The sequence below is a fragment of the Myotis myotis genome, unplaced genomic scaffold, assembly GCF_014108235.1.
Source record: "Myotis myotis isolate mMyoMyo1 unplaced genomic scaffold, mMyoMyo1.p scaffold_m19_p_16, whole genome shotgun sequence".
NCBI lineage: Eukaryota > Metazoa > Chordata > Mammalia > Chiroptera > Vespertilionidae > Myotis > Myotis myotis.
The window spans coordinates 33991030-34279387 of NW_023416320.1; the positions used below are offsets into that span (position 1 = coordinate 33991030).

The following is a 288358-nucleotide window of genomic DNA, read 5'->3' on the forward strand; positions in this document are numbered from 1 at the left end:
CTTGGTGTTTTTCTGCAGGGTCCATTGTGAGGGCTCTGCCTCCAGATGCCTCTCAGTTGCCTTTAGTCAGTGACTCAGTTTGTGGTGGCCACGCTCAAGATCACAGAAATGTTTCCCTCAGTTGACACCCCATTAACTTTGGAGGTGAATTACCTTAGAGGTGTGCTTCTGCTAAATTATAACTGGCACATTCAGGTCAATTATCCCCCCCTCTATCCATCCCGGCTTATTTCTCTCTCAGGCAATAAGAATAGCCACCTGCCTCTCAGAACACCTACTTCTCAGAGAACGCCTCAGACAGGTGACCGCCCAGGTGACTGCTTGGGCTGCCGAGGGGGGAGGAGCATTCTAAGCCATCTCTGCAAAGAAGCCCACACTCTTTGCTTTGCTTTCATGCATTTCTCACAGACATCATAAAAACTCAGACAACACTGAAAGTGTCTCATGGTTATTTTTCACACACAGGATACTATAGGGCTTTTTGTTGATTTATGAAGAAATGGCACTATCATGTATGTGTGAGTATTTGCGGTCTGCTTTTGCTAACATGACTACAAGAGAAAAGTAAAAGGGAATAAAATACCGGTGGCCAGTACAGCCACTGCTTTCCCACGCTCTTCCCTACTGTTTTTCTTCTTCTGCCTCCCAGAGCCCAACCCACTCACACCCTCAGAAGTTCTCACTAGGCTGGTGTATTAGTCATACTGACGGTAAGCCACTTACCATAGAGACTCCCAAACACAGTAATATAGAAAACTAGTGGCCCGGTGCAAGAATTCATGCACATGGAAAGGAAATTAATTAGAAGAAATATTTTAATATCACTATTCACCCTTTCTCTATAATAGAAGTGTCAACCAAATTCACAATTAACAATGACAGATCAAAACACACATGTGCGATTGACACCAGCAAGAGCTTTATATGTATCACGCATGTGCGAGTCAGCTTAGTCTTTTACAGATATAGAATAAACTCGCTTAATTAGACCTGCTTTTTGATATAGCTAAACTTTTTCCAGCCCAGTGAAGCACCCCAACTGCAATACAGCAGTAAATATCAACACAAAAGCAGATTATTATTGTAGATCACACAGGGAGAACAAAGGGTAAAATATTTCTTTTTTTTTTAAGGGTAAAATATTTCACTGCAGCAGTGTTTGACTATATTCTGCGCAGTGAGAAAACCTGAAGTCATTTTCAAGGTCCACCATTTCCTACTTCTTTTCAGTCGGGTGAAGTTTCTAAGCTTTCTAAATCTTCATTTTCCAGCTAATGTAAAGAAAAAAGGATTCCACCAAGTCTTTTATCTACCTACTCCAGGACTTCTATGAGGATCAAATGAGATGAGGCACGGGAAAACACTTCACAGACATTTGGTTAAAGTGTGAAATGTTTGCACCTGTCTATAAAGCAAGTCATGTTCCTGAGCTAAAGAAACTACAAGGAGGCAAGTTGTCCCTAGGGAGAGGAAGCCGGGCGTTGCTATGTGACATTATTACCTGGCACCCACAGCCACTTTTTCCAGGCTGGGCTGGGCTGTGGACCACATTTTGTGCCGTGGGGTCTCGGCAGTGTTGGCTGTGATTTGGTGGGCTTTCATTCTGGGGCGGGAGTGGGGCCTGTGTCCCACTTGGGGGAAGCCAAGTGTTGCTTTGTGGGTACCAGGTCCACAGTACCGTTTCTCTGTAAATGACCAGTGAGCGTCTGCTCTGTGGTGGTCATTGCGCGTCATAACTGTCAGATGGACACTTAGCATATTAGCCTTTTATATATAGAAGATAGTTTTCTCTCCCCATAGCAGCCTGAGATGATAGAGACTCCTGAGGTTGGTAGCTCTGCCCCATGAAATCATGCAAGGACCCACATTCCTTCTATATTCTTGTCCCTCTATTTCCAAGGTGTTACCCTCATTCCCATCTTCAGAGCTGATTAAGTACACCGCAGTCTGGAAGAAGGAGAAAGTAGAGTAGCACCTGTGATTTTGGCTGACATCCCATAGCCAGAGAAGAGGAAACTTAGTCCCCGGTTAGGCAGTCGTGGCCATGGCAAGTGTAGATTTAGGATTAGAGAATCCCTGGTTCACCAAATCTGGGCACGGAGACTATAGCATTTCTCACACCAGATCCTCAAGAAGCTGCTGCTATTGGTGGACTACTAACATTGTCAAGTGAAATATGTTTAAGTCTCAAGTATTATGCTAAGTACTCTACATATACTAACTCATTTTACTCTCACAGAAAACATATGAAATGGCTACTATCATTTTTATTTTAAGAAATAAAGAAGAACTGAATTTAGAAGAATAAAGCAACTTAGCTAAGTGGCAGTCAGGACTGTGTAAAAAAAGGCGGTCACATGGCTTCTAGGCAGATTTGAAATAAACTACATCATTGGGAAAAACTCTGAGCTGATAGAAACTGAAAGCTAGGTTGCCATGAGTGGAGACATGGGACAGGATGAGAGCAGAAGACTGGATGATGCAAGATGCTACAGTTAAATAAATGAGCCACGGCCTATTAAAGGGAACTGCCTATTCTCAACGAAGGCACTGAGAGTTTGTTCTCCTTGGGACCCACCAAACCCTGAGTAACTTGCCATTTTCTGCCCCAGCTCACCAGAGAAGGGACTCCTACATGTTGCCATAATCAGTTTCCATGTTTCAGGGCCACAAGGGACTCTGTCTATATTTAGTCATTCAATACATGTATTGTGTACCACCCTTTAGACAGAATCCATCTAGACTTTGGTACTCTAGTGAAGACTGAAAACAAAATCATCCCTTATCTCACAAAATGCAAAAGCATCCCTTTTCTCACTAGCAGGGGAAACAGACATTAGATATTGTGCCATAATAATGTGTAACAAATACTGTGGTAGGGAAAGTACTGCCTGGTGAGGGACTTGGCCTACCTTGTAAAGAGGGAGGGGACCATTCTGTCCAGACAAGTCAGGGAGCATGCATGACAAGTGGCCCTGAAGCTGACCATGAGAAATGTCAGCAGGATGAGATAAGAGCCAGAGAAGTACTCTGTGTAGATCACAGTACACAAGCATTGCTCTCTTATGGTTGCAAAGAGAAGATGGTATCAGAGTTTTAAAAATAATAATAATAACCTATTATACCACTGACTTTCTTCTCAGATTCTCATTTCCAAAACCCTGACTCTGATTTATTTTAATTTGATTTTTATCAAGGACTGTCTTTTCCGGGTGACTCTTGCCTCCATGGTACTGATGTTTTCATTTAATCCCTTCAACTCCACCTATCTGATTCTCTTCCCTTAAAACTTTGTCCTGGGGAAAACAATACCTAAGACTGACAACATCCTATAGATAACCAGTTGCTACAAATGTTACTTACTATCACTACTACTAATGAAAATAAACTACAAGATTATTTGTATCATCAGCCTAACTGGAGCACCCCTTATGCCATTTCAGTCTAAAACACCTTTGGCAAATGTTCATAGGATCAGACACATACACCATCATAAAAGAGAATAAGGAACAATTCTGACGTCATTATTCACACAAGCCAAGAATGGAGGGTTTTAGGTAAAGAATGGGGATGGCTACCCAATGGATGGCCCTGTAGATTGGACCCTCAGGATTGACTAGATCTAGAATTAACTCAGTTTAGAGCAACTGCAAAGAGTAAATAATCCCTTGGCAAGAAGTAAGAAAGAGTAAAGCATTTAAGAAGCAGCGCTTGCACCTTCAGAGGGGTAAGTTTTCCTTTCTTCTGGCATTTTACATCCAGGACTACGTTGCTGTATAAATCACAACCACTTCAATCATTCCCCAAATATGTGTTAAACACTTACCATTTGCCACACAGTGTGCTAGGTACTGAAAGTGACACAGTAACAGGTACACAGAGTCCTCGCCACATGGAGCAATGAACACACAAATAAATCCATGATTACAAGCTGTGATAAAGGCAATGGAGAAAAGTTAAAGAGTTTGATGACCATTTTGAAAGGGGATTTGATTAAGAAACCAGGGAAAGCATTGCTGGAAAAAAAAAGATATTTAAGCCCAAAATGAATAGGAATAAGCCAGCAAAGTGGCAGGAAATGAGAATGACATGAGGCATTGAATGAGGAGGAAGATGGGATTTGATGACCAAGGCCATGGAAGAGGGAATCAAGACTCCTATGTAAGCAGGGCAGTGAGCTTACCTGTGTTCCCCATACTCAGGTCCCCTGGCTATGGCCAGCTAAGAAGTTCATAAAATCTCCATCTCTCAACCCAGGCCACCAGACTTTGTGTGTTAAGTTGTTCTCTGTCTTCGGGGTCAAGATAGGAAGGCAGAAGTTACAGTTTGACTTCTGACATCTGAGGTTGTCACTATGTTGATTTTTTCTCTCTCCAGGAAGAATTAACCACTGGATATTCTAGGTTCACATAATACTTTAACCACACCATACACTCTCACTAATGCTATTATAATCAATTTGCTCTGCTTCTAGCTTTTGAGGTTAAAGTATACAGAAATGTTAGGCTTTAATTTATATCTCTGTAGTCAAGCACACTGCCTGGAAAATATTAACTACTCTACACATGTGTCTCAAATAAATACATGAAAAAAATAAGTCAATTAATCATTAGTCATTAGGTTCTGTAAAATTTTCTTGTATGTCAATGAGATGTGTGTTTATATATATTATGTGTTTTTACATGAAAGTGTCTAATGATGAGAAATAGTTTCTTTGTTTTATTGGATGATCGTCAAAATCTTAGTGAAAGGGGGGGAAATGAAAAATATACTGACCCAGGCATTACATATGCAACTACTTATTTTCTCATAAAAATGTCAGTACATCAGGGAGGCTAGTCAGTTGAAGAAACAAAACCCCCTACATCACCACCTAACTTCAAAAATAAATGTTACCAAAAATAAATAAATAAATAAATAAATAAATATTACCATTATTAAAAAAAAAAAAGTCAGCACTAAGATATTTTAGGCTCTCATTGGAAATGTAATGGTTTCAACTAAAAAAGACTTAGATTCCAAATTAATATTATATGAATGCAATTATTCTCAAGATGTCCTATTTGGATCATTACATTTTGCGTAACAATGCCAGCCACACAGTTACTGGAACCCTTTCACCACCAACAATGGCCAGGTATCAAGTGTAATAGGACCAGACACAGCAAACAAATTAAAATGTGTGTCTTTGTGTAATGATACTATTTCGAAGAGTGTAAATGACATAGCAATTAATGTCTATGAACAGCTGGATTTAAAGATTAAAGAACATGATTATTTCACCCTGCCAATGGACAGATCCACCTAAATGTGCACAGATGTTGGCATTTATAGGTACATTTCTGTGAACTAGTATGGCTAAGAACATGCTGTTTAGAAATTTTTGATCCAGTCATACCACATGAGAAGGCCATTTTGAAGTATTTAATTTATTTCATTTTTTAAATTTGAATTCTTTATTGTTTAAGGTGTTATATATGTTTCCTTTTTCCCCCATTGACCTATCCTTGGCCACTCCCACCCCCCAGCACATGCCCTCACCCCACTACTGTCTGTGTCCATTGGTTATGCTTATACGCATACACTTTGAAGTATTTTAAGAGGCAAACCAGAATTGCAATATGTAAACCAGATATTTTTTATTGCTCTTTATGTGGTCTGAGTCAAATCACAGACTTATCAAAGTAGGAAATCATGTTATTACAAAGAATGACTCAGATTCTTTCAGGATGTGATTCTTCCTGAATATTAGTTCCTATAATATTGGGTCTTTAAAGGAGAGAGAGAGAGAGAGAGAGAGAGAGAGAGAGAGAGAGAGAGAGAGAGAGAGAGATTGATTTGTTGTTCCACTTACTTATGCATTCATTGGTTGCTTCCTGTATGTGCCCTGATTGGGATCAAACCTGCAACCTTAGTGTACTTGGACAACACTCTAACCAACTGAGCTACCTGGCCAGGACCATGATCAGTTTAAACAGGAATGTTCCTCAGAATGGATATATGATCAGGAAGTTCCAAGGTCATGAGTCAAAGTATGGCCAAAGCCCAAGTATCAATTTCTCTTTGAGTCAAAATGTCTCCATTACCAAATTGGCACGGTGAGTTCTAGTGACCAAACCCAGCACAGCCTTGACATCCCAAAGAGATGTGTCCTGTGGCCTTCCACATCTTAAGAACATTCAGGAACAGTTAAACAGAACTGGCAATGGACTGTGTTTTGAAGGATACTTTCACAAAGAAATAACACTCATCACTCCAAGAGATTTATTCCTTGGGAAATGAGGCCAATTCATTCACATAGCAAATATTTGTTGAGGTATTTTCTTTCATAGCTCACTCACCTTCAAATTACAGTTTCATAATGTCCTTGACGCTCATTCACACTTCAGCAAATGTACAAGTTGAGTTGGCCACATAATTCACATAAAAAATGTTAAATCTGCCAATGTAAATAGTATACTTTATCTTATACACACACACCTAAAGAAGATTTTTTTAAAGAGGTGATGATATACTCTAAACTTTCCTGAATCTATTTTCTTATCTGGGAAAATATGACAGATATATTGCCCTGGGGTCAATCAAGACCTAGTTTCAGACAGTGTACCTGACCTTAAACAACTCCCTTTCTTACCAGGACAGCTCCTTTATTATTTTGTTAAAATAAATAACCTTTGTTTCTCCTCTTTTTATAGACGTGCTTATCCTTGTGTCTTGGGGGCCCAATAATAAATCTGTTCTCACACAGAAACCTTATTTTTTTTTAATCTGGCCTTTTATTTTTATTTTTCCCTTTGACTCAAATTGGCCCAACCTAGTGCCATGATTTGCGCACCTCCCTCTCCCTTGGTCAATCATCAATCCCTCAGGACAATGAGATTCTGGTCATCATCCAGCAGTCTTAGAAACAAGGTCCTGAGTTTACTGAGTATTGAGACAGTTTTCAATCAAACTAAGCACAATACCTTGGCCTTAGTTGTGTTTTAGCTCCAGACCTAGGAAAGCAGAACACTCCCACAGAACAAATCCTTGTGAAATTGGACAGAACAACTCCATGGCTGACATCAGGACCAAATGCAATGATCAAGTATCCCCTACCTATCAATCAAGCACCAATCAATCAGTAGTAACCACAACTCTAACTCTATTAGTCACCATAATTAATAATTTTTCCCTGTATAACCCATCCTCTAGAAGACAGTTAGGAAGATGAAGGTGGTCATAGTGGAGGTATAAAGAGGTAAAAGTGAAGGTATCTGAAGATAGGGTTCCCGAATGGACTGAATATGGGGGTAAGAATAATGGTGGAATCATGGATAACTGCTATTTTTCCCACTTAAGTAATCAGAGGCATGTGATTCCTTTTACTCTGATATGGATGTTTAAAAAGAAAACAAAGCTATTAAGGAAACCTTCTCAAAAGGTATTATTGACGGGATATGTAAATAAGAAAAGGTATGTCAAGTGTCAAATATTAGAGCTGCACCAGTCTCCAGATGGATGCATATAAACATTTGGGGCTGAATCTATTGGCTTTTTGAGCATTCAAGTGCAAGTATTAGGGGTTTAATGGGTGGGGAGAGAGTGAAGCTCACAGATTGAAGCTGAGTAGATTATTTGATATGCAAGACAGAAAAAAATTGCAAAATATTTACCTATCACCACGTAGCTTATTAGCACTGACACACCACATACCTCTGACAGTGAAGAGTCTAGGCAGGGATGTTCTTTACCATCTTAGTGCCACAGGCAAGACTCAAAGGCAAACAGAAATGGGGAGATGGAATTGAATGACTTCCCTGTAATAAGTGAGGCTGAATGGCAAAGTCAAATCTTGTTCCACAAACTCATTAAACAGAAAATCTTTATTTACAATAACGGTCTCTGTTATTATTGCATGAATTGCAATAATATACCTTAATCCTTACTTAGAAACATTCAGTTGTGAACTATATTGATGGTGCCCAGAAGCAGCTAATCTACAGTGCAGGGATTCTTTCTGATGTGGAAAATCAGAACTTGGCAGATAAATGGACTTTCTGTCTTGGCCCTCAAATCAATAGGTCAATTGGTTCTAGCTCCAAGTATTCAATATCTATTTAACCTAAAAATAACAGATTCCCTTTACCCTGTTCTATAAATCTCTCTCTATTAGGAAGCTATCTATAAGTTATTAGGAAAAGACTAAAAAATAATTGACAGGATAATTCAAGAGTGAAAAGGCAGGAAATCACTTTCATACAGAATCTAGAGACATCTCTGTTCATTTTTTTCTATAAGTCTTATGGATTCTGCCCCTTTAATAGCTCTGATATCTTTCCCCTTCTCTCTTACCCATACCCACTGTCATTCTCTGACCCTTTAATGTAACAGTCCCAAACTTCCAATGCTCTTTCATTAATTCATTCACCATGTATTAATTGAACAGATATTTATGCAGCAGACACTATTCCAGGTACTTGGGAACCAAAGACAGAAGCCTCTGTCCTTAAGGAGGTTACATTCTACTGGGAAAATATACAAACAAAAACCACAATTAAGTCATCTATATAGTATGGTAGCAGATGATGAGTTACACATACACACACACACAGGGGAAAAAAAACAGAAAGAAAAACTAAAGTAAGTTAAGGAGGATGGATACGGTACAGTGGAAAGGTATGTCACAGTATTGGATAACCTGGTCAGGAATCCTCATGGAGAAGGTAAAATCCGAACAGAGACTTGGTGGATGGAAAGGAGTTGACAGAACAGATACCTGTGGAGAAAGCATTCCAGGTAGAAGAAACAGCCAGAGCAAGAACCCAAAGCCAGGAATGCAAGGATGACCTTGGTGGCTAAATGAGTGAGTGAGGGGTAGAGTAGAAATGAGGTCAGTTCTTGTCCTTGTCCCACAACAGGACTGAAGTCAGAAATGAAGGAGTGACCACAGACTTCTCCCACCACCACCCATTCTATCTGTATATCCTGTTGACGTTCCCTCATCAATACCCTGCTAACATCTTTTCTGACTTATTTCATACTCTGATCATTTCTTATAGAGATTAGATCTTATCTAGACCCCAATCCATTGGTTTTCAAACTGTGTTCCTATGAATTTCTGGAATTCTTCAGAAGTGACCCAGAGTTAGTGACCATGAGAATTGAGGAAGACCCATTTATCACGCTGATGATAAATATATATCAAAGAGCCCTGACCGGTTTGGCTCAGTGGATAGAGCGTCGGCCTGTGGACTGAAGGGTCCCAGGTTGGATTCCAGTCAAGGGTATGTACCTTGGTTGCAGGCACAACCCCAGTGGGAGGTGTGCAGAGGCAGCTGATCGATGTTGCTCTCTCATCGATGTTTCTAACTCTCTATACCTCTCCCTTCCTCTCTGTAAAAAAATTAATAAAATATATTTAAAATATATATATATATATATATCTCAAAGAATGTTTTTCAAAATGCTAATTGGGGTTGTCTATGAGTGACAGGATTTCACATGATCTTTTCTTCCTTTCAAAACTTCTTGCTTACTTTTGCTTCGGAAAAGTGTATGTTACATTTATAATAAATAATATAATAATTTTATAATAAAAAGTTAATAATAAGCTCTTTCATTTGCAAGGGGAGCTTTCTACTACTTAGTTATTGACATTGGGGAATACATTGTTGAGTAAAAATCGATCTATAAAATGATACTGTGTCTCTGTCTTTACAGAAGAGAGACCACAAGATACACACCAACATGTCAGTGATGGTTTTCTCTGGACACAGTGATATGTGAATTTCCCTTTGTGTGTCTCTATACTGTCACATGTTTCGTGCATTGAATAAATATATACACATATATTACTTTTATAATAAATATATACACATATATTACTTCTACAATAAATATATACATATATTACTTTTATAATAAATGTATACATATATTACTTTTATAATAAATATATACATATATATTACTTTGATATTTTTTAAGGAGAGCAATGTTGTTTTTATATGTCCCATTCATTTTAGAAAAACTAGTACTAAAAAACTTAAAAGTATTACATATTTACATAAACTGCTTTCGTTAATACTAATTAAATCTCCCATTCTCACCTCTTGATATGTACTAATACTGACTTACTGGCCACATCCGGAAAACCCAGGAAAAGAAAACATTCCTGCAATCGTTTATTTTTGTGCAGCCCTTCAAATAAGCAAAAGTGACTGACAAAACGTCATTGGAGAGACTGCACAGGAAAAGCCTGCCATTCTCCTAAATATAACCTTTTGTGGATAAGGACTATAAACATCCAGTTGAAATTCTCATCGCATTTTTGTTCAGATTCCCAGTAACAATAATATTGTCTATTTGTCTCAGCCATTTAATACTTGCCCTTTAATTTCTATTTCTCAGACCGGTAAGCCTGTTACATTGAAATACCTGCATTAGCATTTCATTCTCTCCCCTTCGGAGCTGCATTCCCTTGCTCACATCCTAATCCTAAAGGGTTAAACCGTGAACCTTACCTTCCACTGTTCCTAGAAATCCTGACTAGAAAAGCTCTCCTCAGTGAGCCCTTGGTGTCTTTATTTTATATCTAAGCCATCTTCCCAGGCAATGAACCTCCCTAAAAGATTAATGTAGTTTGAACTTTTATAGAGGAATATCATTTGTGCGCTGTCATATTTAGCACAAATGGTGCTTCAGTCACAGCTCAGTAATATTCCAGCATATTATTTCCAAGGCATTTGAGAGTTTAAAGAATTATTGAAGGGCACGCTGTACTCATTTGGTAATAAGGCAGAGAGCACTGCCGTCTACATATGATTTCAACAAATGGAATCACCACTAATTTCATTGCACGTAGCAAAATAGTTGTGATAATAACCCAGGTAAAATATCCCACTGGAGGAAATAGATGACAAAGAGTCTTTTATAAGACCTCCAAGAAGTATTGAAGAGGAAGTCCTAGAAGCTGAGGGCAAGATGCTGAGAAATCATCTTCCCGCATTGAATACACACCCTTGACACCGTGGTTTTGCCAGCTCTGTGTGTAAGACCACAGCCCTCACTTGGCCATTATTTTTCTACAGAAGCTGCCAAGCTGCACAGGCAACATGTAGCATGAGGGGCATGTGAAAGCCACTGAAGAGGAGTGACAGAGTTAATGGCATTTAGGGGGAAACTGTAGCCACACCAAAGCTCAGGTATTTGGTGAGAAGATCCCAGACTATCACAGCTTTGTGGGACATAATTTTACCTGAGCCAAACCGGTTTCGGCATGACCTTTTTTTAAAAAAAAAAAATTTGAGTTGACAGATATTTTAGAGCAGTGGTTCTCAACCTTGGCTGCACATTAGAATCACCTGGGAATCTTTTTAAAATCCTGATTTCTGGGCCTCATCCTCCGGAAAATCTGTTTCTTTGTTACTATTGTTGTGGCCTCACCCCATAACAAAGAAACAGAATTTCCGGAGGATGAGGCCCAGAAATCAGGATTTTAAAAAGATTCCCAGGTGATTCTAATGTGCAGCCAAGGTTGAGAACCACTGTTTTAGAGGAAGGAAAGGTCTTGCTCATTGTCAGGTGTCACCAAACAGTAGTTAAAGGTTTCTGGATATAGGCTAATCAGAAAGACAGAGAGACACCTGCTGTCATGACCAGTCCTTTTCAAGTATATGGCTCCCACTCTATTTCAGATATTGACTTTTTTTATTGAATTATCCATTCTCAGCAATGATAGTATTTAAGCTTCAAGTTAGGAGAATCCTGAAAGCAGAGATGGGTCTCATCTTTTGTTTCTAGATTAAGAAAGGCATGATTGTCCCACTTGGGGAACTAGCTTATTCAAAACACATGACAGTTTCTTCTGGCTGCTCAGAGTTATTCTCTGCTATTGAACTGACTTAGTGAGAGATTTTGAGAAAACGGCTACTTGTATTAGTTGGAAAAAACCCAACCCTTAATTTAGACAAAAATGGCTCCACCTCCAGTTTTCTCCCATTTCTTCCCAACACTCTACCTGCTATATTTCTGTTTATAGTGACGAGAGGAGTTCCAGCCTTTTAGGAGAATGCTCCTGGAGTACGTTGTGGGCAGTGTTTACGTGTTGCCTATGAAGGAAATGTAAAATTATTTCAGCAATATTTGGTACTTCTCCACTCAGAAAAAAATAGTCAAATGTATAGGCAGCACATAATACTCCTTAAAATTTTAGACTAGATATAAAGTTGATAAAAACCATGAAAAGTATACAAATGTCAATAAATGGTTCATTCAAATACAGCTAGAGATTATATGCCAAAATCCTTAAAAGTATAAAAAGATTCTCTTATAGCTTTTCTTTTTTATTGATTTCAGAAAGTAAGGAACAGGGAGACATAGACAGAAACATCAATGATGAGGGAGAATCAGTGATAGGCTGCCTCCTGCATGCCCCTCACTGGGGATAGAGCCCGCAACCCAGGCATGTGCCCTGCCCAGGAAACAAACCGTGATCTGCAGGTTCATAGGTCGATGCTCAACCATTGAGCCATGCCAGCCAGGCTATAGGCTTTCTTAAAATACAAAAATTGTATCGTATGGTACTTGGTATCTTGTATACACGTAATACCAAGATTTATTTTCTGATATTGCTCCTTCCCAGGTATCCCACATTGACTTCAACCCACTAACACATTGTTTCCCAGGCTACAATATTGTTCATGTGTGGCCATGGTCCTTAACAACATCCAGTAAACACAAAATTCAGAATATTGGTCTAGACATGTTCTTCCTCCCACTATATATAAATAACCCCACAGGGCACTGAGAATTATTGGAAGTCACCTTGTAACCACTAGGGGGAGTCAAAATTGGGATAAAGTTGACACCTTAGAAGGCAAAGTGGGGAGAGAGGGAAACAAAATGAACAAAATAGGGCCCTTAACAGCATAACTGAGCTCTAAATCAAGCCCCAAATCCTGGCTTAGCTTTGTGTTTTTCAGTGACATAAAAAATGTAATTACCGCTTTTAAGTTTAAGTCAGTTTGACATAAGTTTTCGGTTATTTGCAACAATACAAAAGTACTGATAGATGAGGGAGGGAGGATTGAATTATATCTATTTTTAAATCTAAATCAAGAAGGACCATGTCAAAGACTAAATAAGCACTTCTAACATACACTTGTATACAATTCTCATCACCAGGCCACCCGGGTGCTGTGACAAATGAGCAGGTGTGATGTTAGAACAGGATGCTGTTCCACTCCTCAGGTTCTGCCTGCCAAAGACCTTTGCTGTTTTTTATGCTTTTTTATTTTTTGTCTCTGAACAAAACTGGAACTGAGGATTAGATACCATTTTCTTTTTCATTCAAGGTCCAGATGGCAGGCGGCAAAAAGTTAATTTCTGGTCTCTTGGTAGAAACTGGAGGACTGTCAGCTCTTAAGATTTTAAGTAATTCAGTCGAGTGACTATAGGCTCTGTAGATTTGGGAATTGTCTGTCTTCAGTTTTGTTGTTGTTTTGTTTTGTCCTTAATAATTGTAACATCTTAATATTCATCGTCAGACTCAGAGAAAATCAGCAGGGTGTCCCCCTGCGTCTGACAACATGGATTGTTTACAGGCCAAGGATCCCCAAGGATTGAGCTTTGAGCAGCTGGAGCTTCTGAGGACTGGTGTGATGGAACTCAGTCAGCATTTGGGCACATTTGGGATTATTCCATGAGATGCTGCCTTGGGGGAAGGTTGACAATTGGAGAACAATGACACGTGAGAGAGGCAGACTGGGACAAAAAGGAATCTGGGTTGTCCACGGTATTCTACAAAAGACGTTTAAAGCTCACAAATTCGACTCATTCTACAGTTTCAGGGAGGGGGGCAATGTAGGCAGGACTCTAAGATGGTCCCCAATATGTCCCACCTCCTCCCCTCCCTCCCATAAGCGCCCAGCATAGTCCTCCCTATTGTGAATCTGCTGGCTTTTTCTCCCCTGATTAGACTGTTACATGGCAAGGTGACTTTCAGAAAGAAAGATTACTGAGATGTAGGTACATCCGCTAATGGCCTGACACCATTCGAAGCTGGCAGTTATCTCTGGCTGGTGGCAAACGAGGAAACCAGAGACTGGAGCAGGAGAGGATTCAACTCACCGTCGCTGGCCTGAGGTTGGAGAGGCCCCGTGGCAGGGCACGCGGGGGCATCTAGTTGCTGAGAGCAGGCCCAGGTGACACGCAGTAAAGAGGCGCAAATCTTAGTCCTGCGGCTGCAAATACAGTCACGCTGCATATAACAATGTTTCGGTAGCCAACCGCATGTACCACGGTGGCCCCATAAGATTACAGTGGATTAAAAGCAGAAAGTTTGTCTGCGATGTTGAAAGAAAAGGCTGGGCCTGACTACGAGGTCGAATGCACAGCAAGCTCCAGGGAGTTTAAATATTAGGTGAGGAGGCTCAGCACTCGGTCTACCTGCTGCGGGGCTGGGGCCTCCATTGGTGAGCCAGAGGAGCAGGCTGGCGCCAGGGGAACCCGCCCCACGCCCTGCACGCACACGCGCACGCACACATCACACGCGCACGCACACATCACACGGGCGAGCATGCACACATTCATGCACACACTTCCCTCCCTCTTCCCTCTTCCCTGTCCCTCCTCCTCCGCTCTCCTTCTTTCCTCCCCTTTCTCTTTTCCTTCCCTTCTTTCTCTCTCTTCCTTCTTCCCTCCTGACATCTGTGCTTCCTCCCAGGGCACTTCCCTCCACAGCCCTCCCCCTGCTCCTGCAATGCACATGCCCGCACACATCCACTTTATTTTTTATACCATATTTTTTAATATATATATATATATATATATATTTTAGAGAGAGAGAGGAAGGGAGAGGAATAGAGAAATAGAAACATCAATGATGAAAGAGAAACATTACCAATCAGCTGCCTCCTGCACACCCCCTACTGGGGATGGAGCCTGCAATCCGGGCATGTGCCTTGAGCAGGAATGGACCCAGGGACATCTTGGTTCATGGGTCAACGCTCAACTGCTGAGCCACACCGGCTGGGCTAAAATGGTGATGATAATATGTGGAGTAGCTCTAAAATGGAAGATAAAGACAGCCTGCAGAGTATGTGGGAAGCAGTGAGCACTCAGTGAATGAACACCCATCCTCCCACTCATGATCAATATGGAGATGACCATCTGGATGGAAGTTTTGTGATTCTGTCGCTCTTAAAGCATACACTTTTAATGGGCATACACTCTCTGGGTTATAAAATACTGTAACCTTTGTTTTTCCTGTGAATTTATTATAATAGCAGAGCTCTCCACTCTTCATCTGGTACCTTCTAAATAAGGCAAATACCATCACTACCTCCACTTCTTCAGTTCCGTGTTTTCTCCATGTGCCCTGGGGAGCCCTCATTGCACTGCATATTTAATTAGTGTTACATGATAAGGCAGTTCAATGATCAAATACGTTTGGAGAATATGGGTTAGCAGTAATAAAGACTCTTTTAATCTAGAATACCTCCGAGCTTTTAATGTGTAAATGGCCATCATCAACCTCCAAAAATGTACTAGGGATTGTTTTCCAAAGTTCGTGCAACTGAAGTTGGCGTGTTACCCTAGGTCAGTGATGGCGAACCTCTGACACACATGTCAGAGGTGACACGCGAACTCATTTATTTGGTTGATTTTTCTTTGTTAAACGGCATTTAAATATATAAAATAAATATCAAAAATACACATCTTTGTTTTACTATGGTTGCAAATATCAAAAAATTTCTATATGTGACACGGCACCAGAGTTAAGTTAGGGTTTTTCAAAATGCTGACGCGCTGAGCTCACAAGGTTCGCCATCACTGCCCTAGGTTCTAAAGAATACATGCTTGGAAATGCTGTTCACAGTATGAACACTAGCAAACCGTGTTATCAGTTTAGGACAAAGTAGTCTTAATTACCAACAGGTAGCATGTTTGACACTTTGGGACACCACAGATCCAAGACTCTTTCAAACATAGTATTCCGTCTGACTGGCGTGGCTCAGTGGTTGAGCATCAACCTGTGAACCAGGAGGTCATGGTTTGATTCTGTGGCCAGGGCATATGCCCAGGTTGCAGGCTCAATCCCCAGTGTGGGGTGTGCAGGAGGCAGCCAATCAATTATTCTGGCTCATCATTGATGTTTCTATCTCTCTCTCCCTCTCCCTCTCCCTTCTTCTCTGAAATCAATACAATATATATATTTTAAAAAACATATAGATTCCCAGGCCCTATCCCAGACAAACCAAGTCAAAATCTTCAAGGGTGAGGCACTAGCATTGGTATTTTCAAAAAACTCCATCAAAGGGTTTGAGGCCAAGCCAAAATTGAGAACAGTTGTGTAGAAAGTTCACATGGATCCTGAAGACACATGGTTTGACATACCAACTCCCACTTCACAGTAAATCAAGCCATATTCAGTCCCCATGAGGCCCTACACACTTTCTAGTTCATAGATGACTATAAGATCCAGTTCCCTCTAAGCAACAGGAAACACCATTGAGACCCATGAGGTCTGCCATAGGGGCTGAATGGCCCAGCATCTGGCATACTGCCTAGCATTTATTTGACAGTCAGTGTAAGTCTTTTGAATGAATGGCATTTTTAAACTTAGTGGATTAGTAGACAACTCCAATCCATCGTATATATTACTGGAATTCTGACAGCAAGGACATTATAATTAACAAGATAATCTCTATGCTTCCTTCCCACTTAATCATTTTGTATTACTAGAAGTAGTATTGTCTGGAATCTAACTGATAAATACCTCTGATTAGATAAGCACTTAACAACTCCACTGGATGGTCTTTGAAACTTATTAAAAGAGGCTACCCAACTCCATTAGTTTTCTATTGCTATCGTAGCAAATGACCGAAAACTAAGCTGCTTAAAACAACACCAATTTATTCTCTTTCGGTTTTGGAGGTCAGGACTCTAAAATCAAGGTGGAGGCAAAGCTGCATTCCTTCAGGGAAATTTTTATTGACTTTTACAGCTTCTGGAAACTCCTGAATTCCTTGGCTTGTGGCCCCTTCTTCATGTCACTCCAACATCTTTCTTCCATCATCACATCTCCTACTACTGGCTCTGATACTCTTGCCTCCCTCTTACAAAACACCTTGAGATGACATCAGCCCACCCAGACAACGCAGGGTAAACTCCCTCTCTCAAAATCCCAGATTTAACCACTTCTGCAAAGTCCCCTTTACTATCTGAGCCAAATGCAGGAAATTAAGTAGGACACTAAATTCAGAAAGTGCCAAAACTTAAGGTTGTCATGGTAACATGAATGCAGCAACATAACAAAACCTGTTCCTCAAAAGGATACACTAACCAGCTTTGCACAGTTACGATCTGCTGAAAGAACAGCTTCCATTCAATGATCCAGAACCGTTTACAACTACAGATTACCCCTTGGTCTATGCCTATAAGACAAGAAATGGCTTGCCTAACCAAATTCAACTTCACAAGTATTTTTTTTATATATTTCATTGATTTTTTTTACAGAGAGGAAGGGAGAGGGATAGAGAGCTAGAAACATCAATGAGAGAGAAACATCGATCAGCTGCCTCCTGCACACCCCCCACTGGGGATGTGCCCACAACCAAGGTACATGCCCTTGACCAGAATTGAACCTGGGACCTTTCAGTCCTCAGGCCAACGCTCCATCCACTGAGCCAAACCAGTCAGGGCAACTTCACAAATATTAAGGTGTCATCTACTACATGTAAGATGTATAAGATGTGGAGCTAAGTTTTCAGAGGATACAAATATGAATAAGAGCTAAGTCCTGATCCCAAAGAACTTTTCTTCGAGAGCTAAGCCTGCAAATGGTGAGAAAGAAACTTCACAAAGCAGAAAGAGTGCTAAGGGAAGTCAAAGAGATGAGAAGGTTCAGACTTCTGGAAGTGACAAAAGTCTCCTGGATCTGGTGGCATTTGAAATGGATGTGATATTTGCAAGAAGGTGGGAACACCCCAATAAAGCTCAAAGCTAGAAAGAGCTGAGTGTCAGTGTGACTGATATAAAGATTACATGAGTCCTGGTCGGTTTGGCTAGAGCGTTGGCCTGTCAACTAAGGGGTTTCAGGTTTGATTCCCATCAAGGGTACATGCCCGGGTTGCGGCTCCATCCCCAGTAGAGGGTGTGTAGGAGACGGCCGATCAATGATTCTCTCTCATCATTGATGTTTCTATCTCTTTCTCCCTCTCTCTTCCTCTCTGAAATCGTTAAAGATATACTTTTTAAAAAAAGATTACATGAAAGGGTCTTATAAAGTCAGAGCCCAAAATCATAGGCAATAATGTAATTAGCAGATGTCAGTGTTTTACATAAGGATATTATACAAATTTAAAAGGTCAAAGGTCTCTTCCTATCTCTACCTTACCTGACTCTCCTACTGTAAAAATGTCCTTTCAGAAAAGCCTTTATCTGATTTTTTCAAACTCATTAGATGAGCTCATTAGGAAGTCTCCCCCTCCCTAATGAGCTCACCCATTCTGCACTTTAAGCCTCTCTTCTGCTTCTCCATTTACTTAGTTAGTTAGTTAGTTAGTTAGTTAATCCTCACCCAAGGATATTTTTCCATTGATTTTTAGAGACCGTGAGAGGGAGGGATGGAGAGGAGGAGAGGAGAGAGAGAAACGGAGACAGAGACACACACAGAGAGAGAGAGAGAGAGAGAGAGAGAGAGAGAGAGAGAGAGATCAATTGGTTGCCTTCCACACGTGCCCCAATAGGGGCCATAGATCAAACCCAGGTACATGCCCTTGACCAGGAATCAGACCTGGAACCCTTCAGTGCATGGGCTGGTGCTCTAACCACTGAACAACACAGGCCAGGGCAGCTACTCCATTTAAATCATTCAGAAATCCTCTCCTTCCATGGAGTCTTATTAATTAGGTAGATCCCATACTATCTGGAAACCTGTCAGCATGACCCTCAAAATGCATGCAGCATCTCCATGCCCACTGCTTCTGCCCGGGTGGGCCACCATCCCAAGATTGCAGCAACCACCTCTGCAAGTCTCCGTGCCTGCCACACTCCATCTGTTCTCAACACAGCAGCTCCATCGGTCCTTTAAAAATCTAACCAACTCACTTCCCTTCTCTGCTTAAAATCCTAAATGGCTCCCAATTGCTCCTAAGAAAGGCCAGTCCTGCATGGCCTACAAAGGCCCGTGAAGTCCCACCTCTGTCCTCTCTGACCTCCCATCACTCTCTCCCTTGCCCAGTGCTCTCCAAACACACCCTGGCAAGGCAATGTGCTCTCTTGGGGTCCTTGCATTTGCTATCCCTCCTACTTCGAGGGATAAATCTCCCCATTTATCTACTCCTTCAAGTCACTGTTCAAAGGTCATCTTATTCATCTTAGGGGCATGGCCTACCCCGAGTGCCCCACTTAGAAATGCAACACATTCCCTTCTCAGCTCTTCTTGCTTGGCATTGATCCCCATCTAAAAGGCTAAGATTGATTTATTTGCTTATTATTTGTCTCTACCCAGTGAAAATCCAATATCCCGAGGTCAAGAATTTGTGTCTATTTTTTTCCCCCCACAAAACAGTGACAAGAAGAGTGCCTGGCACAATGCAAATTGGTAGAATGAATAAAAAACCAAGGTATGAATGGACTGCAAGTTTATATTTTGCTCTTGTTACTATTAAAACTTCATTGAGCCTGGCGGGTGTGGCTTAGTGGTTAAGGTCAACCCATGAACCAAGAGGTCACTGGTTTGATTCCTGGCCAGGGCACATGCCCGGGTTGTGGGCTCACTCCCCAGTAGTGGTTGTGCAGGAGGCAGCCAACAGATGTTTCTCTCTCATCAATGTTTCTACCTCTCTATCCCTCTCCCTTCCTCTCTCTCTAAAATCAATAAAAACATTTTCCAAAAAACTTCATAGAGATACAGAACACATAAAATGCAGTTTGTACTGTATAGAAGTACACATTCGATAGTTTTACCTTTTGATATGTTTTATTCATAAGCGATTCATATTTTGCTTGTAAAGTCACAAATAACAAAGCATTCAGTGCTTTCAGAACCCAAAAGGGGCCTCTGAGACACAAGGCATGCAGCTAGGAGTCCCAACTAGGACATAAGACACAGCTCAAAGGTGGAACAAGAAGGTAAGTTACTGTGTAAGAATAATGAAAAGATACATACAGTACTCAGAAAAGGTTGTCTGTAATGGTCTCACTTACAAATCTTAGGACTTTATAAGGTGTCAGATCTTTTTCTCCAGTTCATACAATGTGTGTGTGGCAGAAGGGGGCGGGGGGGGGGGGGGGACTCGGGGGTGTGGAGGCACCAGATTCTCAGCTTACATAACCAGTGAGATGTAAGATTCAATAAATAACAAAATAATCATGGGCTTGAAAAGATTTCTGAAACACTTTGTTGTCTTGGATTTTAATTTCTGCCATTTGTATAAAATGTTTATCATCCGTCACATGGAATAAATAAGAGCCTGAGTCCTTTGGCTGGCGAGCCCTATTATAAAACCATTCTTTGCCAGCATCAGCCCCTCCATGTGAAGCGGCAAAGATGATAAGAGGATGCTGCTGCTACCCAGGCTCAGGCTCGTGGGTGAGGGGAGCCGCCATAAGGCGGCCACTCAGAAACATGCTCCAGTAAACAGATGGGTCTGCACAGTGCCCTGAAGGCAAACAGACCGGGCTCTGCAGGACCACGGGAGGGAGCGCATTCCAGGGCCCTGTGTTCCTCCTTGAGAATACCCTGCCCCTGAGTTCCCAGACTTCAAACCTCCAGCGCCTTGATCTGCCCCCCACCGTGGAAGAATCACAGAAAGCAGGCTCCCCGGGGAGAGCACATCTCAGTGCTGCCTGGCTGTCTGATAAAGGCCGGCACCGGAACCCGCTGGGCCAGGTGCACCTGAGCCTGCACTGTCAGAGCGACCCAGGTGTCAAGACGTGGCCAGGAAAGAGGGGGGCTTTTCCATCACTGCTCTGCTATTCTGTGTCCCACTTGAGAAAGCATGTCTCCTGCCCTTTGCTGCCATGGTTCAAGGTCAGGCTTCCCCCTAATACTTTAAAAAGAGACTGTGTCAATATGTTCTTATGCTTAATGTACAGGCTCTGCTTACTCTGGCTACCAGGCAATTGTAGGCCTTTATTACTAATTTCAACGGTAGGCGTTCCAGTTTTGAAATGTTCTTTGGTGGAAAGTTTGGATTTTAAGTACACAGGGATAAACATACAAAATTGTTTGGAGCAGCATTGTTGTTATAGCAACAAAAATTAACCTGGAAAACAGCATCCATCAATAGAAGTAGTTAAAGAAATTGTGGCACATATAGAGGAATAACACACAGCTTATAAAAATTAGACAGGGAAAGATGTCCATGATAGAGTAAATGTAAACCTTATGTATGATCTCATTTCATTAAAAATGTAAATGTTTGTCTTTACATAGAGAAATAGTTAGCTAGATATTAACAAACTGCTTCAGGGAAGTATGGGGGACTTCATTTATTATTTCATATATTCCTGTAAGATTTAAAAGATTGTGATAAGCATCTACGATTGCTATAAACAAAAACCATGTCCATATGTGTGTGTGCAAGCATCCATTCTCCAGCTTAGGGCAAAATGCAATCTAAAATAATAAATGTAACACAGAGTAACAATAATTAATTTTTCATTAATTATATCTATAGAACAAACTTATGCCTTTTATCACTTCATAAGGAATATGGAATCCTAAAATTAGAAAACTGAGGTGGTTCACAGAAACACAATTTCTTTTCTTTTGACTCAAAAGCACCTGCAGCCCTGGCTGGCGTGGGGCAGCTGGTCGGAGCTTCATACTGTGCACCAAAGGGTCTCAGGTTCAGTACATGGTCGGGGCACATGCCCGGGGTTGTGGCTTTGATCCCCGGTCAGGGTGCGTATGGAAGGCAATCAACCCATGTCTTTCTCTCTCTCTCTTCCTTCTCTTCCTCTCTCTCTCCCTCTCTCTCTCTCTCTCTCTCTCTCTCTCTCTCTCTCTCTTTCTCTTTCCTTTCTTCTCTCTCTACAATCAATAAAAAATATATCCTTGGGTGAGGGTTTACTAGTAACAAAATAAAAGCAGCATCTGCAACTATCTATTGTTAAATCTAATAACAAATAAGTGAACACGAAGCCAATACTTTTAATATGATACAAGTTTAAGTGAAAACTTCAGTCTCCATGGAAATATCCTTCTTGCCCTGCACCCCCTCTCTTCTGACCCTACCCACCGTCACTCCCCCAGATAAGCTCGGGCCTCCAGACCTGAGGACACTTTACCTTTCTTGCTTATTCCTAGTGATGGCAAATCACCACACAGAACACACTCAGTAAGATTCCAAAGTGTATTGTTCCCAGATTTGCTAAGATCGCTTACGAGAATGCTAACTGTGACAGAAACACATAGACTGGCCTGCACATCGCATCACAGTTAGTCCTGACTCTCATTGCAAATTGTGGTCAGCAAGGAAAACAACTTGAAGATGGATAATCCTCACTACATCTCTCATAAAAGACCTGAGAAATCATTTGAAAGCTCTCGCTGACTACTCGATGCTTATAAAGGACCAAATTACAAAGATGACACTATTTTTTGTTAAAGTGTGCTTCTAACAACCTCTCTGTGGATGATAAATTTAAATGAACATTTCTCTGCTGCCATCTCGTGGATTATTTAGGTAACGTAGTCAAAGCTCGGGAGCAGGCAAATCTAGACCTACCCCCCAAAATTAAGCAGGATATGAAAAGACCAGTGGATTCCGTAAAGCCATTTATTTGACAAAACAAAATATAACTTAATATATATGACATTCTACTTCTAACATTAAACCTCTTACTAAGAATTAGGTTTATTTTTAAGTTTAAGGTCTTAACTTTTAACTATTACCTTGATAAAATACTTTTGCCACTGCTTAGGCAATAATTACATAAAAGATGTTATAAAATCCTATATTAAAGCAATGGTAACTTACACAAAAAACCTAGCTTTTCATGCACACTGTTGGCGTTATCTCTGCCACCAAATACTAACATTTAGAAAAGACAGTTAAAATGCCCTACCTAAACAATAATATATATGCCATTTCAACCTAACTCCAGGCCCAGTCCCTCCAAACCCACATCCCTCTGGGAAATGATTCCAAAATACATAGCAAGAATTAATTTGTGGTCTTAGACAAGAGGGGGTCAGGGGGAAGATGGTCACCACCACCCCCTCCATAGCCTGGTCTCTGCCCAAGCACCCTTCCCCAACATCTGTGAACACCAGTCATTCCCAAAGCATGACCCCCTGGGGAGGACATGTGAACTCACCTGGTGATATGGCTGCAATTGGGATCGGAACACCCACCAAAGGTATTGTGGGCAGCCTGGTTTCTGCTGGGTGAACTGAAAGTGTGATATCTTCAGACCCGTCCCCCTCCGTAAAGATTGGGGGGGGGGGCAGGGAAAGGGGAGCCAGTATTGTGATGGTGTGATTTATAAAAGGCACTATCTATTTAAATCCTTGGAGTTTCCTAATGAAGAGAGCATAAAGCTGTCTTTTGTTATATTAATGAGGTGATTTTTTTGGAAAACAGCTAGGGCGGTGGGGTAGTTGCTGAAGGGGCCAATTGTGGAATTGAAGGGTTGGAACTCTCTGTGAGAGGGGCTGGCGGTTGAATCAATCTCCAACAACCAATGATTGAATCAGTCGTGCCTAGGTAATGAAGCCTCCTTAAAACCCCAAAAGGACAGGGTTCAGAGAGCTCCCGGGTGGGTGAATGAGTGGAGGTGCTGGGAGAATGGGGGTCCTGGCGAGGGTTGGAACCTCTGCACCCTCCCCCCCATGTTGTCCTGGGCATCTCTTCCCCCTGGCTCTTCTGAGTTACATATCCTTTTATAGTAAACGGGTAAGCTAGGAAGTAAACTGTTTCTCTGAGCTCTGTGAGCAGCTCTACCAAGTTAATCAGACCCAATAAAGTGGTCCTTAAAACCGCCAGGCTATAACTGGCTAGTAGTCAGAAGCGCAAGTGACAACCTGGCTTGCACTGGCATCTGAAGGCGGGGTGGGCAGTCTTTTGGGACTGAATCCTTAACCTGTGGAGCCTGATGCTAGCTCCAGATGGTATTGGAATTGAGTTGAATTGTAGGACAGCCAGCTGGTGTCGGAGAATTGCTTGGTGGTGTTGGAAAACACATCGGAATTGGTGTCAGAATCCTAAGTATCATCCCTGCTCAGATGCTGAATGTGGTCCTAGTAGGCGAATGCTACTGTGAAATGCGGGGATCTGTTTAATATATGGCTGCCAAACCCACTGTCAATGACTAACAATGACTAACTCATCCTCACTTCCTATACCATTTCTGGACTTACAGGCATTCTGTGCAGTACCCAAGTTTTAGGGTCAGTAATAAACTCAGAAAGGGACGCAGGGGAAAAAAAATAGAAATTCTTATTAGTCATAATGTATGTATTGGAGAACTGAAGAAGAAATTGGGGGGGGGGTCTGCTTCCTACTCCCCTCCTTACGTCCCCAGTAAATATGAGAAAGTAGAGAGTTTTCCCACTTGAGAAGGACTTCAAAGGATGTATTAGGAGAATCTTTATGAGACCCTATATTTGTTCTTCAGAATCCCATGAACAAGACTCGCATTTCCACAGTCATGGCCAGACCGGCATCTTTCAGCAGCTCGTATTCTATACAGTTAATCAGTTTTAAAGAAAGGTGGGGAAGCAGGCTACTAATACGTGATCTCAGTTGGATATATTTTGGCCTCTGGTTGTAATTTAGTTGGTTCTATGGGAAGAGAGGGGCACTGACCTCATAGATCATATCTTCTGAGTCAGATCCTGGCCTGGAAAATGCCACCTCTCCATTAGGTTCTGTAGAACCTAAGTTTGGGGCTTTTGAGATAGATTGACCAGGAGGCTGGAAAGAAGGGTGGGAGTCATCTTTTATATTAGAAAATTGACTAATATTGTCTAAATTTGATACATCAAGAAACAGATAAATAAGAATATTATTTGGTCTGGAGGTAGCCACCTTTAGAATTAAAACTAAAATAGTCAAGAAGTGACTAACCGTGAAAGGTACGAAGGATAGAGTGGGAGATTTTTACTTTTTATTTAAAACCATCTTATATCAGTTAATTTTTAACAAAGTGTAAATATTACTTTAATAATAACTTTAAAAGTATAATTTTATCTTCAGGACAAGCATGGTTTCTAAATGACATATGCTGGGATTAACCCAAGAAGCAATATACTGAAGTCCAAAAGCTGTTATTATACTTGCACTGCCCCATAGCTAAGTGGTCATCTAGTAACACTCAGAGGTGCTTAACACAGCTTGAATTGTTTAAAACAAACCATTGTTCCAACAATAAACTTGCCTGGACTTCTTTATGTTCTAATAATACAACTCTTACAATAAGGATTTATTTCAGAAGTTAAGAATTTCCTTAACTTCCCACAAATTCACACTCCCTTTCTTTGAAGAATTGTTTTTTGTGTTTCACAAGCATCATCAAATGCAATTGAAAATAAAAACTTTTAGGGAAAGATTATATTCTTAAATTTGTGGAGCTAGGGGCTATTGACCATTTTAGGACCCTAATAAGAAGTTTCCAGAAATAGAAACTAGTTTCTTGCAGAAAACCAATGAAAGTGTATCACCCCACAGACATTTCCTTGTCTGATGTGTCTTTAAAATTCACCTGGAGGGAAGATGACTGGGTGGGAGTAGACAGGATGCTTACATAGAGCAGCCTGCTTGCTGGGCCTTGTCCTGAGAGAACCGAATTAGCGCCAACAAGAAAGCAGAAGCCAGAGCAACAAGAATGCTTTCTAATAATCAGAGCTGTCTGAAAACCAAAAAGGCTGCCTCAAAAGGGCTAAGGTGATGGCCATTATAGCAATCAGCTGACAAAGCAGAACTGAATTACTACCATTCCTTTCAACTCCATTTTTATAAATGTTTCCCACTGAGTGGCTGTTGCCTCCAAGATTTATGCTGGAAAAGTAAACACTTGGGAAATATTTTTGATACAATATTTGAGCCTTTATGAATGGTAGAAATTACCCACATACTGTCAGACAAAGCAGAGGAGAACCGAGTTTCCTAGCAAGTGCTTTAGGACCCTGGGATCAAGCCGCCATTAAGTCCCAAGTAGATTTAACCATCTAGAGCAGTGGTTCTCAACCTTCCTAATGCCGCGACCCTTTAATATAGTTCCTCATGTTGTGGTGACCCCCAATTTCATTGTTACAAATTGAACATAATTAAAGCATAGTGATTAATCACAAAAACAATATGTAATTATATATATGTGTTTTCCGATGGTCTTAGGCGACCCCTGTGAAAGGGTCGTTCGACCCCCAAAGGGGTCACGGCCCACAGGTTGAGAACCGCTGCTCTAGAGAATAGTTGCTTTTACTTGGGCTTCTTTATGGATTGTGAGCCTGTCACACTTCACTTGTAGATGAGCATCATCTACAAGCCACACTAAAAATTAATTAGCAAGACGGAAGCATTCCTGTGATTACAGGACACAGAGAGTTGAGAATCAGGAATGCAATGCTTGCCACAGGACTACCTGGCTAGGCCAGAAAGACAGGAGCGCCTGACCATCGGGAGGATTAATGAAAGTTCCCCAGCCACTCTTCTGTGGTCAGCCCACAGTACAGGAAGTACCACACCTTAAAGCGCAGCTCCAAACAACGCGGTAAAACTGTAGAAACGTGGGTAGAGAGGCCAATCTGATACATCAATCAGAAAGAGAGCAGCTAATTTGAAACCCATGAATATTTTATAGGCTAAGGAGCTTCATCTGCAGACATGGACAGGACCTAAAAACCCCAGGTGATTCCCAACTAAAGGACACTGGGGTAGCTTTTCCAGCTCAGGTCCTGCATAATGGCTCCCATAAAGAAGGGTAGTGAGAAGAGAGGCTGGTCTGCCATCAACGAGGTAGTGACCAGAGAATACACTATCAACAATCACAAGGGCATCCATGGAGTGGGTTTCAAGAAGGGTGCCCCCCAAGCACTCAGAGACCCGGAAATTTGCCAGGAAGAAGATGGGAACTCCAGATGTATGCATTGACACCAGGCTCGACAAACCTGTCTGGGTCAAAGGAATAAGGACTGTCCCATACCGTCCCCAGTGTGGCTGTCCCCAAGACGTAATGAAGATGGAGATTCACCAAACAAGCTCTATGTGTTGGTCACCTATGTGCCTGTCACCACTTTCAAAAATCTGTAAGCAGTTCATGTGGATGAGGACAGGCTGCTGATTGTCAAGTAGTTATGAAAGTGCCAAAAAAAGAAAGAAAGAAAGAAAAAGGAGACCAAGGTAGACACAACAGGGCAGCTGCCAATGATCACCCAAGGTCTTGGTTGTGCTACTTGCTTTTCACTGCTTTAGGATAACAGATCTTACCTCTCCCTGAGCCCAGAGATGGCACATGGCTGGGTAAATCAGATGAATATCTGCCTAAGTATTTCTCTATACACCTCTTTCACTAAATATACCATTTGGCAAAAATTTATAATAGCCCTGACTTTGTATGGGTTATTTATAAATATATGTAAACTTTTTAAATATTTGCTCAAAACCTTGCTTTATATTCAGATCATTATTTTAACTCCTTTAATGAAAAGGTTAAAAAAAAAAAAGATCTCCATACACCTTGGGAGATAAAGAACTGTTGCAGACATCTATGTTATCTGGTAACAAAAGAAAATTGGGAGGATATAGCATTTATTTCAGTGGAGTTGCATTTCATACAGAGATGTATACACAAGAAAAAAAAAACCTCATAGAGTCAAAATTATGCTTGGAAATCTAAGTCACCTTTAAAATACAGTATACAACATTTACAGACCATGTTGGAAGCAGACTCTCAATACGCCCAACACAGCCAATTTTTCCTGAGTGTTCAAACAGATGGCTCATTCTTTGGGTGAGCACCAGATGAAGTAGTTGGCTTGCATTTGAGGCCATCTTGTATATATATATTTTTAAAAGTACTTATCTTTAAACACTAGAATCACACTCCGCACAGTGAGAAGCTCACACTACACGGCACAAAGAATCTAGGATCAGTTGAAGGATTAATGTCTCCCATTTAACACCTAGTCGGGGGAATACTCAAGAGAAATGGTAGGCAGACTTAAGTTCTCTCTCTCTCCCCCAGCACACAGTGTTGGAGTCATAAAAGAATGTGCCTCTGATGGGACTTCCCTATGTTCATGAAGATACTGACATTGAAATAAAGGTCCTAAAATAGTAGTCCTATCTCATTCCTGGTACCAATTTCTGTTATTGCTCTGCTCAGGTTACAAATAAAAAGCATGTCCAGGTAAACAAACGTAGAGGAAAAAGATTTAAAGATACATCAGATTCACTAATGGCACTAGTACTTTGACATTATCTCTGTTTATGCCATGGCTTTCTTTTTAAAAATATTTTTTTATTGATTTCAGAGAGAAAGGGAGAGGAGGAGAGATAGAAACATCAGTGATGAGAGAGTATCATTGATCAGCTGTCTCCCGCATGCCCCTACTGGGGATTGAGCCCGCAGCCTGGGCATGTGCCCTGACCAGGAATCAAACCATGACCTCCTGATTCAGAGGTCCACACTCAACCACTGAGCAGCACTGGCCAGGCTGTCAGGGCTTTTTAACTCCAAATAATCCAAGCTGAAAGCTGGCTGGGTCATTTCATCACCACCTGCCTCTGATCCCTGAAATTATGGCCATGGCTGAGTCCACACCAGGGCAAAATGCAAACACTCCTATACCACACAGACAACGTTGCGGTGAGCTACTTTCCTCTGACAAAGGCAACTTCATGGGACCATCCGTATTTAGTACAGACACCTTCCAAATAATCACAAGGACAAGGTAAAAGAGTCTGTGACCTGAGTAGCAGCCAGAACATACACATTTTACACCTTTAGCAACGGGCATTATAGGGTTAGTGAAAACTGGGAATGCCATCTATCCCTATCCTGCTAAAGGAAGATGGTGAAGCTTAAAGGGTTTTGTTCCTAGTAAAACTGCCTTTCCCTTAGCATATTACTTCTCTAACTAAAGCAAAAAGGTCAAGTAAACAATCTGAGTTTTACTTTTCCTATTTGTGCATTTTAAAAAATCAGAACCATAAGGAAGGAAGCTTAAGGTTATTGAAAGAGCCCTAGTTGGTTTGGCTCAGTGGATAGAGTGTCAGCCTGCAGAATGGAGGGTCCTAGGTTTGATTCCAGTCAAAGGCACATTCCTGGCCTGTGGTCGTGCAGGAGGCAGCTGATCAATGATTCTCTCTCATCATTGATGTTTCTATCTCTCTCTCCCTCTACCTTCCTCTCTGAAATCAATAAAAATATTTTTTAAAAAAAAAATTGTTGAGAAATGGATAGTTTAAAATTTTCAAAATTTAAGGAATTGGTTATATTTACTCAAATCATTATTTTTTAACTCAGTTTAATAAAATGTAATTGTTCCTTACATTTAGTGCTTGTGAGGATTTTTAGACTGACAAAGCCACCTTGCATTAGAGCATCTGCAATGATTCAAGAAGCATCTCCCCATTAGTGATTTAGGACTTCATGGTTTCCTAATGACTACCATTCTTTTCCTTTGAGATTTAATGAACATATAACACAAATACCTTCTGTCCCAATTTGTTTTAAAACCTGAGCCCAGCCCTAGCCAGTTTTGCTCAGTGGATAGTGTCAGCCTGAGGACTGAAGGGTCCCAGGTTTGATTCTGGTCAAAGGGCATGTACCTCGGTTGCAGGCAAATAATCAATGTGTCTCTCTCACATCAATGTTTCTCTCTGTCTCTCCCTCTCCCTTGCACTCTCTCTAAAAAAAATAAATCAATGGGAAAATATCCTCATGTGAAGATTGAGAAAAAAAAAAAAAATCTGAGCCAAATTCAGCTCCAGACCATGGTTTTGCCCAAAGAACTTCTAGATAATTCTTCCATAGTCTCTGAGGGCTGTGGCAACCTAGAACAGGTGGCAGTTACCAAACCTTCTATCTAGGCATTCCACACCAACGTCCCTTCAAACTCTGCAGGCACAGGCTACTCTGTAGATTTCTCACCTTTATTCATTTAAAGAAGGGTTCTGACGCTAGCTGGTTTGGCTCAGTGGATAGAGTGTTGGCCTACGGACTGAAGGGTCCCAGGTATGATTCCGAATTGCAGGCTCAATCCCCGGTGTGTAGGAGGCAGCCAATCAATGATTCTCTCTCATCATTGATGTTTCTTTCTCTCCCTCTCCCTTTCTCTCTTAAATAAAAATATGTTTAAAAAGAAACCACAAGCCCTGACCGGTTTGGCTCAGTGGATAGAGCATCGGCCTGCGGACTGAGGGGTCCCAGGTTCGATTCCGCTCAAGGGCATGTACCTTGGTTGCAGGCACATTCCCAGTGGGGGGTGTGCAGGAGGCAGCTGATCGATGTTTCTCTCTCATCGATGTTTCTAACTCTCTATCCCTCTCCCTTCCTCTCTGTAAAAAATCAATAAAATATATTTTAAAAAAATAATAATAAAAATAAAAAAATTAAAAAATAAAAAGAAACCACAAATGTGAATCTGAAATTTAAAGTGTACAGAATCACTCTCCTTTAATACTTTTTCTTCAATGGTTCATTTGCCAGAAAAAGGGGGGGGGCGGATAGTTTCATAAAAACAACAACTTTCAAATCTTCCGTTGAAATCAAAATGACTCCTTAGAGAGCACACAGGTACAGAATCTGCTTTATAGTGTCTATTGAAAATAAACCAAATATTCATTACATTTGTGTATTTTATAGTTACAAATTGTAATATACACGATAGATCCCTACATCTGCATATACACATAAACTGGCTATATTTAGTTTAATAATGAGATTGCCTCTGTAAACGGTACAATAAATGTTCAGCTGTTTTGAATGGCTTCTATTTCTATTTTATGGTCAGTGATATGTCTTCATTGTTTTGAAAATGTAGACAACTGAAATTAAATAGTCAATACCATTCCTCTACAACAAGCACTAATAGGTATGTTAGACATAAACATAAACACTTACAAAATATCCTAGGCATTCCTTTGAAACAGGTGAATAAAAATAACAGTCATAGCGACAAAGTTGTGTAAAATAGTGCTTTTCTACCGATGGTATTTTGACTTCTAGACTTTTGGATTAATATTTTTAATTTGGAGAATTTATTAATATACAGGAAATGTGTGACATCCATTAAACAAGACCCAGAGACCAACATAATTCCATGTTTATGTAATTGCAGAAGCTGTAATTTATAAGATACCCAATAGAAGTGCAAGCTTACTACAACTATCAAAGGCTGCTTCATTCTAAAACATTTATGCTTACATAGGGTTTAGCTTTAAAATTTTTATAGTAATTTTAATTATTCAATTGCTTACATTTAAGCTTTCTGCCCACAGTGCCTTCAGAAAGTTTTGAACTATATTCTTGCCCTTTTGGTATCTTTTTCCTTTGATCATGGTCTATAATCTTTTTTAAAATTTTGATTGATTTTGAGAGAAGCATAGATTTGTTGTTCCACTTATTTATGCAGTCATTGGTGGATTCTTGTATGTGCTGTGATGGAGGATCAAATCCACAGCCTTGGCATATCGGGACAATGTTCTAACCAAATGAACTATCCGACTAAGGAGATCATGGTCTATATTCTTGATGCCTGGAGAATCCAAACATTCTGGGGTATACATGTTATCAAAGTATTTTAGAATAGGTATACAGTGGGGCCTTGACTTAGTTTAATTCGTTCTGAGACCGAGCTCGTTAAGGAGCTCGTTAACTCAAATTACTCTATCAACTCAATGCAAAAAATCGGCCGAGAGACAGCTGGTATCTCAAAAAACTCGTTAGTCGGGACACTTGTAAGTCAAGGCCCCGCTGTATTATTGGGAGCTAAAATAAAGGAGAATTTCAAGGTTAATAAAGAATATTGGCCATCAAATAGGTGGCACCATGCCCAATGGTATTTAGTTGATACCCACTGAATTAGACACCAAGGATGAAAAATTAGAGAAAGTAGAGGGTAATCTTGGAATCTGATAGTGACTCATGAAAATAAACTCATCTGTGGGGAAGCACGGGACTTGGTTGGAAAGTCTGTAAGGAGGATTCTCTGAAAGTTTGGGGGCCTCTGAGGGAACCCTGCTGAAGGTGGCAGCCCCTACTTAGACTTTTCCAAACAAGTCTGATCCCCGCGGTGTTTTGCTAGAATATTTGTTTAGTCTAAAGACTCAACCTTGTAGAACATGGGTCCTCAAACTATGGCCCATGGGCCACATGCAAATACAAATATTGTATTTGTTCCCGTTTTGTTTTTTTACTTCAAAATAAGGTATGTGCAGTGTGCATAGGAATTTGTTCATAGTTTTTTTTTTAAACTATAGTCCGGCCCTCCAATGGTCTGAGGGACAGTGAACTGGCTCCCTGTTTAAAAAGTTTGAGGACCCCTGTTGTAGAAGCATATACTTTCTCAAGGATACTTACTCTGCTGATTGTATCTAGAGGTTAATTTTAGTTCAAGCTGTTGTAAGAATAAAAGCCTAAGAAGGCAGGCAAACAGGACTGCTTTTTATTTCTAAAGTAAAACAGTCCCTTAGCCCTCTCTTTCACAGAAACGTGTATCAGAGCAATCTGTTCATCTGTCACTCAGGGTCTGCCAGTCAGCCCTGGCACGCATCCATGCTAATATAAAAAATGAGAGTGGATAACTTATAAAGACTGTGCAAAAAAAAAAAAAAAAGACTGCACATTCTCTGTTTAATTTTAAATAGCCTTAACATAAAACTTATTCAACTTGCCTTCTTAATCCACTAGATTTAAAGAACAGTAATATAAGAAATTCTGTAACAGGTCAATCTAGCAAGTCTTCATTCAGCCTTAAGGAAGGACCCAGAATAATTCATCTATCAAAGGTTAGTCCTTCCAACCCTATTCTGGATTCCACTTACTTCTGAACCTCATCCTATATTAAATGTTTGTTACCTTATCTCTCACCTGGATCCATCGATTACCATTTAAACATTTCTGTCTCCTCCATCTTAAAACACCCATCCATGGACCCCACATCAACATTCTTGCTCACAATCCTATTTTCCAATGTCCCCTAGCTCAGTGTCCAACAAGCCCTTCCAGTGCAGCTGCTAAGAATCCTGGGAGTCTCCCCTCAGAACGAATCACCAAGTTCTTCTGTGATACTGCCTAAAATACCTTCTCCAACATGTCACCTCTCTCCATGCCCAATGCTACTTACCCGAGTCCAAGCCACACTGCCCCTGTATTACAAGCATGGTTAAGAGCCTAGCACAGTGAGGGTGAACTTTTTGAGCTCGGCGTGTCAGCATTTTGAAAAACCCTAATTTAACTCTGGTGCTGTGTCACATATAGAAATTTTTTTATCTTTGCAACCATAGTAAAACAAAGATTTATGTTTTTGATATTTATTTTACATATTTAAATGCCATCTGACAAAGAAAAATCAACCAAAAAAATGAGTTTGCATGTCACCTCTGACACGCGTATCATAGGTTCGCCATCACTGGCCTAGCATGTAACCTGGCATCCTCAGATCCACTTTCCTCCTCTCAAGTCCACTCTTCACATTGTAGCCTACATAATAGCACCTTAGGCAAATTACTAAACCCATGCTTCAGTTTTTTATATGTAAAGTCTGCTTTTTCTTTACAGATTGTTGTAAAAATGAATACTTGACAAAAGTAATTAGCAGCTGCGAAGCATAACAAATGATTGCTATCATCAGTTTATTAATGTACAGATACTTAATAGCAATTGAACTACTTACATTAGGAGAGGAAATACATTCAGGCACTAAATCAAAGGACCTATCTTATCTGGCCTCCGCCAACTTTCCAGTCTTCTCTTAGACTCAACACACCAGCCTCACTCTTACATGAGTTTGTCCCCCTTGAGTTTCACCAACCAGAAATGGTATAACATAAAGAGTAAGGAAAGCCCTAACCCAGGGGTGGGCAAACTTTTTGACTCGAGGGCCACAATGGGTTCTTAAACTGGACCGGAGGGCCGGAACAAAAGCATGGATGGAGTGTTTGTGTGAACTAATATAAATTCAAAGTAAACATCATTACATAAAAGGGTACAGTCTTTTTTTTTTTTTAGTTTTATTCATTTCAAGCGGGCGCCCGCGGGCCGTAGTTTGCCCACAGCTGCCCTAACCGGTTTGGCTCAGTGGATAGAAGTCGGCCTGCGGACTGAAGGGTCCCGGGTTCAATTCCGGTCAAGGGCATGTACCTAGGTTGCGGGCACATCCCCAGTGGGGGGTGTGCAGGAGGCAGCTGATTGATGTTTCTAACTCTCTATCCCTCTCCCTTCCTCTCTGTAAAAAAATCAATAAAAATATATTTTAAAAAAGAGAGTAAGGAAAATACCTTCATTTTTTAAAATTTCTAATATAACTTTTCTAATATAAAAGTCCTATGTCTAGCATAACTTTTGTGCAGGTGACAAAACATCTGCCTGGTGTATTTTGCTGCTATATCACTAAATCATATACTGACGGAAGGAGGCTGCTCTGCTTTCCCATCCTGGATTATAACTAACTAGAGGACCGATGCACAAAATTCGTGCAAGAGTAGGCCCTTGCAGCCCCAGCTTTGTCCAGAAGGTTTTTCGTTGTTCAATTTGCATATTATGCTTTCATTATTATAGATAGCTCAGTGACTGGCACCTTAATTTTCCCCCCATAGCTCCCCTCCACCCAGCTCCCACCCCACCCTCTGCCCTTACCCCCCCTCCCTGTCCTCATCCATAGGTGTACGCTTTTTGTTGCTGGGTCATACACATGGAAAATGTAGCTATTTCCATCCGCAACGTGTCCCTGTGTTCGGCCACACAGGGACCGTCGCAGCCTCACAGGGGCCGTCTCAGCAGAAGTGTCTTTATATGTTGTTTATCATCCTTATGCTAGTTTTTTACTGAATTTAATTATTTAAACTAATCTCCCCATTTCAGTAGGTCCAAAAACACTTGGTTTTGTTCCCATTGGGTTCGTCTTGCTTTACTTCCTTAAGCATCAGGTGAATCTAATTTTTTAAAAACAGACCTTATATTGCATGGAAGAACTTGATCCATTAAAAAAAAAAATCAAAGCTAGAAGAATAAATGCCCATGTAAATAAAGCTTGTTTTACAAAGCTTTATTTTTACATATAAATTGTCTTAAAGCAGGATACTTTTTCTCTGAATTTCTGCCTTGAAGTAATGATTCCCTATATATATACTATTCTATCACAATTCTATTATAAAAATCAGGATATTTTAAGTTAATCTTAACTTCATCCAATAGAGCAAGTATTATAACTCTGCCACTTTTAAAAAAATAAAAACCAAATGACAAAATAAATGAAAAGGCAATAAATTGAATAAACACTCCCAGAAAAAATATTACAATCTGGCATTTTCTCCATGTGCCTGTTTTAATAATTAGTACCTTCTACTTCTTTTCACTAATTAAAAACAAATTCTTGCCGAAACCGGTTTGGCTCAGTGGATAGAGCGTCGGCCTGCTGACTCAAGGGTCCCGGGTTCGATTCCGGTCAAGGGCATGTACCTGGGTTGCGGGCACATCCCCAGTGGGAAATGTGCAGGAGGCAGCTGATCGATGTTTCTAACTCTCTATCTCTCTCCCTTCCTCTCTGTAAAAAATCAATAAAATATATTTAAAAAAAAAAAAACAAATTCTTCACTCATTCTCCTAAAAATGAGTGCTTGCTACTAGCCAGGCAGTTACAGACTCTCTCAGTTCTCAAAGAGCTAAGAAGGGGAGAGACACTGGAAAATATAAATTCAATCTAATGTGATAAATGCTATGATGAATATAGGTAAAGAGGCAACTGATCCAAAGCCAGGGGAAGGCAGGTGTGGTGCTGGGAAGAAGACAAATAGAAGGTGCTTGGGAATTAGTCGGGTAATGCACCTGCAGGGAGCTAGGAGAAGGTGCCAGGCAGTGTGGATACAAACAAGCTTAAGAGTAATAAATAATGCTTATATCACAAAAATGCAATATCCATTCAATTTTAATTGTTACCTTTTATTATTTTACAATATATTTCAAAAAATGCTGTTACAGTTGCCTTAACTGCCCTATGAGACCTGGAAACAAAAGAACACTTAGAATTAGAACACAGGAACACCAAGCTATAACCACTGTATTGAACCATTGCTACCAAAGGGATGTAGTTTTTTAAATAAGCGGATGTGTGGCAATGCAAAATAAAACACAAGCTTGTTAAAACAGAACAGTAAACTTTGTTTTAATGGCTATTGAAAGGAGGTGATTTTTTTCAACACGTCTGGTTCTGGCAGCAAGTTGTATTATGCATTTAAAGCAATGCATGTCCTGAAAGCTTATATTTTCATTTGTGCGTGTCACCTGACTCAGAGCCCAGACATCTGAAAACTATCTTTCTCAGCACCCTCAATACCCCTCCCTCCAGAAGGTCACAATGTTCAAGATTCTTGTTGGTGAATCATTTTACAATAATTTTTTTCTAATAACACTGGATGCTTTTAATTTTCTCTAAAAAAGAAGCGATGAAAATGCAAGAAACCCCTCCAGGGTCCAATTTTCACTTCACATTCTCCACGCAATAAAATAGCAGCTCTACATGTAGAAGAAGAAGAATTTCACTTTCTCCCTATTAGTTTTTAATCGTATTGGCATTAAAATTTATCTGGATTTAGTTAGATTTCCAAAAGGAAAATTTTAGTTGCCAAATATTTCAGAAATGCAATAAAGCATTACATATATGTAATTAGCTCTTATCTAGAAAAAATATATATGTATACATATTTATATTTATTTTTCTTACCTTCACTGAAGTTCTTTTTTTCTGGCTGGACATAAGAAACAAAATCAAGTGGACCAATGCTGGCTTTATTTCTTTATAAGCATTAATTTTTGAGGTTTTTTTTTTCATTCAATACGACTGCAAGTTCGTAATAAATTCACAAAAGGCAATACAAGGAAATACCTACTGAATAGGCACCTACCAAGCATCTCACGTGTTAAGGTTAGACTCTACCAAATGGCACTGCGGCGTTATAGGCATCCAATTTTTGTTTTCTTTTTCAAGTTGTCAGTTCTTTACTATTTTATTTTTCTAGCAGGAAATAGTGTGTAATCACAAAATAAGGCCCAGAGACCATTGACAGTTGCTCCCAATATTATGGTGGATGTTAACTCTCAAGAGCTGATATAAACCAAACAGAATAGCAGTCAAACGACATTTGGTCACTTTCAATCTCAATAGCACTTTGCTGATATACACGTTTCCCTCTTCTTGAATGATTGTGTATTAATCGTATTAAAATGATAACAAGATTGCAAAGTTTTTGTAGAATTGTATTTTTAGGGGACTGCTACATTCAAATGAATACATTTTAATTCACAAAATGTCATTAGTAATGACCTTTCTATAAACATGGTTGGCAAAATTTTAAAAAGGCACAAAAGGGGGGCAATGAGAAACATTTTCAACTCGTATAGAGTACCAAAACAAGTATCTTTCGTGAAGAAAAACAGAGGGAAATGTTCAGTAATTCATGCACAACTTGAGCTTAATAATTTCTCTTCAGATAGGTCCTGAGACCTGAGGAGAAAATGAGTTTTCCTAATCAGGTGTTTCATGTAAAATAAAATGTAAAGCTGCACATATAATATGTTGGTTTAATTGTGGACCCATGTTTTTTAAAATGTGAGGCAATTAAACAAAGGAAAACAAAACCAAAATACCTTCATAAACAAAGCAACTCCCCTTGTAGCCTCTGTCCTTTTTACCACTTAGTGGGGCAAAATGTCCAATAAAATGTAAAACGCAGCATACGCAATCATGTAATCTAAAAATTTTCCATGATAACTTATTGCAAATTGCACTTGACAGTTCACCACAACAATGGAAAACTGGCCCCTGTTCATTCACACAGTCCTTGCACCCCAAATTGAAGTCACCAGTAAAATGATCTGGATAGAAAGTTTGCAGCTGTGCTCAGCCAGCTAGCCCCACCCTCCGGGTGGGAGCCCACCCGGGACACTGCTTTGTCTTGCTCCTTTGTGGGGCTCTCATCCTCGGGCAGGTAGTCGGGCAGTTCTGTGTTCTGTTCTACTTCCACAACCATATCCTGGAATGGGACCAGCATCTGACACAGAGAACATGTGAAGTTATTGCAAAATCAACATAATTGATAGATATGTATCAGAAGTGAAAGGTCAACTTTCTCCTCATTCTAATCACCAGTATTTATTTTCAGGGGCTACAGTCCTTTGAAAATGTTCCTCTTACATGAAGCTGAGCACTGTGTAAGCACAGAAAGGCATAACTACGCAGGAATAAATGTGTAACCTTTGTCTACTTCAAGATGACGGGGTCAGGAGGAAAAGGGGAAGGGAAAGAAGTATAAACTTCCAGTTACAAAATAAGTCACTGGGAGATAATGCATAGCATAGGGAATAGGGTCAATAATTTCATAATAACTATGTATGGTAACAGTTATAAGACTTATTGTGAGGATCACTTTGTAAAGTATATAAATGTTGAATCACTATGCTATACATCTAACACTAATATAATATTGTATGTCAACTATAATTTTAAAAAATTTAAAAATAAATAAACAAGACAAAAGCAGGCTGGCAGATGTGGCTCAGTGGTTGAGCATCGACCTATGAACCAGAAGGTCACAGTTCAATTCCCAGGGCACATGCTCTGGTTGTGGGCTTGATCCCCAGCAGGAGGCAGCCGAACAATTCTCATCATTGATGTTTCTATCTCTCTCTACCTCTCCCTTCTTCTCTGAAATCAATAAAAATATATTTTAAAAAAAGACAAAAGCAAGCAGCTGGCCCCTTCCAGTTTTGCTCAGTGGTTAAGAGCGTTGGACCCACAGACTAAAGGATCTCAGGTTCAATTTCTGGTCAAGGGCATGTAACTGGGTTGCAGCTTTGATCCACGCCCTGGTCAGGGCTCGTGCAGGAGGCAACCAATTGATGTGTCTCTCTCTCACATTGATGTTTCTCTTTCTCTCCACCCCTCACCCCCCTTCCTCTAAAAATCAATGAAAAATATCCTTAGTTGGGGATTAACAACAACAACAAAAAGCAAGCCATCTGGCTACTGTGTGGGCCTCTGGAGAGCCACGGAACCTCCTTTCTATGGCACTTCAAATGAGCTGAAGCCATACAGATTCATTTCCCTACCACACAGCTAGTGGAAAAAGCAAGAGGCAAAGCTTTACACTATGTACATTGCCTAAGGATGGGACTGGAGTTTTATTTTTGGGACTGGCAAAACTAATTAAGGTTAGAAATTATTTAAAGACCAATGCATATTAGCATAACCAATGGACACAGACACTGGGGCGATGGGGGCTCGCCCAGGGTGGGAATGGCTGGGGAGAGGGGGGGAGGGGGTCTACTGGGGAAAAAGAAGACACATGCAAAACTTTAGACAATAAACACACACACACGCACACACGCACACACACAAAACAGACCAATGCAGCCCCTAGCCAGTTTGGCTCAGTGGGTAGAGCGTCGGCCTGCAAACTGAAAGGTCCCGGGTTGATTCTGGTCAGGGCACATGCCCGGGTTACAGGCTCGATCCCCAGTAGGGGGTGTGCAGGAGGCAGCCGATCAGTGATTCTCTCTTCATTGATGTTTCTATCTCTCTCCCTTTCTCTTCCTCTCTGAAATCAATAAAAATATATTTTAAAAAAATAATAAAATAAATAAAGACCAATGCAAGGAAACCACATCTCCTTTATTTCCATATAATATCAGCAAGACATCTCTACTGAAATAAAGAAGAGTCTGAAATTCACAAAATATAAGATATAAAAACAGGCTGAAATCCACAAAAGATCTTTCTATACCTCTAAAAGAGTTGTTAACCAAGAAACACTGAGATAATCTGGCCCAATCACATTGCTATAGCCTTGGCAACTATTAGTTTAAAAACAATCTGCTAGCCATAGAGAACAATCGGGCGTCAGAGTTAGGTATAAAGAAAGCCTGTAAAGCTTTTACCTCTTCTCCACTTTCACTTTTCACAACTTGCTGAGCCTTCATAACCTTGGTTGATGCTATCGCTGATGCCAAAGCCTAGGCCAAGATAAAAAAAAAGGGACAAATTTGAACACTGATTTGTTTCCTAGGATCTTGAGCATATTCAGCATTTAAAATACTAACCTCTGCTTTCAAATCTGACCGGATTCGCACCACGCATCTTTGAACAGCCATTTGAAAAGTAAAGCTAATGACACCTTTAATTTTTAACAAAGCTTCTTCACATAGATTTCTCCGAGACTGAAAAAGTAAAAGCAAATTGTTATCAAAATTGGCAAAATAATAAAAGGGAATAAATCAACTGAAACCACACTAAACTAGTCATTAGATTTGGGGGTGGGGGGGGGGTGGGGGGGGTAAGGAGTAGCACCATGGGGAACAAATGTCCCTATTTCAGTTCCACCATCTCCTATGTGAGGGCATGGGGAGATTGGTGCTTAGTCAAGTTTATTACATATTATAAGATCAACAGAATAGTATTCTCTGCTAGATTTTTAAGCTCATTACTAATATTTAGTTTTGATAACTTTAACAAGAAATCAGCCAATGTCAATTTAAATCTTAAAGCAAAAAGAAAAAGTGCTGAAAAGTAGACATACCTTTAGCTCAAGGATGGGCAAACTCTAGTCCACCAGTTGTTTTTGTAAATAAAGGTTCAGCCCTAGCCGGTTTGGCTCAGTGGATAGAGCATTGGCCTGCGGACTGAAGGGGCCCCAGTTTGATTCTAGTCAAGGGCACATGCCTGGGTTGCGGGCTCAGTCCCCACTGGGGGGCATGCAGGAGGCAGCTGATCAATCATTGATGTTTCTATCTCTCTCTCCCTTCCCCTTTCTCTCTGAAATCAATAAAAATTTTTTAAAATAAATAAAGTTTTATTGGAACACACGTGCACCTATGTGTTTACAGAATGCCTGAAGCTAGTTTCATTCTACAACATAGTACTTGGAGAACATATGCCCTGAAAAACCTTAAATATTTACTATGTGGCCCTTTAAAGAAAAGGTTTGCTGACCTCTGCTGTAGCTTAAATATCTCTAGGGATAAATTATAATAAAGTTAGAATTAGTGAGCATTCATTGTTTGACTATTTTTTAAAGCACTTGTTATTTATAACCATCACTACATCCTTCATAAATGGCATTCTCAATAGGTACCCATTTCATTTTCCAGGGTTATCAATATCCTCTTTTTGGTTCTCATTTTGCTCTTAAAGTACAGTATCACCTCTCAATGCTTCTTCAACTCCTAATACACTACCCTGGTCTTCCACTTACACCACAATTATTCCATCTCTGTGTCACCTTATCTCCAAGGTCCAGTGTCTAAAACTAAGGGATTTTCTTTTTACTTCACCCCTCAGTAGACTATTATCATTTCCATGTAAAAACACATATTCCAGTATTTTATTTTCATTTGCCTTCAGATATATCCACTTAGATATCAAGTAAGTAGTTATCTCAATCACAAGATCCAAAGAGAAAATGAATTAAAAAGTAGTTTCTCCTCATCCCATCTTCCCCCCCAAGTCCACACATCTAAATTTTCCCGTTTCTGTACTGACTGTGCTGAGACTCGGTTCTAATTCCATACTTTTTTTTTTAAGGTAGGATTTCCACCACTGCCTTATTATTTTTTTTATATTTTTATCGGAGTAGGGGCATGTGCTGAGGGGTGGGAGTGGGTGGGGAGAGGTCAATGGTGGAAAAAGGAAACATGTAAAACTTTCAACAGTAAAGAATTTTAAAAATATACATATCTATGTCTATCTATCTATCTATTTATCTATCTATAGATATATATTTATTGATTTCAGAGAGAGGGAGAGAGAAATAAAATATCAATGATGAGAGAGAATCATTGATCAGCTATCTCCTGCCCACCTCTTACCGGGGATTGAGCCCACAACCCAGGCATGTGCCCTTGACTGGAATTGAACCTGGGACCCTTCAGTCTGCAGGCTAATGCTCTATCCACTGAGCCAAACCGGCTAGGGCTGATTTGGTACTTCTGAGGGGACAGGAATCTGCAACTGACTCCAAGTCTCTGGATCACACCCTGAGAAGCACTGCCTTCAAATTACCCAATTCATTCTTCTCTATGAAATAAAATCAGCCTTCACATTTATTCCCACATCTTTCCAAACAACTCACATTCTTGCTATCTCCCTATTTAAACCAATTTTTCACTACTCCCTACTCCCGATTACATTTCAATACTCCCCAGTCAAGGATCTGGGATAGTGGGCGTGGTGGTGCAGACCCACAGGAGCTCATCGAGTGCACTGCCTGTGGACTCTGCTCTGCTGAGTCCTGAGTTCTGTCAGTCTCATTAGAAGAGACTAATTTTTTAAAAATTATAGATACAGAAAATAGAGTAGTGGTGGGCTGCAGGGAAGGAAGACAAGGAAGTTATTGTTTAATGGGTACAGAATTCCAGTTTTACAAGATAAAAAATTGTACATACATAGATGTATGGTGGGGATGATGGCACAACATTATGAATGTTTTTAATACCACTGAAAGCTACACTGAAAAATGGTAAAAGTGGTAAATTTTATGCTATATATATTTCACAATAAAAAACTGAAGAGAATTTTGCCCAGGAAGCTTAGTTGGTTAGAGCATGGTCCCAACATGCTAAGGTTACAGGTTCAATCTCTAGTCAGGGCACATGCAAAGATCAACCAGTGAATGCATAAGTACGTGGAACAACAAATCAATGTTTTTCTCTCTCTCTCAAATCACTAAATTTAAAAAATTTTTGAAAAATTTTTTTTAAATATTTACTGTAATAGCAATGTATTTGGAGGCTTATAACATATGCAGAAATAAAACATATGATAACAATAGCACAAAGGCAGAGATAAAGGAAATGGAAGTACAGTGTTATGTCTTACATTATGCATAAAGTGACAGAGTAGCCCCCACTTTTCCACAATTTTGCTTTCTGTGGTTTCAGTTACCTGCAGTCAACTGTGCTCCAAAAATATTAAATGGAAAACCCCAGAAATAAACAATCCATAAGTTTTAAATTGCACACCATTCTGGGTAATGTGATGTAATTTCATGCAATCCCTCCTCCACACACACAAATAATTCATCACTTTGTCCAGCGTTTCCATGCTGTAAACACTACCTGCCTCTTAGTTCCTTAGCAGTCCTCCTGGTTATCAGATCAACTGTTAAGGTATCATAGCGCTTGTGTTCAAGTAACTCAATAATGGCCCAAAGCACAAGAGCAACAAGGCTGGCAAAATATGCCAACAATAAGCCATAAAGTGCTTCCTTCCTTTAAGTGAAAAGGCATGTATGTATAGGAAAAAACACAGCATATATAGAATTGGGTACTATCTGTGGTTTCAGACATCCACTGGGGTTCTTGGAACTTATACCCGTGGATAAGGAAGAACTACTGTAATAGTAAGTGAAGCTACACTGTGATAGTTAAAGATATATAAAATAAACCCTAGCCGGGAGGAGGGCGGGCCAATAGGGGGATAAGGACACATATGTAATACCTTAATCAATAAAGAAGAAAATTAAATAAAAAATAAAAATAAATAAACCCTAAATCAACAAATAAGAAGGAAGGAAAAAGGGAGGTGATCTTGGCAAATGTTCCACGTGCACTTGAAAAGAATAAATATTATCTTGCTGTTGGGTGGGGTATTCTATAACTATCAATTAGGTTAAGTTGGTTATTAGAGTTTAGTCTTCCATACCCTTACTGATTTTCTGTAGAGTTGTTCTATTAACTAAGAAAGTGGTATTCAAACCTCTAGCTCTGTCGATTTATCTATTTCTCTTTGCATCTTGCCCTGACCAGTTTGGCTCAGTGGATAGAGCATCAGCCTGCGGACTGAAAGGTCCCAGGTTCGATTCCGGTCAAGGGCATGTACCTTGGTTGCGGGCACATCCCCAGTAGGAGGTGTGCAGGAGGCAGCTGATCGATGTTTCTCTCCCATCGATATTTCTAACTCTCTATCCCTCTCCCTTCCTCTCTGTAAAAAAAAAAAAAAAAAAAAAAAAATCTTTGCATGTGTCAGTTTTTGCTTCATGTATTTTGAAGTTCTAGTATTAGGGTATAAATGCTTACAACTGTGATGTCCTGTGATTAACTAGCCTCTTGGGCACAAAATGCTCCCCTTTATCAGTATAAAATAATAACATTGGGACTTACTCTTCAAGACTGACACTGAGGAAGCTATTTAGTTAACGTGATTTCTCTTTCCCATCTTATGAACCACGTGTTTATAAAAGACTTACCGTATCATCAAGACCATCTATATGTAAAACCACTGTTTTGGCACGTTTGTTTGTAGTTCCCAAAAAAAATTGCGCTTTCCTTCGACGTGAATTCATTTCATTGAAACTATCACCATCTGCCATATTGGAAGATTGAAGAATGTCATAGATTTCAGAGGCCAGCAGTTTTGTTTCTCCCGGAGTTGTAGTCCTTGAAAAGAAATATATAAATTAGTATTTTCACTTCTATTTATTCTATAATTTTATTCCTCAAGTTTGCAAAGTCTTGCTTTCTTCATTCTGGTTTGTTCAATTTAAAATACCGCCAAAACCGGTTTGGCTCAGTGAATAGAGCATCGGCCTGCGGACTGAGGGGTCCCAGGTTCGATTCCGGTCAAGGGCATGTACGTGGGTTGCAGGCACATCCCCAGTAGGGGATGTACAGGAGGCGGCTGATCGATATTTCTCTCCCATCGATGTTTCTAACTCTCTGTCTCTCTCCCTTCCTCTCTGTAAAAAATCAATAAAATATATAAAAAAATAAAAATAAATAAAAATAAAATACCAGTGAATCCTAAAATAACCAGTAATGTAGAAAAAGCATCTAGTCCTGTGGTCGGCAAACTGCGGCTCGTGAGCCACATGCGGCTCTTTGGCTCCTTGAGTGTGGCTCTTCCTAAGCCTTAGGAGTACCCTAATTAAGTTAATAATAATGTGACTACCTATATAGTTTAAGTTTAAAAATTTGGCTCTCAAAAGAAATTTCAATCGTTGTACTATTGATATTTGACTCTGTTGACTAATGAATTTGCTGACCACTGATCTAGTCTATAATAAAGTCTTTGCATTTCATTTTAAGCCCATGGTTCATTGAGATTCAAAACTCATCATCACTACAATGCTATAAAAGCACATTTAATTGAAATCATTAATTAAGTAGGAAATCAACTAAAAAGATCAGGATATAACAAGTCCCTGGATTAACACTAACATTCAGCTCCCAATTTGAAAGTAACCTGACCTTCAAGAAAATACAACATAAAAATACAAAAGGAGAAACACATTAGAAGATCATTCATATTAGAGTTATTTCAATAGAAATTTCTTAGTAAATTCAAACTAATTTTGTGTCTTAATTTGCATTTTACATATTTTTCACAAAGCATGTATCATAAAACCATAATTCAGACAAAAGTTTTCATTCTTGCCAAAACCGGTTTGGCTCAGTGGATAGAGCATCGGCCTGCAGGCTGAAAGGTCCCAGGTTCGATTCCGGTCAAGGGCATGTACCTTGTTTGCGAGCACAACCCCAGTGGGAGATGTGCAGGAGGCAGCTGATCGATGTTTCTCTCTCATCGATGTTTCTAACTATCTCTCTCCCTTCTTCTCTGTAAAAAATCAATAAAATATATTTAAAAAAAAAAAAAAGTTTTCATTCTTACACTTTAAATCCTGCTATAGCTCCCCACATAAACATCTGTGCCATTCTACCCAACAAACTTTCTACACTGAAGAAATGTTCTATACCTGATCTGTCCACTCACATGTGGCTATTGAGCACTTGATATGTGTCTGTCTGTCAAGTGCAACTAAAGAAATGAATTTTGTTTACTTGTAATTAAATTTAAATAGGCACATGTGTCCAGCCTGTGTTGCTCAGTAGTTGAGCATCGACCCATACACGAAGAGGACCCAGGTTCCATTCCTGGTCCAGGCACATACCCAGGTTGCAGGCTTGATCCCCAGTAGGGCGATGCAAGAGGTAGGCACATTTCACCTCTAAAGTCCAAATCCTTTAACATACATTCAAGGTCTTTAAAATCTAATCTCTACCAACTGCACTCTACCAAAACCAGCTCATTGTGACCTTTTATAAATGCCTCTCCCTCAGCTTTCAAACTCTTATTTCTCCCTTGAAGGCTCAGCTCAACCGCCATTCAAAGTACTATGCTTGTACTTTTACTATTGATTTTAATTTTCTATTTCTATCTCTTCAAGAATAGGGGTGTATTCTCTCTGTACCTTCCACAAAGCCTAATACATATTTTTGCAATCCATTTGCTTATTGAATGAGCAGGAATACTACAATGTCTAATATTCAGGCTGTATACATTCTAGCCACAAAGACCTTCAATTCCAAACAACTTTCAAGAAGGGCCCTCAATTTATTATACCAAGTGCTTTTTTGAGTCACTGTTGACCACAGAGGTCAATTACTTCAAATGACTTTGGCTCTGTATTGCACAAAGCCATGAAAAAGACTACTTTTTAGGCAATGTCTCAGCACTTTTCTGATAGCTGTTTTAGTTTATTGAAAAGGCCACTGTAGTTCTGAGATATTTTAAATACTACCAATCATAAGTTGTAAAGAGTACGAGGATACTGGCATATTGCTGACCAACAAATCAATTAAAAACAATTATTTCCTTCTTTTAAAAATATGCTTTAGAAGAAGAAAAAATCCAAGAGCATTTACAGAATAAAAAGCTTAGTCTTTATTTTTAATAAACCAAAATTATTGTTCAAATAATATGATACAAAACATTCAAGTAGAAAAAGTCTACAGTTATATAGTACATTTGGCCATAAATGTTATAGAGAATGATTAATTAAACAAGTATTAATTGCCCTATTTTTCCTAGGCAGTTGAAAATGGAGAGCTGATTAATGTCCTGGATTTAGTTCAGTCTTTAAAATCTGACATCAGAAAAAAAAGACTACCTTGAAAGGCTCCTTCACAGAGTAATTGGAATTTTTCTTTCAGTAATTTAGTATTCCATAATGAAGTATATTGACTCCTCGCCCCTTTTTCTAATTACTTATCTATATTGAAAAGGTTCAAAACATTATTCATAAAACGCAACTAAAACGTGAACTATGATCTTTATTATACAGCAAAAATAATTTTCATTCTGAATCCAAGTATAATATTTCCTTATCGGTCATATACAACAAGTCACTCTAATTCTAGATGCTGCTAATAACATTTTATATTGCCCATAAAGGCCAGTTAAGACTTCCATATACTTTATTGTGAAGCAGGATAGTAAGAAGCTAGGAAAATTCCTTGACAAGTGGAATGTGGAAACTGAGACAGGTAGCTGAACAAACTGGGCAAGCAATTTACAGCCAGATACAGGTCACCAGGATGGGAAGTCGTGGGTGCCTAGCAGCAGGCAAAACTGGTGCCACCTCACCCCCAGGGTGGCCTTTCCTCCCCTAGCACATTGCTGGTCATAGGACCCTTCCCTGACCTTTCCTCCCTAGAGATAACATCTAGGCCTCAGTTGTATTCCAGGCCCAGAAAAGCAGTAAAACTAGGCAGGCAAGACTAGGACCAGCTGCAATGACAATGACCCCTGCCCTGGTTCTGACCAATCAGTGGAGACCACGACCCTGAAAGGATGCTCTACTGAGATCTCCCCTGAGGATTCCCCTAAAATCCCCACCTTTGGAAAGTAAATAAAATCGCTCAAGACAAAGAAGCCAGTGTGTGCCCTCCTTGTGGCACCCCCACTCGAATCTCCTTTAAATAAAAATATGTTTTTATTGCCCTAGCCAGATGCTCAGTGGATAGAGCATCAGCCCACTGACTGAAGGGTCCCGGGTTTGATTCTGGTAAAAGGCTCAATCCCGAGCTCTGGTCAGGGCGCCTGCAGAAGACAACCAATGGATGTGTTTCTCTCACATCAATGTTCCCCCTGCCTTCCACTCTCTCTTAAAAAAAAAAAAAAAAAAAAAAAAAAATCAATGGGAAAATGTCCTTGGGTGAAGATTAACAAAAATAAAAATAAGTAAATATGTTTTGTTTCTTTTAAAACATATTTTTATTGATTTCAAAGAGGAAGGGACAGGGAGAGATAGAAACATCAATAATGAGAGAGAATTATTGATTGGCTGCCTCCTGCACACCCCCCATTGGGGATCAAGCCCACAACCCATGCATGTGCCCCTGGCTGGAAATGAACCCAGGACCTTTCAATCCGCAGGCTGACGCTCTATCCACTGTGCCAGAGAGAGAGAGAGAGGTGAAGGGAGAGAAAGATAGAAACATCAATGAGAAAATTCGTCCTGCACGCTTCCTATTTTATAAAGTATTACTCTCTGCTTTCCATGTGAAGAATAACCTCCATTTCCTCTCCATACTTCTGCTTTTTGGCTTCCCCTTTGACTACTGTTAAATGGAAAGTTTCTCTTCAAAGTAGCAACCCTTCACAACAGATTTTCTTGGTTCTGTGGCTCTTTCTGGGATATGGGAAGACCTCTCTTTTACTTCCTTAGTTGCATAAGTCCATGGAATCACAGCTAAATCTGCCCTAATTCAGTATGGTTACAGAGATCCTGTAGGAATCCCATCCTGATTGGCTAGACATCAAGAAAAAAAAAGTGGCCGAAACCGGTTTGGCTCAGTGGATAGAGCGTCGGCCTGCGGACTGAAAGGTCCCAGGTTCGATTCCGGTCAAGGGCATGTACCTGGGTTGCGGGCACATCCCCAGTGGGAGATGTGCAGGAGGCAGCTGATCGATGTTTCTCTCTCATCGATGTTTCTAACTTTCTATCTCTTTCCCTTCCTCTCTGTGAAAAATCAATAAAATATATAAAAAAAAAAAAAGAAAAAAAAAAAAAAGAAAAAAAAAGTGCCGAAACCGGTTTGGCTCAGTGGATACAGCGTCGGCCTGCGGACTGAAAGGTCCCGGGTTCAATTCCGGTCAAGGGCATGTACCTGGGTTGCGGGCACTTCCCCAGTGGGGGATGTGCAGGAGGCAGCTGATCGATGTTTCTCTCTCATCGATGTTTCTAACTCTCTATCTCTCTCTCTTCCTCTCTGTAAAAAATCAATAAAATATATTAAAAAAAAAAAAAAGTATAGAACATAGATCTCTTGGCTACAGCTTGTTATATGAAAACTAGAGGCCCAGTGTACAAATTCGTGCATCAGTGGGGTCCCTCAGCCCGGCCTCGGGGATTGGGCTGAAATCAGCTCTCCAACATCCCCTGAGGGATCCCAGGTTGTGAGAGGGTTGTTCTCGAGTAACGTACCCCGGAATCGCGCTCCCCCCTCTCTGGTTCCTGGTGCATCAACCATGAACCACAGCTGCCAAGCCACTGCAGCTCGGCAGCTCCTGCATTCAGCTTCTGCCCCCTAGAGGTCATCATAACTACAGGTCTGATGGTCACTTAGGCTTTTATATATATCAGCGGTTCTCAACCTGTGGGTCGCGACCCCTTTGGGGGTCGAACGACCCTTTCACAGGGGTCGCCTAACACCATCGGAAAACATATATATAATTACATATTGTTTTTGTGATGAATCACTAGACTTTAATTATGTTCAATTTGTAACAATGAAAATACATCCTGCATATCAGATATTTACATTATGACTCATAACAGTAGCAAAATTACAGTTATGAGTAGCAACAAAAATAATTTTATGGTTGGGGGTCACCACAACATGAGAAACTGTATTAAAGGGTCCCAGTATTAGGAAGTTTGAGAACCACTGATATATATAGATGGGATGCCAAAGCCCGATTCTAATACAAAGTCTTAATGTTTACAAGCCCAGCCAGCACAAGCAAAAACACATACTTTTAACATTCAAACATACAAACTTCTAAGATGGTTACTATGGTAAACAGGTGATGTCTTAAAAGTTTGAAAGGCAACCTTCAAATCTGAGATCTCCAACAGCCAAATGAGTTGCAAAATGTATATAAGAATCATTACATCACATCTTCTCTTTTGAGAGGGCTATAGGACCAAATTAAAATGATGGAGTATGCAACAGATGTACATCTGTTTTACTACTGGAGGAGCCAGCAACAATTGTTCAAAAAAAAATACTATATTTAAATTAAAAAGACAGGCCACTGTGGCAGCCCTGGAGATACAATGCTTGGATCTTCCTTTAACAAAGACATAAGCCTTTTAGCTGCAGGAAGTCTAGTAATAGAGCCACCAACAGTGGTGGCTTTGAGATTCATCATACGCACCTTTCATTCATTCATTCCAAGGCCTGGCTCTTCCAGGGCAGGCCCCAGCCAATGACTGAATAGTGGGGGCCTGGCCATTCCTGCCTAATGAAAACTCATCTACAGGGTAATCCTTGCTTTGGAGCTCCCTGCTGTTTTGGCTGTCCAACTTGTAGTGCAACCTGAGACTCTCCTTGTCCATTTAGTTTCCTCTCCACCTTCCTTATACAGATGTGAATCTGTGTTGTAGTCTAGTCTGTAGTCCAAAATTGCTTCACTCTCCTTTATCCTATAGACCTTAACCCACAACAAACCTCTTCCATTTCTTACTCCATATCAGCATCTCCTTCCCACATAATATGCTGAGATAATGTCCTGAACTAATACACCACTTCTCTTACAAATATACAAGTAGTTTCCCTATTTTATAGATATACTTCTCACTTACATATACACACACTCACACATACACACATACCACAACCATAGCCAACCAAGCTAAGAAATTATTTTTTAAAAAATATATATTTTTTTAAATATATTTTATTGATTTTTTACAGAGAGGAAGGGAGAGAGACAGAGAGCTAGAAACATCGATGGGAGAGAAACATCGATCAGCTGCCTCCTGCACACCTCCCACTGGGGATGTGCCCGCAACCCAGGTACATGCCCCTGACCGGAATCGAACCTGGGACCCTTCAGTCCGCAGGCCGACGCTCTATCCACTGAGCCAAACCGGTTTTGGCAAATATTTTTGATTTTAGAGAGGAAGGGAGAGGGAGAGATAGAAACATCAGTGATGAGAGAGAATCATTGATTGGCTACCTCCTGCATGCCCCATACTGGGGATCAAGCCCTGGGCATGTATCAACCGTGACCTCCTGGTTCATAGGTCAATGCTCAACCACTGAACCATACCAGCCGGGCAAGCTAAGAAATTATTTTATAGGCTAAATCTTTAAAGTTCAAATATGAAGTATATTTTAATATATCAACATTAATTTTTCACCTAATTTCTTAACATTTTAAAAATTTTACCACATATTTTCAACTTCAATAACTATACCTATTAAAGCAGTGGTTCTCAACCTTCCTCATGCCGCCACCCTTTAATACAGTTCCTCATGTTGTGGTGACCCTCAACCATAAAATTATTTTCGTTGCTACTTCATAACTGCAATTTTGCTAATGTTATGAATCGTAATGTAAATATCTGATATGCAGGATGTATTTTCATTGTTAGTGACCCACAGGTTGAGAACCGCTGTAAAGGAATCCACAATCGTCCAAGTTCATCATATGAATCAAATAGGCCTACAGAAGCATCCTTATTATGCTTAAACCTTTCACTGTATCCAATAGCACTAAATATGTCAGTTAAAAATTGTTAACTATAGTGCCCTGGCCAGTGTGGGTCATTTGGTTGGAGCGTAGTCCCGTATACCAAAAGGTGGCAGGTTCAATTCCCAATCAGGGAACATACCCAGTTTGTGGGTTCAATCCCCAGTTGGGGCACATGCAGAAGGCAACCAATTGATGTTTCTCTCTCACATCAATGTTTCTCTATCTCTCCCTTTCTCTCTCTAAAATCAATGTAAAAAACAGTTAACTATAAGGCACTAAAGCATACTAGGAACAAAAATAAGATTACCTTGTATTTTACACACTTTAGAATTTATAAAGCATTTCTACAGATATTATCTTGTTCGATTATCAATTACTTTGCAGGGATTACTTCAGGTTTACAGATAAAGAAACTGATGGGCAAAGAAATTATTTGTCTCAAGTCAGAACTAGATTTCCAAATTTTTTACTAATGGAATTGAACTCAAACCACAGGCAATAGTTAATACAATTGATGGCAGTCCATATTTTGTTATTAATTCCTAGCTGATCACCTGAATAAAAATAAGAAAACTTCAGTCTCTATCTTGTCATTACCAAAGATCTAAGCACAAAGAACTAGTCTGTCAGGTAGCTGACCCCATGAAAACAAAATATTTAAGTAATGTCTAAAAAACGAGATTAATAGCCCAGACTGGTTTGCTCAGTGGATAGAGCATTGGCCTGCGGACTGGAGGGACCCGGGTTCGATTCTGGTCAGGGGCACGTGCCAGGGTTGCCGGCTTGATCCCCAGTCAGGGGCTTGCAGGAGGCAGCCTATCAATGATTCTCTCCCATCATTGATGTTTCTCTCTCTCTCTCTCTCCCTTCCTCTTTATAAAAAAAATGTATTTAAAAAAATGAGATTAATAAAATTTATCCAGGAGCCAAGAACACTAATCAAAAAAACACTGTCTTATAGGTGAGTTTAGATGATTCTGCACTGATATAATTTAACTTGTAGTATTTGACAATTACAAAAGAACTTTCGTGACCACTCAAACCAAAGAAACCACAATATAAGTTTTAAAAAGTCAAATTAAATTAAGTGATTATTTATTAGTTTTAAAGGAAGTCATCTCCTATATAAGATAAAAAATGAACTAAGATAAAGCCTCAGAAAGCTTACCTTTTCCTTCCAGACACAGTGGAAATATCAAAACACTGAATCTTCAATTTCTAGCCTCTACAAAGATATCAGCAAGGCCTAAGAAAGGAGCAAACCAGACATCCCCAGAGGCAACACAGCTGAAGGACCAGAGATAAATTAACAGCCTCAGTATTTTCCTCACCCACAAAACTGTTATCTATCAAACCTACTTCAAAATGTTGTAAATAACAAGATGAACCGTACAATTACAAACCACCCATTAGCTAAAATGCTAATTAAATAGCACTAGTCCCTGAAAGCCTTTTCAATGATACTCAGGAAAATATCACCAAAAGCCCTTTTTATCATAATACTGATTAAGGTTCTTTTCAGTTAAGACTAGGATGAAGTAACAAAAGAATTTTGTGCTGTACTGTAACATTCCATATTTTCAAATGTGATTAGTCACCTGTATTGCTCTGCTAGCAATTCAATTTACTTTACAAAACTTCACACAAGGCAAGATTTTCTTTTTAAAAAATATCCGTAAACATGTTTATCAACATTTTAAAATAAAATTTGAACGTTTACATAAGGTCTAGTATTAAAAACAAATATTTAAGCCCTAGTCGGGTTGGCTCAGTAGATAGAGTGTTGGCCTATGGACTGAAGGGTCCCGGGTTCGATTCCACTCAAGGGCACATGCCTGGGTTGTGGGCTCGATCCCCAATGGGGCGTGTGCAGGAGGCAGCTGATCAATGATTCTCTCTCATCATGGATGTTTCTATCTCTCTCTCCCTCTCCCTTCCTCTGAAATCCATAAAAAATTTTAAAAAATATATATGTACATATATAAGAAACATAAGAATATTGACCATCAGAACTTTTTTGTACATATAACCCATATTAGAATTAAAATTTCAGTAAAATGATATATTAACAATGAGTACACATTTAACAAGAAGATCCACGTTTCTACTGCATTGGGAGACACTATTGTACTTACTTCTGTATAACGTTTTGCAAGCTTAACATCATACCCAGTTCTCCCTTCATCTTTTCTCGGTTAGCACGGCATTCTGCCAAGTATCGAAGAGCCTACAGGAGAAACAGTAATACATTAATTCACGTGTCCAGACTATTCAAAATTAAACCCACTACTAACTTACTGCAAGAGGAAAACAGCTTTTTGTTTTTACAATCAATTGGTTTTGAAGTGTTTAGAAACCCTTCTTTAAATGTGATCATCAGAGCAGTCCCCTTGGCGTAAAATGATCCTTTGAGCTAAAGTAGCTGATTCTGCTCTTTGAAATGAAGGCTCCTAACTTATCTGCAAGGTCAAAATTAGATTGTTCCCGGTTTTATTTTCATCACTTCATCTTGTCAAGGATAAAAGAAACTATATTCCATTTATTAATTTCAGGTACTAGTCCCTATAGCCATCATTTCCCTAGATGCTTTTCACTTAAGAATCAAAATAAACTGCTTCTAGTTTTACAATTCACCTTCAATATGTCTTTTTGTACTGAAAAGCAAAAGATGAGCTCACCTCACAAATTTCTACTTTCTGAGTTCATTTTTTCTAGGGTGCTTTTTTCTTAAAATTTAAAGTACATTTTGTAAGTATATCCTTCATATGCCAATTCTCTAGAGATCTCATTAGCTGTTCTACAGACCCCATAATCTCTCATCATTCACCAGACTTTGGTACATGATTCTCAGAATACCTCTGTGAACCGCCCATCCAAAACTCTGCCATCTCAGTCCAGTGACATTCACATTTTCTACTGGTCCTCTACACCATTTTCAAAGGGCCTGATCTTTACCAAAAACAATGCCATCTATGTAACCACAAATTCAACCTCTCTCTGTCTACAATCTCCTATTCTTTCTGCAACTTGACTTTCATTTCAGTCCATAAAGGATTAACAGCCATGGGTACTGCCATCCTTCCATAAAAAAATAACAACCAGGACAAGAGGCAGCATAGCATTGTAATTCCTGAGAAGAGAAATGACAAAGTGGGCCCTACAATTGCCCCATCTTACGGTGTTGGAAGCAGTTTCCAGACTGTAGCACAGGGAGGAGGAGCCCAGATGGAGCTCACTGTTCTTGCTGAGTTAGGGGATCAGAGATCAGAGTTGGGGAGGTTGGGGTGGTGCAGTATAATAAATATTTGATCTCTGTCTGGTTCCTGGCACAAAGCTCTTAAAGCCCTTGGAACTTTCTGGGTGGCCAGACTGAGCTCTACAAAAACTCTTGGACAAGGAGATTCAGAATTTCTCAGTTGTGACGTCCCCCGCCAGGAGGGAGGTGCACTCCAACTCCACAGGAATAGAAGTTCCTGTGCTCAGGACCCTTCCAGACCTTGCCCTATGTACCTGTTCACATGCTTCCTTTATAATAAACTAGGAGACGTAAATAAAGTGGCTTCCTGAGTTCTGTGAGCCATTCTAGTAAATTATCAAACCTGAGAAGGGGGTCAGTGTAACCCCCAATTTATAGCTGCTCAGTTAGAAATAGGTGACCTGATACTTGCAACTGGCTTTTGAAGAGAGGGCAGTCTTGTGGGACTTGGAGTTTAATAGCTCCAGCTGGTTAGTGTCAGAATTGAACTGGACTGTTGAACACACAGCTGGTACCCACAGAGGATCAGAGAATTGATTGGTGTCAGAAAACACTTTTTCAAATTCTCCTTAATCGTAAAATTACAACACGGAGACTGAAACTACTAAAGGCAACTTACGAGCAAAGCTGAGTGGACAACTGGGGGGTTGGGATGGTCCATAAATAAAATAAGGCCAGGCAGACATCCCTGATCCTGGACAATGGCTCTTCTATTTAATGGATCTGCCGCCAGATCCCGCAGCTGGTTAACTACCGATAGAGCATCGGGTTCTTCATTCATGGTGGAGGAGGAAGAATTCATCTTCTATGCCATACACACGAACAAAATCTTCTTAAGTTCTGTAGAAATAGTTTGCAAAATTAGTTCTAGGCTGCTGAAGGACATATATGCATTTGTTAAACAATCAGGATTACAACACCTTTAGAAAGAAACAGAGGAGTCTAAATCACAAAAAAGAATTGGCAATTCCACAGTTTAGGTAAAATGAACATAGGCAGCTGACTAAAAAAAAAAACAAAAAACAAGTTATTTATGTGTATACAATGTTCAAAGAATATATGTCATCTTCAATATTACAATAAATTCCTTTTAGTAACACATATTTTAACACTAAAGTACCACAATGAACAAGATCTTTACAGTTCAAGATTGTAACACACAAAGGATTGTAACCCTCACTACACTTCTCAAACTGTAACATTACCAGTGCTTTTTTCTCTAGAACATATCTGGAGCCTAAGTCCCATCTCGGGGAAAATGGCTAGCTGACAGCTTTTTTCTTATTCATCTATGAACAAAACCCAGCAAACTGAGTCTACAAAAGATAAAATCCATCAGGAAAAAGGAAGGAGTCAAAGAAGAATGTGAACAAAGAAACCAAGAAGAGTACCTCACCCTGGGCCTGAGGCCAGTGGAGTTTGGGAGGTCAAAATGAATCTGATCTAAATCTAAGCACACCTGTCCATCTCTGAGTGTGCCACGTTCAGAAGAATAAAACAGAATTTGGTTGATTCATTTGACAGATAAGTCAACAGTCATAGAGAAGTTAAATTCCCCCCGGGTGGCAAAAGTTAGTATGGTATAGAACTTGGCTAAAATCTTATTTACTAGCTCCTAAACGGTCAGCAGTCTTTCCACTTCCCATACAATTCTTTTACATTCCTATACAATTCCATAAAAGTGAACATATTTTTTAAAAAAATGTAACATGGTAAACATACAAAAGCCAAGATTATACAAAATAATCTTCATATAAACAGAAAGTTAAAAATATAACCTCAAATCAAGTTACACAATGTACTAGTATACTCCTTACACCTAGAATATAAAGGTACAAATACTTTCCACAAATTACTAAGTTTAATGTTAATTTCAATAACACTGCCAACTGGGGAAAGATGTTGGAGACAAAATTATAACTATAGAAAAACTATTACAGTTATTTTGGCCCGGTTGGTGTGGCTCAGTGGTTCATGGCTGACTACGAACCAGGTCATGGGTTATGGGTTTGATCCCCAATAGGAAAAGTGCAGGAGGCAGCTAATCAATGATTCTCTATGATGTTTCTATCTCTCCTTTCCTCTCTGAAATCAATAAAATAAAAATATAAATTTATTTTTTTTATTTTTTTGAACTTGGACTAAGACTGTTGGCAATAAATTTGGGACTTGTTGGGCCCACATCCCCAGGGGTCTGCCCACCAGGGAAAGCACCAAAGCCTATACCCCTGGAGAACCACCGACACAGGGCAGTCCCAGAGAAGGCAAGCAGCGGGGCTGGGAGGACATAACCTTTACTGGGTAGGATAATCTCCTTCAGTCACTTCCTTGTAGCTTATCAGTAGAGCAGCGACCTTGGAATAGCCCTTATAATGGAACACAGAGATTAACCTAGACAAGATTAAAATCAACAGAACTAGACAGAGACAGGATTTTTGGTAAAGGTCAGATAAACTATGGAAATGAAACAAGGAACTGTAGGTTACCCAAAACATACCATGATGTGATTATAGAGGCATACTTATAGGATCAAATGGTATAAATACAGATCTAACAGGGCAATAAAAAAAGAACCTGGCTATGCTGATCAACTGAACACAGTCTCCGTGTCATTCCTTCTTCGCCGACTCTGTCCACACCTTTGGGAACCCCTGGACCTGCTGGAGTCCAACACAACCCTGGAGTCTTTGACAACCGGTCCTCTACCAAACTGTGGCCACCCTGGATGCTGGAGACAGGCGAGTGGTCAGAACAGCTGCCTCCAAGACCCCTATATTCAAGTCTGCCTTCCCAACTATATCCAAGCACCAAGCACTAACTGCCACCATGTCAGGGGCTAGCCCAGCTCTGGGAGACTGCCTTGGAGGATCCCCAAGCGCTCCTGCCAGCGGCGCCCGGCCCCGGGGCCAAGACGCAGCCTCCTGCCGCTGCCTCCTTAGCTGCCTCCTTAATTAATCAGGGAGAATGGGGGGCGCGCGGCGCCACAGCGGGGGGTTCTCGGCCGGCTGGGGGGCTGGCGCTCTGCGGCCCCCACAGCCCCCACCCCCGGCGCCGGGGTGCGGCGGAGGGCGGGGCGCGGGGAACGGAGCCCTATAAACTTATTTTGTTGCCAGTGTGGCTCGGTTGGTTGATGTTAACCTGCATGCACCCGAGGGGTTGCCAGTTCAATCTCTTGTCAGGGCACATGCTTGGGTTTCAGGATTCACTCCCAGTAGGGGGCGTGCAGGAGGCAGCCAATTTATGTATCACTCTCACACAGATGTTTCTGCTTCTCTCTCTCTCCCTCTCTCTCTGAAAATCAATAACAAAAATTTTTAAGTTATTGGAGGGGGGGGGCGGTAAGAAAGTAGAACTGGCTCTACCATATATTTAAATTTACAAAGTTATTAAGAGTAAAGCAGCAGGACTGGGGTGGAGGTAGAAAGAGATAAAAATATTATTCCCAGTAAAGCTGTTTATATACTCAATAAAGTGAGTCAGACTCAGGGCCCACTACTTGGTAACCATGATTTTAAGCAAATCACTTACACTCTTTATCTGTATCTTAATCTGTAAAATGGGGTTAGTTGTAGCAGCTACCAAATGGTGCAATGTCCAAATTAAAGAACATGTTAGATTGGTGCCTAGCACATAGTAAATGCTCAATAAATGATAGTTAAAAATTACGAGGAGTCAAAAATCAATGAAAAATTATTCAATAAATTGGAATAACTTCTAAGCAATTTTTTTAAAAATATATTTTATTGATTTTTTACAGAGAGGAAGGGAGAGAGATAGAGAGCTAGAAACATCGATGAGAGAGAAACATCGATCAGCTACCTCCTGCACATCCCCTACTGGGGATATGCCCGCAACCCAGGTACATGCCCTTGACCGGAACCGAACCTGGGACCTTCCAGTCCGCAGGCCGACGCTCTATCCACTGAGCCAAACCGGTTTCGGCAAGCAATTTTTTTTTTTTTTTTTATTTTTTTAATATATTTTATTGATTTTTTAAAGAGAGGAAGGGAGAGAGACAGAGAGTCAGAAACATCGATGAGAGAGAAACATCGAACGGCTGCCTCCTGCACATCTCCCACTGGGGATGTGCCCGCAACCCAGGTACATGCCCTTGACTGGAATCGAACCTGGGACCCTTCAGTCCACAGGCCGACGCTCTATCCACTGAGCCAAACCGGCTTCGGCACTTCTAAGCAATTTTTAAACCCACTGCTAAGGATCTTTAACTCATACCACGTACCAAAAAAAATCATATTCTGAATAAAATACATACAATGTATAAAGTTTTTATGTCTGCAAACAAATGAAAAGTAAAGGATTCAGGAGAACCAAGATGGTGGCATAGGTTAAAGCTGGAGTTTGCTGCCTTGAACAACTACTTCTAAAGTGAAACTAAAAGACGGAACAGACATCACCCAGAACCACAGGAACGCTGGCTGAGTGGAAGTCCTACAACTAGGAGGAAAGAGAAACGCATACGGACACTCAGAGGAGGCGCAGTGCTGAAGGACACTCAGAGGAGGCGCAGTGCTGAAGTCAAACTCTGAGGTGCAGAGTGCGCGGAGCGGGCTGGCGGCGGAGGGCGCGGTTGGCGTTTTCAATCGGGAGGGAGTCGAAGACTCTGAGCTCCAGATACGGGCGAGTCTTTAGCGACCCAGACTCAAACGGGAGAAGCGGGACTGTCTGGCTTCGGTCAGAGCGAGTGCAGCTTTCTCTCTGAGCTTTGCAGCGGGTGCTGGGACTCAGAGAGGCAGAGCCCCTGGGGACAGGACTGAGAGCCGCCATAACTGCTCTCTCCGGCCCACCCTGTTGATCCTGTGCGACCCGCCCCGCCCAAGCCCTGCACAGAGGCATTTGCCGGATAGCCTCAGGCAAAGGCTAGATTAGCATCTCCCTAGAGGACAGAAGTTCTCTCACTGCTGACACAGCTGATTCTCATAGCCACTTGGCCTGGAGGTCAAACCCTCCCTGGTATTAGCTACAACAATCAAGATTTAACTATAAGACTGCGAACAAAGACCACTAGGGGGTGCACCAAGGAAGCATAACAAAATGCGGAGACAAAAAAACAGGACAAAATTGTCAATGGAAGATATAGAATTCAGAACCACTTTTAAGGTCTCTCAAGAACTGTTTAGAAGCCGCCGATAAACTTAATGAGATCTACAAGAAAACTAATGAGACCCTCGATGTTATATTGAGGAACCAACTAGAAATTAAGCATACACGGACTGAAATAACGAATATTATACAGACTCCCGACAGCAGACCAGAGGAGCGCAAGAATCAAGTCAATGATTTGAAATGCGAGGAAGCAAAAAACACCCAACCGGAGGGGTGGAATGAAAAAATAATCCAAAAATGCGAGGATAGTGTAAGGAGCCTCTGGGACAGCTTCAAGCGTACCAACATCAGAATTATAGGGGTGCCAGAAGATGAGAGAGAGCAAGATATTGAAAACCTATTTGAAGAAATAATGACAGAAAACTTCCCCCACCTGGTGAAAGAAATGGACTTACAGGTCCAAGAAGCGCGGAGAACCCCAAACAAAAGGAATCCAAAGAGGACCACACCAAGACACATCATAATTAAAATGCCAAGAGCAAAAGACAAAGAGAGAATCTTAAAAGCAGCAAGAGAAAGAAACTCAGTTACCTACAAGGGAATACCCATACGACTGTCAGCTGATTTCTCAACAGAAACTTTGCAGGCCAGAAGGGAGTGGCAAGAAATATTCAAAGTGATGAATACCAAGAACCTACAACCAAGATTACTTTATCCAGCAAAGCTATCATTCAGAATTGAAGGTCAGATAAAGAGCTTCACAGATAAGGAAAAACTAAAGGAGTTCATCACCACCAAACCAGGATTATATGAAATGCTGAAAGGTACCTTTAAGAAGAGGAAGAGGAAGAAAAAGGTAAAGATACAAATTATGAACAACAAATATGCATCTCTCAACAAGTGAATCTAAGAATCAAGTGAATAAATAATCTGATGAACAGAATGAACTGGTGATTATAATAGAATCAGGGACATAGAAAGGGAATGGACTGACTATTCTTGGGCGGGAAAGGGGTGTGGGAGATGCGGGAAGAGACTGGACAAAAATCGTGCACCTATGGATGAGGACAGTGGGTGGGGAGTGAGGGCGGAGGGTGGAGCGGGAACTGGGAGGAGGGGAGTTATGGGGAGAAAAAAGAGGAACAAATGTAATAATCTGAACAATAAAGATTTAATTTAAAAGAAAAGTAAAGGATTCACAGAAAACAGGGCTTTATCAAGATAGTATTTGGGAGGCAATTTTCTGAAAATGGAAAAAAATTACAGTTACTGGAGCAATTTTAAAAAAAGATTTAAAGAAAAGAAGTAGACTGAATACACAGGCATAAGACGGGGTTTGGGGGCATGGTGTATCTTTTTTTTTTTTTTTTTTTTTTCCAAAATATATTTTATTGATTTTTTACAGAGAGGAAGGGAGAGAGATAGAGAGTTAGAAACATCGATGAGAGAGAAACATTGGTCAGCTGCCTCCTGCACATCTCCTACTGGGGATGTGCCCGCAACCCAGGTACATGCCCTTGACCGGAATCGAACCCGGGACCCTTCAGTCCGCAGGCCGACGCTCTATCCACTGAGCCAAACCGGTTTCGGCTATGGTGTATCTTAAGTGCTTCTATTATCAACAGCCTGAATATCCCTGCTTATAAACCAGCTTACCCATGAGCTTTATGTGCTGTCACCAACACAGACCCTAATCCACAATGGAATCAGCAGAACCAATTACTGGCTCAAAGGCCCAAGTAGGCAAGTCACAGTTAAGAACCAAATACTCAGGGTGATAGCATTTTACATAAAACATTGGCCTTGAAACTGAAGAGCTCTATTCTCACCGAGGGAGTCCTTAGAGAACTAACTACTCAGTGGGAAGGATTCTGGAAAGTGTACAGCCTTCTTGTTCCTTTGAGATGAACCAAAGTCAAAAGAGTTAAAACTTCCAATCCTCAAAGCTCAGTGATGGGGAGAGGGCTCAAATAAGGATCTGCATAGGAAAAGCATCAAATACCCAAACGTAAGGAGCAGAGGCTGAAGCTGTGGTCAAGTACTGCATTTCCTATGGCTCTTAAACGAAGGCAAAGAAAGGCAGGCAGAAGCTGTGATTTGCTCCCCTAAATTAGATGAGTTTTTTTAAGATATATTTTTATATTTCAGAAAGGAAAGGAGAGGGAGAGAGAGATAGAAACATCAATGATGAAAGAATCATTGATGGTCTGCCTCCTGCATGCCCCCTACTGGGGATGGAGCCCCAAACACCAGCATGTACCAAGACCAGGAATCCAACAGTAACCTCTTGGTTCATAGGTCCAGTCTCAACCACTGAGCCACACCAGCTGGGCCTGTTTTTCTACTTTTTTTAAGATATATTTTTATCAATTTCAGAGAGGAAGGGAGAGGAAGAGAGAGATAGAAACATCAATGATGAGAGAGAATCATTGATCGGATGCCTCCTGCACGCCCCCAACTGGGGATCAAGCTCACAACCTGGGCATGTGCCCTTGACCGAAATCGAACCTGGGACCCTTCAGTTCACAGTCCGACAAACCAGCCAGGGCTGCTTTTTTACTTTTAAGACCAGCACCTGATGTCTTACAAGTTAGTTTTGAATTACTATTTAAATATTCATGTATATTTAAGATTTTGGATGCATAGCTAAAATTGCCAAAACAAACATAGTTAATATTTTTTAAATAATATCCTCGCTGAAACCGGTTTGGCTCAGTGGATAGAGCGTCGGCCTGCGGACTGAAAGGTCCCAGGTTCGATTCTGGTCAAGGGCATGTGCCTGGGTTTCGGGCATATCCCCAGTGGGAGATGTGCAGGAGGCAGCTGATCGATGTTTCTCTCTCATCGATGTTTCTGGCTCTCTATCTCTCTCCCTTCCTCTCTGTAAAAAATCAATAAAATATATTTAAAAAAATAAAATAAATAATATCCTCACCAGCAAATGAGAAAACTGTATAAACAAACAAAACAAAAATAACTTTCTCTGTCTTTATAATTCGTCTTATTACAACACGTACGTACATACTGCATACCTTTTATTTTCTCTCTTTTTTTGGGGGTGGGGGGTGGGGGGAAGGCGGGGTTCAATTTGGACAAATCAGTACAAGACAGTGGATACTCCCCAAACGTTAACAAACACTCTGGTCACCTAAGAGATCTTGTTAAAAAGCAGATTCTGATTTATTAGGTGGGGTGAGGCCTGAAATTCTGCATTTCCAACAAACTTCCAGGGGAGGGCTATGGTGGTCAGGGCAACCACACTTACAAGAAACTAGGAGTGAGGTGATTGATGTGAGACACCTATAAGGGTAGATGTCTGAAAGATTTTTCTTTCAGCCAAGATTTATGATTCGACTCAAAGAAATATTAAGCTCGCAAATACTAAGAGCAACAGCGGGTGTGCACACCTGGCCAGTGAGGAGAGTTTTATTCATTTATTTATTTATTTATTTATTTATTTATTTTTAAAATATATTTCTTTATTGATTTCAGAGAGGAAGGGAGAGGGGGAGAGAGAAACATCAATGATGAGAGAAAATCATTGATCGGCTGCCTCCTGCACGCCCCCCCCCCCCCGGGGGATCGATCCCACAACCCGGGCATGTGCCCTTGGCCAGAATCGAACCCAGGACCCTTCAGTCCGCAGGGCGACGCTCCATCTACTGAGCCAAACCAGCTAGGGCGAGGCCAGTTTTTAAAAAAACAACCGTAAGCATTGAGATCACAGCTGGCTTTCCCGTTACTAGCAACTCACAGCAACTCTTTGAAAAAGTTGGTTCACCCCCTTCGAGCCTCTGTTTCCTCACATCATACTTCTGAGTAGCTGTCCAGATCAAACAAAATGAAAACTTTAGATGATAGAGTACCGGCAGCTACCAAACAAGAACCATCCTTGATCCTGTGGGGACTTACTTCTATTCCCCCAGATTTGGGGGGGCATGTCCTGCACCGCCCTAACATATCAGCACGCCACCTCGAAAGGGGCTGCTAACAGCACCAATGCATCCCAAGATGGGTTTTTAAAATACAAGGATGTGAAGACTGGTCCCTCTTGAATGAAGTCAAACACAACCATGTGATTGTGCGCTTAGTGTAAACATGAAGGTGCAGAAAAACTAATAGAAAGTTACCGAAGAAGCGCCTGGAGAGATGAAGCGAGATGACACCCATTAGTAAATACTAGGGTTCCTACAAATCGGGCGTGCGGGGCACGGAGAGGAAGCGGATAAACCTGACATTTGCACAGGGCACATGGGAGCAGGGCGCCTTCGCGAGCCCGGCGGGGTCCTGATAAGAAGGCGGGCGGAGCGAGCGCCCTGCCCAGGCCGATCCGCCGACTCGGAGCAGGGTCCGTTCTCCGCGGCCTTCCCGTCCCCGCCGCTCGGGCTCCCGCCCCCTGACCGTACGTACCGCTCCCGGGGCTTCAGGAGTCCGGGGCCTGCTGCACCATCGGGGCCGCACCAACGGAGGAGGCAGAGGGCCCCGGAGACGTGGAGCGGGCCCCCCCCCCGTCCGCAGCCGCGGCCTTGGAGACGGCGGACCGACTCCCAAAGCGAAACAGCGAGGGCGCCAGCGGAAAAAGGTTCTACAGACTCTCCCCCATGACCCTGAACCCGCCGGCGGTGCTGCCCTCTGATTGGCTGATGCCATTGCAACGCGAAGAGAAGATACCCAATCTGCGGAGGCGTTCTTGCACGGAAGCGTTCATTGGTGACCTGGGGAAATGCACTGAGTGTTGAACGGAAGGGGCCAATGAGAACCCAAGAACCCGGGTTGGACTGAACGCCGCTCCGTCCGCTGAACGGGATTCCGGCTGAGGAATCTTCGCCCTTTTCCGGCTCCGAGTCCCTGCGCCCCAGCGGCGAGGGGATTCCCCCGCTCCTGCGTTCAGAAATTCAAACGGACCGTGTGTGTGTGTTTTTTCTCTCTAGAAACTCTTGTAGTTCTAATAACGCAGTTTCATTCGCTTCTGTGAGTCTTCATAATCTTTAACATTTATTTGAATTTTTCCAAGAACACTGGCACCATCTGAGGCTTTCTATTTCGTTCATTCCTTGCTAATGTAGAGTCTTCCTAGCAGCTCGAAGTTCGAGTACTTTGATTCGTCCGTAAGTGAGTTTAAAAGCCAAACGTTTACTTTTGCCCAAATTTACTTACCTCCCCTGATTCTTGATTACCCTCCTCCTCCTTCTAATAAACTCAAAAACAGCAAATAGGAGCAAAGTGGAGTAGAAAAGGTCTCTTTTGCACTAATTGACCTATTGCAAAAAAGGTTGGGCATGGTTTCTGTTTCCCCAAGTCACAAGAGGGAGTGGTTATAAGTGAACACAGAGTCTAAAATACCAAGAAAAAAGAGATGATACATGTCTAGGGCTGGAAACACCAGCCTCACTTGTTAACAATCAACCACACCAATCAATTTCTGGAATTGGGGGGAGGGAGGGAGAGAGGAGGAAATTGTAGTGTAGAAAACGATATAAAATCTAAGTGCAGCCCAGCTGGTGTGTCTCAGTTGAACGTGGTCAGGGTTTGATTCCTGGCCAGGGCACATGCCCGGGTTTCGGGCTCGATCCCCAGTGAGGGGCATGCGGGAGGCAACCTATCCATGATTCTCCCTCATCACTGATGTTTCTATCTCTCCCTCTCACTTCCTCTGAAATAAATAAAAATATATTTTTTAAAATTAAATGTAATCACCTTTCTGACATTAAAGTATAGACACATTTTTCCTAGTAAATTGCCATATAGAGGGTAGATGACTGGCATTAAAAAGCAGGGGGTGTATTTGCAAAAAAAATAACTAGTTTCATAAGCATCTATGAATTATTAGTCATAGGGAAGTCTTTAAGGCTATAAGAATTTATATTCTTGCCCTAGCCAGTTTGGCTCAATGAATAAAGTGAGCGTTGGCCTGCAGACTGAAGGGTCCCCGCTTCGATTCTGGTCAAGGGCATATACCTAGGTTGCGGGCTGGATCCCTGGCCCTGGTCAGGGCGTGTGCCTGCAGGAGGCAACCAATCTCACATAGATGTTTCTCTCTCTCTCCTCCCTCCCTTCCACACTTTCTAAAAATCAATGGGAAAATATCTTTGGGTGAGGAATGAATGAATGAATGAATGAACGGATGAATAGTTTATATTCTCATATTGAAAGTATATGAACTTGACACCAGTGAAGTTATACTATTTGCCATTATGAGTCATTGCTTGTTCTTAGCCTCAGATAGCTTGCCACAAGACACAGCTGGAATATCCAGTTTCTCAATGGCTGTGTTGCTTAAGACACATGAATAAGACAATGGCAGTCTCATTCACTCATTTTTTTTAAACAACCATTTTTGAAACACATTCAAGAGACAGTCTTAGCAATGAATTAAAAGATAAGGAAAACCATAATTACTGCCCTCAAGGAGCTCATGGTCTAGTTACAGCCTTGGGCAAACTACGGCCCAAGGGCCGGCCGGTTTGAAATGAATAAAACTAAAAACAAAACCAGACCGTACCCTTTTATGTAATGATGTTTACTTTGAATTTATATTAGTTCACACAAACACTCCATCCACGCTTTTGTTCTGGCCCTCCGGTCCAGTTTAAGAACCCATTGTGGCCCTCGAGTCAAAAAGTTTGCCCACCCCTGGTAGTACAATGGTTTCCAAAACATTTTTTGCTTAAAACATTTTTTGAGCCTATAGCTTTGATATATGTATTTATTCATAAATTCTATACATAGACTATCATGTTAATACTTAAAAACATGTCAAGATAGAAATTTTTAAAGGATGAGAAAAAATGTTAAGTAGAAGCCCTGACTATCCACCTGGATGAAAATAAAATTGTATCCATATCCATCATTTAGCAAAATAAATAAATTCCAGATGGATTAAAAACTCAATTGTAAAAAAATATTTTAAAAATCCTTTCAGAAAAATCTTGGTTACTACATGCAACAAGAAGTAGGGGAGACCTTAAATAAGACTGGAAACCCAGAAGTTAAAAAAGAAAGAAATGCACATATTTGACTTGTTTTAAAGAAAATTTTTTTGTATGGCAAAAAGATGTATAAGCAATGTCAATAGAAAGTAGGTTTGAGGTAAATCTGCAACTCATTGGGCAGATAGAAGGTCAGGAAAAGAGTGAGGAATAAAATGGAGTCACTATGGTTAACCTGCTAAATTACTAAACCAAGTAAGCTGAGGCATGAGGAAATTATTCTAATTGAAGATTATATAGGGTGTCTCAAAATTCATGCAAGAAGTAATTTTGATAGAAAACACAGGTTTATAATTAAAAATTGTAAATTCTTTATTGATTAATAAAGTATACAGTATAAGGTTATGTATGGAATAGCACATTGGGTAAATGGCCTCCATGGTTTTGCTGGCACATATGCAAAGCCATGGTCTTCATTGTCCCTGCTCCTGGGCCATAATTGGTACTTGGTAATGCTTATCAAATTGAAGGGATTGAAATCAAAGGGCAACAGATATTAGAATCTGATTCAATAAACCAAGGAAAATTAGGCTTTTATTTGTTGTTGTTGTTAATGTTCACACTAAATTCAAATCTTGCGTGAATTTTGGGACACCCTATATATACATCTCCTATAGATAACTCTCTGAAGAATATAGGAAAGAATGTTTACACATCTAGAGCACCTGATATCCATTCTCCAGACCACTGGTCTTCTGGAAGGTTACCATCTCAGAACAATCCAGAGGCTAAGGAAGCAGGACTGTCTTCTCAAGAATGTACTTTTTACTATAAGAACTCTCAGTTTTTCTTTCTTCTTCACAACATTCTGGGTAGTTCCTAGTTGTGTTTATGATTTGAAAATCCTAAGACACTTGACTAAATCTTTATCATTTAGTTCTAGCCAAAGCCTCTTTATTCTTTGTGCTCTGTTGAAAAGTATAACATTCAAAAATCAATTACAAATTGTCAAGAAGGGAATAAATAACCCTATAGAAATTGGGTAAAGAATATAAATTGGGCCCAGCTAGTGTGGCTCAATGCTTTTTTGTGTTGATGTATGAACATGGAGGTCATGTTTTGATTCCGATCAGGGCACATGTCTGGGTTGCAGGCCTGATCCCCAGTGTGGGGTGTGCAGGATGCATCTGATCAGTGATTCTCTCTTATCATTGATGTTTCTATCTCTCTCTCTCCCTTCCTCTCTGAAATCAATAAAAAATATATTTAAAAAAAAACAAAAAACATGCCGAAACCGGTTTGGCTCAGTGGATAGAGCGTCAGCCTGCGGACTGAAGGGTCCCAGGTTCGATTCCGGTCAAGGGCATGTACCTGGGTTGCGGGCACATCCCCAGTAGGAGATGTGCAGGAGGCAGCTGATCGATGTTTCTCTCTCATCAATGTTTCTAGCTCTCTATCTCTCTCCCTTCCTCTCTGTAAAAAATCAATAAAAATATATTTAAAAAAAAATTTTTAAAAAAACACACAAAAAAACCAAAAAACAAAACAGAGACCAAGATACCTGCCTTCTAAGACTGCTATGGGAATTAAATAAAATAGTGTAAGAGCACATAGCTCAGTGCTAGAAAAGATGCCTAGAAGATATTCCATAAATGTACATTTATCCCCACTTCTCTCTGTATAAGAATCTGCTATCCAGAAAAGACCTGATAAAAGCTAATTTATAATGATAAAGTTCATAAGTGCTTACTGATCCTGGGGGTGGGGGATAAAGAAAAGAAACATCTTTAGAGGATTTGAAAATTGGTAAATAAAGAAAATGAAACCAAGCATTATACTTATCTTTCTTACTAGTATATGTACTATACTTCAGAGTAACAAAATAGGTGATGTGGGACAATTATTCTTATTCTGAAAACTGGTAAATACTAAGAAACAAGCATCCAACATGCCTTTCTTTACATTCCTCAAGGTAACCAAATAACTAACAGGAATGATAGAATATCACCATTTTGCAAACGCTTAATGAGATCATGGATGTAGGCAATGATCACTAATAGCCATTAATGTTACAAAGAGAAACACATGAACATTATGTAGCTTTTGATGGAAGTATATACCACTACCTATTAAAGTATTCTAGCAAAAAATTTAACCTAGATCAAATCAAGCCTTTATATCTAACTACCAGTTTACAGAAAATAAGAGATGAAGGAATTTGTTAAATGGCACCATAGGAATGTAATCAGTAAAATCCTGAATGTGGGAAATTTCTATAGGACAAAAATCTGTTTCTTTTTCAAAACAAAACAAAGAAGGGTGGGAAGGGGGTTATGTAAATGAAATATATTTCAGAGATATTCACCAAATGTGATGTGTGGCTCTTTTTAATATTCTGATTCAAAGACACCAACTGTAAAAAAAAAGTAAACAAAAAGGGAGAGGGAATGGGGACGCCCGTAATAGTGTCAACAATAAAAATAAAGAGAAAAATCAATGAGACACCCAAGTAAATTCGAACACTGAATTGATGATATTAAGAAACATTATGATCAATATTTTAGGCCTGATAATGGCGCTATCGTTATGTTTTTTAAAAAGACTCCTTAAAAAAAAAAGACAAAAAAACCCTCCTTAACTTCAAGTGATACATACTGAAATATTTATGGTTGAAATGACATGCCTGAGATTCACTTCAAAAGAATCAAAAGGTTTGACTGTATGAGGCCCCTGGGGGTTTATTCTCCAGCGTCTCCAAAGCAAACAAACAAAATGAATGAAAGAGGCCTGGAAAGGGTATGGATAGAACCAGTAGCTATGTGTTGCTGATTGTTGAAGCTGTATGATGGACACATAAGGATTCATTGCATAGGCTTTTTTTTTTTTTTTTTTAATATATTTTATTGATTTTTCACAGAGAGGAAGGGAGAGAGATAGAGAGTCAGAAACATCGATGAGAGAGAAACATCGATCAGCTGCCTCCTGCACATCTCCTACTGGGGATGTGCTCGCAACCCAGGTACATGCCCTTGACCGGAATCGAACCCGGGACCCTTCAGTCCGCAGGCCGACGCTCTATCCACTGAGCCAAACCGGTTTCGGCTGCATAGGCTTTTTACTTTTGTGTATGTTTGACATTTTGCGTAATTATAATTTCAAAAAATAAAACCTAATTTAAAAACATTAAAACGAAAGAGTTCTGCAGGTCAGGGTATATCCCAAGAACTGGTTTATAGAAAGAAATGTCACAGTCTCTGGAAGGCAGTGATCTTTTCACCTATTTGGATATACATATTTTTGGATATACATCAGATCACTTTGTACATTGAGCTGAGAAGAAAAAAAAAATAGTTTCAAGGCTTAGAACAACCAGGCATACTCAACACTGCATGAGTAAGTCAAGTAGCTCAACAATGTTTCGCTGGGCACCATGGTAAACACATTCATTTGCACTGAGATTTACATGACTTAAGTGGATTTAAAAGTTTTTTCTCTCTCTCTCTCTCTCTCTCTCTCTCAATCTCTCTCTCTCTCCAATATCTGCCTTTAATAGTGATCAGAGCTTGAAGTCAATGGATCTGAACTATTAGGCATTTAGCTGCATGTATGAACTTTCACCTCATGTGAGATGATATTGGCCCATCAATTAGTCCTGTAGCTGAAATTCTCTCCCAGACACATCCAGCCCCACCTTGTCTTAAAGCATCCCTCACACAGGCACTTCACTGCTCTCCCCAATGGTCTTTTACTAGCTAGGTTTTCCTGAATTTTAACTCAGGACCATTTGAGGCCCATTCCAGTGTGTTATCTTTTCTACAGACAGGCAATCAGAGCTGGAGAAAAAGCAGAACTAGGGAGAAAGGGTCTGGATTTCTAAGGAAGACACTGTACGATTCGCAGATTATTACCTACCTCACCAAATGGGATTGTCATTAATCCTAATATGAGAAGCAGGCTGATGGACACAGGTGGGCATTTGTCTGTCCTCTACTTTACCACTGGATCACAGTGACGTGAGCTGATTGTATGTCCTTCACAGCTATTATTTATAGGACTCCTGTGCTAAATCAGGCATTGCCTTTAGTACTGTACATCAGTCCTCAGGGCCACCTTTGAGGTGGCTATTTTCCCCACTGAGCACATCAGAAAATTGAGACCAAGGAAGACTGATTGGTTTGCCCAAGGCCACACAGCTGGTATGTGGCAGAGGCATAACTGAACATGGGTCTGACTTGGAAACAGAATTTCTACAATAGAATTAAGCGTCACTGTCTACCAACATGAACAAATGGGAACCTGACCTTTTGTTAAATCTCTACAAGGAAGCTGGCCCACAATGGGCCTTGATCACCTAATATACTAGCCTAATATACACTTAATAATGGATAAATCTCTTGCTTAAATAATGGCATTACAATCCTTTAATTTCCAGTTAGCAATCTGGAAGCATAGAAAGGTCAAGGGACTTTTTCAAGGCCACAAAGTGAATGAAAGCTCTGATTCTTTTCCTCTAGTCAGTAAATACTCCAGCTAGCAGACGAAGTTACAGTCATTCTGGGTTCTGCCAAGAAAGCTGAGCCATTTATTTGGGTAAAGAACTCCAGGATCAGATACACTAAAAAGCACAATAAAGTCTATTTTTTTCCTAAAATCTGCAAATGGGTTGCTTTTAATCTTCTATATTTGTTTCCAAAAGTTAGCTATGCATAACAATCACCTTAGATTCTAGGAAGAGGCCTGGATTTATGTATTTTTTCAAACATTTTTATTGATTTTTAGAGTGAGAGGGAGATGGAGAGAGAGAAATATCCATGTGAGAGCGAAGCATCCATCAGCTGCCTCCTGCACACCGTTCACCGGGGACTGAGCCTGCAACCCGGGCATGTGCCCCAATCGGGAATCAAACCAACAACCAACTGGGCCACACCAGGCAGGGCTGCTGGGCTTATGTATTTTCCAACAAGCTTCAAAGTATATTTAAGAACCATGGATCTTGTGTCAGAGACGGAAATCATATCAGCTGTCCATTGTTTCCTAAAAAATTACTAAAAAAAGGTAGCAGCTTGCCACAACAGTCATTTATTATCTCAAATCTCCTGTGTATGAGGAATCCACGTGCAGCTTAGCTGGATATCTCTGGCTCAGGGTCTTCCACAAGGCTGCAATCAAGGTGTCAGTTGGGCTGCAGTCATCTGAAGGCACACGTGGGGGAGGATCTTTGTCCAAATTCACTCACATGGCTGTGAGCAGGATTCAGTTTCTCACAGGCTGCTGGACATGGGATCTTGTGAATACCAGAAGGAAGCGACCATTGGTGGCCCTCTCAGATGCTGCCTATCACAGGAATATAAACAGAGAATGGAAACACAAACTGGTAATATATTTCCCAGCTCTGCGTACTGACAGGCTAGCTTCAACAAGCACACCCCATGCTTGGACCTCCCACTCACCCCTTTCTGATGTGTTCCCCGAGCCCCTGGGCAGGCAGGGTTAGCTTCCAGGCTCCCTCTCGGCATACCTTCATGATAACGTTTGGTTATATACGTTAAATTTGTATTTCTATCTCCCTGCTAGCCTGTAGGTTCACGGAGGGTGTGGTTCACGGCTTTAAAAAAAAAAAAAAATTCTTTGTACTGTCATAGTGGGCCCCCCAAAAGCCCTTGCTGAGTAAATGAATCGGTGTTTTTGCTGAAAGAGGAAAGCCCTCGCCAGGGGGAGACTTGGGAGCCAGTATCAGAAGGAGAGCGCGGGTGCTTGCCCGGTGACCTCTGGTATCAGTTACAATGGGAGGGTGAGTGACACAGCCAATCAGCAACAGCTTTTGAAGGGCCGTACATAGGGCTGATCGGTTTCTGCCCCTACACAGGGCTCTTTTATCAGGCCTTCACACACCTTACTCTATGTTCAGGACAAAATATTTTAAATCCAGCGTGTCCTAGACGATTATTAAAAAGCAGGTGAGTTATGACCAATGAGTCAGCGTAAGCAGATGCTGGAACTGAAGATGGTAAACTGAAATCCTCACCCACCAGGCACTTTGTAGGACCCCGCACCCTCACGCTCCCTAAACACAAACGCACCGCACATGCGAGGTCCGTAGAGGCCAAAGATCTCCCGCGTGCACGCCAGTCTACAGCGGGGGATGAAAGGGCTCAACATACGTTAGGACAACAAGGGCATACATCTCACAGCTTCTTTCAAGGCATGCCACGCTCTTGGCTACATTCAGAATGTGGGTGCCCCGCACACCTGGAGCCTGAGGTTTACAAACAAAGTACTTCGCGGGGCGGAGCAGTGAGGCCACAAAGCGAGGTCCAAGAGAAAGAAAAGCGCCCGCACGCCGCCGAGCCCCGCGCGCATGCGTACAATGGCTACGAGCGGCGGCCGCCGGCGCGTGGGGCGGCACCCGAGCCTTCCGCTGTGAGCCCGGGGCCCGCCTCCGGGCCGGAGAAAGCCGCTGATTGGTCAGTCCGGCCGTGGCTTGGGGAGGAGATTGGGTGATTGGCAGCAACGTCCTGGGACCGCCAAGCTGGGAGCCGGAGGAGCAGAGGAAGACGCCTGGCTGCCTCGCGGCCGAGGTAAGGGGGACTGGGGACTTGGGGGGGACGGTTAGCGTCGGGGCGAGGAGGCGCCCCCGGGCCTCGCGGCGGTGGGAAGCCCTGGTAACAGGGCAGCAGCGGAAGGCGCGGGGTTCAGGCTGGCGGGGAGGCTGGCGGGCTTCGGGGGCCGGTTGGGTGGCTGCGCGGCGGCTGAAGGAAAGCAGAGAGGTTGCCGGCAGCCGGGGCAGCGGAGGGCCGGGAGGGGTTGGAGCTTTGGCGGAGCGGAGGGAAGTCAGCAGACTCGCCCCGAAGGCTGGGACTCGCCCACCCGTGTACCCCATATCTGCCCCCTCCCCCGGCCTCGGAGCCCGTCGTTCGCTCGCTCACCGCCAGGCGGCGGTCCCGTCGGGGGTCGCGCCCTTTTCCCGGGACCGGTCGGGGCGGGCGGCATCGGCGGCCGCAGCGCCGGCCGCAGCGCCGGGCGGGCCTCGGGATCCCGGGAGGAGGAGCGCACCGGAGCGCTGGTCCCGGCAGGCGTCGGCGGCCTCACCTGGCGTGGGCGGTGGTTTGACGTGTCGCCGCCCAGAACTTCCCCGCGAATCTTCCTGTGAGCGGGATTTACATTAAACCGGAAAGAAAGGGCCGACCTTTGGACGCGTCAAAACACATTTTCTGATGGGCATCTTCCCACGAAGCCGAGAGGATGGTGTGAAGCGCTGGGCGTGCCCGTCACCCCGCTCCATCCGTGGCCCGTGGGCGGCCGGACTTGGCCCTCCTCCCCGGGTTAAGTGGAAGCATGTCCCCCCAGACAAATCATTCCATCTCCGTTACATCTTCCCACGGCTTCGCGGGGGTCCGGGATGATGCCTCCCGAGGGTTGTGCGAAACCGGGCACACGTGAAGGTGCGGACAGCGCCAGTTTAGTTGATGCGACCGGAATGTGGGCGAGTTCTCCCACCGGGCAGACTTGAACTGTCCTCTGCTCAGATTTTGCAAAATCACGGAAAACAAAGGTACCCAATAATCTAGTCTCGACAGTCGCATTATTGGTTTTGGGCGCCAAGAACCGTACTAATAGCCCTAACCCGTTTGGCTCAGTGGATAGAGCGTCGCCTGCGGACTGAAGGGTCCCAGGTTCGATTCCGGTCAAGGGCATGTACCTTGATGGCGGGCACATCCCCAGTGGGGAGTGTGCAGGAGGCAGCTAGCTGATCGATGTTTCTCTCTCCTCGATGTTTCTAACTCTCTATCCCTCTCCCTTCCTCTCTGTAAAAAATCAATAAGATATATATTTAAAAAAAAAGAATAGTACTAATAATTTGCATTTAAGGAGCTCTTGATAGGTATGAAGCACTCTGAAATGGTTTCCACCTGTTGGTTTAATTTTTACCACAGCCGCGTGAAGTACGCATTTCATTTTACAGAGAAGGGGAAAAGGCTTAGAGAGGTTAAGTATTGCTTAAGGTCATTCCTGATGTAAGGGGGTGGGGCACACCTGGGATGTAGGATGCTGAGCCTGGTCACCGCAAGGTCCTTGCTCTTTTAACCATAATTGAATGACTTAAGAATTGTGGAGCAATGTAACTGTGGAAAATTATTTTCATTGAGTTACAAATCCATAATGGGGGATGTGTGTGTGGGGGGAAACCCTGGAAATTTACATGAGTACAATAGCAGTACAGTGAGGCCTTGACTTACGAGTTTAATAAGTTCTGAGACCGAGCTCGTTAAGGAGCTCGTTAACTCAAATTACTCTATCAACTCAATGCAAAAAATCAGCCGAGAGACAGCTGGTATCTCAAAAAACTCATTAGTCGGGACACTCGTAAGTCCAGGCCCCACTGTATAGGCATTTTGGTTTCTTTGAAACTGTAAAATGTTAATACAATTGAATTTAAAGTTATGAGCAACATATATAGGTGTAGTTCAGTAAGTACAAGTGTTTGTTTTCCCCCCTTTATTGTATATGCCAGGGAAAGGGGTAAAAATATGTACATCAGTGAATAGTCTCTACTTTCTTTTGGCGCTTAGCATATATTGGCTATTTATCCTGAATACTTTCATCTGTAGCCCTCATCTTTCCAATCTTCTAAGACAGAATCTTCACCCAAACAATGTTAGAGGAGTAAGGAATTAGATACAGCTGGTCTTATTCAGAGGGCGGTAGAGAAGACCTGGGGAATTGGAGTTTAGGGTTCCTACTGTAGGGGAGTAATTCAGAAGTCAGATTAGGAACTTGAGCAAAGAAGTGACATGATAACAGCAATCTCCCCTGAGAAGTGCGTTTGACCTGGTGCATATAAAAGAAATTGATGTGGGTAACTGGTGAACTTATGATATAAGCAAAGGAATGGAGGGGGGGAAAAACCAGTCTGAAAAAGAGAAGAAAAGGCAGCATGATACAGTGCAGGAATTTCTGAAATACTGGTAAACTTTATTTTCCATAGGTTTGCTTTCTTGGGCAGACTTGGTGATGAGTATTATTATCGTATCACTGCTCTTTGAAATGCTAAGTACTGATCTGCTATTTAAGTGTTCTTTTATATGTTTATTGTGTGCTATTGATACAAATTACACAAGTTAGGTAAGTTACAAAAATGATACTGTAATCCAATCCCATCATTTAAGGATAAACCACTAACCATGCTCTATCTAGTCACTAGGCTAGTGTATGCTCTAGACTAGGGTTTGGCAAACTGATCTGAGGCCTAAACTGACCAGAGGCCTGTTTTTGCATGAACTGTGAGGTGAGAGTGGGTTTTACATTTGTAAGGGGTGGAGAAAAAATTTTAAAGACTGTTTTGTGACATGTGAAAATTATATGAAATCAAATTTTAGTATCCATAAATGATTTTTAAAATACAGCCACACTCATTTATATACGGCCTTTGGCTACTTTTTTTAGAAGGGCAGAGTTGAGTAGGTTGTGACAGAGACCCAAAAACCTAAAATGTTTATTATTTGGCCCTTTACAGAAAATATGCCAGCTCCTGTTCTGAACCTTTTTAATGAATGTGCCTATATACTTTTTTTTTTTAAAGAATAAAGATTATAATCTGGATTATGTATTGACTTTTTTTTAGACTTAAAACTTAGGTTTTTAAGTTTGCTAAGTCTTTCATTTGCATCCCTCATCTTTCCAATTTTATGCTACTTATAAGACAGAAACTTCATCCAATAGTGTTAGATTAAGAAATATAATCAGCTGGGTTTATTCAGAGGGCAGTAGAGAATACCTGTTAAATTGGGATTTAGGATTTCTAGTGTAGAAGAATGATTCAGAAGCCTAGAAGTAAGGTTAGATTCATTGGTATGCATGAGGTGTATTTAAACAATCCTCTTTTGTTAGATATTTGTGTTTCTTTTCTAATTTGAAACAATTATTCATAATATTTGAGAGGACAGCTTTTTTTCTTTTTTAAAAATATATTTGTATTGATTTCAGAGAGGAAGGGAGAGGGAGAGAAAATGAAACATCAATGATGAGAGAGAATCATTGATTGGCTGCCTCCTGCACGCCCCACACTGGGGATCGAACCCACAACCTGAGCATGTACCCTTGACTTGACTCGAACATGGGACCTCTCACTCTATCCGCCGAGCCAAACCAGCTAGGACAGGTTTTTCTATTCAGATTTTTGTGTGTCAGGTTATTTACAACAAATTTCTAGAAGTGAAATTGCTTTTATGTACATACTAGAGTCCTGGTGCACGAAATTCTTGCATGGGGGTTACCTAGGCCTGGCCTACGATCAGGACCAATTGGGGCCTTCCGGCTGCTGGCTGGGGCCTTCCTTTGTTTTGCGCCACCCCCCTGGTGGTCACATGTCATAGCGAGAGATTGAACTCCCAGTTTCCCAGTCAAACTCTTGACGGGACACTTTGCATATTAGCCTTTTATATATACAGTAGGTCCTCAGGTTACATCGGAGATCTGTTCCTACAGCGCGATGTAATGTGATTTTCACCGTAAGTTGGAACCCAACTACATAAGCACCTATGTCACTCACATGGAACATATACACAGCAGTAATGAAGTGAAACAGTAAAAAAAAATTAAAAGAAAGATAACAATTCCTGACCTTGTGGTAAATAAATAATAAAAACATAAAGTACATATGTCAAAATGCCGGAAAAAAATTTTTTTTTTAAAATATATTTTATCGATTTTTTACAGAGAGGAAGGGAGATAGAGAGTTAGAAACATCGATGAGAGAGAAACATTGATCAGCTGCCTCCTGCACATCTCCCACTGGGGATGTGCCCGCAACCCAGGTACATGCTCTCGACCGGAATCGAACCCGGGACCCCTCAGTCCGACGCTCTATCCACTGAGCCAAACCGGTTTCAGCGGAAAATTTTTTTTTTAATAAATGGAGATGGCAACGTAACCACGAAACGAACGTACATCGAGTCCTACGTAACCCGAGGACTGTCTTTATAGATTGTTAGGTTGCCCACCAGAAAGGTTGTACTTTGCCCATGCCTTTACCAATATTGAGGTTTCTCCCTTATCATCTTTGCCAATTTGATGGGGAAAAGAGAGATACATTTTAATTAACATTTCTTTGGTTAGTAGTGAGATCACTAAACATATTTATTGTCTATTTGTGTTTCCACTTATAAAACTCCTGCTCATGTCTTTTTCCTTTTCCCATTGGGTTTCTGGTCTTTTACTTTTGAGTTGCAAGTACTTTATAAACATTAGGGATAATAATTATTTGTTATGTGGAAGTGGCAAGTGGGTTTCTCCATTGCTCACCTATTTTCTCTTAAGTGCTGCATAGTGGCTAATAAAATTTGTGTATCAGCTAGGAGAGCACTCAGGGCTGCAGTTTTTGGGACCAGCACATGCCATCTCTGAAACAGTTCCTTCATTTATGATACTGAAGTTGTTGCCATCCAGTCAATCTGCAAGTCACTATTACCAAACAAGTTGTATTATATAAATTGATATTATTTAATTAATTTCTACAACTGGATGTGACTATTATAAGTTGGTTGTACATTAAGATATTAGAAGTCAGACAACTTAAATAGGAAGTTATATCAAATTAAATCTCCATTACTGCAAAAAATAAAAATTGTAAATCTTTAATATATAACTATCTATACTAACAAAAGGGTAATATGGTAATTAGATCGGACATCTTCTGGACGTCCTTCCGGTCAAAGCCATGGTGGTGGGGGCTGAGGCAGAGGCGGTTAGGGGCGATCAGGCTGGCTGGGGAGGTCAGTTAGGGGCAATCAGGCCGGCAGGGGAAGGCAGGGGGCGATCAGGCCAGCAGGCAGAGGTGGTTAGGGGCGATCAGGCCGGCAGGGGAGCAGTTAGGGGCATCAGGCCGGCAGGCAGAGGTGGTTAGGGCGATAGGCAGGCAGGCAGGCAGGCAGGAGAGTAGTTAGGAGCCAGAGGCCCCAGATTGTGAGAGGGATGTCCTTGAGGGGTCCCGAATTGGAGAGGGTGAAGGCCTGGCTGAGACACCCCGCCCCCTCCCCCAGTGCACGAATTTTGTGCACTGGGCTCTAGTCTCTCTCTGCCCCCCCCCCCCATATGTATCTGAACAGGGAATACGCTAATTAGCCAAGCATCACGACTGCTCAGGAGAAGCTGTGCACACAGATGGGCGGGAGGGGACTGTGTGCCGCCCCACCCCAGCGGCTGTGGGGAGGCTGGGGCTGGGGGCGGGCCAGAGTGGAGACACAACACATAGTGCCTGCCCCCACCCCACGACACAGCCCAGCGGCTGGGGGAGTGCTCAGAGCAGCCACTGCATGGTTTGGAGCACGCCCCTACCCTAGCAGACACAATGCTGCGGCTGGCCGGCGCTAAGCGGGTCCGGTCCCCCACAGGGTGCCTCCTCACACGGCAGGAGGTGGGGCACCTCCTCGCGTGATTTCAATCGCGTGCTGGGCCTCTAGTTAATATATAAAACACTATAACAATTTTTTTCTTTAAGAAATTTTATTAATGACTTTTTGAAATAGAATTATTGTATACGGATAAGCATTGATGATGTGAGATATAATGTGTACTTTCAATAGAGTGGGCTAGTACCCTAGACTAGAGAGATGATTTTACATGGAATGGGAATCATTTTGTGTTTGTTTTAGCCAAGATATCTCTTTTTATCCTGATCTGTTTGGGCTTAGGTAGATAGGGAGTGCAACCTATAATTAAATTTTTTAAAAGTATATTGAGTAAAATATCCTGAAATAGCAAGATTTGATTACATAGATATTATTGCTTTGGGGTGAGGTTAAATTTATTTAACTTTTTTAGAAAATTTGTTAATTTAACTAAAGCATTAAGATATGACAAAAATCATAAATCATAAAAAATCATAACTCATGATGTCTGAAGTTGGGAAATAATGTTTCCCCAAAGTTTATATATGTTTATATATTGTTAATTTTGTCATTTACTTCTATGGTCCAAAGTTTGAAAAAAATATATATATATATATTTCTCACCTGAGGATATTTTTTCCATTGATTTTTAGAGAGAGTGGAAGGGATGGGGAGAGACAGTAATATTGATGTGAGAGAGATATATCGATTGGTTGCCTCTTGCACATGGCTCAGCGAGTTGGGGATCTAGCCTACAACTGAAATACATGCCCCTAGACCAGAATCAAACCAGGGACCCTTCAGTCTGAGGGCCAACACTCTATCCACTGAGCCAAACTGGCTAGGGCTGAATAATTTTTAGGTCTCCACTGTATAGATTTCACTTACTTTGTTAAAAAATGTAATTGGTTTCTAAATATTACGTAAGTAGTATATTATTTTGTTAAAAACATATAAACAATACAGAAGTGCATAAGTGTAAAAAAAGAAATCCTCAGAGCTAATGTTAAGCTTTAGTGTCTTCTCATCTTTTTGTATGTGTATACATAAAATGTCTATTTTACCATTCTTTCTATGCTTTCTGGTGTTTGGTTTTTTTCTGAAAAAATAGAATCACATGTATGTTAGCGCTCAATATTTTCATTTAGCATTTTATTATTTATAGCTCTTTTTGTTTTAATAGCCATAAACTTGAATGGGTAGGTATATTGAATTTAACTATTTTCTTATTGATGGACATTTAGTTTGCCTCTAGATTTTGTTTTACAACTAATGCTTTAGTAATGATAAATACCTTTATCAGCTTTTAAAAACTAAACATCTTGCCCTGGCTGGTGTGGCTCAGTTGGTTGAGTGTTGTGCCATTCACCGAGAGGTCACCAGTTTGATTCCCAATCAGGGCACATGCCCAAGTATGACTTCATCCCTGGTGTTCAGGAAGGAAGCAGCTGATTGATGATTCTTTCTCTTTCTCTCTCTCTCTCTCTCTCTCTCCCTCTCTCTCTTTCTCTCTCTCTCTCTCTCTCTAGTTCTCTCTCCTTCTCTCCTTCTCCCCCCCCCCTAAAATTAATAAAACATATTACAAAAAACTAACATCTTAATTTACAAAGGTATAATTTAGTGAGTCTTGCCAGTAAGCAGTTTTACACATTGAATATTCAGGGAACAGTAATTGTTAGGTAATTTATCAGAATCATGTTTGAGGTGAATTTTCATTACTTTGCTGGGGCCAAGCACAGCACTCTTATTTTTATTTTTAAATTCTTTATTGTTTAAAGTATTACATATGTCTCCTTTTTCTCCCATTGACATTTCCTGGCCACGCCCACCCCCCAATACATGCCCTCACCCTCATACTGTCTGTGTCCATTGGTTATGCTTATATGCATGCATACAAGTCCTTTGGTTGATCTTTTAACCCCCACCCCCGCCCCCTGCCTTCCCTCTGAGGTTTGATGGTCTGTTTGATGTTTCTGTGTCTCTGGATCTATTTTTTTTTTTAAATATATATTTTATTGATTTTTTACAGAGAGGAAGGGAGAGGGATAGAGAGTTAGAAACATCAATCAGCTGCCTCATGCACACCCCAAACTGGGGATGTGCCCACAACCAAGGTACATGCCCTTGACCGGAATTGAACCCGGGACCTTTCATTCTGCAAGCTGATACACTATCCACTGAGCCAAACCGGTCAGGGCTGGATCTATTTTTGTTCATCAGTTTATATTGTTTATTGTATTCCACAAATGAGTGAGATCATGTGATATTTATCTTTCTCGGGCTTATTTTGCTTAGCATAATGCTCTCCAGGTCCATCTATGCTGTTGTGAATGGTAAGAGTTCCTTCTTTTTTACAGCAACATAGTATTCCATTGTGTAGATGTACAACAGTTTTATAGATGTATGGCAGTTTTTTAATCCACTCATCTGCTGATGGGCACTTAGACTGTTTCCAAATGCTAGCTATTATAAATTGTGCTGCTGTGAACATAGGGGTGCATATATCCTTTTTGACTGGTGTTTCTGATTTCTTGGGATATAGTCCTAGAAGTAGAATTACTGGGTCAAATGAGAGTTCCATTTTTAATTTTTTGAGGAAAGTCCATACCGTTTTCCACAGTGGCTGCATCAGTCTGTATTCCCACCAGTAGTGCACAAGGGTTCCATTTTCTCCACATCCTCGCCAGCACTTGTTTGTTGGTTTGTTGATGATAGCCATTTTGATAGGCGTGAGATGGTACCTCATTGTCGTTTTTGATTTGCATCTCTCGGATGATTAATGACTTTGAGCATGTGTTCATATGTCTCTTGGCTTTCTGAATGTCCTCTTTCGAAAAGTGTCTACTTAGGTCCTTTGCCCATTTTTGATTGGATTGTTTATCTTCCTTTGGTTACGTTGTATGAGTTCCCTATAAATTTTGGAGATTAGGCCCTTATTGGATATGACATTGGCAAATATGTTCTCCCATGCAGTGGGCTCGTCTTGTTTTGTTGGTGGTTTCTTTTGCTGTGCAGAAGCTTTTTATTTTGATGTAGTCCCATTTGTTCATTTTCTCCTTAGTTTCCATTGTCCTAGAGATGTATCTGTAAAGGTATTGCTTCAAGAGATGTCTGAGATTTTGCTGCCTGTGGTTTCTTCTAGGATTTTTATGGTTTCCTGTCTTATGTTTAAGTCCTTTATCTATTTAAAGAAAAAAATATATTTTTATTGATTTCAGAGAGGAAGAGAGAGGGAGAGAGAGAAACATCCATGATGAGAGAGAATCATGGATTGGCTGCCTCCTGCATGCCCCCCACCGGGGATCCAGCCCACAAACTGGGCATGTACTCTTGACTAGAATCGAACCCAGGATCCTTCAGTCCATAGGCCTACTCTCTATCCACTTAGCCAAATCAGCTAGGGCCCTTTATCCATTTTGAGTTTATTTTGTGTATGGTGTAAGTTGGTGGTATAATTTAATTTTTTTGCATGTTTCTGTCCAATTTTCCCAACACCATTTATTGAAGAGACTGTCTTGACTCCATTGTATGCTCTTGCCTCCTTTGTCAAATATTATAATGGTTGGGTGGATTTCTGGGTTCTCTGTTCTGTTCCATTGGTCTATATGTCTGTTCTTGTGCCAGTACCAGGCAGTTTTGAGAACAGTGTTTTGTAATATAGCTGATATCTGGTATTGTGAACCCTCCAACTTTGTTGTTCTTTCCCAGGATTGCTGTGGCTATTAGTGACTTTGAGCATGTTTTCATATGTCTCTTGGCCTTCTGTATGTCCACTTTTGAAAAGTGTCTATTTATTTTATTTTTTTTGAAAAGTGTCTATTTAGAGACACAAGTGTCTTTTTTTATTCCATATGAATTTTTGGAGAGTTTGTTCTAGGTCTCTAAAATATGCCATTGGCATTTTAATGGGGATTGCATTGAATCTATAGATTGCTTTGGGTAGTAAGGACATTTTAGTGATGTTCATTCTACCAATCTTTGAACATGGCATATTCTTCCATTTGTTTATGTCTTCCTCTATCTCTTTTTTCAATGTCCTATAGCAGGGGTTGGCAACCTTTTTGTGAGTGCGTGCCAAAACCAGCAAAATCTCTGACTCAAAATTCTTCTGCGTGCCAACCCTAATTTTTTGAGAACATGTTACGTCTGCTTGATATCTCTTAAGGTGTACGCATGTGAAGAACTTTGAAGAAATAATAAAATTCATTCGAGCGACAAAAACACAGTATATGATGATGAAAAATACATTTATTTTTTAATGTATACATGTACACTGATAGTCCTACAGAAAACTTTATGACTCCGTTTGATATTATCAGTGGGACTTTTGCTGCCGAGAGAAACATAGAAATTTATTCCCCTTTCGTTAGTACCGGTGGGCAAAGCGAGAGAGAAGGCTTCATTTTTATAGAGTGAAATTTTGAATAAGTAGGTGAGGCGGTTGTCTTGTCAACGAAAACCCGTTGTGTCTGAGGCTGAAACCAAAATACTGGTTGGATCTAGGAAGGCAGGGAGAGTTAAGTCAGAGGCATAGAAATTGCTCTTCCCCTCTCTCGTCAATCCATGTCTATGGTCTTTAAGATAACTTGTTTTTTTTTTTTAAAAAAAAAATATTTTATTGATTTTTTACAGAGAGGAAGGGAGAGAGATAGAGAGTTAGAAACATCGATGAGAGAGAAACATCAATCAGCTGCCTCCTGCACATCTCCCACTGGGGATATGCCCGCAACCCAGGTACATGCCCTTGACCGGAATCGAACCTGGGACCCTTCAATCCGCAGGCCGACGCTCTATCCACTGAGCCAAACCGGTTTCGGCAAGATAACTTGTTATGTAAAATTATTTATTTATCTAAGATGCACCTACACTGAATTTATCTGAAAAATAAAAAAGTCGATATTAAGAAAAAAATTGTAAATGGAAGATTATAAGATGCTGGGGTCCAACCCCAGCAGGTCCAGGGGTCCCCAAAGGTGTGGACGGAGTCGGCGAAGAAGGAATGACACGGAGACAGCGTTCAGTTGATCAGCAGCCTAGCCAGGATCTCTAGCCAAGTTCTGGTCAGGATCTCCAGCGAAGTTCTGGTTAGGATCTCCAGCCAGGTTCTGTGTCCATGTTCTCTTGCTAGGTTCTCCAGCTTCTCCAGCCAGGTTCTGTAGCCATGTTCCCTCGCTAGGTTCTCCAGCCAGGTTCAGTCACCAGGTTCTAGTCAGGTTCTCTTGCCATGTTCTATCCAGGTTCTGTAGCCAGGTTCTGTCTCTAGGTTTCTGTCTCGTCTCCAGTTTCTGTCCAGGATCTTTTGCCATGTTCTCCAGCAAAGTTCTTCTGTCTCTAGGTTCTGTGTCCTGTTGTCTTGTTACATCTGTATTTATACCAGTTGATTCCAATCCTATCAATCTCTATTCCAAAGGTTAGGGTGTTTCTTATCTCCATTCCAGGGAGTAAAGATTATGTAGCTTAAGCATGATTGCTCGTAGTTAAAGTGATTAATTACCTGCCTGGCACTTAGTTAAGGGGTTTCATTCCCTCCCTAACTTCAGGGGAAAATCCCTACCTGGGGAAACAACCTTTCTCAGAGAGGTGACCTTGGTTAAAACACATAGTGCCAAGAAGGTGAGCAAACATATTAAGAACAGTATGCCATATATGCCAGGTCCCTTGAAACAGCAAGGATGGACCAGCTCCCGGCAATAAGAGGGTTTCGAGTGCCAGCAAAAGTTACTGGCGTGCCATGTTTGGCACACGTGCCAGGGGTTGCCCACCCCTATCCTATAGTTTTCTGAGTACAGGTCTTTTACATCCTTAGTTAAGTTTATTCTAGGTATCTTAATTGTTTTGTTGCAATGGTAAATGGGATTTTTTAAAGTTTCTCTTTCTCTGAGTTCATTATAGGTGTATAAAAAAGCCATAGATTTCTGAATGTTAATTTTGTATCCTGCTATATTGCCAAGTTATTAAGTGTAGTAGTTTTTTGATGGAGTCTTTAGGGTTTTCTATGTACAATATCATGTCATTTGCGAATAATGACAGTTTTACTTTTCCAATTTGGATGCCTTTTATTTCTTCTTCTTGTCTGATCACTATGGTAAGCACTTTCAGTGCTGTGTCAAACAGGAGTGGCGAAAATGGACATCCCTGTCTTGGTCCTGTTCTTACGGGAAATGAGTTTAGTTTTTGCCCATTGAGTATGATGTTGGCTATAGGTTTGTCATATAAGGCTTTTATTAAGTTGAAGTATACTCTCTCTATTCCCACTTGGCTGAGAGTTTTTATCAAGAAGGGGTGTTGGATTTAGTCAAAAACTTTTTCTGCATCAATTGATATGATTATGTGATTTTTGTCTCTAGGTTGTTTATGTGATGTATCATGTTTATTGATTTGACAATATCATACCACCCTTTCATCCCTGAAATAAATCCCACGTGGCCGTGGTGTATGATCTTTTTAATATATTCCTGGATCCGATTTGCTAATATTTTGTTGAGAATTTTAGCATCTATGTTCATCAGGGATATTGGCCTATAATTCTCTTTCTTTGTAGTGTGTTTATCTGGTTTTGTGGTTGGGGTAATGCTGGCTTCATAGAAAGAGCTTGAAAGTGTTCCATCCTCTTCAGTTTTTTGGAATAGTCTGAGGAGGGTAGGTTTTAGTTTTTCTCTGAATGTTGGGTAAAACTGCCGTGAAGCTGTCTTGCCCAGGACTTCAGTTTGCTGGAAGTTTTTTGATTGCTGTTTCAATTTCCTCCATAGCTATTGGCCTATTCAGATTTTTTTATTCTTCCTGATTGGGTTTTGGAAGATTCTATTTTTCTAGGAACATCTCCATGTTGTCTAGGTTGTCCAGTTTGTTGGAATCGGGTTGTTCATAGTATTTTTTTTTTTACAATCCTTTGTATTTCTGTGGGGTCAGTTGTTACTTCACCTCTTTCATTTCTGGTTTTGTTTATATTGGGCCCTCTCTCTTTGCTTCTTGATGAGCTTGGCTACAGGTTCATCAGTCTTGTTCATCCTTTCAAAGAACGTGGTTTTATTGATCTTTTGTATTGTGTTTTTTTTTGTGTGTTTTTTTTTTGGTCTCTATGAAAGGCAGCACTTTTAGTCAGTGAAAAATATTATTGACTTCCAAGTTGTGTGTCCTTGTTTCTACTGATATTCAGGTTCACTTAAGGTATTTGAATAGTCTTTTCAAAAGATGATTTTAAAATTGATGCCAGAGTACTGAATTTATTTGCATGGAATATTTAAATAAAAATAAGAAGAAGATACTGATGTCATTTACTGTAAGATTATATTTCAGAGATCCTTACATGAAAATGGCAGACCTTTAGTTCAAGCGGAAGTATAGCTACCTCTGACCTCTTTTATGTCATGAGGAGAAAGCTGACCTCTAAAAATGTTACAGAAAAATGTTCTTCAGTTTAGTTTCATATCTAAAACACATTAACTTGAAAAATTTCTCTCATCAAATTTTAATTAACTTGTGTTGTTAGACTTATCTAAACAGATTTTTGTTGAGAGATGTAGCATAGGTCATGACATTTATTAATTTGTGTACTGAAAAAAAGAAAAAGGACACATTATATGTCAGATTCTATGCTAGGTGGCAGGAGACTACTCCAGTGTACTTAATTGTTGCCAGTAAACTTTATCCATAGGTTTGATACTGTAGTATGGTAAAGTGTTCTGACTTAAAGTCTCAACTAGACTGATGTAAAGTGTAGCAGTGGCCCCTAGATTTGAACTTCAAGATTAATTTCCAGAAAGTAGCTTAGGTTATTTACATAGATTTGATAACTTTTCATTATATCAAGTAGGACTTCTTAAAAAAAAATTAGGAATTTTAATGACCAAGTGTAAGGGAAGGGTGAGGAGAACCCATGCTATTATAGTTAGCTCTGGGAATCACTTGGTCGCTTAGATGGGGGATCTCTTTGACAATGGGGAGTCTGGTCACATCCTTCTCTAGCAGACACACATTGAGTTCAGGGAGACATCTCTCCACACCTGGGTCATCTTCACAGATCCTGGCTGGAGCCGATGGGGAAAAGTGTAACAGTGGCGGCCTTTGACCATTACCTGGTACTTATTTTGCAGCACTAAGAAATGAAGATCAAATGGTTGGCCAACCCAGTCAGTGTGGCTCAGTGCTTGAGCATTGACCTATGAGCCAGGATGATACAGTTCCATTCCTGGTCCCGGCACATTCACGGGTTGTGGACTCGATCCCCAGTATGGTGCACGCAGGAGGCAGCCTATCAGTCATTCTCTCTTGTAATTAATGTTACTCTCTTCTTTTCCCTTCCTCTCTGAAAGCAATAAAAATGTATTTTTAAAAAATGGTCGACCATTCACAAAGGGCATTTCAGAGTATTTCACCTCTGATTTCTAGTTCCCAACCTGATGGCTGTTCACCACCACATAGCTGCCAAAGTACACTTAGAAATGGAAGGCACTGTGTGAGTTATCTTCAGTTCCAGTGTGGAAATCCATCTGCAGTTCTGCGTTTTTGCTGAAAAGCAGGGCAGGTTCCCCTTTGATTGCCATTAAGGAACAGGACAAGTTTTTGTTTTGTTTTGTTTTGTTTTGTTTTGTTTTGTTTTTGTATGGACAAGGACAAGTAAAGGACAAATGTGTTTTTTGTGGGGGGTTTTTTGGTACGGGACCTTGACCTCTGCCGTTGTTGTGTCTTCTGCTGGGCAGCTCTTTCAAATTGTGTCTAGTTGTGTGTGATCTTTACAAGTGGCAGATTATCAGTCAGGACTTTTTTTAAAACACTTTTTTTCAGACACTAATTTACTGTTCCCATATCCTAAAAGGAAAGGCATTTTCACATCAAAAAAGTAGGAAGGACATATTCTCAAATTAAACAGTAACTTTAAATTGAATAAATTTTTGTTTTTTACTTCATGGTCCTTATTTTTCTTTTTTGTTGTTCGACACCAGACTGTATACTGTCATTTGGGATGCACTGATAACAGTGTACCTAATCTTTTACTATTCTGAGAAGAGGAAACTTTATTCTAATAATTTAGCCAACTGAATAAGAATGTTATATTAATCTTCTTGGACTCTCCTATATAGTGGTCATATTCCTCTCTCATTGTGAAGATAATTAGATGACCATTTCCTTGAATAGTTCCCAAATACCTCCTAAAAATAAGCTCCAATGTAGTGTAGATTTCAAAGGTTTTGGCACTCTTATTTTATTGATTTTAGAGAGAGAGAGGGAGAGAGAGAGAAACATTGATCTGTTGCCTCCTATACACATGTCTTGACTGAGGACCGAACCCACAACCTGGGTATATACCCTAACTGGGAATGGAACCTGTGACCCTTTGGTGTATGGAATGACACTTAACCAACTGAGCCACACCAGCCAGGGCAAATTTTTTGACATTTTAAATTTAAGGACAATTGTATTACTGCTAGTTATTGTGAAACTATACTGATTTAAATTATAATTACCTCAAAAAATGTTGCTTTACATGTTAAGTAGTATTGCAACTTAACCCCTTACCCTTATCTAGAATAATCTTAATATATAAAAATCCTGGGTCTAACTACTGGTCACCACCGAGGCTCAATGAACTGGGAGTCAGTCCTGCAGGAGTGAACTGCTTCTGCTGGAGGCACCGTATCCCAGCACTGACTGCTGAGGGGTCTGGGAATCAGGGCCAGAGAGAGGTCTGAAGAGAGAAGCAGGGACTGATCCGTTGCCTCTGTGGCAGATTTTGATCAGCACTTGCCTCTTTCTCTCCCAGTCTGGCCAGCAGCTGCACCTCCATTTTTCTCCAGGCCTCCACCAGGGCTGCTGATCAGCTCTGCCTTTCTGATCAGGCCCCATTGATAGGCCTAGAGACGCTGACTGGCATAGGAACCGACCAATCAGAACCAAATTGGCCAGCAAAGTAGGGCAGTTGGGGGTGAGATCAGGCCTGTAGGGGAGGGCAGTTGGGGGCGAGATCAGGCCGGCAGGGGAGGGCAACTGGGGGCAGCCAGGCTGGGAGGGGAGGGCAGTTGGGGGTGAGATCAGGCTGGCAGAGGAGAGCCATTGGGGACGAGATCAGGTTGGTAGGGGAGGACAGTTGGGGGTGATCAGGCTGGCAGGCAGGTGAGCAGTTAGGAGCCAGCGGTCCCAGATTGTGAGAGGGATGTCCAATTGCCGGTTTAGGCTCCATCCCACAGGAACGAGCCTAAACTGGCAGTTGGACACCCCCCAAGGGGTCCCCAGTTGGAGAGGGTGCAGGCTGGGCTGAGGGAACCCCCTCTCCATGCACGAATTTCATGCACCAGGCCTCTAGTAAAAGCATAATATGCTAATTAGATCAGACAGCCGAAAGACCTTCTGAATGAAGCTGGGTCTGCAAGGGCTGGGGCAAGCCTCCAAGGCTGCGAGGGCTGAGCTCCTTGCACGAATTTTGTGCATCAGGCCTCTAGTTTTCTTATACTGCTTTGTATTTCTGTGGTGCCAGTGTTACTTCTCTTTCATTTCTGATTTTATTTGACTCCTCTCTTTTGTCCTGTATGAGTCAATCTTGTTTATCTTTTTAAAGAGTCAGCTCTTGGTTGCATTGATCTTTTGTGTATATATATATATATTTTTTTTTAGATTCTGTTTTGTTTATTTCTGTTCTGATCTTTATTATTTCATTTCTTCTCACTTTGGACTTTGTTGTTCTTTTTCTAGTCCTTTAAGTTTATGGTTAGATGGTTTGAGATTTTATTTTGTTTCTTGAGGTAGGCCTGTAATGCTATGAATTTCCTTCTCACGATTGCTTTCACTGAGTCCCACAGATTTTGGGTTGTGTTTTCATTTTCATTTGTGTCAAGTTACCTTAAATTTTTTTTAACTTTTATTGTTATTTTTTGTTAATCCTCACCCAAGGATATTTTTCCATTGATTTTTAGAGAGAGTAGGAGGGACAGTGGTGAGGGGGTGAAGAGAGACACACACAGATAGGCTTGAAAGAGACACATCAATTGATTGCCTTCTGCATGCGCTCTCAGCAGGCTGCGGATTGAACCTGCAACCAAGGCACATGCCCTTGACCTGGAATCAAACCCGCTATCCTTTGGTGAGTGGGCTGATGCTGTAATCACTGAGCTACCGGCCAGGGCGCAAGGTATCTTTTGATTTCTTCCTTGATCTTATTGTTAACCCATTCATTGTTTAGTGACGTGTTATTTAGCCTCCATGTGGCCTTAATGACACACTAGATCATTATGTGTTTGTGTCTTTTTCAGTTTTTTTCTTGTAGTTGATTTCTAGTTTCATGCCATGTGGTCAGAGAAGATGCTTGATATGATTTCAGTCTTCTTAAATTTATTGAAACTTGTTTTGTGTCCTAACCATGTGGTCTACACTAGAAAATGTTTCATGTGAACTTGAAAAGAATGTATGTTCTGTTGCTTTGGGGTAAAATGGTCTGAAAATAATAAGTTAAAGCCATCTGATCGAGTGTGTCATTTAAGGCCATGTTTTCCTTGTTGATTTTCTGTCTGGAAGATCTATCCATTGATGTTGATGGCGTTAAAATCCCTTACGACTGTATTACTGTTGATCTCTCCCTTTATGTCAGTGAAGATTTGCTTTCTATATTTAGGTGCTCCTATGTTGGGTGCACAAATGTTTACAAGGGTATATCCTTTTGTTGGGTTACTCCTTTTATCATTTTACTAGAGGCCTGGTGCACGAAATTCCTGCACCAGTAGGGTCCCTAGGCCTTTCTGGCGATCAGGGCCAATCTGTGGGGTGATCGGGGCTCCCGCTTGCACCCACCTTGGCCGGGCACCGCCCATCCGCCAATTGCCCCACTGGTCGCCCCACGATGGTTAGCACACGTCTAATTCCCAGTTGGTCGAACTTCCACCCGTGGGGACAATTTGCATATTAGCCTTTTATTATATAGGATAGTATCTTTGTCCCTTATTGTAGCTGTTGTTTTAAAGTCCATTTTTCCAATATAAGTATTGCTACCCCAACTTTTTTTTTTCATTTCCATTTGCATGAAATATCTTTTTCCATCCCTTTACTTTTAGTCTGTGGTTGTCCTTCATTCTGAGGTGATCTCTTATAGACAGCCTATGTAGAGGTCCTGTTTTCTTATCTATTCAGTTACCCTATGTCTTTTGATTAGAGATTTTTATTTATATACTTATGTTTTTTTCAATTACATTCACCTTTTTCACCCATTTTCCTCCAACTTCCTTCCCATCTGGCAGCCATCAAAATGTTCTCTATATTTATGGGCCCGTTTCTGTTCTGCTTGTTTTTTAGATTCAATTGTTGATATGTATTGCCATTTTATTCGTATTTTTTTATAATTGTCTTTTTGTTTTATTGATTTTTGAGAGAGCAAGGGAGAGGGGGAGAGAGAGAAACATTAATGATGAAAGAGAATCATCAATTGGCTTCCTCCTGCATGCCCCCTACTGGGGATTGAACTGTGGCCTTCTGGTTCATGGGTTGATGCTCAACCAGTGAGCCACACCAGTCAGGCTATTACTCATAATTTTGATAGTTTTTTCTTATTCTTAAAGAAGACCCTTTAACATTTTATGTAATACTGGTTTGGTGATGATGAACTCCCTTTACATTTAAAGTAGTAATGAATATTATGTAGTTTATTACCATTTTATTAACTGTTTTCTGGTTGTTTTGTTATTCTTGTTTCTTCTTTTGCTCTCTGCACATTGATGACTTTCTATAATGCTTTGTTTGGATTCCTTTCTCTTTATTTTTTGCATATCTGTTATAGGCTTCTGTTTTGTGGTTACTGTGAGATTCAGATATGCAAGCTATATTTTGGCAGTCTATTTTAAATTGATGGTTGCTTAAGTTTGAACGCATTCTTAAAGCACTACATTTATTTATTACCCTCTTGTTTGTTTTTGTCATTACATTTTACATCTTTTGTGTGTGGGTGTCTATCCCTTAATTTATTATTGTATTTACACATGATTATACTACTATTGCCTTTTATTTAATTTATTTTTTTAAAAAAATATATTTTATTGATTTTTTACAGAGAGAAAGGGAGAGGGATAGAGAGTTAGAAACATCAATGAGAGAGAAACATCGATCAGCTGCCTCCCTCACACCCCCTACTGGGGATGTGCCTGCAACCAAGGTACATGCCCTTGACTGGAATTGAACCTGGGACCTTTCAGTCCGCAGGCTGACGCTCTATCCACTGAGCCAAACCGGTTAGGGCTACTATTGCCTTTTAACTGTCTTACTAGCTTTATGATTGGTTGATCTACTTTTACTAAGTGTTTGCTTTTATCAGTGAGATTTTTTTCTTTCCGATATTTTTTTTTTTTAAGTTTTGACCTTTTCTTTTTCCCTTAAAGGAGTCCCTTTAACATGCTGGTTTAGTAGTAATAAACTCCTTTAACCTTTGCTTGTCTGGGAAACGATCCTTCTTGGCTGGTGTGGTTCAGTGGTTGAGTGTTGACCTATGAACCAGGAGGTCATGGTTCAATTTCAGGTCAGGGTACATGCCTGGGTTGTGGGCTTAATCCCCAGTGGGGGCATGCAGCAGGTAGCCGATCAATGATTCTCTCTCATCATTGATGTTTCTATCTCTCCCTCTCCCTTCCTCTCTGAAGTCAATAAAAGTAAACTTTAAAAAATTCTGAATGATAATCTTGCTGAGGAGAGTATTATTGGGTGTAGGTACTTTCATTTCATCACTTTTAATATATCTTGCCATTTACTTCTGGTCTGCAAAGTTTCTGTTGATAAATCTGATTTTCTTATGGGGGTCTCCCTTGTTTGTAGCTAGTTGCATTTCTCTTGCTACTTTTAATATTCTTTCTTTAATTTTTGGCATTTTAATTATGATGTTGGTGTGGATCTTTGAGTTCATCTTGTTTGGGACTATTTCCTAGACTTGTGTCAATTTTTTTATTTTTTTTGCCAGATTAGGGAAATTTTTTTCTTCTTGAAATAGTGCTTTTTTCCCCCTACTATCCCTCTTCTGCTTCTGTGACTTCCCTATGACGCTAATGTTGGTGCATTTGATGTTCCAGATGGTCCTTTAACTATCCTCATTTTTTTGGATCCTTTTCTCTCTTTTCTGTTTCCATTGGGTGATTTCCACTACCATGTCTTCCAGATTGCTGATTTGATCTCTGCATCATTCAATATGCTCTTAATTCCCTCTAGTGTATTTTTTACTCCAGTTATTATATTCAGTTTTTGTATTTTCTGTTTCTGTTGAAGTTCTCACTTAATTCACCTATTCTCCGGAATTTGTTGAGCATCTTTATAACCATTGTTTCAACTCTTTTAGCTGGTAAATGGCTTGTCTCCATTTTGTCCTGTCTTTTGCGGGAATTTTGTCCTGTTATTTCATTTGGAAGATATTTCTATGTCTCCTCATTTTGGTTGTGTCCCTGTTTGTTTCTGTGTATTAAGTAGATCTGCTGTGTCTCTCAGTATTGAGAGAGTACCCTTATGTAGAAGGTGTCTGGTGGTGTCCATGGGTGCAGTCCCCCTGTTCACCAGAGCTCCAGGATGTCCTCATGTGGGTTGCATGTACTCTCCTATTGTAGTTGTGCTGAGATTGCTGCAGGCACATCTTTCAGTGGAGTTTACCCTCAGGCAAATTAGTTATGAACATGGGCCATGACTACAGTGGACAAGCTGTTGTGTTGGTACTATTGGGAATGGGACTTGCTTTAGCAGGATTCTGTTGCCAGCTGGGGTAGACTGTCAGGTTTGTAGGTTGTAGAGTTTTTAGGTGGGCTCCAGTATGGTTCCAGGCCACATGTGTCTGGTCTGGAGCCTCTTAGGAAGGGCTTGGTGTGGCTGAGGCTGGCCCAGAACCTTCTACAGCTGTGCTGGGCATGGGAGGGGTTGTGCAAGCTAAGGCCAGCTGAGATCCGTCACAGTTGTATAGATCTTGGAGCCACTTGGTAGGAGGAATGATGCAAGCTGTGGCTGATCACTGCTTGTGTAGGGTGTGGAGGTGCTTGGGAGAGGTTATAATGCAAGCTAAGGCTAACTACCACTAGTGCCAGGCTTGGGGCTACCTGATAGCTACAATGCAAGGAGAAGCTGGTTACTGCTTATGCTGGCCTTAAGGGCATTTGGGAAAGACTGTGGTATGCGCCCAAGACTGGCTGCTGCTTGTGTGGAGTGCCTGGAGCTGCTGGAAGAGGTTCAACCCAGCAATTGGAATGGGTTGGGGATGGGTCTCAGGCAACAGGTGTTAGCCAGGTTAATGGAGAGTGACAGATTTTGTGCTTGTGCTTGGTCAAGTAGGTGAAAAGGGAGCTCAACAAGGGGAAGATGGTGTCTGCCAGCACCAATTCTGTTCTGAGAAGATTCCCACTGATCCCTGACTCTCCAGCCCTTGCTCTGAAGTTAGTTTAATTCCTTATAAGACCCAGGTGCTTCTTCTTCTTCCTTTTTTAAAAAAAAATATATCTTTATTGATTTCAGAGAGGGAGAGGAAAGAGACAGAAACATCAGTGATGAGAGGGAACCACCGATTGGCTGCCTCCTGCACGTTGGACTGAGCCTGAAACCCAGGCATGTGCCCCCGACCAGAATCGGACCCAGGACCCTTCAGTCTGCAGGCCGATGCTCTATCCAGCTAGGGCGACCCAGGAGCTTCTTAATTTGCTGCCTCTGTGCAAGCGCTTGGAGCGAATGGGTTTGTGTGTAAACCCTTTAAGATCTGATGATTTTTCTTATTTAGGTAATTAAAAAGTTTTATTCTAATATTTTTGTGCCAGATTAAGAACTTCCCCTATTTTTTAAAAAAATTTGTTTTTATTGATTTTTAGAGAGGGGAAGGGAGAGCGATAGAAACATCATTGAGAGAGGAACATCATCAATTGGCTGCCTCCCGCACGCCTCCTAGTGGGGACCAAGCCCTCAACCAGGACATGTGCCCTGACTGTGAATTCAACCAGCAAATTGTTAATTCCTGGGTCTATGCTCATCTGCTGAGCCACACTTGCTGGGCCCTATTTTTAATTTATCGTTTACCAGCCCCTACAACAGAATCTAATATATGCTTGTAAAGTTACGATAGTGGTTAGATAGATGAGGCATGAATATTCACTGGGAAGAGGCCCCAGGGAGCTTATATCTTTCTTTTTTTTAAATTTTTCTTTTATTTCCAAGGAGCTTATATCCTAACTAAATTTAATTTAATTTTTAAAAAATATATATTTTATTGATTTTTTACAGAGAGGAAGGTAGTGGGAGAGAGAGTTAGAAACATCGATGAGAGAGAAACATCAATCAGCTGCCTCCTGCACACCTCCTACTGGGGATGTGCCCGCAACCAAGGTACATGCCCTTGACCGGAATCAAACCTGGGACCTTTCAGTCCGCAGGCCGACGCTCTATCCACTGAGCCAAACCTATTAGGGCTACAACTTTAATTTTAACATCACACGCTCTTCGGACTCGATAGAAAGCAACCTATAACTGACCATGTCCGAAAACAGGTTCAGGTAGGAATATTTCTACTCTGTCTAGAGTTTGTCCTTTGGTTTATTAATAGTCATCACAAATGCTGGTATCACAGGAAACTGTCTTTGAATTAATTTAAATGGGAGGCCAGTGTCAGACGGGGACAAATCAATTTTTGGAATCAGAACAACCTCTCCTTCCGCAGATCCTGTTAATACTTCAGCTTCAATTATGTTATGTCAGAATCTTTTGATAATAAATCTAGTACCATTACAAAGACCCCATTTACTATTAAGATTTCTCAGCATGATAAGTGCACATACTTTCAATTTTAATTTATGATTCGGCATTCCTGAAGGAGTAATACTATTAAGAAATTGGATGGGGCCGAAACCGGTTTGGCTCAGTGGATAGAGCGTCAGCCTGCGGACTGAAGGGTCCCGGGTTCGATTCCGGTCAAGGGCATGTACCAGGGTTGTGGGCACATCCCCAGTGGGAGATGCGCAGGAGGCAGCTGATCGATGTTTCTCTCTCATCGATGTTTCTAACTCTCTATCTCTCTCCCTTCCTCTCTGTAAAAAATCAATAAAAATATATTTAAAAAAGAAAAAAGAAATTGGATGGGAAAATTTTCCTTTTCAGAATCATCTGTTGAATTGATGGAATCATCACTCAAATAGGTGTGAAAATCTCCATCGAGTATATCCAAAATTTCTTCATTTAATTTATGAACGTACTCATTTTCAGGACAAAGAATCGCACGTTTAGATATATTTTTAATATTATCGTTAGATATACTATTTCCAAAGGTAGCTTCAATAATAGATCTGTTACAAATCATTTTATGGGGCATTTCAATAATATCCATTCCTAAATGAAAACTCCTATCAAAGTTTGCCATCTCCAAGTTTTACTAACCATTCACTATAAGCAGAATCCTCTGATTTCATATTTGTTTTAACAGACAACTGTCTGAAACATCCCCAAACACTAGAGTACTTAGCAGGCTTCAGAGGTACGTTGTGCCAATAGTTGGTCTTCAGACATATTCTGTCGATGCCACTGTTTTCTTTCAGCTTCAGAATGTCAACAAAAACAACCAAATTCACGATCAACAACGACAAATGGAAACACGCATGCAATTGGCGCCAGCGAGAGCTTTTTATGTATCGCACATGCACGAGTCAAGCTAATGTGTGTCATATGTACCGGCTGGCCCTGCCCCCTGGTCGAACTCCCCGAAGAACTCCCGGTCAAGGGGATAATTTGCATACTATGCTTTTATTATATAGGATGTGGGTGGTGGCTATACAGGTTTATAAAACATATATAAAAAGTCATCAAGCTGGACATTTAAAATTTGTGCACTTTAAGTTATATCTCAACTTTTTTACACTTGATCTTAGCCAAAAAGCCAAGAAGTGATGTATCTCAATTTTTTTAAAAAATTGAAGGGGTAGCTTTTCAAATTCTACATAAAGACATTCTTTTTCTCTGACCATTTTGTGAGTCATTTTCAGCTTTGACATTTTTAACCCTTTACTCTTTTTATTCCCACTAATTCTGAGAAAGTATTCATTCTTATAGGCAATAATAGATGTTTGTAATATTAAAATATATGTGTCATCAAAATTCTAGTAATGACTGTTGCATAATTGCCTATAAGTTATACATACCTGGCAGTGCTTAGAATCTATTGCATACTATCCCCTAACATTAGGGCCTGGCTCTTTTCAGTTCATTTTACCCAGTGTCTGGTGTACTGTGGCACCTTTATTTTCCCCCTCCATCCTCTGTAATTGTTCATAAAGTTCTTCTCAGAGTGTAGACCACAAACTCTTTATATCACTAAGTACACTGTTTTGTTCAGCTGTTTTGTTTTGTTTTGTTCAGTTTAGCAAGACTGCTTTGATAGGGAAGCACTGCATTGATTTATAGTCTGGTGCAAACTTCTTGTCTCATTAGACACCAACACTATTAGTAAACTGGTTTATACCTTATGAGTTAACAATTTAATTCTATCAGATATACAGTAAATTGATGGGGAGGGGTGAGTGGCTGGGGTTACAGTGTGCGAATAACTGTGAAAGGACTTTTGTTATTTTACCTCCTAGCATCTGAATTCCTTTTCCATATTTCTGAAAATCCGTTATGATTTTTGGTGGGTGGCAGAACCTGCTTATAACTATAGCTGGGTATATTTAGCCAAGCAAATGCCACCTGTATGGACAGCAACTCAAGAGCTAGCGAGACAAAAGTGGGACCTGGTAGATTCTGTTCTGTCAGGGGTGGCAGTAGCAGTGGTATCTTCCCAGGACCAATTCTGCTGCAGTTTTGGATATCTTTCCTGGCTGTGTAGCCTATAAGTCAGGTTCTGGTAAGATTGTAATCTACTAGATATATTTTTATAAATATATTTCCTACTTAAATTAGCCATAAGTAGGTTTTTGTTGTTTCTAACTAAGAACCCTGACTGAAAAAAAATACTTTAAAAAATTGTACCATTAGTTGACTCAAAGTTGATTATAAGCAGTATTGGTTTTCTCTTAAGTAAATTTAGACACAATTTAAAATGTTTTAAACTAGATTTATTTTGTGAAACGTTGCAAACAGTAAATATTCTAAATAATTATTTCATTTTAATATTTGCATTTTAAAATTCTAGTGTTTTTTATGGACCATGTGCTGCTATGTACGCCTGAAGTACTTGAAATGCAAATTTGGGGACACTTTGCCATCTAAATGCTTGGCTGGATTAAGCGCCTAATTAGGATGGTTTTTCAACAGGTTGGAGTAAACATGCAGTCGGTGAGTGCTCAACATTCATTTTTAAAATTCAGACAAGAATTTTTTCTGAGAAAGTGAAATGAATCTATATATGACCAAAATTCAATATGTTTATGTACTATTTAATTTGCTTGCTGTTTGAATGATAGAAGAAAATCTTCACCTAGCATCTGAAGTGAGGGAGTAACTTTCTGGGTTACATTGAAAACTTATCAGTATTCATTTCATTGTTAAAAGCAACGTATTTGTTATTAGGGAAGAAAAGGGTTAAGTATATGTAGGAATTATTGAATGAGATATGTTTGAATAACACATAACAACTCAGTGTTGTAGAATTATTAATATTTAATGCTATTATAATGTGTTTTATCACATAACTAAAGTAAAAGGTAAGTCATGTTTCCTATAATATTACATCTATAAACATAAAGAAAAAAACTAATATAATATGGTATTCTCTGCTAAAGATGGGTTCCATTTTTTCAAGGTAAATCTCAACTTGCATGCTTTTTCTTTATTTATATCAAAATACTCTGTTCATTCATCTATGTGTTTAAGTTAGCTAGAGAATTCTGTTCTGCTATTTGTATTTTTTGTTCCTTAATTTAGTTAATACTTTTATTTAAAAACTAGAGGACTGGTGCACAAAATTCGTGCACTCAGCGGCAGGGTGGGGGAAGGGGGATCCCTCAGTCTGGCCTTCGCCTCTTGCAGTCCGGGAGCCCTTGGGGGAATGTCCGACTGCTGGCTTAGTCTCGCTCCCCAGGGAGCAGGCCTAAGCCAGCAGTCGGACATCCCTAGCGCTGCTGCTAAGGAGGGAGAGGCTCCCACCACCGCTGCTGTGCTTGCCAGCTGTGAGCCCGGTTTCTGGCTGAGTGGTACTCTCCCTGTGGGAGCGCACTGATCACCAGGGAGCAGCTCCCATGTTGAGTGTCTGCCCCCTCGTGGTCATTGCATGTCATAGTGACCGATCGTTCTGCCGGTTGGTCAGTTTGCATATTAGCCTTTTATTATATAGGATTATTATATAGGATCATGAGGTTTAAGGATTTAAAAAAATCTATTTTCAACTTTATAACAGTATATCTCTATCTATCCATTCAAAATATTCCCAGATTTAGCACAAATTGGTCACTTGCTCTTGTCTCTGTACATTTTTTTTTTAATATATTTTATTGATTTTTTACAGAGAGGAAGGGAGAGAGATAGAGAGCTAGAAACATCGATGAGAGAGAAACATCGATCAGCTGCCTCCTACACATCCCCCACTGGGGATGTGCCCGCAACCCAGGTACATGCCCTTGACCGGAATCGAACCTGGGACCCTTGAGTCCGCAGGCCAACGCTCTATCCACTGAGCCAAACCGGTTTCGGCGTCTCTGTACATTTTTTAAAATCGGATCTCTTCAGCAAAAATGATATTTAATGCTTAAATTTGAAAATGTTCTTAATGTTTTAGGATGACCAGAGTTAGTATTATTATTTTTTAAATCATTTGACCTATAAAATAAAAATTGATCCCAGCTGGTGTGGTTCAGTGGTTGAGCTTTGACCTATGAACCAGGAGGTCACAGTTCGATTCTCAGGCAGGGCACATTCCTGGATTTCGGGCATGATCCTCAGTGCAGGGCTTGCGTATTCTCTCTCATCATTGGTGTTTCTCTCTTCCTCTCTCCTCCTCTTTAAAGTCAATAAAAAATATATTAAAAATTTTTAAAAATTTATAATTCAGAGATTATCATACATTGTTAGATAACATATATAAATAATAGTCCCTTCCGTGGGGACCTGTAATGGAAATGAAACTGCCTGTATGTTTGTAACACTAAAGCTGATGATTTTCATTTAGGTCATTAAAAAGTTACCTGACTGCCCTAACCGGTTTGGCTTAGTGGATAGAGCGTCGGCCTGCGGACTCAAGGATCCCAGGTTCGATTCCGGTCAAGGGCATGTACCTTGGTTGCGGGCACATCCCCCTGCCCCAATAGGGGGTGTGCAGGAGGCAGCTGATCGATGTTTCTAACTCTCTATCCCTCTCCCTTCCTCTCTGTAAAAAATCAATAAAATATATTAAAAAAAAAAAAAAAAGTTACCTGACTAATAAGTGGCAGAGCTGTAATATGACCCTAATTCTGATTCTAAAATCCTTCCTCATTATAGTGTACTTTGTTACCTTGTATAATAGAAGGGGAAGAAGACTTAATATTTATTAAAGATATATATAAATATCTTAAGTCATAGACTTAAGACTCATAGACTCATGAAGTGGATATTGTCACCATTTTATAGATGACAAAATGGAAGCATAGAGGGAACAATAATTTGGCCAGCTTTATACCAGCAATAACTGATAGAGCCTATTTTTTAATTGAATTTATTGGGGTGACACCCTATATAATAAAGAGGTAATATGCAAATTGACCATCACTCCAACACACAAGATGGCCACCCCCATGTGGACACAAGATGGCCAGCAGGGGAGGGTAGTTGTGGGTGATCAGGCCAGCAGGGGAGGGCAGTTGGGAGGGACCAGGCCTGCAGGGGAGAGCAGTTGTGGGGGACCAGGCCTGCAGGGGAGGGCAGTTGGGAGTGATCAGGCCTGCAGGGGAGGGCAGTTGGGAGTGATCAGGCCTGCAGAGGAGGGCAGTTGGGGGCAACCAGGCTGGCAGGGGAGGGCAGTTGGAGGCGACCAGGCTGGCAGGGGAGGACAGTTGGGGGCAGCCAGGCCTGCATGGGAGGGCAGTTAGGGGTGACCAGGCTGGCAAGGGAGGGCAGTTAGGGGTGACCGGGCCTAGGGGAGGGCAGTTATGGGTGACCAGGCTGGCAGGGGAGGGCAGTTAGGGGCAATCGGGCCAGCAGAGGAGGGCAGTTGGGAGTGACCAGGTCTGTAAGGGAGGGCAGTTAGGGGCAATCAGGCCAGCAGGGGAGCAGTTAGGCATCGATCAGGCTGGCAGGCAGAAGCGGTTAGGGGCAATCAGGCAGGCAGGCGGGCGAGCGATTGGGAGCCAGCAGTCCTGGATTGTGAGAGGGATGTCCGACTGCCTGTTTAGGGTGGGATCGAGCCTAAATGGGCAGTCGAACATCCCTCAAGGGGTCCCAGGTTGGAGAGGGTGCAGGCTGGGCTGAGTGACATACACACACACACACACACACACACACACACACACACTCTGCACAAGTTTCATGCACCGGGCCTCTAGTTAGATAATAAAATTATATAGGTTTATTTTTCTAATAGAGCCTACTTTTAAAGACAGGCCTATATGCTGCCAAGACCTCTTCACTGCCTTCCATTTGCCTCAACATTTTTTTGAATTTAAAATAATATATTCACATTGTTCCAAACTTTCTTCTCAGTCTATTATATTTATGTCCTTATCAAAAATATTTTTAAAATAGAGACCTAAAGAATAATATGAAGTTAATGTGATTCTGATTAATCTCAGTATTTTATGTTGAAAAGAGTTATAGCAAATATCTAATTTGTATTAGAAATATATTTCCAGTAATACTTAAAAATTGTACCCTTGTTTTCTTTTGTTCTTTGGAAGATGAATGTGAATGTAGCTAGGAGTTCAGAATAAGGAAGAAAACTGAAGGAATTGTTACCTTCATTTGAGAATTTTGAAATTGTTAGAAGAGTTTCATCTTTACCCACCTTTCCTCAGTACACACTTTTAATTTTCTCTTGGCTTCCTTATAATTAAGAATTTTCACTTGTTTGGTCCTTGACTCCCTAAAAATTCTATAATGGCATTGACATTCTTCCCAGTAAAATGTTGTATATACACACTATTTTGCATGTAATTTCAGGGATATGTGAGCCCCAGTAGTAAGAACCCTTGTATTAATATTATATATAAATGGTATATATTGAACCCCGCCGGTGTGGCTCAGTGGTTGAGCATAGACCTAGGAACCAGGAGTTCACAGTTCGATTCCTGGTCAGGGCACATTCTTGGGTTATGGGATCAGTCCCAATCAGGGGGCATGCAGGAGGCAACTGATCAGTGATTTCTTTCTCTCTCTCCCTCTCCCTTCCTCTGTGAAATCAATAAAAATATATTTTTAAAATAGTGTATATTGAGAAAAATCTTTGTTTAGAATTAAATTTATACTTTTTCCTGCGAAATGGTGCATCTCAAATAATAGTGGAGATTAAACCAGTTTATAACAAATAAATTACCACATAAAACTTGAGTGCAGTCATTATGATGAGACACATGACAGCTTCAGATTCCAGCTTCACACTTCAACACTTCTACAATAGCATTTCCCAATGTTAAAAAAACACCAAACTGCTTTCCTGTGTCATCCTTCTCCTTGCTGTCATCACTTTCAACACTGTTGCTAAATGTTATGGACTGCCATTACTATACAGACATGCAAACACACACACAGAGATTCATTATTAGATTATTTATCAGTAGTTCTTATAAGTTATTAATTAATTGCTTCTTAATGGGATTGAATTCTTATTAATGACATTGACTTGTCTAGTAATGACAGTTTTCTCCTTGCCCTTTCTCTTACATCTGAAAAAATAGTAATGACAGTTTATCTTTAGAGAAACTCTTTCCTTCTCCAAACAAGTATATTGACAAGACAGTTCAGCCAACGTTAGGGTAGGAGATGCACTCCCATGCAGCCTCCCAGGGTACAGATGGTGACTTTTCAATACCATCTGTTCGTTATTTCTTCATAGCCATTTATAATTTCTCCCCCTCCATGAAAACTGAAAAGGAAAAAGTAAAGGCCTGGTTTTAGAGTTCCTGGAAGTTAGCTGCTCACTTTTTTCCCCTATAATCCAGGAAAGGTTATGGCTCTTCTCCTTTCTAAATATCCCAGTCATTAGCTTACATAGTCACTTTATATTTCTTGGTGCTAACTGCTATGCAATTCACAAGTAACAGGAGAACAACCTTTTGTTAGTCTACTTTGTATACTTGAAAAAATAATCACATAAAGCAATCTGTTGTGTTTTTTTTGAACATATATTTTATTGATTTTTTTATAGAGAGGAAGGGAGAGGGATAGAGAGTTAGAAACATCAATGAGAGAGGAACATCGATCAGCTGCCTCCTGCACACTCCCTACTGGGTATGTGCCCGCAACCAAGGTACATCGAACCTGGGACCCTTCAGTCTGCAGGCCGGTGCTCTATCCACTGAGCCAAACTGGTCAGGGCGCAATGTGTTCTTTTACTTCCTTTAACTTTGTATAAACCTAAATAGTCTACTTATTCCTTATAAGTAGAAGCTCAGTCTTTGTTCACCTTCTCTTGTAGAAGCTGCTGGTATTTTTTTCCTTCTGATATTAAGCAGATGGGAAGGTAATACCTAGTAGTTGAAAAAGTCCTGAAGCATGCCATAGCAAGCAATGCTAAAAGCTGGCGGAAATATTAGTTCCTGACCTTGGGAAATACTTTCTAAATTTTTCTTTGTTAGCTTTTGTCCTCTTCATCTCCAGTTAAGATCTTTGCTTACTGGAGGGACAAGATTTGCTTTAGACTCTATGTAGTTATCATATTGTGATGCATAGTGTTCTACTACTCTTATATCATAGAATTTTGACTTGTGACTAAACAAAAGAAGAGAAATGACTGAAAGGTATAGATACTATTGCCCTATGGATTTATTTTTAAAAGATCAAGACCTATGAACAAGTATAAGGTAAAGAGTTTGCTTAAATACTATTTTAGAATTACTTGCTCATGTTATTATTTTTTCTTGACCTTATAAAATTGTAGTGCTTCTCATTGTCCTTTAGTGAGATATTTTTCCTTCTCTTAGTCCTTGTGTGTTATTGGTAGTATTCGTGTGATAATCCCCTATATGAACATTGGTTGGCATAAATTGAGTTCCTGAACTACAGGTAATTCCTTTCTAAGAATCAGGGTAACTTTGCTTCATATTCTTTGTTTAATATTCATATTTCAATATTGATGTCTTTCTACTGACCAACTTTTCAATCTGTACTATCTTTTAAATTTATATTTCCAAAGCGAGAGTTATAGTTTTTGTTGGTTATAGTAGCTAGTTGTAGGTTACAGGACCTCTCCCAGGTAACAGTCAAGTGAAACTTTGAACATCATGAGGAGAATCACATAACGGCTGAGGCAGATGCCAGAAGTATCATATATATTCCCCCTTGATCCTCACTTTAACTCATACTGTTATCCCTAAATTAGACTTGGTTGCTAAAATCTAAGAAATCTGATTTCTTCTATGCTCGTTTTGATTTGTACATACTTTTAGAATGCTGTAAAGGTCTACTTTGGGTTATGTATTGGAGGTACCACTGTTTACAATAACATTTATTGCTTGGTCATACTGTTTATATTAGAGTCATTTCATTCTTTGAATTAGAATTTCCATGGAGTGACTTTTTTTGTGTGGTTGATTTTTTAAAATTTCTTTATTGATTAAGGTATTACATATGTGTCCTTATCTCCCCCATTGCCCCCCCACCTCCCCCACTCATGCCCTCACCCCCTTGTTTTCTGTGTCCATTGGTTAGGCATGCATACAGGTCCTTTGGTTGATCTCCCTCTTACCCCCACCCTCCCCTGTCTTCCCTCTGAGGTTTGACAGTCTGATCGATGCTTCTCTGTCTCTGGATCTGTTTTTGTTCATCAGTTTATGTTGTTCATTATACATGGAATGACTTTAAAAGGGGATTGGTGTCCATTGCTTAGAATACATTTCAGCTGATTTGGTACTATTTATTTAATTTTAAGATATAATTGAATGTTAAAGTTTAATGAATGAAATATAATCATATCAATCTCATTCTTTTCTTTTTAAATTGCTTTTAATAGCATACTACCTCTCTTTACCTCCTCTTCTGTCTAGGCTTTCAAGTGTAGCACTCAAAACGGATAGCTTTTTTCTTTAAGGAAAGATCATATACGTGGGGAGAAGTTTCAAGGTACAATTTGTAATAATTTAACATTCTACATATTTTTTGTTTGCTTTTTGCTTTGGGGGTTTGTTTTTGTTCTTACTTTAAGGATAGCACAATGTCCTCTGTGTATTATGATTTCATCTGGGAAAATTTTGCTCATTAGGGTTACCGCTAGCCCATTTAGTACCTTTTTGTACATTAGGAAGAGGGGCCTTTTTCCTGGGAACAAGACCTCACAAGAAAATGTATTGCAACTGGATTTTGGCCCCTGCTCACCCTTGGCCAAGTGTTCTTGTGTAGCAAACAAAATGCATTACCTTGCATGGTACAAATTCAGATTCTGAACTTTGTACTGCTTTGGATTTGTTTTGAAAATTCCATTATAGTTAAAGTAGCTCATAGTTTTAAAAAATGTAAGTGTATGTAAAATTATATAACTAAAAGTATAGCAGAAGAGGTAAAATAGTGTTTCCTTTGCAGAACAGTATGAAAATAGATGATGTTTTACTTCAGATGTAGTATTATTTTATAGTTTTTCAAATTGAGAAGTATTAGTTTATTTCCCATAACATTTAGACATTCTGATTCCGTAATTAATGCGTCAGCATGTTATGCAATTGTTTAGTGCTTTGTGTTAATACTATTATAAGTCATGTAATGAAACGTTTGTGTTTTTTTCTTTTTTCTGTTTACTCAGGTACTTTGGTCTGGGAAGCCATATGGTTCATCTCGGAGTATTGTACGGAAAATTGGTACTAATTTATCTCTGATCCAGTGTCCCAGAGTTCAGTTTCAGGTACTATATATTTAAAATTTTTTGTATTAGTATTTGTATTAGGAGTATAAATAGGCAAAATAGCTTTACTAGTATTTGTTAAACTTTTCCTCCTTTTAATGCTACTATCAGTAAAATAAAAGAGAATTTTTATCAATCATAGTAAAAAGTCTTTTTAATCTTAGTTCCTCTTGGAAGTGATAATTCAAGATCTTTAAGACATTTACCCTTCTTAAGAATACATATGTGAGGATTTAGAAACACATAAGAAGCCAAGCAGTGGTTACTTCCCAGGAGGTCTTGAAGGTGGGCTTTATATTACTTCAGGAGATTCAGGTACCACCATTATTTTCTTTAGTTACTACACCTTCCTCTTTGGATAGCCACTCTGTTTCTCTTGTTTATTTTTAGATGTCTCTGTGCATGCCTTAAAAGTTGATTTCCCCATCCTTTGTTTAAAAAGCTTAGCATTAATTTTGGGAACTATTGCCTTGGCAACAACTGTGTTAAGACAGAGGTAATTGTAGTTCTTGGAATGAGGTGATAGTCAAACACTGAATTAGGATTACTTTTGAATGCTCAGGTCTTAGTCTCTTTAGCACCCAATCAGGGGCAACTCTACTCTTTGCTTGGAGGTAAATTGCTATTTTCTTGATTTGGGCTTTTGTTCCTTATTGCTGGTATAGTGTTAGACATGCTTTGTTCTTGTTTTTCATTAATTTAGCACAAGAGCTATACACAAAACCTTTTGGTTCAACATTTAAGAATATCAAGTTCAGCAGATATCTATACCAATTTAAAATAGTAGATTGGCATATAAAATGCAGAAGATAAATTTAACTCATCGTTCAAAAGTTCAAAAGCGTCCCTATGAGCTTATTTGATATTTTGTCATACTCATAAATCACTCTTCCTGGTAGATAGAAGTAAAAAAAACCCAAACCTGTTCCTAAGTAAGTGGTAGCAATTAGTGTTTGTTCAGTTTGACTAACAGGTTGCTCATTGTTGTGCTATCGTCCTGCTTACAAATTGACTGGCAAAACTTTTGTGTATCAGTCTAGAAACTGACAACTTAGAAAGTTCTAATAAGTAATTTTGATCAAACAATAGGCTTTAAAAAATAATAATCAAAATGAAGAAATCTGTGGTAGTGAATCTCTCCAGCATAATTTCTGAGAAGTCAGTTCATTTAACTTCCTTCAAATAACTATTGTTTTAACTAAGGCTTGTTAATTTTTTTTTCTGATTTGCTCAGTTCCATTCAATTTTTCTTTTTACATATTTGTCTACTTAAACTAATGGCAGAAGATCTTGCTTCAACATTTGTGTTCTTGTAGCTAGAGACATGTAACAGGACATGGGGATAATCTAGCATTTTCTGATAGCAAGCAACCCAAATCTGCCTTGACAGTCAGTGGGCTGAAGTACTAGAACCAAGTACATTTCCTGGGAAGGAAGTAACAGTTTCTCAGTCACTGAAAAGAGTATGAATAGAATAAAACTGTTAGATTTAGTACAGGAGCTGCATTTGAAAAGAGATGAATTAACATAAGGAGAGGAGTAAAGTAAGAGAAATATTGGTCACTTACTTGAGAATGTAGTGGAAGACATTTGTTTATACTGAGACTTTTACTTCCAGGCAGTTTTGTTGTATACTGAGTCTTTTCAAATTAAACATCAATATTAAAGTGGGTATTTTTCCTGCTACTTATTATAAATAGGCTGTTTTTACTCTGTATTTTCTATTTTTTAAATACATCTATCAGAAATATTAAAAATGTAGAGTCTTCAAAAAACATAAAGGATGCAATTTAGAATAATACAATTGAAAATGCATTTTTGCTATTTTTCTGGCTCATTCAGGGGGCTTGATTGATGTGGAATGTATTTGAACTGTGTAGGAGTCCAACATGAGTAAATACTACTATAGAAAGTGTGGAATTGGGGAGTCACAGTTGGACCCAGGCATACTTTTTCCTACTTCCTAGGTTATTTTGAGAGACACACACATGTTCCTCTCTCTTGTTGTTGTTCTCCCTTTTCCTGTTCACCCCAGACCCTCTCACTCCCATTCTTGGTGTGTCATGAATAGAAAGCATCAATATCCAAACATTAAGCTGAGTCTCGTCTAGAATATTTGAGTGCTACATACTTCCGATTAGTGCTCTTTATACAGGTACACCTCTTGGCCTAACTGGTGTCACTGTATGTCATCATTTTAAAATACAGAATTTCTGTTTTCAGTTTTTCTTACTATGGTAGGAATTGGTAAAAAAGAAAAAAAAAAGGAATAACTCTGTAAGAAAAAAGCTAGAGATTATTATTTTACTGTGTTCATTTTAAGAATACATATTTTATATTTAGCTATAAACAAATGGTGGTAAAATAGACTGAAGCTGTTTACTAGTACATTCTTTTTGGCAAGAAACTGAGAGCATCCTCATACCAGTGTGTCTTTTTATGAAGAGTCACATACAGACAGAATGAATTTTTAAAATATTTCATTCTAAGTATTTCAATTTTTGAACATGCTTTGGGTATTTCTTTTTTTCATTTTAAATGAATCCATTTCCTTAGTGTAGTTTTACGTTGTCAGAATATTTTAAATTATCTGAAGTTACTTCAGTAAAATATTTCAAATATAATTGGATTTTAGATTATTTAAATGGTATAAAATGTTCAATTGAATTGCTTAGAATAGTAAAAATACAATACTGTTGCTGAGTTTTTGCTCTGAATGAAGTGCTTTTCCACACTTTTTGAAAGGAATTTGGATACTTATAAATCAATAAGCACTAATTTAAAATTTTATAATGCCCTCGATTTAAAAATAAATTCTATTCCTTTCACTGTTGTTTTTCCTCCCCTACTAACAATAGCCATGGTAGGACAGGACCTTGCTGGAGCCTTCAGTAAGTGGCCTTTTCTTTTTCAAACTTCCCATCAGTCATCCATGCATGTCAGTAGTGGCATCTAAATCATATTTCAAAAATTCCATATTGTCAGTCCCCTTGCCTGCACTGACTTCATCTTAACTGGTCTTTGACTAATTGAGTTGTCCTTCCCATTCCATGCTTACGTTACTCAGTGCACATTTCAGCAACAACTGAAATGGCCTTTTTTTTTTTTTTTTTTTTTTTTTTTTTGTCTTTGCAAGTTATTAATCTGTTTGCATTGAAGCCATAACCATATACTACAGGAACCAACCAGTGGATGATGGGGTTTATCAGCTCAGTAGGCTTATGAAGTATATATATGTTTAATGACATATTTTAACACAAACTCTAAAAATTGTGTGTGGCAGTATTTGTAATTATTGTTTTGGTCAGGTTATATCCATTACTAAATGTATTAAAGCCAGCCATCAGTCCTAGCTGATGTGGCTCAGTTGGTTGGAGTGTCATCCCATACACCAAAAGGTCACAGGTTCGATACCCGGTCAGGGCACTTAACCTAGGTTGTACGTTCGGTCCTCAATTGGGGCACATGCGAGAGGCAACCAATTGATATTTCTCTCCCTCCCTCTCGGCTTTTTGCCCCCTTCTTCCCTTCCTTCCTCTCTCTAAAATTAATAAACATGCCCTAACTGGTTTGGCTCAGTGGATAGAGCGTTGGCCTGTGGACTGAAAGGTCCCGGATTCGATTCCGGTCAAGGGCATGTAGCTTGGTTGTGGGCACATCCCCAGTGGAGGGTGTGCAGGAGGCAGCTGATCGATGTTTCTCTCTCATTGATGTTTCTAACTCTCTATTCCTCTGCCTCTTTGTAAAAAAAAATCAATAAAATATTAAAATAAAAAATTAATAAACATATCCTCAGATGAGGATTAAAAAAACAAACAAAAAGAAACCCCAAAACCCAACCATCAGTGTATTTTAAAGTAATTATATTTTACATTAGATCTCTAACAATTTCACATTACTGCTATAATTTCATGTTACCGCTCATAATAATATAACTGTATGAGGAAATAACCATTTCCAACAGTCTGTACACTCTCGTGTGATACCCTGATCATTTCATTAATGGAACAATGACACACTTTTCACAGTGTGAATGATCACAGAGATAGGTAATTTTGTATGATCACTTGCACTGTGACACCCATAACATTGTTCCATTCATGAAAAACTCACATCTAACAGAATATTATTTTAATAAAGTGGTTTAAAAGAAATACTCTGTTTATAAGCAATTACTTTATTATTGAGATATATCAGTAGAAAATCCTCTCAAATTGGAAAATCATACAACTGAGTGTCAGATTAACATTTAAGAAAAGCAAAAACTACTTTTATCATTTCCATGGTTCATTTTGTGAAATAGGTTTCATTATTTTAAAAAAATCAAAACCTGTTTCAATAACTATTTCAATTTAAAAAATTAAACTATTGTACATCCATATATAATTAAACTATTGGACTAAAATTATAATCTATATATATAAAAGCCTAAGCAACCGTTATGACCAGAATGACTGGTCAACCAGTCGCTATGACACACACTGACTACCAGGGGGCAAACGCTCAATGCTGGAGCTGCGCCCTGGTGGTCAGTGCACTCCCACAGCCAACCTCCCGCGGTCCCTCCCCCTGGCTGGCCAACCTCCCACGGCCCCTACCCCTGGGCCCCAATGTGGGGGCTGGCCAGCTAGCCTCCTGTGGTCCCTCCCCAGGTCAGCCGGGCCACTGATAGACCTCAATCACTGGCCAGGCTGAGGGGTCCCCACCTGTACATGAATTTGTGCACCTGCCCTCTAGTTGAATTATTCTTCTCCTTTTTGGTAATTTTTAAAAAGGCATGAAATCCTTTTATAAAAAGACTAGAGGCCCCGTGCATGAAAATTCATGCATAGGGGCGGGGCTGGATGGTCCCTCAGTCCGGCCTGCCCCCTCTCATAGTCCAGGAGCCCTCAGGGGATGTCCTAATGATGGCAGGGAGCGGGCCTAAGCTGCAGTCTGGCCTCCCTCTGTGGGAGGCGACTGGGCCGATTAGGGGAAGGCGCCGCCCCCATCACCTCGCTGCTGCTGCCACTGCGGCACCATGGCTGCCTACCCTCAGCTCTCGCAGCTGCCGTGGCTTTGTCCAGAAGAATGTCCAAAAGGACGTTCGGCTGTCTGATCTAATTAGCATATTATGCTTTTAGTATTATAGATTAGTATAATTAGTTTTTAGTTTTATTTTTTCTTTTGAATGATTATGGTTTCCCCACACACTTCGTTAGGCTTCTCCTTTTTTTTTTAAAGTTTGTGCAAAAACAACTTCTCATGTCTAATATATGAAGTATTACAGATACCAGTTTGGGAAACATTCAGTCTTTATGCTATAAAAGACTGAAAACGGGTTAACTTTTATATTTTTGAGTGCTTACTAATTTATTTTTAAATTTAAATTTCATTTTTCTTCTTTTTAGTTTTTAATTGTTTTATTGAAATTTCATTTTTCAACTAGGGCTTACATTTAATATTATTTTGCATTAGTTTCAGGTGTACAGCATAGTGGTTATTATTTTATTTATTTTTTAAATATATTTTATTGATTTTTTTATAGAGAGGAAGGGGAGAGGGATAGTTAGAAACATCAATGAGAAACACTGATCAGCTGCCTCCTGCACACTTCCTGCAACCAAGGTACATGCCCTTGACCAGAATCGAACCCAGGACCCCTCAGTCCTCAGGCTGATGCCCCATCCACTGAGCCAAACCAGCCAGGGCATATTTTAAAAGTATCATTTTGCTTCCTTTTATAAACAAATATCTGGGAAGAAAACGGCAATTTTTGTAACTTATGGGAAAGTAAGAAATCTTGAGGTCAAACTACAAAATAGTAGCTATATTGGAACAAATTTTTATTTTCTAATTAAAGAATTATAATCAGATAGGTCTTCATGAATTAGCACCTTAGGAAGGCATCATCCAGATTTTAATTTCATGATCTCTTGTTTGTACAAAATAGCCCATTAATACTCTGTCTTCTAGGAACCTCTACAGGGCCTGGGGAAACTTTATGTTCAAAGATCTCCACATAACCCATGTAGTGTCTTCCTATTATAATATTATTAGAGGCCCGGTGCACAAAAATTTGTGCACTGGGGTGGGGGGTCCCTCAGCCCAGCCTGTGCCCTCTCGCAGTCTGGGACCCCTCGGGGGATAACCACCTGCTGGCTTATCCACGGGAGGCCCCGATGGCGGCGGGGCGGGCAGCGGCTCGCGCTGTTCCACCTCGCCGCCTCGGGTCACACACGGGAGGCCCGGATGGCGGCTTGCACTGTCCTGCCCCACCTGCAGTATGCAAATTTAATGGCCATCTTTGTTGGGTTAATTTGCATACTCTTCTGATTGGCTGGTGGGTGTAGTGGAGGTATGGTCAATTAGCATCTTTGTTTTTTATTGGTGTAGATAGGAATATTATTATACCAGTAGAGGCCTGATGCATGAAATTCGTGCAAGGGGCTCGGCCCTCGCAGCCCTGGCTTCATCCAGAAGGTTGTCCGGAAGGTTGTTTTGGCTGTCTGATCTAATTAGCATATTATGCTTTTATTATTATAGATTCTGCTTTCAGTAATGGTTAGGAACAGAATATTACCAGTTTTCTCAGACTATTGAGATCAGATGTGATGCTACTTCCAGTAAAGTTATTTCAGTTGTATAACATAGCCATTTTATTGAATATATATTTCTTTACTGACACATGGATAAATTTCTGAAACACATAAAGGAAAAGTACATTAATCTCATTTTTTATTTTTCTTTGATCATCTCCCGTGACAATGTACTTACTGATGCTGATACTGTTTTTCTCTTCTGACCACAATTATTCCACTGCATGCAAAACATTAGTAATTTGAAAGCCTTTTCATCTTAATTCCATTATTCCATTGTTTTTTGCTCAGTATTAAGTTCTTAAATGTCTACTCTTATTAAATTTTGTTTTCTCTCTTGCCTGTACCCCCATCCTCTCCAAAGGACAATTTAAGGCATTTTAAATACTTAATGTTCTTAGTATGTTATTGTTAAGATACCAGTTTTCTAATGCTACTTTATTAGGTTAATAATGTTAGATAATTACGATACATAATGGATACACATACATACCAGCAGCTAATATGTTTAGTCAACATTTTATTCATAATATTAAAGATATTTTAAACTTAAAACTAATTCGTATTATGTATTTGTATGGTATGTTTTACATTTGAGAAAGAAGCATTATTTAAGTGTAGCTTCCAAAATCTTGATCTGGCAATGATAGCATTAAGGTTCAAACAAAGTACGGGATTATGGTACAACCTTTTTGATAAATACATTAATAAGTAAATTTCTCTGGCCTTTTATAATATTTTTAAAATTTATTTCAGAGAGGAAGGAAGAGGGAGAGAGAGGTAGAAGCATCAATGATGAGAGAGAATCATTGATTGGCTGCTTTCTGGACGCAACCTGGGCATATGCCCTGGCCTGCCGGGGTCCAACCCCAGCAGGTCCAGGGGTTCCCCAAAGGTGTGGACGGAGTCGGCGAAGAAGGAAGGACACGGAGACAGTGTTCAGTTGATCAGCAGCCTAGCCAGGATTTCCAGCCAGTATCTCCAGCCAAGTTCTGGTCTGGATCTCCAGAGAGGTTCTGCTTAGGATCTCCAGCCAGGTTCTGTATCCATGTTCTCTTGCTAGGTTCTCCAGCCAGGTTCTGTAGCCATGTTCCCCCACTAGGTTCTCCAGCCAGGTTCTGTCCAGGTTCTCCAGCCAGGTTCAGTCACCAGGTTCTAGTCAGGTTCTCTTGCCATGTTCTATCCAGGTTCTATAGCCAGGTTCTCTCGCTAGGTTCTGTCTCTAGGTTCAGTTGCCAGTTTCTGTCCAGGATCTTTTGCCATGTTCTCTCCAGCGAAGTTCTTCTGTCTCTAGGTTCTGTGTGGGTTCTGTCTTCCAAGTTCTGTCTTCTTACATCTGTATTTATACCAGTTGATTCCAATCCTATCAATCTCTATTCCAAAGGTTAGGGCGTTTCTTATCTCCATTCCAGGGAGTAAAGATTATGTAGCTTAAGCATGATTGTTCGTAGTTAAAGTGATTAATTACCCGCCTGGCACTTAGTTAAGAGGTTTTATTCCCTCCCTAACTTCAGGGGAAAATCCCTACCTGGGGAAACAACCTTTCTCAGAGACCTTGGTTAAAACACATAGTGCCAAGAAGGTGAGCAAACATATTAAGAACAGTATGCCATATATGCCAGGTCCCTTGAAACAGCAAGGATGGACCGGCTCCCGGCACTGGCCGGGAAACAAACCATGACCTCGAAACAGCAAGGATGAACCGGCTCCCGGCACTGGCCGGGAAACAAACCATGACCTCTTGGTTCATCGGTCGACTCTCAATCACTGAGTCACTTTTTAAATCACTTCATTTTCTTTTTCACTTAAACCTCATTCAACTTGTTGGAAGTGTTATATTAATCTGATAAGTTTATTTTTAAGTTATTATCCATTGACCATGTGGCTCTGAGGCATTATAACAAAACTTTAATTCAATTAAATTATATTTCCAATTTTTCAAAGTAAATCTCAGAACTTGCATGCTTTCTTTTGTTGTATCTATTTAAAAATACTCATTTCCTTCCTCTATGTGTTTAAGATTAGCTAGAGAATTCTGTTCTACTGCTACTTGTATTTTTTGTTCCTTAATATAGTTAATACTTTTATTTAAAAATCATGAGCTTTAAGGATTTAAAAAAATCTATTTTCGACATTATAACAGTATATCTATAAATATCCATTTAAACAATTCCCAGATTTAGCACAAATTGGTTACTTGTTCTTGTTCCTATACTTTTTTTTTAAGCCAGATCTCTTCAGAAAAAATATTTAATGCTTAAATTTGAAAAATGTTCTTAATGTTTTAGGATGACCAGAGTTTGTGTTTGTTGTTGTTGTTTTTTTTTAAATCATTTGACCTATAAAATAAAAATTGATCCTGGCTGGCGTGGCTCAGTGGTTGAGTGTTACCTATGAACCAGGAGGTCATGGTTTGATTCCTGGCCAGGGCACATGCATAGGTTGCAGGCTCAATCCTTAGTGGAAGGTGTTCAGGAGGCAGCCGATCAGTGATTCTCTCTTATATTGCTGTTTCTCTCTGTCTCCCTCTCTGAAGTCAATAAAAAATATATTTAAAAAAAAAATGAAAAGTAAATTATAATTCAAAGATTATCATACATTATTAGGCAACATACGATGTAACTAATGGTCCCTTTCATGGGGACCTTTAATAGAAATGAAACTGCCCGTATGTTTGAAACACTAAAACTGATGATTTTCATTTAGGTCATTAAAAAGTTTTATTCTAATATTTTGGTGCCAGATGACAATCTTTCCTTATTTATAATTTACAGCTTACCAGCCCCACAACAGAATGGAGCCCCAGTCACCCAGGAGAGGATGCAGTGGCATCTTTAGCTGATGTTGGATGGGTAGCCGAAGAAGAAGGAGAGTGCTCAACAAGACGAAGGTCCGTCTGGAAACCTATGAGAACTGAGATAGGATATTTATTATTTTAAAAGATGTTAACTTTGTGGTATTTATTTTTAATAGCTGAATTTGGTCTCTAGTAATTAACCCAGGTTTTCTTTTTAGCAGTCATCTGTTTTATTTTAAAGACTCAGTATTTATAAATTTCCTAAAGACATGTAACTATTGTGTCCTTAAGAATTACAGAATTCCCTGCCTGTTAGAAGTTCTAATATGAGAGAACTGTCATAAATATGTTTATATAAGTATAGTACTAAAATGGTATTATTGGTGTAGAAAAATCAGTGTGGGTTGTATTAGAGAATTTGTGTAATCATTGGAGAATAAGTCCTAAAAATTCTGAATCTGAGTTATGATTCAAAGGAAACTATATGTAAGAGTTAGACAGGGACTTCCATTTATTTGAAAGAGCCGGAATAAAGTATCACTATGGCTCAATCTAATAAACAATTATTCCACATATTCAACTCTTCATTCTTAGGCATTGAGGATACAGAGATTAAAATAAGACATAGTCCTAGTTTTCTAGGAATACTTGGTGTGCTAGAGGAGATTAAAGAAGAAATCAATAATATTAATACTGTCAAGTCAACTAAATACAGAAGGCCACTGTGTGATGAGAGAGGTTTGGCCAGGCTTCTCAAAGAAGGGGATGTTAGAGCTGAGGGGGTCAGTAGGAGCCAAAAAGATTGAGTTCCTGGGTCTGTTGCTTCTTGCTATGGTCTGGGAGTGGTAGCTCTTTAAGAATTCTTTTTCCCTTGCTTATACTCCTTTGCGACCCATGAGTGTAAGTAGTATCACTGGCCACCAGAGTCCGGTGATCTAGAAGTGTCCCCTGGTGCAGCTTAAAAATCAGGGTGCCTTACAAGGGTGTACGCATCTTTTGGGGGAGATACTAAGTAACTGGAGCGAGGCAGAGGAAGAGTGCAAAGATTGCATCTACTGGCCTCTGTTCCCTGAGAGAGACTGTAGGCCTCTAGATCTGTGCCAAACCTGAAGTCTGTCCTTCAGGCCAGAGCTCCTGAAGGAGCATATAGGCCTTCTCAGAAAGACTGGGGATGTTTCAGTCTGCTGTCTGTGCAGTGCCCTGAGGATGGTAGTTGGCCAAGACCTCTCTCTTTGATTTTTAAAGTCCTATGAGAACCAGGAATGCAAGACTTCCTTGCCTTCAGAGCCAGGTGATCAAGGGTTGTCCCTTGGTGGCAGCCACAAAATATGGGGCATTAGACATAAAAAATCTGGGCATAGACTCTATGAAAGAGCCCCTCTGGAAGATACTGGTTCTCTGGAGCAGGGCAGAAGGGAAGGTTAAAGATGGTACCTATGGGGTACCCTCTGAAGCTATGAGCAGAAGGCCTAGGGTATTTTTTTTTGGGGGGGGGGGAGGGGAGAGGAGGGATGGCTCTTACAGTTGGTGCCTGCCAGCTTCCATCCCCAGAATATATCCTAGCAGACCCCTAGGTGTGTAGGCTAGATCAGCGGTCGCCAACTGGTGGTCCACGAGGTCCGAAAGGTTGGCGACCGCTGGGTTAGATGACTGCCCCACAGGCCCATACTTTAAGATTAACAAATGAGCCCTCACCAGTTTGGCTCAGTGGATAGAGTGTCGACCTGCAGACTGAAAGGTCCCAGGTTCGATTCCGGTCAAGGGCATGTACCCTGGTTGCGGGCACATCCCCAGTAGGAGGTGTGTAGGAGGCGGCTGATCGATGTTTCTCTCTCATCGATGTTTCTAACTCTCTATCCCTCTCCCTTCCTCTCTGTAAAAAATCAATAAAATATATATTTTATTGATTTTTTACAGAGAGGAAGGGAGTGGGATAGAGAGTTAGAAACATCGATGAGAGAGAAACATCGATCAGCTGCCAACTGCACACTCCCACCTGGGGATGTGTCCGCAACCAGGGTACATGCCCTTGACCGGAATCGAACCTGGGACCCTTGAGTCCGCAGGCTGACACTCTATCCACTGAGCCAAACCAGCTAGGGCTAAAATATATTTTTTTAAAAAGAAAATGGAAAAAAAAGATTAGTAAATGAGACTTTTACATAAAGTCCAGGCAGGATCAGCAGCTTCTGTGTTAGACCCTGGGGTGAGTCCCAGCATGAGAGCAAATTTAAGGGCCATTTCTCAGATCACTACAGCCTTGTGGGTCTCTTGAATACTGTTGGGTAGGCGTTTTGGGTGCTCATCTCTGAGATGCCGGTCTTAAAAGTTGGGGTACCCAATGTGGTGTTCAGACTCTTTGCTCTACAGGAAGAAGCTGTGGGTTTTGAGTTCCCTTCCCAGTGTGGGTCACTGCTCCTGGGGTGGGGTTTATTAAGAGATTGTGTCTCAGCCTCTCCAGCTTTAGTGCTATTTTTGTTTAGTGCTGTTTTTGTTGTTCAGCTAGATTTTACTTTTCAGAGGAAACTGTTCCATACATAGCTGTAGATTTGGTATATTCACTGGAGGAGGTGAGTTTAGGATTTTCTTATTATTCCTGTGTTGCCATCTTGAACCAGAACTCAGTATTCCTGAGTATGGATGGACCAGTTTATTTCACCATGCATCAGTTGATGGACATTTGGCTTGTGTACAGGAATTTTTAATTAGCATAAATTTTCATTTCTCTAGATTAAATGAAATTTCTGGGTCATATAAGTCATAAGGTGGTTGCATGTTTATTTATTTATTATTTTTAATAATTCTTTATTGTTGAAAGTATTACATATGTTCCCCCTTTCCCCCCATTGACCCCTCCAGCCCACCCCTGCCCCCCACCCCGGGCCTTCAGCACCCTATTGCCTATGTCCATGGGTTATGCATATATGCATACAAGGTCTTTGGTTGATTACTTCCCACCTACCTCCCCTCCCCTGCCTTCCCTCTGAGATTCCACACTCTGTTCCATGCTTCCATGTCTCTGGATCCACTCTGTTCATCAGTTTATTTTGTTACTTAGATTCCACATATGAGTGTGATCATGTGCTATTTGTCTTTCTCTGACTGACTTATTTCACTTAGCATGATATTCTCCAGGTTCCTCCATGCTGTCTCAAAGGGTAAGAGATTCTTCTTTTTTACTGCTGCATAGTATTCTATGGTATCAATGTACCACAGTTTTTTTATCCATTCATTTACTGATGGGCACTTAGGCTGTTTCCAGATCTTAGCTATTGTAAATTGCTATGAACATAGGGGTGTATACATTCTTTCTGATTGGTATTTCAGGTTTCTTAGGATATATTCCTAAAAGTGGGATCACTGAGTCAAATGGTAGTTCCATATTTAATTTTTTGAGGAAACTCCATACTGTTTTTCATAATGGCTGCACCAGTCTGCATTCCCACCAGCAGTGTACGAGGGTTCCCTTTTCTCCACATCCTCGCTAGCACTTGTCATTTGTTGATTTGTTGATGGTAGCCATTCTTACAGGTGTGAGGTGATAACTCGTTTGAATTTGCATCTCTCTGTTGATCAGTGACTTTGAGCATTTTTTTATATGTCTCTTGGCCATCTGTATGTCCTCTTTGGAAAAGTGTTTATTTAGGTCCATTGCTCATTTTAAAAATTAGATTGTTTGTCTTCCTTTTGTTAAGTTGTATGAGTTCCTTATATATTTTGGATATTAACCCTTTATCAAATGTACCATTGCCAAATATGTTCTCCCATGCATTGGGCTCCCTTTTTGTTTTGTTGATAGTTTCTTTTGCTGTGCAGAAGCTTTTTATTTTGATGTAGTCCCATTTGTTTATTTTCTCCTTAGTTCTCCATTATTGTAGGAGATGTATCTGTAACATATTGCTGTGAGAGATGTCTGAGATTTTGCTGCCTTTGGTTTCTTCTAGGATTTTTATGGCTTCACAACTTACATTTAAGTCTTTCATCCACTTTGACTTTATTCTTGTGTATGGTGCAAATTGGTGGTCTAGTTTCATTTTTTACATGTATCTGTCCAATTTTCCTAACACCATTTATTGAAGAGACTGTCTTGACTCCATTGTATGCTCTTGCCTCCTTTCTCAAATATTAATTGAACATAATGGCTTATATCGATTTCTGGGGTCGGTATGGTGGCTTTGTAGTATAACTTGAAATCTGGTATTCTGATTCCTCCAACTTTGTTTTTCTTTCTCAAGATTGCTGCAGCTGTTCAGAATCTTTTTTGATCCCATGTAAATGTTTTGAGTATTTGTTCTAGATCTTTGAAATATGCAGGTGGTATTTTAATAGGGATTTCACTGAGTCTGTAGATTGCCTTGGGTAGTATGGACATTTTAATGATGTTGATTTTACCAATCCATGAACATGGTATATTCTTCCACTTGTTTATATCTTCTCTTTTTTTCAACATCCTGTAGTTTTCCAAGTACAGGTCTTTTGCCTCCTTGGTTAAGTTTATTCCTAAGTATCTTACTTTTTTGCTTAAAGTGCAATGGTAAATGGGATTGTTTGTTTAGTTTCTCTTTCTGATAATTCCTTATACTATATAATAAAAGGGTAATATGCAAATCGACCAAACGGCAGAACGATTGCTATGACACGCTCTGACCACCATGGGGCAGATGCTCATTGCAGGAACTGTCCCCTGGTGGTCAGTGTGCTCCCACAGGGGGAGCGCCGCTCAGCTACAAACTTGGCTGACTAAGGATGTCTGATTGACAGCTTAGGCCCATTTCCCGGCCTAAGCCGTCAGTCGGATATCCCCCAAAGGCTCCTGGACTGCTAAAGGGCGCAGGCCGAGCTGAGGGGGACACCCCCTCCAGTACATGAATGTCGTGCACTGGGTCTTTAGTTGGTGTATAAAAAAGCCATAGATTTTTGGGTGTTGACTTTGTATCCTACTACATTGCCAAATTCATTTATTAAATTTAGTAGTTTTTTGGTAGAGTCTTTAGGGTTTTCTGTGTACAATATCATGTCATCTGTGAATAATGAGTGTTTTACTTCCTCCTTTCCAATTTGGATGCCTTTTATTTCTTGTTTGATCGCTATGGCCAGGACTTCCAGTACTAGCCTATATAATAAAAGGCTAATACGCAAATCGACTGAATGGCGGAATGACCGGTTGCTATGATGTGCACTGACCTCCAGGGGGCAGATGCTCAACATAGGAGCTGCCCTCTGGTGGTCAGTGTGCTCCCACAGGGGGAGCACCACTCAGACAGAAGCTGGGCTCATGGCTGGCGAGCGCAGCAGCGGGGTGGGAGCCTCTCCCGCCTCTGCAGCAGCGCTAAGGATGTCCAACTGCCTGACTGTGAGAGGGCACAGACTGGGCTGAGGGGAGCCCCCAACTTGAAGTGCACGAATTTTGTGCACCAGGCCTCTAGTGTTGAATAAGAGTGGTGAAAGGGGACATCCCTCTCTTGTTCCTATTCTTAGGCGAAATGGTTTTAGTTTTTGCCCATTGAGTATGATGTTCACTGTAGGTTTGTCATATATGGCCTTTATCATGTTGAGGTATACTCTCTCTATTCCCACTTTGCTGAGAGTTTTATCAAGAATGTGTGTTGGATCTTGTCAAATGCTTTTTCTGCATCTATTGATATGATCATGTGATTTTTGTCCTTCAGTTTGTTTATGTGATGTATCACGTTTATTGATTTGCAAATACTGTACCAGCATTTCGTCCCTGGGATAAATCCCACCTGGCCATGTTGTATGATCTTTTTAATATACTGCTGGTTGCGATTTGCTAATATTTTGTTGAGGATATTAGCATCTATGTTTATCAGGGATATTGGCCTGGAATTCTCTTTTTTTGTAGTGTCTTTATCAGGTTTTGGAATTAGGGTAACGCTGGCCTCATAAAAAGAGCTTGGAAGTGTTCCTTCCTCTTAGATTTTTTGGAATAGTTTGAAGAGTATAGGTGTTAGTTCTTCTTTGATGTTTGGTAAAACTCCCCCTGTGAAGCTGTCCGGACCTGTGCTTTTGTTTGTTGGGAGTTGTTTTTTTTTTATCGCTGCTTCCATTTTATCAGTTGAATACTAGTACCCTTACCATGCAATTTGAGTCTTTATCTGTCACTGATTAATGTCATAGTATTGTGTCTCTGGGGAAATAGCACACGTAAGAGTCTTTCATAATTGATTAATTGTATAAATGATTGTTTTCAAATGCACTGAAGTTCAGTTTGTTAAAAATTTCTAAATTGTATTAATCCCTACCTTCTATGAAAAATTGTTAAAGATAACATGAGAAAACCCTTAGCAAAGTGGCATGCACACAGTAAGGCCTCTTTTTTTCCCCTTTTCTATGCACATTTTGATTTCCTTTTAAATTCATAGAATGGCCTCAGACTTAGAAATCTCATTTTTATAAGAAGCACAGAGATTCTTTGAAAGAATCTATAACTGATTATCTTGTCTAAGATAATTGATTTGTTCTCTTTCATAATAAAACCCTAAGGGGAAAGTGTAGTCTTTTGATAAATACACAGCATAATACTTGCACTATCATATAAACTCTTTAGCTTCTAGGAGACATCATAGCTATTGTCATGTATTGGAGTAACTTTTGGAGTAGAAGATCATTATTTAAGGAATATTGAAATATTTCAGGTTGAACTTTGGTTTGGTCATTCTATGTTAATACCTTAATTTCTAATTTCATCTAATTCTTGAATCTGAGTGCCTCATACATATCAAACTGAATATTTATTAAAAGTTTATAGGTTCACAGGATTGAAGTCATTACAGGTAAGCCCTTTTCTTACACCAGAATGTTTGTAATCTAAATGCCAAGATGAATATATTTACAAAAACTGGTAATATACGAGTAGTAACTAAAGTGAGACTGAGGGCTTTGATTAAAGATATCCAGCTTTTAATTTTTCAAATTTGAATATTAAGTGTAAAATGGAATGTGCTATTTTTTAAGGAGTGTTGGAGAACCCCAATCTCATAAAGCATGACTATGAGTAGCTAGACTCCAAAGGAAATGACTCAGCAAGCAGCCAGGCCACAGTTCAGTAGGTGCGAGTGAGTGTAGACCAGGAGACTGACCCCTCCCCGCCCTCCTCATGGGTTGGAGCAGGAGTTTTCCACTCACAACAAACAGCAGGTGTTATTCGTTCCCATTTTAATCTTAATTACTTGACACTAGACATTAACTGATAATGTACATCAGTAAAATACTAGACTCAAGGGAGAAACATTTCTATTAAGTATCACTTTTAGTAAGATATGACTTATAAAATACAAGAGACTTGTGTTGAGCAGAACCTACAACAGCTAATGCCACGAATCCCAGTAGTGCTCTGAGTCTGTGGCCTTGCCAACTCCCCACTATAAATCCTTTCAGGGATTACCCCCTCAGTCAAAATGATTTCCCCAGTCCAGTTGTCTTTACTCAACTACTTGCTCATTTAAAAAAAACTGTTAGGCCCTAGCCTATTTGACTCAGTGGATAGAGCGTCAGCCTGTGGACTAAAGGGTCCTGGGTTCCATTCTGGTCAAGGGCACATGCTTAGTTAAGGAATATTGAAATATTTCAGGTTGAACTTTGGTTTGGTCATTCTATGTTAATACCTTAATTTCTAATTTCATCTAATTAGATGTGCTCGATTCCCCAGGAGGGGGTGTGCAGAAGGCAGCCGATAATGATTCTCTCTCATCATTGATGTTTCTATCTCTCCCTCTCCCTTCCTCTCTGAAATCAATAAGAATATATTTAAAAAAAAAAAAGATTGTTAGTTTTATGCCCAATTTCATGTTTTCAGGGAACTAAACTGGATCCTGTTGACAATGTGGTGTGTTTTTATATCTTTCTAAGCTATTCTGCAAACTAAAATTCATTTTGGGAATACCACCTTTCCTAGGACACTGGACTAATTTAAAACAACCTCAGTTTTTGAGTTTTCATTAACTGTGAGTTAAGGGGAAAGAACCCCAGAGGTGCATTCCATTTAATTTAGATTTTTTTTTTTTTTATATTTTTATTGATTTTTTACAGAGAGGAAGGGAGAGAGATAGAGAGTTAGAAACATCGATGAGAGAGAAACATCGATCAGCTGCCTCTTGCACATCTCCTACTGGGGATGTGCCCGCAACCCAAGTACATGCCCTAGACCGGAATCGAACCCGGGACCTTTCAGTCCGCAGGCCGACGCTCTATCCACTGAGCCAAACCGGTTTCGGCAGATTTTTTTTAAAAATGGTCTGTGGAGCTTAAAAAGCATTTTATATTTATGTAAGTTATACTCCAAAAGAGGCTGTCCTTGATACTAACGTTGAAAAGATAAGAGAGGTAGATAAGTTGTGTGTAATGTTACTCTAGATAGGAGCCAGTACTCTTCTGCCATAAGGCATGTTGGAGCCAAAAGCAAATAGGGGGGGAAAAAGGGTGGGGTAGAAATCTCATCAGCAGAAGTTGGTGTGAAGAAATTGTGTTAATCCTCACCAGAGGATATTTTTCCCATTGATTTTTAGAAAGAGTGGAAGGGTAGGGGGTAGGGAGGAGAGACACATCGATTAGCTGCCTCCTGCATGCACCCTGACCAGGAATTGAACCCATGACCCTTTGGTGTGTGGGCCAAAGCTCTAGCCACTTAACAACACTAGCTAGGGCAAGAAAATGGTTTTTAAAAACGATCTTATTTTGGCTGTTTGTCTTATGCTTTGGGGGACATCAGTACTTGATACTGCTTTTATATTTGTTTTTGTTTCTTAAAAATCCTCTGAATTGTACACACAAAATCTGAACAGCATTTCTCTTAGTTTAGATTAATTGTGGCCTCTGTATTCTGGTTCTTAATAGCCCCCCTATTCTGAAGGATGACAAAACAGATTAGTTCTGAGAATGATTTATATGTTGACTCTTTACAGATTAGATGTCTGTGGGAAGGCTGTGTGTATTTTTTTTTTTAAATATATTTTATTGATTTTTTACAGAGAGGAAAGGAGAGGGACAGAGAGTTAGAAACATCAATGAGAGAGAAACATCGATCAGCCGCCTCCTGCACACCCGCCACTGGGGATGTGCCCGCAACCAAGGTACACGCCCCTGACCGGAATCGAACCTGGGACCCTTCAGTCCTCAGGCCAACGCTCTATCCACTGAGCCAAACTGGTCAGGGCAGGCTGTGTGTATTTTTAAAGCAAGTAGTCTATAAAATTTTCATAAAATTTAAAGTTTATCATATACAAGGAAGAATATTACAGAACAGTTCTTATTTGTTTGTTTTTGGGCTCCAGTAGATGTTGATCTCTTGTCTTTTGGAGATATGATCGTTTCAGGATTACTTTAATTTTTGACTTCTAAAAATCCACATTTAAACTTATACATTTTCTATAATTGCTTTGTTTGAACTATAACCATCAATAGTAAGTAGCTCACATAGACAAATGCAGAATCTACATAATCAAAGTTAGAAAAATAGCATAGATATAAAGTATAGGTGATCTGACACTGTTGCTCAAATCATTTTGCTGTGGGTGGCTCAGTTGGTTAGAGCGCCATCCCGATACACCAAATCATTTTGCTAACGGCTTTCTCTTACTTGGGCATATTGATATTCCAGATTGATGAGTGCTTTGTCCTTAATTCCCAGTAGATCGAAAAGCAGAAGGATAAAATTCACCTGTAAGAGGGGAGATATAGAAGATTCTTTTTTTCTTTAATCTTTAATTTCTTTATTGGTTAAGGTATTACAAATGTGTCCTCATCCCCCCACTCATGCTCTCATCCCCCTGTTGTCTGTGTCCATTGGTTTGGCTTATATGCATGCATACAAGTCCTTTAGTTGATCTCTTCCCCTTGCCCCCACCCTCCCTTATTTTCCCTCTGGGGATTGATGTTTTTTTAACATTGCAGTTGTTGTTCAATACTCAGTAATTTTCTCTTGCAATTAATTTTGGGTAGAAGATAGTTTGAAGAGAATAAGATGGTCAAACATGCCTTATAATTGATCTTAATTCATACTGTCTTGTTACCCTGTCCCAGTTTTTATTATTTTAGAGTAAATATTCATGGGATTTGAAGATGACCTTACTTGAATGATAACAGTTAAAAATATATTTCTAAGTATTTAATACTTTTGGCCCTCTGATGTCTAGAATTTTAGGTGGGGAAATGTTCTCTACTAAAGTAACCACTAGTTCTTGAGTAAACAATATTATAACTTTTGTTTAGTAGCACGAAAGATTCTAGTATCCAAAATTTTATTTTCTGTTTAAAACAAATCATCACCCTCACAGGTGAATATGTTATCTTAGGTATGTTACTATGAAAGACGGGGCAGAGACGAGTCTTTCTGCGCAGGTTCTGTGTTTCTCTCCTCTCTGTTCCACTTCATCCAGCTGTCATCCTCCAGGAGCCCTCACCTCTGGTGCCCATGGTGGCGTGTCCATCCTCTGTCCTGAAAACACTGCTTCTGACTGGTTCCTTCCTCTGAATTCAGTCTCAGTTACCACTAGTCTTCCGTCTTTCTCGACACTGTTTTGAACAAGAATATTTTAATTCTACATTTGATATTTCTGTATTCTACCCAGACTAGAATTCTGTTACTACCACAATCTGCAGTTTCCTTAGTTTTTTTTAAGAAGTTGTTTTTAAGAAATTATGTTGTTTATTAAAAACAAAAAGTTATTAAGAATATAGTTGAGGAAGCATATTAAATAAATATTTGACTTGCTGATTATTACTCTGTATATATTTCCCAAAACTTCAATAGATGGATTAATTTCTATCTACTTATAATTTAATCTATTTGTTGTATAGAGCTGTTCAACAGAATTTCTTGACCTACTCTATGAAAGATAGGTAGAAATCAGAATTAAATTAGCCTATTGCATCAACAAAGAGCCACAGTGATTTTTTTCAAAATTTAATCTTAATCCTTTATTGTAGGTTGATGAGAGCAAATGCATGTAACCGCTAACTTATTTATATAATCTTTCAAAGAATATATATTTAATCAGAGCATTGATACTATTCCTTATAGATGTTTTTACCTTTGTTTAACCTCATGTACTTTTTAGAAATTTCATCATCCATTCCTCCCCTTGTAGGTATAAGAAAGTGGTAATTGAAGCGTTGCAAGCCAAACATATTTCCCTATTCACTCATATTCTAAATAAAACTAATAAAGTTTTATTTTCTCCTCTCTCTAAAATCAATATGCATAAACTTGGGTGAGGATTTTAAAAAATGCAAAAGGCTTACAGGCCAGGAAGACCTAATTGTATAAAATGGGAAGAAATTGACAGTTCAAAAGAAATCTGAATTTTATTCTCAGCCCTAAAAGACTTCCATTTGGAGCTGCAGAGCAGTGCACATTAAATTTTTTATACCCAAGTGATTACTTAGTTACCATGTAGTTACTGAATAGGTTCAATTATATTGACTTTTTTTTCGTTTCAGTTTCTTTTGATGCATTTTGCCCATATTGTTACAATATGTCTAGTAATTTGGTGTATTCTATCATACACAGAAATACTGACATTGAATTGCACAAGCCAAGATCCTGGGGAAGGGCTAATGTATTACTTATCTGATTTTGTTGTCAAATACAACTAGTAATTAATTTATCATTTTTAAGAGTATTAAAATGTTTCCTAGTTTAAATAAAACCAAACATGAATTAGCGAAAGCATTGTTGGAATATGTAATGCTTGTGCATATTATCTAGCTCAGTGGTTTTCAACCTTCTGGCCCTTTAAATAGTTCTTCATGTTGTGACCCAACCATAAAATTATTTTCGTTGCTACTTCATAACTGTAATGTTGCTACTGTTATGAATCGTAAATATCTGATATGCAGGATGGTCTTAGGCGACCCCTGTGAAAGGATCATTCAACCGCCAATGGGGTCGAGACCCACAGGTTGAGAACCACTGATCTAGAGATTCAGAAGAATGAATGGCAACAAGAAACACCTGAGAACCACTTTCAGGCTGACCTTACATAACCCTCCTCTATGGACATTCTGTGACAAATGGGCAGTTCCTTTACTTCCTTAGCAAGCCTGTGACAGCCGCCCTTCTCTCCTCCTTGCAGGACAGAGGTCAGGTCAAGGCAGCCCCTTCGGGATGACCTTCCTTTCCTTGAGAAACCCCCAAGCAGGCAGCTTTCCCTACCAAACCTGTCTCCAGAAGAACCTCCACTGAAGACGCCCCTGGCAAATGAGGAAGCGCTGCAGAAGATCTGTGCTCTTGAAAATGAACTCGCTGCTCTCCGAGCGCAGATTGCCAAAATTGTGACCCTGCAAGAACAGCAAAATCTCCCTGCAGGTCTGTAAGTCCTACATTTGTTTTAACCAGCGAACTGGGAATCAGAAGCACGTCACTATAATTTTAGAATTTATTGGCAAATAACAGCTATAAGTGGGAGTTATTCCTCTGCATAGTCCAGGCCCCAATCAGGCTTAAGTGGTTTTGTTTGTTTTGAACAATCTTGATGCCATCAGAGAGGATAAGTGGGTATATTTGGAAAACACTGAAATTCCTGCACTTGAATTACTACCTAGGTGAATGCTATGGGGAACTTAATGGCACTAATCCTCTCAGACATGAGGCCATCTCAGCCCCGACAGGGTTGAGTGCTATTTACTTACCTAGAAGTCCCGAGGCAAGGACTTTGCCTTTCTACTTCCCCTTCCTGGGACCAACAGTAGCTACGTTAGAGTTATCATGGGAGAAAACATGGAAATGATTATAAAATGCCTTTAGCACATAGTAGCTACTTAATAGTCATTTTCTCTTGCCCAGAGTAGAAACTGAATTCAGGTCCTCTGACTCCTAGTCTAATACTGTTGCTTTTATTTGTGTGGCATTATCACTTTGAATAAGAAACCATAAACTTGAAATCCTAGTCCATTAACCTGTTGGCAAGTAGTGGTTGTTTTCCCCAGTGTTGTCCCGAGTCCTGGCTAGATTGAGGATTAAGCAACTCTGTCTAAAGGATAAGGACAGTACAGTTACTCTACCTCTGAGCCACTTGGCTTGTGCTCCTGGAGTTTAATGTAATCCAACCTTGTAAGGCCAAGGTGGACAGAGGGCAAATGCACTCAGAGGAGTAATCGTGTTAAATGGAAAACCAAACATCCTGCCCCTTTCTTCCAGCTTTAAGTTGCAGCTCTCTTTTGCTTTACCTCCCTCTCCTGGCAGACTAGGTAAAGTGCCATAAGTAGTGAAATAATTTGGGGATTTGTTTGGTGGTCTGTTTATAATAAAAATCCTTGAGTGAAACTTTTTTACATCCCCTAATCAATGTAGTTCACCCCAAAGAAAACTCTCTAACCTCTAATTGTGCAGAAAGATGAGTTTTTAGGTCATTGTTATATAATCACTTTAACTCTTACCTTAGTTAACTTTTGGTAATTAAGTGTGTAACACTTCCTTTTTCTTCCAGTTAATCTAAATCCTTTCAAACACATTCTAGTCAATGGAGGTGTATAATGCTTAGAATACTGTATATATGAATAGTATACTTAAAATGAACCACAAATTTATCCAATAGTTTTTTAAAAGTTGTTATAGTCCTAAATTATCTAACTGAATATAATGAAGATAATTATTTATGCTGCACAGACTACTTTATATTTCATCTCAAAGGAGTTACAGACTGTGCCAGTCAGGCTTGACCATTTGATATCACAAAAACACTCCTGTTAAGTTAAATGGAACTTTTCCATTTGGAGAGTTTGGGATTAAATGATACAGTGACTGATTTAGATTTTAACCAAGTAACTGAAACTTCCTTTTTACTCCCATAACTAAGATTCTTTTTATGGATATTGTTTTCAGGCATATAAAAGTCCTTAACATGATTTAAAAATTTTATTTGCCTGTTACCATTAGGATTAAAATTAATATTTCCTTATTTCTGTGGGTGATTTAGATTCTAGCACATCTGTTACCACAGCACCACCTTCTGTCCCGCCACCTCCCCCTCCGCCACCTCCCCCTCCGCCAGCGCCCCAGCAGAACACATCTGCTGTCGATCTGATCAGAGAGCGGAGAGAGAAGAAAGCGGGTGCTGGAAAGACATTGGATAAGCACAGCCCAAAGAAACCTGCCATGCCAAACATGCTAGAGATCCTTAAAGACATGAACAGTGTAAAACTTCGGTCAGTGAAAAGGTGAGGACACATTTACCTTCTTTCTCGCTTCCTTCACTTTAATGTCTCGTTCAAGTACTGGGCTTCTTGAGAATTTTGCTTTATGATTACTATGAATAGTTCAAATTTTTATTTTACAAAAGATGGGCCCTTGTGGCTCCTATGCACAGTTAACTAAGAAATTAGCAAAATGAACATTTCCAGGTTACTTTTTCATTTTTCCCCCTTTCATTTAGTAAAGTCTTCATTGTCAGCCATTCACTCAGTAAAGCCATGTTGTGTACCCACTATGGTAGTCACTAGGCTTCTGGAATAGGATGTAGCCATACCTTGCCCTGAAAGAACATAATCAGTGCTCTTGAGATGAATTGAGTGGCTATTAATTGGGCCTGAAATCTCAGGTTACACCTCACTGCTAGCAGTGTCTTCACTGAGTGTCTTTGGTGCTAGAGAAGTGCTGTCAGCATACTGACATGTCCCCTTGGATTCTGCTCACTTCTCTAAGGTCAGAACAAGATACAAAGCCCAAAACTGTGGATGCTACTGACCCTGCTGCCCTTATAGCAGAGGCTCTGAAAAAGAAATTTGCTTACCGGTACCGAAGTGATAGCCAAGATGAGGCTGAAAAAGGAGTTCCAAAGTCTGCGTCAGAGGCCACTTCAGAAACAGTGTTGGTGAGTATCAGGTCAGGCTTCTTTCCTGGTACAACGTAGGTAGTAGTTCGAGCCATTGCTGAGCACCTACATTTTACAAGCTAGTGAGCCATGGACTTAATCTTTACATACAAGCAGATTACTTACAGAAAAGCATAAAGGAGGAGTAAAAGTTACCCCCTGGTTTCACTGCTAACATCTCCAATGGTAAATTTCTCATGCTGCGTTTAATTCTACTTAAGCATCATGAAGTCAAATTTATTAAATAAAATTGATATCTTTGGACTATGTGTTGTGATATATAGAAATTCAAAGTAAAGAAAGATCATTTTCTCTTAGGGCGGGTGCCCTGTGAAAGTCTACTGAAGAGGCTGAGTTGACCTGGGCCTTGCAGGATGTGTCATAGGTGGAGAAAGGCTCCCATAAAATCTGCTCAATTCTTACTCTGTACATTCCTTTTATTCAAGTTACTGTCCTGGGGGACACCTGCTTACCTGGTCCAGAGAGACAGGTATCTTAGAAATTCTAGCATCTTTGAAAGTCTTCATAGACATTGAAAAGAAAACATTGTGGTACTTTCTTCTTTTACTCACAGAAGTAGAATTGGACTGAGCTAGAGCTTGCTGATTGTACTTTTCTAGGAAGCAATTTGGTCAGCTCTTTGCCTTTCATTCTGTTGATGTTTTTAACAACCTGTCAATTCATAAAAGTTTTAATATCTGACTGCTTGGCTTTTTTTTTTTTCATTTAGAACATACCAGCCCTTTGATTTATATTTGGGAAGGGGTATATCATTATTTTTATATGAACCAATATATTTATTTATACTTTGTTTGTTTTCCAGTTTGGGCCACACATGTTGAAGTCTACAGGAAAAATGAAGGCTTTAATTGAAAATGTTTCAAATTCCTGAGAAACCTGGTTCAGCTGTTGGTTTGTTAGGCCCATTTGGCTAATAGAAATCAACACTGTTTAGTAAATACCTGAATTTAACATTCAGTAGTCTCCTTTTAACTCTACCTAGAGGATTAAGCACTAGCAAAGGCACTCTATCAGGCCAGTTCTGAAGTTTTCCAGAACATACTTATATTCTGATGTAATATGTTTTTAGTGAATAGTCAGGATGTTTAGGCTTCCAGTTTTGAAAACATTATATGGATTTCAGAATGAAGAAAGGACATTTGTAGATGGACGTTTTCAACTCTTAACACTAATTATCTGTACAAATGTCCCATATGCATATATTTGGATATAGGCAGTCTATGTAAAATTATATAATGAGGGTGCTGCTATTTGTTTTCTTTGACCATTTTACTAGTCATTGACAGAAGAGCTGGCGTGACAGTCTGTTGGAATGAAATATTGTTAGAACGAGATTGGAATCTTCTTACCTCAAACAGAACTTTAATCTTAGATTTCCTCTCACATTTTCTTGGAGATGGGGTTTGAGTAGGAACTCTAGATAATGCTCACTGCCATCCATTCTGAGGAAGAAAAGGTAGTTTGCAAATAGGGAGGAATCAAAGCATTGAATTAAATTAAATCTCTTTTCAAATAAAACCCAGAATATTCCATCTTTTTCTTTCAGTTTAATAAATGACATCATAAAAACGACTTGTTAACTAAGTTAATACTTCTGGAAATTGTTGGCATAATGGAATTTAAAACTTTTAACATTGGTAAAATAAGTAGCTTTAAAATGGAACACTGAATAGGCAAAAACATGTCTTACAAGGTGTTCATCATCAGTCAGAATGCTGTTCTGTTGAATTACATTATGTGTCATAAACCTTAGCTATTAGAAAGTGGAGAACTGTCTTTCTTACCTAGTGCTTCTAATGAATTGCTACAAGTGATCATTTTTAAATACTTGATAAATCTTCATGATTATTTCTGTTAAACTCAGCTATAGTTAATGCCGAAATCTCCTACCATGAGTAAATAGTATTTAAAATTGTATTTCCTGTACGGGGTGGGAGATGAAAAGAGCAGATAAGACCCTAACTTTTAAGTTATTGAAAATATGTGCAATGTTTTAGATGTTAGCAAATATTAGTTGAGATAATTTACATGGTTTGGTTATTCAGCTTAAATTTGAACTGCTGTTGATGTACATTGTTTCTAATTGTTTCATATGCTTTAAAAATTCTGCCCTTAAACGAAATTCATAAAGTTCACCTGACACACATATTTTGACCTAAGAAATTTACATTTGTATCAGTATTGAATTTTGGCCAGTGCTCCAATAGAAGGAAGTTATTGTTTTGAAATAAAGAAAACTTTGTCCATGGACTATATTTTTTTCTTTTTTATGATAGGTAAGATTCTTTTATATTACACAGGAGCTTATGCGTCATTTGCTTTCTACGTTTTTCAAGTGGTAATGTATTTCTTAGAATAAATTATGTTGTCCCTCATTCACTTTTCTGTCAAAGGGATTTCAGCGTTAAAACAGGGCAGTCACTTGGGGTGACTTTCCTCAGCATTCCACCCATCACCTCTGGGGTTGCTGTAATCTCTTTTTTGCCTGCGCCCTCCGCCTTCAGTTTCTGGTTCTCTCTTCCAACACAATACAGAAGTGAATGATCTTAAAAATAGTTTAATTCTGCATCTTATAGCTGAGGCTTTAAAGTTAAGTAACTTATATAATAATGTTTTGTCTACTATAATTCTGACTAGTCCAGGGCTCACTACACACACACAGTCTGAGTCAGAGAAGACTGGACTTGGAGTATACATGATCCGTGGTATGTGATCCCAGCCAAGTCACACCTCTGTTTTTAAAATGGGAATAATGCTCAGTTCAAAAAATTGAGATTAAATGAAATAATGACTTTGAACACACTCTAGTAGAATGCTAAATAAGTTGTAACTTACATCATTTTATACGAGGTCACTGGTTTCCAGTAGACTGAATTCTGGCACCTGCACAGGCTTAGGGTGGAGGACTTAGTCTTTAGTTCTAGTTGTCTCCCAGGTCATAGGCTCTTCTGTAGAGAAAGCCTGTCCTCTTGTGAATTCCTGTGAGTAAGTGGTAAATAAAACATCAAAAGGTACAAATACCAAGAACAAGTACTTTGAAAGAACCATCCTCCTGGTAACTTACCTAAAAATAGACAATCTCTGGGTTAGAATCTGGCTGATGGAAGTTTAAACTTTCAGGCTTTAACCCAATAAAGTCAGCTCCAGCATGGCCAGGCAGAGCAAGATGCTTGGTTTAATGACTGTTGTCACAATTATTTCTCATGGGCTTTCAGCCATTCCTGAGTCCTTTCCCCTTCTTGTCTTAGAGATTCAACATTCTGAGCTCCTCCACTAAACCTCTTTTTTAAAATTCTTTTTAGTTCTTCCTTGTCAATCTTGTAAGCAGGCTAGTTCTTTATTGGTACCAGTGCAATCACTTGAGAACAGATAATAAAAATAGCATCACCAAATAAGGATCCAGAAATGGTGTGTTTCCCTGTGAGACTGTCGTCCTTAACCCACTTCCTGTGTGCTAGATGCCTGAATGTTCCCACAGTGGGAACTTCTCAGACTTCTCCTCTGGCAGGTGCTCCGGCCCCTTCTGAAGTCACAGAAGGTTGGAGGAGAACATGAGTGTCATGTAGACATTCTCAGGAAGGTAAACAACAAGGAAAGCAAATGGTGCCTCCCATTCCACACCAAGCAGCTCCCACAGGGCAGTCCCTCATAACCGCTCTCTTCCTAACGGGAGAAGCCTTACTCTGGGAGCAAGGCCAGACTCTTCCTAACAGGATTTTACTGGAGCTGTGGAAAGTCTGCTGTTATTGTTGCCTAAGGGCCAGGTTTGCTTTTTATTAAAGGGTGAGAACTACTCTGGTAGGGAAGTCATCTGAAATGTTGGTGTTAGCAACATGGGTAGGGGAACACATGAGACTGATCTTGGGGGTCAGGTTATCTGAATACTCCTTGACCCACTCGAATGCAAACTGCCCAGCATCCGAACCTCTGCCTTCCCTTCCCTTCCCTTCTGGAAAGGAATACCTGGTAACCTTCAGACTGGTCGGTGACCAGGAACACAGCTTTGATAAGCTGGTCTAATCAGAGTCTCCTTAGGCATTTGAACAGGAAACTTGGACAGAGGGCTGTTGGTACCTGGAGCTCAAATTAGGATGTCATGTAGGACAGGTATGTCCCTGAGCCATTTTTACAAAACATTACGAGGAAATGAATTAGGCATTTGTTTGGCACTTAACTATGTGTCAATACATTACTCTTAAACAAATTTTACAGGTTAGGAAGCCACTTAAAAGATTAGGTAACTTGCCTAAGGAGCTCCAGCTAATAAATGACAAAAACCCAAACCCAGGTCTGTCTAGCTATAAAAACTTTTCAAAACTACTTTATGCTGCCTTTTTAAGCAGAAATCAAGGTGAAGAGACAAAAGCCAGATGAGTGGGAGGAATGAGCAGCTGCACCTTAGAATAGCCAGACCGTAGGGCTGGCTCCCAGCAGCTCTCACAGGTTTGTCTCCATTCCCACAAACACGGATCCTTAGGACAAAGTTCCGGGAAGCCTGAAGAAATCTGAGGGCGTCTCTGTTCCCCACAATGGAAAACCCCCTATCTTGTGATGATTCTTAGGTGAAAATTCAAATGTTTGACTAGGAACTTTAAACATTCCTTTAAGGGCACTTCCTTCGGAAAGTTAGATATATAAATTTCAGCTAAAATAAAGAACTTGGGATATCATGCAGTCTCCTGATTCTTTATAGGATATGGCTCAATAACAAACAGCCCGACCAGTGTCGCTCAGTGGTTGAGCACTGACATGAACCAGGAGGTCAGAGTTTGAACCCAGGTCAGGGCACATGCCCAGGTTGTGGGCTCAATCTCCAGCAGGAGGCAGCCAATCAATAATTCTCGTCATCAATATTTCTCTCGCACTCCCTCTCTGAAATCAATAAAAATATATTTAAAAAAACAACAACAATAAACGTAAAATTTATGCTCAAGAATCTCAGCCATGGCCAGGTGGCTAGGTTGGTAGGAATGTTGTCCTGTGCACCAAAGGTTGTGGGTTTAATTCCCAGTCAGTACACATACCTAGATTGAAGGTTCAATCTCCAGTTGGGGCTGGAGGCAACCGATTGGTGTTTCTCACACTGGTGTTTCTCTTTAAAAAAAAAAAAAAAATCAATAAAAACATATCCTCATCCTCAGATAAAGATTTTTAAGAAATCATAGTGCCCTAGCCAGTTTGGCTTAGTGGCTCGAGTGACAGCCTGCGGACTGAAGGGTCCGGGTTCGGTTCCAGTCAGAGGCACATACCTCGGCTGCAGGCTCCTCCTGGCTCAGGCCCTGGTCGGGGCGCTTGCAGGAGGCAACCAATCGATGTGTTCCTCTCATGGATATTTCTGTCTTTCCCTCTCTCTCTCCTTTGTATTTCCTCTGAAATCTGCACCTGTTTGGACATCTGTAACCCAACAAAGGTTTCTTTGCTCCACACACTAGCACACCCACGAGACCCACACATCAGTTTACAGGGGAGGCAGGATGGGGGGAAGGGCAGGGACAGTGCCTGTAGACTTGGTTCCCCTGCCACTGGGGCTAAGCCAGCAGCTCCAGCTAATGTAGAGGTGGAGAAGTTGGGGTCCAGCCCCCAGGGAGGATAAGAGGCAGAAGCAGCATTGGTGCCCGAAAACCTGGCTCCCTCCCTTGATTGTAGCAGCAGCAGAGATGGATCCATGGCTCCTGACCATAGGGAACCAGAGAACAGTGCCACGGTTCTCAAATCTGCCCCCCCACCCCAAGCCATGTCATCCTCCATAGGTGACCCAGACACAGCAGGGACACCCCATCACCACCACCACCACTGCAGGGGTGTAAGTAGCACAGGTGAGAGACAAAGTTGCCCTACAAACAGCCATCTCCTGAAACGAAAGAAAGACCTCTTAAGTATCATCCTGAAATAAGGAAGGTGCTCACTACTTCAGATGCACCACACAGTAATCACATGAACAACCAGGTAACACAGTAACAAAGAAAATGACAATTCTTCAGCAATCAAACTCAAAGTCATGGAAGACTGTGATCTAAATGCCAGAGGATTCAAAATCGCAGTCATGACAAAAACCAAGAAGATCCAAGAAAACTCAGAAAGGCAGTTTAAGGAACTCAGGAATAAAATTAGTGAACAGAAGTACTTTACCAAAGTGATCGAGACAATAACCAAATTCTGGAGCTGAAGAATTCAATAAATGAGATGGAAAATGATTAGAAAGCATTGGAAACAAAGCAGACAATATGGAAGAAAATTAATGAACTAAACCATTTATTCTAAACACTGACACCTTGCATTCATTTGTACAATGTGGAAACCTGCCATATTGAGTAACAAACACTTCACACACCAGTTTGTCACCCAAAACACTTTGATAACAGAGACCATGTTCTGGAACTTTTAATACCTTTATTTCATCCAGCGCAGTGCTCTGCACACAACAGGAACTTGGGTATTGCTTACCACATAACTTCAGCATAAACAGACTAGTTTTCAGTATAATTTCTCTTGATAGCTAAAAAGTTAACATAATTAAACCACCAAGTTATTTATCCAACAACCACTTACTGATGGCCCAATTTACGCGAGCCCTATGCTGAGCACCAGACAAGATGGAGAAGAACTTGTCTCCCGCCCCCTGCCCCAGACACTCCAGTCAGCTCACCCCCGTCATTCCACTGTGGACCTCTGGGGCCTTCCAGAAGACAGGCTGTCTGCAGATCCACAGCAAGCAAGGAGTGGCTCATATCTTGCACATACCTGTACAAACTTTTGCTTCCAATGTCTGCTGATCCAATGGTGTTTAATATGCACATTTATTTAAAAACATTACTAAATGCACAGTCGCTATCAGTCATTATATATTTTCCCAAGCAAAGAGGTACTGATTAGGAGGGGATTTAAACAAAATATTCATACATTTAAAAAAGTACACATGAAAACATTGTAAATCTCTGATGTGAAAGTTTTAAGGTTTTAAGAAAAGTGAAAGCTTTAAGAGACAAGAAAGCATTTTGGAAAAAGACTGTTACAGGAATCTTCAAAGAACTCTTAGCACCTCTAAACCTGTATGTTAGGTACAAATATATTTCCCAGGTTTGCAAAGGACTTAAAATAGTTTTTTTTATACAGAGAATCGTTATGAACCATCACATTTACAGAGTATAAATACTGACAGGAACCAGATCTTTGCTCATTCAGCTGAGGCTCACCAAAATTCTCTCTCCAAGGGCCTTTACCCCCAAGCATAGCAGATGCCCCCACAAATGGAGAATTGGGCCTGGAGCCCCAATGGGTGGCTACATTATGCTCAACAATTCTTTGAAGTCTCCTGTTTTAACATTTTGCATTCCATCCCATAATATAGCTAATTATTTCAAATGTGATCTTCTAAATTATTGAACTGTTTTCTCAAATTTTTCTAGAAAATTAATGCTCAAGGAACATAGGTCATATGTTAAAAAGCAGTATAGACAGCGATTCCCACATATACGTAACGTAACAAAAACAGTTTATTATGTGTTAGGCAGGAAATGAGAGCAATACTGAGAAGTCTCCCCCTGAGAGTGGAAATAAAACAATCCTTTGAATATCAGTAAGAAACAGTGGATCAGAGCAAAAGCAATTGACCAGACACAGGCAGATGGGAGCCCAGGCCAGTTCAAAGGAGACAAGGCTGAAGGTACTGACATATCTACTGAAAGTGCCAATCAGAAGCTGATGTGAAGCAGCGAATGGCAGAGAACCTCTAGCATCGTCCACAGGAAGAGGGAACCCTGTTCCATAAACACGGCATCAGCAGGGATGGCCCCACAGGGAGACGGATGCATGAGGCAACTTGCTTCCCTTGCTCAGAATCCATGCTCACCAAGTAACCGGCTGATCACAATCTGGCTTCCCAAGAAGATCTGCCTAAAGGGAGAGAATGATTGACAGTTACATATCCCATTGTAAATTTAAATATTAACACTTTTTAAACACATCAGTTACTGTGAGCTTTGTCCATGTGAGTTTGCTATGAGATAGTTCCACTTTCCATGTGCTGACACACCAGGAATATGAAGCTTTAAAGGTCTTGGATGCAGCCCTAGCCTGTTTGGCCCAACGGATAGAGCATTGGACTGCGAACAGAAGGGTCCTGGGCTCAATTCCGGTCACGGGCACATGCCCGGGTTGTGGGCTCGATCCTCAGGGGTGTGCAGGAGGCAGCTGATCAGTGATTCTCTCTCATCATTGATGTTTCTCTCTCTCTCTCTCCCTCCCTTCTTTTCTGAAATAATAATAAAAAATCTTGGATGCATCCAATTTACCAAGGTGATACCATCTCATGACTGGCCAGTTGACTTTTCTTAGAAACATCCAGCTTTGCCACCATCAGATTTCTGTGCCCACACTGTCCAATATGGTAGCCACTACCCCACGTGGATATTGGGCATTTGAAATGTGGCTAGTATGAACTGAGATGCACTGTAAGTGTAAAATACCACATTTCCAACACTGTACCAAAAAAAAATTTAAACCTCCAATTGCTTTTGATAATTACATATTGAAATACATATATATATCATATTGGAATAAATGATATTTTTTCTTTTTTAGATGTGGCTACTAGTAAGTTGAAAATTAGCCAAACCGGTTTGGCTCAGTGGATAGAGCTTCGGCCTGAGGACTGAAGGATCCCAGGTTCAAATCCAGTCAAGGGCATGTACCTTGGTTGCGGGCACATCCCCAGTAGGGGGTGTGCAGGAGGCAGCTGACTGATCTCTCTCATCGATGTTTCTAACTCTCTATCCCTCTCCCTTCTTCTCTGTAAAAAAATCAATAAAATATTTTTTAAAAAAGAAAGAAAATCACTTATGTGGCTCACATTATATTTCTATTGGGTGTCACTCTTCTATGCCAATAATGACAATGGGATTTTAGAATCAGCACTGCATCCCTTGTATGGAACTGGACTTGTAAAGAAGAGGCCCAGTGGAACCCTTCTTACGTTGATATCAATCAAGTAAAATTAAGTGGCCATTTCTTATTACTATAAAAAGGCCAATACAAGTAAGTAGTACTGCAGTACTTGCAAGAGGTGCTGAGTCTTATGCAATTTCCAACTGTGGGAACAAAAGGCTGTGTGGGGTCGAGAGGTCTGGGCTCAAAAGCTGGCCTCTGAGCAGACATGGTAACCAGGGCCTCAGCCTGCTCAGCGGTGAGGTGCAGATCACCCCAGAGGATTGTGCCTGCACCCAGCTCTGCCTGAATACACATCTGATGTGTGAATGCTACAGCCAAGAAGCTACAGCTTTGATTTCCTAGAAATTTAGCATTATGATTTCCAAAGGATTATAAGGTAAATATCAAAGATAAAATGTGAAAAGGTAGCTTTTTATTTATCAAAAGTTAACAGCAACAGGCACATATTAAAATGAGTATGGCAAAGCCTTTTACAAATGGCTTCACACTCAAGCTTTCTCCCAAGAAAATGGCTGTTGCAACAAACTGTAAACATAATTGATAAACAGTCTTTTACAGTAACAAGGGAAATACAATTGAACTAAAAGAAAGCACTGGTTTTTCTTAAAACTAGATTACAGTTGTGCTTACTATACATAAAACAATTTAAAACAAATTACAAAAGTGGAATGTTTTAAGTTTAAAATTAGTCCTTAGGTTTTTGTCCTAGAAAACATCTGTTCACATCAAAAGGCCCATCAAAGGGTCACGTTTCATCAAAAAAGGGAGGGGGGGAGACAAGAAAACAATGCACTTTTTTCAAATCACAACAAGAAGTTTGGTCACTTAGCTTTGTGCATAGTTTAAGGCAACTGGAGCAATCTGTCACAGCTCCCGCCCCCGCCCCCAGTGTGGCTGCTCACGTCACATTCTAAAATAAATAAAAGCGTCCATGTCCAATCCTCTCCCACAAGGATAAATAGAACACATGCACAGTCACACATGCACAACATGCACACAGACACACATCCGCCCATCCACACACAACATACCTCTCACTGCAGCGAAAGGGGCTTTAGGACCCTTGCTCTGAAGGACACACTTCCCCATCCCACTTTATTTCAGATTGGCAATACCCTGAGCTGATTATGGTGTTTTACACATTCCACCTTTTCTTGCATGTGCAGGTCAAGTGTACAGGAGTGAAAACAACATGCAATGTCTCCACTGCGGAATCATAATACAGCTAGGACACTGTGCTCTGCCCCTCCCGCCCAAATTAAAACTAAGCGTTAAAAAGAGGGCACTGCCAAACAGCACTGGCGGGAAAGCGTGGCACACGCTGTGGTAGTGCACGGTTTTCAGTGCACAAATAAAACCAGGGCAAACGGGAGGCTTGGTGGCATCCAAAGGAGAAGAAAGGCAAACCAGGGGGAAGGAGCTGCAGTTGAAAGTTTGATCTTTAAAATTCTTAGTGGTTCCTTAGCAATTATGCTCCAAGGCAAATGTAGAACCAGTATTTCAGAGTGGATTTGTAAACATCAAGTCTGGCCAGAGGCAGCAGAGCTGGGCACTTCACATTTCCATTTTTCAGAGACCTTAGAGGGAGGTACAGACACACGAGGCTGCATGAGACTGGTTAGATTCCAAGAGATTTCTGCTGAAAGGTTCAGTTCAAGTTTCATGTTCGCAGAGTAGATGCTTTGAGCAACACCTGGCACTCAGCAGAACTTCCTTTGCGTCTCCTTTGGAGTCACGCCTGCAGGCTTTGCAGATCAGGTTTCACACGCGGGCCGCATCCATATTGCTGTGTTCAGGCCTCATAATTAAAAAGTGGGTTCAAGTGGCCGGCAGAGGAAATCCTGGCATCATCCACCCGGAAACCTGCAGCCGAGTCAGTTCCCTCACCTCCAGCCCCCATGCCACCTTCTAACCTCCAGGAGGCAGCCTGTCCCCGGTTCTGGGTTATGACAACCGGTTTCCTGAGGTAATACTATGAGTTCAGCTCCTCGAGTGCAGCTTCGCTGTCCTCACTGCTGGGCTGTTCTCTCTGCAGTCCCTTCCAACTGGCTTTGTTCAGCCCCACGTGTCCGAGCATCGTCTGGGACAGCCTGGTATTGGAAAACCTGGCCCATTCCGTGAATAAAGGCTCCACTAGGTATGTCATAAAACCTTAAGAAAAAAAGAGAAAAAGGTATCAACGTATGTTCTGAAACTTTATTTTTTAAAAATATACTCTTATTGATTTCAGAGAGGAAAGGAGGGAGAGATAGGAAGGTCAATGATGAGAGAGAATCACTGACGAGCTGTCTCCTGCACGCTCCACAATGGGGATGGAGCCGGCCAACCTGGGCATGTGCCCTGACTGGGAATCGAACTGTGACCTCCTCGGTCATAGGTCGATGCTCAATCACTGAGCTACGCTGGCTAGGCTGAAACTTTATCTTTAAAACGTCTCTACAGTGTTTACTCTCAAGTCCTGTTCCAATGTTACCTAAACCTTATTTTTCAAAAGGTTTTTTGTGTATAAATTTACAAGTCTTTTCTGAAGAATCTATTTCTTAAGCAAAGTAAGGGTGAACTGACAAATATATCAAATCATTCTGATGGCTCCTCTCAGCTGCACAACCGCGTCCTTTTATGGAAGCAAACGGAGGCCATGCTGGCTGAGGACGGGGAAGCGCCATGCAGGGGCGTCGCCAGGAGGCGGCTGGAGGCCAAGAGGGGGCTACGCCAGCACTGCTGGACGAGGCTAGAACTGCAGGGGAGCTGGGGTGACCCTCTTTACAGCCGCAGGGATGATAATCTTCACACCTAGTCTGATTACAATAAGACATTTTATTTTTTTAATTTTTTTAACCCTCACCCGAGGACATTTTCCCATTGATTTTTAGAGAGAATGGGAGAGAGAGGGAAAGATAGAAACATCGATGTGAGAGAAACACATCAATTGGTTGCCTCCCGCATACACCCCGACCAGGGACCATTCTGGGGAGGAGCCTGAAACCAAGGTATGTGCCCTTGACCGGAATCGAACCTGGGACCCTTCAGTCCCCAGGCCGATGCTCTATCCACTGAGCCAAACTGGTTAGGACTATAAGCCCTTTTATTTAACTTAGAATCACATAAGCCCAAATTTCTGTCAAAAATTATGAGTCTAAAAAGAACAGAGGAGATTAAAGCAATTATTAAAGTGGACATCAAAAGTGTAACAGGGTCCTACTTTATAAATACCTCCTATACTGATCTCCTTAATTCATGGTCAGAAAAGGAGTGATTTCAGGACTGTCTGCATCTCCAGTGTACTTTATGTCTGATTTAATGCAACAGAGTATCTTACACCGGGAGGTGGGGGCGGGCGGAGGGGAAGCCTCCCAGAAAATGCCTCATCAATGAAATAATGTATATTAGGAGAAACAAATAACATTATCTTCCTAACATTTTTTAAAAAATATATTTTATTTTTTACAGAGAGGAAGGGAGAGGGATAGAGAGTTAGAAACATCGATGAGAGAGAAACATCGATCAGCTGCCTCCTGCACACACCCCCACTGGGGATGTGCCCGCAACCAAGTTACATGCCCTTGACCGGAATCGAACCTGGGACCCTTCAGTCCGCAGGCCGATGCTCTATCCACTGAGCCAAACTGGTTAGGGCTATCTTCCTAACTTTTGATCTGTTAAGGAAAGGGAAAATGTACATCCAAATTCTATCACTGCTTGTGTAAGCCAGCTTTTAATTTTTCTTCTCTAAAACCTTGTCTTTGCAGCAAAAGACCAAGTTGACCATAGAAAACACAGGTTCCATTCATCCAACAAATCTCACTAGAGCAGGCAGCACCCAATACTGTTAATTAGAAAAGTCAGGTATGGTCTGATGGTTGACTTTCCTTAAGTGTACAAGTGCTGGAATCTGAAATAGCAGCCGGGTCAGAAATAAGGCTTTCTTCCACTTCTTCTGTTTCCCTCACACACAGCAGCTGAGAACCTACTATGTGCCAGCACTGTCTTGGGTGGCCGGGGTAGAGCAGTGAATAAGGCCACAGATCTGCCCTCAAGGAGTTTCGTTCTGTGAGAAGGAGACAAACACAAAAAGATGCCTCCACAGCACCGAACGGCAGCTTTGGGTGCCGTCCTCACACCAGGGCCAGGCAGGGCCAGCCACCCAGCGCCGTCTCTTCCAGGGGCTCAGGCACAAGCAGCTGGAGTTTTGCACCAAACGCAGAGCCTCATGATCACGGGCTTCCCATGACTCCTCCTTCCAAATGGTTGCCTCTAATATCAAACACATTAACTACCACTTCTGGCTCTGTGTTAACCGAAAATGTATGTTAGGTCTTAAGTAGCTGATAAAAATGAATAGGCTGGGGCATGGACACAGCCATGCAGCACCTGCGCGGAGGGCAGGGCTCCGCCAGCTGCTCAGCCGCCTGTGAATCCGCTGACCCGCACTAGCCACTCACTCGAGCATCCGCGCAGGCCCTATGGACGCCTGGCCAAATGCCTTGCTCTTACCAGTACGTGATATTCTCGGTCAAGAAAACTAGTATTCCCATCACAGAAGGAAACGCTATTAATGAAACATGACTTCTATGTACTGACTGTGCTGGCTCCCAGTAATCACTGGGACCTGATTCAGTAAGCACAGAACCTGTTCTAACAGCCACATGACTTACCGCAGAACTAGAATCTTCCTAAGCCCCCTTTACCTGGGGATTGACATCAGAAAGCCCAACCCCTGTTAACTGTATTAACTGGGCAAACAAACTATCTGAACAAGAGAATACCAGCATCACTTGTTCTGTGGTGGTTATGGAGTCAGGAGATGTGAACTATTACTATCATTTACCTATCCCTGCCCCTCTGATAATCCACTCCAGAATTTTCCAACACTGACAAGACCTACGGAACAGTTTAAGGCAGTGGTTCTCAACCTGTGGGTCGTGATCCCTTTGGGGGTCGAACGACCCTTTCACAGGGGTCGCCTAAGACCATCGGAAAACACATATATAATTACATATTGTTTTTGTGATTAATCACTATGCTTTAATTATATTCAATTTGTAACAATGAAATTTGGGGTCACCACAACATGAGGAACTGTATTGAAGGATCTCGGCATTAGGAAGGTTGAGAACCACTGGTTTAAGGTATCTGGCTCCTTTTCCCTTTTAAATACTACATCTTTTAGAAATCTCATTTGCAAGTTCTCCCATTAGGCAAAGCCATTCAGAGTAGCTAGAGTAAGCTGGCGACCCATTCCCCTGGCCTCCGTTCCCTCTGCCTGCATGCCACCTATTCTTTCACATTTGAAGACAAGTCTCCTTGAGAGCCAGAGCAGATCTACGTCCTGTCTTACCCTCTGAAAACCTAAGCTTTCCTGGCTGAGCCGCGTTCCCGCCTCCCCCACCCCCGTCTGTGCCACACCCCCTTCCCACAGACTCATCTCCACCATCCCTCCGCAGGCAAGTCAGATACTACCCACTGTCTTCCACACGGGACCCTTTGCCGTGACACAGGAATTACATTTCTGAATCTGAGCCTAACGCAGTCCTCTTTTCAGAGTCTTATGCCACAGTATTATGCTATCTTCTGACTTTCTAGAAACTTTATCTTTCTAAAATCTGTGTACACATTTCACTATGTTCAGTCCAATTCTCAAAGGCCCTACTGCATACCAGCGACCAAAATTAGTCATTCCTCGAAACCTTGCTGGGTTACCCCACACGCCCGGCCCACGCCTGTCTTTCCTGCCACCACTGCACAGCGCCCATCACAGCAGCCTCCTAATGCTTCTTCCTCCAGCTACGGTCCCTCATGGCTCTCAGCGCCTCAGCCCTGCTGCAGCGCTGGCTCAGGGGCACATCACAAAGGCCAGGAGGGCCCTGAGAGCCCGGGAGAGGACGCTGCCTGCCCGGAGGACAGGACAAGGAAAAGGAGCCCATGAGGCTGAAGGCGCAGCGTGGACGTGGGGGCCCCTGGAGGGTCCTAGGCTGCTCTGGGTAAATGAGGGCAAGTTGTTGGGGCGAAGACTGAAGGGACAAATCGAGGCGAGATCTCAAAAGGCCCGTGCGAGAGGTGGAGGAGGTACTGTGACCACCCGGCCGTGATAACCAAGAGGAGGAGGCAGTGCCAACTGCTCTCACATCACACTCAGCACAGGGGTCCCCTTTTCATGCCCCAGAATTATGCAAAAAGCTTCCACGAGGCAAAAGCGTATTTCCACTTTAGAACGCTCAAAAAAGGAGCTGTTACATGTTCTGCAAAAATTATGTTTTACAACCCATAGTCAAATGAGAGTAATTATAAGAGCAAAATAAGACAAGACTAAAATTTTAGATTGTTTAAATGAGCATAATCGTAATATCCTATATTTCAAGTGTCTCTTTTTCTTGACAAAGTTACAATCAGTGGCACTTTTCTAACTGGCCCGTATCTACGTATAGTTACCAATCTGGATGTTGGCAATAGATTCAGTCTGACGATCACAAAATGGACTCACACCCAGCTGGTACTTCTTCTCGATGTCTCCTAGAAATTAACGAGAGACAGACTGTTACTGTGGAGCACACCTACCGCCTGTAACTGAAGCCCACAGCTCGCCTGTCCGTTCCTTAGAAAAAGGCAACGCATTTACTCCCCGGGAGGAAAGCCTCCCAGGTGGTCCTCCGCGTCACTCACAAATGGCAAAGCCGATCTCTAATGGAGGGGGAAGACTTCTACCAGGTGTGTTACCCCAACATGTGGTTCTGCCAGCATTTTAATTTAAATCCTAGGTTTCTAAAAGGAAGGTGCATGAAATGAAGATCCTTGGTTCCTGGGTTTAAATCACAAAAATGTCTTATATGGCCACGCCATCCACACAGGACAGGAGGGGTAAGGTCAGCAAAATCTCCAACCTGATGGATGCCGATTCATAAAAGCAGGCACACACATCTGACGATTTGAAGAGAACTGCTAATTTACAAAACATGCTCAGTCTGTTCGTTATTGGTTATCTGTGCATCTACTGTAAATTGTCACTAAAAATATCAAATATCTACCACTAGCCTCCTATAAATGTCCGAGTTATTTTATTCATATGATGCTAAGCAAATGAGCTGAGTAGATTAATTAGCATTCAATACTGTAACTTGCCTTGATGGAAGAATTCCTCTGTTACTTTTTCACTCCACTGCTTGCTTAATTCCCAGGTCCGACACGGGTTACAAATATCAGCACATTTCAAAGCCATCTAGCAAGCAAAACAGTAATGTTGTTTTAAGAAAAAAGTAAAATTCCAAAGGTAATAGTGGCAAAACAACACCTTTAAAAAAAGAGAAAATACTGCAACAGAAAATTCATTTTTTATGTTACTTTTATGACCCTATTAAGTCTACCAACCATTTCTCCAGAAATGCTGCAAGACTGCAAACGTAACTGTACAGCTGAGCACATGGCCTGGAGTAACCAGGAAGTTACAAATAATTACCCAATTCCTGTCAATTTCTTTTCTTAAACTTTAATAAGTGAGAACTTATTAAAACAAAATGCTCTTGCAAAACCTGTTTTTGTTAGGAATCCCGAGTGTGAACAATGCCAATCGACGGTGCTCTCCGGGGGAGGGGGCTCTCCCTCCGGGAAGGAAACCCCACAATCTCTCAGACGTCACGTAACCACTCTGAACACGACACTAGAATATTTCATCTTTAGTCTAATAGTCACATGATTTACCCCAGAAACAGAATCTTTCCAAGCCCCGTTTTACCTGTAAAACCAAATGCCTATGTCTGGCATCTTCCAGGCATAAGTCACCTCTATCCAAATGGGACCTGAACAGCGACAGGTACTCGTTTTGGCGACTGATGTCTGTGGCCAGTATCAGAGCACCTATCTGAGTCTCCATTTGTTTCCTGGAATTAAAAATATAAAAAGAAAATACAAGACTTTCAATTAAATAGTTACTTATTAATTTCTTCCTTAAACTTAATATTCAGAAAACTTTATAGAGCCCTAATATATTCTATTTGCCACACAACTTTTAACCTATCACAAAAAATGAATTTTAAATAATGCATAAAAAAACTACTAAAATAATCAAAACTAAAACCAAGAGTTTGTAGAAATACTAATATGCAAACATCCTCAAAACAGTGCCTTTTATTTTTCCAGCCAAGGTGGGATTATTTGCCTATAAAAAAACAATAAGATTGGTATATTTTCTGTGAAAGTTCTTTGCTGGGATGTGCTGAGGGTAAACAACTCTGGGTTTCTTTCCTGGTGCCTGAGATCTGGAAAGCAGAAGGAAGTTTCAAAAGGAGGGAAAAGAGTCCATCCAACAACCGACTCCTATAGATATTTTGACTGAAATGTCCAATTAAATCCTGATGAAATCCCACCAAAATGTTTGAGAAAGTTTAGATTCAATTATATGTATATATGTATAGTTCAGCAGTTGTATATAGCTGTATATGTATACTCAAGAGTCAATCATCTAAATGACTACCCAAATTTTCTGGAAGGTAAAAGGTAACATGTTAATATAAATTAAAAAAAAAATATATATATATATATATATATATTGAACCAGTTTATATATATGCCGAACCAGTTTGGCTCAGTGGACAGAGCATCAGCCTGCGGACTCAGGGGTCCCGGGTTCGATTCCAGTCAAGGGCATGTACCTTGGTTGCGGGCACATCCCCACTGGGGGGCGTGCAGGAGGCAGCTGATCGATCTCTTTCATTTATGTTTCTGGCTCTCTATCCCTCTCCCTTCTTCTCTGTAAAAAATCAATAAAATATATTTTAAAAAATGGTATTTTAGCCCTGGCAGGTGTGGGTCAGTGGTTAGAGTACTGGCCTGAGTACTGAAGGGTCCCAGGTTTGATTACCTGGTAAAGGGCTCGTTGGGTTGCAGGTTCAATCCCTGGCCCTGGCTGGGGCTCACATGGGAAGCAACCAATCGATGCGCCTTTCTCACATCGATGTCTGTCTGTCTCTCTCCCCTTCCCTTCCACTGTCTAAAAATCAATGGAAAAAATCTTTCATGAGGAATAACAACAACAAAACAAACAAAAAAACCATGATATTAAAAAAAAAAAAACTGTCTCAAATCAAATAACAGGAGAAATAAACTTAAAAAAAAAAAATTCCTGCTTTTTTTCTGGCTGGGTGGCTCAGTTGGTTGGAGCGTCATCTTGTAAACCAAAAAGGTTATGGGTCCATCCCCAATTGGGGCATGTGCCAGAGCAACCTATCAGTGTTTCACATAGATGTTTCTTTCTTTCTTTCTCTATCTCTTCCTTTCTTTCTTTCCCTCCCTCCCTCTCTCTCACTCCCCCCCCCCCCCCGTTTCCTTCCGCTCTCTCTAAAATCAATAAACATATCCTTGGGAGAGGATTAAAATAAAATAAAATAAAATAAAAACCTGCCTTTTATTTCAATGGGCCATAGCAAACATTATCTTTGTATAATGATCAGAGCTGTCAATAAATTAAAAGGCTCACAATATTGAAATACAGAAAAAAAACAACATCCAAAGAATGCTGTTGTATAGAGTTCCTGTTTCAGTTTTTACTTGTATTAAATCTAAGAATTTTAACAGGGGTTCATTATCAAATGCAAAACATGATTAAAAGGCATAACAAAGCACACATTTTAATCTACCTTAGTCAAGGAAAAGATACTTTCTGTATACAAAGACTGTATGGTTAAGCAACTTTTATATTTGTACTCAGCAAGAAATAATTTTACTTACCGGAAGTACTGTCATAACTCCAAATGGTATCCATGAATAAAGAGTTTAAAAAAATAAAAAATAAAGTCCAGCTTTTTTCTTATGGTCATTACACAAAACACTCAAGTTTTTAAATCATGAAAGGGAAAAAGGAAAGAACTGTGATAGTAACTTAAATTTTAATACCCAGTTTCATGCCTCGCCTTTTTGCTAGAATTACTTGGTTTACATAACCACTGACAGGGTTTTCCTAAGGCATCTTCTCTGTGAGGCAGTCATATTAAACCTTTGCTTACGGGCAATGACATGAGCGTTTGTTAGCAACCTCCGTCATGTTGGGCTCATTCACATTAATGCTCTTTATTAGGCTTTCAATGGCCTGCTTAACATTAAATGATCTATTTTAAAAAATTAGTATTTTCTGTTCTTTCCAGTCATTATTTTATCCTATAGCTCCAGAAGTGACCTATAGCTGCAGGATTTTTACTTCTTAACAGTTTTGAAGCTTTATTTTTAATAAATCTATTTATTATACAGAATGTTTACTTTCTATTTATTTCTAGAACTTAAGGTTTTGTTTAAATTAGCACAAAATGGAAATATGTTATACTATTTATATAAATAAGCAGTAAACTGTGATTGAGCCATTGTGCGTTTGGAGTGAGTTTTATATAGTACTCAAATCCATGGGATGATCTTTCATAATAATTCACTAAGAATATCCTATTAACTATACTGTAGAACAGGTTTAAATTACTAAAATTTTTATATAAATTTTTAAAATAAAATAATTTACCCGTTAAATTTAACAACCCCTCCCCCAAAACCTGAAAATTATGGAACACTTGAACATAATAATGTAATTTTAAACCTTATAAAATTGTTTTGCCAGGTTAATTTTCATTGTTTACAGCAAATTAAATCTGTCTGAATCCAGCCTACCTGCTCTCTAACGGCATATGTGAGAATAAACCGGATTCTCTCAATAACCCCACGGCAGATCTCCAGTGGTGGTTTTCCAGGACTGAGGTATTCTACAGAAGAAAAAAAAAAAAAAAAAAAAGCATATCTGAGTTATTTAATGGTAATAAATCTCTTTCTGAACATAAAGAATTATTTGGGAGTAATATTAATCTGGTTAAAATCCTAACATTTGTTAACCACTTTCACTTCTTGAAAACATGAAACATTTTCAGGAATGCAAGAATATTAAATGTTGATGATAAAATGGCACTAACCTTGTATAAAGTTGCCAAGTAATGGTTAGTTTTAATAAGGAAAGGTTGATTAACACCTGGATGATCCAGATCATGCGTGGCAGCTGCAATTAAGCTCAGCAAGACATCCCAAGGAGTTACGGAGTTGGCAAGCTGAAGTTGACAAAAGAAGACTAATTACAGTCATATTTGAAATCAACTCTGTCCCACTGCAACAGGTTTCAATTAGCCCCAAAATGGCAGTGTTGCCAGTGCCCTCCCGTCCTGGTTTTCAGACTTCGCTAAAGCCGCCAGGGCCTGCTGGGCTGGCCTCCGCAGACACCGAGAGGGCAGATCGGACAGCTCGTTCTTCCACAGCCTCATTTTAAACAAGCTTAATCACAATGGCAAAGTACAAGCCATCTCAAAAAAGATGGCTTTTTCAAATATTTGAAAAAAAAAGAATAGTTCTGAAGCAATAAACACAGGTTTGTATGTTTTTATTACCACAGCCATTACAGCAAACAGAAAAGACCTATGAGGTTAAATATTTTTTATTATAAGAACACTTAACATGAGATCTACCCTCTTAACAGATTTTTATCAACCAACTAGAGGCCCCATGCACCAAATTCATGCAAGAGTAGGCCTTCCTCCCCCGGCTGCCGGCTCCGGCTTCCCTCTGGTACCCGGGACCCGGGCTTCTCTCGCAGTCCCGGCTTCATCTGGAAGGTTGTCCGGAAGGATGTCTGGTCTAATTAGCATATTATGCTTTTATTATTATAGAAGACTGTGGGGAAGCACAAAACTTGGTCGGAATGTCTGTAAGGAGGATTCTCCGAAAGGTCTCTGAGGGGAGCCGGACTTTTCTAAACAAGTCCCATCCCTGGGGTGTTTTGCTAGAATCTCTGTTTAGTCTTTTACACCCGACCGTGTAGAAGCATATACTTTCTCAAGGACACTTACCCTGCTGATTGTAGCTAGAGGTTAATTTTAGATCAAGCTGTTACGACAATAAAAGGCAAAGGAGGCAGGCGAACAGGGCTACTTGGCGGCGATAGCCAAGCAGTACCTTAGCCCCCTCTTTCACAGAAACGTGTATTAGAGTAATTATTCATCCGTCGTTCAGGGTCTGCCGGTCCGCCCCGGCGAAGTGGTGCCCCGTGTGAGGCTGACCAGCAATTGTTTACTGGATCCCAATTAAGAATCTAAAAATGAGGTTATTTCTGAGGCCCCACTGTCTACAGAGGCTACTGGGTCATCAGAGAGCAGAGTCCTCGTCCAGTCTGAACTCAAGCCTCTCCCAGTGGATGGCACACTCAGAACAGCGAACACAATGTGCACACATCAGAAAAGGCAATCTTGCAAGGTAACAATTACACTGCTGCTCCGAATCATCATTATTAATCTTACTCGATACAATAAAATAATCACAGAAAAAAGTTCGTTACCTGACTGAAAATTTCAGTGATAAAAAACAGCCATCTTGCTACATGTATCGTCTGCTTTTCATGAATCCCTTCTCAATACTGGGCCACTGCTCCTCATCTCAGGCCCAACTCCCCTGACCACCCCATGCCCCCTCTTCGCTGCCTGCAGCCTCTCCCTGGCCAGGGCTGACTTGTGTTCCTACAGCACTTCACACGTCCGGCCGTGGTAACACTCAGCACGGCGTGCTTTTCCTGAGGGAGCGTTAGGTCAATGCTCTCTAACCTTGCATGACCCTGCGCCCTGGCAGTAAAACAATGTGATCATACACCACCAACGTTGGTACACTTACTTACAGATCATGATACTGAACTAACATACATTACACATGATAAAGATGAAAATGGAAAAATTTTAATTTAGATAAATTTTGACTCCAATTTTAATATTCTCTTTCTATGCCAGAATGAATCTTTTTCCATCCCTTGTGTCAAGTTCATTTCAGTCTGAAAAAGAGAACTAAAACTCAACATCTAAGGGCTTGAATCCCCTGGAAAACTGAAAGCTGTCAGAAGGCCAAGAATATTTATTATTTATTTTTGTATTGCTTATAACTGGTATGTGGAGAAGTTCAAAGAATGGGGAGAAGTTGTTGAAGAAAATTATTTCCTCTTCAGGATTTGTGACAGCATTTAAAAAATAGACTTTTAAAGCCTGGCTCACTCATCAAGAGGAACGAAGGCACACTCTTGGAGCACCCTGCGCACAGAGCAAGCTCCCCTCCCAACCCAGAGCATGTGGGCAAGGCTGTGGATATCTTGTCAACAAATAATTAAGCAACATGCAAATGTTATATTCTTACGGTAACTACGACAGAGGGAAGTGGCAGAAGAATAGATATGTACTATCCTGGAGAATCCAGCGATCCAGAATTAAACTAAAAACAAATTCATGTATGATTACACATGACATCAAACAATCTCAGGTAGATTAAAGAGTGAATCATTAATATGAGAAACATGAAAAGAAAACAATCTTTAAAAGTTCTGTTTGATTTCTCTCCTATATGTCAGACTCTTACCACCTGTCTCTCAGGCACCCATTTGGATATCGCACAAATATGTGCCTTCGTTCCTCTTCATTAGTGAGCCATGCTTTAAAAATCTGTATTTTTTAAATCTGTCTCCAGATTCAAACCGGAAGTCCCATCTCTACCCTCCCCGCCCCAAACACGCTCCTTCTCCTGCCTTCTTCTCAGGAGCCTCCAGCTCTACCGCCTGCCTCGCCTGCCCACGCAGCCTCCATCGCTCCCCTCCACGGCTCCTCTCCCTGCGCAGCTTCCTGACGCACTGGACCCCAGACCCCAGTCCTTCTAATTCTAAGCGGCCCTCCCAGCCCCACCCGCCCCACCCAGGACTGTGTGCCCGCCCCCTCGAGGAGCCCTGAAGCAGCGCCAGGCGTTCATGTTCACACAGCAGCCAGCTCCCTACTCCTCAGGGGCAGGCGTCAATGCGGGTGGGTGTCAGACAGCCCCAGGGATCTGGCCCTCGCTGGGCCTCCTGCAGCTGCTCCCTCAGCGCACTCCCCCCCCCCCCCCCCCAATTCTCCAGTAGCTGCGCCTACAGATACAGCCTGTTTTGGAAACTTGATCCCGCTAGATCTCAGTCCTGTGAAGGAAACTTCTGATTCTGAGTCAAGTCACTAACTTAGGGAAAAGTATTTGAAATAAAGCAGAGACGCTCTGAGGATTGTCACCTGCTGTCATGTCAGCATCTCACCTTGGGTTCTCGTAGGTAACAGTGCATGGCCTGAGTGACGTCCGCAGCGTGGACGGCGTTGTGGTACGGGTTCTGACTGTGGTAATCTTCTTGAATCATAACTGCAACGAAGGAAAGCCCCCCCCCCTTAATGGTAAATGGCGGCATGGACAAGTAAACTGTGATAATCACAGTTCCCACCGACACTGTCCATGTGGCTATCAGTTAACTATTCAGGTTCAGAGAGATGATAACCACCCACACTCACATGGACACCTAAAGAATCAATACCATTTTGACTCATAACTTGTTTGAAACTTTTTTAAAATGTATGTTTTTATTGATTTTTAGAGAGAGAAAGGGAGAGGGAGATAGAAACATCAATGATAAAAGACAATCATCCATCAACTGGCTGCCTCCTGCATGCCGCCTACTGGGAATCGAGCCCTGACCTGGGATCAAACTGGTGACCTCTTGGTTCATGGGCTGATGCTCAACCACTGAGCCACACTGGCCAGGCTTCTTTGAAACTTAAATGAGGAATTATTCATGTCAAAATTATAAAATACTTTCTCTTTTAAAATGTGAATGAGAGACCAAAAGAATCTCAGTTTAGTAAAAAAGTACCATTCAACAAGTATTTATTGTGCCAGATACTGTTCTAAGTGGTACTAGAAATTCATCAGTGAACAAAAATCTTTATGACACTGAAACAGTGCAAATACTGGGTCTATGAAAGTGACCCTGTGGGCACTTCATCACGCGGTGGGTTTTGGACCTGGAATTTGTTTTTCAGTTTGTAGGGATGGACCTGATGCTAATCTTCTTTCTCCCTCTGTGTCTGTTATGCTATCACAAAAAGGTGGGCCAGAATCAGCGGGAGAGCTACCCGTGGTGCCAGCGAACCTGAATGGGGATGGAGGGTGGGGGGCCAACAGCAAGACATGCTAAAACCTAGAGGTCTCTGAGGAACATGCCAGCCCCAAGGTGGTGATTGCAATCCATCCGTGAGCGGGAAAAAGACTTGGGATTCTGTATTTACTTTAAACCCATCATTTAAAATAGCCTTTTAAGTACTTTTGTACCATCTATTTTTGTATGTGTTTTATAATTTATATAATATACTAGTACAGTATCACAGGCATACGATTTATAAATAAATGTGCATTAAAAGTTTCTCAAGCCCTGGCTGGTTCAGCCTGCAGACTGAAGGGTCCCAGGTTCGATTCCGATCAAGGGCACATTGCCCATGTTTCCAGCTCAATCCCCAGTAGAGGGCGTGCAGGAGGCAGCTGATCAGTGATTCTCTCTCATCATTGATTATTTCTTTCTCTCCCCCTCTCCCTTCTTCTCTGAAATCAGTAAAAATGTATTTTTAAACAGTTGCTAGGTAATAAATTTATCTTAGTTTAGAACTTAAGAGGAAAGAAAACATTGTCTTCTTCCTTTAAAAAAAAAAGAAAGACTCCGCATGCTATGCTACCAATTTTTTCCTAACATGTTTCTTTATTCGGTGAAAAGCTTCAACTTTCCCCTAAGCAGAGCAGTCTTAGGTAAATGCCACCCTGCACGTTTAAACATATTCCAAATAATCTTTCAAGTTTACTGTCAAATTAAGAGACCTAAGTGCAATGTACCCCATCTTTAAAGTTTTACCCTTCAAACACTTAGAAAAGGGCAGAGACGTAGCATCTTTGTCAGGAAATCGTGGCTGACGTAGACCTGACTGCAGAGTCATCCCAATTCCTCCCCAGGCCCCAACCCTGGGCTCCGAGGCTCCGTAGCTCTCACCCCAGGTGCAGTCCATTTCCACCTGCCCCGCCCGGCTGCTGGCACAGGTGGGAAGTGAAGGGGGCCAGGGTCACCAGCTCTCTCTGGAAACTGAACACCACTTTGAACAAGCTCAGCTTATCCTATCCTATATAATAAAACCCTAAGATGTAAATCGACTGAATGGCAGGACGACCAGTTGCTATGACACACACTGACCCAGGAGCAGACACTCAACACAGGAGCTGCCCCCTGGTGGTCAGTGCACTCCCACAGGGGAAGCGCCGTTCAGCCAGGAGCCAGGAGCCAGGCTCACGGCTGGCAAGCACAGAGGCGGTGGTGGGAGCCTCTCCTGCCTCTGCGGAGAGTGGGCCTAAGACGGCAGTCAGACCTCCCCAGAGGGGCCCTGCACTGTGAGAGGGAGCAGGCCAGGCTGAGGGACTCCCCCAACCTAGTTTTAAAATAAAGATTACTTTCTTTTTTGTTCTTAATGTGAATCTATTATGGTGCCAAAGTCCTCTGCATTCTTTTAACTTAATAGGAGACCACTCAGAGCTGCGCCAGGTCAGCCCCAGTTCTTTGGCTGCTAGCTGCAGACGCACAGAGAGCAGCAGGACCGGAAGCAGCATGCACAGCCCACAGACCCAGGAGCTCAATAATGCATGTTGTTTTAAGCCACTAAATATGGAGTGGTTTGTTTTAGATCAATAGTTAATTAATACCAAATTTTTAAAAGTTCTTGTAAACATCTTATTACTACTGCTAAATGAATTAGAATTACTTACCTAAAAATCTACGAAGTTTCACCATATCTAAATGGAAGTACTCAATTAATCCATGAAGACTAAATAAATGACAGGTTAAACTTACTAGACTATTTCCTAAAAAAAAAAGAAAAGACAGAGAAAGGAGATATTAGTAGCTAACATAATTGCATATAGGTTTTGAATACACAACATGAAGTACTAATTCCTTTTTGTCTGTCTAAAATTTACAAATTCTTAGATCAGTTATGAACTTCAAATTTCACATCTTTTTTTCCATTCTAAGAAAAAACTTTTTTGTTGTTTCATTTTGCACAACCAGGTAAACTGGAAGATAAACTTTTAATAGACTGATTTAAAAAAAAATACACCAAAATAATCAGAATCAATAGAAACTTTGAAAATTGTCCCATGCTAAGTTTAAGTCAACTTCCCAAAGCACCTAAAAATGGCTGCACTTAACCACTTCCTACACGTCCCCTCAACCACCTGCTTTAGCTGAACAGAGATGTCCCAGAGCAAGCGATCTTGGCCGCACCTGGTTAGGTGGAGGCTGTGTTTATTCTAACAAAACGGGACAGAATTCTATACCTATTCATTCATAGACAATACGATATCTAGCAATCTTATGTTTTTCCAGTGAAATGGTTCTTTGACTTTTCAAAATGCCTATTTTCAAGCTTTCTCTACTTTCCTCAAACTACTGACATAACCACATCCTATTCACCCCCTCATCCTCAACAGCCTCATACTTCACAGAAAAAACACACAAGCCCTCAAATTTCCCTTTCTTTCAAAAGCCAATAACACCTCTACCTCTCCACAGCTTCTCAGGAACCTTCCTTGGTCCATCACATACATCTACCATCCCCCATCCCCAGTTCCACTGAATCAATACATCCCTCCCTCCTCCCCCTTCTCATATTGCTCAGTATGATGGGCACTCAGACATGCTCTAGATTCTCTTATCTTTGAAACAATGAAGAATCCCCGGCTCTCTTGGCCCTTGTAGTTGTCACCCTCTCTGCTCCCCCACAGAGAGTTTTCTGGGAGTGTTGTCACATGCAACGGGGTTATCTTCATCCTCAACTCATTCCTTTGTCACTGACAACTGGAGCCACACCACGTGTATAAATTAAATTTGGAAAAACTACCAGTTTTTATAATGTTTAGTTTTTCATTCCAAGATTCAACTCTCTCTCCATTTCTTATACCTTCCATTATATTTCTCAATCTTTTGAAGATTTTCTCTATAGGACTGATATGCTGTATTAACAATTAAATAGACTGTGTTTTAAAAGGAGTATAAGCTCATAGTTACTGCCAACATTTGGACAAGAACAATAACATAGACACTATTCTAGTATTCTCTAAAAAAATTGATGATTCTTACAAAAAATGAATAAAAGACATAACTAGCTCCACATTGAAAATTTCTAGTAATATTTATGAAGGATTATAAAGAACTACTGGGCTAAATTCATTATCTAAAACTGCCTAAACAATTGTCAACAGAAGCTCATGGCTGAGGAAAAAAGTTAATTAATTGGAATAATATTTGCATGGGCAACATTGTAAATAATGTGGCAGCCCAAAAGAGATTCTTTTTCAAAACTACCTGGCATATCATCTTCAAAGGAGGAAAAAACCATTTCAAATCTTTTATTTTTATGAAATTAAAAGTTAAAATGCATTCAAATCCTGATAATACTCTACTGGTACAAACATGAGCCTATGTGGTTTGGAAGTATTTGAGAAAAAGTGAGCTATATTTCTGCTACTGCTGTTGTAACAACCAATTTTGGGGGGGAGGTATATTCATAGATATTTTAGAATGCATGTTCAAACAAACTATCCAATTAAAACATGACCAGAGGATCTGAACATTTTTCCACCTGACATACAGATGGTCAACAGACACATGAAAAGATGCTTGACATCACTTATCATCAACTAAATGCAAATCAAAACAACAATGTCACCTCACACCAGTAAAAATGGGGATTATAAAATAGGCAAGAAGTAAGTGTTGATGAGAATGTGGAAAAAGGTGAACCCTTGGGCACTCTTTGTGGGAATGTAAATTGGTGCAGATACCATGAAAAACTGTACAGAGGTGTCCCAAAATAATTAAAAATAGAACTACCATATGATTTAGCAACTCCACTTCTGATTATTTATATGAAGAAATCCAAAATACTAAATTCCAAAAGATATAGGCACCTCAGTGTTCACTGTGGCATTATTTGCAATGGCCAATACTTAGGAAGCAACCTAGGTATCTATAGCTAGAAGAATGGATAGAGAAAATGTGACATATGTGTGTATAGAATTTTATTGAAGTAACATAAAAGAAGGAATGTTGTTTAGCCATAAAAAAAAGAAGGAAATCTTGATTTAATGTTGATAGCCATTGTGACAGGTGTGAGGTAGTATTTCACTGTGGCTTTCATTTGCATTTCTCTGATGATTAGTGACATTGAACATCTTTCCATGTCTGTTGGCCATCTGTATGTTCTCTTTGGAGAAGTGTCTATTCAGGTCCTTTGCCCATTTTTTAAAATTAGATTTTTTTGTGTGTGATTAGTTTTCAAGTACTTAATAAATTCTGGATATTAAGCCCTTTTCAGGTGTATTATTGGTGAATATGTTCTCCCATTCAGTGGATTGTCTTTTCATTTTGTTGATGATCTCCTTTGCTATGCAAAAACTTTTTAGTTTGATGTAGTCCCTTTTATTTATTTTTCTTTTGTTTTCCTTACCCAAGGAGATACAAAAAGATATTGCTAAGAGAAATGTCTGAGATTTTACTGTTTTCTTCTATGATTTTTTTTAGTTTAGAGTCTAACATTTAAGTCTTTAATCCATTTATTCTCGTGCATTGTGTAAGAAGGTGGTCTGGTTTCATTTTTTTGCACATTATCTATCCAATTTTCCCAACACTATTTATTGAACAGACCAGTGATGGCGAACCAGTGATGGTTAATTTTTCTTTGTTAAATGGCATTTAAATATATAAAATAAATATCAAAAATATAAGTCTTTGTTTTACTATGGTTGCAAATATCAAAAAATTTCTATATGTGACACGGCACCAGAGTTAAGTTAGGGTTTTTCAAAATGCTGACATGCCGAGCTCAAAAGGTTCGCCATCACTGGAATAGACTGTCTTTACCCCACTGTATGTTCTTGCTTCCTCTGTCAAATATTAATTGACCATAAGGTATGGGTTTATTTCTGGGTCTCTATTCTGTTGCATTGATTTGTATGCCAACAACAACAAGTGTTGAAGAGGATGTGGAGAAAAGGGAACGCTCCTGTACTGTTGGTGGGAATGCAGACTCTGCAGCCACTGTGGAGAGTAGTATAGAGAAAAAAAAATTAAAAATGGAACTGCCTTATGACCCAGCAATTCTACTTTCTGACAATATATCTGAAGAAACCCAAAATATGGATTCAAGAAGATATATGTACCCTTATATTCACTGCTGTGTATTAACAATAGCCAAGATTTGGAAGCAGCCTTACTACCCATCAGTAGGTGAGTAGATAAAAGAGCTGTGGTAAATTAATAAAATGAAATACTACTTGGTTGTTAAAAAAAAGGAAATCTTACCTTTTGCGAAGCATGGATGGACCTGGAAAGTATTATGCTAAGTGAAATAAGCCAGTCAAAGACAAGTACCATATGATTTCACTCATATGTGGAATCTAATGAACAAAATAAACTAACAAACAAAATAGAAATGCTCACAGAAACAGAGGACAGACAGATAGCTGTCAGAGGGGATAGGGGTTGGGTGAAAAAGGTAAAGGAATTAAGCAAAAACAAAACAAAATACCCCCAAAACAACCTCACAGACACAGAGAACATTGTGTGGTGATTACCAGAGGGCAAGGGGGGTGGAGGGAAGTAGAAGAGGATAAAGGGTGGATAAATGTGATGGAAGGAGACTTGACTTGGGGTGGTGAACACACAATAAAATATACAGATGCTATATTATAAAATTGTACACCTGAAAGCTATATAATTTTATTAACCAATGCCCCCCAATAAATTCAATCAATCAATATATATATAAAAGCCTAATATGCTAATTGTCCCTCCGACTGTTCGACCAGTTGCTATGACACACACTGACCACCGGGGACAGATGCTCCGACTGGTAGGTTAGCTTGCTGCTGGGGTCCAGCTGATTGGGACTGGGCGAGATAGGGTGGACACACCCTGGAGCCCTCCTGCAGCCCTCGGTGGGGTCACCGAGGGGTCCCTCAGTGGCGATTATGCACCGGTGGGGTCCCTTGACCTGGCTTGCGCCCTCTCACAATCCAGGACCCCTCAGGGGATGTCAGAGAGCAAGTTTTGGCCTGATCCCCGCAGGCCAGGCTGAGGGACCCCACCAGTGCACGGGGCCTCAAGTAAATAAACAAAATCTTGCCATTTGCAACAACATGGATGGACTTTGAGAGCATGCTAAGTGAAATAAGTCAGAGAAAGACAAATGCGGTATAACCCCACCTATATATGGAATCTCAAACCAAAACCAAAAGCTGAGCGCACAGACAGAACAGATTGTGCATGTCAGAGGCAGGGATGGGGGTGGACAAAATGGGGGAAAGGGTCAAAAGGTAAAAATTTCCAATTGTAAAATAAAATATAAATAAGTCTTGGCATGTAATACACAGCGTGGTAACTATAGTTAATGATTCTGTACTGCACATCTGAAAGTTGCTTAGAGAATAGATCTTAAAAGTTCTTGTCACAAGAAAAAAATTGTAACAATGGGGTGACAGATGTTAACTAGACTTACTGTGGTGATTATTTTGAGATATATATATATATATATCGCATATCATTATACTGTGCACCTAAAGCTAACATGTTATATGTCAATTATAACCTCAATATAAAAAATGTATATACAATCTGTATATTTAGGTTTTGATAGGGTTCTCCCAAAATCATTTTCCTAACCTAATGAAACAAATGACCAATTTCTAGGGTCTACTAGACTCTAGAGTAAGTTTCAGGAAAGCTGCAATCTACTGGTAAATACCCTCATCTGCAATCTGAACACACTGTAGAGAGCAACACATGTAACGTCTTGCACCAAGAACTTTCCAGGAATCTGACAAGAATCAGTCAGATCAGAGCATGCCACCCACATTGAATGGAAAAGCTGCATGTAGCATTTTTTCCCCATTTTCAGTTTATAAGACACTAATGGACTATTTAATACCAGTGGATAAGAACACAAGTCAATGAAACATTTCAAAACAAGCGATGTGTTAAACAAGAAACAAGCACAAAAGGACTTATATGAAAATGGAAACAAACAAGTTGTTGGAAAAAATTGTACTGCTAAAAAAGCTCCCCTCATAAACATATATCAAAGGACAGAACTGCCAAAGGTACAGTGGCCCTGACAGCTTTCAGAATGTGACTCAGATGGGAGCCAACAGGGTTAGGCTACCCCCAGGACACAGGCCTGGTGACCAGGGTCCTCACGCGCCAGGTAGCCTTCAGGGGTGACAGGCATATCTTGTCATCTCCTATCACCTCACACTCATTCCCGTGGAAGGAACGTCAGATGTATCTGACCAGCAATAACTGCTTTCCTCCTGCCGTGGACAGGCCGGGGCCATGTGTCCTGGTGAATCACTGAGCTTGCCTCCTCCCTGCCTTCCTTACAACAGCATTTGGAAATTACCAGAGTAAGAAATACAGCAAGCATGGGATAAAACGCAGGAAAGGAAAACTATACACTTGGAAACCATGTACATATATCATCCAGAATTCAGGTCAGGATGAGCAGTTTTGAAAGGAAAGCAGTGCTAATTAAGTAATGCAAGTAAAGGAATTTCCTCTGATTTGTTTCCCAAGTATCTCTCTTCACATATAGAATTCCTGTAACATTTGGGTAGCTATGGTTTATGGAATGAATGAATATAAATATATATATATACCACCACCTGTAAAATCACAGATGGGTAGCTAACCATGGGCGGCTTCTACTAAACCCTAACAACCAACCCTACGAAGAAACCATTCCGCCCTCTTCTCCACAACGGATTGAGGTTACACAGAGCACAGCGCTAACTGGCTACTGTGGCCCCGTGGGCTTTCACTTCTGCCGCCTGCACTTGCTCATCACCCAGCCCCGACTAGCGCTGTGAACAAATGCATTTAGAGACATTTCCATGAGTGACAAATGTCCAGTAGACTAATCATAGGCTCTCAACTGTTAGACATACAGGGCTTTATAAGGCTAAACCGTGAAGGTCTTAAGTGTGCACTGTTTTCCATATTATCCTGAGATAAGTAAGACTCGTGCTGAGTTAGAAAAGGGCATTCTCCAGCCCTAGAAGCGGACACCTGTTACCTCACTATCTGTATTTTCACACAGGCTGGAAGGGAGGGTCGCTGTGCAAAGGATGTGAGCCTTTCCTGTGTGGGCAGCCCACCGTGGGGCCAGGGAGAAGGACACCACACTTAGTCACCAAAGGGCCAAGGAGAGGTGGGAGAGAAACAGAAGAGGCAAAACAAAAGGGCAGCAGAGGGAGGCTTTGCAGATGAGGCAAACTTCACTGTTAACCATTTTGCCTATTTCCTATCATTAGTCACTAGACAAACAGTGAACACAAAGGTATTTTCACTCAGAGGAACGATGTAGCGTCCTAAAAAGCTAGACCACTGCCCCTCACAATGAAAAAAGCTGTATTTGCTTGTCCTTTTCCCATATTTGGCTTCCTTACGAAAGGAGCTTCATTCCAAAGGGAAATAAAAAAGGGGGGTGCTTTCAGAGCACATCATTTCCTTCTGAGCAGCCAGGACTGGCCTCCTCAGTGTGCTCTGCACGCTGATGTATGTATGTATGTATGTATGTATGTATGTATTAAAGACAGACATAAGGGACAAAGTCTAGTTGAACTACATGTAGCACCCATTTTTTTATGCCAAAAATTTTCCCTAAGTAAAACTGATCCCCAAAGAGAATAAGGAAACGTGAACCCTCCCCCCCAACAACAAAAAAATTGGGGGGGGGTGTGAACAGAGCAGAATCACCTGTTTTTTTTAAACCACACACACTGCAGATTCTGACACGCCCCCTAGGAAGCTGCAGCTCTTCCCAGCCGGCCAAGGAAGGGGGCGCAGCACCCGGTCTTTCCAGTGTGAAAAGCCGAGAAAGAAAAGCCGAGGGCCACAGACCTAGAGGGAAGGATGTCTCTCGGAAGGCCGGCATCTACCCACAGCTGCACTATCCAAGCTGGAACACAGGTCATAAGGCGTCATTGTAAGTGGCCACAACCCAAAAGAAACCAAAAAAGAAAGTTCAAGAACACGAGATAACATTCACTGGGGGTTATTAGTAACAGCAGCCTTAAGGAGGGATGGCCAAGTGATGGTGGCTGGTTTTTTTATTACTGCTAAGAGTAATAATCAACAACTCAATGTACGAGACTGGCTCTAGGCTTATCAATCAGTCATACAGAAGAGACAACATGACGCCCCCCCTGCCAGCAGAGGCTCCTAAGTCAGAGGAAGCAACGACCCGCCAGAGGCTGTACCAGCAACGCAGCAGCCAGAGAACACAGTGATTCAAGTAAGTCAAATTCTTCACTTACCATTTGTTAGTCTATCAAATAGAAAGATATCAAAATTCCAATTTCCAACTTTTCCCAGCATACACTGAAATGAAAACCAAACATTCCTACTGTAATTTAATTTCAATAACACTATCTTTAGTAGATGGTTCATAGAAAAGTTAATGAAAATGGAAAGTGATTGATTTACTCTAAGAAATGCTATATATCATTATCCTTTTAATCATTACCTTTCCAACTGGTTCCAAAAAATGTATAAAAAGATAAACTCAATTTGAAAAACCAAATATTATTGTTTTCCAATGAATAAATGTATAAGTAATGTTAGTGTTTTTTAAAACTTACTCTATTCTGCCACAAACTTTTAAGAATTCTACCATAATTTACATCAAAGAAGTATGGTTCTTACGTTGCATGGTCTAGAAACTAGATTTTAAAAGTTTAGTAAAACTAAATTATAATAACTGAGTACTTACTATACCAGGTACTGTTAAAGTACTTCATACTCTTACTATTCACACCAACACTATCGAGTAGGCACTGTTTTCAATCCTCATTTATAGATGGGGAAACAAGCAAAAAGTAACTAACTTGCTCTGCTAAAAATAATAGAGCTGGGGTCTTAAATCAGGTGGCCTGATTCTGGAACCTGGGCACCTGACATCTATACTATGTTAAGCTTAAATTGTTACTCATTTTTTTAGAAAACACTCCCAATTATGGGTATTTATTTATATTCTTTAAATATCCTTATAAAACAATAGCATTTACTACATTAGTTTTCAGATTGATGTGTATTTCAGCCAAACAAATAAATACCACAATGACTTTAAAAACCAAGTAGATTCTATTTTTACACGATATATTTGTAACATGAAAGTTCTGCAAACTTTATTTTTAAGAAAAAAAATATGATTTTGTTTCCAAAAGTTCATTGTTGTATACATTTATAAATAGATTAACATAAGCAATACTAAGACACCACTAGTAGAGATTATAATAGTACCAACAACCAATCATACACAAATCAACATTCTCATTCCAAAAAGACGACCTTGCAAACTTTTTAAAGTTTAAAGAAAGCATGAACACTTTCCACTGATTTCTTTTATCAAAGAGAGAAGCAAGTTTTTTCACTTTAATGTTATCATAAAGGTACTCCAGCCCTATCTACACAAACTTACAAAATCCTGTGTGTGTGTGTGTATGTATGTATGTGTGCGTGTGTGTGCGTGTGTGTGTGTATATATATATATAGTGTGTGTGTGTGTATATATATATAATTCTAAAAATATAGAAGCATAAGATTAAAAATCCTCATTTGCTAAAAAAAAAAGTTCATCTAACTTCCACCTTCATTAAGACATTTCTTTTAAAACATGTAAAGAAAATAATGCTCAAAATCACTGAGTTTAATTAAGAAACATCTAAGTCCTCAAAATAATCCACTGATTCAAGAGACTATGTATGAAAATCATTTGACTGAAAGTCACGAGACTAACTTTCTGTGCTGATTTACCTCTAATCAGAGCTCAAATAAGTCCCTTTTGCTCCTTAGGCCATAGTTCACTTATCTATTGAATATAGAAATTAGGTCAGATAATGCATAATATTCTTCCCAGCGATAAGAATATTGTGATCTTATAGTTTAATGTTCTACTGCTCTACTTGTTAATGTTATAATAAATAAAAAGCATTTTCATTTATTTAGTTCAGAAATTTCCCTTGCTCTGTAATACCTAATCATAAAATGAACGAACAACTGCTCTAAAGGAAAAACCTGAAAAATGGACTCAACTGATTTTCACGTACAAAAAAAGGCTCTATAAATCAGTATCAGATGAGAAAAGAAGGCTTCATTAAACTTATCAAAAGGGTAATGTTTCTTGAAAAAGCTATACACACCTTGGCTTGTCCATTATAATCATCATCTAAAATGTTCAGAGAGTTTGAAACAGTTGCACCACGAAAAAAACGTGATGATCTAAGATACCGCTGGAAACTTAGTAACCTTCTGATATTCCTTGCAGACACTGAAACTTCAATTTCAGATTGAGCTGAAATAAAAGAAGTAAAAGGTGAGTACAGCAAGTCAAAACTGTGCATGTACTATCTTGTAATACCTCTTTTCGAGCTATATACAAATAAAGATTTAAAATGTTAGCCATTATACCACACTTCTAGGAGAAAAGAGGTACTTTACTTGTATTCCTATTAAAGAACTAAAAATGAAGGGGTAAATGGCCAATTTTGACAGCATTTAGAAAGTTAATAATGAGGAGTGAGGCTCCATTAATAATCAGCTTTTTTTAAACTTCCAAGAATTATCATTTCTCACTCTATTGCCTCAATATACTAAATACACATGGAACAGAAACACAAAACCTAGTTTGAAACTATGCTTCATACTAAGAAGCCGGGTCCCAAGTTATATCAGAGACTTTAACAATTAAAACATCTCAAATCCCAAGGAGGTATCATTTTAAATATTTCCTCGAGGTAATTTTATTCAGAGGAAAAGGAAATGGAATGGAGAATAAAGCAGTTTACGTCCTGTGAGAGAGAGTTCTAAAACATAGGGATAAAAATTCTGTATGATGAAAACCCAAAAGAGACGTGGTTCCACGCTGGAGACTGATATGTTCTCTGTTAGTGAGTCTAGCAGCCATTTTAGAATAAACCAAACTTTGAGTAATAGATTGAACAACAGACTTGTGTTAAAAGCTCTATTTTTTTTTACATTAAAAAAAAACTTTACTGAAGAGAGAGAGAGAGAGAGAGAGAGAGAGAGAGAGAGAGAGAGAGAGAGAAAGAGAGAGAGAGAGAAGAGATAGATTTGTTGTCCCACTTATTTATGCATTCACTGGTTGATTCTTGTATGTGCCCTGACCAGTGATCAAATTCACAACCTTGGCTTATCGGGACAACACTCGAACCAAATGAGCTACCCAGCCAGGGCCTAAAAGCTATCTTGTAGGGGATATATGTTATTTTTAAATTCTAAATTGAGTGAAATGTTCACAATATAAAACACATGAAAATGAAGAGTAAGGATAAGCAAATCATAATCTCTCATCTTAACTTCCATGAACTTAGAATCACCAGGTGGAAAGGCAGGTAATCAAATATATCCTCTTCTTGTGGGTCCAGTCACTAACTCCTCTATTACCCTGCATTTTCTTTTCAACAAAATATGGCGATAATATCGAACTCAAAGGGTGCTGGATTAAATGAGATAACGTGTACACAAGTCACCTACAGGAAGTACTAAATAAATAGTGGCAATGTAGATGATGATAAAATCGATGCTGATGTCACTACTTACAGTTATGCTTCTAGGTATTATCCTAAGCTCCAAATCTGTTCATGTTGCTCTAAATAAAAGTATTCACTGGCTCCCAATTATCTTAAAATGAACTCTATCTCTTAGCCTGGAAGAAAAGGGTCCAGGGCCCAGGTCTGGCTTGCTCCAGATGTGACTCGGGTGTCACCTTCCCTGGGAAGCACACCTGAACTCCCACCTCCACACGCACTCTCTCCTGAGAGCGAGGGGAAGCACCTCCTCTGGGCTCTCCAAGTTTCCTGCACACACACACCTGTCAGACACTCCTGATCTCGTATTGTAATTGCTTACTGACCTGTCTCCTTTGACAAACCACAACCTCCAATACAGGCACAAACTATTTTTTTCATCTCTGTATTCCAAAGCTACATAATAGTGCCAAGTAGGTATAGGTGAAATATATTGAATAAATGTGGAATAAATGCATACTGTGTTTGAAACATTCCGTCCACTCACATAAGCCAGAAATAAAATAATGCACACTGTTCTGTGGTTCATTTCCCTTATTTTTTATTCCAGTGAGTCTAAAATCCAAAGAATCTAGAACAGTAGTAGAGTTAAATTTTGATCTTTAACAATGTAACATATTAAAAGGACTGGAACCAAAATGTAAAACTATTACTATCAAGTGATTATGTTTGAACTAGAAGTAGCACCTTTGAGGAAATGAGGGCAGACCAAGTTCAGTGAAAGCAATGATCCAAGGGCTTTACAACCAGTATCTCATTTAGCTCTCAACAATCTCAAAATATTACTATCTTCCACTTTACACATGAGAACACTAACTCTGAGAGAGATTGAGTAATCTGCCCAAGGTCACACAGCCAATTCAGGATGACAACTGGATTTATTTTTTTGGACAACTGGATTTTAAAATACAGATCTGTCTGTTTAAAAAGACTGTGTCCACAGTAGTACTCATACGTTTTTTAAATCTTGAAAAGTATTGTTTGTTAACTGTTTATTATAAAAATCCTATGTACACCATCATTCAAAATTGTCCTTATTTAGATGACAGTATGTGCAAAAAAAGAAGCAGAGAGGAAAAAGATGATGTATGAAATGCACGTCTTTAATGTGACCCTACCTGGAAGGGTCAGAGAGGAAGGAAATGAGTATGTGGGGAGCAGACTAGATCTAATTTATACAATACCAGCACCATCATCCCTGAATTATAAGGTACTTCACAGTTTTACAAAATGTTGCAGAAGACACGTATTCTATTCATTAAGGAAAAGTAACCTAAAAGAGTTCAAGGTCATGAGCATCCCTTCAATTTATCTTACACACAAAAGATAACAATTTTATCATTAGCAATTTATCACATCATGTGCGCATGCAAATATACACTAATAGTAGAACCACTGCTTTCAAATGATTGGTCCAAACTAATACATCTTCAAGTAAATTTGAGAATCTCTTTGAGAGGACAATTGCATAAGATCCAAAACAATGAATGAGCCTCATTTGAGGGGAAAACCCCAACCACTCAACCCTCCATGGTAAGTCCCCGTAGCAACATGGCAGGATTCACACGTCCAAGGTGAAGACAGCTGGCATTGACTGGAAGTTGGGACTCTTCCCACACGATCATAGTTGTATCCTCCCACTGCCTTACTCCTATTTTCAGGGTGACTTCTGACAAGTCACAACTTCCAGATGTTTCATTTTCCTTAACTGAAAAAAACTAACCATAACTCATGTCCTTTTCCTGTTTCACAGAGCCCTGAGATTGGCACTAATTATCAAGAGTTCTGTTTTGACCATATTAAGTTGAGAATGAATATTAGACATTAACGTAAGGGGAAGTGCTCCCTCATCACAGGAGCCCAATGCCTTTCAGCAAGACTAACTCAAAAAACAGCCTATACAACAGGATAAACAGACGTTCACTTAATGATAGAAGCGCCCGAACAATTAGTGGTTACTTCAGAGACAATCTAAGGAAGGGCAGAGAACTGTCCAGGTGAAACAGCAAATCATCCGGGGGAAGTGTTTTCTTCACCTGGGGCCTGAGGAGCCTGTCCCTGAAAATATCACATTCTGCAAAGAACCGAAAATCCCACGGGACCTGGCAATTAAAACTACCACAAAGCACCGCCCAAGGCTTAACACGGGACCGGAACCCGGGGGAGAGAGAGGAGTGTTTGATTTTTTTCACCAATCTAATTTTTGAACATATAATTCACATGTTTCAAAAAATAAGCAAGAAAGGAAGAGGGAGGAAGAAAAGAACACTGTAAAAAACCTCACTCTTATCAGGTCCCCCATCCAACTGACTGTAAGCCCTCCTGTAAAATGATAATCTTTTTTTCCCCCCCAAAGCTTCTTGTGTATCCTGAGTTTTTTGATCAAACATATGGAAACATCATTATATAATACTAGTGGCCCGGTGCACAAAATTCATGCACATTAAAAGGGAATTAATTAGAGGAAATATTTTAATATTGCTATTTGCCCTTTCTCTATAATAGAAGTGTCAGAGATGAAAGAAAATTAGTAAAATGTATATGAAAATCTCCCTCCTGTCAGAGTCTGAGGCGCACCGTGGGACCCAGAGTTAAGTCTCCGCCCACCCACAAGCACCTCGAAATCTCGTGAGACCCAGACCCGGCCGGCCCCACCCGTCAAGCCCCGCCAGGTGGTGGTGGGGGGGGGGGGCGTGGCCTCAGGTCCCCCGGCCCGGCACAAGGGCACGAGGGCGTGATGACCATTTGCATATTAGCTCTTTATTATATAGGATTTTTCTACTACTTTTACATAAATGATAGCATAGTATACAACCTATTCTGCGTCTTGCTTTTTAATTTATCTTGAAGCTATTTCCCGGAATGCCTTCTTCTTTTTTTAAGACTATAAAGTATTCCATCAAATGAATGAACCATAGTCTAATCAACCAGTCCTCTACTGAAGGGCACTGGTACAACATTACAATTTGCAAAAATACCTTCATTTTGTTAAATAAGCGTACAGTTCTACTACTTGTTTAACAGCTTTAGATATCATTCTTTAATGTGAGGAAATCGCCTTATCATCTTCTTTCCCTCTTCCTCTTCCAATGTTTGTTAGTTATCAGAGCACTTTTGTTTTCTTCCACTCTAAAGCCCACTTTAATTTTAGGTTCAGCTCTAGAACTAAATACATTCAATATTCGAATCCTTTTGCCGTGGCTTCCCCAGTTATCTTTTGTTTGGTTAAGTTCATCCTTTAGTAGTTTCTTCAAGAAGGGCTCATGAAAACAACATATCTCATAAACAATATATTCTTGAATGCTCAAAGCTTTTCTTGGTAGCCTTTGTACTGGAAGAACAGACTGAATATAAATATTCAATATAAAATTCATGGTTCTCATTTTTCTCCTCTGAGTTTATTTGAAGGTATTGGTTCACTGTCTTCTTGTATTGAGATGCAAATCGGAGGCAGGCCCATCACATTCCCCTCATAAGTGACTTGGTCTTTTTGCAGGGCCACCCACAGCATCTCTCTGTCTCTTTCACGTCCAGTGGCTTTGCTGGGCTGGACCTCACGTTAACTGTTCTTGGTCATTATCCCACGGTACACAGTGTGCTTTTTCAAAGTGCAAATTTAAGTGTTATTTCTAAAACGTTTTCTTGAATTATATCTCTAAATATTTATTTAGTTCCACTATTTTGGCTTATTATTCAGAGACTCTAAAGTGTTATCTTGAAACCCCTTTGCCTGTCTGCTATCTCATGGGTGTTCTCTCCAAATCTTTTAAAACGATTTGTTCGTTTTCCCATTTCTATCTGCTCTGCTCATTATCTTGTTTAGTGCTTATTTCACCTGGTATTCCTACCAAATACCCTCATATCTGAGCTTTACTGAAACAATTGCTCCTTTTATTTCCCAATTCTGAATGTACATGTTTCAATTATTTTTGTTGTCTTATTATCTTTTTCTCTGAATTCTTGAAGTTGTTCATTACAACGAAGTTATTGCTTCCTTTAGTTTTTTAAGTGAGCAGTAGAAAATTTGGTCACAATTGTCATCAGTTTGATGGCAACCTTTTTTTGTGAAGTGCTTTTCAATCACTGTTAAGTTCTGCTGCTCTCTTGCACCGTTTTGCTTAATTATCTATCTGGTGTGCCAGTGTCTTCGTTTTAAAGAGTCATTATTGAATGGGCTGAATTTTCCTGAACTCACCCTTTACACCAAGTTCTAAACGCAAATGAAAGTGAAGTCTTAGGAGAGCAGAGATGTCCGCCAAGCTTCACTACCCGAAGGGCTGTCTTCTCTGCCAAAGGGACAGACTGCTTCTTACAAACATGCCTCTGACATTTCTCTAAATGGGGCCTAGGGGGACTGCACCTGCCTTTCCCCTCAGCCCAGATCATAGGCCAAGTGTGGCACATAAAACAGTTAACTTCGTATTTGAGGGTGGGTTCCCTTTACATAATTCTTGTGTGTGTGTTTTTTAATACTTTATTGATTTTTTACAGAGAGGAAGGGAGAGAGAGAGAGAGAGAGAGAGAGAGAGAGAGAGAGAGAGAGAGAGATAGAGAGTTAGAAACATCGATGTGAGAGAAACATCGATTCAGCTGCCTCCTGCACACTCCCTACTGGGGATGTGCTCGCAACCAAGGTACGTGCCCCTGACCGGAATCGAACCTGGGACCCTTCAGTCTGCAGTCCAATGCTCTATCCACTGAGCCAAATCAGTTAAGGATACATAATTCTTGCTGTTAGGCTGTTTCTAATCTTCATTCTCCTTACAAACAATTCTGAAATAGACATTCTTATAACTAAATCTTTGAGCACATTCTGATTGATTCCCTTAAAATAAACCCTCAGCAGAGCAAGCACATAGGAGCATATGTCAATGACTGCTAAGACACAATGCCAAACTGGAGACTAAGTTTTGTAAAAGAAACTTAGAACTGTTCTAGATGAGCTTCCAAAGTATGATCTAAGGAAAGAATCAACTATAACTCAAAGATGAAGTGTGATAGCTCATTTAAGATGGAAATTTTGTTTCTTCAGGTTTGGTCTTTCCTGCCCCAAATTCTTTCCCTCTACACACACTCACACATACCCACACACTCCTTGTGATGATTGAAAATAAAATTCTCATATTGGAACAAGGAGAGGCCACTACAGAGAAAGTATCAAGCTGAGTAATTAGGAATATATAAATGAGGGAACTGGGAACAGAAAATGGTAACTATACCATTAACTAGTGCTTTCATTTAATTACTAAAATCCTCACCCTGTGACCATAATACACAAAATCTGACCCTATTACCAATATTCTCATGAGCTCACGCTGTAACATGCGATGCGCCATTATTTATTTCATAGCATAATACACCAGTAGATAAAAGTTGCCTAAAGTCCAGCTTTTGCCAGGCTAGGACTATTTAAGTCCCAGGCTTGTTCTAGTTTGCATGGTTACCCACATTCCAATCCAGCTTAGAAACCCAACAGGCTCCGTGAATTAATCAAGTTACTTTTAAAGAGCTGTTGGCTCTGCTGGTTCTCGTCTAAAATATCACATTACCTACCTATGTGGCCGTGAACAAACTCATCAGCAGCAGCCTCCACCAATACTAAATGAGCGGTGTTACTTAATGATCATGGGAATTACTTCCAGCCACCCAGTCTTAGCTTCTCTAAGCCATAAATACATACATACATACATAAGAAAGAAATGAAATGAAATGTGGGATAGCAGACACAGTCAGAAGCAATATTTCTCTCTTGCTTTTCCCTCATGTTAGAGTGTGGACAAGAAATACAGGTTAAGGAAACATAAGGGCTGGGGAATCAACACATCTTGGCAGTATTCCTCCCAACTCTCTCCCAGAGGCTCTTTTCTTTACTACCCAAATGGCACGGCAGGAAATGTCACTGATATTTACTTATTAGACAAAAGAGGGTTTTAACAAGAAAAACCTTTGGTTCTTGAGACTCTACTACTACTTGCTTTAATGGTCCACAAGAGGGAGCCACGGAGTCACTGTATCTGCCACCTTAAAGCCATAAAAATCATTTAGATGCATATAATCATGAATTACCCTTGGAGATTGTTTAAAATGTTTTTAAAAAATTCAGTGCTGTTAAGGTTTTAACTCTAGTCTAGGGCAAGGTCATGCTGAATAATAATTGAATAAAAAAAATTAAAGACCTTCTATATTCTAACTTTCCCTTTAATTTTCCTCAAAAAGAATAGGAGCCATATCTGAAAGCCTATTGTTAATACGGAGTAAGTACATTCACCTCTACCTATGAGATAAGTTTTCTTGGAAGAGTTTTCACATTTATTTATTTTTAAATATATTTTATTGATTTTTTGCAGAGAGGAAGGGAGAAGGATAGAGAGTTAGAAATATCGATGAGAGAGAAACACTGATCAGCTGCCTCCTGCACACTCCCTACGGGGGATGTGCCCGCAACCAAGGTACATGCCCTTGACCAGAATCGAACCTGGGACCCTTGAGTCCGCAGGCTGACGCTCTATCCACTGAGCCAAACCGGTTAGGGCGAGTTTTCACATTTAGCATGTGCGAGTGGGTGGGGATGGGGGTGAGGGAAGCTAGGTGCTTGGAGCAATGGCTTGCACTAGAGTAGCACATGCTGAAATGGACAGGCAGCCCAGCAGAGTGGATACAGACATGAGCTTTGGAGTCACACACCTGAGTTTGAATCCCAGCTCTGCCATTTTTACTTGTGATGTGACACTGGGAAACTTATTTAAAGTTTCTGATCCTCAGTGTCCTCACTATAAGCCTCACAGGACTGCTATAAAAATTAAATGAGATAATATATGTAATATGTCTTTGGGTTCAAAAAATAAACACTTAACTTTAATGCTATAGTTATTATAGATATCAAATATTTTTATTGAGGTATAACTGACATATTAATTTCAGGTTCAAATATTTTTAAACACATAACTTCACACTATTTAACAAAACCAGATTTATTCTTCATGACAGCATAATTCCAACCCAAAGACCACTGCATATTTTACATACTACAGAAATAAATGTACACATTTGGAGATTTCAAATATGCATAATCTTATTTCTTTAAAATGTATAGACAATCCAAGCTTTATTACAAATCAAAGAAATGACTTATTCACAATCTAAAATTAAATCAATGTTAACATGAGAATAAGCCCTATAACCAATATTCTTTCCCTTAAGCAATTCTAATAACCTTAGTTTGCAGGATTCAATGTTCATTTTGACAGGATTTGATAAAACAGTCAATATAAAACATTTTTTTTTAATATAAAATCCTTTAAAAAGATTAGTCTTATTATGGTATGGATTGGGCATTTCCACTCTTCAGTTATGGGTTATGCGTTATGTTGGGTCCCTTTTATGCTTAAACTCAGGTATTGAACATAGCCCCTTATTAGTGAGCTGAGAAAGAAAGGAGAAAAAGCAAGTACACAAGGCCTTAATGGGTAACATACAAAATAAAGCCTAAAGTTAAATCTCCAATTTCCCCAATTCTCCAAAATAGGATTAAACTGCCATTAAATTGTATTACAATTAAGGTACAGTCCATATCCTTTTCTAATTTGTGCTAGGAAGTTAAAGAAGATATCCAGAGATAAAAAATCGGTGATTTTCGATACAGGCACCTCGCAGTCACCTGGAAACTAGGCAAGTTTTTAAAAATACACACACGGGGCACAATGCTCTGTTTCTTAGTTCCATTCGATACAGCAGTGCTCGTCTCGTCTCTACAAGCACCGCTTGGTGAGGAAAGTGCTACAGGAAGGAGGTAGGAACACTTGTGGTGAAAAGGCAGAGGAAGAGGACGTAGATGATTGTTTCCTGTTATATCTCCACAAACTTTCTCAGAAATGTTGTTTTTGAAAACAACCAGATGTGATTTCAAGACAAATGAATGATTGGGAACAAACTAACATTTTAAAATATGACCTTAGTCTACAATGCCACAGCTATAAGAAGAGGCTGGCATGCTCACATTTGAAGGGGAGACTAAATTACAAATGATAGACAAGCCACTTAATATGCTTGTAAACAGGGAAGCAAGGACCAGGCAGTACAGCAGGAAAGATAAGAAAACACTGTAAGAAAGTAAGTCAAGGCAAAGGGAAATGCCAAGCAACAAGTTTTATGCTCAAAGTGAGAAGCTGTAAAAGTTTCTGAATAGAATAGAATAGGATGTACCCTTGTGTGAGAATTACTATATATTAAAGACTGAGATAATAATCTAAGACAATAAAATCAGCACGGCATAAGCTTTTAAGCCCAAAATACACATAGAAACAGATGTTCTTTCTGATCATATAAATAAACATGAAACGAGTATCCACATCTAACACAGCTCTGTTAGGAAGACAGGAAACAACCCAAAAGCAAACACACATGAAGATCAAGAGAAAATTTAGGGAGAGTTCTATATGTTTTCATAGTGGGCAGCAACAGACAGGCAGCAACCAGACTGAATTTGGTTAAGTTAATACAGATTACACTTAGAGAAATACAAATGGTGTCGTATAAAATCTGATAGAAGATAAGCAGTTTTGGTCAATTTGATGCAGCAAGAATGTTAAATCTCTACGAGCCAGAGAACAGGACAAAAAGATGAATAAGAAAAAAATTTAAAGTTTAGATTTTTTAGGCCACCGTGTAAATATCCTGAAAAATTCTCTTGCTGCCCTAGTATGGGGTGGAATAAAGTGCTAAAATGAATAAAAAGCTCAAGATAATGGGCAAAATACATTTACATGAAATGGAACATTACCATGTGCCAGGAGAAATAGAAAATGGAAAATAAATGCACTTGTGTGGAATGAAAAAAGAACTGTAAAGAAATATATTCCATGTATTGTTTGACATTGGCAGAGAGACCTGGCCTTCCAGTCTATGACGTCAATGAGCTTGGGTGAATTCCATGAACAGAAGTAACTGTCAGGCTAGTAGCTGCCATTACTATTTAATAAATCATGCCAGAATCTTTCAAAACAACACACCACATTTTTTAGTGTACACGTGGACTAGAATTATAATAATTCTCTTATATTTAACTAGAGGCCCAGTGCATGAAATTCGTGCAGTGTGTGTGTGTGTGTGTCCCTCAGCCCAGCCTGCACCCTCTCTCAGTTCGGGACCCCTTGGGGGCTGTCCATCTAGCAGCAGTTGGACATCTCTCTCTCAGTCCAGGACCCCTCGCTCCTTACCGCCTGCCTGTTTGCCCCTTATTGCTTGGCGTGCTGCTGTGGAGGCGGGAGAGGCTCCCACCACCACCGCTGCACTCGCCAGCCGTGAGGCTGGCTTCTGGCTGAGCGGTGCTTCCCCTGTAGGAGTGCACTGACCACAAGGGGGAAGCTCCTACATTGAGCGTCTGCACCCTGGTGGTCAGTACGCATCATAGTGACTGGTCGCTCTGCTGTAACGGTTGCTTAGGCTTTTATTATATGGACTAGAGGCTCGGTGCACGAAATTCGTGCAATAGTAGGCCTTCCTTCCCCTGTATGCTGGCACTGGCTTCCCTCTGGCACCTGGGACCTGGGCTTCCCTTGCAGCCCCGGCTTGGTCCGGAAGGGTGTCCAGTCTAATTAGCATATTACGCTTTTATTATTATAGATGGAACTACCTGATAGTCAATGTGCCCCCCTGAGGGGTCCCAGATTGAGAGAGGGCGCAGGCCAGGCTGAGGGACCCCACCAGTACATGATCAGGACCAGGGAGGGACGCGGGAGGTTGGCCACCCGGGGAGAGGCCACGGTAGGGCTCCAGGGCATGTCCGGCCTATTTCGCTCAGTCCCGATTAGCTGGACCCCAGCAGCAAGTTAACCTACTGGTTGGAGCATCTGCCCCCTGGTGGTCAGTGCACATCATAGCAACTGGTCAACTGTCTGCTCCCTGGTGGTCAGTGCACATCATAGCAAGCGGTTGAGCAGCCTTAGCATATCATTAGCATATTATACTTTAATTGGTTGAATAGACAACCAGATGACTGGACACTTAGCATATTAGGCTTTTATTATATAGGAAGCTATTAGCACTTATCTGTCTATACAGTGGGGCCTTGACTTACGAGTGTCCTGACTAACGAGTTTTTCGAGATACGAGCTGTCTCTCGGCCAATTTTTTGCTTTGAGTTGTGAGCTAAAATTCGGGTTACGAGCCAGCTTCAGATACCCCACCGCTAGTTGGCACAGCAAACGTCACAGTGAACGCCACAACATCAGCCCAGCATCACGTCTCGCTTGTTCGCTTTATGATTTGACATACGAGTAATTTGAGTTACGAGCTCCGTCACGGAACAAATTAAACTTGTAAGTCAAGGCCCCACTGTATATATAAAAGCCTAAGAGGCCGGAATGACCGGCTGGTAGCTATGATGCGCACTGACCCAGACCTTGCTGCTGGGGCCCTGACAGCCCCGAATCTGGTTCACCTGCACCCCGGACCCAGACAGGAGGGAGGAGGGAGCCAAATTCCTCACAGAATTGGCCACTGGCTAGCTTGCTGCTGGGGCCCTGACACCCCGAATCTGGTTCACCTGCACCCCGGACCCAGACAGGAGGGAGGAAGGAGCCCGATTCCTTGCGGAATTGGCTGTTGGTTAGCTTGTTGCTGGGGCCAACCTTCCGTTTGTCCCCCTCCCCGCTGAAGGGCGCTCCTCCCCCTTCCCCCCAACCCCCTGATCGAACCCAATCGCTGGATAGGCTGAGGGACCCCACCCATGCACCAATTTGTGCACCGGGCCTCTAGTTATTATATAAGTAAACTCAAAATAATGTGTAACTAAAAGAATGACACGAATTTAGGGACCTATAAATTTAGAGCAAACAAGGTAAGTTTTGACAAAAAGTCAATATGGAATTCATTTAATCAAGTCTAATAGATTTAAGACTCAAATATTATGTTTCAAGATGCCAGGTATATGGCCAAATGAACATAGGAAAATATGTGCAGGAATTTTGGGAGCCCTTAATCCAATCCTGCCCACTTACTTAGCCGATTTATTCAAAAGGAGGAAAGGAAAATGAGGAAGTTGCCTGGTTACCTCTTATAGGGTTGAGTGAAAGCAGACATTTGAGAAAGGCTATAGGTCCTGTAAAAAAAACCCTTTTCAGATTAAATCAGTTTTTCTGCATTCCTAGTTTGCTCAAAACTTTGTCAAGAAGTGCCTGTTGAATTTTATCAAATGCTTTTGTGGTATATATAGTCTATCCATGACATTTCTCCTTTATTCTATTAATGTGATGAATCACAATGACTGATTTTTTAATGTTAAAACAATCTTACTTTTTTGGAAAAATATAAATTGAGTCAAAATATATTAGTCTTCCTATGAATTGCAGACTTAATTTAATAACATGTTATCTAGGATGTTTCTTCTATATCTGTGAGTGATAATGGCTGTAATTTTCTGTTCTTGTCTTGTCCTTGTCAGGTTTTAGTATCAAGATTCTGTTACTCTTACATAAGTGGTGAAGTGTACTCTTTTTCTCTTATCCTCAAGAGTTTGCGGATAAAATTTTAGTTTTATGGTTATTTATTTTTTCCCCATCACTTCGAAGTAATCTTCTCGTTTCTTGATTTCTGCTGAAAATGAAATAACCTGTTTCTGGCAATGTCATAGTTGCTTCTTTTAAGGTAATAATTTTTTCTCTCTATCTTTTGAATATTTTCTGATTTTGGTTGTAAGTTATTCTTTGCTACATCTAGGTGTGGTTATCTTGTAATGTTTCTGTACTTGAGATTCATAATGCTTTTTTTTTTCATAATGCTTCTTGAATCTGTACCTTAATGTCTTTTATCAAGCCATAGAGATTTCTCAGGCATTATCCTTCCAAAGACTGCTTCTGCTATCTTCTCCCCTTCCTTTCCTGGGACCCTAATCACCTTTCAATACATTTTGTATCAGATAGAGATAGAAGACTGAAACTTTTTTAAACCATACTCCATTGACAAGCAGGGTCTATGTTCTCTCTGCATGAATCTGAAAAGTGGTGTGATAAGCTGATCGAGAGAATATAAAAACATGATGTTGTACTCGTGTCCAGGCCCAGACCACAAAGACTAGAAACCCCCACACTTCCTCTCTCTCGGAATGCTTTCTCTGGGGGAAGGCAACTGTCAAGACTAACTACTCTGGACTGCCATTAACCGAGAGAGAATTCCTGGCCAGCCCCAGAAATTCCAGTCATCCCAGCCCTGGTAGCAGATATGAATGTGCAGAAGCCATTGTGGATGTTCTAGCCCCAGGAGACAGCATGTAGAGAAGGACCCCAGACACATGGACCTAGTGGAGCCACCACAGCCATCTCTAGCTGTTTGAACCACCCCAGCTGAAGATGAAGACATTATGAAGCATAAACCTAACCCAGACTGAATTTTTAACCCTCGGATTCATGATCATAAATAAAAGTTGTTTTATGCCAGTACATTTTGGGGTCATTTGTTACTACTGGGAGAGGTAATCCTCCACAAAGGCCCCAGGGTCAGTTCTCTTTCTTATTGCACGTGCCAAGAATGCCAAGCCCTGACCAATCATTGCCTGGGCCATTTCTCAGGGCTGTGTTTGCAGCTAGCATCCTTAAGGGATAAGATCTTTCCCTGGGATAAAGAGTATTCTTACTATAAAAGGTAAATTCCCAAGCTCATTATTCCTAAGAGGTGATGCAGACTCATTGTTGGTAAAATATTCACATAACCCCCTCCAGGTTGCCACTGTAGGATATAGGGGAGGCTGGGTACTGGAGGAACCGACACAATATGATACTCATATTGCTGGGTCATGAATAATAAAGTCCTTTGTCTCTGACCCAGAAGTTTTGTGCCTTCTGCCAACATCCATGAAGCAGTAATAGGCAAACTTGTTAGCTTAGAAGGTAAAATCCCAGATTCTTCACAAATTCTTGACAGGTATAGAGCAATATGTAACTGGAACATATTCCATATCTTTTCTGCACTTTCTACCCTTTGCCTCATTGTGTTTCATTTTAAATATTTTCTTCTGGCTTATATTCCAATTCACTAATTATCTCTTCATTTTGGCCATATTTGCTGTTAAAACCATCTTAAATTAGTTCATATTTAAGGTATAGTATTTTTCAGTCTCACAATTTCCAGCTGGTTCTTCTATAATTTCCAGTTCTCCAATGAAGTTCTCAATCCTGTCTCTTTATTTTTATCAATGTAATTGCATTTAGTTACTTTAAAAATGTTTTTATTGATATTAGAGAGAGAGGAAGGAGAGGGATAGAGAGACAGAAACATCAATGAGAGAGAGAAACATCAATTGGCTGCCTCCTGTGTGCCCCCTACTGGGGATCAAGCTGGCAACACAGGCATGTTGCTTGACAGGGAATTGATCTGGTGACCTCTTGTTCATGGGTCAATGCTCAGTAAACCCATGAACAATATGTACAATAATTAGTTATTTTAAAGCCCATGTATAATAATTCCATATAGATATTTCTATTGTCTGTTGTTTCCTCTTCACTTTGGTCACACTGTCTTGTCTCATTATGCCTTTTTATTTTTAAGTCAGTGTTTCATATTGCATATGAAAAATGTACAGGTAAATTGAGACTAATGGGATTAATATTTACTCCTAGCAGATGACTAGAGACATTAAAGCCACAGATAATCTTAATCTAATCACTGGATATGTTTCAAAGCTGGGATTTATTTCTATGGTTTACTTCAGAGTTTCTAATTTAAACATCAAGGTTTTACCAGAACCAATCTCCAAGTGTTGGTGAACTCTAAACACCTGTTTTTGTTTTTCTACCCTTAAGTGTCCACCAAAATCTCTGCTCAGCTTACCCACCTTTTTCAGAATCAACAGATGCTACTAAGGGGAAAAGTAGCCTGAATAAGGAGCTCATGTCTCTGCCTTAGTAGCATTCTGATATACTCAAATACATCTTCTATGTTTTGCCAATCTTTCTAATATTCTTAACTAGAGTATTAATCCAAATAATTTAACCAACATTACCAAAAGTGGAACTTCTCCAAAAATAGATTTAATGTGTTTAATACTTAAAGGTTTTAGAAGTTTTGTTTTTTCCCTTTTCTCCATTGTGGGCCAGACCCACACAATGTTTATTTCAAAATATGCATTTTACCAAACATTTTAAAGGTGATGTGTATTTTCAAATAAACCAAAAGAACATACCTTGTTAATTATGCAATACCTTTACAAAATGTCATTTGCACAGAAACATCTGGAGTAGTGAAGACAAAACATGTGGAGCAAAAAATTTTTTAAAGAAAATATATTTTTAGAAATAGACTCATAAATATAGAGAACAGACAGATGGTTGCCAGACGGGAGGGAAGTCAGGAGGTTGGATGAAAAAAGTGAGGGGTTTAAGAAGTACAAATTGATAGCCACAAAACAGTCACAGGAGGGTAAAGTACAGCATAGGAAATATAGTCAATAACACTGTAATAACTATGTGCGGTGTCAGGTAGAGTAAACACTGAGAGTATCACTTTGTAAAGTATATGACTGTCTAACCACTATGCTATACACTTGAAACTAATACAAATAATATTAAATGTTAACTGTAATTGAAAAATAAAATTTAAAAATCAAGGAAAAACAATTTTTTCAAAGAAAAAATGTACCAAAATAATTTCACATTTCAATTAAAAAGAAGGAAAAGTACATCAGCTTTCATACTTTTAATTATCTCTAAACATTTTACTAACATCATCTAGGAATAAAGTGTCATTTACCATGACCCAGTGTTTTTTAAAACATTCCAAACATAATACAGTTTTCTCTTATATTCCTTTTTCCCTTGGAAAATTATGTAATTTTATAAAGATCTGAAGTTTTCTCAATGTCCGAGATAAATACTGTGTTTGCCAACACTTACCGTGAAAAATACGAAAATCAATATACGGATGAGAACCTCTTCTTTCTGATTCAAATCCTGCTCGACTCCTTACGCGCACATCTCCTGGTGGGTCAAGGATGAAACACAGCTGAGAAGGCTGCCGTCTGGGAAGAAGCTCCCATATGCAACAAAGGCCTATGTGTGTGACAGTCATACACAGTGCGTGGCCCACTAGTAATACATATGGAACAAGTAGTTAAGAGCTGCTTTATATAAATTTTCAGTACTGAGTTGTAAGGCTAAATGGACATGTTTTTTAAATCTACTCCTACAATAATTATTATAATAATCTATATTTTAAAGTTAGCTTTCTGAAAGATGACTCAAGTGTATGATAATTCAACCTAATACCTTATTACTCACAAGTAGTTAAAAAAAATCCTCAGCACAAAATGTTAAAAAGCCACACAGAGAAATAAGTATTTATGAACCGTTTACTTGATACCTAGCACTAAACTAGAGGTTATAGGGGATATGAAGAAATAGAAAACACATTACCTATTCTCAAGCAGCCTACAATTTTTTTGAATGTACAGAAAAGTAAAATGTCAAAGATTCTGCCTTGTTTAATCTGATCAATCTCTCTATTCTCATTGACAGTGAGTATACCCAAGGCCTTTAGCTGGTTCTTACATTTTGTTCTTACAAACTCACACTGTTTCTACATGTATCCATATGATAATCAGATGTTCTTCTCCATATAGCACCATTGCAAACCATGGACCAGGCACTCTTTTTTTGTGCTTTATAAGCATTATTTTATTTAATTCTCTAGCCAATTCTGACAGAGAGGACCTTTATCCCATTTTATAGATGTGGAAACTGAGATTTTGAGAAGTAGCATGCCCATGCCACAAAGCTAGTGTAAAGGGTGAGAGGATTTAAACCTCACTCAGCAGGCTCCACGATACTTCCACAGTTCCCAGTTCATAAACTTTAAGTCTCCAGTCCCTATCCCTGTGTTCGTGCTTATTACTCTTTGTTTCTCTAAGTAAGGCCATCATTTCTACCCTGAGTCCATCCCACAAAGACTAACCACTTCTCTCAAGTGCTGCTTCCTTCACCCTGTAGGAAATGTTTACTGTGCACCCAGCCACACTGCAGACTCAGGAAATATAGCAGCAAGCAAAATACAAGTTCCTGTCTTCATGAAGCTTATCCTTTCATGGATTGAGGCAAATAGTAAAATGAATAGTTTCGTTCTATAGATGATGGCAGCTGGTAACGTGGAGAAAATGAAAGCAAGGTAGAGGAGGAGCGACTCATTAGTGTGGTCAGAGAAGGCCTCGCTGAAAAGGAGGCATCCGAGCAGAGACCTGAAGGAAGTGAGGCTGGGAGCCATATGGTATCTGGTGGAAGAGGTTTCCTGGCATAAGAAAGAGCAAGTATAATTAATAAGTAAATACTCTTAGATGGCAGTATGCTTGGCATGTTCAAGGTCAAGCAAAGAGGGCAGCATGGCTGGAGTGAGGTGAGTGAAGGGAACTGGTGGGAGGTAGTAGGGCCAGATCATATTGGACCTTCGTGGGACATTAGCTTTGGCTGTTACTCTATGATAGAAAACTATTAAAGAATTCTGAACATGCTAGTAAGAGCAATTTAACTTATGTCTGCAAAGACTGGCTCTGGTTGGGCACACTAGAGTTGCGTAGAGTCATATAGGTAAACTAGTTAAGAAGCACAATAAACACAGAAATAACTATGGCTTGTAGGGAGGGGACATGGGGAGATGTTGGTCAAGGGGTACAACACTTCAGTTATGCAAGATGAGCTCTGGAGCTCTAATGTACAACAATGGGACTAACGTTAAAAATCTGCTATGGCTGAGAACAGATGGTAACAGCATGGCGGGGGGAGGGGGGGGGCAGAATTCTGGTTATATTTTGCAGGTACCAGCCAAGAAGATTTGCTGATAAAGTAGACATAGAGTACAGAAGAAATAAGAGTCAAGAATGACTCCAGAAGAATGGAGTTACATTTTCTGGGATGGCAAGACTGCAAAATGAACAACCTTGAGAACACAAATCTTTTGTCTAACAGACATTTTACATGTGAAGTACCCATTATATGCCCATGTGGAGAAGTTCAACAGAGTTTTAAAAAAAATGAGTCTAAAAAGCTGTTTCAAGGAGAGCAAAATCCTGAATAGGTTTGGAGAGAGATGGAGACAGTGAAGAGGAAAGGGCTGAACATTTGTGGGGAGACAATATGTACCAGAGTAGAATGAAACTGAGGCAGATAAGATACACAAGCTAAATTAAAGAGGGGAAAAAATGAAAAAGAGCAAAAACAGGACACTGGAGAACATTTAGGCTTAAGAGTATCTAAAGGAATTAGTGAAAAAGGAAAAACAACAACAACAAAAAGTAGGTGAAGAGTAAGAAATGCTCATATCATAGAATTGAGAGAAGAATTCAGAGCATGAGGAGAGTTGTCATGGAAGATGCCTTTAAGAAAAGATGAGCAAATTTGCCTATTGGAATCTTAACAGTAAATTTTTAACAGTATGAATTAAAGTATAAGGAATGTAGTGTGGGGGTAAAGAGTGAAATCTGGTAAAGAGAGAGAGAGAAACTTATGGACATACATGTGAAAATTCATGTTACTTTGTGGACTTAAGCAATACCTTAAAAACTTAAGAACTAAGATTAGAAGACACATGGTCCTCTCCTCGCCAGCCAACTGAGAACAAAATACACCCAGTGACAGGACTCTGGTCAGGAATTTCATGGCTGCATCTTTGTCTATGCTAGCATGGACATCTGTTTGGTACTTAGCAACTCTACAAATCTAAGATTCTTTTTATAAAGAACTAGAGGCCCAATGCATGAAATTCGTGCAAGAGTAGGCCTTCCTCCCTCTGGCTGCTGGCACCGGCTTCCCTCTGGCACCCAGGACCCAGGCTTCCCTCGCAGGAGGAGGCCCAGCGCACCCACCGGTGGCAGCCATGGCAGCTTGCCTCGGCCCTCGAAGCCCAGGCTTGTCCGAAGTCATCTGGAAGGACATCCGGTCTAATTAGCATATTATACTTTATTATTATAGATACTCAGGATGCAATTTAAAATTGGGCATGAGTGACAGAGTCCCAGTTATTACGCCAGTTTTCTCAATTACCTAAAACTTAAATGCCACTTTATTCACATCACATTCAATATTGGTTTCTAGACTCAGTTTCAAAGTAATAGATTATTTCTGCTGTAAACAGGGATGAAAAGCTACCTAATTAAATATATCTCAATTTCAAATAATAGTAGGTGATAATAAAATTAACTGATATTGGTACAAAATAAAAAATGCTTACCTAGCATACGAATGTACAATGCAGTCTGGTCAGAGCTGTCATAGGAAATAGCTCCACGCCTCTAAAAAAAAAAACAACCATACACACATTTTAAATGCCTGACAATTAAATATGATATACAATTCAATTCAACAAACATGTATTTATTATTTATGAAGCCCGATGAAAGAAAAGTTGGATATACAAAATGAAATTAGTTACGTATGGCATCTGCTCTTGAAATCTAGAGTTATAAGGAAGACAAACAGTCATAACCCAATAAGGTTAAGCACTACCACAAACAAGGATTCAGAGTGAGGAGCATGCAGTCCGTGGAATTCAATGTTGGAGTATGTCAGACAAGCCCACTTGAGGAAGACCTTCTGTAGAGGTAAACAGAACTATTATTCTCTTACTATAAACATGAACGAGGAAGCAGACAAACAAGAATCATCAGACACCTGAACAAACCCACTAGCTAAAAATAAATGGAATGAAATAAAAAACTAAATGGCCCACAGGCTAGCAAGAAATAAGAGGGGGGAAAAAGGGAAGGAGTGTACTTCAAGAGATCTGAGAAGACACTGAATTTATGAAACAACAAACAAACAAGTAAACAAACAAAAACCCACAGGCTGCCACTGAAAGAGCGGGGATTTGAAAATATATTTTATGTTTAAGAATAAACAGATATAAAAATGTATCTTGCAATATTATTCACACTAGCCCCAAATTAGAAAAATGGATAAAATGTAGTATAGCCGTACAATGGAGTATCATCCAGACAAAAAAAAAGGAAGAAAGTACAGATACAGGATACAACATTGACGAACCTTGAGAACAGTATGTTGAGTAAAAGGAGCCAGTCACAAAGTACCACATAGTATATGATTCCATTTACATGTAATGTTCCAAAATAGGCAAATCCATAGAGACAGAAAGTAGACTGGTGGTTGTCTAGAGTTAGGCGAGTTGGCAGGAAATGGGGAGTGAATGCTAATGGGTGCAGGTTTCTATCTGCAGTGATGAAAATGTTCTCAAATTAATTGTAGTCATGATGGCACAACTCTGAATATACTCAGAAACACTGAATTGAACACTTTAGATGGGTGAATTATATGGGATGTGAATTATATATATATTAATGAAGCTATTATATAAAAGCAAATGTTGCAGCCTTTAAAATATAATTACTAAAACAAAAAAATTAAAAGAGTTGAAACACCCTCAGCAAGTTCTGCCCACTCTACCTTCACAGTCATCTCCTTTCCTCTAGCTTCACTTCTTCATTCTGTCTCAGGCAATAGCATCTCTCACCTGGACATGTACAATGGACTGGTTTTCCTGATGCATATCTTGGCCCCTAGTCCACTCTTCCCACAGAAGCAAGAGTGAACATTTCAGCTTATTGCTCAAAACCCTCCAAATGGCTCCCGCTACACTTAAATAAAATCCAAAACCAAGCTCTGATTTCCAAAGGCACCCAAAGTCTGCCTACCTCTTTCTGTCTCCTCACCATGATGACTCAGACAGCGTAGCCTCCGTTCTCTTCCTCAATCCCACCAAACATACAGCCTGTATACTTGTTTCCCTGTCAGGGTCACTGAATCACTGTTCCCTCCCATCTCTCAGGTTCAACATATAAAATGTCATCTCTTCCGAGAGGCACTCCCAGACTCCCAAATCTGAAGTCACCTAAAATCACCCTCTTCCATAGCTCCCTGCCTTTGTGCTCTGAACAGCATTAGCAGATGTTACTTTGTTTGCTTGTTCTACAATAAAAGCTCCACAAGAGCGGGAACTGTACTCCTGGCCCCCAAAACAATAGCTATTATTTAGGAGATTCTAAATAAATATTTGGTAAATAAATTATTAAATGATCTATTGCAAATAAGCTAATGAATAGCACTGATATAAACACAGCTTAAAAATCTAGAAGATAAAATTAACAGAATCTAAGCTCTGTGGAGGCAGAGACTTTGTTCACTGCTCTATCTTCAGATCTAGAATAAACCCCAACATTTAGAATACTGTCTATCACATCAAAAGTGATCAATAACATTGGTTGAATAAACAGGTAAGCAAATTGTTTTTATTTTTTTTAACTAGAGGCCCGATGCACAAAATTCGTGCAAGAGTAGCCCCCCCCCCCCCCCCCCCCCCCCCGCCCCGGCTGCCAGCACTGGCTTCCCTCCGGCACCCAGGACCCGGGCTTCCCTCACAGCCCCGGCTTCCTCTGGAAGGTAGTCTGGTCTAATTAGCATATTACTCTTTTATTATTATAGAGCCTCACTCAAGGATATGTTTACTGATTTTAGAGAGAGGGAGAAACATTGATGTGAGAGAGAAACATGGATCTGTATATGGCTCCACCAGGGATTGAATCCACAACCTAGGTGTATGCCCTGACCAGAAATTGAACCCTCAACCGTTTGGAGTATGGGACAACACTCCAAACTTAAAAAAAAAACATTAAAAAAGAAAATATGACCACATTAAAGTATTTTTAAATAGGAAAGGTCTTTCTACCTGTCCAATAAAATCCAAAAGTCATAAAAATGGATCATTTTGGGCACTAAAGTTATATTTTATATGGTAAAATCTATTATAAACAAAGGCAAAAGACAAATCTCAAATCAAGAAAAATGAGTTCAACAGATACAACAAAAGGCTAATTTCCCTAGTTCAGTATAGCCTAAAAATGAAAGGGAAAAATGTGTCTCACAAATCAATTAGAAAATGATGAATGATGTAGAAAACAGGTAGAATGTAAGCATGACTCACAAGAAAAGAAATAAACCAATAAACACAAGAAAAAATGTTCAACTTAATTAACAAAAGTTAATTAAGAGTGAGATTGCATTTTACCTATCAGATTAATGATGTTCTTCCCTCACAAAACTCTCAAGGAAAAATAATCTTTTTTTTTTTACTATGATTATAAAGAAAGCTTATTTAAAGCTTTCGTTTGAATTTAGTATGCAAAACAACTCCCAAATCATTGTTATCTCTTTAATGCTTATCAATTAAGAGAAAATTATCAACTAAATTCTTGCATGATTTTATACATCCTTAAGAAACAACAAAAAACAGTTCATGAAATGTGAAAGAAACAAAGTTTCAAAAAAAAAAATTCTAATTTTCAACATTGGTTGTCTCCAAGGAGGCAGAGGGACACACAGGTAGAGGAGGACTTTTCAATGTATAGCTTTTGAATTTTGTAGCATGTATAGCTATATATTCACTAAATAAATCAAATTTAAAAGTATAATAAGAACCTACTATTAAAAAAAAAAACTACGAAGAAAAGCATACAGAACACACTCCTGTCAGCATCCTGCTTAAAGAGTCTTCCCCAACACAATACCCTAAGGAAGCCACCTGCACTGTTTCATGGTGAACTATTTATTCTAGAGCAAACAGCCACTTTAATCATACTGATGAGACTACAGATAACATTAAGTAATACCATGTCATGGTCAACACCTATCAACTTGCTAGAGCCCAATAATAACTTGGATAATAGTTTGTTAAAACAAATTTTAACCTATCTCTAACAGTTCCTCCTTAAAAGTGGTTGGCTTTTTTTTTTTTTAATGTAGGAAGCGTATTTACTAAAACAGCCACTAATTACAAAGGTAAAATCTCATTTATCACTTCACATATTAAAGATTGAGAATGACTCATATCAACTCTGTTAAATAAAATAGTTTAAGTAAAAAAAATTAGTAATGAACATAATCTAGATTATAACTGACATACTATATAATCACTTTAGACTTACTTATAGAGGCACTTTAGATATTAAAATGACAGGGTTTGTAGTAATCATAATAAAAACTTGGCAAAAAGAGTAGAATTTAATTTTAAATATATATTAACAAGTTAATAGGGATGTGCAATATGTTCAAATTATTCTACTCTTTACTAATTTAAGTAATTCTCGTCCACAAACTTAGCCTAAATGCTATAGTAGACCAAGACATAACTCTTATAAAATAAATCCAAATGAGACAAAAATATTTTTAAGAATAGACTTTAAATGTATGTATCTGAACACATCAATGATATCCAATTCATTCATTTATCAACTCAAGATTAAAGTGTATTAAATTCTTTTGCTAAGCAATTTAGGTAGAATAAGGTAACTCACTTTGGAAAAATACACTATCTATATATATAAAAGCCTAAGCGACCGTTATGACTGGACAACCAGATGACCCTCCTGTAGCTATGACATGCACTGACCAGCATGGGGCAGACGCTCAACGCAGGAGCTGTCCCCTGGTGGTCAGTGCGCTCCCACAGCCAACCTCCTGCGGCCGGCCAACCTGCCATAGCCCCTACCCCTGGCCAGCCAGCCCCGATCAGCCCTGATCGTCGGCCAGGCCGAGGGATTCCACCTGTGCACAAATTCGTGCACCGGGCCTCTAGTCCTATCTAATAATAGAGAAACATGGTAATTAACTGTAACTTCGCTACCCTTCCCATTGGCTAATCAGGGCAATACGCAAATTAACTGCCAACCAAGATGGCAGCCGGCAGCCACGCAGCTGAAGCGAGCAGGAGGCTTGCTTGCTCCAGTGACTAAGGAAGCCAAGGTTCCCCGCCTGCCGCAGCCCAGCTCTGAGCTCCAGATGCAACAATGTTGCAATTACAGAAGCTAAACAAACCCAGATACCTGCTTTCAGCCGCCAGCGGGCTCAGAGCTAGAGCCGGCTCTCAGCTCCAGTGACAGCTATAGAAGGTAAATAAATCCCAGAATTAAAAAAAAGAAAGAAAAAGAGGCTGGGAGCTTCAGTCGCCCGCCAGCCTGAAAACGGCCCCCTCAGCCCCTCATCCAGACTGGCCAGGCACCCCAGTGGGGACCCCCACCCTGAAGGGGGTGTGACCAGCTGCAAACAGCCATCAGCCCGTCATCCAGGCTGGCCAGGCACCCAAGTGGGACCCCAACCCTGTTCCAGATCACCTTTCAGGGCAAACCAGCCAGCCCCCACCCGTGCACCAGGCCTCTATCCTATATAGTAAAAGGGTAATATGCAAACTGACCCTAACAGCAGAAAGACTGGGAATGACTGGTCACTCTGACACACACTGACCACCAGGGGGCAGACGCTCAATGCAGGAGCTGCCCCCTCTGGTGGTCAGTCGCTCTCACAGCCGGCCTCTAGTCCTATATAATAAAAGTCTAATATGCTAAGTGTCCGATCATCTGTTCAACCAATCAAAGTGTAATATGCTAATGATATGCTAAGGCCACTCAACCGCTTGCTATGACATGCACTGACCACCAGGGGGTAGATGCTCTGACCAGTAGGTTAGCTTGCTGCTGGGGTCTGGCAGATCAGGACTGAGCGAGATGGGCCCTGGAGCCCTCCCACGGTCCCTCCCTAACCCCAAATGTGCACCAGTGGGATTCCTCGGCCTGGCCTGTTGCACTCTCACAATTCAGGACCCCTAGAGGAATGTTGGAGAACCCGTTTTGGCTTGATCCCACAGGCCAGGCCGAGGGACCCCACTGGTGCACGAATTCATGCACTAAGTCTCTAGTAAGTTATAAATTATAACAATAAGTTTGACTTCCATATTAGAATCATGGTATTTTATTCTTTTATTTTTATTATTATAATTATTTTTAATCCTCATCCATATGTTTATTGACTTTTAGAGAGAGAGGAAGGGGAGTGAGAGAAAGAGAAATATTGAAGTGACAAACATCAATTGGTTGTCTCCTTTATGCACCCTGACTGTGGATCCAACCTGCAACCTAGGTAGGTGCCCTGACTGGAAATAGAACCCACAACCTTTTGGTGCACAGGATGATGCTCCAACAAACTAAGACACCAGGCCAGATTGGAATCATGGTACTTAAAAAATTCTTTATATGTGCTTTATACACCAACACTGCAGCACAGGTTTAACATATGTATTTTTAATGTTACCATTTTAAAAGCCATATACCAGTAAAACTCTATTTTTAATAAAAATAGTAAAACAAATTTAACCAAATCCCTGTGTCACACATCAGTCAGAAAAACCTCAGCTATCATTCACATTCCCACTTCACCTCACCAGTGAATGGAAACAGCACAGAAATTTCTGCTCATGACTTTTCTAATTTAGCCATCCTGGGAACAACTTGTAAAGCACAGTATAGGTCAAAACATGGGTGAGGCTGAGCTAATCATAAAATGACAGCCACAGCACAAACAAGTTAAATTGTAAGGTTCCAAAGGATCTGCTGCCACTAACAGGAGCTTGGAGTGGCTCTGGTAAGACACTCACTACCTTAAATCAGGGTTGATCACTCTTCCTCAAAACCTGACTTACAAGATAAATGACAAAAGTCATAAAAGTTGTTCCTGAGGTTAATACATAACTTTTAAAGACAAACATGTTTCAAAACTGACCAAAGATATTTTAAGTGCTATTGTTTTTTATCTTGTTCAAGTTTCCACTGAAATGACCTATTGTGAAAAAGCATGCGTATTTCTCTTACATGGTAAAAGTAATGACACATTAACTAACAGTTGCTGAGCTCCTTCCTACTCCGTGCCAGAAAATATGCCAGGTGCTTCCATACAAAATCTCACAACCCACACAGTAAACTGATGGTCAAAGGGCTTAGACACAGTAGCACTAAATTAATTTTTTGTAGTATTACCAAAAAACAATAGCACAGTATAACAGATGAAGCTCAGGCAAAGTTCTGAAAGCAATTTTCTCTGATATAGTAAAATATATTCTTAAATATGCAAGAAAAACATGCTCGTGTTTGTGTGCCTTGTTAAAAACTGCATTGGTCCACTGAATAGTATCCTTCCTATTCTTACTTCCTAAACAAACAACATATTTTTAAAAATCACAAACAAAATATTAGCATTCTTTTTGCTTAAGAACTTAAATTTTTGGTGGATATATAAAAAGTAAAGTCTCTGAAAAATCCACAATTCAACTAATAATTGATATTAACTTGACCTTCATTCAATAACTTGCACGCTAACCCTTTAAACACAATGAGTAAATAAGGCTGTCAATGAAACAAAATTAATTCTTAACTTACAAAATATAAGGACTTAAAAAATTTGAGTACACTGTTCTTTGAGAATTCTTCATATCACTAAGAAAACAGAACTGTTTCAAGTAAGAGAAAATTATGCTTAAAACATTATGCTGAAATGTGAGAAAATTACACATCAGGGATTAAAACCTTGCTTGAAAATGAAATGTAAGTATATAGGAAGACGCCTTGCAAATTTTAAGTGAATACTCTTTAATTTCTTAATACAAGAAGACAGAAGCTGCATGGTGGATGGAAGATATAATTATTTTTACATGAGTATAGAAAAGTAATTTCAAATACCATAATCTTAAATATATCCTACTTTAGACTCATCCAGATGGTATCTGGCTAGCGTTCTAACAAGCATTTCTCAAGCCTGATATTTAGAATTCAAATAAAAACATAATGGATATATAATAATTTTAAATATTTTCAATATACTATAAGTAAGGCATGCATTTTAGTAGCAGGAAGATCTTAAGAGAGACCATGATAGAGGGTGGTAGTTTTTAAAAAGTTTATACACTATGATTTTATTTGTGTACTATACTTTACATTTATATTAGTAAATTCTTTATCTCCAGAAGAAAATGTTTATAATATGTACACCAAAAGTCTAAATTGTTTAATAATTTTATAATCTTAAAAGTTGAACTGCTTTCATCATAAAAACTTCTTTAAAGGAATGATACTGAGGAATGACACCATAAAAAGTCCTTGGCAAGGAATAAGGTGGGAGAAGGAGAAACACTACACACAGTACATTTAAGCTTTTCAGCTGACAGGTAAAACTCATAGCTCTCTTAATCAGAGAAATAAAAACAGAATAAGAAACTTGTCTAGTAATTTCATTCCTATCAAGTATAAAAACTAATAATTAAGGTCACAATCCTAACAATAAAGATGGCCTACCTTAGAGGCAATCCACTTGATAACAACCAAGGCCAGACACCAGATCAATGTAATTCCCATTGGATCAATCAAAAGCCGGCGACATAATCTCCCTTCTCCCCCAGCGAGCAATGAGCAAGAAAGGCTGGTTAGGAGTTTGAGAAGAACCAGCTGTCCCTAGAGAAGGGACACTGACTGCCTTGAACCTTAAGCAGCTGCCTTCAAACAAGGATCACCTGACTCCTCCGAGAATGTGCTGCCAGCCAGCCTTCTTACCAGTACGTGCTTAATGCCACCACCCAGGGTTGGGGTAGAACAGCGTCAGTAACGTTGGAAGAGGAAAGGGAAAAACCTTGGCGAGGACTGACCTAACAGTCTCACAAAACAGACCAGGGGGGTCTCAGGCTCGTCCCAAACCCTTCTACAATGTTCATAGTTACAGAGGGCTTTGAAATAACTTTCAAAAGAATGTGTGGCAGTACTAAAAACTCCCTCCTTTCTTACACATAGACCAGCTTCACAGGTATAATGTCCTGGCATTTAAAGATAGTAATGCATTTTATTCTATCTTTTCAACTTTTAATACTGACTTTGTTCAACTTTTTATTTCCTTTCTTTTAGTTTAAAAGAAAAGGATTGATCAGAAGAAGAGGGAAAGAATCAGAACTGAGACATGGAGGGGAAAATAGTAAGAAAGGCCATCCGAAAAGTTCTCTTTTAAATGAATTTCTGTTGAGATTATTTCCCTGTCAAGAGCCTGGGTCTATTTCCTAGCTTTACTGCCCAGAGCTGAGTGACCCTGGGCAAGTCACCACCTCTCTGGGCCTTATTTCCTTCCCCTTCACAGGAGTTAAATGACAATTATAAAAGAATCCTTGGCTCCTGGTAGGCTCTCAATAAAGTGTAAGTGATTCAGAATTAAATATTGAAGACCCACGGATAATGGCCTAATTCACGCTAGCTCAGTGGTTCTCAACCTTGGCTGCACATTAGAACCAACTGGGAATCTTTTTAAAATCCTGATTTCTGGGCCTCATCTCCGGAAATTATTTCTTATGGGGTGAGGCCACAACATTAGTAACAAAGAAACAGAATTTCCTGAGGATGAGGCCCAGAAATTAGGGTTTTAAAAAGATTCCCAGGTGGTTCTAATGTGCAGCCAAGGTTGAGAACCACTGCTCTAGCTCCATCCCAGCACAAGGCTTACTTAGAACTACAATGGTCCAGGAGGGGAACATGCTTTGCTTGCTCAGGGCCCTGACAAGCCTTTCTGCAGCCCTGGTAGGGCGAGGGTCTTGGTTTCCATTTTTCACACTGGGGAACAGGTTGGCTTCCTAAAAATGGTTCCCTCAGCATCCTCTTCATAAGTTTCTACTACATTTCTAACACTGAAATACAGAGATAATTAAGACAAAATCCTCCCAGATCATAAAATTTCCTATTTGAATGGAAATAGTTATTGAGTTTATACCTAAAATCAGAGATCCTTTGCTGCTAATGGCACATTTACATCACTCAAGTTTTATAAAAATTTCAGGCAATACAATATACTTAACTTTCTTAATGACAACCTAGTTGCTTTAAAATTTTTTCTTATTTTGAGATATGAAATACTACTAATTTATCTTGATAAGTTACAAGGCTTCTTTGAATAACAAAAAAATTTCATGAAGATGAAATAAAAACAAAAGCTTTTTAATTAGTATGAACACTCCTTTACAATATTATGTATATTAAAAAATTCTCCTAAAAATTAATCTTTCTAGATTGAATCATGTAATTTATTATTCTATAAAAAATAGTTGACTCTTTTATACCAATAACAAATGTATTCTTTTACATTAACTTTTCTCATCTCTCAAAAGCCTTACTGAAATATGACAGGGTAACAACAACAAAAAAGCACTTAACTATACCAAAAAAATTAATGTACAGGATTCAGCTAAACTTTCCAAAAAAGAATCTGATACTGTAAGAAGAACATATAAAATGTTTACCTTTCTGGGGCTTATAAAACTAATACATAAAAAATTAAGGCATTAAAAGCAGACCTCACTATTTTAGGACTGTGTGTGATCAATAAAAAGAAAAGATATGACTTTGATCATCGTCTTAGAGAAGTCATCCAAGTGCAAATTTTATCCCTGGGGCTTTCTGTTATCCACAGGACACCTGTCAATCTTGGCAATAGCCCTTAGCTGTCCATATAGAGACACGGCATGCCCCTCTCTTGACCAAATTAGGCCATGCTCATCTGCATTGACATCAGTGTCTATAATTTTGGAATCTTGTTGACGGAAATAGCCTATCCCAGAGTTCTTTATACAAAGTAGTGTCTGTAGAAAACTATAATCAAATTTATAATAGAAAAAAGTGAACACTATAGTCAACCCCCTCCAACTGAGCTTTTATCATTTTAAATTCCACTAATTTTAACAACAAATAATAAACCAGGGTGGCTTTGTTTCTTTTATTAAAAATCACATGTAAGGGCTTTTTATTTTTCATATGGTATGAATTTCAAGATATATAAAACTGACAAAAAACTGTGGTAACTAACTTTGATAATAAAAATTATTTTAAAACTAAAGTAACATGGGATTTTTACAAGTTAATTAAGACTTTTGTGTCATACTGGTTTTGAGTCTTGAATTAAGTTTTCTGTTATACAGTATCCCAGTATTTGATGGCAACAGATATGTGATTAGTCCTAGTATAAAGTAATTAAAAAAAAAAAACACACCCTTAACATTTTACAAACATTCAAGTCTTCTGGTCCAGAAAACTACATCTGATAATAAAACGGACTTAGAGGCTTGCTATCAAACCACTGTTCATAATATTTTTTAAATTATGGAAAAGTGGAGATGGTCACAATTTTCAGAAGAAAAAAAAAAGCAGTATAGATTCCACAACTGTAGAATTTGGAGTTAGAAAAGGGGCGTATAATGTATATAATGCAAGCGTAAAGCCTCTAGTATATTAAGCCAGGAGAATGCCCCAGAAATGGGGTGCCTTAATTTCAGCAAGGCTGTACACAGTCTCTGGTGACATCCTTAAGAACGAAACAGAGCAAAGTGAGCCCCACACTACAGTTAGGCAGACTCCTAGCTGACTGAACAAACATATTCAGAAATTAAGTACTTGTTATCAAACTAGTGGAAGAATTCTAGCAGTAAATCAGAGAAATTTGACCTTGTCTTATTCCACAATTTACTGGGGTGTAGATGCTTATCAAGCCTGCACATCAAACACAAAGGGTAAACGAGCATGCTTAATTACAAAATAACTTAAACACACACACACACACACACACACACACACACACACACACACACACACACACACACACACACTGAGGTAAAAGGCCAGAATGGTTATATTTTAAGTTAGTAAGAGACAATGAGTAAAGGCAATCTTAGGAGGCACTGAGTCAGAGAAGTATCAGATCACTATTTTCCATACAGGCAATATTTATAAAACTGGGTTCATTTCTGAATATTACACTGGAAGATTCATACAAACATAACATTTTAAAATGCAGATAAAGACAATATATAAGAAATAGTTTTATGAACTGAGATGCTTTAGGCAAAGATATAAAAAGAGGGACAGAACAGATATCAAAATGCTGTAAGATTTTAAAAAAACAAAACCTAAGGAGTTTAGCTTTATTCTGTGAAATTACAGGTTGAAAGTAGGACCAATGGGAAGAAGTCTGTGAAAAATAGGATTCGACACAATATTATTTTCTAAGAACTTTCTACAATCAAAACCATGTAAATTAAAAGGAGCTGCCCCAAACTAGTCTCTGTCTAGGAGGTTGTAGGGCAAGCTAGAACAAATTACCTTTACGGTCTCTACCAATTCTAATAACCAATACTATAACTTAATATTCAAAGAAGCCTTTCTAAGAAAGCTATTGTCATTAAAGGCTTTCAATGGGAAATGCTTCCACCACCACTCCCCACAGACCTAGCATAACGACTTCCTCAAATCTACTAGAACAACAAAGTGGTTACTGACATTTACCTTAAAAGGCACTTAAAATTTTTTTTAAAAATTAAATTCAGTGGGGGTGACATTGGTAAAGGGTACTTTTTAAATGAGAACTATTTATAGGTGAGGAAAACAAACTTCACCTCTAACATGAACAGACCACCACTTGTGGGTAAAATATGTAAACATATTTATAACATAGATACTAAAGAGGAAAAATACTATCTACAGAGATTCAACAAACTTAGGAAGAAAATTATGAATAAGCATGGCAAGAGTCAGTAACTGCTTCCCCCTCAAACCAATCAGAGTAGAAGCACAATATAATTCTGAAGTGTATTGGAGGCACACTGATTGAACAGTACTATTTCATCTCCACATACAGTATTGTAAGAGAGACAGACAGATTTTGGCATCTCCAGTGTGTTAGGCAAAAGGGATATAATGTAAATAAGACATAGTCCTTGCCCTCACATATCTCAAGTTTTTGTGAGGATTACAAAAAATTATAATTGCAAGCAAATGTAAGATGCTATGAGCACCAAGTATGACACCTAACCCAGGATTTGGTAGCATCATGAAGACATACATGGTCAATTGACGTTTGACAAAGGTACCAAAGTAATCCAAGGGGAAGTATAGTCTTTTCAACAAATGGCACTAGAAAAACTATATAAACATATGGAGGGAAAAGGAACCTCAACATGAAATCTGTTGCTATACAAAAAAATGAACACAGATCATATATCTAAACATAAAAGCTAAAATATTACAATTTCTAAGAAAGTATATGAGAATATACTCGTGATCTTGGGTTAAAGATTTCTAGATACAAAAACACTAATCATAACAGAAAAATGTTAATTGAACTACATTAAAATTCAAGACTTCTGCTTTATCAAAGACAGCACTAAAATGAAAAATAAAAACTACAGACACAAAGAAAATATTTGCAATACATAAATCTGACAAAGGACTTGTATCCAGAATCTATTATACATATATTAAAAACATATAACTTAATAAGATAAATAATTCAATTAAAATACAGGCTAAAGAGTTGAATAGACAAGTCACAATAGAAGCTATATAAACAGCTAATATATATGAAAAGATGTGCATAACCACAAGATACCAGTACTCACCCACAAGAATGGCTAAAATTTAAAAGACTGGCAATATAGTGTTAACAAGGATGTGGAGCAATCAGAACTCTCTGTAAACGAAACAGTTCCAAAAAGTGACCTGAACTTGAATTCAAATAGCAACTTTATTCATAATAATCAAAACTGGTAAGAACACAAGTATCCATCAACTGATAAATTGTGCTATATCCATACAATGGAATACTACTCAGCAATAAAAACAAACTACTGACAAATGCAAAAACATGGATAATCTCAAGAAACACTGTGCTAAGTGAAAAAAATCAGAAAAAACACACACAATATTTTCTGTATGATTCAATTTCTAGGAAGCTCTAAAAGAGACAAAACTAATTAACCGTGGTTGTCTGGGCAGGCTGGGGGAAACGACCACAAAGGGGTACAAGAGCACTTTCTGGGGTAACTTCGGAGTGAAATATCTTGATTGGGGTATCAGTTACATGGTGTACACATTTGTTAAAAGTCATCAAACTGTGTATAAATTATAGCTCAATTAAATTGGATTATAGATTAACTCCATAAAAGAAACCACAGGCATCAGAGCTGTTGAGGACAGGCTATGATGGACATCACTCATTCATAGGCTGCCAGGAGCTGGAGCTGACTCAACAACATAACACGCTCACAAAGTTGAATTTCAAAAAGAGGAGCAATATCTATCCTCTTACATCCACAAAGGAACTTTAACATAGTTAGAGTGTAAAGTGAAGTTGGGAGTGGTGAGGGGGTTGAGACTTGAGATGTAATCAAGACTTTATCAATAGTTTTTAAGGAGTCTGAATTGTACACAAAGAATGAAAGGAAACCACTGAAAAGTTTTATTTAGAAAAGTGATTCATAAATTATATTTGGGAAGAAATACTTTGAGCCCCTGTGTGTGAAATAGATAAATACAGTGGAGACTGAAACTTTAGTCTACAGATCTGGCCTAGATTGGGGTAGTGATCACAGATGGAATTCAAGAGATGATTTTCTTTAATATTACAGGAGAGGGTTAAGTGCTTCAAGGATGGCTATACAGAAGTGTTTATTCAGTAGATGGGCTTGTGCTCTAAAGGCCATGAAAGATAGGTGGCTGGAGAGAGGGATTTGGGAGTAGTAATCCTCTACTTATCAAGATTCTTGATCTGAGTAAGATTACCCAAAGACAGAAGATGTTAAAACTAAAATCTTTAGGCTCACAAAGAGGAAAAGATTGGGAGGTCAAAAGGCCAAAACTCACAATTGTTAACTATTCAAATTAAATACACACCTTCCATACTATCTTTTTCTCTCTCACATACATATATACAAATAACATTCCTTTTCCTCTTAGACCAATAGAAATCTTAAAGCCAGTGAAAAACAGCTTTGAATACAATGCAAAAAGCAAGTGATTAAAAAAAAGGTCATTGCTCAACAACTCTCAAACTGACTCTCCCTTTAGGCCTAAAGTTCCTAGACCTAGGCTAGAAAAGTTTTGGTTCAACCTCTCCTCCCCATCCCTCCCTCTAATGCAGTGGTTCTCAACCTTCCTAATGCCGCGACCCTTTAATACAGTTCCTCATGTTGTGGTGACCCCCAACCATAAAATTATTTTCGTTGCTACTTCATAACTGTAATTTTGCTACTGTTATGAATCGCAATGTAAATATCTGACATGCAGGATGTATTTCCATGGTTACAAATTGAACATAATTAAAGCATAGTGATTAATCACAAAAACAATATGTAATTATATGTGTTTTCCGATGGTCTTCGGCGACCCCTGTGAAAGAGTCGTTCGACGCCCATAGGGGTAGCAACCCACAGGTTGAGAACTGCTGCTCTAATGTAAGCTCCTTTAGAAGATGAAAGCAAGATATAGCAGGTAATATTAAAATTTCTTTCATCCAGTACTGTAACAGACACTGACTTGGAAGAAGCTAAGAATAAACTGTAACTCACAAGACAAAACCCATGTTCCTGTTCCTATTATTATTACTAGAGGCTCAGCACACACGAAATCATGCGCAAGTAGCTCGCTTCTGCATGCCACAGCTGGCCGCCCCGCCCTCCGCCACTCCTAGCTCTCTGCTGCTAGCTGCTAGTAGCTCATGCCCCACCCTGCCCACCGCTGCTCATTTGATTGTGATGGTGTGAGGAACACGGGCCCTTTATGATATAGACTAGTGGCCCGGTGCATGAAATTCATGCTCATTAAAAGGGAATTAGAGGAAATATTTTAATATTGCTATCTGCCCTTTCTCTGTAATAGAAGTGTCAGAGATGAAAGAAAATTAGTAAAATGTATATGAAAATCTCCCTCCGGTCAGAGTCTGGGGCGCACCGCAGGACCCAGAGTCAAGTCCCCGCCTGCACGTGATTCCAAATTGCAGGAGACCTAGACCTGGCTGGCCCCACCCCTGTCAAGCCCTGCGGGGTGGGGGCGCAGCCTCAGGTCCTCTGGCCTGGTGCTGGGTGCGGGTGCAGCCTCAGGTCCCCCGTCAAACTCCACCGGACCGGGGGGGTGTGGGGGGGGGGGGGGGAAGCAGCCTGAGGTCTCCTGTCAAGCCCTGCCAGGCAGGGGGTATGGCCTGAGGTCCCCTGCCCCAGCCAGGTGCCATGCAGCCTCAGGTCCCCGCTGATCAGTTGTTACCCATCGTGGCATGATGACTATTTGCATATTAGCCTTTTATTATGATTACTAGAGGCCCAGTGCACAAAAATTTGTGCACTTGGGGGGGGTCCCTCAGCCCGTCCTGTGCCCTCTCCTAGTCTGGGACCCCTCGGGGGATGTCCACCTGCTGGCTTAGACCCGCTCCCCGGGGGGATTGGGCCTAAGCTGGCAGTCAGACATCCCTCTGGCAGCCTGGGATGTCCACTTGCCAGCAGGGAGCAGGCTTAGGCTGCCGTCGGACATCCTTAGAGCTGCTGAGGAGGTGAGAGAAGCTCCTGCCACCACCGCTGTGCTGGTAGCCGTCAGCCTGGCTTGTGGCTGAGCAGAGGTCCCCCTGTGGGAGCGCACTGACCACCAGGGGGCAGCTCCTGCATTGAGTGTCTGCCCCCTGGTGGTCAGTGTGTGTCATAGTGACCAGTCATTCCCAGTCGTTCTGCTATTAAGGTCAATTTGCATATTACCCTTTTATTATATAGGATAGAGGCCTGGTGCATGGGTGGGGGCCAGCTGGTTTGCCCTGAAGGGTGTCCCCGATCAGGGTGGGGGTCCCACTGGGGTGCCTGGCCAGGCTGGGTGTGGGGCTGGTGGCTATTTTCAGGCTGGCAAAGCCCCGCAGCGGGGACCCTCACCCCATGGGGGTGTGGCCAGCCTGGGGGAGGGGCTGATGGCTATTTGCAGGCTGGCCACAACCCCTTCAGGGTGGTGGGGGGTGCCGCTGGGGTGCCTGGCCAGTCTGGGTGAGGGGCTGAGGGCCATTTTCAGGCTGGCCATGCCCCCCGGTGACCCAAGTTCCCAGACTCTCCTTTTTTTCTTTTTCTTTTTTTCCCTGGGATTTATTTATCTTCTGTAATTGAAACTTCGTAGCATTGAGCGGAGCCCAGTGCCGGCCAGGGCAGGTGGAAAGCTTGGCTTCCTCCATCGCCGGGGCAACCCAAGCCTCCTGCTTGCTCCAGCTCCGTGGCCGCCGCCATCTTTGTGACAGAGTGATGGTTAATTTGCATATTACTCTTTTATTAGATAGGATTATTTGCTAGGTTGTATGAAGGATTCTGTTTGGTTAAGACCACTTGCATTTCCAACAGTGGACTAGTGTAGGGAACTAACCCTACCAGAAAACAACCAAAATGCTGAAAAGTCTCTACTGAAATGACTCCATGAGCTGGTAAGAAAATAAGGAACACCCAGGCAAAAACTAAGTCAAGGCAGGAATGCACAAAGAAGCAGAGTGCTGAAGCTGGCTTTCACTTCAAGGTCAAAGTAAAGTGAGCTTTGAGCTTTCCACAACCTCATGGTTATACGGAATAAAAAAAGACCAAAGCCAGGGTCTGGCCAAAGTGTAGAGCACCTCCCAGTAATTATGACTAATAGAATACAATGAGCAATAATAATTACATTCCATGCTCATTTAAAAAAATAGCTTGAATCTGGCTGGCGTGGCTCAGTGGTTGAGCATCGACCTATGAACTAGGAGGACTGGGTTCGATTCCGAATCAGGGCACATGCCGGGGGTTTTGGGCTCGATCCCCAGTAGGAGGCATGCAGGAGGCAGCTGATCAATGATTCTCTCTCATCACTGATGTTTCTATCTTTCGCTCCTTCTCCCTTCCGCTCTGAAATCGATAAAAATATATTTTAAAAAATACCTTGAATCATATTGTGTGCAATTTGACAACCATCAGCTAGAACAGCGGTTCTCAACCTGTGGGTCGCAACCCCTTTGGCGGTTGAACGACCCTTTCACAGGGGTCACCTAAGACCATCTTGCATATCAGATATTTACATTACGATTCAAAACAGTAGCAACATTACAGTTATGAAGCAGCAACAAAAATAATTTTATGGTTGGGTCACAACATGAGGAACTGTATTTAAAAGGCCAGAAGGTTGAGAACCACTGAGCTAGAAGAACATGATACAAATTTACGCAGGCTGGCAAAAAGATGGTCATCCTTTGGGTTTGCTAGCATTCTGATTGACTGCAAAGGCAATTAAGACTAATTCTACTCTAAGGAGCTCTAACTAAGACAGTGTATAAAAAGCAGTTTAGGAAAAAACCAAGATGGCGGCATAGGTAAACACCGGAGATTGCTGCTTAGCACAACCACTTCAAGAATACAACTAAAAGATGGAACGGACATCATCCAGAACCACAGGAAGGCTGGCTGAGTGGAAATTCTACAACTAGAAGGAAAGAGAAAAGCATACCAAGACTCAGAGGAGTTGTGGTGCAGAAGTAAAGTACAGAGGTACGGAGGCGCATGTGGAGAGGGCTGGCAGCTGAGGACACGGTTGTCTTTTTAAATCGGTAGAGTCTCAAGCTCTGAGCTCCAGTTCCGGGCGAGTCTCTGGGGACCCAGGCTCATACGGGAGAAACTGGACTGTCTGGCATCGGTCGGAACTTGAGGGCAGCTTTCTCTCGGAGGTGCTTGCAGCGATTGCAGGGACACTGAGGGCAGCCATAGCTGCTTGATCCTCCCTGTTGATCCGCTGGGACCCCCGCCCAAGCTGTGCACCGGCTTTTGCATATGAAAGGTCTGGCCCGTTACAATCTGAAAATTACCTAACAAACTTGCAGCTGGCCCAAGGCCCCAGGGCAACTTGCATTGCTTCACAGCTGAGCTCCTGCTGGGTAGCCTCAGGCAGAGGCTAGATTAGCACCTTCTTAGAGATCCAGGAGCCAGTGTGCCCGGTGGTCAGAGTGGGACCATCCAGATTGCAGCTCCCCGGATCCATAAAGGACACATTCAGGGGGCAGACTCAGTGAGCACCAAAGCCCCACTGAAGCAAGTCTTGCCCCGGAGGGGTGTTTCCAGCACAGAAGTTCTCCCACTGCAGACACAGCTGATTCTCACAGCCAATTGGCCTGGAGGTCAATTCCTCCCAGTGATACCTACAACAATCAAAGCTTAACTACAACAAGACTGCACAAAGCCCACAAGGGGGTGCACCAAGAGTGTCCACCTCAGGTATTTGGGGAGGCTGAGCCACTGGGCCCTATAGGACAACTAGTACAGAAAGCCACTCTATCAACACAGGGAAGCATAAAAAATGTGGAGACAAAGAAACAGGACACAAATGACAGAAATGGAGGAAAGCAAACTACTGGATATAGAGTTCAAAACCACACTTTTAAGGTTTTTCAAGAACTTTCTAGAAACTGCTGATAAATTTAGTAAGACCCTCAAGAAATCTAGTGAGACCCTCGAGGTTATGAAAAAGGACCAACTAGAAATTAAGCATACACTGACTGAGATAAAGAATATTATACAGACTCCTAACAGCAGGCTAGAGGATCGCAAGCATCCAAGTCAATGATTTGAAATATGAAGAAGCAAAAAACACCCAACTGGAAAAGCAAAATGAAAAAAGAATCCAAAAATACGAAGATAGTGTAAGGAGCCTCTGGGAAAGCTTCAAGCGTACCAACATCCGAATTATAGGGGAGCCAGAAGATGAGAGAGAGCAAGATATTGAAAACCTATTTGAAGAAATAATGACAGAAAACTTCCTCCACCTGGTGAAAGAAATAGACTTACAAGTCCAGGAAGCGCAGAGAACCCCAAACAAAAGGAATCCAAAGAGGACCACACCAAGACACATCATCATTAAAATGCCAAGAGCAAAAGACAAAGAGAGAATCTTAAAAGCAGCAAGAGAAAGAAACTCAGTTACCTACAAGGGCATACCCATATGACTGTCAGCTGATTTCTCAACAGAAACTTTGCAAGCCAGAAGGGAGTGGCAAGAAATATTCAAAGTGATGAATGCCAAGAACCTACAACCAAGATTACTTTATCCAGCAAAGCTATCATTCAGAATTGAAGGTCAGATAAAGAGCTTCACAGATAAGGAAAAGCTAAAGGAGTTCATCACCACCAAACCAGTATTATATGAAATGCTGAAAGGTATCCTTTAAGAAGAGGAAGAAGAAGAAAAAGGTAAAGATACAAATTTTGAACAACAAATACACATCTATCAACATGTGAATCTGAAAATCAAGTGAATAATCTGATGAACAGAATGAACTGGTGATTATAATAGAATCAGGGGCATAGAAAGGGAGTGGACTGACTATTCTTGGGGGGGGGGGGAAGAAATGAGGGAGGTGTGGGAAGAGACTGGACAAAAATCATGCACCTATGGATGAGGACAGTGGGTGGGGAGTGAGGGAGGAGGGTGGGGTGGGAACTGGGTGGAGGGGAGTTATGGGGGGTAAAAAGAGGAACAAATGTAATAATCGAACAATAAAGATTTAATTAATCAAAAAAAAAAAAAGATCAATGATGTTTCTATCATTGACTGGCTGCATCTTGCATGTCCCGTCCTTGGAATTGAGCCCGCAACCCAGGCACATGCCCTGACCAAGATCAAACTGTGACCTCCCGGTTCATGGGATGATGCTCAACCAACTGAGCTACACCAGCTGGGCTTACTCATCCATTTTTATGACAGGCTTCCTGACCTTGGCTCACACACACTAACTCCTGCTCCTGTTCAAAGCCCTTGGAATACTTAATGGTATCTTTCTGTAGTAAAATGGGCTAACTCAACTACTCACTAATATATTTTTTTAAATCCTCACTGGAGGGTACTTTTCCCATTGACCTGTAGAGAGGATGTGGAAAGGGGAGAGTAAATGGAGAGAGAGAGAGAAAGAAAGAGAAAGAGAGAAAGAGAGAGAGAGAGAGAGAGAGAGAGAGAGAAACATCCATGTGAGAGTGTCACATCCACTGGTTGCTCCTCACATGAATCCCAACTGAGGCCTGGGATCAAGCCTGCAACCGAGGCACATGCCCTTGACCAGGAATCAAACACGTGCCCCATCATTATGTGGGTTGGCACTCTATCCACTGAGCCAAATCCGGCCAGGGCTAACTAATAATTCTTATACATCTAATGTAACCTCTTATAGAAGGATAAGTTTGAAAATAATGAAAGTACCTACCTCTGCCAAAATGGCTAGGGCTCTACCACTTTTTGATGCCAAAACACTCTCAACATCAAGAATGATTCCTGTTCAGCCCTGGTTTTGCTCCGTGGACAGAGCATAGGCCTGTGGACTAAAAGGTCCCAGGTTTGATTTGGGTCGAGGGCACATGCCTGGGTTGTGGACTCCATTCCCAGTGGGGGGCGTGTAGGAGCAGCCAATCAATAATTTTTTCTCATTATTGATGTTTCTATCTCTCTCCCTCTCCCTTCCTCTATGAAATCAATAAAAATATATATTAAAAAAGAAAAAAGCGAGAGAGAGGGAGAGCAAGTGAGCGCTCAAGTATATGACAACAGTGTGGTGACTACAGGGGTGAGGAGGATGGGTGGAGATGGTAGAGGGCATGGAGGGGATAAAAAGTGATGGAAACCATAAAATAAAATTTAAAAATTGGAAAACAAAATAATGCATATATGTAAATAGACAGAGATGAAACTAGATGACTAGTTTTAGGGGCTGGGGGATGAGGGAGTGGAGTGTGACTACTAATTAGTAAAGTAGAGTTTCTAGGTGATGAAAGTGTCCTAAAATTAGTAGTGAAGGTGTGCCAATACTGGATTTTATGAATATACTAAAAATCACACTATACATTTAAAAAGGGTGAATTTTATGGTGTGTAAATCATTTCTTGGAAAAAGGCACATACTCACACATTTAAAAAATATAACTTTTGGGAACTCCTCCCAAAATATTAATTTACACTGCTAGTTTAACATCTTTTACTCAAATCATATATTAATCCATCCTCTAGCATCTCTGTGCATGTTATCTGAATGATTTATATATGTGAATTGATTTCCAAAGTTTGGGCTCTAAAATGAGCTACTTTATCATTTGGATCTGTGCACAACACAAGCTCCATAAACAAATGCAAGGCAAAGCTTAGAGGCATCTGTTCAGCATATATTTTAATTTAAGCTATTTTATACTAACAAATGAACATCTAAGAATGCATTGGGATATTATAATTTTAACTAGAGGCCCGGTGCACAACATTTGTGCCCTGGAAGCAGGCCTAAGCCAGCAGGTAGACATCCCCCAAGGGGTCCTTAGCACTGCTTCAGAGACGGGAGAGGCTCCCACCACAGCCACTGTGCTTCCCAGCCATGAGCCCAGCTTCTGGTTGAGCAGCGCTCCCCCTGTAGGAGCACACTGACCACCAGGGGGCAGTTCCTGTGTTGAGCGTCTGCCCTCCAGGTGGTCAGTACGCATCATAGTGACTGGTTGTTCTGCTGTTCAGTCAATTTGCATATTAGGGTTTTATTATATAGGACTAGAGGCCCGGTGCACAAAAATTTGTGCACTCAGGGGGGCGGGGGGGTCCCTCAGCCCAGCCTGTGCCCTCTTGCAGTCTGGGACCCCTCGGGAGATAACTACCTGCTGGCTTAGGCCTGCTCCCGGGTGGCAGAGGGCAGGCCCAATTCCTAGGTGCAGCCCCTGGTCGGGCTCAGAGCAGGGCCCATTGGGGAGTTGGGGCGCCTTCCCCTGTCATGCACAGAGCAAGGCAGATTGGGAGGTTGCAATGCCACCCTCAGTCACCTCAGGGTAGGGCCGATTGGGGGGTTGGGGCACCGCCTTCTGTCATACTCAAGGCAGGGTCAATGGGGAGGTTGCGGCGCCACCCCCTGTCACGCACAGAGCAGGGCCCATCAGGGGGGTTGGGGCTCCGTACCCTGTCACGCACAGAGCAGGGTCAATCAGGGGGTTGGGGAGCTCCCCCCTGTCATGCACAGAGCAGGGCCAATCAGGGGGTTGAAGAGCTCCCCCCTGTCACTCACAGAGTAGGGCCGATATGGGAGTTGGGGCACCGCCCCCTGTCACACTCAGGGCAAGGCGGATCAGGGGGTTAGGGCGCCGCCCTCTATCACCCACAGAGCAGGGCCAATCAGGGGGTTGAGGCGCCACACCTTGTCATGAACAGAGCAGGGCTGACAGGGAGGTTGTGGCCCCGCCCCCTGCCACACACAGAGCCGCAGGGTGATCAGGGGGTTTGGGCGCTGCCCCCGTCACGCTGATCCCAGTGCCAGGAGGCCTCTTGGCTCCGCTGATCCCGGTGCTGGGAGGCATATTACCCTTTTACTATATAGGATAGAGGCTTGGTGCATGGGTGGGGGCCAGCTGGTTTGCCCTGAAGGGTGTCCTGGATCAGGGTGGGGGTCCCCACTGGGGTGCCTGGCCAGCCTCGGTGAGGGGATGAGGGCTGTTTTCAGGCTGGGACTGAAGCTCCCAACTGCTCCTTTTTTTCTTTTTCTTTTTTTTATTCTGGGCCAGCTTTAGCTCTGTCTGCAGCTCTGAGGCTTCTGCTGCTGAAAGAAGGTATCTGGTTTGTTTCGGTTCTATAATCGAAACAATGTATAACTCCAGCTCTGAGATCCAGGCTCGCTGAATGCAGGTTTCTGGGGTTTTGTTTAGCTTCTATATTTGTTACAATGTTTCTTAAACTGCAAGCTCAGAGGCCGGCAAGGCAGGCGGGGAACGTTGGAGTCCTCCGTCACTGAGGCAAGCAAGCCTCATGTTAGTTTCAAGCTGCCTGGCTGCTGGCCGCCATCTTGGCTGGCAGTTAATTTGCATATCTCGCTGATTAGCCAATGGGAAGGGTAGCGGTCGTACGCCAATTACCATGTTTCTCTTTTATTAGATAGGGTGCTTAGTAACTTTGGAGTACTTTTCTGACTTTCATATTCATGACAAACAACATAGACAGAATTTCAGATATTATTACTGACTATACATTGAAAGAAACACTTTTGACTGTGTGTCCTTCTAACTTATGGCTCACTAATTTTAAAGTATTATGAAATTTCAAGGAAAGGCTTAAATACTGATAACATTTTTTAAACAGCTTTCTTTTAAAAATATTTTTATTGATTTTAGAGAGGAAGTGAGAGAGGGAGAGAGAGAAACATCAATCAGTTGCCTCCAGTATGTGCCCTGACTGGAATCAACCAGTGACCTTTTGGTCAGGGCTAAATAGCTTTCTTAAGATACAGTTCACAAACCATACAATTCACCCATTTAAATAATCATACAATTTTTTTAGTATATTCACAGATATATGGGGTTCAACCATCATCACTCTTAATTTTATATTTCTATCACCTCCAAGTAAACTCCATACCCATAGCAGTTACTCCCCATTCTTCTCCCCCACAATCTCTAGCAGCCACCAATCTGCTTTTCGTCCTTTTGGAAATACATTTTCTAGATAGCTCATAAAAATGGAATCATACACAATGTGACCTTTTGTGTCTAGCTTATTTCACGTAATATATTTCAAGGTTCATCCAAGTTGTAGCATGTATCAGGATAGTACTGGCCTTTTATTTTATTTATTTTTATTTATTTATTTTTATATTTTATTTTTTACAGAGAGGAAGGGAGAGGGGCAGAGAGTTAGAACCATTGATGAGAGAGAAACATCGATCAGTTGCCTCCTGCACACCCCCCACTGGGGATGTGCCCGCAACCAAGGTACATGCCCTTGACCGGAATCGAACCTGGGACCTTTCAGTCCGCAGGCCGACGCTCTATCCACTGAGCCAAACTGGTTACGGCAGTACTGGCCTTTTAGAATGAGTTCAGAAGAATACTGTTAACACTTGCAATTTTTCCGGATTTATGATAAATTTTACCAATCAAAATAAAAATAAATTAAATTAAATACTGAAGCTGATAATATGATTGGAAGTGCCATCTACAACCCGTGTGTGGTGGACACTTCTAGTTAGATTAGTTGCATAATCAGCATCCACCCCTCCTTCTCTTCTTCCTAAAAGAAACAAAATTTTGTTTACATGCCTGGGCAGCTATGTGCTTCATGGGTGTGTGGTTGCAGTCTCACACCTGAAGAGTAGGCCCTGACAGTCCAAACCAATCATAATAGTTCCATCTTTCTTATTAGAGACTGGTTTAGAAATGGTCACATGAAACAATCAGGTGTGGTGGGAAGTCCACTGGAAGAGCCTCATGGGATGGGTTTACTTAAACATAAAATGACACAGAAGGAAGAGACAGCTTCTCTTCCACTGGAAGTTGTTATGTTTGGATACACAAAATTATTAAAGCCACTCTGCAACCATGATGGAAGCTAGTGTGAGGACAACTCTAACACACTGAAGACAGCAAAAAAGAAAGGGAGAACGTTGGTTAGTGATGATGGATAACACTGAGCTGCCAAATTAACCAAATCTACGGCCACCCCACCTTACGTCCTTTTGGTAAATCTTTTGTTTGAGGAAATCAGTGTAAAAAATTTTTAAAAATATATTTTATTGATTTTTTACAGAGAGGAAGGGAGAGGGATAGAGAGTTAGAAACATCAATGAGAGAGAATCTGATCAGCTGCCTCCTGCACGCCCCCTACTGGGTATGTGCCCACAACCAAGGTACATGCCCTTGACCAGAATGGAACCCGGGACCCTTCAGTCCGCAGGCCGACGCTCTATCCACTGAGCCAAACCGGTTAGGGCAGTGTAAAATTTTTGCTACCTACAACTAAAAAGTCCAGTTGTATAACCAGTGGTGTGCTAGAGCCTGCTAACACTGGCTCAGGACAGACAATTCTGCACAGGTCTTCCCAACAACTCCTTCAGGGACAGTGCATTGACAGTTTCACAGCAAGAGTAAGTATATTACAGAAACTGGCAATCACCATAAATCTGGGATATTTTTCCTTCAGGGATCCAGCTGCTATAAGCATTTACCAGCACCCTACTGGATACCCTATTTCAATTTTTTTCTGTTCATCAAACCAATCTTTTAATTCCATAATAAAGTTATAAATTAGTAATATAAAAGTTTTACCAATAAAACATTGCATATGTTTGGGTTTCTGATAAGACTTTATAAAGTCTCTAGTATCTGAAATATAGCTATAAAATATTTCCTAATATGGAAACCACTAATAAATTGTACATTTAAAAAATGATTATAAAACATTATGCACAGGAAGAGAAAGAGACAATGTATTTCGATAGATATTAGAATTGTTGAGCTACACACCAATATGTTCACACTGTTATCTCTAGGTGGTAGGATTACGGATGATTCTTATATTTTTTCTATAAATTTTCCATCATGAATATGTATCACCTTAGTAATAAAAAATACAATTCATGTTTTTAAAAGAAAGACATTTAGTTATTTTTTTGTTCATGAGCATAAGGTGACAGTGTTTCTTGCATTTTTGTCTAGGAAGAGCCTATACACTCCTTGCAGGTAGGAAGATAGCTCTAGTTTTTAAACCGTGCTACTATTTAGAACACAAAGTTATAACCCTGTTCTCTCTGACTACCTCAAAATGTTTAGGCATTAAATGAATTATAATATGCGTTACATGAAGAGTGCTGAATTCTTCACACATGATCACTTTGAGGGAAAAAATATTGAGCCTACTTTAAAATACCCATGTGACCCGATTCGTGAAACTGCATTAACTCTATTGTAAAGATAATGAAGTAAAGGACCATTGACTATCAGTCCAAAGATCTGGGTTAGCCATGTGACCTCTGGCAAGCAGCAATCCCTCTGAACCTAAACCTTTTCATTTGTTAAATGGGGCTAATATCTACTCATTTCTCTTCACAGGATGAGATCAAGTAGATGAAAGGACTATCAAATGAAAGATAGTATTATATGTCCCACTTCCTAGCTTACATATACATCTTGATTACATACGTATCTTAAATCTTGTAATAACTGTACTTTGTTAAACTTTTATATAAAACACAGCCTTATAAAACCAGCAATGTATGATGTCAGTTTCCCAGGTAATACGTTAACTTCCTCACTATTTTAAAGATCTTTGTACTATTTTTTTAAAAACCTATTTTCTTTGCTGCTTTACTGTTTTAAATACAAGGATGATATTAAGAGAATCCTATCTAATAAAAGACAAAAGGGTAATTAACCATACCTCCACTACGCTTCCCATTGGCTAATCAGTGAGATATGCAAATTAACTGCCAACCAAGATGACAGCCGGCAGCCAAGCAGCTGAAGCGAGCAGGAGGTTTGCTTGCTCCAGTGATGGAGGAAGCCACAGTTCCCCACCTGCCATGGCCCGGCTCTGAGCTCCGAAAGCAACAGCTCCAAAAGCAACAAAGTTTCAATTATAGAAGCTAAACAAACCCCAGATGCCTGCTTTCAGCCAGCCGCAGCTTCAGGGCTGGGAGCGCCAGTGAAGGCAACAGTGTTTCACTTATAGAAGGTAAATAAATCCCAGAATAAAAAATAAAAATAAAAAAAAGGAGAGGCTGGGAACTTCAGTGGCAGGCCAGCCTGAAAACAGCCCTCAGCCCCTCACCCAGACTGGCCAGGCACCCCAGTGGGGACCCCCACCCTGAAGGGGGTGTGACCAGCTGCAAACAGCCATCAGCCCCTCACCCAGACTGGCCAGGCACCCAAGCGGGACCCCCACCCTGATCTGGGACACCCTTCAGGGCAAACCAGCTGGCCCCCACCCGTGCACCAGGTCTCTATCCTATATAGTAAAAGAGTAATATGCAAACTGACCCTAACAGCAGAAAGACTGGGAATGACTGGTCACTATGACACACACTGACCACCAGGGGGCAGACGCTCAATGCAGGAGCTGCCCTCTGGTGGTCAGTTGCTCTCACAGCAGGGAGCTCTGCTCAGCCACAAGCCAGGCTGATGGCTCCCAGTACAGCGGTGGTGGTGGGAGCCTCTCCTGCCTCCTCAGCAGCGCTAAGGATGTCCAACTGCAGCTTAGGTCTGCTCCCCGCTGGCAAGTGGACATCCCCCGAGGGCTGCTGGGCTGCCAGAGGGATGTCTGATTGCCAGCTTAGGCCCAATCCCTCCGGGGAGCAGGCCTAAGCCAGCAGGTGGTCATCCACCGAGGGGTCCCAGACTGCGAGAGGGCACAGGCTGGGCTGAGGGACTCCCCCCCCCCTCCCAGTGCACAAATTTTTGTGCACTGGGCCTCTAGTATAATATAACACTGGATGGAGGAGAGAAAGCTACAGATCATTTTCAGGAAGGAATATTACTTCCAAAGTCCTCAACAAAAGACCAGTGGATAGAATCATTAAAAGAACAATGTAAATACTAAGGTCTGGGCAGGGTGAAGCTCCCAGAGGCTAGTAACAGCAGGAAGCTATTATTACCATTACTACTAGATCAGCGGTTCTCAACTTGTCAGTTGAGACCCCTTTGGGGGTCGAACGACCCTTTCACAGGGGTCGCCTAAGACCATCGGAAAACACATATATAATTACATATTGTTTTTGTGATTAATCACTATGCTTTAATTATGTTCAATTTGTAACAATGAAATTGGGGGTCACCACAACATGAGGAACTGTATTAAAGGGTCGCGGCATCAGGAAGGTTGAGAACCACTATACTAGATGCTAGTGAAGACTCTCACTATGGGAGAACCACCTGGCAGAAGGTATGGCCTTGACAAGCACAGCCTTAAAGGGCTACAGGCTGGGAAATATGCCCCAACCTCTCATTACTCCCACTTTTCTATCTCCTACCAGATCTCCAACAAGAAGGCAGAGGCAAAATGCTGGAGGCTAAGTCCAGCTGGTCATAATAAATGCGAGAAGTCCTCAAAAGGCTGAATGGACTCTTTTAGCAGGGCTGAAAATCTCCATGTTATTATTACCTGCTGCTGGAAAGGCTGAAGGCAGTTCCTCCAACCTGATGGTCCTTTATTGTTTACCAGGCCTTACCTTTGATATGTATATCTGCTTTGCCAGAGGGCCAATGTGTTTTCCAGCAAATAAAAAGCCGTGGGTGGGTCCAGGCATTCAGAGAGCCCACTTCACTAGAAAGTGGAGCCTCCGCTGGCTCCCCCACGCCACCCACATTTCTATTTCTTGTCTAGTGTCTAGTTATTCATTTATGTTGCAGCCCCTTCCCCAGATTCCTGAACCCTTAATGCAGAAAGACCCTAGCAGCAAGAGAGACCAGATGATACCCTCCACAAAGAGTAAGACAGAGAGAGTGAAGAACATATTTGATGGGGCAAAAAGAACATCCAGCTAGTCTCTTCTGACTGTTTGCTCTGTGCCAGGCACTGCTCTAACTACTTTATTTGGATTCATTCTAATAACTCCAATTTGCCCAAACTACAAATTCAAACAATTCCAGTATAAATAATAGTAAGATATTTTATGGGCAATGAGAGGGAAGAGGGGAGTCTTTGACAATAAATTCTTCTAGAATAATAAACATGCATGCAAGATCAGGTAGCAGGGAAAGCATCTAGTAGTCATCACCCTTGATAATTTTCTCTTCTTCAATTGTCAGTCCAACTGTCAACAGTTTTGAGTTCTCTAATATTACACCCATGAGCTTCACCAAACCCAGCATACTTGGCAATATTTAATTTTGGTTTGCAACTGATTTTATTATATTTGACCAATAGGAGTGTTAACAAAGGATCAGGAGCAATATTTCAGGGGAAACTAATTTAAAAGTGGGACTTTGTTACTAAACTAGAGGTCTGGTGCACAGATTCATGCACTGGTGGAGGCGTGGCCTGCAGGAATTGGCCTGCTGTGGGAGTGCCGCTCATCTCGGTCAGCCAAGTGGTGCTCCCACTGTGGGAGTACAATGACCACCAGGGGGCAGAGTTGAGTGCCTGCCCCCTGGTGATCAGTTAGCATCATAGCGAATGGTTGTTCTGGTCATTAGGTCACTGGGCTTTTACATATGTATAGATTTTTTTCCCTCTGATAAGCAAACTAGTTAACATAAAGAATTAAAAGAGAATGACATGTCTACTATACGATAATGTTCAAAATGTATGTATTTACAGAATATGTATGATTCCATTTGCTTAGAAAAGATTATCATATGTTGACATACTATATCCAGATATATATTTGTGAACAAATTTTCAGGAAAAGCATTTAAAGAACTATAAACATTGCTTATCTATAAGGAATTAATAAGGAGAGGTTGCCTTTAATTATTCAATTTATATCCTGAATTATTTTATTTCATCATGTGGAGGTATGACTTTTATAATAATAATGATAACGATATCACTTAGTTTTAAATTAAGTACATACTAATGGTAGATAATCTGTGATTCTAGCTTCCAGGAGTTTAAACTAAGCCTAATTTATAGAAGGCATTAAATTTAGAAATCTCAAATACTAATAATTAAAAACCACTTCAAAAGACATTTTTATACAACACTCAATCACTGTTTTTTTCAAATGTAATTACTTCAGACAGAACATTTCTGTTTATCCCACTATTCTGTAGAAATAAGCAGAAACAATAGGTATTAATGTAAGAAAGTACATTGCTTAACATAACAATGAATTTAAAAATGTATTGATATGTTTCAGATTCCATATTGACACTAACCCATTATGAAACTATCACTTCTTGATTTTTGCATCAAAGAAAAATAGTCATATTATAAGAAAAGGCTACTAAAATACCCTTCCCTTTTCCAACTAAATCTGAGTGGGGTCTGACTTTCTTCATATACTTTAGCCACAACAACATTTTGGCAACAAGTTCAACATGGAAGCCTATATGAGAATCCAACTGTCCTACTAAGCGAGACACTAATGAGATTTGAAAATGGCAAACTAAACCAAGCCACTCTCTTTGTTACTTTTTTGTTTTTTAAATTTTATTTTATTTTTAATTAAATCTTTATTGTTCAGATTATTACATTTGTTCCTCTTTTTTCCCCCCCCATAACTCCCCTCCTCCCAGTTCCCGCCCCACCCTCCGCCCTCACTCCCCACCCACTGTCCTCATCCATAGGTGCACGATTTTTGTCCAGTCTCTTCCCGCATCTCCCACACCCCTTTCCCCCCCAGGAATAGTCAGTCCATTCCCTTTCTATGTCCCTGATTCTATTATAATCAACAGTTCATTCTGTTCATCAGATTATTTATTCACTTGATTCTTAGATTCACTTGTTGATAGATGCATATTTGTTGTTCATAATTTGTATCTTTACCTTTTTCTTCCTCTTCCCCTTCTTAAAGGATACCTTTCAGCATTTCATATAATCCTGGTTTGGTGGTGATGAACTCCTTTAGCTTTTCCTTATCTGTGAAGCTCTTTATCTGACCTTCAATTCTGAATGATAGCTTTGCTGGATAAAGTAATCTTGGTTGTAGGTTCTTGGTATTCATCACTTTGAATATTTCTTGCCACTCCCTTCTGGCCTGCAAAGTTTCTGTTGAGAAATCAGCTGACAGTCGTATGGGTATTCCCTTGTAGGTAACTGAGTTTCTTTCTCTTGCTGTTTTTAAGATTCTCTCTTTATCTTTTGCTCTTGGCATTTTAATTATGATGTGTCTTGGTGTGGTCCTCTTTGGATTCCTTTTGTTTGGGGTTCTCCGCGCTTCTTGGACCTGTAAGTCCATTTCTTTCACCAGGTGGGGGAAGTTTTCTGTCATTATTTCTTCAAATAGGTTTTCAATATCTTGCTCTCTCTCATCTTCTGGCACCCCTATAATTCTGATGTTGGTACGCTTGAAGCTGTCCCAGAGGCTCCTTACACTATCCTCGCATTTTTGGATTCTTTTTTCATTTTGCTTTTCCGGTTGGGTGTTTTTTGCTTCCTCGCATTTCAAATCATTGACTTGATTCTTGCGCTCCTCTGGTCTGCTGTCGGGAGTCTGTATAATATTCGTTATTTCAGTCCGTGTATGCTTAATTTCTAGTTGGTTCCCCAATATAAGATCGAGGGTCTCATTAGTTTTCTTGTAGATCTCATTAAGTTTATCGGCGGCTTCTAAACAGTTCTTGAGAGACCTTAAAAGTGTGGTTCTGAACTCTATATCTTCCATTGACAATTTTGTCCTGTTTCTTTGTCTCCGCATTTTGTTATGCTTCCTTGGTGCACCCCCTAGTGGTCTTTGTTCGCAGTCTTATAGTTAAATCTTGATTGTTGTAGCTAATTCCAGGGAGGGTTTCACCTCCAGGCCAAGTGGCTATGAGAATCAGCTGTGTCAGCAGTGAGAGAACTTCTGTCCCCTAGGGAGGTGCTAATCTGGCGTTTGCCTGAGGCTATCCGGCAAATGCCTGTGTGCAGGGCTTGGGCGGGGCGGGTCGCACAGGATCAACAGGGTGGGCCGGAGAGAGCAGTTATGGCGGCTCTCAGTCCTGTCCCCAGGGGCTCTGCCTCTCTGAGTCCCAGCACCCGCTGCAAAGCTCAGAGAGAAAGCTGCACTCGCTCTGACCGAAGCCAGACAGTCCCGCTTCTCCCGTTTGAGTCTGGGTCCCTAAAGACTCGCCCGGATCTGGAGCTCAGAGTCTGCGACTCCCTCCCGATTGAAAACGCCAACCGCGCCCTCCGCCGCCAGCCCGCTCTGCGCACTCCGCACCTCAGAATTTGACTTCAGCACTGCGCCTCCTCTGAGTGTCCGTATGCGTTTCTCTTTCCTCCTAGTTGTAGGACTTCCACTCAGCCGGCGTTCCTGTGGTTCTGGGTGCTGTCCCTTCCGTTTTTTGGTTTCACTTTTGAAGTAGTTGTTCAAAGCAGCAAACTCCGGCGTTAACCTATGCCGCCATCTTGGTTCTCAGAATTTTTAATTAGCCTTCTTTGTTACTTTTTTGTTTTGGAAAATATACTTACTTTTTCACTAAACAAAAATAAAACATTATTTATGTTAACAGGTACTTGGTATTATTTTGAATGAATAGCATTTGAATTTTTCTGTTTTACTTTCTAATACAAAATAAAAATATCAATACATAAAACCCATAAGCAAAAGTTCTTTGGAGTCTTCAATAAATTTTGAGTGGAAGAGTCCTAAAACCAAAAATTTTGAGATGCTACCAACCTAAAAGCCAAACAGCCGGGAACAATTTGTTTCCAACTAGGATGAACTGTGACATGGTGAGGGTGGGGAGGGGCTGAAATGCTACAGATACTAAAATTGTTTTTAGATTGAATTCCATGCTTTTAAAAAAGTTAATAATTGAGAAAAATATATTTAAAGTTTTCAAATTAACCTACATATTTACATTTCCAATGTCTTAATTTCTTCCTGTGAATCTGAATTACCGTCTGCTGTCATTTCCTGACAACCTTAAGAATTTCTTTTGGTATTTCTTGTAAGGCAGGTCTGCTTGCTACAAATTCTGTTTTTGCATAGGAATGTATTTATTTCAGCTTCATTTTTGAATGATAGTTTTGCTAACCACAGAATTATTCAGACAGTTGTTTTTCTTTCAGTATTTTGGATATGTCATCCCACTACCTTCTGGCCTCCAGTGTTTCTGATGAGAAGGCAGCCATTAATCACATTGATGCTTCCCTATATGTAAGAAGTTATGCTTCTCTTGCTACCTTCACGATTTTCTCTTTGTCTTTCAACAGACTGACTATGCTGCATCTAGGCATGGCTTTCTTTGTATTTATCCCACTGAGGTTCACCGAGTTTCTGGATGTGTAAAGTTTTTTTTATCAAATTTAGTTACGATTCCCAAAGGCTATTTTCTGCACTCTTCTCTTTGGCACTCCCATTACATATATGTGTATTCCTGATGTTTTTCACAGATGTCTGGGGTTCTTCAATAATTTTTCTATATTTTTCAAATGGAATCACATCTATTGGTCTGTCTTTAAATTTACTGATTCTTTTTATTAGCATCTCAGAACTGCTGTTGAGTCCTTCTAGTGAATTTTTCTTTTTAAAAAAAGTTTTTACTGATTTCACAAAGGAAGGGAGAGAGAGATAGAAACATCAATGATGAGAGAGAATCACTGATTGGCTGCCTCCTGCATGCCCCACACCGAGGATCAAGCCCGCAACCCAAGCATGTGCCCTGACTGGGAAGTGAACTGTGACTTCTTTGTTCATAGGTCGATGCTCAATCACTGAGCCACACCAGCCGGGCCTTCTAGTGAATTTTTCATTTCAGGTATCGTATTCAAGTCCAGAATTTCCATTTGATGTTTTTGTAAACATTTTTACTTTAAAATGAATTTAGATTTACAGAAAAGTTGCAAAAAAAAGTACAGACAGTTGCTATATATGTTTCACCCAGTTTCTCCTAACGTTAACATCTTAGATAACCATGGTACATTTGTCAAAAGTAAGAAATTAACACTGGTACAAAATTATAAACTAGTGATTTTATTCAAATTTCATCAGTTTCTCCACAAATGTCCTTTCTCTGTCCCAGGGTCCAATTTAGGATACCACTTGGTTATCACTTCTCTTTGGTCTCCTCTGATCCGTAATAATCTCACAGTTTTTCCTTGTTTTACATGACCTTGAAATTTTCGAAAGTACTGGCCAGGTGCTCTTGTAGAATAAGTCTGGGTTTCACTTTGTTGTTTTCTCATGATCAGACTCTGGTTGTAAGTCTTGGGAAAGAATACTAAGAAAGTGAAGCACCCTCTCTTAACCTCAAGGGTGGCTCTTTTTTATTGTTACTGTTTTTAATAATTTCTATACCCTTGAGAATTCCCATTTGTTGACTTACTATTATAATGCTTTCCTTTAGCACTTTTAACATTATTTATAATAGGTGATTTGAAGTCTTTACCAAATCCAACATTTGGAAACATTCAGAGAAAACTTTTTTTTTTTTTTTTTAATATATTTTATTGATTCTTTACAGAGAGGAAGGTAGAGGGATAGAGAGTTAGAAACATCGATGAGAGAGAAACATCGATCAGCTGCTTCCTGCACATCCCCCACCGGGGATGTGCCCACAACCCAGGTACATGCCCCTGACTGGAATCGAACCCGGGACCCCTCAGTCCGCAGGCCGACGCTCCATCCACTGAGCCAAACCGGTTTCGGCCAGAGAAAACTTTTTTGACTGCTTTTTTTCCCCCTGTGCACACATCACACTTTCCTAATTCCTTACTGGCTTGTAATTTTGTTGTTAAATCTAGAGATTTTATATAATCCTATCTAATAAAGAGGGGATATGCTAATTGACCCTCACACCATCGTAAAAGATGGCAGTGACCACAGCCAATAAGGAGGGAATATGCTAATTGACTGCCCCACCCTCAAAATGGCAGTGCCCACAGCCAATAAGGAGGGAATATGTTAATTGACTGCCATGGCCTCAAAGATGGCAGTGCCCAGTCCCCCCAACCGCCCAGGGCCGCCCGAGGCTCAGGTAACCAGGGGGCGGCCGAGGCTTGCGCTGCCGGCAGTGGCAGCAGCAGAGGTGTGATGGGGGCATCACCTTCCCCTGAATGTCGGGTCGCCTCCCGCCCCTGAGGGCTCCCAGACTGTGTGAGGGGGCAGGCTGGGCTGAGGAACCCCCTCTCCAGTGCATGAATTTTCATGCACCGGGCTTCTAGTATTTATATAAATATTGAAGCAACTCTGGATTCTTACCCTTTCCCCTTTAAAGGCACTGTTGCTGTTTTGTTTACTTCTGTTTTTGTTTTATTCTACTGTTTAAAATGTGGCCTCACAAAAAAAATCTAAGTTAATATGTGGTTTCACAATATTTCAATTGGGTATCATTAGTGTTATACCTGAACAAGCCAGCCCAGTTTCTAACAAACAAAATTGTATAATCATTTTCTTTTGGTTGAGTACTCTTTAGTTTCACACTTTCATGTTGAGGGAGGGAGGGAGGGAGGGAGAGAGAGAGAGAGAGAGAGAGAGAGAGAGAGAGAGAGAGAGAGAGAGAAAATGTTGACCTAGGAATACGTCCCATGGAGTAATGAAGATAAGGGCTGTCTACAGTCATCTGGTTCCTCAACATCAGGGTCTAAACCTATCATGACAACCATGGCCTCAGGAGAAATCCTGGGACCTGTTATAAAGTCCTTCAAAGTTGGAAACCTGTCTTCATTCTGACCATGTTATTTACCAGCTTCACATGAGAGGATCTGAATGCAAATACCACTTGGGAGAGGCTCTCCAGAAAGCCTTCAGTCATCAAGGAATTAACAGTGGCCATCCTGAGATGGCCAAAGATCCTCTAAGACAGAAGGGCCTGGATGCCATGCAGAGCACGAGGTGGCACTGTGGAAGGAGGGAGAGGCTGGATTGTGAGTAGAGCAGAAAGCTGGATGGAGGACTGGGTCACAGACAGGACTTCATAAAGGTCTGATGCATTTTTTATACTTGCTGATTATCTACTTTGTGTGAAGCACTGGGCTGAAGAGAGCTAAATAAAATGTCCACTTTTTAAAAAGCTCATACTCTTATTAAACTGAAGTCAGGACAGATCAGTGTACAAGGTGAGCTGTTCTAAGAGTTAGTCCTGGGCTGTAACTTTAAGGACTAATATCAGAGTTCGTTAAAAAAGTCAAATCAGTAGACAAAATGCTGCAGCTAAGTGGACTCAGGAGGCAAGAAAGGTTAAATGGGATGCCAGGTACCCTAATGATACTGATATTCTAATCATATTCATCAGTATGATGAATGTACTCCAAGAACTTTTTGAAATGTATCAGTTCTGCATGGTGTGTGTGAAAAGAATTCATAGTGATCAATATATTTTGAGGCAGTGGTCTCAACACTTGTAATGCATTTATTCATGAAAGAGGCCCAGTGCACAAATTTCATGCACGGGTGGGGGGGTCCTCAGCCTAGCCTGCACCCTCTCCAATCCAGGACCCCTCGGGGGATGTCAGACTGCTGGTTTAGGCCCGATCCCACATCGGCAGTCAGACATCCCTCTCACAATTCAGGACCGCTGGCTCCTAACCACTCACCTGCCTGCCTGATTGCCCCCAATTTCCCCCGCCCCCGCCAGCCTGACTGCCCCCAAATGCCACCCTTGCAGGCCTGATTGGGGTTGGGGGACCGACTGGGGGTGGGGCTGGCCATGGGGAGGGGCTGTGGTCGGTGGGCTGGCCGGCCATGCCCCTGAATGGGGTGGGGGGTGCCAATCAGGGGCCAGCAGCTTGGGGAAGGAGCCATGGGTGGTTGGCTGGCCAGCCCTGCCCCTGATGGGGTAGGGGGGCTGACCTGGGGTGGGGCCAGGCAGGAGGAAGGGCTACAGGAGATTGGCTGACCAGCCCTGCCCCCTATTGAGGTGAGGGGATCAGGGGCAGGGCAAGCCTGGGGAGGGGCTGCAGGAGGTTGGCTGCCCAGCCCTGCCTTCCTAGTGCGATCAGGGGCAGGCAGCCGCAGGGAGGGGCTGCAGGCCTATTGTGGTGGGGCAGGCTGATCAAGGGCAAGGCTGGTGGGGGGGAAGGGAAGGGGCGTTTGGCTGGCCATCCCACCTTTTTTTTTTTCCAACTTCACGAACTTTTATTTGTGGTGCCTGTGCTATGTCTCAAAAATACCTTCTCCCCCTGCCCAGGACAGTGTTGGGGAGGGGGCAGCAAAAAATAAAAGACGTCCCTCCCTATTGCACATGGACCCTATATACAAGCCCACCTGGCCCAGGACGGTGGGATGCTTGGCACATTCTCAGATCCCTGCTCAGGGGCTAGAGGGGTGACTGGTGGCAGCACATTTAAAGGGGACCTCTGGGTGGCCACTCTAGTCCTGGGTATTGGTCCTGGCACTTTCTAGTCCTCGGTTCCTTCCTGGTCCTGCCTGCAGCCCTGGTCCCCCTACCTGGCTCAGCCTCCCATCTCCATCCTGGCCTCAGATGGCCTCCGTGGCTCCTGGAGGCTCTGTCCTCCCCTCCCAGCCTGTAGGTCCCAAGGGGAGGTTATGGCTTCTCAGAGACTCCCCCGCAGCCCTGTCACTCGTGTTCACATAGGGGAAGGGGTACGTGTGGCAGAAGCAGCTGTATAAATGTGGGTATAGGGGCAAATCCTCCGGGGTCACTTGGACAGTTTGCTGATGAAGACGCGGATCAGGGCCGTGCTCACCTCCTTGAGGTGCTGGTTGTCAGCCGGGAGGTTGGACAGGCCCTTCAGCTCCTCTTCCAGCCTTGCACTCCAGGGCCCTGTGCCCAAATATCTCCAGCTCTAGGAGGGCCGGCCTCTCTGCAAAGCGCTCCTGCCTCTGCGTGGTGTGCTCCAGCTCCACCTTGAGCTGCGCCAGCTGCAGTGTGGTCTGGGTCAGGGCCTCGCGAAGTCTCTAGTTCTCAATGCGCAGCTTTGCATAGAGCTTCCTGAAGCCTCCCTAGGGCTCTTCTGATTTGGGCTGGGGTTCTGGGTTTAGGTCTTGCTGCCTCTGGAGGGGAAGGGCTGGATTCTGGGCTGATGTCGGCTGGCTTTGCCTCCTCCCCCTCGCAGGCCCTCTCCTCTCCTTGCCAACTCTGAGGTGCTCCCTGGAGGCCTGTGGTCCCTGTCCCTGACGGTCAGGTGCCTCTACTCTCTGGGCAGGGCCATCAGAATTCTCAACCCCACGGACTTGGGGCTGCCAGGGAAGGGTCCAGGCTCTGTGTGCCCTGCTCTTGATCGGGATGGGAGAGTCGGATCAGGGGCAGGCCGGCAGGGGGCAGGGGCTGCAAGGTTGGTCGCAGGCCCCAACCCCTGATCAGCGGGTTTGCTGGCTACAGTGGGCGTTATAGGGACTGGCCCAATCAGGGCCATCCTCTGTGGGTTTGTGTCTCCACTGGCTCCGGCCTCAGCAGCCAAGCACTGCGGGGCTGGAGTTGGGGTCTGGACCCCCCCGTGGGCTTGTGTCTCCGCTGGCTCCGGACCCAGCAGCCCAGCATCACGGCCGCAGGGCTAGGGCCTGGATCCCCCTGCGGGGTTGTTCTCTCCAGCTCTGGGCTGTGCCTGCATGTTGTTCTCTCAGGCTCTGGGCCGAGCCCAGCCCCTCCTCCTGAGCTGGTCATGACTATTACAGCGTCCTGACCTAATTTGCATATTATTTCTTTTTATATAGACTAGAGGCCCGGTGCACAAAAATTTGTGCACTCGGGGGGGAAGGGGGTCCCTCAGCCCGGCCTGTGCCCTCTCGCAGTCAGGGACCCCTCGGGAGATAACTACCTGCTGGCTTAGGCCTGCTCCCGGGTGGCAGAGGGCAGGCCCAATCCCTAGGTGCAGCCCCTGGTCGGGCTCAGAGCAGGGCCGATTGGGGAGTTGGGGCGCTGCCCCCTGTCATGCACAGAGCAGGGAGGATCGGGAGGTTGTGATGCCACCCTCAGTCACGCTCAGGGTAGGGCCGATTGGGGGGTTGGGGCACCGCCCACTGTCACACTCAAGGCAGGGTAGATGGGGAGGTTTGGGCGCCGCCCCGTCACCCACAGAGCAGGGCCGATCAGGGGGTTGGGGCGCCTTCCCCTGTCACAAACAGAGCAGGGCCAATCGGGGGGTTGGGGCACTGTCCCCTGTCACTCACAGAGCAGGGCCCATCAGGGGGTTGGGACGCCGCCACTCTCACACTCAGGGCAGGGCCGATGGGGAGGTTATGGCTCTACCCCATCACACACAGAGCAGAGCCCGTGGGGGGTGGGGTTGGGGCGCCGCAACCTGTCACACACAGAGCAGGGCAGATCAGGGGGTTGGGGCGCCGCACCCTGTCACACACAGAGCCGCAGGGCAATCAGGGGGTTGGGGAGCTCCCCCCTATCAGGCACAGAGCAGGGCTGATCAGGGGGTTGGGGCGCCTTCCCCTGTCACAAACAGAGCAGGGCAGATAGGAAGGTTGTGGCCCCGCCCCGTCACACACAGAGCCGCAGGGCGATCAGGGGGTTTGGGCGCTGCCCCCTGTCACGCTGATCCTGGTGCCGGGAGGCCTCGCGGCTCCGCTGATCCAGGTGCTGGGAGGCATATTACCCTTTTACTATATAGGGTAGAGGCCTGGTGCACGGGTGGGTGCTGGCTGGTTTGCCCTGAAGGGTGTCCTGGATCAGGGTGGGGGTCCCCACTGGGGTGCCTGGCCAGCCTGGGTGAGGGGATGATGGCTGTTTGCAGCTGGTCACACACCCTTCAGGGTGGGGGTCCCCACTGGGGTGCCTGGCCAGTCTGGGTGAGGATCTGAGGGCTGTTTTCAGGCTGGGGGTGACTGAAGCTCCCAACCGCTCCTTTTTTTCTTTTCTTTCTTTTTTTTTTTATTCTGGGCCAGCTTTAGCTTTGAGGCTTGGCTCCAGCTCTTAGGCCTCCGCTGCTGAAAGTAGGTTTCTGGCCTTTGCTTACAATGTTGCGATCCTGCTGGCTGAAGCCCAGTGAACTAAAGCAGGTTTCTGGGGTTTTGTTTAGCTTCTATATTTGTTACATAGTTGCTTAGAGTTGCAGCTCAGAGGCCTGCAGCGGCAGGCGGGGAACGTTGGAGTCCTCCGTCACTGAAGCAAGCATGCCTCATGTTAGTTTCAAGCTGCCTGTCTGCCAGCTGCCATCTTGCCTGGCAGTTAATTTGCATATTGCCCTGATTAGCCAATGGGAAGGGTAGCGGTTGTACACCAATTACCATGTTTCTCTTTTATTAGATAGGATTATAAAAGATCATCAAAAAAAAGTCTTTTCATTGTAACATTAATGCGATGTTGTATTTTATCTCAATAAGCCTATAGTAAAACTGGTTTCATTATGTGATGTTTCACTACAGTTCCAAGAACCCATCAACACAACATAGATAAAAAAGATATGCTCTAACATATCCTAACAATTAAAAAGACAATAAGAATACTGGTTTTGGGAAAATGAAAGTGGAAAGCCTTGTCAAAGTTATTAAAACTGCACCTCAAATGGAAATGAGCTGAGGCCAACCACAAAAATCCTTGAAGTCACTTCTAGAAAGTTTTTCTGAAAATAGATTTGGAGTATTCTCAGTGTGAATAAAATAAAAGTGCAAGTGTTGGTTCTATGCAGTTCAGGTAAACTACCTCTTTTATCTTCAAATTGACCTCTTTATGTTAATATGAGTGATCTGGTGAACAAATTCATGCACATTGAAAGGAAATTAATTAGAAGGTGGCTGGCGGGATGGGACTGGGTGAGATGGGCTGGACATGTCCTGGACCCAATCTCCTGCGGCCCCTCCCCGGCCAGCCGTACCTGGGGTGGCGCCGTGGCTGGAAGGCATCTGCAGAGTGAGTGGGATCCCTCTGGCAGGTGGGGTCCCTAGGCCTGGCCTGCAGGGATCGGGCAAAAACCGGCTCTCTGACATCCCCTGAGAGGTCCTGGAGTGCAAGAGGGCACTCTGCAAAGTTGCTGTCATACAAGGTATGGAACACAAACGCAAGTATGCAGTAAACCAGATTCGGGGCCAAAAGTGCCCCAGCAACAACATAACCCATGGCCGAAGGTGGAATCGTGCAGCCCTGTGAGGAATTGGGCTCCCTCCTCTCTGGTTTCGGGATGAGTCACTGCAGCTTGGCAGCTCCTGCGTTGAGTGTCTGCCCCCTGGTGGTCAGTGTGTGTCATAGCTACCGGTCGGATGGACACTTAGCATATTAGCCATATATAGAGGCCCGGTGCATGAAATTCATGCACTGGGGGGTGGTGTCCCTCAGCCCAGCCAGCACCCTCTCCAATCTGGGACCCCTCAGGGGATGTCCTACTGCCAGTTTAGGCCCGATCCCAACCGGCAGTCAGACATCCCTCTCACAATCTGGGAGTGCTGGCTCCCAACCACTCGCCTGCCTGATTACCCCTAACCACTTCTGCCTGCCAGCCTGATCACCCCCTAACCCAGTGATGGTGAACCTTTTGAGCTCGGCGTGTCAGCATTTTGAAAAACCCTAATTTAACTCTGGTGCCGTGTCACATATAGAAATTTTTTGATATTTGCAACCATAGTAAAACAAAGATTTATATTTTTGATATTTATTTTATATATTTAAATGCCATTTAACAAAGAAAAATCAACCAAAAAAATGAGTTTGCGTGTCACCTCTGACACGTGTCATAGGTTCACCATCACTGCCCTAACCACTCCCCTGCCAGCCTGATTGACACCTAACTGCTCCCCTGCCGGCCCGGTCACCCCCAACTGCCCTCCCCTGCCAGCCCAATCGTCCCCAACTACCCTCCTCTGCCAGCCCGGTCGCCCCCAACTGCCCTCCTCTGCCAGCCCAGTCGCCCCATCTGCCCTCCCCTGCTGGCCTGGTCGCCCCTAACTGCCCTCCCCTGCCAACCTGGTCGCCCCTAACTGCCCTCCCCTGCCAGCCTGGTCCCTCCCAACTGCCGTCCCCTGCAGGCCTGATCACTCCCAGCTGCCCTCCCCTGCTGGCCTGGTCACCCCTAACTGCCCTCCCCTGCTGGCCTGATTGCCCACAACTGCCCTCCCCTGCCGGCCTGATTGCCCACAACTGCCCTCCCCTGCTGGCCATCTTGTGGCTGTGGTCACCGCCATCTTTGAGGGTGTGGCATCAATTAGCATATTCCCTTCTTATTGGCTGTGGGTGCAGCCATCTTTGCGACTGCGTGAGGATCAATTAGCATATTCCCTCTTTATTAGATAGGATAAAGATTATAAACCACCAAAAAAAATCCTTTTAAATCTTTGTAAGACATAAATTATCTTTAACAATGTAAAGATTTTAGAAAAGCTACCTACAATGGGTCCTATTTTCCATTGTTCTTACTATAAAACTTGAGGTATTATTACATAATTAAAAATATTTTAAATAATTTGCGTGGGGAGAGAGACTGTGCCAATTGCTTTCTCGGTGACAGTACTTTTGCCAAGTACTTTATATGGTCCTGAGCTAGAGTTTGGTCGACTCAAAACTTCAAGGAATAGAGTAGGCTTTGCTGAAACTTAGTTATCCAGACAATTTCTTTTTCCCCAGATGCTACCCTGTACTACTTTTGTCCTCTCCTCCCTCTAGCTACCATTTTCCAAAAACACAGCCATCCCTACCAGCAGGTGGAGGCATGGAGCAGTAATTCAAAATTCCTACTCAAAATTATAAGCAGGAAACGCTTCTAATGTCAACCACAAGATCAGTGACCTTAGAAAGGGTACCTGCCAGCAGCCAAAATGAAGCCCTGGAAGCTTTGAAGGCTCATCTACAAGTGTAGTTTTTGTTCCTTTCCTCGTATATGATCATATATACGTATTAACACACTGAATGCAAAAGTATCATTTATCTGTGAATAACTTTTTGAAAGGCACATTTGGTAACAATATAAAAATCAACAGTCTATGTTACCTTTAGGCAAAAACAGGTCATTTAAATGTGAAAAAGAACACTCAATTTTCTACCAATTCAAATTAATCATAAAATTGAACAATATATAGGCAGAGTAAAAGTTTTGAGCTTTTATATTGGAAGTTAATTGTTGCAGTTTTCTGGAGTGGCCAAAAGGATTGTAAGAATGTCCACCTATGAAAAGAAAGGAAATCACTTCTCCTCTGATCCTTTTTGAAAAGTAAAAGGGCTGGGAGGAGGGGGTGATATTTACACTAAAATATTAACAGAAGTCTTATCAAATTGCCTCAAAGAGAATGGGTGGTACCTCTCCCGCTTTCTACCCAAAGTGAGCCCCTTAATCCTCTAACTCCTGCATGAAAGGGCTTAATATCTTACCTCCTGCAGGACCATTATGTTTACAAAAGAATTCTCGTGTAAACAGTATGTGCAACTAATGGAACTCTAGACACAGCAACAAGGCAGCAAAATCTGGGCAAATTACATCCTATAGACTGTATTCATGATAACTTACAAACTAGCAATCTGAGTACCCTACTCCTCAAATAGAACTACACCCCAAATACACTATACATTTACATTTTTTGTTTGAGCATATAATTTGTAACATAAACATATATTAGTTCAGAAATAAAAGCCAAAATATGGTAGTATTAAGTTTAAATCAAAGTATGAAGTGTTTCTGAAAACGGAAAAATGAAAGCAAGGTCCCAAAAGAACAAGTCTTTGGGGAGTGGGCAGGGAGGAAGGTCTCTGAACAGAATCACTCCCCTGGCAGTATCCCACCACTTCCCAGATTGTATTCCACCCTGGCTCTGAATGTAGACTTGTGAAGAGGCAACTCCTAGGGTAACAGTAATTTGGAATAGCGCACATTTACACACTGATATCAGATACATAAGAGACCTTATAAGTGAGCTCAGGATATGCAAATGATATTTCACAAAGAGGAAATGCAAATGCACAAAAACACTTCAGGATGTGTATGGGCTTGCTGACTGCAAGTTAAAACTAACTCCGTGTATCACAGTGCATCTATTAACACAGTAAAACATTTATATAAATGCTCATAAAATACAAAATAATGTTTGTTAAATAATTATATAGTATTATAATCTAATAACATATTGGAGATGAAAGAGAGATGATCATTTATCTTGGTACTGTAGAAGGATAAAGCGTTTCAGAAAGCCAAAAAATATTACTAGGTATTGACCCAACCTAGTGATTCCATTCTAAAGACTTTGTCATACATGTTTTGTGTACGACAGCAAGAGCCTGAAAGTAACTTTAATGGTCAACCTTCAGAGCATGTTTTACTGATAGATCAACATTAGGTCACTCGTAATGATCATTAAGTAACATTATACATCTGCTCTGCCAATACAATAGCCACTATTCATGTGCAGCTAGTTGAGTAAAATTGAATTTAAAATTCAGTTCCTCTGTCAAACTAGCCACATTTCACGTGCTCACCTAGCTATCCGGGGTGGGCAAAAGGTTTACAGGTGTTTGTATGGAAAATAACTAATATAAGAGTAAACTTTGTCTCTTGAACTCATAACTGTAAAAAACCTACTTTTGCCCACCCTGTATATGGCTAATGACTATTATATTGGATACTACAGCAAACATTTCCATTATCCCCAAAAGTTCTGTTGGATAGTGCTGACCTGCATCTCCTCCTGCCACATACAACCATTTATCTAGAAACACCTCCTTAACCGTCAGGCCGTGGCCTGAGCCTCGGCTAGTATTTGAAGCTTCCTCTGATTTACCCAGGCAATTTAGGTATATTTTCCCAGCGTTTCATCAACACCTTGATAACGCCAATACAAAAACTGCATCACATATAATTATACCCTTTTCCCCATTACAATCCTGTAAGTTTTTGAAAGAGGAACCAATTTTTATCCGGGTTTTGAACTGTTCTGGAACATACGTATAGGACCTTCATAACCTGTCATATACTAAGAACATTGCTAAAGACAACACAGATGTACACTATGACGACATGTGGAAAGAAAAACTTGGGTAGGTTGGCAGGCTCACAAGTGATTTTTAAAAAAAACTACTAATTCTTTACCTCTCTCAGTACTTAACACAAGGAGCCTCCTTCACAGAAGGTGTTCAGTAAATATTTGTGGAATAGTTTCTGTATTTTAAAAAAAGACACCAAGAGTGAACCTAATGTACACTATGGACTCTGGGTGATAATGATGTGTTAATGTAGGTTCAGCAATTGTAACAAATGTATCGCTCTGGTGGGGGATGCTGATAACAGGGGAGGTTATATATGTTTGGGGTCAGGGGGTACATGAAAAACCTTTGTGCCTTTCACTCAATTGTGCCGTGAACTTTGAACTGCTCTAAAAAAAAGCCCAGCCTATGAAAAAAAGATAAATTAGAAATCAAATTTAGCTTATTATATTAAAAGCATGTTTACATGTTAGACCCAAATATTTTATTCAATAATACATATCATATAGATTTATAGAAAATTTTGAAAATGAAATCTCAAATTTCTAACCCAAATAAGACTTGTTTCCAGTGCACAGAAATTTTGGCTGAAATAATCCCAGGTGCAGTGCTTTGGTTGCCATCAATATACTAACCCAACTTCCATACTTCACTAATTAAGCACTTACCTATGCAAAGCACTGTGGCCACAATGGTAAACAAGACAGTTTCTGCCCTAGCAATATTTTTTTCCAAATAAGAACTTTATCTGCAAGGTAAGTCTTCAAATCCATCTATAAACAATAGATATCCCAAAATGGCAAAAACAAGCTTCTTTCATTATCTCTATTTTCCAAATAATTTTTTAAAAATCTTATTAACCATTTGAGAAAGTAGTACATGACCTGGTTTAAAACAAAACGTTAATGCCTCATTTACTTGGCATCCTAGGGAAAGCTGGTGTTCCACATAAATGAATTTTCCAGATAACTGACACTTGTCCATTTAATATCAACACTTAAATTGTTTGGCATGGAGAGCATTTTTAAAAAACAGCACAAATCTTTAAACTTTAAAAAACAGGCTCTATCTATTTATGTTGTTCTAATAACTGTGCTGTACAACAGGCAAGCCCCTACACTGTATGTCCCCAGGGTGCCTTTGTAAAAGGTGAGGCTATGAAGAGTTTTTCTTCAGATCCCACTGCCTTCTGGTGTGTCAGCTGCCAACTCTGTCCTATCAGTGTGAACCTGACTCAGCCCCCTTTCAAATGTGCTGCTACTTAGAAAACAAGTTTGTCAAAATGTTGCCTAAAACACAGCCTTTGAGAAGTTCGACAAATCTATTTTGGTTGCTCAGTCTTTTATGTCCTGAATCTGCTAAAATCTAGTTACAAGTTCCAAACCAAGTTTTGGATAAATAAGTCACTCCTATATCTTGATTACACTCCTTATATTGCTTTTATATTTAAATTGATGTCAGAAACAACTTCATTACCTATTCACTCATTCAACAAATATTTAAGTATCACTATGAGCTAGGCTCCAATATTATGGTGAAGAATTGAAAAGATTATTAGTTTTGAAAATATTTTAAGATAGAAAAACCCTACTACAAAAAAAAACCCCTATTTAATCCTAAACACACACACACACACAACACACAGATTTTTTTTTTTAAGTCTTTTAAGTGAAATTACACACCACCTAAATTTTTAAAATATCTGTGGGTTCTTTAGACTTAGAAACTGAAGATTCCAGGGTAAAGGAAGCTTTTAATTTAACTAAATATTTATTTTATAGAGCTCTGAATAAGATCCCAACATTTTCTTTTTTTTCTATTACAAATTCCATCTAGCTAAAGACATCACCACCAATATATGCTTTTAGTATTAAGTGATACCCTCAGTCTTGGTAATGATAAGCATACCCATTTCAGCATCATAGTAGGTTTACCATCATCATTTTAATGTTGAGCAACATTAGGAAAGTGTTAATTCAGGAAAATTTCTGTCCAAATTTTCAGAAGTTCCAAGGGTATAGAAATTTTTCTTCAAGTTTTAAGAGTGGGTAAAATATGGTGTGACTCTACATAATCTGCTTTATCTGCCACAATCATATTTTTTACATTCCATTACCCATTAAAACCTAAGGCTGGGAAATGAATCAAGGAGTGCAACTTAAAACTGGTCTCTACGGATTAATTAAGACATCAGGTAAAACCCCTGGCATCAGCCTTACTTGTTTTAATTCCCATGAAATCTCTCTTCTCATTCACATTCTCCTCAGAGAGCATAAGTTAACTACTCATATTTTAGATTTTATAATTGATTAATTATTGCCTTTATTATTTAGACTGAACCAGAAATGGGTATTTGTCATGTGCCTGCTGATCCGAGAAAGTAAAATATTTAGAAGTGAAAAAAGTTACTAACATTTAAAATCTTCAATTACTGCCATTAAAAACCTTTTTCAACAGTGCATTAACATCTCTTCAACATTCATTTTGCAACCTAAAAATGCTTTAAACAGTACTATAAAGGGAAATCCTGACCCAACTCTCAAAATAACAATGTGGTGGTACCTAAAATGTCACTTAATATCACCGTAGTTTTTACAAGTTGGCTCTGACCTCATGAGTATATCACCTTGACCTATGAAATAAAAACAATTCAGAGAAAAACCCAAATATAGGCTCTTGCTCTCTCTAAAAGCCATTTAGGCAAAGAAACGAATGACAAATATTTACTGAGCACACCTGTTATAAGCAATATCTCTACCAGGTGCTCCACACTACCAGTTTAAACACACACACACATATCCCGCTCGAAATATATACAATATAATTAGAGGGAGAAAAGATATTAAAATATATTAATATGAACCAATAGAAAAGTAAATACATTTTTTTATTAAAAAGTGATCATGAACATGTAACGTTCTGGCAGCAGAAATGCAGGGCACTAAAATCAAATTTCAATAAAATTCTTTTGGCTTCCCTCTTTGAAATCTGGCAATCAAAATTAAAAATCAGCAAGAACTAAGAAGTGGGCCAACAGCATCGCCACAGCAAAAAAACAACAACCCGAAATCCTCAGGAGCAACTGGTTTTGGACCATTGAAAACAAAGTTTTTCTGTGAGTGCTCATCAATAGCTTCTCTCCTAAAATCTTATTAAATTAAAAACAACGCCGATTCCTGGCTCTCAACTTTGCGGGAACCGAAGCTTCTTGGAAACGCTCTCGCTTCTCCGATCCCGCTTAGGGGTCCAGCTACACTCGCGGGAGCCGGTCTATTGTTCTGAGCACCGCAGGTTCATCTGCGCACCACGGGGCGCGCGGGAGCTGGGCAGGCGAGGCGCGAACCCGGCACAGGTGTGTGCGTTTGCGTGGGTAAGGGGGGCACAGGTGTGCAGGGCCACAACTAAGGAAGACAGGCCCAACTTCCAGACCGAGACCTCGAGCAAGGGAGGGACACAAAGTCATTTCTTTAACCCTCTGCTCAGGGGTGTGGAAGTGGGGACCGGGGAGGGGCTAAAGGGCTCCCGGAGCCCACCTGCCTGGAGGCCGGGCACTGAGAGTGGACAGTCCCGAGGATCAAAGAAAGGGCTCCCGCATCGAAGGGCCAGCCTGGAAAGCCCCAAACAATGAGCAACGCTGGGTCTGGGGGGACGGCGAGGGCTGCGGGTGTCGCGGAGGTGAAGCCGGGTGGGAAGAGAGAAACAAAGAGAGGAAGAAGCCCCCCAAGAGTGCGCCCCCCACAGCGACGGCAGTTTACCTGGGAGAGCTGCCGCGGATTGGGGCAGCCGAAGAGCGCGGAGCTGGAGCTGAAGCTGATGGCTCCTCGGCGGCTGAGGACGTGCTGGGGGACCGGCCTGTCCAGGGGCAGCACCGGCAGCTGGTAACATACTTCCATTGAATACGCCCGCCCTGCCCCGGCCGCCGGCCCCTGCGCTCGGATGGGGCCGCGGCTGCGGGGCACCGGGCCGAGGCGGGGGAGGGCGGGCGGTGGCGGACCCCGGGCCGGGAAGCCGCGCTCACGCCTCCGCCACCCGAACGCTGCGCCCGGGCCACCAGCGGAAAAGCGCCTCGGCGGCCGCGGCGACAGTTACCAGGACCCGCGCGCGCCCGGCTCCGCGGTGCCGGCGGGGGCAGCCCGGGCAAAGTCGGAGGGGGAACCCCGCCGCCCCGGGGGTCTGACGCCCGCAGGAGCGGAGCAGCGGCGGCGCCGGGGCAGAGCCAGGCGAAGCCAGAAGGGACGGCTGGAGCCAGCGTCGGGACCCGGGTGCGCCGGGCTCGGGAGCAGCACCAGCTCCGGCCCCGCCGCCGGCCCCTCCCCGCCCCTCCCCCGGAGCCTGACTTCACTCCTCCCGCGGCGCGAGCCGGCGTAATTCACACTTTGCAGCCGCGGCCCCTGCGCCAACCACGGCCGCCGCCTCCGTGACGTCACGACGCCGCGCCGCGGGCCCGCGCCGCCGCAGCGCCGGGAGACGGGCTAGCGGCCGCGGGTGCGAGCCGCCCGCCTCCTGCTCGGCGCCCCGCGCTCGGCCACTGCCCCTCGCGGCGCGCACCGCCGTCCTCCCCTGCCGACCTCCGTCCGCAGCCCCCTCGGCCTCTCCCCCGGCTGCTCCCCACCCCAGGCGCGTGCGCACGAGGCCCCGCCGCGCGGGGACATTCCCTGATCGCTCAGCTCTGGCGATCGAGGACGAAGGTGCAGGGCGGGTTCAGCCTGCGCGAGGAGCGCAGCTCGGGCCTGGCGACCCCAGAAACCCGAAGCCCGTGGCGCCGCCGCAGCGCTCAGCCCTGGCCACGGGGTCACTGCCGTGTTTCCCTCCTTGAATTCCCATTCTTGGGCTTTGCTGGGACCGCTGCGGCAGTGACGTCAGCGTCCCGCGCGGGCACCGTGCTCCTGGCTACGTCACTGCCAGTCCCGGGGGGGGGGGGGGGGGGAGGTTGGGGTGCAGGCTGGGGTCCCGCGCTTCCCTGGCAGGTGCGGGTGCCGGCCACGCGGAGAACTGGGGAGCCGATAATGCGGGGGTGAGGAGGGGGCGTAGGGGTGGAGGGAAAACACCGAGACTGAGAAAAGAGTGCACGGGAAGATGAGAAAGGGTGCTATTGAGAAGACAAAGGAGAAAAGGAGATAGCTTGCCCTTTTACCAACTGTTTGTTGGCGTTGGTTTGTAGAAAGCATGAGAATGTAAAGAACTCTTGACCTGGTTTGTAAGCTGGATATGTAAGTTGCAGGTTCGTTTCTTCACGTTTCTCCTTGAACTGTCAAAGCTTTTCAGCTGCAACACATTGTTCCAAATGCATTCCAGCCTCAGGACGTCAGCAGGAACCAGCTCTCCCCTGCTGGCAAAATTGTTAATTTGGCCCTGCGCTCAGGGCACCCACCCTTCCACTTATCTGCTGTGACTAGCCACTGGCAAGGTGGGAAGTACTGCATAGCCATTACCGTGGAGCGGTACTAAATGCTCATGGCCCCATACATCAACAAACGTCTGCAAGGCGTTTTATCATCTTTCCGTGGCATCTGTTTCCTTTATATCACTTTAAACTTTCTATCTCCGCCGTGGGCATTTTTCTACTTTGCTCTCTACTGTTAAAAGAAATATAACTTACACTGTAGTTTCATGGATTTGACTTCACTAAATGCTAAGCTCCCAACTCATCTTTGACACCCTAATTAATACTCCCACAATATTTAGTAGATGTACTGAGCATCTACTGTATGCTTAACATTAAGCTAAACACTTTCTCCTATTATAACAAAAAGGAGGAGGAAGAGAAAAAGAAGAAAAACAATCCTGAGGTAGTAGTATTTAAATTGAAATTAGTCTCAGGGAAACATAACTTACCCTAGATTTTACACAGATAAATGGCAGAACTGACCTCAAATACAGCTAACCATCCAGAAGCTGGCATTGGTGTGATACCAGACAGTATATGCCAAATAACTACATCACATTTAATATCGAAGAGACTCAGTTCAATTAAATCGTTTAATAAGACTCAGGGCCCTAACTAAACACATCTTCCCTCAGCAGAGTGGGAAGCTAACATTTGCTATCCACCTACTGTGAGCCATAATTTTACATACAATGTTGAACTTAACCCTACATAACCACATACGTAAACATTTGATCTCAATTCCACAGATGAGGAATCAGGTTCCAAGACCATAAATCATTTATGCCACCGAACTCTGTTCTGTGTGATCTCAGAGCCATGGATTTCCACTGCACCATGGGTATCTCAAGACCAGAACTTCAATTGTGTTCAGCATTCTTTTACTGTATAGGGGAGTGTACTAGCACTCACCAGAAAAACAGAACCAATAGGATATATCTCTATCCATCTAGTCCCTCCAAAAATGTATACACACACTTTGAATAATTATAAAGGCAGTGTTTATTAAAATACATTTCAATTTCAAAATTAAGCTAGCAGCTCTTAAAGTGTGTATACATTTTGGGGATATATATATATATACTAGAGGCCCAGTGCACAAAAATTTGTGCACTCGGGGGGAGGGGGATCCCCCTCAGCCCGGCCTGTGCCCTCTCGCAGTCTGGGACCCCCTCGGGAGATAACGACCTGCTGGCTTAGGCCTGCTCCCGGGTGGCAGAGGGCAGGCCCAATCCCTAGGTGCAGCCCCTGGTCGGGCTCAGAGCAGGGCCGATTGGGGCGCCCCTGTCATGCACAGAGCAGGGCGATCAGGGGGTTTGGGCACTGCCCCCTGTCACACTGATCCTGGTGCTGGGAGGCATATTACCCTTTTACTATATAGGATAGAGGCCTGGTGCACGAGTGGGTGCCGGCTGGTTTGCCCTGAAGGGTGTCCTGGATCAGGGTGGGGGTCCCCACTGGGGTGCCTGGCCAGTCTGGGTGAGGGGCTGAGGGCTGTTTTCAGGCTGGGGGTGACTGAAGCTCCCAACCGCTCCTTTTTTTCTTTTTTTTTTTATTCTAGGCCAGCTTTAGCTTTGAGGCTTGGCTCCAGCTCTTAGGCCTCCGCTGCTGAAAGTAGGTTTCTGGCCTTTGCTTACAATGTTGCGATCCTGCTGGCTGAAGCCCGGTGGACTAAAGCAGGTTTCTGGGGTTTTGTTTAGCTTCTATATTTGTTACATAGTTGCTTAGAGTTGCAGCTCAGAGGCTGGCAGCGGCAGGCGGGGAACGTTGGAGTCCTCCGTCACTGAAGCAAGCAAGCCTCATGTTAGTTTCAAGCTGCCTGTCTGCCGGCTGCCATCTTGGCTGGCAGTTAATTTGCATATTGCCCTGATTAGCCAATGGGAAGGGTAGCGGTTGTACGCCAATTACCATGTTTCTCTTTTATTAGATAGGATATATATATATATATATATATATAGAGAGAGAGAGAGAGAGAGAGAGAGAGAGAGAGAGAGAAAGAGAGAAAAGAGAGGGAGAGAGAGAGAGAGATTGAGATATGCTACACATGTGCCTCATCCAGGACATGAGCTGGAGGAGCTGCAGGCCCTGCTGCTGCCTCTTGCAATGAGGTGAATCAGCAGATCATGTGCAAAATTGCAATGGTGCCTGGGACCCTGCATGGACCTTCCAAGTATAATGGCTGGTGCTTTACTTCCACTTAAATCTGCAAATTTCTATCATGGCCAAGCAAAACCAAAATCATAAAAGAGAATTATGGGAAATGTAGTTCCTGCTTAGGAACAAAATCACTCCAGTCCAACTCTTGTCAACTTGACATCCATGCACACTTTTATTTTTTTTTCTTTCTTTCTTTTTTTTATTGCTTAAAGTATTACAAAGGGTATTACATATGTGTCCATTTTTTCCCCCCGCCCTAGACAATCCCCTAGCCTCCCCTATCCCCCAGTGTCTTATGTCCATTGGTTATGCTTATATGCATGCATACAAGTCCTTTGGTTGATCTCTTACCCCCCTACCTCCTGTCCCCCAACCCTCCCCGGCCTTCCCGCTGCAGTTTGACAATCTGTTTGAGGCAGCTCTGCCTCTGTATCTATTATTGTTCAAAAGTTTATAATGGTCTCTATTGTCCATGATTGAGTGAGATCATGTGGTATTTTTCCTTCACTGACTGGCTTATTTCACTTAGCATAATGCTCTCCAGTTCCATTCATGCCATTGCAAATGGTAAGAGTTCCTTCTTTTTTACAGCAGCATAGTATTCCATCGTGTAGATGTACCACAGTTTTCTAATCCATTCATCTACTGATGGGCACTTAGGCTGTTTCCAGATCTTAGCTATGGTGAATTGTGCTGCTATGAACATAGGGGTGCATATATCCTTTCTGACTGGTGTTTCTGGTTTCTTGGGATATATTCCTAGAAGTGGGATCACAGGGTCAAATGGGAGTTCCATTTTCAGTTTTTTAAGGAAACTCCATACTGTCTTCCATAGTGGCTGCAGCAGTCTGCATTCCCACCAGCAGTGCACAAGTGTTCCTTTTTCTCCACATCCTCTCCAGCACTTGTCGTTTGTTGATTTGTTGATGATAGCCAGTCTGACAGGTGTGAGATGGTACCTCATTGTTGTTTTGATTTGCATCTCTCGGATGATTAGTGACTTTGAGCATGTTTTCATATGTCTCTTGGCTTTCTGAATGTCCTCTTTTGAAAGGTGTCTATTTAGGTCCTTTGCCCATTTTTTGATTGGATTGTTTATCTTCCTTTTGTTAAGTTGTATGAGTTCCTTATAAATTTTGGAGATTAGGCCCTTATCAGATATGACATTGGCAAATATGTTTTCCCACACAGTGGGTTTTCTCGTTGTTTTGTTGATGGTTTCTTTGGCTGTGCAGAAGCTTTTTATTTTGATGTAGTCCCATTTGTTCATTTTCTCTTTAGTTTCAAGTGCCCTAGGAGCTGTATCAGTGAAGAAATTGCTTTGGCATATGTCTGAGATTTTGTTGCCTTTGGATTCTTCTAGAATTTTTATGGTTTCCTGTCGTACATTTAAGTCCTTTATCCATTTTGAGTTTATTTTTGTGTATGGTGTAAGTTGGTGGTCTAGTTTCATTTTCTTGCATGTATCTGTCCAATTTTCCCAACACCATTTATTGAAGAGACTATCTTGGCTCCATTGTATGTTCTTGCCTCCTTTGTCAAATATTAATTGAGCATATGGTTCGGGCCGATTTCTGGCCTCTCTATTCTATTCCATTGATCTATATGCCTATTCTTGTTCCAGTACCAGGCAGTTTTGAGAACAGTGGCTTTGTAATACATCTTGATATCTGGTATTGAGATCCCACCTACTTTATTCTTTTTCAGGATTGCTGCAGCTATTCGGGGTCTTTTTTTATTCCAGATGAATTTTTGGAGAGTTCATTCTTGATCTATGAAGTATGCCGTTGGTATTTTAATGGGAATTGCGTTGAATTTATAGATTGCTTTGGGTAGTATGGACATTTTAATGATGTTGATTCTACCAATCCATGAACACGGTATGTTCTTCCATCTGTTTATGTCTTCCTCTATATCTTTTTTCAACGTCCTGTAGTTTTCGGAGTAGAGGTCTTTTACCTCTTTAGTTAAGTTTATTCCTAGGTAGCTTAATTTTTTTGGTCATGCACACTTTTAAAAGAATCTTCACCTGAGAATATTTTTCTATTGATTTTTAGAGAGAGTGGAAGGGAGGGAGAGAGACACGGTGAGAGAAACATCAATGTAAGAGAAACACATCGATTGGTTGCCTCCAGGTCAAGACTGCAGCTGAGGTACATGCCCTTGATCAGAATTGAACCTGGGACCCTTCATTCCGTGGGCTGACGCCCTATTCATTGAGCCAAACTGGGTAGGGCACCCCTGAACTTCTTTAGATTAGAAACTGGCAGGAATAATTGAATAAATCAGTTAATATCCATTTAAACATTGTATTCACAGCCCAAAACCTTAACTCTAAAGTTGAAGGATAAATATAAAATTACTATTGAAAAATCCAAGATTAAATTTTTAGATAAACCACTTATATATAATTAAATTTTTACAAAGTGCAGCAAAATAACATATATATGTGTGTATATATATATATATATATATGCAGTAGCAAATCAATTTTTTTATATGCAACTAAAACAATTATTCTATTTATAGTATTTAATTAGTAAAAATTTACAATTCTTAGAGTGGAAGAAGTCGGTACTCAAAATTCAGTTAAATTTAATGTGAAATTTGTTCATTTGGGAATAAGTGAATATAATTAGTAATAAGGGTCAGCGACTTTAGAAATGATTAAATATCCAAGATTGAAGCTTTTTAAAAATTCTGAGGACAAACAACTCAGTTCAAAAATGGGTAAAACAGCCCTAGCCAGTTTTGCTCAGTGGATAGAGTGTCGGCCTGTGGACCGAAGGGGCATGGGTTCGATTCCAGTCAAGGGCACATAGCTCAGTTGCAAGCTCCTCCCTGGCCTGGGCCCTGGTCTGGGCTTGTGAAGGAGGCAACTAATCAATGTGTTTCTCTCACATCGTTGTTTCTGTCTTTCCCTTTCTTTTCCACCCTCCCTAAAAAATCAATGGAAAAATATCCTCGAGTGAGGATTAAAAAAAAGGGGGGGGTAAAATAGCCAGGCTAGTGTGGCTGAGGTCACAGTTTGATTCCCAGTCAGGGCTCATGCCCAGGTTGCGGGCTTGATCCCCAGTGTGCGATGTGCAGGAGGCAGCCAATCAATGATTCTCATCAGTGACCTCTCTCTCTCTCCCCCCACCCCCCCCCACCTCTCCCTTCCTCTCTGAAATCAATGAAAATATATTTTAAAAAATAGGTAAAACACTTGAATAGACATTTCTCCAGAGAAGACATACAGGTGGCCAATAAGCACCTAAAAAGATGCTCCACATCATTAGTCATTAGGGCAATGCAAATCAAAACTGCAATAAGATATCACTTCATACCCATCAGGATGGCTATCATCAAAGAAATGGAAAATAACAAGTGTTGGTGAGGATGTGGAGACATTGGAACCCTTGTACACTGTTGATGGGAATGTAAAATGGTGCAGTGATGTAGAAAACACTTTGATGTTTCCTCAAAAAATTAAACATAGAATTACTATATGACCCAAAAATTTCACTCCATGGTGTATTCCCAAAATAACAAAAGAGGGATCAATATTCATAGCAGCAGCATTCACAATAGCCAATAGGTGGAAACAACCGAAATGTCCACTGATGGATGAATGAATACAAAAATGTAGTATCTATACTAATAAAAGGGTAATATGCTAATTAGATCAGATAGACTGGATGTCTTCCGGACGTCCTTCCAGACAAAGCCACAGTGGTGGAGGCCGAGGTAGAGGCGGTCAGGGGTGATCAAGCCAGCAGGGGAGAGCAGTTGGGGGTGATCAGGAAGGCAGGCAGAGGTGGTTAAGGGTGATCAGGCTGGCAGGGGGGAGCAGTTAGGGGTGATCAGGAAGGCAGGCAGAGGCAGTTAGGGGTGATTAGGCAGGCAGGCAGAGGTGGTTAGGGGCAATCAGGCAGGCAGGCAGGGGAGCAGTTAGGGGCCAGTGGTCCCAGATTGCGAGATGGATATCCGACTGCAGGCTGGGCTGAGGGACTCCCCTTCCCCCCACCCCCGTGCACAAATTTCATGCACCGGGCCTCAAGTATAACATATAACAGAATTTATTCAGCTTCAAAAAAGAATGAAGTTCTGAAAATAGTACAATGTAGATAAACCTGATGACATTATGCTAAATGAAATAAGCCAGACACAAAAGGACAAACATTATATGATTCCACTTATCTGAGGTACCTAGAATAGTCAAATTCATAGAGTCAGAAACTGTAATAAGATACCACTTCCTACCCATACCCAAAATAGAGGTTATCAGGGACTAGGGGAAGGGAGGATTGGGGAGTTATTATTTAATGGGTATGGGAATAAATTTTCTATTTGATGATGAAGGTGTTCTAGAAATAGATAGTGGTGATGTTATACAGCACTGTGACTGTACTTAATGCCACTGAATTGTAGATGTAAAAATTGTTAAAGTACTAAATGTTATGTTAGGCATATTTCACCCACAATAGAAAGGGACAAGGAATGTGCTATGATAGTTTACTGCTCTAGCCAAACTCTCTGAATTCTAGAATAAAACTCCTGTGGAGGAGGTCACCACCCTTGCTCGGAAGGCAAACCCCACCCGCTTTAATGCCCACAGTGGTTCTCCATCCAGAAACGGATTGATAGAGCCTGACTGTGGCCTCCCTTCACTGCAGGTACCACCCTGTGATATGTCTCATTAGAGTTCCTATTGCCTGTTTTTTTCTTCTACTGTTTTTCTGGAAAGCCTTGAAAAAACTTCAGAGATTGCTTTCTCTTTTCATTTCAAATATTCTCACAGTTAACAGAAAAAGATGGAGTCACTTACCAAGTTGAGGTTTGCACATTTATTATTTACCATAAAACTTTTCATATGTTGATTTCTAAATTCAGATTGGGCCTATTGTAGGCGACATGAAGGTTGTCAACAGGACCTAAATACTTCGTGGGCAACAGTATGCCTTGACAGGTTAGCTCTTATGTACGTTTTCTTGGTTTGAGCAATCTATCCATCCCCAACAGGCAAAATACCCTAATTGCAGTGTATCTGCTAGCAATTATGCTAAACTATACAGCCTACAGGTCAGAACTACAGGCAAAACTGTAGCACACACATGGGAAGACAAAGGAACAGATAAGCTGTAAGGCAAACAAAAATATTAATAAAAGACTGAAACCAAAGGAGTGCTTTATAAAAATTAAAGAAAGAAAGAAAAAAAGCCCTACAAAACAAACAAAACCAAACAAATGTTTCAAAAAACAAACCTGGAACAAAGCCACAAGAAACAAGTTGGTTTTATTTTAGACAAAGTTTGGTCACATGAAAGAGATAACTGGAAGAAATGTTCTTCTTAATCTGCCCAATAATTTCAGAGGACACAACCCTCCCTCAAGCCATCACGTTCAAGTGAACTCACAAACACTGTTAAGATTTCTAATAAATGCAGCAATGATGAAAGTTCACAAAGAAGTAGATATAAAAATTTTTGCATGAGCCTGAATAAAAGCTATCAATGAGAAAACATGCCAATCATTCTGGAAAATAAGTTACCGGAGTGGCAGTGAGGGGGAGAGAATGCTCCGTCTCCTGCGCAGCTCACATAACAGTCTCCAAAGTCACTCGTATCCACAAAGCCCTTACTATAGACTTTGAAATTCTATTCCCACACGTACCTTGCCTTATCCCCATGTCTTTGCTCATTCCACTCCTCTGAATTGAGTACCCACTTCTTCCTGCCAAGGCCCCAGGTCCCCCAAGTCCAAATCCCACACATCACATGACCCAGTTTAAAGGTCCCCAATGAAACATTTCCTGAACTCCTCAGCAGGAAGCAATCTCTCTCTCATAAAGTCCTCAAGACCATCTGTACTTCTCTCAAGGCATACCCCTTTCTGCAAGGCACTGTATATATATATATAATCTCCTATCTAATAATAGACAAACATGGTAATTGACCGTACCTTCGCTAGGCTTCCCATTGGCTAATCAGGGCGATATGCAAATTAACTGCCAACAAAGATGGTGGTTAACCACCAACAAAGATGGCAGTTAATTTGCATACGTAGGCACAATGCTGGGAGGCGAAAGGGGAAGGATGGAAGAAGCCGCCTGCAGCTGACAGTAATCGGAAACCTGGGCCGGTGATCAGAGAAGCCGGGTCGGGCAGGGAAGAGGCAGCCGCCAGCAGCCGCCTCTTCTCTGCCCCCCTCTCCCCCCCCCTCCCCGCCCCCACTGGTCAGTGTTTGGAGAAGTACCTGTATTTTTTTTTCCAAAGTATCTGTATTTTTAATAATTTCTTGACATGGTAAAAGAATTTTACATTACGATCCAAGGGTGGTGCGATGAGGAGAAGGAGCAGCAGAACAATCCAACAAACAAAAAGGGAAACAGAAATGCATGGTAGAAGGGATTTGAAGGGTGGGTAGGGGCATTGCCCAACTAAAATGCAATTGGTTTGTTACTGAGTACTATTCATGGGAAGACAGCATCCTGACTCCTTCTCTATACAGCATATTGGGAGTAAAAATGATGCATCCAGGTGGAAGACAGGGAAAGAAGTCAGAAATAGACAATGAGAGAGTCACTGGCTGGCTGGCTGCAAATACTGACTCTCCAGTAGTGATAGAATAAAAAAGTGGGGGATATCTCTGGAAGATTCAAGAGATAGGGGGCAACTCTTCTATGGTTTTGACTTGCCCAGCAGATTTCCACATACACACGTGTACACGCCTATGTTTGCATGCACACACATATACACATAACTGACTGCCCTCCCTGGAAGCACAGAAGAAGAAACCGCCAGAAGAAGAAGCCGCCCACCTTTGGTTCAGGTGCCAGCGCCTGTGGCTGGCTGCAGCCCAGGAGACGGATAAGCCACCCGCCCGAGGTCCCAGGCTGCAGCCACCCAGACTAGCTGCCAGCCTGTGGTCCAGGGCGCCAGTGCCTGTGGTCAGGGAAATAGGTTCCCTCTTCTCCTACTGCAGTCATTAATTCAATATTCCCCTTCTGAATTTCTCTCCTGTGCTGCAACCCAACTCCACTATTCATCTGAAGGATACGGAACAGAGAGAGCAGTGTTAAAAGCTTACATTTTTAAGCCGGTAAGGTTGTACTTAAACATATAAATGGAAAACTAGAGTCCTTAAGGTAACAAAGGCTACAAAGGACAGGGACAGCGCATGACCTATTATATCCAGCAATCCATATGGAGACTGAAAACTTTGCAATGATGACAATTAGTGAAGATATGAATCAACTAAAATAGTTGACAGGGATAATTCTTCCATCTTTGAAAATATCTACATCAAATCTGTTTAAATAGATTTTCATCTGAATAATATAACACATTCTGACAAGACCACCACCACCACCACCAATGTGGTCAGTGTTGTGCTGATAAATGTTTAATAACTGAGGGACCGCCCCTCCCCAAGTGCACAAATTTTTGTGCACCAGGCTACTAATATATAGTCTCTCTGAACCTCTAAATACCAATGTTCTTCAAAGATCTCTGCTGGACCCCTTCTCTTGTCAGTCTACACCACATCCATGCAAATATGGGTAGACACGTGTCCCTCTACCCAGCTCCCCACTGCTTCACAATCTCTTACTTTGAACTCCAAAACCTCTTTTCAATCTTCAGTCCTATGGTTCTCTCAAGTTTCAGTCCCCCATTTTTGACTGCCTGTTGGATTTCTGCACCAAGTTGCCCCTTTAAACCTCAAACTCACTAAGTCTACAATAGAAATGATCATCTCCCCTGCCCAATTTACTTCCTCTGTTTCCCTTGTGTTAATGACTGCCTTTCCTGTTCACTTGGGTGCAAAACCCCTTTGCCCATCAGCACTGCCCACATCCAGTCAGTTACAAACCTAACCAATTTCAGTTCTGTAATATTACTGTCATTTCAACCCTTTCCCCTCACCCTTTTTCCTTTCCCCCAATCTCCAACTACTATTTTATCTTGCCCACCCTTGTATACACAGTATGTAGAAATGCACATTGAAAGAATGAATGAGTAAATCTCCCACACAATGCCTTTGCAATTTTATTCTTTTGAAATGTTCTTGTATCACATTGCCAATGTTCTTCATGATACAACTCAAGTGCTCCATCCCCCATGAAGTTTTCCCAAAAATATAAATTTCAGATTTCTGAGTCAGTCAGGATCCTTGGTTACAAACACAGTAGCCAACTTTGGTTATTTTAATTTTTATTTCAGAGAGGAAGGGAGAAGGAGAGAAAGATAGAAACATCAATGATGAGAGAGAATCATTCATCGGCTGCCTCCTGCATTCCCCCCCACTGGGGATCAAGCCTGCAACCCAGGCATGTGCCCTTGGCCAGAATCGAACCCGGGACCCCTCAGTCCACAGGCTGATGCCCTATCCACTGAACCAAGTCAGCTAGGGCCAACTTTGGTTATTTTAAAGAAAAAGAACAACAAGAACAATTTATTGAATGGCAGAGTCTCTGTATTTATGAGGATTCAGATACTGAGCAGCAAAATAAAGCGGTAAATGCCCACTACTCTTGTTTATAAAGAGTAGTTAAGACCATGTCTTAACTCTTCTACAGACTGTACTAATAAGTCCCATGAAGGCAGAATTAATGTCTGGTTCCTTTTTCTATCCGCTGTAGCTCCTAGAAAAAGCCCCTTGCAATACTCCTGGTTGAGAGAGCACCTTTCTAATTACTTTATCATATCTATCTTGATTTAAAGTTTTTTATTTAAGTTACTTCATACCACTGTGTCCCCCCAGGAGTTCGACTGGGAGACTGGGAGTTCGATCGCTCACTATGATGTGCACTGACCACCAGGGGGGCGGCATGGAACGAAGAAAGGCCTCGGCCAGCAGCCGGAAGGCCCTGTTTGGCCCTGATGGTGGGCCAGGCCTAGGGACCCTACCCGTGCATGAATTTCATGCACTGGGTGTCTAGTATGTCCATAAAGGACTATATATATATGTACAGTCCTTCATGGGACTTAGAGTCTTGTAGAAGATCTTTTGCTTTCCCAGCAATATCCTGGGTCTGCTCTCTTGAATTCCTTTCATGACTTAGAGCAGTCATCTGCTCAAAAAATATTCTCAGAGAGCAGCCTCTGCAAAACAGGTTCAGTCAAGTTTGATTATCCATGTAATATAGTTACCCATTTATTCAAGTCATTTCTATGTGCTGAGTACTTTGTTAAGTGCTTTGTAAACATTATCTCATTTATTTCTTACAACCTCCGAAAGAGTTAGATATTTTTATTCACATTTTACAGATGAGAAAACAAGCCTCAAACAGGTTTAGTAAATTGCCAAGACCATAGAGGACTATTTTCTTTAACATTAATTATTTAAATTAGACTTAAAAGACTCTAACATAACTGACCATCTTTCTAAGCTAGGCTGCTTAGAAACACATGTCTGGCTGGCTACCATATTTTGACCTTGCACTGTCCAATTCTGACCAGAAGATAATCATAAGACCCACATTACAAACCAAATTGGCTTCCTTTTTGCTTCAAGAAAAGAGCTGCAGTATTGCTGATAATAGTCATTAAGATTACAATGGCAGATAGGAGCTGTTCTTATCAGACTGCCTTTAACTCTAAATTCCAGTAAAGCAATAAAGATTGGTATACTTTGTCTTTCAAAATGGAACCAGCTAGAAATGAGACAGCCAACTTCTCAAAAGTAATCTCCAAAAATGAATTCTTGGGAATTAATTCCAAGTGCTGATTTTCCACACCCATGTTTTGGAGGCCTTAAACATAAAGTTTCTTTCAAAAAGAATTTTGTTTTGTTTTGGATGGTAAAGGACATTGTTTCTATTCTTTACTTCCACATGTACCTTTTTCTTGTGTGTGTGTGTTTTATTTCTTGATTTAATTTATATTTTGGCCAGTTAAGATATTTTTGTTTTTCCATTAAATCCAAATTTATTCTGAAATTATGTAATAGTAATATAAACAACGTATAGAAGAACCTGAACTATAATTCATATTTTGATAGTAAACTCTGGATATAACTTTTTTTTTATAGCAAAAACAGTATGAAAAATGAAAACCTATAGAGTTTCAAAATGTTATTTTTAAAGAAGTAGATCATTCATTATGCTTTTGAGCCTACAGAGGCTAAAATTTAAATGAAAAGCTTGTTGAAAGTATTGCTGTAGATTATGCATCATTTCTGTAAATAAAAAATTTTGAGACTTGCCTAAGCAAGAGCCATAGTTCCTTTTACAAAACAAGGTATTGAATAATATTTTTTTCTGAAAAATTTTTTTGCAGTGCACATTTTATTGAAGGTGAGCACCTATTGCAATTGTGAAGTATGATACCTGAAATATCAATCAAATTGCTGACAATACAATTTCACTATATTTTTCATGTCAAACTTCTAAAATCTGATTACCAAAACTGTAATAAAATAATTACATTTAAGAAAAAAAAATTTCAGATTTACTTTTGTGACACAATTATACTCATCTAAAATGTGTATTTGGTGTACTTCTAATGGTCTCATTTCATCATTAACCTAATTTCCCATGTACTTATCTTATTCTTTTCCCCTAATTTCCCAACATCTGTCTCATTCTTTTCTACATTTTCCTTATACTCAAATATTTTGTTGCAAGTTTTCTAGAGACCTACTTCCTGAAAACCCCATCCTACTTCTTATTTTATTTTATTGTAAACACTATTACAAATGTCCCCCATTTTCCCACCTTTTACCTACCACCCATCTTACTTTTTTGACACAGTAGTCATCCTGGGACTCTCCTTCATTGCATTGCTTTGTGAGATCTTGCTTTCAGGATCCCATCCTTCTGACTTAGATTACTCCTTTGTTTTGGTGAAGCATATCCTCCAGTTGCCTCCTAAGAAAGCATACATGGTAAGGTAAAATTTTTAGACCTTGCAAGTGTACACTTTATTTTAGCCCCATATTTGGTTGGATTGTCTGAATACAGAATTCTAGATTAGAATTAATTTTTCCCCTTAAATTTGAAGACGTTGCTTTCATAGTCCTCTAACATCTAGTGTTGTTACCAAGAAGTCTAAATGACATTCTGAAAACATGCTTTTATGTAAATCTTGTTTTGCCCCTTTGGAAACCTTTAGAATCTTCTTTAACCTTGGCATCCTGAAATATCATGATATGCTTTTGTGTTTAAAAACTTTTTTAAAATATATTTTTATTGATTTCTGAGAGGGAAGGAGAGGGAGAGAGAGCAATAGAAAAATCACTAAGGAGAAACAATCATTGGTCAGCTTCTGCATGCCCTCTATTGGGGATCAGCCCACAACCTGGGCATGTGCCCTGACCGGGAACCAAACCTGGTTCATAGGTTGATGCACAACCACTGAGCCACGCCAGCTGGGCTACTTTTGTGTTTAATTCATTGTGCTGGGCACTCAGTGGATCCTTTTAATTTAGGAGGCTCATGTCCTACATTTTTGGGAAATATTAAGATATTTTTGACAGAAGCTCTGTTTTTTAAAAGAATTATTATGCATTGGAAGTGGCTTGCAAAGTTTCTGCTGGAAAATCAGTTTATGGTCTTATGGGGGTTCTCTTGTAAGTAATGTGTTGCTTTCCTCTTGATGCTTTTTTTAAAAAAAATATATTTTATTGATTTTTTACAGAGAGGAAGGGAGAGGGATAGAGAGTTAGAAACATTGATGAGAGAGAAATATCGATCAGCTGCCTCATGCACACCCCAAACTGGGGATGTGCTTGCAAGCAAGGTACATGCCCTGACTGGAATCGAACCTGGGACCTTTCAGTCTGCAGGCCGATGCTCTACCCACTGAGCAAAACCGGTTAGGCCTCTTGATGCTTTTAAGATTCTCTGTTTATCTTTAATTTTTGACAATTTTGTAATATGTCTTGGTATGGCTCTTCTTGGGTCCAAGATTGTTTGGGACTCTGTGCTTCCTGGACTCAAGGTCTTTTCTCTTCCCCAGATTAGGAAAGTCTGCAGCTATTATTTACTCAAATAAGTTTTCTTTCCTTTTATCTTTCTCTCCTCCTTCTGGGACATCTATAATGAGAATTCAGTACACCTGATGTCCCAAAGGTCCTTTAAACTATCCTGTTTTTAAAATTATTTATTTGCCCGGCCTGCATGGTTCAGTGATTGATCGTCAACCTATGAACCAGGAGGTCACGGTTCAATCCCTGTCAGGACCTGCCCGGCTTGTGGGCTTAATTCCCAGTGTGGGGGTGTGCAGGAGGCAGCCAATCAATAATTATTTCTCATCACTGATGTTTATATCTCGCTCTCCCTCTCCCTTACTCTCTGAAATCAATAAAAATATATTTAAAAAAAAATAAAATTTTTTCTTTTTGCTGTTCAGCTTCCACTACTCAAACTTCCAGGTTGTCAATTCATTCTTCTCTATTATCTAATCTCCCTTTGATTCCCTCTACATATCTTTTCTTTTTGCTTATTGTATTCTTCAACTGTGACTAGCACTTTTTCATATTCTCTATATCTTCACTGAAGTTCTCACTGTGTTCATCCATTCTTCTCCCGAGCTCAGTGAGCATCTTTATGGCCATTACTTTAAAGTCCTTATCAGTTAGATTGCTTATATCTCCATTTCATTGAGTTCTTTTTCTAAGGTTTCATTTTGTTCTTTCATTTGAAACATGTCCCTTTAATTCTCTAGGTTTGTTTCTCTGTGTGAGGGAGATCCGCTACGTCTGGTCTTGAGGAAGTGGCCTTATGTAGGAGACGTCCTGTGGAGCCCAGCAGCACAATCCTCGCTGGCCCCCAGAGCCAGGTGCTCCAGGTTTTTCCCTCAGCGGCATGCACCCTGCTGTTGTGGTGGGACCATGGTTGTTGCAGACATGCCGCTGCCTGGGACTGACCCCCAGTATGGCTGCTGAGAGGCCCGGCCTGTGGCTGCTGTGAGTGGGCTCCTGGGCTGATGCCTCCATTTTCAAATCATTGTTATTAAAATCTATTTTGGGGGGGAAAAATTTACTCTCTGACCTTTGAAGCACTCATTTTTAATTTATGCATGCTACTTTCCAGTCCTGTGGATAGGTAAATATTTCCATATAGTTGCAATTTCAGATTCTTTTTCTTAAAATAATGACATTATTTTAAAGGCTCTTTTTCAAAAGCCGTTGTTGCCATTTACCTCTGACTTTTAACTAAGTCGTGTTCCCAAACATCAAGTGCAAAGTGCTGAAAAGGAGAGCGCTGTCATTACATAATCTTGGCTCTGATTACTAAAGTCTCTAGTCGTTATTTGACCTTCCTGGTTTGACCTAAATTTCATGTTATGCTCATGTTTTAAAATATCCCACCCCCAATATTGCCGGGAGCCGGTCCATGCTTGCTGTTTCAAGGGACCTGGCATATATGGCATACTGTTCTTAATATGTTTGCTCACCTTCTTGGCACTATGTGTTTTAACCAAGGTCTCTGAGAAAGGTTGTTTCCCCAGGTAGAGATTTTCCCCTGAAGTTAGGGAGGGAATAAAACCTCTTAACTAGTGCCAGGTGGGTAATTAATCACTTTAACTACGAACAGTCATGCTTGAGCTACATAATCTTTACTCCCTGGAATGAAGATAAGAAACGCCCTAACCTTTGTAATAGAGATTGATAGGATTGAATCAACTGGTATAAATACAGATGTAATAAGACAGCAAGACAGAACTAAGAACACAGAACTTAGAACACAGAACTTAGAATACAGAACCAGGAGAGACAGAACCTAGGCACAGAACCTACACAGAACGTTCTCTAGAGACAGAAGAACTTCGCTGGAGAGAACATGGCAAAAGATCCTGGACAGAAACTGGCCTCAGAACCTAGAGACAGAACCTAGCGAGAGAACATGGCAAAAGATCCTGGACTGAACCTGACTACAGAAATTGGCAAGAGAACCTGACTAGAACCTGGTGACTGAACCTGGCTGGAGAACCTGGACAGAACCTGGCTGGAGAACCTAGTGAGGGAACATGGCTACAGAACCTGGCTGGAGATCCTAAGCAGAACTTCGCTGGAGATCCAGACCAGAACTTGGCTGGAGATCCTGGCTAGAGATCCTGGCTAGGCTGCTGATCAACTGAACACCGTCTCCGTGCTCTTCCTTCTTCGCCGACTCCGTCCTCACCTATGGGGAACCCCTGGACCCGCTGGGGTTGGACCCCGGCACAATATTTTATTCATTTTTGTGGGAAAGTAGATAAAATATCTGATGTTTTAAGGAACTATGTAACAATTTTTTTTTAAAAGCAACCAGGACTTGTTTAGCTTATGTATAATAGACTGGCTCCGTGTTGTTGCCATGAAAGGTGAACCATCACCAGGACAAGGAACATGAGAAAATTATCAGGGGCATCACCTTTACAAAGGAGAAATAAAAAGAAAAGGAAAGCTTTACCTTGCCAAGAGGTCAAATCTCCTAGGAAAGAAGTATTAGATGCAATTGAACTTCCATGATTTTTCTAATTCAGTATTTTAAGGATCATTAAAGCTGTAATTTTTGTCTAGAGAGACTGCTGCAAAAGAAGTGTTGGTTTTCTTAGTTTAACTGCCTGTTAAGAATTCAGATTTCATACATTACTTAGACATACTTGCAAAATTCTGTTATATTCTGATTCAAATAGAAATAGGAAAATTAAGCAGAACCCAAAGAAAAGATATTTGAGAATAATATTTGGGTGATTTTTCCATGACTTTTCAAAGCATGTTTAAAATGGTCTTACTGCTTCTTTTCTGTTTTCTTCAGTGAGAAAACTATAACATCTTAAATACTGAAAGGCTTTAAATAGCCTAGATGATTTATAGAAAGAGCTAAAAGAATAGTCCTCAGATCTACAATATACGTCATTCATCTTTCTCCGAGAATAAATTCCCATTCATATATCATAGATGGATGATGAATGACTTAAGAAGTCATATAATCACTCCTGCCTTCAGATGCAAATAAATCTTGATCTAATTTGAAGGATAAATTTTATGTAGGGAGCTAAAACACTTTTCTAATACGGCCTGTTTTCCTGCTGGTTGTGTAAATCCAACCTGCTGGGCTGACCTCAGAGTCTACATCTAGATTTATTTTAGGGCACCTGGTAAGCTCAGTCCCAGGCATTAACTGTCAAGATAGCATTGTTCATTTTTTATGTCTTCCATCTCCCCTTCTGGGGCCTCTTTTCTTTCAGGCCACACTTGCTGCCTTGCCTGCCACACACCTGTGACAACAGCCCTGGGCGAGCATTCAAGGTGGGCTGAAACTCAGAATATTCTCACTGATTGAACCGAAGTTTCATTTCCATGGTATTCTTCCTTGTTTTCTCAACTGGGCTATTTCCCTTCATTTACCCCAGACAATTCTATTAGAGATTTCTGAACACTCAGAGGAATATGGCTCCAACTGTAAAGTTTATTCACTATAATAGTGAAAGTTTTATTTTCTTCTGGAGAAGCAGACTGACTACTTTTACAACACGTGATTTATTTCTGTGTGGCCATGTCTATGCTTCACCGTGTGTTGCTCACAGAATGAGCATTCAATAATGGAGACAAAATGAGAGCAGGAGCAGACTGAAGTTGGGGATGCTGAAGCTCTACATCCCCTTTTTTTGTGTAGGCATTTTTGAGGCTTTGGAAAAGGCCTTAGCAATGTGTACACACGTCATATGTTTTCACAAAATTTGCAAAATAAAGACATTCACCCTCAGTTAACAGTAGTCTCTTGCCCCTTTGACGTCCTTTCTGTAGCACCTGCTCTCATGTTAGGTATGTTACAGTGGCTGTAGGCATTAAGGAATCCTGGTAAGGGAAGTTCCATTGGTGATACATTCAGTTTAGGTTTAACAAAATATATTTATGTGGTTTGCAGTCATTTCTGCAAGTAGTTAAATTTTAGCTATGTGTCCTGGGAAGGAATAGCTTCTGGAAATACTTCTACCTCCCCCTCTGCTGACCCACGAGCGTCATGACATAAAGGTGCAAAGCCAAGGTTTATACCACACAAATGGATCCTATCACACCTCTTCCCAGGACTATGTAGGTAAGTGGTGGAGAAAGGTGTCTTAAATATTCTAAGCTAATCTCTGGCAAATTCTTCCAATCATCAGAGGTATAAAAATGTAAGCAGAAGATTCAGTTTGCATTGAAGCTTAGGCATAACTATAGCTTTCCAGTTGGAATATATGCGATGATACGCCATCTACAATGATCAAGACAGCATATATGTCTTTCTTTTTGATAGGAATTGTGTGAAATTGAATTGATCAAAATTGTTTTGATTTTAGGGCACAAACCTGTAGCAGTACTCAAAACAGCAAGTATGCCTATGCATGAGGTTGAGATGATTTATACACCCTAAACTTCAATATCTAAAACAAATTTTGCCCTGGCTGGGTTACTCAGTTGGTTGGAGCATTGTCCTGTACACCAAAAGGTTGTGGATTTAATTCCTGGTCAGGGCACATAACTAGGTTGCAGGTTCGATTCCCATTTGGGGCCGGTATAGGAGGCAACCGATCAATGTTTCTCTCTCTTTCTCCCTTCCTCTCTCTTTAAAATCAATAAAAAACATATCCTGGATGAGAATAAAACAAACAAACAAATAAATAAACAAATTTTGATGAACTATGCTGGAAGAAAAACTGAATTGCTTTTCCATTATCTTTATAGAAGACGATATTACAAAATAGCTTTTGTCTAAAGAAGCTACTAAAGAGTATTAAACCAAAAAAATCTAGAAGTATTATAATGGTATGTCAGGCAGTTAGTTAATAAAAACGTGATGTTCCTTGAGTTTGTATTATTTGTGGTATTTCTCAGCATTTAGAAATTTTAAAACTTATTGTGATTTCTATTATTCTAATTCTTACCTAATTTTGCATTTGTAATTTTGTACTGTTTTCTTTTAAGAGGGCCCCCAAATTACGTAAACTTCTGTCTGTACAAAATCTGGACCTGCCTCTGAATGAGACGAGATGAACTAAGTCAAGGTGAGCCCTGGCATCTGACACAATGTGCTAATCAAATAAGAAATGAAGTTAGTAAGAAAAGGTAAAAAGTCAAGGTACTATAAGCTAGGCAAGGAGCAGAATGAATATTTTAAAAAATACATTTTCTGTTGGTGAATACAATGGGAACAGGTTTAGATGATATTACTTAGGGGAGAGTATGTGACTTGAATATATAATTAAATTTTTACTGAATTTATTGAGCTCCACTACCTTGCTTCAATTCTAAAATATCTTATTAGTTGCTTAGCACTGAAGGAATATTAATGTTAAACATTTTGTTTGTTTGCTTTTTTGCCACCTAGATTTTTTAAATGGATTCTTCCATTTATCTTAGGGGAATTTTATCTAAACTACACAACCAAAAACATAGAGTAAGATACTTAATGTATTATTGAATTGAATTGTCTTCGTTACCTACTCCTCTAAGGCTCTGACCAGGGGAATCCACTTTTCATCGTAAGTATATTTTCAAATTCAGCTCCTTAGAAATTGTAACTAATGTCAGAGACATGTAAAGCGATAGATTACTATGTATTCTAGAACCAGTTTTCTTGGTTCTACCTCTATAAATCCTTGTTATGATGATTAGTTAATTCCTACTCTTCATTCCAAAGGTCTGAAGTTCTGGGGCAAGCAAAGGCACATTGTTAGTGGTAGATTCTTGTCTTTGGAATTTGCATTCTTTGTTATCCTTTTAAAATTGGGTCATTTCTGATCCTATCTACCCCAAGCACATACCTAGAGCCTCATAAAGCCTCATAAAGTGCTATTCACTCTTATGGTTTCCTATGGACTGACTTTCATAATGAAGGGTAATGGTATTGCAGGAAAAGCAGAGTAACTCTTTTATTTCCAATATTGTTTGAATTTTTATCTTTTTATTCTTAAGTTAGATCCCCCCTTTTTTGAGAGTATTTATTATCAGGCTTTCATTCTCCAATATAAATTTTACAGGTAATATATATAGTTGATTAATAGTAAGTAATTAATAGTAAGTAATGTTAAGATCCTGCCCAGTCTGCTTCTCTCTCTCTCTCTCTCCCCTAAAAAAGTATTAGACAGTTTTGCTCAAACTGAAAAGGAGTACAATATACTACTTTAAAAAATAAAATTATGGAAAGCATATTAAATCTGTCATGTTTTCTGCATAGCCTGATGCAACATGGATGTATAAAAATATTGTATCAAAAAAGCTTTGAGAAGATCCACTGGGCTTCATGTTTAAAAAATCATAAATTTTATCCACTTAAGCTCTATTTAGTCCACATGGTTTTACTGCCATTAAGCACTGGAAATTACTTAAATTTATTGTGTGTTTTAATGTTGGAATAATGTATGAAAGATTTTCTATAGGTTATGTGTCACTCTAGATTGGAAAAAACAGTCCTCAGACACAAAGCAGCAAATCGTCCAAATGGCACAACCTGGAGCTTACTTGAGCTTATCAAGTCATAAGGCTTTCTATTTATTAAACTATGTTAAAGGATAGCAAGGAGAATATGACCTATCTTATCTCTATTGCATTTTAATCATAAGAAAAAATTTCTTCCAGCCAACTGCTACGTAACCTGAAAACACTGAAAGTGTAACACTTTTATTCAAACATTCCAGCAAATCATTAGCCATGTGTAACTCTTGCCACAGAACACTCAGATTCTATTTGGCCAAGTCTGACCTTGCTAGTATCCTATCTAATAAAAGAGAAACATGGTAATTAGCCGTACCTCTGCTACCCTTCCCATTGGCTAATCAGGGCGATATGCAAATTAACTGCCAGCCAAGATGGCGGCTGGCAGCCAGGCAGCTTGAAACTAACATGAGGCTTGCTTGCTTCAGTGACGGAGGAAACCAACGTTCCCCGCCTGCTGCTGCTGGCCTCTGAGCTTGCAGTTTGAAACACTGTTACAAATATAGAAGCTAAACAAAACCCCAGAAACCTGCTTTCAGCCAGCCGGGATCTCAGAGCTGGAGTTGAAACAGTGTTTCGATTATAGAACCCAAACAAACCAGATACCTGCTTTCAGCAGCCGAGGCCTAAGAGCTGGAGCCAAGCCTCAGAGCTAAAGCTGGCCCAGAATAAAAAAGGAAAAGAAAAAAAGGAGCGGCTGGGAGCTTCAGTCACCCGCCAGCCTGAAAATAGCCCTCAGCCCCTCACCCAGACTGGCCAGGCTCCCCAGTGGGGACCCCCACCCTGCAGGGTGTGTGACCAGATGCAAACAGCCATCATCCCCTCACCCAGGCTGGCCAGGCACCCCAGTGGGGACCCCCACCCTGATCCAGGACACCCTTCAGGGCAAACCAGCCAGCACCCACTCGTGCACCAGGCCTCTATCCTATATAGTAAAAGGGTAATATGCTTCCCAGCACCGGGATCAGCGTGACAGGGGGCAGCGCCCAAACCCCCTGATCGCCCTGAGGCTCTGTGTGTGACAGGGGGCAGGGCCACAACCTCCCTATCCGCCCTGCTCTGTTTGTGACAGGGGAAGGCGCCCCAACCCCCTGATCAGCCCTGCTCTGTGCCTGATAGGGGGGAGCTCCCCAACCCCCTGATTGCCCTGCGGCTCTGTGTGTGACAGGGTGCGGCGCCTCAACCCCCTGATCGGCCCTGTTCTGTGTGTGACAGGGTGTGGCGCCCCAAACCCCCTCTTCCCCCCCATGGGCCCTGCTCTGTGTGTGATGGGGTAGAGCCATAACCTCCCCATCGGCCCTGCCCTGAGTGTGACAGGGTGCGGCGCCCCAACCCCCTAATCCTCCCTGCTCTGTTTGTGACAGGGGGCGGTGCCCCAACTCCCCTATCGGCCCTACTCTGTGAGTGACAGGGGGGAGCTCCTTAACCCCCTGATCGGCCCTGCTCTGTGCGTGACAGGGGGGAGCTCCCCAACCCCCTGATGGGCCCTGCTCTGTGCATGACAGGGGGGAGCTCCCCAACCCCCTGATCGACCCTGTTCTGTGTGTGACAGGGGGCGGCGCCCCAACTCCCCAATCGGCCCTGCTCTGAGCCTGACCAGGGGCTGCACCTAGGGATTGGGCCTGCCCTCTGCCACCCGGGAGCAGGCCTAAGCCAGCAGGTCGTTATCTCCTGAGGGGTCCCAGACTGCGAGAGGGCACAGGCCGGGCTGAGGGACCCCCCCCCTTCCCCCCGAGTGCACAAATTTTTGTGCACCGGGCGTCTAGTATATATGAAATAAATACATATGTTCACCTTAAAACAAATGCTCTTAAGAGCATTAGTAATTATTTCCAAGAAGTAGAAACAACCAAAATATTTATCAACTGATGAATGGATAAACTGAATGAGGCATAGCCACACAATGAAGTATCATGCAGCCATAAAAAGGAGTGAGGTACTGCTATATGCTACAATATGGATGAGAATTGAAAACATTATGCTAAATGAAAGAATCCAGGCACAAAAGAACCACATATTTTATGATTCCATGTATGTAAAATGTCCAGAATAGGCAAATCAGATACTGAAAGTAAATTATAATTGCTAGGGGCCATGTTTTCAGATTTTTTTTTTAGCCCAAAAATGTTTTATAAAAAGATTTTGATAATGTTTACCCAACTCTGTGAATATACTAAAACACACTGAACTATAATCTTTAAATGGGTAGATTTTATGGAATGTGAAATCTATCCAATAAAACTGTAAAAGAATAATAAGGATGTTTAACTTAGTTGTTCTCCAATTTCTCTTTAGATTATAGAATTTCTCTCTCTTACACAATGTGAAGACACTTCTACATTCTTTTCTTACTTTTATTGACAAATTCGTTTCAATGTCAAGTTCCTAACCTGCTTATTAGAACCATAATATTTCCCCCATTCTCTTAAAATGATTCTTCATCTTAATGCTAAAGTTAAATATTTATTCTATGACATGAACATCAACTTTTAGTTAGGACAATATAGAATCCAAAATATCTTGGTAAAGACAAAATAAGTGAGTTAACAGTTGTCATACCCAGTGTCTTTCTGGCTTCTTATACACTGTAGGGCCTGTCATTCATCCTAATAATTGAAAAGAGAGTCAAGAAAGCAAAATATTGGATCAATCCTATATCCATGGGATATCAAATTTAGGGTTCTAATATTTTCAGTATAAATATCGTATTTTGTAGCCTCATAAATATTCAAATAAACAAACTTAAATCAGTTGTCATTTTGGCCATAGCAAATATCCAATAAGTGTGCTATCCTGTATAGACCTTGAGGGGCTGCTGGGAGAGTAGGGGTTGGTGAGGAAGGGGGGAGGGTATGGTCAGCAGCCTATCTGGATGGAGGAGGAGACTAGAGGTTATATTTGCACAAGATTGAAGAAACTTCAAATGTCCATGTGCATTAAAGAAAGATGGAGGTTAATTAGGGTAGGTCGGGGAAAGGGGGCTGAAGCCTCTTCACCGCCCTTTTCTTGGTGCTAGCACTGACTTAGTATTTTCTTTGTACTAGAAATAGTTTTCTTCTTGCCTGTATTGCGTATGTAGAAAACTCCTCTCTCCGTACTCAGAAAAGACAAACCTGAACATGAGCATGACTCCTAGATGGTGGCCAACTGGACAGAGTTGGTCCTTTGATTCAAAATGAGTTTATAACACTCTCTCTTCTTGGAACGCTCACTTCTTGGAACTTGGACAAGAGATTGAGTCAGTATATTTGACTAAAGTAAGTTACAACTTAAAGTAAAAAAGACTTAGAACATAAGTCTGGAAAAGCAAGTTGAAGTCCGATTGCGGAAGACTAGACATGCCAGATTAAGGATTGTGAATTGTATTTTAGAGGTAGAAGGGAGGAATGACAGGTTTTTAATAGGAGATTGACAACGTTAAAGTAATGGTACACAGAAAAAGCTGAAAGAAGACAGACACAGGAGACAAACGCTACTGCATAGTCCTGCTAAAGGGCCTCGATTAGAATGTTAGAGAAGTGAAGTAGGAGGAAGAGACTTCAGAGGCCCTAAAGCAGTGGTTCTCAACCTTCCTAATGCCGCGACCTTTAATACAGTTCCTCATGTTGTGGTGACCCCCAACCATAAAATTATTTTTGTTGCTACTTCATAACTGTAATTTTGCTACTGATATGCAGAATGTATTTTCATTGTTACAAATTGAACATAATTAAAGCATAGTGATTAATCACAAAAACAATATGTAATTATATACGTGTTTTCCAATGGTCTTAGGCGATCCCTGTGAAAGGGTCGTTTGACCCCCAAAGGGGTCGCGACCCACAGGTTGAGAACGCTGCCCTAGGGTGAAAGAATCAATAGCAATTTGTGATTAATCAGATGTGGGGATAGAGAGATGAGAACAAGGGATTAGACAAGTCTGAGGGCATCTCAGTACAAATTTCAGTACAGATGCCATAACATAAACAGGAAGTCTGGAGGGGGAGGTATTTTGGACTAGGTTAATGATTTCAATTATCGGTATCACCGAATGCCAAATGAAATGAAATGTCCAGCCGGCGACTGAAGCCAGGGGACTAGAGCTCAGGAGAGGTACTTGTTTCTTCACAGCGTGACAGCTGATGTGGGGCTGGACAAGATTTCTGAGGAAGGGATAGAGGGGAAAGGAGCAGATGGCTCAGAACGGATCTTTGAAGACCCAGCACTGTCCGGGGAGGAAACAGCTGCCATCGAAGGAGGAGCTATGCAGCAATTTCTCCGAACACCAGGAAGAAAAGGGTTTTGAGGAAGAAAGAGGGGAGTAAACATTTTCAAAAGCTGCTGAGAGAATGGGAATGGAATTTAGTGAGTTGATTTTAAGTGCATAGTTGCAGTGGAGTCCTTGGGTCAGGATTCAGGTAATGAGAGACTAAAAGGAGAGCAGTGGAAAGAAAATAGAAGCAGAGGGTGGGGCTGCTTCTCATAGAAATTTAGCAGTGAAAGAAAGAAAAAAAGTAAATTGTCTTTGAGGCCGGAGGGGTTAAGAGAAGAATTGCCTTGTTTCCACTTTCTACTCCATTAGAAAGATCTCTATGTATGATGCAAGGAGGGAGCAAAACAAGGTTGGAAATACAGAGAAAGAAATAAGAGAGGAAGCAGGGTCCATGTATTTCAGCAGTTTTCAATTTCTGCTAGCCATTGAGCTGTTTCTTCAAACCAATCTTACAGGGAAACCTAATATGTAAAACAAATAAAAGCGGTATTGATCTATTAAAGGTGGCTGTGTGTGTGCGTTGGTGATGTGTGGGAAATGTTGCCTTGGGGTTTCAGTTTCCTCTATGAAAATCACTGATATGCCTTATCTCATTCGGTCTCCATATCAGTGGGGAAGGCATTTCTACTATTCCTAGTTTACACTTGAAGAAACTGATTTAGAGTGGTTTAGTGGCTTATTCAAAGTCATACAACTGTTGTAACGTACCCCACGAATCACAGAAGGATGCCTCAAGAAGTCGAATTAAAGAGTCACATTTATTGCAATCCGGGACTATGAGGGGACATTCCCAAATCTCATAGTAACAAGATGGTCGAAAAACCAGGTTTATATAGGCAAAAATCACAAAGGAATTGATTACATCCCAGGGTTTGGAATGAGGAACCTGGTTCGCAAAAAAGCAGTTTACAGAAGCAGAATTAAGCATGTTAATTACAGTTTTGGGTCTCCGGATCACTGAGTTGATAGAAACACATTATCTGGGACCGCTGGGTTGACAGGAACACATTATCTAGAGCCCTCGGGTCTCGAGACCACTGAGTTGCCAGGAATTCATTATCTAGAGCCATCGAGGCAATTTAGAGTAATTGTGTTGTCCTGGTCTTGGGACCACTGAGTCAACTGGAACGCATTATCTGTGTCCACTAAGACAATTTAGTATAATTGTGCTGTCCTGTTTCCCAGGTACAGAAGAATGTGCTTTCTAAAACTAGTAAGATAACAATCAATGGGATAGTCATTCAATCGAATGGGATGATGTGTACAATTCAGAAAATCAAAATAACTTTTCTATTGTTAAGCCAAACAGCAGGGTTAGAGTTAAACTACAGTTTCTACCTGAGATGGTTGCTACCATACTTCACAACTAGTATGAGCTGAGTCAGGTCTAGAACCCAAATCCCTGTTCTTTCTGATATACCACCCAAACGCTTTGTTCTTTCTGCTATAGCACACTAATATTTTCCTTGTCTAAAGAAGTTTCTTAACAGGCCTAGCCTTTTTCTGGGATAATCAGCAACCCCCGAGGCAGCAGAGGACAGTAGCCCAGATCTGACTAATGATCACAAGGCCTGGACTTCCATAGGCTAAAGACAACATCTTGACATAAGTTATGTTTCAGCTCCTGAGCCCTAAGGTGGAATGACCCCCTGGCTACTTTCCCTTGAGACCAGACAGATGGACACTGGAACAGACCCCAGAACTGTCCACAAGACCTAAAGAAATGATTTATTACCCTTACCTCACCTCTGACCAATCAGCTCCCAGCACAACCTGGAACCCTCACCCACAGTGTCTTGTGATTTTGCCCTATATCATCTGTAACCTACATGCCATTGAGAAGTTCAGGCTTCTGAGCAATGGCTTTCCGTTCTTCTGGATGGTGCCACTGATCAATAAAATAGCCGATATTCTCGATGTTTCTGTTTAGCTTTGCTAGTGCCGGGTGGATGAACTCTTTCTGTTCTATAACTGAACCAGCAGCAGCAAAAAGAAAATAATGTTTTTTTTTGGAAAATATGTGATCAGAAAATATTTATCTGATCAGAGGCTCCAAAAGGAGTTGCAATCCCATTGCATCTTTTTTTTTTTTTAATATATATTTTATTGATTTTTCATAGAGAGGAAGGGAGAGAGATAGAGAGAGTTAGAAACATCGATGAGAGAGAAACATCGATCAGCTGCCTCCTGCACATCCCCCACGGGGATGTGCCCGCAACCCAGGTACATGCCCTTGACCGGAATCGAACCCGGGACCTCTCAGTCCGCAGGCTGACGCTCTATCCACTGAGCCAAACCGGTTTCGGCCCCATTGCATCTTTTAAAATGTGATTCCTTCCCAGCCAGCATGGCTCAGTGGTTTAGGGTCAACCTAAGAACCAGGAAGTCACGGTTTGATTCCTGGTCAGGACACATGCCTGGGTTGCGGGCTCAATCCTCAGCGTGGGGCATGCAGGAGGCAGCCAATCAGTAATTCTCTCTCATCACTGATATTTCTATCTCTCTGCCCCTCTCCCTTCCTTTCTGAAATCAATAAAAATATATTTAAAACCAAACCAAACCATGATTTCTTATTGAGAAACATTATTTTTCTTCTTTTCACAGAGCCAGGTATTCCTGGTTGGAATGTAAAATGGTGCAGCTAATGTGGAAAAGGTGATTCCCAAAAAACAAAAAAAATTAAACACAGAATTATATGATCCAGCAATTTCATTATGGGTAGATAACAGGCTAATGATATTTGTAAACTACCAGATCATCTAGACCAGTGGTTCTCAACCTTCCTAATGCCGAGACCCTTTAATACAGTTTCTCATGTTGTGGTGACCCCCAATTTCATTGTTACAAATTGAACATAATTAAAGCATAGTGATTAATCACAAAAACAATATCTGATTATATATGTGTTTTCCGATGGTCTTAGGCAACCCCTGTGAAAGGGTGGTTCGACCCACAGGTTGAGAACCGCTGATCTACACCCTTGCTACTTATAGTGTGGTCTTCAGACCAGCGAGGAGAGTATCAATGGGGAGCTTTTAAGAAATGCTTAATCTTGGGGTGTTATCCCAGACCTACCGAAATAGAATCTGCATTTTAAATTAAATCCTCAACTGTTTCCCATGCAGGTTTGAAATCTGTGAACCACTGGTTTACACTATTTTCTTAAATGCAACACAGAAATATTTTTCTCCTTGGATAAAGAGCTAAAAGTAGGGAACATTTACTGCTGATCTATTACATAATAGTTTGAGTCTCACCAATGTTATATCATTTAATACTTAAAATAACAACTGGGGTGTAATTTATTGCCCCCAATTAACGGATGAAAAATCTGAGGCTCAGTGAATTCCACTGTCACCCAGCTAGGAAATACCAGGACTAACATTTGACCTCAGGTGTGTCCAACTCCAAAGCTTTTTCTATTACACCAAGGTACTTTAAATTTTTATTTAAATTTTTATCGATTGGTTTTATTTTTTAAAATTCTTTATTGTTTAAAGTATTATATATAGTATTACATGATTGATTTTAGAGAGAGACAGAGAAAGAGAGAGAAAAACATCAATTTGTTGTTCCCCTTATTTATGTATTCATTGGTTGATTCTTGTATGTGCCCTGACCAGGGGATCAAATCCACAACTTTGGCCTATAGGGACAACCCTCTACATAACTAAGCTACCTGGTCAGGGCCTCACCAAGCTACCTTTCAATCATATACAAGAAGGCATTCCAAAACCTTTTAGAACTTAAGAATTTCACTAAGGAGAACATTGCATGACTCAGAATCATAAAACTATCAACACTGAGCATTTATTGTCTCATTGCAAAGTGCTTTTCTTTTTTAATCCTCACAATAACCAGGTAAGGCAAAAATTATCTTCATTTTGTAAATAAAAATGCTGAAGCTCAGAGCCACTAAAGATTTTCTCACAGTCATGAAGAAATTAGAATTAGAATTAGGCTCAGAATTAGAATTAAGGTAAGAAATCCTGACTGTGAACTACCAATACCCCGACAGTCTAGTCTTTGAAGTCATTTCGATGCCTAGAGAGCCAAGGTAGCTCTTTTACAGTTGTTGGTTGTTATAGTTTGACACTAGCTGGCTTGATATTCAACTTTCTTTAATGTGACTAAATGAAACCATGTATTATTACTGGTGTTGCCCTTCACTATCCACCAATATGTACTAATTTATAAAGTTCTATGATTCAGTCCTTAAAAGATAGTTTTCAAGGCTCAGCATGATGTGACCCTGCCTATTCTCTCTAATCTCATGTGAGTTGTCTCTTGGCTCTGGAGGCCCAGCCACCCTGGTGTTCTCTCATCACTTCCTGGAAGAGTCTGACCTTCCCACCTCTGGGCCTCTTGCACAGGCTATTTCCTTGTTTTCGAATACTGACTCTCTTCTTTGCTTGGTTAACATTTATCCACTTACTCCTCAGGTCCCAACCTTCGTTTCACTTCCTCAGGGAAGCTTTCCCTAGCCTTCCGGTCTAGGTCAGGCTCCCCTATTGGGCACTCTTATAATCCCCTGTATTTCTTCATCATGGCACTTATCAGGTGTTATTTATTAATTATTTGATTAATAATTTCTTCAAGGTATAACTTCCTCCACTAAACTGTGAGACTGAGAAGGCAAGAATAATACTATATTTTATACTATTCTCTACTGGCTTATAGCACATAATCAATGTCCAATAAATATCTGTTGAATTAATGAATCAAATTCAATAATGTCTGTAGAAATATTTTTGTAAACTAAATACATGGTATTGCTATTTTCATTATTAGTACTCTGATTACTTGAAATTTATCTTTTTTTAAAAAAATATATTTTATTGATTTTTTACAGAGAGGAAGGGAGAGAGATAGAGAGCCAGAAACATCAATGAGAGAGAAACATTGATCAGCTGCCTCCTGCACATCTCCTACTGGGGATGTGCCCACAACCCAGGTACATGCCCTTGACCGGAATCGAACCCGGGACCCTTCAGTCCGCAGGCCGATGCTCTATCCACTGAGCCAAACCGGTTTTGGCTACTTGAAATTTATCTTATGGTTTAATGATAATGATGGCAAATAATGCTTTGTACACGTTAAATTAATTGCAATACAATTTCTTTTATTTTAATAGCTGAGCCTAACTTTGGCTGACCTTATAGTTTTATGTGATGCACATAGGAAGGGCACAAGTTAACCAGGCAAAGGCAGGCAGGTTCTCATTTTGACGGGGGCAGAAATCCTAACTAGATGGGAAGGCTCTACATTCCTCACCTGACCTCTTGTCCATAAGACAATGAGTCAATCCTAAGAGATTCATACTTTAATCAGAGGAGTTTTGGCAATGTTTCCGGTACTACTTGTTCACAGGAGAAAGTATGTATTTGCAGACAATGTTTGCTTTTTTTTGTTTTTTGTCAGAAAATATAGACCATGTTACGCAAAATGCTTCCAACTTCTGCCATAGTTGCTAAGGTATTAAAATAAATCCAGTGCCCACCTTTCACTCTTTGAAGTCTGATATTCTCTACTTCTCTGTTCTTTTTAAATGGTTTCTGTTCTGTATTTATTCCCAGCTGTCCTGTTTTATATTTTATTAAGAAGTCCCGAAGCCTCTGGGGCAGTAGGTATTACATATATCTTTAAAAAAATATTGCATGCCTTTAGCTTGAGCTGTCAGCAGTTAGAGAGGTAATCACATTTTAAAGGAAGAGCTGGCAAAAATAAAGCTATTATCTTTACAACAGTATTAGAAGTCAGACACTGTGGCATCTGCGTTGGAGAAATCTATTATGTATTAAGTTTTTTGTAGTGTTCCTCCAATTAAAATCATCTATAACTCCCCTTTTGACTAAGATGAGTTATCTTTACCACAGAATCTCTAAGACTAGCCACTATTTTTTAGTTCATTGTATAAATTCAATAACATGTGAGAAAGCACTTTGTAAACATGTTAAGATTCTACCCAAGTATAATTGCTATGATTATAATTATTCTTACTCTAATTACATAAAAAAAATCTTAGATTTTAAATATATTGAATTTGGCATTTTGAGCATCTTAAATAGCTATGCATGGACTTCTTTCATTTTAAGCAAATTAATAATAGCTAACATTAAGAGTTTATTAGATGCCAAGCACTGTGTTAAGAACCTTATGCAAATGATTTAATATAATCAACAAGTCCTATAAATAGAACCATTATTATTCCTTTTTTTTTTTCGTTTTTAAAATATGACATTTATTGCTTAGATGGTTTGATACAGAACAGCGTTTCTTCTCATTTTGAATTTGGAAGTTCCATTATTATTCTTGCCCTCATTTTTTTTTAATTGGTGCCATATGTCTGAAGGGCCCCTTGGCAATAAGTATCATCTTAAACATGCATGTACTTCTTTTTTTATATATATTTTTATTGATTTCAGAGAGGAATGGAGAGGGAGAGAGAGAGACTGGAACATCAATAATGAGAGAGAATCATTGATTGGCTGCGTCTAGCACAGCCCCTCCTGGGGATCAAGCCCATAACCAAGGTACATGCCCTTGACTGGAATTGAACCCAGGACCCTTCAGTCTGCAGGCCCATGCTCTATACACTGAGCCAAACCGGCTAGGGCCTGCATGTACTTCCTCTTCTTCTTCTTCTTCTTCTTTTTTAAAATATATATTTTATTGATTTTTTACAGAGAGGAAGGGAGAGGGATAGAGAGTCAGAAACATCGATCAGCCGCTCCTGCACACCTCCTACTGGGGATGTGCCCGCAACCAAGGTACATGCCCTTGACCGGAATCGAACTTGGGACCTTTCAGTCCGCAGGCCAACGCTCTATCCACTGAGCCAAACCAGTTACGGCATACTTCTTCTTTTTTTTTTTGTTAAATATGTTTTTATTGATTTCAGAGGAGGAAGGGAGAGGGAGAGAGTGATAGAAACACCAATGATGAGAGAGAATCATTAATTGGCTGCCTCCTGCACACCCCCTACTGGGGATCGAACCCGTAACCTGGGCATGTGCTCTGGTAGGGAATCGAATTGAGATCTCCTGGTTCATAGGTCAACACTCAACCAGTGTGCCACACTGGCTAAGCTCGCCCTCATTTTGCGATGAAAGGAGAGTTAACTTAAAGTCAAGTCTGAAGTTTGTAAGATAAAAATCAGGGTGATGTTCACAGCCTTTAGCAGTAACTATGGCAAGAACACCCGACAATTAGAATGGACATGGACCACAGACATATAGCAAGACCAGGAGGCCAGTAAATTCCCTTTAGTTCCCGGTTTATGGCTGGTCCGGAGGTTGTGAGAGTTGAAATCAGATAGACTGGGAATTTAGCTGGGTATCAGCTTTGAACATAAAGCAAGACATTTGCAAGAGCATGATGAGTAGCTAGAGTATTAGACTGTTCATTCAATTCAGCAGACTCCTTACTCTGTGCCCTCAGGGTATAACAGAATTGAGGAACATGTGATCTCTCATCTTAAGGATCTTGGAATTGGGAGGTGTGAGATTTGTTCTTAGTTCTGATTTCAGGAGCTAGGTGACCTTGAAAAAGTCACTAGCTTCTTGGATTTTCTTGGAGTAATTTTCTAACCAGTAAAACTCAGGGGAGACAGCAAGGTGATTGATTTTTATAGAGCCTAAAATCATTAGTGACCACTTCTAAAAAATGCACGACTTCCTTCATACACATCATATTGTGTTTAGCTGATGTTTTCTTTTTAGTGCAACTGTGATAGTCTGAATTTAAAACTCTGTAAAGCAGTAATATTGATTCAAACTGTTAAATAATTTAGACCAAGAAAGCCCTTTACACAAATATGTAATTATGTGAATTGCTGATATTGATGTTGGAATGTAACTGTTTACCCAAATAAAAGCTAAAGGTGTCCTCTAATTAAAGTCTTTTAAATTCATGCTGAGATTTATACATTTGAGGTGCCATAATTATATTAAAATGAATCCTTGGTGCTTCAGGGAACATGTGGCTCTAGAAAATAATGTTGCTGTAATTATTTTTAGTGTTTATTTAATGATGTAATGGTTTATGCAATGCTAATGTTCAGATGCCACGGGTTGCTAATGATGTGATTATTGAAAACAGTAAACTATGTTATCATTAGAAATATCTTCTGTGACTGAATAATCTACTTTTTGTTATATATGCTAAAAAGCAGTATTTTTTTTCCCACATGTTGGATGATAAATATCATGTGTTGCTTTCCATCATCTATGTAAATATGCTGGGGCAGGACTTTCCAAGGTTTACACGTAGTGCATACTTGGAAAGCAAACACTCCAGTATTTATCCATCCTCACAGGCAACACATATTTCTGAACATTGTCAGCAACTGACATTCTGGTAAGTGGAATAACAGAAACTAGGGAGCTGGGTAAGTAGAAGCAAAAGATAGATGCTGACATTTCATCTCTGAGGACCAATTCCTTTACTACCTGTAGCTCTGAGAGAGCGTGGCCCTCCACACATTTGGGTTTGTTTTAGTATTATTATTACTCTAAGGCCTAGTGAACTGTGTTCAATGAAAAGGTCCATGAAATTACTACACCTGCTTCAACTACTGAACAAGACTGCTTTGTCTAAATCATTAAAGCATTTGGAGCCAGACGTTGGCATCTTCAGAATAAAGAGGCTAAAGCAGTCCTCATTTCATTGTGTCTGAGTACATCAACAGAGGGGGACACTCAGTTTTGCCTGTCACAGGACAATTCATAGTATAGTGCTGCATGTGGCAAAGTTGGAAAGGGCCTATGATCCAAAGTCAGGTGGTCCTGAGTTCAGATCATAGCTTTGAGACTTAGTAGCTATGAGGGTCGTCAAGATACTTATCCTCTCCAAGTCTCAATTTCTTTAGACCAGGGTTTTTCAAAATTGGCACTATCGAGAGTTTGATAATTCTCTGTTGTAGGGGAATGTCCTGTGCACTGTAGGATGCTTGGTATCTCCACCCACTAGATGCCGGTAGCCCTTCCCCCGAGTTGTGACAACCAAAACTGTCTCCAGATGTCGCACATTTTCCTGGAGTAAATCCCCCATAGTTGGGAACTACTGCTTCAAATGTCAACTTATAGATTTTAGAACCCACTTCCTAGGTGTGGTAGGCAGCATAACAGCCCTTGAAGCGTCCACATTCTAATGCTTAACTTATAAACATTACAAGGTTAAGGGGGATTAAGGATTCAAATGAAACTAAGGTCGATAATCAACTGACCTTAAAATGGGGAGGTTATTATGGATTATCTGGGTGGACTCAATGTAATCACACAGTCCTTAAAAGTAAAAAGATGAGGCAAAAAAGGTCAGAGTAATGTGATGTGAGAAAGACTTGAGTTGCCTTTGCTAACTACAAAGATAAAGGGGTCCAGAAGCCAAGGAATGTGGACAGCTAGAAGCTGGAAAAGGCCAAGAAACAAATCCTATCAAGAATGTACAGGAGGGGCCCTAGCTGGTTTGGCTCAGTGGATAGAGCGTCAGCCTGTGGACGGCAGGGTCCCGGGTTTGATTCCGGTCAAGGGCACATGCCCGGGTGGTGGGCTTGATCCCCAATGGGGGCATGCAGGAGGCAGCCAATCAATGATTCTCTCTCAAAATTGATGTTTCTATCTCCCCCTCTTCCTTCCTCTCTGAAACCAATAAAGACATATTAAAAAATAAAAAACAAAAAAGAATGTACCGAAAGGAACACAGACCTGCAATGCTTGAAGTTTATTTCAGTGAGACTCATGTAAGACTTCTGACCTATAAAATTGTAACATAATAAATCTGTGATGTTGTAAGCCACCAAGGTTATGTCAACTTGCTACAGCAGCAACAGAAAGCTAATATAATAGGGCTATTGTGAAAATGATTAGATAATGCATATATGTTGCTATTGTCTGACAAATAGGAAGTGCTCAATATTTGTACTTTTTTATTATTTTTGGAAAGAGTTATGCATTCAGCTGCAAGTTTTAATGATATTGTAGGTCTTTAAAAAAGATCCCTGGATTTCACACAACATGGTATCTGGACACGCCACTTGTTCCACTGGAGCAAGAAACCCCTCACTCTGCAGTGGTATTCCTGCTGCTGTTTGTTTCATGCTACAGTTCTGTGCTCTATAGGCCCAGCTCTGAGTCCTTGACTGCATTCTCCCCTAAGGTCTTCCTTCCTATGGCCAATCCTGTAGACATGTGCCTTTGGCTTTGGTCCTTGGAGCTCTTTCTTGAGTGTGAGATTTTTCCTGTCTTTTGGCTCCCTGCTCAGCAGCTGTGCAAGGCATGTAAGCATTTGTCCCAGATCCATTGTATCTACACAAGTTGTCCTACCTAGCCCATCAGCCAGCCCCTTTGCTGGGGTGGGGATGGCACAACTGTTTGGTGTATTCTGATGCTCTGTTGTTTGGTGCCATTACATTTAGATCCCTTTATGTAGTTTTCTTAGTACTTGTTCTAGGTGTGACAACATACACAGGCAACTGATCACAATCGACTGGTATCACTTTGAATGAACTTACTTCTATTTAGACCTTTTGCCCTCTCTACTTTTTCTCAATCGTCACCTAAGGATATGTTTTATTATTATAACCTCCCCCCAAACTCTATACCAGTGGTTCTCAACCTTCCTAATGCTGCGACCCTTTAATACAGTTCCTCATGTTATTGGTGACCGCCAATTTCATTGTTACAAATTGAACATAATTAAAGCATAGTGATTAATCACAAAATAATATATAATCATATATGTGTTTTCCGATGGTCTTAGGCGACCCTGTGAAAGGGTCGTTCAACCTCCAAAGGGGTCGCGACCCACAAGTTGAGAACCGCTGCCCTATACCTATTAGGAGTCACTCCCAATTTCCCTACCACTTCCCCAGTGCTGGGCAAACCACTAATCTATTTTTTTGTCTCTATTCTGAACATTTCATGTGTTTGGAATCATACAATATGTGGCCCTTTGCGACTGGCTTCTTTCACTGAACATTACATTTTCTGGTTTTATCCATCTTGTACCAAGTATCAGTATTTCATTTCTTTTTATTGCTGAATAATACTTCATTGTATGGATATGCCAGATTTTTAAAATTCAATTCATTAATTGATGAACATTTGGGTTATTTTCACTTTTGGCTATTGTGAACAATGCTGCTGTAAACATCTGTGTACTAGTTTTGGGTACTAGCAGTGCACATGGTTCCAGTTTCTCCACATCCTTACCAACACCTATTATTATCTGTCTTTTTTATTGTTGTAGTCATCCTTTTTGATTATAGGGTGTGAAGTGATAGCTCATTGTGGTTTGGACTGCATTCCCTATAGTTAATGATGTTGAGCATCTTTTCCTATGCTTTGTTGGCCATGTGACTATCTTCTGTGGAAAGATGTCTATTCAGATCCTTTCCCATTTTTCACTGAGTTGCTTGTCTTTGCATTATTGAATTGTAAGCGTTCTTAATATATTCCTGATACATGTCCTTATCAAACATGATTTGCAAGTTTTTTTCTCCCATTTTGAGGGTTGTCTTTTCACTTTCTTCATGGTGTCTTTTGAACCACAAAAATTTTAATGTGAATGATGTCCAGTTTATCTATTATTTATATTGTTACTTATGCTGGTGTCACCATCTTTTAACTGAAATTCTGAACATTAACATTTCACAACACCCTCACTGGCAGTTGAATCACTTAAAAACAAAACAAAACTTGCAGTTTTCATAAAATTGGGATATTAGTAGGAAGAAAGGAATAGAGAGGCTATGATGGGGGATACCCTCAACTACCCCATCATAGCTACACTTAGGTCAGATGAACTGAGCTACCATAAATATGTTACAGTCTAACCCTTATACCACTATAACTGGTGTGCTTTACTGATAACTGGTGTGCTTTACTGATAACTGACTCTTCAAGATGGGATATATATATATATATATAGTTTCTAAAATAAACCAGCCATAGTCCATATTCCTACAGCTGTTCCCAAGACCATAACTGATATTCTTCATTCCCCACCTCCACAACCAATTTTATATTTTCTTCATCCTTGGCCAGTATTTCAACCTCTCAGGATTCCTTGCCTGGTGGAATGACCTAGACTTTCATATCTCAGGGACTGGGGCCTTACTGTGTCAGACCATAGTTATTGCATTTGCCTGTTCATTGTTATTCACTGGGAATGGAAGCACCTAAGGATGTTCTGAGTCCTTACAGTTGCAAGCTCTTCCCTGATCCACAATATGTCAGCAACCTTATCTCTTCATCATAATCAAAGTCAGTTATCCCTGCCAGTAAAGTAACTCCTTCCTTTGCCCGTTGGCTCATGATCATGAGAAGTCCAAAGTGATCAGGCATTTGTTGTATGTAGTTCTGATTTCAGTGTAACATTGCTGTGTACCTGGCGAAAGTATTCCCTCCTCCCTAGGAAACAGGGCCTCTAATCCAGCAGAGCCCAGAGTTGTAGGGATGGGAAGCATAAATTCTGCAAGTGGGTCCAAGAGAGTAGTGCTGAGAGGAGCCAGTTCCTAAGCTCCTGGATCTGTGTAGCACACGTGTGAGGAACAGGCATCATACATCATGCAGTTGTTACGTGCGTATCACACCCTGAAGGACTGTGAGGCAACCCCATTGTACACTGTCTCCATGTTGGCCAAACCTTTCCAAAGGTCTATCAGGTTGTATATAACAGGATCAGTGCACCCCATAGTCATGTGCTCACGGTCTCATGCTCTTTCGCTGTAAATGGCTCCTTTTTGGTTTGTGGCAGTGGACTTGGGGCCCCATGTTGGTGAAGTACATTCTGTAAGCACTTCAAGAGTGTTGCTGTCAAAAGTTCTGCAGGCAGAGAAGTCAGACCCTTATTCAAAGTAAGCGTCACAGACTAATTAGTGCTCGGCCAGGATTAAAAGGATCTGAAAGAATCAATTTCTCCAAGAAGCTAGTTGGTCTTTTCAAGGGTTCCTATAGTGAGAGCATAGCTTTGGTCTCTGCTGCTTCCCAGGTCGGTTTCGGCAATAGGAAGGTCAGCCACAGCGAGAGAGAACCGTGATGTTGGGCCCGTGCATAACTTCCACCCTGCCAACAGGACTACTCTGTATGTGAGCACATTGTGTAAGCACTGGGTCATCTAAGAGGAGTTATTCGTTCCACCTGGTTGTTGAGTATTTCCTCGGTGGTGGGTATTTTCTGGTAGGTATTAGAGCAAAACGCAAACACCCACACTCTCCGTGCCCACTCCCAGAAATCCATCCACATGCATCTTCCCCAGACCTCCTTTTCCCTGATTTTACATTTTTGCTGCCCTCAGGACATGATTAATCAGTCAAGCCATTTGACCCTGCCCATTCTCCTATTGGGGCTGGAAGCAACCATGTAGAAAACATTTGGAGGGATTCTCTGTAAAGGGGAGCAGAGACTTGGGGTGATAGCTGGAGAGAGAAAAGAGATCAAATAACTTTATTAAGAAAAGAGGAAATCAGAGTGTATCAGTATGATGATGGAGCTAATCCAATAGACACAAAAAACGATGATGCAGTATGCAGAGAATTACTGGAGATAGATACCAGGAGCCTTAAAATTCACTGCAAATGGCAGTTATTATTGGAAAATAAATTATGATATAGTTTAATCATTTCTATTTCAATTCAATGGGATGGTACAAATTAGTTATTTCAGAAACATGTATTAAACATCTACTAGGAGCTAAGAACATGCTCTTTCTAAGGGCATGGAGATAACTTATTAAGATTCTCAAGAGAGATGATTGTGGGAAAAGTTCATTGCAATTGAATGTAAGAAATGCTATAACAGAAGCATGGCCCAGCCGACAAGGCTCAGTGTTTGAGTGTCGACCTATGAATCAGGAGGTCACGGTTCAGTTCCCCATCAGGGCATATGCCTGGGTTGCAGGCTTGATCCCCAGTATGGGGCATGCAAGAGGCAGCCAATCAATGATTTTCTCTCATCATTGATATTTCTCTCTCTCCCTCTCCCTTCCTCTCTGAAATAAATAAAAATATATTTAAAAAATAAAAAGAAATATAGATAGAAGGATTTTCATTTTGATATCATAGGCCCCAAATACTCAAATGACTGCTTAGACATGGGTCTAACTAAGTGTAAAAGGTATGCAACTAACTGAGGACTTTAAAATATCTTTATCGGCTGTTCTTGTACTTATAAGGGAGAATAAAAAGAGAAACTAATTCTTTTTCATTTGTCCTCTTTTTCTCACTGAAAAATGAATAGAGAGGTGACGTAAATGTAAATGTGGTTATAAAAAGTTACAATTATAAGTAATTGGTACTGTGAATTACAGATCCTGGTAAATTGCTGGTATGTAGAATCATTAAGATAATTGGCAGACAAATGTTATAAAATCAGATACTGCTTCCCTAGGAGATTATTAAGAGGAAATAGTACCAGAACAGAGAAAATGAAGCTGACTTATTCGGGCTTTACTGTCTTTCACTGAGCATGCATTATGCATAAAGCAGCATAGTATGGGCCAATTTCTAGAAGGTTTACTTTGAGGGGGGAAGAAGAGCATAGCTCTGGGAAGAAGAAACTAAGTCCAAAGCCAGAAAACAGTTCCACATTTTAAAGAGTTGTTTTGTAGTTCTGAGAGCTATACCACTGTCAAGCGTCTTCAGAGAACAGGATGAGGGCCAAATGGAGCTGACGCTGGGCAGTACAAGGGGCATCTGGGGGTAACCAGAGCTCAGAGACAAACCAAGGCCCATCTTCTTCCCTGTACCCAATCCACCTCATTACACTGCCCCCATGTTCCACACGAAGCATCCTCTCTTAAAGTTTTGAAAAACGGCAGTAATTTCTATAGTCTCCCCAAATTATGAAGTGTAAAATATTCTTTCTGTTCTCCTGATATAAATTGTATTACATTTATATTATAATTATATGATCATTGAAAGAAGTTAGACTTGTCCAGTTAACATATTATATTTTGTGAACATTTAATTAAATGTTTTAAATTTTTCTTTTTATGTCTATAATGTATCAGAAGCAATTAAAAATGCCATAATTCTAGGTAATTTGCCAATGATGCCTAGTGGATAAAATTTAGATGTTGCATGACAAAACACATGGATTCTTCCCCCCTCCCCGCCCCTCAATCAAAAATGCTTCTCCCATCTCAGGATTATAAAGTTATTCTATATGACCATTTAATTAATCTGGAATTTATTTGTGTATGGTCTAGGAATGAAACCTCATTTTTGTGTGTATGTACATCAAATTGCTTCATCTGTTTGATTGTTAGTGGAATATTTGCTACTGAGACTGTTTGTGTCTAAAACGGCAATTGGCTATCAGGAGCTTTGAACTGAAGGTATCCATCCAAAATTCATATGTTTGAAACAATAATCTCCAATGCAATGATATTTGAAAATGGGATCTGTGGGAGGTAATTAGGTCATGTGGTGGAGCCCTCATGATGGGATTAGTGCCATCATAAGAAGAGACTTGAGAAAGCTTGCTTCTTCCCTACGGACTCTCCTCCATTCGAGGACACAGCAAAATGGCCATCTGCAAACCAGGTAGATCTCCCTCTCCTCCCCCATAACGAATTATCTGGGCCCTGGCTGGGTGGCTCAGATGACTGGAGCATCATCCGTACACCAAATAGGTTGTGGGGTCGATTCCCAGTTAGGGCACATACGTAGGTTGCAGGTTCCATCCCTGGACGGGGCAAGTATGGGAGGCAACTGATTGATTTTTCTCTCTCACATGGATGTTTCTCTCCCTTTCTCTCTCTCTAAAAATCAATAAAAACATATCTTTGGATGAGGATTTTTAAAAATGATCCCTGCCCTGACCAGTTTGGCTCAGTGGCTAGAACGTCGGCCTGTGGACTGAAGAGTCCCAGGTTCGATTCCGGTCAAGGGCATGTACCTTGGTTTCGGGCACGTCCCCAGTGGGGGGTCTACAGGGGGCAGCTGATGGATGTTTATCTCTCATGGATGTAACTCTCTATCCCTCTCCCTTCCTCTCTGTAAAAAATCAATAAAATATATTAAAAAAAAAAGAGCCCTGGCCACTGTGGCTCAGTTCAGTTGGTTGGGCATGGTCCCAGGTATCAAAAGGTTGCCGGCACATTCCTAGCCAGGGAACATTCCCGGGTTGTGAGTTTGATCCTGGTAGGGAGAGTGCAGGAGGCAGCTGATTGATGTTTTGCTCTCTCTTTCTTTCCCCTCTCTAAAAATCAATACAAAAAAAAATTAAAAACAAAACAAACAAAAATGAATTATCTGGTCCAAAATGTCAACAGTACTTAAGTTAGGAAACCCTGGTGTAGGGGCCTGGCCAGCCTGCTCTCTGATTATAAACCTCATATGTCAATAGCCAAAGGACTTTTCTCTACTGTGTGTGGTCGCTTTCTCCAGGCAAGTATCTTCCAGCCCCCTAGTGGAAGGTATAAACGGGATGCTTGAGTTCAGAGTGGCAAAGGAGGGGAGCTGGCAAGGCTCTTGAGTTTTAATATATAGACTTTTATTTAAAATCCTATTTTCATTCTTGCACTTCATGTTACCGTTCCCTTTGTTAGTATCCTTTCTGGTTCAAATTTCTCCAGAGGGATGGTCACCAGGCTGAGAAAGGTGGGAATGAAGATGTGAGGACCCAATTTTTCCTTTAAAGACTTTCCAACAATCTTAACACTCATCCTTACCTTTCAAGGTACTGGTATCTCCACTTTTTGAACCATGCTGAGATCCAGTGAGTCAAATTGGTTGCCTTCTGGCCAGTATCGCCTCTGCAGGCACTTAGATTTGACCTCCTTGTGTTCTGCTAACTCATTTATCACTATTCCACCCATTTCCCCTCCTAGAATAATGTGGTTTGGGGTTACAGATGTTTCCTAGGTTAAAGGATGAAGTATAAGTTTCTGTTTCTTGTTCCCCATGTCAGATGAAAGGGTTGGAAATGTCTTTAAGAAGGAAGTAATCAGGACTTTTATGCCATGTTGCAGAAAATTATTATTCCCTCCATCTATAGTTGCTTCAAGTTCACAATTTAAGAATATAGTGTGTGTTCCTTTGCAATATGCTGACAGAAGCTTTTTGAACCTCTTTTCTGAACAATCATGCCTCCATCATATCTACATTATAGTCATTCTTTTTTATGCAAAGAGGGCAAAAGTAATGAATAAATGCTTTGGAAGTCCAGAGAAGAAATGAATACTTGATAGAATGAAGAAGAAAGTTTGAAAGAGGTGAGTCCTTGGTTGAAATTTAAAGGCTGATTGGCATTTGGCTGTCAGAATGGAAATAGAGGGAGGAAACAAGGTAGAAAAAATTCTAGACAGAGCAAACAAGTTTAAAAAGTGTGGAGATGTGAAAGCACTGTTAGGAAGAATACTAATGCCTAGCTATTATTGGTGCTTAATTTGTAAACTCATCTAATTCTCATGCTAATTCTGTAAGGAGCATACAGTAATTATCATGTTCTTCATTACACAGATGAGGAAACTAAGACTTAAAAGAGGGTTAGCAACCTGCCCGAGTTCCCTCAGGTAGCAAGTGACAGAGCAGGGATTCAGGCCAGACAAGACTGCACCTCGGTGAGAAACGTCACTACTGAGATTGATTGTAAAGTATACGAGTAAGTAATCATAGGGATAATCTATTGTATTTATTAAACTGTACTGCGGAAGAGAATCTAACAGATTACCTGTGTGCTTTTAGCTTTATTGACTTCAGACTTGTAATTTTAAATTAATAATCATAAGAATTTAGCTAATTTTACAAATAGTTCTTATATTTTTGGTATAACTTGAGATTCACTCTAATTTTGCATTCAGTTTATTAGCTTACGGAATTATTTTGCTTGTAAAGATTTAGTTTACCTTGTCAAGCACTTGAAGTCTTAAGAGAGAAGAGAAAATATGTAAATATGTAGAATATGGATAAAATATTTAAGAAAGTGACTAAATAACTTGAGAAATTAACTAAGTTTATAAGTGGGAATTATATTAAGAAGAATTTAGCCTGTTTAGCTTGAGTTAATAAATATTAGTAAAAGAATAAGTAAAAAATGATTCATATTTTATTAGAATATTAAATAGAATAACATGAATGGCAAATTGCACTTAAAATGTAAGGAAATTAGGTTTTAAATTTTGTAATGTTAATAAGTAAATATTAATTTAAAACCAAGGTTATTGTAAATTGTTCTTCCTCTGCACAAAGGCCCCTCTTGGATCTTAAAACTCTGCACAGTTTTATTCTGAATGAATAGAGGCTTTATGCAGCACTTCACTGTTTACCCTGCCTATAGCTTTGTCTGGACTAGGACAAAAAACTGGTTAATGCCAAATATGAAGGGAGGAACAGGTTCCAAGAACTTGCGGTGTACTCTGGTTACTGGAAGGGATCTTTCTAAGGTTCTCGCCACTCTGTTCCTTGTACAGCATTCTTATATTTTTTCTAACTATAATGAGAAATCTGTCCTTGGATTAAGGCAAACAAAGGATGTCCCATAGCACCGGTTTGGTTACTCTGACAAAGGAGCTGAGCCTTGCACAGCTTGGAAGAATCTTGGCCACATGGTGTTCTCCTGGTGAGAAGCTCCAAGACCCTCCAGAAAAGGGAGGGTTTTATATTTTCTGTAGAAAAAATCATTTTAGGTGGTATGGACAAACTTACTTGTCCAATAGAACTTCAGTGTGTTCATTTTGGCTATGTCAAAATTGCTGGATTGAGAATTTATCTGCTGAAGTTTCATTCAAGTCACTGACCTCTAAAGTATTCCCTTTGTAGGTGTTATCAGTAGAATGATGCCCAGTTTTGTCGGGGCAGGCGAGGGCTTGCTTGTTTGTTCTTATTGACATCTTTCTTACATGGGGCTTCTGGAGAGGGCAGAAAAATTAATGGGTTTTCCTGAGTTTGAGGTTGTTGGTAGACGTGTCCCTCAGAGTAAATAAGCAGTGTCTTCATCTTCGATACTGCTTTGGTGACAACCTGCTTCCCAAGTAGTCAAGGGCCCTCGAATGCACTCTTTTCTAAATTCTCTTACTTCAGCAAAACTTCATTTGTCAACTGGCTTTATTTTAATTTAAAAAATGTTGTCTGATGCTTTCAGGAGGAATCTCAGTTCTATAGCCCTACAGTGTGAGAGGGTCAAAATTCACAACAAAATAGCTCCCGCGAGAGCCAGACAGACACACCGGAACTGTATCCCTCAGCCCTTTGGCTTCCAGAGGTGATTTCTAACCACACAGAATCCTCACAGTGGCAGGGATTTGGGATTCATTTCCAGCCACGTTGGAGCACAAGCCCGGGTCCCATGGTCTTTGCCTTTCACATAGTACAGACAGGGTGCATCCTGTGCCCTGGGCACGGGCCTCCTGAGCTGGCATCTAGCCTGGGCTGTCTCCTCTTTCTCTAGCTGGGGCACCAGATCCCAATGTGAAGGGGAGTGTGGCTGAGGCCCTGCCACTGTCCGGTCTGGCAGGGTTCTGGACCACAGTGCTGCTTGCTCTACAAACCATCTGGAGGATCTTATGAAAAAGCAGATTCTGATTTGTAAATTGGGGGGGGGGGGGGAGGGAGGGAGGAGAGAGCCAAGAATCTGCATTTCCATCAAGTCCCCAGCTGAGGCTAGCTTTGCAGCTCTTAAGCCACAATTTAAATAACAAGGACTGAAAAAAACATTAAAGTCTGTCCCTCTTTTTTCCTCTCCCTCTTCCTCTCCCTCCCTCCCTCCTTTCCTTTCTCCCTTCCTCTTGTCTGTAAGAATCCTATGCCTAATTTAGGTTATATGATTTATGCTTTTTCTCCAAACTTGAATTACACTTCAAAATGTTCCCTTTTACTTTTATGCCAGGATCCAGGAAAAAAGACGTGGTGTGGTGATGGTGGTGATAGTTAGCAGTGGTACTGAAAACTCATTTTGTCATTTCAATAGCAGCCCTTTTAAATGTCCTTCAATTCAAAAACTTCTGCCTAGATTCACTATGGATACTTGTTTATGGTGCATCAAATAAGACTCTCAAATAGTTTTCATTATATCACTTGTGTTTATTTCCTTAGAAAAAAAGTGCTCAGAATTTTTTTATTCACTCTTTAGAATAAAAAAATTTCCTACTTAATTCTGATTAAATTACCACTATTGCACCTCAGAATCCCCATCAATAGTTGTCATTTTTAACAAAACAGGTTTGAAATAGCCAGCCTATTTTGCTGGGATGGGGAAAATTCATTTTTCATAATTAATAAAAACAATAAAATCAAAAGTATAATAAGTTCTAATCCTTAATTTTAGAACTGAAAACACTGCAGTAATTATTTTGTGTGGTATGTGCTCTGTATGATATACTGGCTTTTCTATTTTCTCTCTCTCTTTTCTTTTAAACTTTTGTAACAGCAGCTGGTCTCATATTCATAGCAGAGGCACCCGGCTTCCTCCCTGTGCTGTCATGTCAGATGTGGTCAGTGATATCCTGTTTCTGCAGGAAGAAGAACAACTTCCGTCATGCTGCAGGAGCAGAAGCTGCCTCTGAGAATTAATACATTCCGTAAAGGAAAGCATTCTAAAAATTATCATTATAACTTTATAAGAAAGGAAGCCCTAATGACAGCTAAACATTATTGCTATCACTCAGTGTTCTCTTCTAACTTCCCAACTGTTGCCAGGAGAGCTGTAAGCGGATCAAGAAGACTGGGGCTGGTGCCTCAGTCTACCCTTCAGGTGCTGTTTAGCCGAAGGGAGCCCTTTACACCTGTTAGGTTGACTCTTACTCATTTCAAGGATGGGCAGGATGCTTGCTTGCGGTTGGTGGGCAGTAGAGGCAGGGAAATGGGTCTAGACCAGTGATGGGGAACCTTTTGAGCTCGGCATGTCAGCATTTTGAAAAACCCTAACTTAACTCTGGTGCTGTGTCACAGATAGAATTTTTTTCAACCATAGTAAAACAAAGACTTACATTTTTGATATTTATTTTATATATTTAAATGCCATTTAACAAAGAAAAATCAACCAAAAAAATGAGTTCGCATGTCACCTCTGACACGCATGTCATAGGTTCGCCATCACTGGTCTAGAAGACCCTCATTGGAACTCATCTTCACCAAAGTGAAACTGTAGATCAAAACTGCACACTGCACTTTCTTCCCTAGTCACAATTCTCTCCTGATAAATGACCCCCTTCTCATGCGCCAGTATCTAGTTCTGCCAACGCTTTATCACTTTCCAGGCTTAATTAATGTCCTGGCACCTAAAATCATTTAACTATGAATACAACAATAGCCCTGCTAAGCAATTAAGTTATTTAATTCTTTCAAAAACTGCTTGAAGAAATTATCTTTATCTTGCAAATAAGGAAACCGAGACTTCAAGTAGTTAAGTAACTTGCCCGAAGTCCAGGAGAACACCGAGGAGTGGGTGTGGGTATGCTCTGCCCCGAGTTCAGGCAATAAGAAGGTGCACTGTCTGCAGAGAATTTAAAAATAATAATAAAACCGACTAAAAGTCAAACTTCCTTGTTTGTCTTATTTTTAGCATTTAAAAAATTTGTGGTAAAATATACATAACAAGTTTACCATCTTAACCATTTTCAAGTGTACAGCTCAGTGACATTAAGCACATTCACACTGTTGTGCAACCATCACCACCATCCATCCACTCTTCATCTTCCAAAATTGAAAATTTGAATCCATTAAACAAAAACTCCTCATTCCCCCTTCCCTTCAGTCCCTGGCCACCACTATTCTATTCTGTGTAATTTGACTACTCTAAGTATCTCAGGTAAGTGGAATCATACAGTGTTTGTCCTTCTGTGACTAGCTTATTTCAGTTTGCATAATATCTTCTAGGTGTTTGCATGTTATAGCATATGTCAGAACTTCCTTCATTTTTCAAAGACTGAATAATACTCCATTGTACTTATGGAACACATTTTCTTTATATATTCATCTGTCAATGGACACCTGGGCTGCTTCCACTTTTTGGCTACTGTAAATATGTTCCTATGAAAGTGTGTGTGTGTGTGTGTGTGTGTGTGTGTGTGCGCGCGCGCGCGCGCACGCACACGCCTGGGGGACAGGGAGTGGAGGTTTCCCTACATGTAAATGAAAGTACTAAGTTTGAGGGGTTGCTGTATGTGGTGGGGTATATACAGTGGGGTGAGTCTCTGCCTTATTGAGGAGTCAGTCTGGACTGGTCAGTCCATGCTGGGGCTTTGAGTGGCTGTGAGGTCTGTGCCCTCCTGCAGCTGGTGGAGAGGACTGCTGGGGTGGGGGCTGTCCTTGAGTCACCTGACAACCAGTACCCAGCAGGGCAGCAGGCACTGCAGCTTCATGCAGCTGGAGAAGCAGTGTTTTGCTATTACATGAACTCACAATTCTGGGGTCATCTCACGAGAGTGTGGGGCGGGGAGGAAGCCCAAAGATAGAATTCTTATGATTCAAGAGGATGAGAATGAGGAGCACATTTTTTTTAAATTTTGGAAATAATGGAATGTGACATTTCTTGCATCTGAGTAGTGAAGAGCAAAATTCCTGTTTGTTACACACAAGCAAGTGTAACACAGAGGGGTGAGTAATGTTGGGCGAAGCATAGAGTGCACCAAGAGCTCTTAGGAGGGAGAGGGAAGGCCTCCTAGGAAGGGATGGCCAAGCCAGGAATGCGGAGCATTATATTCATGGTTCTGGAGGCTAAATGTCTGAGATTAAGGTTACGGCAGAGCCCTGCTCTCTCCAGGGCCTCAGCGGAGAATCTGTCCCTGCCTAGCTTCTGGTATTGCCAGCAATCTTGGCGTTCCTTGGTTTGTAGATGCATCACTCCAGCCTCTGCCTCTGCCTCTGTCACCATGCGTATCTGTCTCCCTGTGTATCTGTATCTATGTCTTAACATGACCTTCCCTCTGTGTGTGTGTGTCTCTTATTATATGAACATGTTAGATTGGATTTAGAGCCCACCCTACTCCAATATCTTAACTACTTATATCCGTAAGGATGCTTTTTCCAGATAAGGTCACATTCTGAGTTCTAGGAAAGACAAGGATGTTAGGGGAACAGAAGTCCACCCAGTAGAGGTTTTGTGTGAACACGTCAAATCTTATCACCACTAGCACTGAACAATGAGGCACTAAGTGGCTACCCCAATGTGAGGTGAATCCTCAATGCAAGGGACTAAAGCATTCCAGAAGTACGCGCCTGTTGCTTGGTTATGCATAGATCATTGCACAGATTCTCTTGGCTTTTTCACATTTGGAAAGGCTGTTATTCAGGTTCCAAGGAGTAGAAAGATTGTAACAAGCACCTGCCCCACCTAAGTATATGCTATATTCTTTATTGAGACAAATATTCTTAAACATCTTTATTGTTGAAAGTATTACATATGTTCCCTTTTCTCCCCCTATGAGACAACACGTTTTCAACTCGACATAACCTATAAGGCTCCATGAAAATAGAAGCCAAATAAATTGTGCTTTAAGGCATAATGCTATGCAAACACCCATGGTGATGTTATTAAACACTAAAAGGAAAATTTGAGTAATCAAGTGCTTTAGAGGAAATACTTTTATTTTAATCACAAAGCCAAGATCTGTGTATAATTTGAAAGCTTATCAGAAAATTCAGAGAGAAAGCTTATATTTTGTCACCAAAAGTTTCAGCTATCTACCAGAATGATAAAACTGGGACATCAAGAAACTGAATTACATTCTTATTGTATCATATGCATATTTATTATAGCAGTGACATACAGTATGACTTAAAGCACAATGTCTCTCTTTCTATAGAAGGAATACATCTCTAATATACTGTTAAATGGATAATTTAATATTTTCCCTTTTAGTCTGGAGCAGAGCACTTAAGATTTACTGCTTTCTTTGCGAATTCAGAACATGTAGCCTACAATACTCACAACTATTTTGTAGAGAAAAAAATTCAAGGAGCCTCGACCTGTTTTTCTGGTCTGTGGAGAGAGCTCATTTGGGATCCTGAATCCATCATGAAAAGTCCTATCTTATGAGACTAACCTTAAAGCTTTTTTCTAACTTGTTTATATATATATTTTTAATTAGCAGGGCAAAACTAATGGCCCTATACACTTCTCTTCACATTTACATCACCCTTAGGTAAAAGCCACCAACCATGTGCAAACCCACCTAGCTGTACCATCACCTGGCCTAACCCAGTTTCCCCAAACTCCTAATGGAGTGGCATAGAAGACTTTGCTGGCCACCTTGCTAAAACCCACTAACATTTAGCACTTTTTACAGTAACTGTTAATAACTATGTGTGGTGGTAACCATGTCAAAAAAAAAATGCACTTAATTGTAGCTGACTTGTTAGTGAATCCATTACAATATGATCCAATGGTCACATCTTTCCATTTTAGGAGAAACATTATTTGACAGTTTTCAAATTTTGCCCAGGAGTAACACTACTAATAGATAATTTATAGATATAACATTAACCTCAATTATTACCATGTTATTGAGTGTCTACTCTGTTCCAAATTGTATCAAATTCTTTACTTACATTATTTCATTTAATTTCTGAAACAAGCCTATGAGGTAGATTTTACACCCAGATGGAGAATGAAGTTCAGGTGGTTTAATTACTTTCCCAGATCCACATGACCTGAGATAGCCAGTATCAACCTCAAGTCTGTCTAATTTGTACCACATTCAGAACTACAGCTCTGGTCACCTGATGATATCCTATGCAAATCAACACCACTGCACTTTGTTTATTATCCTATGTGTTAAGGGGTCTCCTTTCTTTAGGAGCCATGTGTTGTTGTTTTATGTGCTTTTTATTTATTTATTTATTTATTTATTTATTTATTTATTTATTTATTTATTTTTACTAAACCTCAAGGCTTAGCACAGTACTTTTAAATGGACAGATATCTATTTTGGTTTTGGCTAACATCTACCAATTCTTACCTCCTTGCCTATTCTGCCTATGAAACATACACACCCAACACTGGAATACATGCTTCATAATATGGTCTGGTAGTTATCTCTTCCCAACACTGGAATACATGCTTCATAATATGGTCTGGTAGTTATCTCTTCCCAGCCAAGAATTCTATGTTTTGGTCAATCATTTGGAATGGGCTTGACATTCAATTCAATGTGGTCTCTAATTTATTAGTCCTCAGGGAGGGAAATGCATGGCAGAAATCAAGATCTTCACCTACTCAAGTCTGGGTGCATCAAACAGATGGACTTAGCAAATGCCAGAAACAAGGTTGAACTCAGGATAGCCGATTGCTGCGATCCCCAATTAGGAAGGAATATGGACGGAGCAGGTCATACAGGTGCCAGATGAAAGCCACATGTGAATCTGGGTTAAAGAGGACACCACAGCACACAAATGGAAAGACAAGTTTCTAGACAGATCTCATCAGGAAGACTGGCCCATTTTTTAAATCTCCTTTTTGTCCATGCTGAGTATCTCATTGAGTGGCGGAAGTTCATTGCCTCCTTTCAGTTCTATTTACACACCTATCCAATTCATTTAGTTCATTCATTAACCATCATTATTAGACATTACTAGATGTTAAGGATGCAGAAATGAGTTAAATCGAAATGCTTTCAGGATAGCAAGTGAACCAGTCATGCCAATCAGCACACCTGTTCTACATCATAATATAACACAAAGCATTTAGAAGACTCAGTTGGTTGGAGCATCATCCTATTAAGGTTGTGAGTTCAATTTCCAGTCAGGGCACATACCTAGGTTGTGGGTTTCATCCCTGGTCAGGGAACATACAGGAGGAACTGATCAATGTTTCTCTCTCTCTTTCTCCCTCCTTCTCTCTATAAAATCAATAAACGTATCCCTGGGTGAGGATTAAAAACAAAGAAAAAAAGAAGAAGGCTCTATATCCAAATCACTAATATAGGATATAGGAAAAGAGATACATTATTATGTGGTATGCATACTTTCCAGTGCTTATAAATATAGCATTAAGTATTATAAACATATGGTGTGTATATCTCAGGCCTTACCAAGATATCTATAATAATAAAAGGGTAATATGCTAATTAGGCCAGACATCCTTCTGGATGAAGCTGGGGCCGGAGGGAAGCCCAGGTCCCAGGTGCCAGAGGGAAGCTGGTGCCGGCAGCCGGGGGAAGGAAGGCCTACTCTTGCACAAATTTTCATCGGGCCTCTAGTTACCAAACAAAGTCATCTGTATGTCCCAGGCCTTACTAAGATGTACTATTTGACACATCTAAGTACAGCCACACTTTTGATAATAAATTATTATGCACTGAGTCCTCACTCATGAAATTACTGCTCTTCAGTGTCACATTTTTTTTCTCTCTCTCCTCTTTGCTACACACACACACACACACACACACACACACACACACACACACACACATTATTACTATTATTAATTTTTGGTTAAGCCATTTGAGAATACGTTGCAGACATCATGACCTTTCATTTCTAAATACCTGATTGTATTGCCTAAAGACCTAAATACTTCCTAAGAACAAGAACATGTTCTTATATAACCACAATCAATAATCAAATTGAGAAAATTTAACAGTGATGTATTATTATTATCCAATATAATCCTATATCCAAATGTCACCAATTATCCCAGTAATGAAATGTCCTCTATGGCACTTTTTTCTTTAATCCAGGATCATACATTTCCTTTACTTGCTGTGTTTCTTGTCTCTTTTACTCGAGAATGGATTATCAGCCTCTCTGTGACTTTTATGAAAGTCACATTCTTGAGTGCAGGCTAGTTGTTTGTGGAATGTCCTTCAGTTGGGTTTCTCTCATTATTTCTCAAGGTTATTTTTCAGAGTTCCCCAGGGCACTGCCTCATGTGTGATCTGGCTGGCTGCCTTCTTGGCCCTCCGTGTGGCTCCTGCACGTCAAGAGAAGCCCCAGCTGTTTCCTCTGCTGAGGGCTGCCTCTCGGGTCCTCTCAGGACTCAGAGAAAGTGCCCATCAGGCCTGTGACCTCTCACTCCAAACCCTGGAGGGGCACATCAGAGGCCAGGCAGGAGCTTTTGAATGAAACTTCATTCAAAGCTTGAGGGTAACACAAGCATAGTACAGAGAATAATGTCAAAACTGCTACTAAAAGTTTCTATTCTTAGAGCCCACAGGTTAAAACATGACCTCAGTGTCTTGAAATAAGTGGTTCCTGCCTCTATGTGAATCAGTTCACTCTACTACAAATTCTCCTATAAAGTCCATGCTAGGGAGTCCAGACCCAGCAGGGTAGCCAGGCCTGGAGACAGAGAAACACTGTCCTCAAAGTCCTCATTTTCTGATGTTGGATTGTCTTCCCAGGATGAGTGGTACTAAGGACAGCCATGCCCTTGCCATCACTTTGAGTATCAGTCAGGCTCCCTTGCTCAGCAGGTCCAGTCCTCCCAGACCGCATTTACTAATGCTAGGCTGTCTAGTTCTATGCAATAGCACACGTGCCACCAGGAATCCAGCCTGCAAGCACTGCCGTGAGCCAAATGCAATTCCTTTACAGCCGTTTCCTCAGCATGCTGTGAGGAGTAGAATGGTTTTCATTCCTGACCTCCTGTAAACAAATGCTTGAGAAAGAACCCATCAACACATCTCCCAAGAACAACCGGCAATTTTCAGACATAAGAAATTCTAAATCTAGATTGAGGAAAAAATTATAACTCTGCAGGATCATAACAGAGCTTAAGATACACCCAATTTACATTACTGAATAGACTGTTTGAAGCATCTGCGTTTGGGTTACTTCATTGCATTTTGGCCTTCTTTAAGAAAAACACTTGAGTACTTACTTGCCTTTTTACCCACACAATTAAAAGGCCCACTGAAGTGATGTTTACAAAAACTGATTTAGCAGTTTGGCTCCAAAGGTAAATTCCAGTTTCTACCCCAGAGGGTGAAACTGCTTATAACTTCAAGACTGGATGGTTTTCCAGCCTCTGCTATTTTTACTATTTTAAGGCAGGATTTCAGCTTCTTGAAACATGCCCTGCCTTTTCAACCTTGTCACCCAAAGTCTTCTCTCAACACCTTGTGCTCCTGCCAAACAAGAGCACTCTGCTAGCCCTCACTTCCATATAATTGCTTCTGTGGGCCTCCCACCTCTCCCCATCATTCTGATCTCTCAAAATTCTATTTAGTCTTCAAAGACCTAGTCCAAAGCCATCTTCTGATCTTTCCCACTGGATGTGATCAATCTTTCCTCCAAACGACCTATAGAAAAATAGTTACACCTTTTTCTTTCTCATGGCAGTATGTGCTACCTTATGTTACATTTACTAGGTTCGTCTTATCTGTCCTTCTAGGCTTTCTCGAGGCCATCATCTTGGTACCTCTCCCATCATCTGGCATAGTGCCTTGCAAATAACAGGCATTCAAAATATTTGTAGAGTT

The 288358-nt window shown here is 40.8% G+C and overlaps 4 protein-coding genes across 25 annotated transcripts; 1 reads left to right on the plus strand and 3 right to left on the minus strand.

The window, feature by feature from the left end:
- Positions 1-36072: 36072 nt before the first annotated feature.
- Positions 36073-64621, minus strand: ARMC1 (armadillo repeat containing 1). The gene is made up of 7 exons (XM_036338379.1): positions 64428-64621; positions 55573-55793; positions 53833-53924; positions 44400-44589; positions 40258-40374; positions 40096-40170; positions 36073-38210 (listed from the first exon to the last, which is right to left on the minus strand). Exons 2-7 carry the CDS (start codon positions 55753-55755, stop codon positions 38019-38021), a joined length of 849 nt encoding a protein of 282 aa, XP_036194272.1. The 5' UTR covers positions 55756-55793; positions 64428-64621; the 3' UTR covers positions 36073-38018.
- Positions 64622-70025: 5404 nt separating this feature from the next.
- LOC118670894 (translation initiation factor IF-2-like) lies at positions 70026-74060 on the minus strand. Of its 10 annotated transcripts, XR_004972505.1 has the most exons (4): positions 73873-74060; positions 73027-73076; positions 72397-72551; positions 70031-72280 (listed from the first exon to the last, which is right to left on the minus strand). XR_004972505.1 is itself a non-coding variant. In XM_036338392.1 (2 exons), the coding sequence occupies exons 1-2, from the start codon at positions 73824-73826 to the stop codon at positions 72270-72272; spliced, it is 525 nt and encodes a 174-aa protein (XP_036194285.1). In that variant the 5' UTR covers positions 73827-73866; the 3' UTR covers positions 70030-72269. The 10 variants fall into 10 exon arrangements, 1 of the variants encoding a protein (XP_036194285.1); XR_004972507.1 differs by lacking the exon at positions 73027-73076 and having other exon boundaries at positions 72465-72551; XR_004972506.1 differs by lacking the exon at positions 73027-73076.
- Positions 73425-139184, plus strand: MTFR1 (mitochondrial fission regulator 1). Of its 3 annotated transcripts, XM_036338390.1 has the most exons (9): positions 73483-73524; positions 90339-90454; positions 98432-98574; positions 106157-106255; positions 115608-115723; positions 127723-127955; positions 129565-129805; positions 130290-130458; positions 131282-132729. In XM_036338390.1, exons 3-9 carry the CDS (start codon positions 98509-98511, stop codon positions 131348-131350), a joined length of 993 nt encoding a protein of 330 aa, XP_036194283.1. In that variant the 5' UTR covers positions 73483-73524; positions 90339-90454; positions 98432-98508; the 3' UTR covers positions 131351-132729. The 3 variants fall into 3 exon arrangements, with proteins under 3 accessions (XP_036194284.1, XP_036194282.1, XP_036194283.1); XM_036338391.1 differs by lacking the exons at positions 90339-90454; positions 131282-132729 and adding an exon at positions 139060-139184 and having other exon boundaries at positions 73425-73524; XM_036338389.1 differs by lacking the exon at positions 90339-90454 and having other exon boundaries at positions 73425-73524.
- On the minus strand, positions 125870-234332 carry PDE7A (phosphodiesterase 7A). 11 transcript variants are annotated; one of them, XR_004972497.1, is made up of 17 exons: positions 233567-234158; positions 185158-185218; positions 181836-182027; positions 165547-165698; positions 163663-163726; positions 156058-156153; positions 153524-153624; positions 150360-150491; positions 150064-150155; positions 147152-147296; positions 146542-146638; positions 145855-145935; positions 140457-141576; positions 136868-138372; positions 133315-133458; positions 130378-130524; positions 125870-126160 (listed from the first exon to the last, which is right to left on the minus strand). XR_004972497.1 is itself a non-coding variant. In XM_036338381.1 (14 exons), exons 1-14 carry the CDS (start codon positions 233702-233704, stop codon positions 141568-141570), a joined length of 1437 nt encoding a protein of 478 aa, XP_036194274.1. In that variant the 5' UTR covers positions 233705-234332; the 3' UTR covers positions 141433-141567. The 11 variants fall into 11 exon arrangements, 8 of the variants coding, with proteins under 8 accessions (XP_036194273.1, XP_036194276.1, XP_036194275.1 ...); XR_004972499.1 differs by lacking the exons at positions 125870-126160; positions 130378-130524 and having other exon boundaries at positions 141339-141576; positions 233567-234159; XR_004972498.1 differs by lacking the exons at positions 125870-126160; positions 130378-130524 and having other exon boundaries at positions 138329-138372.
- Positions 234333-288358: the final 54026 nt, after the last annotated feature.

What these genes read in the sequence shown, in the direction of transcription:
- LOC118670894 (XM_036338392.1), bottom strand. Translation starts at nt 73,826, where the DNA reads ATGGGGTACACGGGTGGGCGAGTCCCAGCCTTCGGGGCGAGTCTGCTG.
- ARMC1 (XM_036338379.1), bottom strand. Translation starts at nt 55,755, where the DNA reads ATGAATTCTTCCTCCTCCACCATGAATGAAGAACCCGATGCTCTATCG. An exon ending in TTGTCCACTCAGCTTTGCTC is followed by an intron (nt 53,925 to 55,572) that starts GTAAGTTGCCTT and finishes TTTCTCCTGTAG; the next exon opens with GCTCTTCGATACTTGGCAGA. An exon ending in AAAGTGAAAGTGGAGAAGAG is followed by an intron (nt 38,211 to 40,095) that starts GTAAAAGCTTTA and finishes TCTCTGTGTCAG; the next exon opens with ATGCTGGTCCCATTCCAGGA.
- PDE7A (XM_036338380.1), bottom strand. Translation starts at nt 233,704, where the DNA reads ATGGAAGTATGTTACCAGCTGCCGGTGCTGCCCCTGGACAGGCCGGTC. An exon ending in ATCCGCGGCAGCTCTCCCAG is followed by an intron (nt 185,219 to 233,566) that starts GTAAACTGCCGT and finishes TTTTTTTTTTAG; the next exon opens with AGGCGTGGAGCTATTTCCTA. An exon ending in ATTATAATGGACAAGCCAAG is followed by an intron (nt 163,727 to 165,546) that starts GTGTGTATAGCT and finishes TTTTCATTTCAG; the next exon opens with TGTATGCTGGGAAAAGTTGG.
- MTFR1 (XM_036338389.1), top strand. Translation starts at nt 98,509, where the DNA reads ATGCTTGGCTGGATTAAGCGCCTAATTAGGATGGTTTTTCAACAGGTT. An exon ending in TTGGAGTAAACATGCAGTCG is followed by an intron (nt 98,575 to 106,156) that starts GTGAGTGCTCAA and finishes CTGTTTACTCAG; the next exon opens with GTACTTTGGTCTGGGAAGCC. An exon ending in GTCCCAGAGTTCAGTTTCAG is followed by an intron (nt 106,256 to 115,607) that starts GTACTATATATT and finishes TATAATTTACAG; the next exon opens with CTTACCAGCCCCACAACAGA.